Source organism: Tympanuchus pallidicinctus, unplaced genomic scaffold, assembly GCF_026119805.1.
Source record: "Tympanuchus pallidicinctus isolate F22 unplaced genomic scaffold, pur_lepc_1.0 scaffold3, whole genome shotgun sequence".
In the NCBI taxonomy this organism is placed as follows: Eukaryota; Metazoa; Chordata; class Aves; order Galliformes; family Phasianidae; genus Tympanuchus; species Tympanuchus pallidicinctus.
Genome location: NW_026294747.1, coordinates 71,593,771 through 71,806,780, shown reverse-complemented (window position 1 = coordinate 71,806,780; position 213,010 = coordinate 71,593,771). Strand labels below are relative to the sequence as shown.

Below are 213,010 nucleotides of genomic sequence, written 5' to 3'. Positions count from 1 at the left end.
ATTATCCTTTAAATCTTAAAATGTTTGTGTTCTATTTTTCCAGTAATGCTCAAAAAATTCTTTGCTAACTGTTAAGTTATGGATGCTGCTTCTGCAGTTTTCTATGACCTGTCCTGTCCTGCAGTCCAGGCTGGAGTCCAGAGATTGCCTTGTTCTCTTGCAGTTTCTGTGTGTTTTCCTTTGCACCTTCCCATGCTGCTCACGTATGTGATCTAGCAGATTGGAATTGAATTGATTTGCAGTATTAGGAATGATAGCAAAGTCTTTTAATTGGTGATGGCCAGGATATATGGATGCAGAAATACAAATCAGTTTGTTCAAATAGACCGGTATGAAATTCTCCATGAAAATAAGTTAGATGTTGGTAAAATAAATTAAATGAAATACATAATAGGATTCCAAAATATTTGCATTAAATATAGGACTCCAAGCTACTTAGTGAGATTGCAGTGGAAATGGTGATGATGATAGTTTAAGAAAGTGAGCTCCTTCATTGCCCAAGAGAGAGAGGTACGTACAGTCCTCTCTGAAAACCCCACCGACAAAATCTGTCTGTACATGCAAACCATCTGCAACTCTAAACTTTCTTTGGCAATGATTATATCTGTTTTATAGAAGAAATTTGTTAGTGACAAAGACAGCTGCCTCCTGCTGTGTCTGGCTTAAAATCACATTTGGTTTGTAATGGACTAGTGCTTTATCTCTCCTATAAAGAAAAAAAAAATGCTCCAAAGCAAGCATACAGTGCCATGAAAGCTTTTCACTTACAGTCTGAGAGGATGCAACCCCAGAATGGATGTAACATTAGACTTCCCTGTGGTACCTTCTGTTGGCTTCTTCTGACCTGAAGACACCAGTGGGTCTGGTTTACGGCTTTTCCTATCTCTTAAAATGTGCTGAATAAGATGAACGCAATGTCCTTTTCTTGGAGACTGACTTCATAAACAACAATTAACTTGCAGGAAGTGCGTTATGGCATCATATGTTAATGATGTTATCTGTAAATGGACAATACACGGATAAGACAGTCTAAATAGGGCAAGGCAGAATCTTAAATCTATGAGCCTTCAAACTAGTTCCTCTAGTATCCAACCAATTTCATCAAGTTATTGGATGACTCACCTCTAAATCGTACATCAGAGCTGAATTCCTGATGCCTTTTTTCGCCTTAATTTCCTGTGCTACTTTTGGGGATGATTACCTTTCAAAGCAAATTGTGTAAATCACGCTGGAGTTCTGCTGAGCTCGATGCTGTGTGAACAACGCACATCTTTACATGCAGGAGCTTCAGCTGAGAGCAGTGTTCTACTGTTGGTTGGTCTTACATCTTTTATAGGGCTATTGTGAAAAACAGGAATCCAAGTTGTGCAGTACTTTTCTGTTTCAGGCCTCTCCAAGGTTGAGAGAGAGACGGGGTCTGTGTTTGTTCAGACCAAGTGTTTGAGTGTGTTTGTTCCACAGTCAGGTTAGGTTTTGTGCCATCAGAATCTGGTCACGTCATTCTTAGGCTGTCCTTGAAAAATAAAAAATAGGAAAAAAAAAGCAAAAAAGGAGAAATATTCTTAAGAAATAGAGACATGTTAAGACTGAGCAGTAATTGATAAAGATCAGGGGGTGGATAGCCCTGCTTAATTCTGCTCAGGTTAGGTCTGGCCAAAGCTGTAGAGTTGTTGGGGTTCTCCATAGTGACTGACTTAGTGATTCAGTTTTTAGTGATGTGGTATTCTATAGGGCCCCTAGTTCATTTACTGCTTAAGCCTGTATGAAAGTAGGAGGCTTGCAGTGTGACACTTGGTGCTTATGGATGCTGGTTCTGCAGTTCTTTTATTTTTATGTCCTTTTTTTTTTTTTTTTTTTACATCCTCCTGTCAATAGGCGTGCAGGTGATTAGCAGTATGGGTCAAACTCAAAGAGTCTGTGAGCTGTGACACTCCAGATAAATAATAGAAAATGTTAGCATTTTCCATCAAAGTAATGTATAAAAGTTCCAACCATAAACCAAACCACTAGGCCAACATGTATCTCATGAGAAATAGTAGCCACCACAATTACACATGCCTTGTCTATGAGTCCCATACAAGTTACAAATTCTTAACATGTCTCAGTGTGAATAATAGGGAAAATTATGAAACAGAGAAAATACTGTGTTATTGTTACAGATATGCCAATATATTTAAACAGAGAGATGAATCTTAGTGACATTACTATGGACAAAGATAACGAACGTTGAGGTTATGGACTCGAGTTGAATAATTGTATAAGCAAACGTGTATCATTCAAACACACACAGTTCCAACACTGCATTTAAACAGCTTTCAAGTTATAAGGGGCATCCATGAACATATGAACTGCCAAATCGTTCCAAAGAGTTTTGCTTTGTAATTTTGTACTAAATTCTGCAATTCATGTAACTCACCCATTGCAGAAACAAAAGAAGCCTTTTAAATTGCGCTTTTTTAATTTAATGAATAGATCTTGCTATCTTAGAAGTTCTGTAATGAAATGTGCATGTGCTTGTATACGGATATTCTGTCCTGTGTTATACAGATTGCTTGTCTGTTTTTAAGAACAGTTTTGAGGTCTGTCTTCTACATTTTGAGACAAGCATACTATAAAAAGTATAATTTTTAGTCATATTTTATAATATGCTTTCACGTGCCTCATTAGTACTTAAAAAGTTGTCCAAATATGTGTCAGTTCAAAGTTCATGGAATGTAAAATTCTAATATTTCTAAATCCCTTTCAGTTTAGTGGCTTTACAGTAGAGGAACGAACTCATCACCAAATCAGTTGTTTTTTTTAGAACAGTGACACATCCTAAACTATACTGCAGTGATCTTGGCCAGAGAAAATACCTGTTCTAATGTATGCATTTAGTGTCCTGTGGCACAGCTTCAGTGATATTTGATAAAGAATAGAGCTCTTCTAGGAGAAGGCATTTGGAAAAATATTAGCTGAGCGGCTCCAGAAAAGGGTAGCATTAACTTGCAAGGAAAGGCAAACAGATAGAACTTTATTCGAGATAAAGCTGTCTTCATTAATTACATTCTCATAAATGGGAAGTATAATTCAAGCTGACCAGATTGTTGCCAATATTAGTCAGCAATTTCCTGTAGATATCGCTGCGCTGAGCTTCCTGTTTAACTGTAGATTTCTAGATGCTATGGAAGATGATAAACTCTTCTCGACTGCAGGGTGGTGAAAATACATATTCACTTCTAAAGAGTTTGAAAAGTGTTACTGCACTTGTATTAAAAATTAACTGTGAAGGAGTCATTTCGACATTTCACTATTTAGGACAATTGAACAATAGTATTACTGTGTTTTTGTAGCTTCTTGGTTTTATTTCACTTTTTTAGGATAGTCTATTCTTCATTTTACCATATGGTCCTGTTCTTTATCAGCTTTACTTTTTGTCACTTTTCACTCTGTGAAACGGATTCACAGACATCCAGTGGGAAGTGTTTGTAGGTCAGTGATTAATTTTCCCAAGCCCGTATTGCAGGCTCTGGTGATTTATACTGACTATTTATAGAGAAAATACGACTTTTTTTTAACCTATGAACTTACATTCTCACATTGGCATTTCTGCAATCAATTGATGCATCTTCTCGTTGAGTAATGATGACAGCAGAGTTAATAGGCAGAATGTGCTACAACATACAGGAGTCTGTTTCATGATTAATGTTGGGTACAGGCACTGTCTGCATCAAGCAATATCAGTGTGCACATCAGGAATAACACAGTAGGGTATAGTATCTATGAGGACAGTAATCTAATCGTTTTATTTGTTTTCCTTTTCTGTAATGTATGAACATCTTGCTATTTCCAAGTTTTAGACTTACAAATACCCTTTGAAACAGATGTTACTGCTGTTTTACTGAAAGAGATCTAAGAAATGATGAAGGTTTTTTTGAAAGTCCTGCACACAGTCTACAGTGGAGCAGAAAAGTGAATTCGGATTCCCTGAATGTGTGCAAATCAGTGGGTTGTTACTCTCAAAAATAAAGCAAAGAGTGCTGCTATCTCCGTGATTACGTAAAGTTTAGTATATGAAAAAGCAGAAGGATTTATGGCAGAATACATTTTAAGCTTTCCCTTCAGATCACTTACGATGTATCTCACCAATACCTTGCTAATAGCAGCAGAAACAAAACCAAAGCAAGCTTTGCCTGGCTCAAGGAGGCAGCCGTCTCTTCCTTTTTCATCTGTGGAAACGGAAACTGATTCTAAAAGACATGCTGTCTTTTCCTGTGTTTGAGGAAAATTCTTGAATTTCCATGCAGGAGCCTCACTTTTAATTCCACTGGTATTTGGTACCTTTTCAGTGAGGAGGAAAGCACTTTGAAAATCATAATAGAAGTCATTTTCTTAGTAGTTCTGTAGACCAGCCTTTCTACTCAAAAGGACACTGATATCAATGTTCATTGAGAGTGCACAGAATTCATCGTTCAAATAGAAAATAAAATAAAAATCTTGCTCCATTTAGTTGAGCAGTTTTTAATTTTACGTTATTTTTCAAAGGAAAGGGTACTGTCTAATCCATACAGGGTTTGAGAAAGTTGAACAAAATATTGATGAAGTACACAATCTAAGTGATGCATCTGTTGTTCTTTTGTTAAATGCATTAATTTATGGTTCTCTTCTCCATGCTTCTATTTTCTGTATTTTCCAGGCATATGCATAGAGGATTTTTCTTGAGGAGGATGATCTTAAGCACCCATATAATTCTTAGTGTATTCCTACAGCTATCCACAATTGTAGTAACCTGCTAAAAATCAACAAAGGCTTATGCCCGGACAATTCGTTGAAAACCTGGACATTTCAGGAGCTTTAATTTTCATACAGAGAATTTTTTACCTTTTTTGTTTCACCTCTTGATTTTAAAATTAAATGGGGAAGGCCTATTTTCAACTGAAGATAGATATATAGGTAATACTTTTGAGAATGTTTCACATGGGCAATTCTCGAGATGAGTCTCTGTAGTTCACAATATTCAGCTTGGCTCACTGTCTCTGAAATCTTTAACTTATGTTTATATAATTTCTTCAAACACAGCTCTCTGTCCCTTGTGTTAAAAAGGTTGATCTTCTAGAGAGCTGTAGGCTAAAGCTTCCCTGATGTTTTCCTTCATAGAAAGTGCTCAGCCCAAGCATATGTATGTGCTGACACATGCTTTTCCAGTGAGCTGTACTTCTGAACACTTAAATCCCTTGTATATTAACATGTAATAGCTCATTACTGCACAGATATTTTGAAGTGCAAACTGCCAAGACTGAAATGCAAAACTGCTTGCAGTGAGAAGCAGATGAAAGTTTGTGGTTTTTTCTTCTTCTTCTTCTTCTTTTTTTTTTTTTAAAATATATATTTAATATCAACTTGAGAGAAAACAGTTCTGTCTGAATATACTCACCCAAATTTCTGGTCCAGGTTCAGATTTTTCTCTTTGCATAAACGAGGACCAACTTCACTGAAATGAAAGGAGTTACACTTGCCTAGACCTGTATGAAATCAGAAAACATTAACAGATACCTCTTTATAGAATAGAATTGGATCTTTCACAAGCAGAGTGAAACACAGTAGCCTCTTATTCATACTTGGAATAGACTCTCCAGCTGGCAAAGTGCTTTGTGGCAACACTACCCATTTTTACACATTATTTTGTTTTGTTTTGTTAGGCTTTTCTATACAAGAGGTTTTATTGTTCAGGAGGGAGCATTCCCACCCTTTCTAGTAGTCATCAAGCCATACTATTGGGTAATTATTGCTCTGCACATGCCAGGATCTCAGACCAAGGGATGGCAGCCAATCCTGATATGGGAAGACACACACTGGCACAAAAAAAACTAGCCTCGGAGACAATGAAGAGAGAAAAACAGAGAGAGACTGTATGGGATTGTGCTCTGTCTGCTGTGACAGTGGTATCAGAGGCAATGTTGTTTTTCCCCAGTAGTTTTCCAATATAGTTACTCCATTCACTAATGAATTAAGAGTATGTGAAATTGTGCCAAAGCTAATCCAGTCAAATTCCACCCAGATGGTTAAATCCAATTGCCTGTGCCTTCCCCCACAGTGCAAAAGCTTCCCTGGTACAGTTTGCTTGCTTACTGCTTCTTCATCTGCTAAACAGCAGCTCTGTGCTGTATCGTAGATGTTCCCTCATGCATAATTTGTGGGTTTCTGGCTGCTTCCATGTTCAGATCTTGTTCTATCCCTGAAGAAATAACAAAAATTACAAATGGTTAGGTACGTATAAAAATTTCAGTATGTCTTTGAAATGCTTCAACCAAAACAATGATCAGCCTTTCCCTAACTGGGGGAAACTGCTCATTTCTGTGGTAATTCCAAGCCAGTGAGAGAATTGGCAACAACATACACTTATCTGGGCTATGTATGTTTAGGGAAGTTTTCTGACACCTGCTCTTGGGTGTATCACCTTCATCCCTGAATCACCTACTTCGTTTTGTGAAGTAAATGAAAACAGATGGGATCCTCTATTGTTCATGTACTTCAGGGCAGGACACTGACTTTGTACTCTGAATTCCTGCTTAGAATAGTAGCTTCTCAGTGGCTGGCAGGAGATTAGCATTCTAATTTATGCACAGGAGTTAAAAGCACGAGGCAGGTAGCCTGAATTCTTTCCCTTGTATTCAAAAGAAATAATGATTTACTCATTACATGTTTCCCTGTGATTCAAAAACACTGCTTACTTTCTAAGAAACAGAAGTGCTATTCACCAAAGAGCTCGCTTCAGTTGATATGCAATCTGAATATTTTAAGTTGGGTCACACTAAGCAGTAGCTCCATATATTACATTAATCTTGCTAAGTCTTGGTGTCTTTGCTGTGAGCAGTCACTGCAGGATCATTTTGCCAAGTACCACTGAAATGTCCAGCTGCCTCTGTTGACAGCATAATGGTTGGAGTAGGCACTGGAAGGACTTCAGTTAGCTTGTGAGATGGCTGAAAGGATGTTTTTTGGCAAGCACTGGATTACTCCAAGAAAGAGAAGACTGCCTTAATCCTCGAAGAATCAACAGCTAAGCAAAGGGGAAACGTACCACGGGATCAGTCCTTGCACTCCATAAGGGTGAACATCTGAGTGAAGACTGAGACATGATACGGCAATGTATTTTCCTGAGGAACACAGTAAAAGATTCTGCCATCTTGGTTGGGTCGGAATCAAAATAGTTTTGCTGCCACTGGATTTGGAATTACAATAATGAACATAAGTAATAATAAATAATATTATCAGAGTTGATAACTAATATCCCTCGGCTGTTCATCACTGCCATTCTAGTTGATTTGGATGTTAGTATCACAGGCAAAATAAATGTAGGTATTACAATTAACAGAGTATAGGTCATGATTCAGTTGACCAGCCAGATCACTGTTCATGTTGTACACAGACATGTTTATTTAAAGTTTTTGCTTAAAATCCCATACAATGATTAACTCTGTGGTAAATTCGGCAAAACAGCATTTTAGACTTAGTCTAAAGTATTAGTAGGGCTCCTACTAAACATTAGGTGGCAGTGTGGGGAAGGTATTGCATGACAAATTTCTGTGTGCGTATGAAAGATAACCAGAGTCAAAGCTCCAGTTATCACCAATTGTTTATTTTAATGGATTTTTTTAAACCTGTGCTTCCAGTATCATTAGGTTTGCAAGCAGAAAGTAGTTTGGTGATAAATAACATTTATCATTTCTTTGTATCCCAAATAGATAGAAACTGCATCTAAGCAAAACAGTAATCTGTATCTGCTGGTTTGAATCATGTACAGCTTTTGATGATGTACCAAGAAGATTTCAAGAACAACGTTTAATGAGTCACATAATTAACATTTAATTTATAAAAGTACATTGTCTTCTGCATAGTGAAGATGCTACAGATTTAAAAATGTCTTTATGCAGGAGCTAACCCGTTGTAAACACAGGTACCTCAGTGATGAGGTAGCTCAGTCTTGGCCTGAGTTTTACATGCTTTATAGTATTCCTCAGATGCTGCATAAAGCTCCTCAGGAGGAAAAATTCAGACAAATGCATAATCTTAAACTTCAGAATGGTCTCTAGGCAAATAAAAACAAACAGTGTTTAGAGGCACATTACATCTAAGCAAGTCAGTAATGTACAGCGAACAGTTCTTGCTTTACTGTACCAACATTTATCAACTAATAATTCACATTATATACTGGATATAGCTCTAATAAAGAAATCAAAAACCAAACATGCTTTCCTGATGTACTTCATCTATCTACTTATCTCAGCTCTTAGAAAACTATACAAGACCATTACTCCAGAAAAGCCTTTCTTTGTTTGTCCTTATCCGTAAATATGTACTGTAGCACCTTTGTAATTAGAATGTTCTTCAGCAAGGTCTTGGGATGAAAGGAGGAGTAAAGGTAGATGAGAAATTCAGAAAAAATGAGGGCAAGAAAGAAAATAGGTTGCTACATAGTGACTACATGGCCACAACTGATGACCACAGGTTTTAAATATTTCGTATTTAGAAGCATTTTTAACATCTATCTTTAGAATACTTGGTTTAAAACAGTTCTTTGCAATGAAGGAAATATCTTGTCTAGCTTATCGTGTTTGATAAGGGGCAGGAAAGTGAGGAATTCTTCCACAGAAGTTTCTCCAGCCCTAGTGAGATGCGGCAAACTGGATGTCTCAGTAACATTATTCCATTTTATATTCTAAGATTTCATTCTGACAAAATTGTGTTTGAAATTTCCTGGTTGCTGCTGATGCCCACCAGAGATTTATTTAAGCATCTCTGTGAGGTGAGCAGAGCTTATGGCAAGGCCTGGTCTGAGAGCAGGGCATGCCCAGCAGCAGTGAATTACTTGGTAGTGGGATGCTACATCCTGTACATGATGGTTCTTCTGAAGCAGAGCACCAGCAAATCCTGAATGTGCTTTTGTTGGGAGGCAAACTGCAGCAGGCACTGACGTAGAAGATGCTGCACATGCTTGTATTACTCAGATGCAGAGGGCCTCTCCACATCCCTGTTTAAGGTACTGCAAAATTAGTGACAGGAGCCCATGCTCAACAGTTCTAAGAAGAAATATTTCTTTACTACTTTGGTTTGCACCCACTAGAGTACATTCACATCAAGAACATATTGAAGCTAGCTGAAAGCTAACATTTTTTTTTCTTTGCAATGTGTGACTGAAAGGAAAGGATAACCCTAGAGCCTTGTGTGTAGTTATCTGCCTTGAGCAGATCTTACAAGAACATCAGATATCACGAGAAAAGCTGAAGCATTTTTTATAAATACACAAACGCTTTTCTGTTCAGAAGTTATCGGTGTAATCATTAGACTGCCATGACTCAGACCTCCAGCAGTCATGAGATTTGCTTAGATTGCGGAGATAAAAGGAAAAAGAAAAGAAAATATCAAAAAAGCTAAGGAGCTATTATCCACGGTCTCCATCTTCAGTCTTACACTGACACCCAACATGGGTTTGGCTGGGAAAGCCCCGAACACAGCTATTCGTAGGGGTGTCCTCAGAGGATTCCTGAGGACCCGGGGACCGGCAGCGAGAGCCGCCCCGGCACTGCACACAGACGCCGCTGGGCTGACAGCGCTGCAGCCGCGTTTGGGCCCAGCCCCGAGGTGACACGGAGCGCGGGAGGCGGCCGGCGGAAAGAGGAACGCCGCCGCCAGGGTCGCCCACTGGGCAGCGGCAGCGGAGGGGCGGCCCTCAGGCTCCCGCCAGCTGAGCGCCTCAGAGCGAGCAGCAGCCGGCGCCCCGCCGGGCGGGGGCTGCGCTCCACGACACGCCGCGGTACACAGCCACGCTCCCACGTTACGTACAGCCGCGCACAGCCGCGCTGCGATACGGGGACACCTGAGAGCTGCGGACCCGGGCTCTCCGCGCCCCACTCAGTACCGCGAGCGGTCGAGGCGAGGGCAGACCCGCACACACGCGGAGCGGGCACGACTCCGCTACCGCCGCCTGCCCGGCGCAGAGGCGTCACCGCCCGCCTGAACCGGAACCGCTTAGCGGAGGCCGCCCGGGGCTGCTGCTGTTGCTGCTGCTGCAGCGGCGGCCGCGGGGGCTGCGGGGCGGCCGCGTGGGTGCGCGCGCGCGCGCGCGTGGAGCGGGGCCCGCGGCTGCGCGGGGGCGGAGGAGGAGCGCGGCGGCCCCGCCGCCGGCGATGGGGCTGAGCCTCGGCCGGCCCTGCGCCGCCCGCCCGCGCCGCGCTCCGTAGCTGCCGCAACCCTCGCCGGCGTACGACCGCGCCGCGGGGCCGCCGCCGCGGATGAGCCAACGCCGGGATCCTCCGGGGAGCGCAGCCGCAGGGCGCCGCAGCCGCCGCCTCTCCCCCTCGTCCGCTCCGCTGCCCATGGCCGCCCGCCGGCCCCGCTGAGCGGCCGCCCCTCGCTTCCTCCCCGCCGGGCCGGGCCGAGAAGATGGGGAACACCACCTCCTGCTGCGTCTCGTCCAGCCCCAAGCTGCGCCGGAATGCCCACTCCCGGCTGGAGTCCTACCGCCCCGAGGCCGACCTGAGCCGGGAGGACACCGGCTGCAACCTGCAGCACATCAGCGACCGGGAGAACATCGACGGTGAGGGCAGGCGGCAGCTCCCACCCTCTCCCCCTCTCTGCCTCTCCCTCCCTGCGGTGGGCGCCCCTTCCTTCCCCGGGGCGCTACGGGCGGCAGCGCGGCTCCTCCGCATCACCGCGGGGCGCAGCTCTACCTGCCTGCCCCGGTGCCGTGAGACGGCAGTATTTGTGCTCGTTATTCATGCTCCTTATTCCTTATGCTCGTTATCTTTACACGCCGTAGAGGCCCGGCTGACTCCAACGTCTCGCAGCCGGCTCGGGGCCCAGAGCAGCGCTCCTGGCAGGCAGCTCACGTCACCTGCCGGGCGGTCACCTGCCTGAGCGCCGCAGGGTAGGGGCTGGAGGGACGATCCTGCTCGGAGCGCTGCTCCCGCGGCCTCCTGCCCGCTGCCCGTGCTGCCGCCGTGGGGCACCGCTGCGAGGAGCCGCGGGACTTTCTTTCTCCCCCTTTTCCTCTGCGGTGATGCTCAGAAGCACCGCGTTCCCATTGGTTCAAGGATGACGGAACGTGCTGTTCTTTTGGCTTATCGGAACTCAGCTTGATATTAAAGATGCAGCTTAATGTATACTTCGATTTAGTTTTTGATTAGCTGAAGTATGTAGCCCTTAAACTTTGCTTCGTGAGAGGTCATTGATGTCAGGGGTTCGTTTCCATGGACTGCCTTGGTCTTCAGCCAGAAGGAGCTCCTGCTGTGCCTCACTTTGCCTTCACATTTTTCTCATAGCTTATGTGGCTGTGATTTTATCACAGTTTTGTGTTAAGTCAGTTCTTGGCACCGGCCAAGTGATGATGGATTCCCTTTCTGGTTGAGATTATTTCTTTTAATTTCTGTGCATTTTTCAGATGTATTTGCTACATGCAGCTGAAAACTGGGAGTGTAATGGAGATCGGAGATGGAAAGAGTACATAATAGTCTGAGGAAGCCAGAGAGATGAAAGAACCAATTGTTGATCCATGAATGATGAATTCTTCCAGCATGGGGCTGTCCAGCACAGCAGTGTGTGTCTCTGCCTGGTGGCGTGGGGTTCTGCTTTGGTACCACTGGCTCCTGTAGTCAGATCAGTGTGGGTTTGTGCTGTGTTCTTCATGTGGTTTTGTCTTGGTGGGAAAAAGGGCAGAGGGGAAAATAGTAAGTGCGTGTGTGCCTGCTGCAGTGTGCTTTCAAGATGGTAACTTTTTGTATCTTAGTAATTATGGCAAAATAACAATCTTTATGGGTTGTTTCACTTGTTGGATCAGGGACCATGTCTGCCATCTCTCCTCTTTAAACTGTGGTATGAAATTTTTTACTGACGGAGTGGTGAGGCCCTGGCACTGCTGCCCACGGGGGCTGTGGGTGCCCCATCACAAGGCCAGGTTGGATGGGGCTCTGGGCAGCCTGAGATGCTGAGTGGAAACCCTGCCCATGACAGTGGGTTGGAATGGGGTGAGCTTTAAGGTCCCTTAAAGCTATCTATCCCAAACCATTGTGTGATTCTGCATTTCAATCCTTGAGTTGTATCCTGGTCTAACAAGCTGCCTCTTGTAGTATTTATGTGTTTTGTTTCATTGTTGTGTCTAGGACTGTTGCTTGTGAAATGCCATGTTTTTAGTGGACAAGCCATCCTTAACTATTGACAGGAGTACACAATTTTGGATTCATTTTTGTACTTTGCTCTTATCTTAGTATGGATAGAGGCACAACATGAACAGTCGCTGAGGAGCCTGCTGGCCGCCAGCTGTCAGTACACACAGGCCACGTAGAGATGCTGTGCTTAGAATGGTTCTTTTGTTGTGGATCTGCTGCCCTTCCTCTGGAAGCGTGGAGATTTTCTCCAGCAAGCCATGGCTTTGGGAGGGGGCTTTTGGGAGCCAAGGGGTGATGCGTGCAATGTCTGAGGTAACGTGGCTCATGTTGAGGAAAATTAGTTAGAAACTTTTGTTTTGTTTTGGGTGGGTGCAAGCTGCTAGAGTAGGACAGCAACTTGTAAATCCTTTAAGTCACCTGTGAGCTGTTTCCAAGTTGTTAAGAGATGGGTGTTTTTCATTGTTGAAAGTCTTGCTTCACGCATTGTGAGAGAGAGAGAGAGTGAGAGAGAGAGAGAGAGGAAAAGAGGGAGGGTGACAGCTCAGAGTGAACACTGGAAATGTTGGTACTGGTGGAAGTGGGACTGTTTGGGGTTTGCCAATGTTACTCTATAAAGAAATATTTGTCAAATTTGCTTTGAAGATCGTGCCTTTAGATTGCTCCTCATATGGTTCAACTACATTCCCAATTCAGTAGCAGTTTTTTGAAGAATGCTGGGAGAAATGCCACGTCCTTAGCAGTGGGTTTTAGCAAGGTCTGATCTCTGTGCCAGTAGTGCCTCGTCAGATGTTCTCCATCCTATAATACTTCACAACTGTTGGTGAGGTGATATCTGAAGGAGAAGGGAATGCTGAAAGAGTTTGAATTTAACAAGTGACTTATTCCAGAGAATGATAATGGTGGATTTCTCTCTACTGGAGCTTGAGTAGTTTGATTTTTTTTTGGTCCTATAAATGTATAAAAAGTTAATTAACTGACTTAAGACTCCACATATGCATAGCTGGCTCTCTCAATATTGTGTACTCACTGGGATGGTTTTTTGTACAGAATACCCGACTTTGATCTTTCTTTTAGTAGACAGTGCAGGTGGAAAATTGTAACACAGTTCAGAGGTTACCCTCTCTTGATTACTGTCTCTTTTTGATGATTTATTGCTAAGGGGGGGCTGTGTTATTCTTCAGTGCTTCACATTTAAAAAGTTGCTTCGAGAAGATTCTGGCAGTAAACTCAACATTCCTAGCTCTGCTCTTTAGCCAACAAGGCATAAGGAGCTGTGGGGAAAGGACAAAGGGGATGTTTTATCACAAGTAGGATGACGTGAAGCGAAGCTGCTGCCTCACAATTCAAGTGTCCAAAAGGCTGCTCTTGACATACAGACTGGATAGAGAGCTCCTAGGCCTCTTGAAGAGAAGTTTGTTAATGGTTAATCCCTTCCACTGTTTCTTTGTTACCTCTCCCCCCTAAAAAATACATGATTTTTTTCCTCTTCGTAAACTGCTCATGTTGCTAGGTCATTTGTCATCCTAGCTCAGATAGTGTCATCCTGTGTGACTGTGCACTGCTGATAGCCCTGCTCAGCCCGTCTCATCATGTGCCAGTCATGGTAATTTTTCCTGCATACTGCAGACTCCAAGGACTGGCCTGCTTTTTAAAAGCTCTTTATTTGTTCATATGCGTATTTTTCTTTTTTGAAAGTGGTTTATGGGAATCCCTGGAATTAGATTAGTTAGTATTTGCATATCTCTGTTTGCTGAGTTTTAAAAGTAATGAGATTTTAGCAAAATACAGGCGAGTTTTAATGTCCCTCAAGTTTGCTGGAAGGGAATTCCTTCACAGAAGTGACAGTGTGCTTTTCAGCAGGGTGGCTTGCACTCTCCAGAGGTCATATATTCTTATATATGCATGTATGCAAATATAATACTGTGCATTAAAAATCTAATGCATTAAAAGGTTAGAAGTAGAGCCTGCTGTGGCCTACATCATCAAATGTAGTCCTGTACCACATGCTGGTGGTGATGCATATCTCATAGCTTGCTTTTTTACTTCCACTTTCATCTTCATTTGTTTATCGTGGTGTTCCCAGCTCCTCAAGAAAGGGAACCCATCATGTACAAAGCCTTCATAAAACCTCACATCCACATTTTGAATCAGTTAACTTACACCCTTTATGAAGTGAGTATTTTACTATTAGCTGTAGAAAGTTTCGGATGCACATGTGCTAAGGCTCATAATATCTGAACTTACTCCAAATCAATGTTATCAGTGCACTGTCATCTGATGAAAGCTTACTTTGAAAGTGAGTTAAAAAAGTCTATCAGTGTTGGTTGAGCAAACTGATACCTGAAGTAGAATGGCGTGGCTTAAACTTATATGTCTCTGAAAATGTAAGGACTGCTGTATTTTGAGGTATTTTTTTTCTCCTTAGATTTTGCATGCATTAAGAATAAATCTTCTAAAAAGAAATGGAAAAGAACCTCTCCACTCTACAGTTATAACTGTTTTACCTAGTTTTATGTTCTTAGTGAAGGTTTTTTTGCATTGAAGGGTATATTTACTGCAACTTCAGGCCTTGCTCAAGAGCCAGCCTGACACCCATGTATGGTGGGTCACTGCTTTCTGAAACTTATAAGATGCTGTTTGCTGAACTCATTAAACAACATAGTGTGAATGTTACTTGCTGTCTGTTCCCTGCAGCATAGAGGGAGGTTGGAAGGTGAAGGGGTACCTGGCACTGTAGTAGCTGTTCATGTCTTGTTGGTCAGCTACAGATCAGTCATAGTCTAAATATCTTCCTTGTGTAATGGCTTTGCAAGAACAAAGTGCATTTTACAGACTGGAAGTATAAGCAATAAATAGCCTTTCTCTGAACTTGCTACATAGAACCGAATTGAATTACTTCAGCTTCTTTAATTTTGCTTTGGACTTGGATAACTGGAGTTTTTTAAATACTTGTCCATGTGCATTCTGAATATGGGGTGCTCTTTTTGCTTCATTACGCAGAGTATCTAATGAACGTGCCATAAATCTTTGAAATGTATGTGAAGAGATTGTAGATGTTAGTTAGCTTAAAATTTAGCCATTTATTATTTAGGTAGAATATGTCTACCAATATCCTTAGATATTGCATTCACTGCAGTAGTTATCATATCCTGTGTATTTTCTGTAGCAGTTTTGCCTCATTACAATCCAAATTTAAAAGCAAATGGTCCAGAATAGTTGAAAGGAATGGTTGGGGTATTTTCATATTTTCCCAAGCTAAAAACCTTTTGCAGAAGTTGACCAAAATCCAGAAATGGTTTTATTTAGCTCAGGTTTTTGTTGCCAAGTTTGAAGACTTTGTAGGTCATTTGAACTCCCCCAGCCAGTTGAATCTGAGCATCAGCAGCCCTTGGGCTTTATCTGGAAGAAACAGCTGAAACTCAGAGTGCTTCTTAGTTTGAGCTGGGGAAAGTCTCCTCAGCTGTGCATCTTGGAGGGGAAGAACGTCTGCCCTGGCTCTCTGTAGTGTCATTCTTAATGCAAGAGTCAGCCTTCAACAGCACCTTCACATTTTTCTTCGAAAACGCACACACACAGCTTTAGGTAAGAAAAGTTGCATTCCAGGCTGTTTGCTTGTTTGTTTCTTAGTCTGCAAAAATGATTCTTGCTTACCTGTGACTGAGATCCCAGAGATGTCGGATTGGAAGTGAAAGCATTTACTTTCAACGGTACAGAAATTAATGTTTATATTCTAATAGCTGCTTTTCTTTATTGCACTGATATTTCATCAGATGTGGGAGCAATAAGTTGTTCCTGAGTATAAGCCTGAATGGCTAGAAACTTCTGATAAAGCCATGGTACACCAAATGGCATGAATAGGGTGATACAGGCATCCTATGCTAATTTGGAGTTTTGGACCAAAATTAGCAAATGATTGGCATGCTTAAGACTGCTTCTGAGATTTATTTTATTCCTGCAGATTAGTATTCAGAGAAGGGATACCTGTTTGTTGCTATGTTGTTATTTGTGTTATGGCATCTTATCAAATTCTTCTTCATTACGGCTTTTGTTCCTGGAAAGAATGCGTTATAAGATATTGAAAGAAATAACTGCATGATAAAGGAATTATACTGGATCAGCAAACGTGTTGAAATACAGGCAAGAAAGTGCAGTATGACTACTTCTTAGGGAAAGGATAATTTGGAAGTTACAAGTCTGAGGCTGTGCATGTGATGTGACTGGTGGTTGTTATGCATCTGTGCTTATAATTTTATGAATAGTTCAACTTTAAACTTAATTATACTGTAGTTTCTCTGTCTTCTTTTCTGCTCTTCTCAATAAAGGAGGTTGCGTTACTTGAAGATCCAACGTCGGGGGGTTGTAACTGGTACTAAACATAATGAATGGGACATGCTTCCCTGCTTTGGACGTGGTCAGGAAGCTCTACAAGCACTTAAGACATATCTGAACTGGTTTTTTTTTGAGCTGTGATACTATATAAAATGGTGCAAGTTATTGCAAAGACCTTGAAGTAGGTCTTCCAGCATCTGAAATTAATTACAGTCGTTGCCTATTGGGCTGATGTTCAGAGTTTTAGATCTCATCTGTTTTTCTAGTTTGAGCAAAGCTGCCTGTATGTTACACCATCATCTTCCGTTTATGTTCAGTGAGCTGTGGTCTCTGCCAGTTGGACAGCCGCACTCCCTCCTCCTCAAAGAATCCTGTCAAAGTAGCACATGTGACATATAGATCTGAAAAAAAGAGGTGTTATGATCAAGAACATACAGATAATTCTAATGGAAGTTTTTAATTTCTGATTAGCTGGTCGTTTTACTTGCTGCAGAAGCACAGCCTCCTGCGTGTCCTACACCTGTTAAGAATCAGGATGTTTGTAGTCTATCTCAATAGCTGTTCTGTTTTCTTTTTATTTTTGAGGACTTAGGAGCAGACTGATTTTCATTTTATTGATTAAATGTATGAACCTATGTAACTGAAACCAAAAGCAGTAAAATTCAGAAGGGTAAATCAGCTATTGCAGAACATTTTATCTGACCATTCAATACAATATTTGCTGTGTACTCAGGAAGGAAAAAAAAAAGCACAAAACAGTTTCAGATCCTATCAGGAAGGAATTTATTTCTAGATTCTATCAGTTTCAACTACAGCTATAGACAGAACCTTAAACTTCCCAGACCCCTGAGCTCATAAATTTTCTTGAGGCTTATCTTCATTTAATTTGAAATCCTTTGCTGTTAATGCCATTCAAATAGGTAATGCAGTTAACCTTTTGACATAATTGTCCAGATACGTGGTTAGAAATTCTAATGTTACTGATTATTAAGTAATAATCAATCATAGATTTATTTGCATTTGAAATGGATATTTCCTGAGGGATTCTGGAACGAAGGTAACAGAGCTTTCCTCTGATTAGTGTTTTGATATTTCTTCCTATGTCATTCTATGTAGTAGGTGTTAGAGGTAAGTAGTAGTCAGTCAGATATTAAAATAACCATCGAGATAAATATCCAGCTTAAGGATTGAGATGTTTTGCACGTCTCTGCCGTCAGCTCGGTGCCCACCCTACCTGACTTCTCCCTGTCCCTGTGGCTCTCAGCAGCACTTCATTCTCCACAGTTTTCTTTGTGACTGTTGATACCTGACAGAAATCCACTTGCGTTTTATTCGATCAGTGAATGTGGAAAGAGGATGAATGGTTTGGATATGCAATTGTATTTTAAGCTTTCAAATCACACTGCCTGTGGCTAAATGACTTCTTTCCTTTTAGAATAATTCCTTTGTGTTGGTGTCTGGTGTTCTGCACTGACAATATTCAGTTATCCTCTCTGTGTCAGACATAGAAGGAAACTAATTTTACTGGGCTGTGTGCTTTTTTTTTCCAGCGTTTAAGTAAGAGCAGGATTCCTGTAACTGCAGAGGTTCTGCAGATCCAACCTGTGATAAAAGCAGTGCGCAGTGAGATCTGACTGGTTGTGTTGTGGAGGAAAACAGACCTTGAAAGACAAAACAAACAAAAAGTCATATAAAATTCCATATATTAGCAGTGATGTAAATTCTACGTCTAGGAACTTGTTTCCCCTTGGCAAAATGTATATTTAAGTGAAAGGGACGTTGCCAAGTTACATTTAACTGGAAATGAATGCTTTGTGAAAAGTAAGCTCACTACCTCAAGTCACATTTCTTAAATAAAAAAAAGTTATAGTAAACAGTTATTTTTATAACAAGTAGTTGAATCACAGTTTATGTAATCCAAACAGTGGAGCATTATCTTACAACATGAGAACCTGAGCTTAAATTGAACAACTGTTCTACATTTTTGCATATCTGACTGTGTGGGCTGTTTCTTTATCTTTTTTTCCCCCTTTACTGTGTGCTTTGAGTTTTGAATGCAAATCTGCAGTTCTATAGCAGTGATGTGGGCAGTAAAGGGAGGAGAGTAGGTGCAAATACTTGGATTCAATCACTACTCTTCTCCATCCCTGTAGCTTCAGTGGGGTTGTCTGATTTTTTCTGTCCTCTTCCCGTCCCATCTTTGTACATCTCCGACAGTCTGCACTGCTTGCCTCCTGCCAGTGCTTTGTGGCCTTTTTTAGCCAAAACACACACAAGTTCCTGCCTCTACTCTCATTACCTTTTATTTGATTCCTGTTTTGCTGTGCTTTTCAAGCTGTGAGAAGTGAGCACAGTGTGTTCTAGAGTTGGGCTTGTGTGATGATTCTATGACGGCAATATGACTTTCAGTGTTGATTTCAGACCCCAGTTTTTAAATTGCCTTTTTAACATTTGCTGAGCATTCCTAATTCCTGCATGTTTTATAGCCAGGCAGATAAGATAATCATTTTTTCAGCTCAACACAAGTTATCCACATGTAAGTAAGGTGCCTGCATTTCTTCCCTGTGTCTTTGTCTTTAAAGCAGCATTGAGCGTGATCTCATCATAATATATACGTTGTATATAAAATGTTTTCATCATTACTTTTGGAAATGTGCCCATTGTGATTAATCGTGTTCTGGTTCTGCAATTTGGGATTACAAATACACTGCAGTGCATGAGTTGTAATTCTTAAAATACGCTATGAAGCTGTGTATGTGTTGTTTTTTTTTTTTCCCAAATAGTAGTGGAATCCATATATACTGCTTTTTTCTTTTCTCTTTTTTTTCTAAATAAGAAGCTGAAAACCGACTTAGTAGTATTAAGATTTGCAATTCACGGAAGAAAAAACTTGATAATTACTATGTCTGTGATTGATACTCTGCCCATGCTTCGTTCTGTCCAGCTGTATGTAAATCTTCTCTAACTACATATTTTTGCATTTCTTTCCTCATGTAAATGAGAAATCTCCTTGGTTTCTATTTGGGGACTCAGATTTGATTGATTTGGTATTGCCTAATTGAAAAGCAGGATGTGTTGCTGCAAAAGGCTTTTCCTTCTATTCAGGGAGTGGGAATATGTGAATTCTGAGCTTGAAGTCGATTTGGTGTGCTTCCCATGCGTGGAGATGGCGAGTGGCTACTTCTGACTGGATCGCATGGCAAGCAGGGTAGTGAGACAGGAAGAGCTGCAGTGCTGAGTGGCTGTGTGCCCAGCTCTGGGCTCAGCCCAGCACTGTCCTGCAAAGGAACGATTAGCAAAGTTTTCTCCTGCTTGTGGCCCTTGTCTGGTACTCTTCTTCCCTGTGAGCTTCCTTGGCCCATGGCTCTACACGTGAAAGAAAGGGAAGGAACTGTGGAGATCATCTAGTCCAGCCCCCCGCTAAAACAGTTTCCCTGGGTCAGAAAGGCTTTCCAGCTGTGTTACCTACATTCTCTCTGGTTTTTTTAATACTTTGCTATTTATAGAAATTTTCTGAAACGATCACGAATGTTTCTTGTGTTCTACTTGTAAGCCATGCCATCATCTCCAACAAGCGGCTCCTGCAGCCTAACCATGCTGTGCTACTCAAACCTGTAGAGGTACAGGAGATGTGATGTGTGAAGTCAGCACATTGCTGAATGCTGCTGTAGCTGTATAAACTGACATGTCTTATTCATGCAACAAAAATGAATGGAAGCACATAGATCGTGAGAGACGCTGCTGACCTCCTTGATTACCTCCACTGCCAGTTATTACATGGGGACTTAAATTCTGGGGCTTTTTTAGGCAAAACAGTTTTGATGCATGTAAATCAGACATAAGTTGCTAGAGATAACTTATCAAATAAGAACATGTATATGTGTGTGTGTGTGTTTTCCTATATAAACTCCTTGGCAGGGGTGAAGCTATGTGTCACCAATACTGTGAAGCTTCAGCAGGGCATGTAAACTGTTTACTGGAAGAGTATTCCTTATGTCCTTAGATCCTTAATGATATTAGAACACCTGAGCTTGTTCTTATCATTCAGTTAAGCTCTTTGATAAGTTCTTTGCTAACCAGGGAATTGTGAGAACAATGCTTGTTACAATAATTGAGAACATAGAGCTTGTTCCTGCAAGATGCTTAGCATTTCAGTTGTCTGTTCACAAAGCACTTGCTGAGAGAGAGAGGATATTGCATCTGATTTATAAATAGCCTTATTAACTTCCTCCCGCTTGCTGCAGTTTTCTTGCCTCAAGTAACTCAGGTACTTTTTTATGATATCTGGTGGAAAATGATAGGAGATGTGTACGTATGCTGACGTCTTCTAGAGAGCTGGTAACATCTAGCTGTCATCTGACGAATTCTTTGACCCAGGAGCCTGTTTGGTCTCTGGAGAGATCTCTACAGCATTCTTCAAGTAAGAGTCTGACAGTATTTGCTTACAGCTTGAGAGGAACGTCAGACTTGGTTCAGGAAAGCAGTTTTGTGTCATGGCTAAATAGCGTAACCTCTGCTTATCTTACTGTCTGGATCTGCCTTCTTTGTTCACCTACTATATTTTCATTGGCTCCTTTTCTTTTGTCTTTGTTTACCCTTCCCGGCAGGGATTATTGTTTTGCAAGAAGTAAGCTTTCTTATCCCAGCAGGTGAAGTTGTTATTCAAGTCTGGGTCACGATAACTCTTTTTTCTCACAACATTAAAAAAACCTTGTGTTTAAGTGTATTTTATTAATAGATCTGAAAACAGATGGGAGGGATAAGTCACCTTTTCTTTATGGTAATACGCAGACCTTAGCATCAGACACATACCTATGTATCTTACGTATCTAACACATTGTAGTTGCTTAATTATTTAAATCAGCTTCATTCCTTGGATTAAAAGAAATCATTATCATCTCTGCTGTGGTATATGTGGTGTATTGACCTAGTGAGCAATGGAGAATCAGGAATGAAGATTGTTGTGATGAACAGCATTCTCTATGTATTCATGCTTTTGATTATTAATATGTTAATAGTGGGTAACTTCTTCTGTTTTCAAGCTCAGGCATCAGTAAAGAGATGTCTTCAGCTCTCTGTTTACAGAAAGATGGAATTAAACAAAAAGGATTGATGAGATTTAGAAAGAAAGCTGAAGGAGATTTGGATGTTAAATAAACTGGCAAATACTGTATCTGAATCTAGGGAGCAGGATTTATTTTTAAGCTAATATATGTCCTTTTTCCCTTAATGGAAATTCTTTTCTTTCCCAGTGATAAAAGACTTTTTTTTTTTAGAGGCAGTTTCTTGATGCTGCAAGCTAGCATTACAAGTAAATCTGTGAAGCAAAGCAATCTCCATGTCAACAAGTAATATTTGTAAGAGGATTAAAAGCCCTTGAAACACATTTGAAGATGTATGGTGAGTGGGTAGGGAAATACTGCTTTATTTGTTGGTCCTACAGACTGTAGGAGAAATTTCAGCGTCCCTTAAGTTGTTTTTTTTTGCTCAAATACCTTTCTTTCAGCTCTAAAACTCAGAGTCCAACGCTCACCTGTTGCAAGTGAGTGTAAATGAACTCAGTGGAACTACATTTAAGAAAATCTGTCTGTTTTCCAAAGTGATGGATGGAAGAATCTCTTGATGTCAAATCTGTGCTGCCTCAGTCTTCAGAACTGTAAGAAGAGATATGGAGATTTTTGGCCAATTTACACCTGGTAAGGAGATAATTTAGTTCTTGTAGTAAAATAACTGCTGTAAGATTTATGGAATAGATTTTTGTGTAAAATTTGTGTTGTATATAAAAATCCCACAACAAAATCCTCTCTGTAAAGGAAATCAGAGATTCTATATGAATGTAAGAACCATTAGGGCATAGAGGCTCCTGCCTGGAATGTGTAACAAACACAGCTGTTATCTACATAAGTCTTATTTTGCTAATTTCTTCGTACCTCTGTGTGGATGTGTGTATATAATGGTAGCAGTCAGTAACTAGGCATCTTTCTGGTTTCTGATCCTTACTCCATTTTTTCACTTTCACCACTCCTGGCGTTTTCAGCTGTTTTCAGCTGTTCTTTTCTTCTGTTCTTGTATGTAAGGTGTGAAGGACACATGCTGAGGGATGCCTGATAAGCCTTGCAAGGTGTGTCCTTGTTTGAGTGGCTGGTGGGGATGAAAGTAAGACAAGATGAGCAACTTTACTGTTCTGCTGAACACAAATTTAGCATTAAACCATCTGTTTGACTTTCTTCTATTTTTGGGGGGGGATGTTCAGCCATCTTCTTTTATAGTTGCTTTGAAAGTAGTTACGACCTTGAGCTATGGAAATCCTTTCTCATCTTTTCAATCCTCTGTGTGTTTTATCAAAGGGTGGAGTTTTTCATTCTCAAATATTTTCTCTGTAAACGTATATTTAGAAGGTAGCTTATCAGCTGCTCTTCTCTCTCCCTTTCTGCTTGCAGACTAGGGGGCTGCCTACATTCTTTTCTGTGGAGCATTGGCTGCACTTGCTTGCATTGTAGTACGCAAAAATATTCCCTATGTAAGAATGGCTTGCAGAAAGGCAAACCATTTGATTATTCTTGTAAGATTAAAAAAATGTGCAAAATTAGCCTTTACTGAATTGTACCTTCTTCCTGAAAGGGCATTACATACTTGTTTGAAAGTGCTGTATCAGACTGTGGCAGAGAATTCCTACAGTCTGAATCCTATATTTGGTCAAGCCAGATGGCTGATGGCAGTGGATGCTCCAGGAATGTGCAGAGGAACATCTCGTCTGTGCTGTATTGGATGAATAGTCTTATACAACTGAAAGCTACCTGAAAACATGTAAAAGACATGGAGACATAATACAGTTATGTTTGGATGTGAAATCGTTTATAAGGAGAGATAGCATTAACCTAAAAAAAAAAAAAAAAAAAAAAAAAAAAGCTTGTTTATAAACCTCTATGTTAAACTTGTCTTCTTGTCTTGCTTCTGATACTAGGAAGTAAGTTCGTCAATAGAACTGTTTTTGAGTGTGCTCCTATGTTCCTATATTTCCCAGGCAGAAGGGCAGAAGTCCTACAGAAATATACAGCTTTGGAAGCAGCAGGCATACTTAGATATTTGATACCTTAATGTTGTAGGGCACAGGCTATGCTTAAGACTTAAAAGGATACCATGAGAAGTTTTTGTCAAGTAGAATGTTATTTATTGTTTGCTCAATGTTTTCTTTAAATAAAAAAAAATCCTAGTTCTGAAAGACAGTCCTCATGCACCAAGAAGTTTCAGGGGGACACACAAATCAAGTTACAGTTTCTGTGTGAAATGTGATTTTAATGCTTATACAGTCAAATTGCATGCCTTTACAGACAGGGATTTGCTTTTGGCCTTAAAGAAAAGAGCATGGGGTCTACTTTTCCAGAGCCAGCTATGGAAATGGCATAGGCTTTCTGAAAAATGTCATTAGTTAACTTCAGTCCTTCAAACCTTGCCTCATAATTGGGAGGGAGATACAGGTTCAAGCTTACGGTCTCTGTAGATTGGTGTTTTTGTGTGTGTTTTTTTGTGTTTTTTTTTTTGCATAGAGTGCTGGAGGATGAATTAAGTTTTACATGGCACATAAATGCTGTTTGATGGGAGTGCAGGAATGCAGTAAGTGCTTTAAGTCCTACCTTAGTGAAGTGGGATTCCTCAGCTACAGGAGTGTGCAAAACAGAAAAGAAAATGGAAATGTGAATTTCTGTTAACAGATACAGTTCAGTTGCTGCATGTATTGGAGAGCATTGCTTGCACACTGAAAAGAACAGTGGTTTTCTATGGGGGAATGCCTGCTGCATGACAAAAAGAAGTATTTTCTTCTAGAAAACGTATTTTGCATTTAATTATTTGGACAGCTTTAGTAATTACCAAAATTATGTGCTCAGAAGTAATGGAAATTTAGAGTAGAAATTGAAGTTGAGGTGAGGATTAGGCATGAGATTAAAGTAGATGTGCATATCAAATGTGATGGTGCCTTAAAGTAGTATGTTGGGGGAAGGTGGAACTCTCCCCTTCACATCTCCCCACCGTGATTACTTACATGGTGGATATTCAGTGAGTAAAAAGTATGGCAGTCTGAGACCACAGCCAAGTGTTTGTACATGGGTGGCATTAATGTTTCAGTTCCATTTCATTTCAAATGAACAGAAGAAGCTTTTTCAAAGAGAGTGTTTCAAGGAAGATTAGCATTTAAAATATTTGGTCCAGCATAGTCAACAGGTGACATTCTTAAAGCATAGTTTTTGCATATTTTAGCTAAAGACTGTAGTGCTGGTCAAGGAAATGCTTTTACTCTCTCCTCTTATGCCAATAATATTGAGTTAGTTTAAGAAAAGATGTAATTTCTGTTAATGTCTGTTTGCATACCTTGATTAGAAGTCTAATGAGGAGTGTGTGTAGGAGCATAACACTTACAAAATGTTGCCTTAGCATTATTTTTGAAGCTACCTCTTATCCAGATTAAATTCTGAGATTTGTAATATTCTCTATTTTTAGTAAAACTTATAACATAGTTTTAAAGACTTCCCTTGTCATTCCTGAAACTGCAGCAAGAGCTCTGTGTTGCTTAATGCTTCTTGACAAAGTCTGGATATGAAATTCAATAGATACTAAGTGTTATAATTGTTATTCTCTCATCTCTCCCATACAATGGCCACTGCTTACTTCTGGCCGCTTCCTGTGACCTCTGTGAGATCTTGAATGTTCCTTTCTCCTCATTTCCTGGTAGTAAAAGTTTTATACGCACATGATAAACAATTCTATGCAGATTCTTACGTCTGCAGTTGGTGGAAAACAGCCAATAAGTAACAGTACCTCCAGTGTGAGTGTATGGTGCGGCACATGGAATGCCTGCTGTTCTCTCTGGTGTGCTCAACAGCAGCGGCTCTGTTGGGCAGCGTATAACACATGGTGTGTATCTGCTCAGAGGTGACTGTACTTAATTACTGGTGAACAGTCAGAGTCCACTAACAGCTTTAATCTTGCTGTTTTTTTAACTGGCATTGCTCAGTGACCGGCACTGAGACTTTATCCAGGCAGATGGAGCGAGTCCTTCTTTTGGTGTTTACCATCTCTGTTCTTTCTTCTGTTTGAACTTTGTTATTAAGGAATGGAAGAATGTTGCTCTAATGAAAGAAAAAGAACTGCAAACAAATGTTAATTTTGTTAATTCTAATTTGTGTTTATTCTTTTAAAACTATCTGCTAACCAAGATATGTAGCCGTTTTCTCTATGAAGCTGCTCTTCTGTCATTTAGTAGAATTAAATTAGACTTCAGCCTATTTCAGTTGCAACTCCAGTTGTATTTGTGTTGCCACTAGGATACTCTTCATACATTCATTACTAGTTTTTATGCTTAGAAGGAGATTTTCTATTTTTCATAAGCTCTGCTTATTTTCTGTTTTGGTTGAGCTTCCTTACCTCTTACTGATTGCTGCACAGAAATCCCTGTAGGCTGTTGAAAAATTGTCTGCTTTCTGTATGATTGTCTGTGTTTTCTCCTTCCTCTGAGTAGTTAAATATTCTCATTTTGAAATGAATAAATTTTCAGAAGCTTCTTATTAAAATGGATACCCTGCTAATATACTTCCAACATTTTCCATTTCAAGTGTTTCTTTAGAGCCCTCTTGGCTATTTTCTGCTCTTCTTTCCTCTGTTGCTATGTGAAAAATTTCTTTCTGTCCAGAGTAAATTCACTGTTTGCTGATAACATCAAGATGCTCTATAACATGCTCTTTCTTATATTTTGTTAATCTGAGTAATCCCAGTAACATTGCCAGTCCTTTCCTATGCCTATTTGCGTATATGTGTTGCTAATTTAGGGTTTTATGCTAATGTTACAATCGTATTATCTGATTAAGATCTTTCTCTGCATGGCTTTAATAAACATGGCTTGAGGCTTCTGGTTGTTTATACACAGCAGAATGTTATATTGAGAGCTGTAGGTTCCAAGAAAAGCAGAGCAAAGTGGTACAAAGGCCAAAAAAAACCCAAAACTCATGGAGATTATGAACAAATTGAGTGTAGCTTCTTTTCTCTTTCTTTCTCTCCCTTGCAGTGTTTCAGGTAGCTTGTTAGATGTTTTAGTTAAGGTAGGTTAATGTTTACAAAGCGAACCCATTACCTTGAAGTGCAAGTGTGCTAGAAAATGAGATGAACAGTGTTTGTGTTATATTGAGAAACTGATCCGAGCTAACAAATACGTATGTTTTTAAAATTATAATTGTTTATTAAAGTTTGTCACTACGTTTGACTAATGATGTAAATTAACTGTTTTACAATAGGGAATCTCAGTTTTTATAAGATGAGTAATCAGAGATAAAAATTATTTGCAGCAGTTCCATTATATCACCAATTTTGAATGGGGAATTGTCCCTGCGCAGTTAGGAGAGGCCGGGTGCTTTTGCCATTTATAGCTGGTCTTAAATCAGAATAAAGGGAGCCACCTTTTTTCAAACGGTGTTTTAATATTTTTTTTTTTCTGTTGTGCTTTGCGCTTGACAAAGTAGGCATCCACAAAGAGAGGAGTCAAAATTTCCCTTTAAGGAATACAGTGCAATATATTGGTGAGAGCAACACAAGCCTGCATTATTTCTTTAAGCTGGCCTCAGCCCTTTGCTTGTTGCTGTAATGCAGAGATTGTCCTTTCCTAGCAGAACTGCAGTCAGAACGAAGGTGCCAGAGTGCTGAGAACAGAGAAGTTTCAGGGTTAACCCTGGTCACTGTTGTACATCAATCCCTTTGGAGAAGCGTTGGGTGTTTTAGCTAGCTCTGATCTTTGCTACTGTTCTGGAGGAACTTAACCTTTGAGTAATGAAATTATTTAACACATTATTTTTTTTAGAAAGGTAATTTATTTACAGAATTTTGAAGATTTTCTGATTACCAAAAGTCCCGAATTCTCATGCTATTTCCAGATAAACTGGTGACACCTTGTCCTCACTTTTATCTCAACAATGCAATCCCTTTTAAGGGCTTGGGTTTTCCTGTTTAATCTGCATGCTCACATCACATTGTCTCCTTTCAAAGCTACTTATGTGTGTACTAAAGTTAGTCGCTGATATCATTTGAGGCTGTAGCAGTCTGGAGGCTGATTGAGTTTTATCTCTGTCTGCTGTTAATGGGCTGATGGTAGGCAAAATTTTGGGTATAATCCTTTTATTTTTGTATTCTAAAAGTATTGTGCCAGCCAGTGGTTTTCTATGGAACCAACACAAAAAACCTGTAACCAATACAAAACTCTAATGTTTCTTGTGCAGTTGATATGAGGCTAGACTTTAGAAATATGTGAAATTTCTATGCTGTATAATAAGAGGCCAGTGACACTGTGGACACAGAATCTGCCACTCCATGGAGAGTTCCCAGCACTGAAGTTTGTAGAAGTAAGGCAATTTTCCAGCCTCCATGTGTATGTTGGTCTTGTTTCTTGGAGTTATAAAAGTTTTTCAGCCCCTAGAAATATCAGTGATCAAAGTGGGCCTTTAGATCTTGGCACTGTAGAAATGGAACTTTGGCATGGACTCAGAGGAATTGGGTAAGCTTTTGTTACTTGGCAGCAGGACTCCCTTATGTATATCTGTGAAGTCACAGTGTTGCGACAGGTTAAAAAACAGATTATTTGACTCCCTCTTTACCACTATGAATATTGAGCTATTGCTTCTTCACTTTTGGAAATCAGTTGGGAGTAGACTTGAAATGGGTTTGCCTTTAGAGTTCACTGTATCTGACTGAGTCTTTATCAGAAGGAATCTATATGGGTTCTAAAGTTCACATAAAACAGAAATAAACCATATACCTGTTGTTATCTTTTTGGGGAGGTGACTGGATAATTAGTAAAGGGTGAGCTCTGTGTTGTAAAGCAAGACTCTTGCCTAACAGTGTGAATAAACAATTTCTGGCATGCATTTAGCTCTCAGATAAAGAGGAATTGAATGTCTTGCACAAGACAAGTGTAGCGTTTTGTCTTCCCTGACAGTAATGAATTTAATAGTGCTTTTTAAAATCTTCCTAAAACTTTTGTTCTTCAGGTTAGAGGACTTTATTTTGTTGTTGTGGGCTGTTTTGATTTGTTTTTTTTTTCTTTTTATTTATTTGGTCATTGGTTTCTATAGATCAGGACTGCATAACTCACCTCTGCCAGGTTCTGTCAGGCCTGATGGGACACTGCATGTCTGCCTGTGGTTTACCTCTGGCTCCCCTTATCTAAGTACCTGGCAAAGTCCCTGCAGGTTTTCAGCCTGTTTGAATATGTAGCAGTAAAGGCCACATGATATGCAGGAATTGTGTGCCCCGAGTTCCTCAGATGTGGTGTTTCTGCACACAGGAATGTTGTGCTGCACCTGTGTGGAGAAATACTGGTTGTAGTTTGTGTACACAGCGATTTGGAATTGAGATGTGGTTCCATGCCTGATGCCTGTAGTCAAATTACATTGCTCTGATATACATATTTACTCATTTAGTTGTGCTCAGAATAAAACACACTTAATATTCTCTGAACTGATTGGGTTCATGGGAATGTTCTCTTTTTTCCTGTTCGAAAAGTAAAGTTGAAGTAAAAAAAAAAAAAAAAAAATCAGTAAAAAGCCTGCCCCTATTCTGTTGCCATTGCACTGAAATGTAACTGATGCCCTAGGAGTACCTTTGAATTGTGATTTTGAATCACATTTACATTGCCATCTTTCAGCTGAAGTTTCTGTTACCAAGTCACTCTGTGTTCTGAAGACAGGAGTGCTGCATAATTGGAGGGCAGGAGTTACCACTGGAGATCTCTGCAGAAGTTTATTGTCTAATGTTACCATGAATATTTTGATTTATAAGAATGAGCAATTTGAAGCTAGGATCCATTTCCCATGTCTAGTAAAGTTGGGAGGAAAGTGACCCAATTCAAGCCTCTTTATAGGTGTTGAATTTCTACCAGTTTATACAAGTGGGGAAGATCTAGATAAAAAATATTTTCTGGTTGTGTAAATGCTTCTTTCTGTAAGAAGTTTAATACAAAAAGGCTTTTGATAAGTATCTCTCTTCTGTCTGCTGATCCCCAGAAAGCCCCTCTCCCAAATTTTGTGCATTTTAGCTTTATTTTCAATATCATATTTTGTAAAAAAAAGTGTTCATTACAATGCTGCAGGGACAGTGCCATTAAATTTTAACTTCCTGGTCATGCTTCCCTTGGCTGAATCGTTGTGACAAGAGAGAAGAACTTCATGTTTGTACCTGGCTGATCAAGCATGCCTAACCAAAGCGGGCTTATAGCTTGAGCAAGCCCTCTTCTAATCTTCTTATTTAGGTATGTACTGAATACTAATGCAAACCTTGGAGACTTGTTAGAGGCGAACTTTTGGTAACAGGTGCCCAGGGCCATACACTTGGGATATATTGCCTCGTTATAGTGGAAAGTAGGTGGGAAGGCATTTGCCAAAAGGAGGTGTTTGCAGTTTTCCTGCTGTAGTGTGTTCAAGCGTGCAACCATTTTGCATGCACCCGTCCGTGTGTTTGCTCTTCCCTGTGCTGAAGTTTGTCTTTTCAAGTGAAATGAAGCCAAGTATTGATCAGACTCTGGCTATCTTACATTTACAAGTTTCAGTTTGTCATATATTTACAGTATTTCAGTTTGTCCTTCCTCTGTTTTTTGTATACCATTTCAGCACTAGATCATGTTGAAGGAAATAAAAATAAAACTTTTTGTGTGTGTTTATTTGTAAGACTGCAGCTTGGATTTCTGTGTCTGAAGTGCCCATCCCTCCTTGCCTTTCTCTTCTGTCCTTTGGGTCTGTGGTTACACTCATTGCTAGCAATGAATTAACAGCTTTTTCCTCTTATCAGGATAAGGCAGCAAACAGCTGATGACCTGACAAGGCATACAGGTGGAAGCCAAAACTTTCCATGCACTGATTTTATTTTGTTCTTTAATGACTATTGCTCTTTCAGCTTGAGTTGACAGAAATTAGTAGATCAGATTACAATCCTACAGCCAGAGCCATGTGCTAATGGGGTAATTCTTGTGGTGAAAGCAGCACTGTAGCAGTAGAGATGCAGGACGTGAGTGGAGGACTGTGGATGGGGAGAGATGAGGAGGACTGGTCCTGCGGGAAGAAAATAAATGTAGGGAGGATGCTGCTATGCAGCTGTTACGTCCATGCCAGAGGTTACTGGAGGAGGGCCAGAATTCCCAGCACGTGGCTTTTGGTGAAATGAATGATCACTAATCAGGGGCTGTGCTGGGAAAGAGACCTGGGTTGAAAAGAGGAGGAAAGCACGGTGGTCATTAACACTTCATTATCTGGTTGGCTTCTTTTGTCTGTATCCTTGCAGTACACACAGTAGGAAGCAGTGCCTGTTATGTGATTTTTTTTGATTTTTTTTTTTTCCATCTTGTCCTCTAAATGTGTAGCAGGGGTTTTTCGAGACGCTGAGCAGAAGTAAAATAGCCAGCTATAGCTGTGAGTAGCAGGAGGACCTTAATGGGCGACTGGCTTTCCTGATCTCAAGTTTTTGTTGTGTCCATGGAGACTCCTGAACCTGGAATTTTTATGGTGATAGATTTTAGTATGAAATAAAGGAGATAGGAGGGAGGATAAGGACCTCTGGATCTCCTAGCTGATCTTATCACCAGGCTGCCACAGACTTTTAATAGTCAGGAGAGCTTTTGCTTTAAATTTGCATCTCCCAGAGGGTTGGCTGTCCCAGCGAGGACCATCCTGGCCCAACCTACCACAGCACCAGTGGATGTGTTTGGGCACGTTCTTCTGTGCAAAAATAGGAAGGCAGAAAAGTAAACCAAGGTAGCTTGTCACCCTTTGGATTACAGTTTTTGCTGCTGTTGTTATTCTGTAGCGAAAGTAGAGGAGAAAATCTCATAGTATTTTACACCACAGTGCGTATTTGAGTGTGGCTGTGATGAAGGAAAAGATCAGTCAGGCACTCACACTGCACTGGTGCGCCTGCAGAACAATTTCAGGGTGAGTCTGTAAGCAGCACATGTATCAGAGTTTCTGTTACAGTTCCTTGATGATTTTCAGATTACTGTTATGGTGTACCTCGCTTTCAGTCTGCTTCATTTCCTGTGTAAAACTGAAGTTTCTGAAAGAGCCCTGTACTTGGAGCACCTGTTGGTTCCCAGTGAGTAGTTAGGGCTTCTCAAACCTGTTTGCACTTTTTATGCTGTGATTTTGACAGTTCTGAACAAGAGATATAAAGAAAGGTTTAGTGGGCTGGAGTTTGACAGTTTACTAATGCCTATTGCAGGATTAACAGCTTAGTTCTGAACTGACTTTCTACAAACACTTAAACACAACCAGATTTTGGGCCACTTCTTTGCCTTTGTATAACTTGATTATATTTACAGGCATTTCTCAAGCAGGCCTACAATTCGATTTAGACTCCTACAGTGTTTTTACTAAACTTTGCTGGAAAGTATGAAGTCAGTTTCTTCAGAAAATGCATTTCTCCTGTTTCCAGCTTACATTTACAAGATGATGTGGAAAGAGTGCTGCTCAATAATGTTGTGGCCTTTCAGTAGCAATTAGAATCATAACTTCTTACAGGTAGAGCCTTTTGTAGTGTTGGCTCTGTTCATTCTTTTTTTAATCAGTCTTCATCAAAACCGATTAAACTCAAATTGTAAATGGATAATTAAAAAGCAGGAAAACTTGCTTTCCTATGATGGATATTTTTCAAAAACAAAGCATGAGAATAATGAGTTCAGGTCTCTGTAACATCTTTTTCTTTTCACACAGCAATTATCTCCTTGGCTTATGTCTAATTCTTGTGTGGAAAAAGATGTTTCCTGTAAATCCCTATACGTGAGAGCATCCCTGCCCCATCTTGAGTGGGAAATCTGAACAAACTTGGCTGCAACCAGGCAAAAGTCTGGCTTTTGTTGTGTTATCTGAGTTTGAATGAGAACAGTTGAGAAAAAAATTCTATTAAGTACAGTCACAGAGATAATTGCAAGTAGTCATAGTCATTACAATCGTTTTCCTTTTAACAGAGGCTTTGGTGTTTACTTTTAATGCCTACTGCTTTATCATATGCAGTTTCTGAAACAGCATTCGTTATGAAACTAGATAATAAATATTATCAAGTCAATGAAATTATTTTTCTGTAGTCCCTAAGGCGATGTACATTCTCTACAAGTCTCAGTTGTGCTGTAACATTGTCAGAGCTTTGTTGCTGTTGTTTTTCTCACATCTTGTTCAGAGAGATGCAGTGTTCTTCTCCTGTGGCCCACCAGGAGGTCGGCTGCCTCACGTAAAATTAAACGGCTTTTAGTGGTGTGCTGAAAAAAAAACACTGTGCTTACTCTCATTCAGGCTTCACAGCTGAATCTCAGAAGTGAAATAGCGTTCAACCCACACAGCTCATACCATATGAATCAATGATATTTAGTGATATTGGGCTTTTTGATTACTGACTTAATCCAGAGCAGGTAGGTCCAATGTTCCTTACATTCCAGTGGCTGACCGCTGTGTTCCTGTGCTCATTGTTGCAAAGTAAGCATCAGCATCCTTACTGATCACAGATAGTTCTTCTCTCTACAAGTTGTGTTCCTAACATCTACTTTTGTATCCATAAAATTTGAGGCTAGTAGCTCATAAGGTGGGTTGCAAAGCTGCAGTTTGGTGAGGTCTTTCTTTTTACTCCTCAAAGTAGCAAATACAACCTGTATGCAATGTTAATATCCTACCACAAAAAAAAAAAACAAACAAACACACACACACAGAAAAAAAACAGAAAACCCACTTAGGTTTTAAAATCTCCCATAAATTACCATGGATTAATTCAAGTTTTTGGGTTGGTTTGTGGTTTTTTTCCTTTGTTGTTGTTTTTTTGTTTGTTTTTAAGTTTTCATTCTCTTCCTGTTTTCATTCCTTCTTTTTCCACAAATTTCTGTTGTCAGATGCTGTATCTGTTTGCAGTGTCACTTTTGCTTGTGTGTGAGAGGAGATTCTTTGGAAACTTGACATATAAATTGAGATCCATGCTTTTAAGAGTGAGTGCTTGAAGCTAATCTTTTAAGTAAAAGGCCAGTTATTAAAGGTTTAACTATATTAAATATATTATTATACTGTTGTGTATGAGCAGCATGCTTTGATGTAGGATGCCAGTCATAGGAAAGTATTTGGCTTTGAAACAGCTCTTCATGCTTTAATGATAATGAAAGGCAAATATTTTTTGTTCTCATTTTTTTAAATGTACGAATACTATGAAGGCTGTGCTTTTACATCATCGAAAGCTCTATCTCATATGAGGTTTTGATTTGCCTTACTTGTAGCTAGATTTGATAATGAACTTTTTGGTTGGTTGGTAGGATCTATTTAAATACGAATGTGCAGCTGGAGCCAGGAGTGCAAACTTCCTTTGTATAGAGATTGGAAGGTGAAGTCAGGGAAGCACAGAGCTGCTTCTGCTGAGCAGGACCAGGACGTCACCTTCTCTTCTCAGTGTGCTGTTTCTTTATGCCAGGTGGCTGCTAAAGGATTCGGTAAGTGGTCTGCCTCTAGAATTGCAACATAAATAACTCCATTAAGACAAAAGGAAGAATAGAATTACAGCATCTTCCGTCCATTCATGGTGACATAATTTGGCTGTTACAGTTCACTCTCAATGAACAGTCAGCCAGAAAATTTCCGTGATGCCCTCTGCAGCCTGGGAATTTTTCCTCCTGTCCTTTCTCATGACAGATTAATGGCAGTGGGCTTTCCAAGAGCTGTGAAACAGATGTCAAGACGCAGCTAAGAGCAGTGACAAACGCTGCTTTCTGTGTTCTTGTTATCGTTGGATCTCACATGGTTTCAAACCAGGATGAAAGAAACTATGTCAATACAGCAATTCTTCCTGCTTGTGGTGGGTACTTAGCATGAATGTTGGCTTCGTAATGTTTTTGGTATTTTCAGAGAAGTCTGCAAGAGCAACAGCATGAAGCTGTTACGGATGTGTGGCTGCAGAGCACTGGGAGTCTTGTGCCTCACAGTCATTAAAGTCCATGATAGTGTATTAGAGATCAAATGTCACCCGTGCTTCCCCAGCTTCCCTTCTCCTTCTCTGCTGAAGTGAAAAAACAAATGACAAACTTTACTGAAGAAATGAGTTCTAAATGGACTTGTATGTTCAGTGTTTATGAAAAACTGTCATGTATGGAAAACTGAAGAGAGAGCTCACATCTGAAGGTGTTTGGTAGTTTGAGAGGTTGCAATCTTGGAAAACATTTGGAAAGAAAACGTATTTTTTTCTTTAACTACAGCACCTTTTTGTTACTGTTGGTTATTTTTCTTCATTTCTTCTCCAATGTTGTCTGTTCTTTACGTGCTGTCCTTAGGCAAATATTGTCAGGGCTCAGGAAAATAAATATCGCCTTAAAAAATCATAAAGAAAAACATCCTTTAAAAGAATTCAGAACGTGTTCTGTTGTGAATAACACGGAATTTGTGTAGTTTCTTGATTTGTGAAACATCTGCATGTAAGTTACACTTATGAGCTAGGCAATCTAAAGACACTTTTATTCTTAGAGCCCCTATTTAGTGTCTTATTTCTCTTAATGTGCATTAGAATGGGTGAGTTGTTATGTTGGAATACATCTAAAACAGGATGCTTCCAGTTGCTCACTTGCTTTGTAACTATTAAGTTCCAGATAATAACAGATGTGCTGTAACTTCATTTTTCACCGTGACTCCATACCCACTTCCAGTTTTTTTCTCACTTTAATTAAGATGTAGGATTTCATGAACCATACAGTTGCTGAGCAGAGCTTTTGCCATTTCCATAGGTCTGAGCAGGCACTGGCTTTGAAGTAGCGTTAGGTTTGGAGATGAGTATGATGTTAAGTTACCACTGGGGAAAAAAAAAAAGCTACAGGGTTTACAAGCCATGCTAACTCCGTTCCTGAAACAGAACTGTGCCACTAATTGGTTTGCAACGATTTTGAGCGAGCCTGCAGACAGACGGTGCATTATTAAACACGTTGTTACATGTCACAGGAGTCAGAGGCTCTTGTCTTGTACTGACGTTATGGGATGTGCTGTTTCTCCAAATAAACCAAATCATTAGTTTGTTGTTTCCATCAATTACTTGAAATTTTGATTTATGTTTTAAAAATTACTACATTTCTGCCTTAAGAATAGGTTTGTGAACCTGTGTGGCAGAGTAAAATAGATCAGTAGCAAAAGCAGGGGAATGAACTGACTGGAAGCATCTACTGTCTGTCTTGCTGTTTTATTTTTAACATCTTGAAGCCTGGCTGAAGTACTCACCCCAGCCTAGTTCTTCCCGTCCAGGATTTAGCATAGAGATGACTTGCTGCAAACCGTTTCACAGTTCACCACAGCTATGTATGTGGCTCAGACATTTGGATGCGTTCTTTCTTAAGCCCTCCCATGTGACATAGCAAGTTCTGATGTTTTCAGTGAAGGAAGTCCCTCTATCATCTGAGACTGAAAATACCTCTGCTTTTCCCCTGTGTACTTTTCCAGCATACAGTTACATTTATAATATAGAAGATTACATGTAAGTTCAATTTATTTGATAGAGAATGATTTTGGGCAAACACCATCTTCAAATGAGTACAGGCAAGCATCTTGCCCATATAAAATATTTTAATTTGGTACTAGCCACATCCCAGCATGTATGCTTGTGTGTTCCCTTTTGTTCTCTGTTGTAGCAAAATAAAACTGAATTGAGGAGTTTACCCTTAGAACTCACTGAGACGTTCAACCTCAATGTGCATCAGTAGATATATTGCCTTTAAAGTTTGATTATTCTCAGAGCTGAATGTAAGTTTTATCTAAATGTACTTATCACCACTTTCAGCTACTATGTAGATTTTATTGTGGCTTTAAAATGCATTATATTACATGCTGTGTATACAGATGCCCTGGCAATTTCCACATCATTTTCTTTTTCTTAAGAACTCAGTGCTCATCAAAATAATACCGTCAGTGGTTCTTGGGCACTGTGCTTTCTTGCTTTCCTGCTCTGACAATATAACCATTGCCAGAGTGGTGAATTATATTTTTATTTCCTAACCTTTTATTCTTTAAGTAATTTATCAGTTTCAAATGCAATCATTAATCTTCCCTATCCAGCCCATGCACTGAAGTGCTGCTTTCTCCATTTGTGCAGAAGGAGCTGCCTGCATTGCATTTTTTCTCCTCTGACCATGTGCTGCTCTGAAGGTAATAGCAGGGAGGTTGTCACATAGCACTGATGGCTAATTTAGTCATAATGAGGCTTGTCTGTGCTATGGCTTGTGACAGCCTGCACTTCATATTGATGGATTATGTCTAGCAGGTATGTCATAAAGCATTGAGAGCCTTGGAAGTAAGAAACCGGTCACATTTATTACTGTCTCTGAAAGCAAAGGGACCGAAGATTGTTTTCTAGAGTGCTTCTAAATGGTTGTGAGGATGATGAAGGCACTGCTGACTGTGGGCTGGCAGGGCTGGCTAGGCGACAGCTTGGCCCTTTGGCCCTGCATTGTTTGTAGGGTGAGGAACGCTCTCTTGCCAGGAATCCCTCGTCTCATGCCCTGTCTTAGCCCTCACAGCGCAGTGCTGGGAAGCAGATCCTGCCAGTGGTGTCTGGGGGTGCAGCTGTGAACAGAGAGCCGTGCCTCTGTGCCAGTGGAAATTGTTGGCTCCGTTTGGGCAGTAAACAGCAGCATTTCTAATGGCCTGGTAAGGCACGCTGCCAGAGATAAAACAGGGTCAGCTGTACCTCTCAAGAGTGCAAAACACCATCCGTAGTGCTTCCTGCCACTCCATTCTTAGCAGCAGTTGGGTGTTCAGACATGGGAGGATGCTGCTGGTATGTGTATACCAGAGCTCTACAGTGCTGGGGATCTTCCTCTTCTGTCGTGCGCTCACAAGGATGGAAAGAAAGCCAGGCCCTGGGGACTGCTTTCTGGCAAACTGCTCCACAGGGAAGTTTGGAGTTTTAGTGTTATTTCTGCCCAGTTCTGGAGGGAGGTTTTATTTTTAGCTGCCCTTCTGATTAGGTAGAATTTATTGTACAGTTAAGTGCTGCTACATGGAGATTACACAGCTGAAAAAAGGATAAAAAATGGGAGGCTCATACGCAGTGCTAAGTTGGTTGTTTTTTTGCTGTGTTGTTTTTTATTTTTCTTGCTACTTGAGATACTTTTTTGTTTTTCCTTACCAAAATTTGGTATAGTAGCATACAGTGCTGCTATTGTGAGCAGAATAGACAAGCTCAAAGATTCTTGCTTTTAATAACCTCCTGCAGCCTTATATTAGACTCTGCAGGAGCTCTGGGATGGATTAGTTTTCTTCAAGAAAAAAATAAGCAATGCTTAGTACACTAGGTTTGGATAATGCACTCAGGTTTCATTTTGACAAGATGACTGGGGTATGGGAAGGAAGCATCTCTGACATCTGGCCTGGCTATGCTTTCTGTAAATACAGTTTTACAGGGCCGTGCTATAGATCAAGGCAGTATGCAAGTCAGATTGGCTGTGCCAGCTGCACCTTTTTTCTTTAAGAAAAAGAAGTTTAAACTATGTTCTTTTTTTCTTTAAAATAGATCATTATACATAACTAAATGCCCTGTTCTGTGATTTTGTGCTATCTGTAATATGGCATTAATTATTGTCCGTTGATACTGTTTTTTAACATTAATTGCAAGTGATGGTTGATTGTAGGTGGTTTCTGTGGCTTTCCTTGCCAGCTTCACCTGAACTTGGGGTGCTTTCTTGTGATTTCTCAGTGTCACTGCGTGTTGCACTGCAGATGAGAAGGATAAGGAATGCACACAATCATGCTGTGCTGTGATTTTTTTTTTCCCCTCGATTTGCCTGAGGCCAAGGAAGGACCTGAGAAATCCTTGTTTCTTTTGTGAAAATACTTATCCCTAATACATAGTGTTGTAGTACAGTTGCCTTTCTGGTAGATAGGTCAGATAGGCAGTGATCCCTGGGAAAGGCACAAGCTATGATAAATTCCATTAAGATCTGAACAAATGCCTCCATGTCTTCTGAGAAATAAAATATATATACACTCCATTACTTACTGTGTGGTATTGCTTTAGATCTTGCTGGGAGGTATAGGCTGGTTTATTTCTTTGATTGCATTAGCCCTTATTCCAGAAGGTCATTATGTCCGTCCTTCCCTTGGCTAGCTATGAATTTTTGGCTGCATATAACTTTTATCTTCTTTAGAATATACAGGTTTAGTTTAATGAGATTCACAGCAAGAATTTAAAGAAGCTTTTCTTGTTGCTGGTAATACTCAAAGGGAGTATATAGACAGGAGGGAGAACGACTGTTTACATGGATAGATAGTGATAGGACAAGGGGAAATGGTGTTAAACTGTGACAAGTGAGGTTTAGATTAAATATTAGGAGGAATTTTTTCAAACGGAGGGTGGTGATGCACTGGAACAAGTTGCCCAAGGAGGTTGTGGATGCCCCATTCCTGGAGGCATTCAAGGCCAGGCTGGATGTGGCTCTGGGCAGCCTGGTCTGGTGGTTGGCAACCCTGCACACAGCAGTGGGTTGAAACTAGATGAGCACTGTGGTCCTTTACAACCCAGTCCATTCCATGAAGTAGGGGGACTCTTCATCTGAGTGAGCCATAGTTATCTCCTTTCTTATTTAGGTAGATGAGCATAAGAGTATTTTAAGAAAGGTTCAGGATCTGAGATTTCAGAATTTCTCCTGTTTTTTAAGTAAGATAACTTAAACTGTATGTAGAGAATACTTGGCATAAAGAAGGGCTGACAGAGCCTCTAGTTGAAGTTATTTGAAAGGATGAGGGATAAAATGGCTTTTGTAGGAATACTGCCTACTAATTGTGCACTTAGCGTGGTTTTGATTGTGTATGGTCCACAGCCCAATATTTGCTTTTTCACAAGAACTGCCAATAAAGAGCATTTTACTCCCAAACTTGTCTTTCCTGTCAGGAGGAAGTTCTGGTGCTGTATGCTCATCTTCCTTGGGAGATGCTTGTCGTAATTTTAAGTCTTAATTATTCAAATGTTTTGTTAAAGGATACTCTTTATATTCTCTAGCACTTTCCCACACATCTTCTACAATTTACATAGATAGGAATTACCCTCAAGATATTTTGGGGGTTACAGTGTAGGAGGAAATTAACTCCTGCAAATTACTACATAATTAGATGCTGTTAAGGCAGTGCAGTTTCTGTGGAACGTGGAAGACAATATTTCGGTTGTTGCATTTTTTGCTCTTTGATTGGTCCTATGAAATGCAAAAAAGGTGTTCTTTTGGGCTTATTTGTTTTGTGTTTCCCACCCTTTGCTTCATCTCCCCCATTTGTTCTTAGCTAACATGTAATATTCATTTTCTGTTCGGAGAAGAAGTCTTTGCTTCCACAATACAGATGCATATGAAAGCAAAATTCTTATTGGAAATGTGTTTACGGAGCTGTTGATTCATTAATGATTTCTTTTTATTGCTTGATTTTTTAAAAAATAAAGTATTTAACAGTGTAGATATATCATGTGTTTTTACTTTGCGAGGTTAATAAATCTGCCACTCAGGTTCCTGTTGAATAATTCACCTTCTCAATAACTGTATCTTTTGTATTTAGTTTATATAGTATATTTGATAGAAATACTTGCACAGTAAGATTCTTTTTAACATGTTTAAACTTGCAAACATAAATCCAATGACATATTATATGCATTCCCGGTAGTATGGGTAAAATGTTTCTTACAGTTCCTCCCCTACTTTGGCAGTGTGCTCCTATTTATCAATTTCTGTAATGCAGTTCCATAGCTCAGATTGTTACAGAATTACACTGTGTCAGTAGGGATCTCTTCATCTCAATCGCTGCCAACTACCGCAGGCCCTATGGATTTGGTTGAATGTCCCATGGATTTCTAAGATTGGTTGACTGGATTCAGCCAGTGCTAAACTTAGTTCCGCCTTTGTCTAGTAACATTTTAAATCAGATTATTATTATCTTCATTGGTCATCTTAGGTATGGATTTAATGCAGGTAGTTGTGTCGATGGAAGCTTGATTTTGATAATGAATTAAGTGAGCTTGTCCACTACAAAATGTGACCAGGTAAACAGTGTGTTACTTGCTTACGTCTCAGCACTGAAAGCAGTATTTACTTCTGTAGCAAATGACATGCTTCCTCCTTATTCAAACCCGGATTATTTGAGCTCTAATGTGTAGCAAGAACATGTGTCTGCTTTTGTGTCTTATATATTGAGATACTGTTTTCCAGCACTGAATTACGGACCTGAAGTTGAATTGGTTACTTTTAGTGGAGGATACTCTTAGCGCTTTGTGTTCCCTAATGCTTCAGAGTTGATACTATAGTTAGTGGCTGCGTAGAGACACAGAGATTACAGTTAGTGAAAGTCTTTGTGATGCAATAATACACAACAGTGTTGATATATGTAGATCCTGTCATAGTGTCCTTTCAGCTCTGTGGAAAACCAGAGCTGCTTTGTGTTGGACCTTGACACTTGCAAATTGGAATACTAAGTCACATACATATGCCTGATGCTGAGGTCTTACCTATTTTAGCTAGATTGTCTTTTGAACTCTCGTTAAAACTGAGGGGGTTTGGTGGCTTCCCATGTTTCAGAATAAAATACAGGTTAGTACAGAAATTGATATTTAGAAATAATTTACAGCAGGGGGAAAAAAAGGCAATAGCCCCCTTTTTTTGTTGTTGTTGTTTGTTTCACCTTTTTGGGGGAATTTAATTCAGAGTTGCTCATGTGTTTGTATTTATGTTCAATTTCTAACAATTTTCATCATCAGTTTCTCCCTGACTAAATCACTGTGAACTGCTGTTCTCTGCAGAGTACATGGGACCTGTAACTGACATCCCTAAATAAGTTCTTTGTATATTAATTAAAGGCCTGAGTAGACACTCGGTTCTGCCAGCTGCAGTACACTGGTGGTAGCAGGGCAGCAATGCTTACAGTGAGATTCTGAATGCTTTAAAGGGGTGAAATGGCCCTGGAGTGTCCCATGATTAAGACGCTGGTGAACCTGCATCATATTTTGTGTAAAGTGTTCTTCTCTAGGTTTTAATTAAAGTATAAGTGAAACCTTGCTGACTGAAGTACATGGAAACGAGAAACTATGGGGCCTCGTTTACTTCTGTCCTTTGTTTGCCAAGGAAATGGTGTTAACGAACAAAGAAGTGAGCTGAGCAGTCGTGTGTCATGCATCTCTTGGAATCAGTGTGTATGTACTGCACTGAGTTGGTGTGAGCTGCTGGTGAGAGCTGCTTTATTCCATCAGCTGCACTGGGGAAGGGGTGGCATGCATTCTCCAGTAATGGTATGTGTTGTGGGTTCTTTTTTTGTCTCCAACTTGTCTCCAGAGAGAGGTGTGCCTGTTGTGGGCTTCCCAGAACTACATCCTATATACACTTGAAAAACGTTGAGTGCAATCAGTGCCCTTTTTATAGGTTCTCTTTGTAATTGGCAGAAAGAAATACCTGCTCATCTGTTTTGGGTGTGTTTTGTTATTTGTGCCAATATCTTCTGAGGTTTTTGAAAAATGAAGTGGTGGTGATATACTTGAGAAGCCTCTGCTTTGAGGCTGTAAGCACTATAGGTGATAGATAGGTGTCTCTTTCCATGTGGGTTCCTTATAGGAGCAGCATGCATTTATCTGGGGAGATGCAGTCTCGAGAGGCTGTGCTTGGGCTCTGCTGCAGGAGGTCACCTGCTTCAGGAAGGAGCTGCACGATCTGACAGCTGATTCTGCTGACAGAATGAGACAAAACATCTAGGTTCCCTTTTGGTGCCAGTTCCCATCTGAAAGTCCCTGCCCTGTAGAGTGGGGCTCAGCAAAGCCATCTGGAGAGAGCCGTGTGGGTGCTGCTGCTCGGCATCATGTTGCCACAAATACCTTTTGAAATCTTTGCTTTCTGCTCCACTATGAGTTTTCTTCCCTTGAGCGTTTTTCCATTATTAGAATGTTAATAGAAAACAGTTCCTGTGCTCCCCTGCTGAAATGGCCTATCTGGAAATTAAACATGTTGTTCCTTCTTCAGGTTTTGGTAAAGAAGGCCTTCAAGTGAACTGTATTGTGCAGGTCAACAACATTGTCTGTGCTGCCTTGCCCTGTTTTTCTTCAGAAATTTCACTGCTACCATTTGCTCCCTGGTTTTTGTAATGCTGCTTTATCTTTGTCAGGCTGTGATCTCTCCTGCCAGTTCCCCTGATATTTTCATCTACATATTTTTCCTTGAGAGGAGAATCGTTAATTCTTTATGAAGATTAAAATAGGCACCATGTATCCATGGATAAATTTGTTAGATTTCTTGCTATTGGTAGCTCTTCTACTTGCAAAAGATCTGAAATTGCAGGTTATGGTGTTGAGCTTGTTTTGTTCCTTTTTATAATCTCAGTGGCACAAGGCTCAGTATTTTGCTTTAAAAACCTATCAAGAGAATTGTATGTATTTCATCTGTCTTATTTATTCACAGATGCTTTTCTTCTTATTCTGGGTCATTTAAGTAAAGGAAAACTACTTTAAATGTGTGTCTGTGGCGAAGATCTTGTTTGCTGTAGCATCTTATAGAATGAGCCATGTTGCCTGCAGGTAGCAGAGAGCTGCACAACTTCAAAGGTACTTATGGTTAAATATAAAACAGCAACAACAACAACAAAACATGGCAAATTGCTAATCTGGAAGGTAAAAGGTATTTGGTGCTGCAGAGTAGCATTTGGAGCCAGGCAAAAATCATTTCAGAACCAGGTAACCTTTTGGATCAATTTATTAATGTCATAGGGCAGCGTTGAAGGCAAACTACAGCAGTAGCACAGCTTATTGCAGCAGTAGATCCTAGCTTACAGCATTGTATTTTCATTTTTTTAGACTACTGACATTTTTACTCTTCTTTAAGTGTACTTAATAACTTTTGCATGTTTTTTAATTCGCTCCAGAAACAGAATAAGAGTGGCTTGTTGAAGGGTCTGCTGCAACAAGTGCTCTTAAAGGGAACAAGTGAAAGAACATTCGTTGGGACAGGGAGAAGCAGGGGGACATTACCTTTCCCTCCTTTGGCAGTGATAACCTGTTTATTTATCTGCCAATAAGATGTTAAACACTTGAGGTTTCCTTCATTTCATGGCCAGCGTGTGTTGTGGATACACGTGGGTGTGGATCCAGGTTGACAGAGCCTTGAGCTTCTGTGCTATCCTTGGTTCATACAATGATAGGATCATGTGAGTTGGAAGACACTCTTAAAGGTCAACTAGTCCCACTCCCCTGCAGTGACCAGGGATATCCACACCTCCATCAGGTGCTCAGAGCCTGGTCCAGCATGACCTTGAATATCTGCAAGGATGGGGCATCTACTGCACCTCTGGGCAAACCTGTTCCAGTGTCTCACTGCCCTAAGGGCCTCAGCCGGTGTTTCCTTGTGTTACGGTTTTCCACCAATACAACCACTCAGGTAAGGCCTAGCAGAGAAGACCTGTTTGGGGAGGCACCATCTGACCCCCACTGTGCAGTGTACTGACACGCTGCAGTGTTGTTTGTATGCCTTTCAAAGGAAGTTATCTGAAATCCCCAAATAAGCAGGAATAACTCTTTATGTAGCCTTTTGTAGATAGGAGGAAGAATGTAAAAGAAAAGCTGATATTGAGCTTCTGCAAGTCCCTTAAAAAGGAATTAAATGCATCTTCAGCAGAAAATAGCAGCAGGATCTGGAACTGTCAGCTGTTTGTCACGATTCTGGGGTCGCTTCAGTCTTGCTGCCAGTTTTTCCCACTGGCCCAGAGATGGCTTTCGTATTTGTGCAGAGGGATGTACCAGTGGGACAGCTGTCACTCACTCTCTGCTGCTGCTGGTGACCCGAAAACAGGGATGACAGTTAAGCCTTCTGAGATATGAACATTCCGTCAAAGAATTGTAGAATGTCTTGAGTTGGAAGAGACTCAAAGATCATCGAGTCCAACTCCCATGAAGAACTGGCTTGAGATGGTGGGCAGAGGTCATGGCTACTTTGTGATCCTTGCAGCTTCTCAGTAAGAGAAGTCAGAATTAAACTTTTTTTGATGTTGTTTTACTCTGTTTAGTGCAAAAAATGCAGTGGACATTAATGTGCTCGTACATATCTTCTAGTCTTAATAGTTTGAAGCCAGTTAGGCTTTATATGCTTGTATTACACAGGGTAGTGCAAAATTCCCCATCCCTTGCCCTGCTGCATGAGAGATTCACAGTGCAAAAATGTTTTAGAACAGAAATTCTTTCTGATCTAAAGCTTACCTCTTTTAATAGCATTTAAGGTGTTTTTTTTTCCCAGCTCTTATAGACATCACTATATTGGCATAGGGTCAAGATTTATAAGCAAACATTTCAGGCTATAAAACCTTTTTTTTTTTTTTTTTTTTTTTAAATCAGTAACAGAATTATGTAGCATCAACATAGATCTAATAAAAGCTTAACTACAAGTTTAATAACAAGTATTAGAAAGGTATGTTCCTGTTTGTAATGAAGGTATTGTGACTTTCTTTAGTCACTTATAGGAGTCAGTGCAGTATAAGCAAACACTAAAATTGGAACAATGTATTCAATTACGGCAGTGGTGATTTCACAAGGGAAACTAAGGTCTGTTCCCAGCAGAGCTTTAAACCTCATTGAAGTCTTTGTTCTTCTGTCTTTATAGAGATGTTTTACAAGCTTCTGCAAGTATATTTTTTTCCTTAGCACACATAACAACTTGTGAGCTCATGGGCAGCACGTGTGATGCTCACTTCCCTCTTGTGCTGAGTGTGGATGTGTTGGCATGCAGAAGTGATGACAAAATACCTATCCCCATGACTTGCGTTTCCTAATGTTTTCTTTACTGAAGATTTTGGTATTACAATATACCCCACAAATATTCTGCCCAAGCATAAATTTTAATTTTGCCTATGCTTTGCAGTACAGAATGAGACAGAGTTTGTAGAGCATTATTATGAACTTAGGCCTGCTGTAATTCCAGCCTGAGTTCTACCTGCCCTGCAGTTACAACAGAATCCTTGTAGATGTAGCTCTGCACTGTTTTCTTTCCCAGAGCAATTAGTTGTTGAGTGCATGCCTTTTAAATGTGCCCCTGATGGGTTCACAGGCTGTTTGCTGCCTGCCTGTGATTCCGCCTTGTTTGTACCACTAATTTGTGCACAAAGCAGAGAAGAAATCAGCAGCATAATGCGGGACCTGCAGGATTTTCCTATGCCTGTATTTCTGTGGCAATTTAATTTCTTTTTTGCCTTCTGTTCAGTGTGTACCTAGGGCTAGAGAAAAAGTCTTTGGAGACTGAAATAGAACAAAACTTATTCATCAAAAGCAAATCCTGCAGTGGTAGGTGCCTCAGAAGAGTGGATAGGTATTCTGCAGAAATAGCTATCACTCAGAGAACCATTTAGTTCTGCTCATTTGGGGGAGCATAAACACCGTTAATTTAGCCTGGTGTTTTATCCTTGTATCTGGAATATAGAATACTGAGAAATACTTTACTTCATTTTAGATCTAAGAAAATTGAGAGAGCTCTAAGAGAACAAATGGCAGTGAGTAGAGAAACTGACAAAGGCTTTGGACAGGAAAATTAAGATCTAGTGCTTTGCTGTTTACATCACTTGTAACTTGAATGATGCCAAGGGAGGCAAAAACCTGCATCTGCCTGCTCTCTTATGTACTTTCTTCTCCCTCCCTTACTACCTCTCTTGATCTGCCTCTTTTGTCACTTTCCCCTGAGATTTTTAGTGCTGGTTTCTAGTACATTTAGGTCTTGGTGTGAGTGGGCAGTGTATGGATGGTGTATAGTGGCTCACATCTCTAGGCTCAGACGCATAGGAGGAGGGGAAAAACTAACAGAAGTGTTCTGGGACGGTTTGTGTGAAGGTCTCACCAAGAGAAGAAACCACTAATAAAATCTTTCTTTTGTAGTATTTTTGAGGCTTGTCTGCATTTCTTGCAAAATGTGAATTACTACAGCTGCTCTGAAAGAAATGCCTCTTATTTTATTATGTTGAACCACAACATCAGAGGTGCATGTTGATGGTATGGCAGTAGAGATTGAACCTTTCCACCAACATGCCATTAAATTTTGTTGCTATGTGACAGATGGCAGCTGAGGGGCAGTCTGATGCAATGGCATCTGACATGGAAATGCATATGAGGCGAAGGTGTGGAACTGAAAACTATGCAGAAAAAAATGGCCCCTGTTGATGTTAATCGATGCTTGCTGAATGTTTGTGGAGACCAAACAGTGGATGTCAGCAAAGTGAGGTGGTAGGTGGTGCATTTCGGTAGTGGTGTGAAATACAAGCAACATTTTGGACAGCTGTGCACAGCCGTCACACCATGAAATTCTTGGACTCAGTGATCCTTATTATCCTTCCAACTCAGGATACTCTATCATTGTTTTACATATATAGTGTTATATAAAATCCTACTAAATAAATAAATACTGTTGTGTTCTTTGTATCTGTTGTAGTTTCCACTGAAATAAATAGGAGGCATTCCTTTCAGAGCAGCCAACATAAATGAAGCATATATACATTTTATTGCATCAAATGTTATACAAAATACAGTCAGATTTGGTACATGAAACGTCACTGTGTCACTGTCTTTGAGATGTTTGTAGTTTGAATACACTCATTCACTTTTATTTGAGTTGCAGCTCAAAGCATCTGATGCACACTTGGATTTGGTGCATGCATTCTCCTGTCTTGCAAAGGACATATAGTAGGTGTGGGAAGGCAGCGGAGTTTGCTAGGGAAATCAGAGTCTGGGAGGAGGCAACGACTGCTGGGAGGAAACTTGGAGATGCTGCCAGCTGTCTGGGATGAATCTGAAAGGCAGTGAGGGGAGGGATTGGAGAAGCTGCAGACAATGGCTGTAAGACAGCAATATGCTAAAGAAGGTTGGTGAGCAAATCCTCTTCTCAGCCCCACACCATTTAACTTATGAACATGGTTTTTAAGATGTATTCACAATATTTTTGCCATTCTATGAATACACCAATAGAATGTAGTGGTTTATATGGTAAGGTTTGTTTTGTGGTTTTTGTTGGATTTTTTTTTTTTTTTGGTTGTTGTTATTTTTGTTATTTTGAGGTTTTGTTTGTGTACATTGTTTGCATGTGGTTTAATAATCCTTCAAATGGAGCCATTTGGCTTTGTCTCACTGTTACATTTGGGATAGCAGTAGGGGCTGGGTTCTTCTTTGTTCTATCAACTTTGCAGGGAGGCTGTGGTGATTCGACCGTAATTTAGGCATAATTTAGCAAGATATGTGATATATAAGATATATCTTCATATATAAGATATATGAATGTGAGCCTAGCAAGGTGAGGGGTTGGTGGTTTTTTTGTTTTTTTTTTTGGGGGGGGGAGGGGAGAAGAGGGGAGAAATTAATGATATATAAGTGCAGTTTAGTATTATAGTGTGTTTTCACTGTTCTCATGGAAGCCCCTTTGACGTTCTGTTTTTCTAGGCCGCTGGTTCTTCTTTAAGGTCCTTTATGCTTTAACATACTTTCCCTACATAGCAATCCTCTATTTTTGCAACTTCATTTCTTACACTGAAAACATGAAAATAATGTGGCCTTTCCTTATGAAAGCAGCCACGAGTTCTTGGGATGGTTGGAGCTTGCAACCGCTCAGCAGTTTGTACCATTCCAGGCATCTGTGTGTCTCTCCAAAGCTACAAAGCCTCCCATCTCTTTCAGAGTCAATCACTGTGATTCACAGCTCCTGTAACACAATGCCTTTTCTGAAGCTGCCTGGCCCCTTCAGGTATTGCCACTTCACCTCTTGTGCGCAGTGGCCATTGCCGCTGTTCTTCTCAGCGCTGAAGCCTCTCCGAGAGCTCTAGCAGTTTATTTCAGACTTGGATTTTGGTGCTGGAATAATGAAGATATATAGAGGTAACTCAGCTGCTGCTGAGTGGGCAGCCACTGATGAAGCTGCCTTCGGTTTGCTCAGCACTTACAGCTGTTTCTGAATGAAGAGGGTAAAGAAGGCATAGGAATGACGGGAATCTGGTGAAGAAATAACTAATGAGTGCTGAATGTTGAAGTTTGAGGTGAGGATAGAAGTAGTCTTTTCTGCTGAAGAGAAGAGAGAAAACAGTAAACGTAAAATCAAAACCCTTGGACAAGACAACTGAATGCAAAAAAAGAAGGAGAAACAACATAAACTTGAAAAAACATGTCTGGTAGAGAAAAAATTGAGCTCCTTGACTACAGGGAAGGAAGCTGCTATTGAACAAAAAAAGAATGAATGTTAATGTTACTCGTTACCGTAATGTTAGAGTTTGTTGTAGAAGAAAAGAGCATCTGATAAGTGAAAGAAAACTAGCACCAAGTGGAACAGGTTCATAGGAGTAGGTGTGCACATTCTGTCCCCAAATCTTTATCTTTTACCTGAATTTGTGGAATTCTGAATGCCCTCCATTTTGAGACTGACTACAATTGAGAATAGGAGGGAGAACGTTTTTGTGGCCTCACTGTGGTTGAGGTTTGTCCCACACTATTTTTTTTGTCAGAAAATATATCCTGTACTTTTTTTGAGCTGTACCTAATGCTGCCTACCCAGCTGCTGAAGAAACAAATAGGACTGAGTCTATCTTTGGAACTAATGAAATGTGGGGGAACTGGTGTGAGTGTTACTGAATGGAAGTCTCACCTGTGAGGTGTCTTCTCCACATTGTAGTTGTGTGAAAGTATGGTAGTCATTTGCAATGATGAAATCTCATTCCTTTTCCATGTTTATTACAAGCTAGTGCACTTCTTAAACACAGCAGTAATCAGCACTTTATTTTGATGGCCTGTTAGCTGTTAACTAAATGCAAATAACAAAAATTCAAGCAAAAGGAAAGTCCATCCAAATTCTGAGGAAGCAGTGTGCTTTTCCAGAGTTTCTCTCTTTGTTGCCTTTGACTTTTTTTTTTTTAATTATTTTTTTTTAAATAATCATCCAGTAAATTTGTATTTTATATTGATACACTATTAAAAAGCAAATATGTGGAGTTTATGTGCAAGCTGCTAGGAACTATATAAGCAAGTTTGAAATTAGTTGCATTCTAAAAAGGATCCCCACTGCCTCTTCTCAACTATAAAAGACTATATTTGGCTGTACATGTGGCTGAGTTTTCCTGCCAGGGATCTTTAAGTAATTTAGTGATATGAATTCACATTTGAGGATAACAAATGTAATTTATGGTGGTTACCAGCAATGAGGAATGTCACTGACAAACAGGAAAGCCAGATGCTATTAGTTAAGTTCTCCTCTGTCTTTGTTTCTCATTGCGTCTGGAGATTTTCTGAAGATAGATCACCTTCATGTCCTACAGGATCTGAGAACAAACATGTAATTGCTGTTCAGAATGAACAGTTGTACTAAACGGCCTAATGCAGTTTCCCTCATTTTTTTTTTTAATTCAATCTGAATATAATTTAGCCCTCATCATAAAGATATTAGTGCCAAGGGGCATATGTTAAAGGTTGTGAAGAGCACTTAGGATCATTTTAATCAGAGATGGGTTAGTTCCATTAAACAACTGAATTAATCTTCCTGCCAAGACACAACGTAGTGCGCTACATGCAGATCCATGTATGATGTTCCAAGACCAGCAAGTCTAATGAGTTCTCTCTTTTTCTTTTTAACTTAATAGATGCTTGTTCCTTGTTCCTTGCCCTGCTGTGCCCTGTCTGTCTCCCAGTCTCTTGGATTGGACAAAAAGCCACAAGTGCTGCCCCTGGACTGGAAATGACAGTGTGCTGGGCACTACCTCCGCTCGGAGCAGGCGGTTCTTTCTTTTGACGAGGTCCTTGATGTGTTGCCTATCCTACATCTGCCTACCAGCTTTCACAGAGAGTGCAGATGGATAGCACAGCTTTTTATTAAAATTGGTTGAAGTTGGCTGTGGGCCGTAAAGGTGTCAGGATAGAGAACTGAGTAATAACACAGTTACATATGTCTGATTTCCTTAGGAAGTTAACCAAAAATAGTATTACACATTCATATTTATGTACAAGCCCAGAAGATAATGTCCTAAATTGTCTAGTAAGCCCTGTTTGCAGACAACAAAAATGAGCAAGTTGTTACTTCTGTATTTGTCAATTTATAAAAGATTATATGTGATATTTCCAAACTAGCTAGTAAAAGTCTGTGTAGTCTCACACTTTTTTTTTTTTTTTTTTTACCAAAATATATCCTATTGTTTCTCTGGCCCTTTTTTTGTCCTTCTTTCCATCTCTTTTCCAACTTTTTGTCTGTCTTTCCTGGAACCTGGTTTGTATAGTAAAAACGTTAATGAATGATCTGCATATGCAGAAATTATATAAAAATTAAAATATGTGAAGAACATGTATGAAATAGTAAAACATCCCATAGGGAATGTATTGCCTATATAAAATACCATGTTATTATTATTTTTTATAAGTACTACTTAGGTATTTAGGGTAGGTAGCATACTCTCTGTGTCAAGTAGTGGTTTGCCAAGAGGACAGAGCTTCACTGAATTTTGATCAAAAGACAGGCTGAGCAGCACAGAGAGAAAGAAAATGCTGCAGGTAGTTTGTACCACTGCCTGTTTGTGTTGCCTAAATCCAGGGACTCTGTGTGTGCCTGTGCCTGCTTTGTTGCCAGCATGGATCAGAATCTGTATGAGCAATGGCCTTCATGCAAATGGTTACATTTCCACTGAATTAGATTTTTTTTTGTCTAATTTCTTCTATTAAATACCTGCTAGTTAACAACTAATTGAAGATTGGTGTCTTCAAGAGCAGCTCTACATGTATGATGTAGCACTTATTAGAACTAAAAAATAACTAAATACTGTGTCAGAGACAAATGCCTAATTCTGGCACTTATTTCTAAGCACTGAATATTACCTGCATTTTGCTTTTATAATTTTCCTGTGTTGTCAGTGTCTGTGGTATAATACTAACAGCATTGCTGGCTCTGCTGTGCTCCGAGTGGATAGGTCCTCAGCATAGTCAAAAGGCTCCTGTAGATGAAGTAAAGCAATCTTGCAGCTGCCTACAATGTTCTGCATAAGCAAGCGTGGTTTTTACTGGAACAAAACGCACAGTGCTGCTCCTTATATAAGGAAGAAGTGGAGATGGGACCAACAGCTTAGCTACTTGATTTATCTGGTAAACACACAGTTGTAGAAAGAGAGCACATGTTAATGGGTTTGCATATACAGCGCTGAACTGTTCTGACAACTTCATGGGTTCTGTTCGTTGTAGGCAGGATGACACTAGGGAAACATTTGGGTATCTCAGTTGGAGTTGACACTTGATTTACTTGGTGTTTATTCAGAATAAGGATCTGTGTAGTTACTTAATGGCATAGGATGTTTTATCAGTTAGAGACGAGTAGTTCAAGTATTTTGGAGAATTGTGTCATTTACTGCGTGCCTGGGAAGCTGACAGCCACATAGCTTCTGTTGCTTAAAACCCAGAGTTGATATCCTGTCTCAGAAATACAAAGCACAAAATATTTTTTCTTAAATATCTTATTGCACCCAATAGGAAGAAAATGCATATATTTCTAGTTCTTTCATTTTGAATACAATAAATAGATAATCCAGCATGAAATCAACTATACAGACTTTTTTTCAGGGCTGTGTGTGCAATGGAAATATGAAAATTTGCTTAGCAGGAAATCCAAAAAAAGGACCACGTTTAGAAAGTAAGTAGTGGTCAACTGTGATGTATAGTTTCTGTTGTTCAGTTTTTTTTTCTATGAGCCAAACAGAACATCACATTTCTTGAATGTGTTATGAAACAGATGGGCATTGAGCATTCTCTGTATGAATTGTTATAAGTGGTGCATTCAAACAATATAAACATTTAGAAATTGAAAACTTGAAATATAGGAAACGTCAGGAGTTAAAGCTGCCTTTCAGACTTGATTTATCTTGTTCTTGCTCTTTGCCTCCTGTTATATGAATTCCATAACCAGGCTTTTTCCTGCCTTAGTCAGTGCTGGTTTTCACATAATGGATAGCTTCTCAGCATTTTTTTCTCAGTTGTTGTTTGCTATATAGGCTCAGGCCTTGCTCTTGCTATCCAAATCTTACTCCAACATAAGTTATGCAGAGTGCTCCTGGATTCAGATGTTTCTCATAGATTTTCAGAAACTTAATGAGAACTCATTTTTCTGGGTATTTAGCACTGTCTAGCAATTCATGTTCTTAGCAGTGCTGCTGCTGATAGTTGAGGGTTGCAGCTCTTGATTACTCTGCCACTCTTCTTGTCAGACCTTGAGACGTGTTGGACATGTGGAATGCACCTAAGATTGCTTCTTTAAAGTTTATGCCTAACAGCAAAGAAGCTCTCTTTGGAGGTGGAGGAAGTACTTTCAGCCATCATGTAAAACTTTTCTCTTCTTACAGTCTACACCTTGTTTTGGTCCCATCAGAGGGGAGCCTTTATGTGTGTCTTGCTCTGCAGACAGGCAGGGAGACGGGAGCTTCCACAAAAGGTGGAGCAAGAGGGATTGAGGGAAGAAACAGGAGGCAGAGATGGGAATATATGTGACTCACTCCACTGGGAATATACAGAAGTCGATCCCTAAGTCCGATTCTGTTCAGCTATAACAATTCTGGAGCAATAGTGAAATGAGTAATTGCAGTCCTCTACTCAGCTACTACCTTGCAGGATCCTCAAATGAAAAATGAACGTATGTGCTGCTGGGGAGGAAATAATCAATAGGGAGCGGCTGATGAACAAGGTTAACTTTGCTTTTCTCTTCAGTTCTGGTGTGTCAATAGATAGGAGCCAAACCAAAAGCTCAAATACGTTTGTGAAGATTTATGAGTGCCTGGGCACATACGAAAATAATTATGAGGAAGGGCTGACCTGGGACTGCTCGGGCTGGAGAGCACTGACAGGGGATCTTATGAACAATTTTTACTTGAATTGAGTTGTGCTTGTTAGTTTGAGTCAGAACCTTTTATGAAAGATTTTACTTCCCATTGTTTGAGTAATATTTTTTAGTAAAAACCTCTAAGATCTTAAGAGGAATGTATGTGTGCATGTGTTTATTTGACAATTTAAACAAGTTAGCTTCAACATTTTGCTTATTTGTGACACTAGCTTCAGTGACTAGCACATTTGTCTGAAAATAAGGTATGCATCTTGAATGTTGTGTCCACCTCATGTGATTTACAGGGCAGTGCTGACAAGCTGCTTTCAGAAATTTATCTTCAAAGGGTTCATGAATTCAGAAAGCTAACAAAGACCAGATAAATGAAAATGACCAGATTTATATCCCTTACAGGTTGTGTACCAATACCCCCATGTGGCTGATACCATTAAGGCAGAGTACGCATAGAAAGACTGCTTGAAGAGACTGTCACAGAAGTAGTTTATGAGGATTTATGAAGGTAGTTTATCTCTGGCATGCAAGTAACACTTGAATTCTTGAAAACTGCTTGTTAACTGTGAACTGTGTATTAATAGTTTCTTATTTCAGAATCCCTTTCCTGATTTGTGCCATAACTGACAACAAGAAGAGCTTCCATTCTGTAGTTGTAGAATGACAGGGTTTGGTTCAGTTGGACTTCTCTGTTCTGGTGAGGATGTTTCTTGGTTTCTTCTCTTATTATTTCCTATAGAGAAAACAATAATTTCCATAGTGGGTGGGATGCCCAGAAAGGTGGTGTAGTCACTCAATCTGGAGGTTCAAGAAATGTTTAGATGTTGTACTGAGGGAGATGTTTTAGTGGGAAATACTGGTCATTTGTGGACAGTTGGACTGGATCATCTTGGAGGTCTTTTCCAACCTTGATGATTCTATGATTCTATGGTAGGATGTAGGTAGAGATAGGAAGGAAAGAAAGGCAGAATGCAGAGGAGTGTCCAGAAATCTTGGTTATCCCCCTAGTGCTGACCCTGTTCTTAGTAACAAAACCAGTAGAATGGAAGTTATACGTTGCAATGTATTCTTCCTTCTTGAAAGCATTCATATTGTGAAACAGATGTCTCGACTGCAGTAATGCAGGCCTCTAAGTGAAGACCTTTCCAGCTTTTATTAGCCTATTGTTGGAGCATTTAAGAAAAGAATGCACTGTGATATGTCAGTTAGCTGTCAGCTCAGGAACCCTTCTGCAGCATCCTCTTGTGTACTTCAGGGTTCAGAGCAAAGTGGATGAATGTTCTTCTCTCTAGAGTGTCTGATAAGTCAAGGGGAACACTCTTGAATTTATGTCCTGAAGCGTGACGCTTACATTTCTAGCATAGTATTCGTATCTGTAAATGTTATTAGCTTCAGAGTATTCCATCTGCCTGAACTGTGCTGTATTTATTTAGTTCAAATAGAAAATATGTCAATGTAATTATGATGATGTGCATTAGGAAATAAAATTGATTTTGAAGCTATGTGAAAATAGGAGATATTAAATGGAATTGTGAAATGACCCCATAGGCTCTGTAAAATGACAAAAACTTTCTGGCCAGTCCTATTGGTATTGGTGCAGCATACTGGTACATGTTTACTCTGTGTATGAACCAAGAATACAGTGGAATAAATCTTAGATGTTACTTAGGTGTTTCTGCTTCTGAATGAAAACAAATCCAGGTTGTCTCCATTTAATTTACTTTTAGACTTTGACGCATTATTAATTTTCCTTAAAACAACAGTCTTTCAACAGTATGCTTTACTTTAGAACAGAACTTCATATTCTGTTGCCCTTTTTTGACAAATGTGTATGGTTTGGCAGGGTCTGATTAATCACATTTATTTATGGTATTACAGAGTACCAAAAAAAATCAGTTTTTTCTATGGAAAATAACTTCAGGTATTAAACTTTTTCATAAAAGTTATTACTGGTATATATAGCCTTAAAATATTTTAGTAATAACAAAAGGAAATAATGAGCTGTAATTTGAAGTATTTTTGTCAGATTGCTAAAGTTTAGCTCCTTCTGGAGAGAAGAATTGCAGGGAGAATAATGAGGTAATGTTTATCTGTATGATCTTTAACGTTTCAGCCTGTGTGTTGAAGGAATTTATTTCTTCGTACTTGCATTCTAGATTTCAGTGCAGCATTTTCTTAGAAGCAGAAATAGGTGCTGAAAGATTTTCCTGGCACTAAGAAGAGCCATGACAGGCTTTAAATATAGTGAGCCATGTAATGGGGTTACTTGGCAGCGCCAGGAGGATGAGTCAGTCAGTTGGTAGTCCAGTGCCCTGTCCTGAGCAGTCATTTCAGCTTTGCACTGCTGTTCTACCCAGTGGAGAGTGGCCAGGAGCAAAGCTTTTAATTGCAGCAAGGGAAAGGGCAGTGTTTTGTCGTTTGACTTTTAAGTCATTGCAGCTTGTCCTTACTAGAATGATGTTAAAAATGAGTTAATAGTGAAATGCTTGATGAGAGGTACAAGACTTTATTCTTTCCCCTTCATTTGCTGCAGTTTGCTCCCAACTGGCTGTGTTCCCTCTGCTGTTTCTATACGTTGCAGACATTTGTATTAATTTTCCTCTTGAGTTGTCTTTGCATGATTCATGTGAAAATCAAAACAGAATGCCCTCCCCCTGCTGTTTGTTTGTTTTAACTTCATGTACTGTTGTTCCTCGGAGCTAATAGACCTGTGGGAATTCAAGCAAGATGAAAAAGAGTTTGCCTAACAAGAGGATTTGGCCATTTAAATTGAAAAATCTTCTTGAACTGACTCCAAGATCTAATGCTAGTCCCATAAAAAACCCTCAAGGAGTAGAGACCATCTTTCTCCAACACCTAAATGTTTTAAGATGTTTTGGTCTTGGAAAAAGATGAAAATTGGTCAAAGTGCTAAAGATAGGAAGACAGCAATCCAGATATTCTTAACTGATTTTACTGACATCTCCCTGTGTAGCAATACTGCCACAACATATGTTTTTTATGGTTTAAAAATAGAACTATTTGCCACTCTCCTGGCAGAGTCACTCATGCTGCTGATTACTGTAGATTAAAAACAACAGCCTATTCTCTAGCCACTGCTGCAGTATCTCAGAATTGTGGAAGAATATCAGTTCATTTGGTGCAAATTAAAATTAGCAGGGGATTACTGTTTAATTGTACAGTACTGATTGTCGTAGAGGAAGAATTTGAAAAGTGCAGTAGAAGAAATGAGGTTCTAAACAGCAGGGTTTGTACTTTGAAAACAGGCATAGTTAGAGGTCTTGTGCGATGCTATTTAAGCATTGCACTTCCAAAGCAGTGGCTTCTCTATACTAATGATGAAAGTTTAACCTTTCTTACTGTTATCCCACAGCATTTTTCATGGCTGTATTTTACAGGAAGCGATTTCCTTATGGGAAACCAGGGAAAAGCATTTGGAAGATTTACACTCTCTGCCGTACCTATTCTGAATAGCTGTCTGCTTCACTAAAAGGCTAAAAATGAAGTGTCAAACTGTTAACAAAAATTTTGATTTTGCAAAATGTATTTTCTAGTTGATAGTGGCATAAACGTTTAAATACACATCTATTTGCTTGTTCTGAAAAGGGTGTTATGATCTTGAAGCTACATTCCAAAAAATATCTCTCAAGTTTAAACAAAACCTAGAAGGAGCTAATAAAAAATGAGAAGCAATTTAGTAGAATCATAGAGTGGCCTGGGTTGAAAAGGACAATGATCGTGTAGTTTCAACCTCGCTGTTGTGTGCAGGGTTGCCAACCACTAGACAAGGCTGCCTGGAGCCACATCCCATATAAGGATGTATCTTAATCCTTACTGAAGAAAGGATATAGGAGACTTACCTCTAAAGGTGTCAGCAGAAACAATTATGCTTGATTAAAAAATATATATATATATTTGAAACACTGTGCAAGCACAATTAAAATTTAAAACAGTATACGTCATGCTCTATTTGCAAGGAATTGGGAATTTCAAAGAAATGCACAAAAAGTGTTAGAAATGTATGTCTGGATAAAGGAAGCCATTTACTAAGAATGGCAAGAAAGGAAGAGTATAAATGTATTCCTTGAATTCCTTAAGGAAGAAGGTGCAATAACTACTGCTGAACTGCTTCCTATCACATTTTCCTTTACAATTGTAGAACTAAAGATTTAATTTTCTTGGCTTTGTTCATAGAGTAAACTTTTCTGTTCTTTTGAATTGCATTTGCTTTCTTAGCTCTGTTCTATCAATGAAAATGCCTTCTGCACTTTGTAGAAGCAGCTAGTGTTGACTCAAACTGGTTGGATGTTTGGCCAGCAACTTGCCTTACTTGATCTGCTTTCAACTTTTTTTAAAGCATTGGTTCAAAATGTAAGGGAGAACTTAAACACCCTGGGGCCTAAGCCTCTGACAAGCAAAACTCCCAGGCTACTCTATCTTTTAAAAACAATCAAACAAAAAAGGTTATTGGGTTATCTTCTTTTGTTCCCTTACTTTTCTTCCCATTCATCTTCCCTTTCATTTTGCGTAGAGATCTGCTGCATCTGTGACCGGGATAGAGCAAAGTGTAAGTTTATTGCAGAGCAGACCTTCGGCAATGCAGAGGAACTGGTGGGATTATTTTATTCACAGACTATTGGAAGTAAAAAAAAAAATTGTTACCAAGCAGCAGTCCCTCACGTTAGAGCTGTGTTAGCACCTGTATTTCTAGACTTCCTTCATCTAGCATAGAACAAGAGCAGCTTAGAATCTTGCTTTGACTTTTCTCTGTTCTGTTATTCTGCATTCTGTTCTCATTTGCACCTTACCTTGAATTTTTTTGCAAGATCATGGACTTTTCTTCTTGCATCTCTTTTTTTGCAGCGGACCTTTATGAGGTTATGCTGTAGAGCCCTTTTGCAGAGCCGCAAGTAATTGCCTGCAGCAGCAGGATGGAATTTCCTGGAGAAATATCTATCCAGGATACAGCTGCTAGTGTAGCATCTACTCTGAGTTTGTTCCAAATACAGTTACCTGCTGTTGTTTGGCACCTTTCAGTCTCAGAAATTTATTTTCTACTGACCTGTACCTGTTTACTAGATAATTTTTTCTGTTCCTCCCCCCTCCCACCTCTTTTCATTTGAGGCTTGAGGACTTGTGAAATGGTGTGTTTGAGTTTCACTATGCAGAACGGAATCTTCTGGCTGATCTTCTAGCCCATAAGGACTAGGCAGTGTTTAGAGATTCTCCAAATGTTTTATTAGGCTAGGAAGATGTGATCAGAAACAACATTCAGAGGCTGTTGGTGTTGGAAAGCATTGTAGAAGGAGGTACCAGGGTGCATGCTTGTGTGGAATGGGACGTGGAGAAGGAGGAAGAATGATGAAATACATACTTGGTTGAAAGAGCAGGGTAACGATGGGTGATCACTGGCGATGCTCCTTAGACAGACTTATTTGTACTTGGAGTAGGGGAAATAATCATATCCGTTGTAGAAGGGGTGACTTTTGAAGAGTTTCCTCACATAATCCTTTTCAGTTTTAGTTTTGTTTACTGAGGCTCAAGTAACAGCAGAATCCTGATGGAAGGGCAACATGCCACAGCATGAGAGAAATTAATTTTTCCAATACTGTGATAATTTGTCCACTTTCCAAAATAACGTGTATATATGAATATCTTTTAGAATATCTATGTCTTATATAGAATATCTTTTAGTCTTTTAGATTAATCATCTCCTTGAAAACAGAACAGTCCCTTAGATGGAGGATAGCAGCTGTGTGGACGTCGGAATTCACCAGTAAAGTTGAGAATGCAAATGCTTGCAGGAGTCGCAGAGGCAACTACAGAACAGATATTCCATGACAAGATCATGCTTAAAGGTCCTCCTTTGGCCTAAGTAGAAATCAAATAGTAATGGTAATATAGGTTTATCTTTTAATTTAAATTCGATCAGTTTTTACCAATAAATGATGTGAAGTTTTTGACTCCTTAGAATCAATAAAAGCTTGAGATAAGTTAGCTTTAAAAAGGCTGTTGGTGGTGTTATTTTTTTTTTTTTTCCTTGCAGTAATCCAGTAAGGTAAATTATCTTCATGAAATAAAAGGAGGGGGGGACTTAAAAATATTTTGCAAGCTCCTGTTTTTTTGGGTTTTTTTTTTTCATCCTGTTGCATATTAAATGTACTCTCTTTCTGTGATGGCTTGAAGGGAACAATTGTCCACCTGATTGTATGTGTTTTACTGTGTGACAGTTGAATACATACTAATTTATTATAGGATGGATATGAAATTCTTGTTGTGAATTGGGAGGGAAAGCATGGAGGAAGATTTTTCATACATTTTAAAATCAGGAAAAAAAATTGCTCAGAAAAAAAAACAACCAACAAACCCACTCTTCAACTGAACTTTCTTACAGTGATTTTGAGAACAACTTTTCTTCTTTTTTTGCCAGATCATTAAGGCCACCTTGGAATCAGAAGTGAAGAAAGTGGTGGTTTGGAAGGGATGCCCTCTGTCAGTAAAGTCATGATTCTTCTAACGCTAGTGTCCCAGACTTGGAACAAAAATGTAAACATGAACTATCAGAACAAAAAAAGTCATCCTGTTAGATTTTCAGGGAATTACAGAACAGATTTCTGTTGTGTTCTTATTTTGCATTTCAAAAATAGGAGGAGGTCAGCATGGGCTGCATATACAGTTATTTTATGTAGCAGTTTGCATAGTGTCAGCAAAACAGCAAGTGGAAACTCACCCAGTGGTGGATTCACACAGAAAAGCAATTTTTATCTGTACTTTGATCCCTTGCAGAGCTCATCTTTTTTCTTCTGTGAAGTTGATGATGACACTTGTGAGCAAGAGACTTCTCTTGGTCTCAGCAGTCCAGGGACATCTGCTGTGTTTTCTGTTGTCTGAGGGTGCTGTGGTATTGTTTCTTACTTGGCATGTCTGAAAGATTTCCTGGTTTTAGACTTGTTGTTATCCTGTCACAAAATGGAGCTTTATATTCTGGCTGCCCTAGCCTCTCAGATCTGTGCTGACTTGAAGGATATTTTGAGACTTAACCACTGTCCTGGATTTTTCAACTACTCAGTCTTTCTGGAGCATCTACTGTATGTATATATGGGTTTGTGATATTATAGAATGTCTCAGGTTGGAAGGGACCATCCAATTCCAAGGCAGGGCTGCCACCCAGCAACTCGTGTCAGTTTATATTTTTCAAGTATTTTAGAATATCATTGCTACTTAGATAATAGTTTTAAATGCACGCAGATTAGGCGTGCCCTCATTTGTTTTCCCTTCTAGATTATGGCTTTGAATTATAAGGAGTATCCATTATTATTTTTTTTTCTGTGGCAGCATTCGTAGTCATTCCTTCTCCATCTTAGATGCTCCCAAAGCTTTCCTCTTGCCTTACACGCTTTCAGTCCCTAGACTCACTTTCTTTACACAGATAGGAAGAGCCGTTCTTGTTAGTACTTCAAAGATTTTGTCAAAGTACAGATATTTTCGTTTTACTTCGCATCGCTTTAGTGTGGACAGGATCTCTTACAGACTGCTGTATGAACCTTGAGGTGCTGTATGGCCCTCTCACAGCAAGAAACAATAATTCTTTTAAATTTTTTTATTTTTAAAAAAGTTTAAATTTTTAAATAAGTCAATACAGCAAAGTTAGGAAGCCAGGAAATTGTTTATGCAGATTCACATAATAAAAAGCTTGTGGCTAAGTTGGATGTGTAACATAAATTCCAGGAGCCTCAGCCTTTTCCCTCAACCGTAATGCCAGTCTTCTCTATCATGCTGAAGAAAAGCCAACACCTGAAATGCCACTTTCTCTTGACACACGGGTGCCATTGAATATGGTGTAATGTACCCAAAGCCAAAGCACCACAGCGCATAGCAAATCTTTGAGAGACGAGACTCTCAAAAATTGTTTATCTTTCTTCAATATTCCTGGTGTTTTGAATCAAATACAGAGCTGTGAACTTGCAGAATTTCTATCTGTATTCTGTAGGGCAAAATCTTTTGGAGCATCTCTTATCAGTGTTGGTGAAAAGCGATTAGATCTTAAAAGGACTTCAAAAACAGGTTGTTTTCTCCATATTTATATGTTCGGTGTCCAGTTGTGGAGGGTTTCATCTACATATCTCAAAGAAATATAAGATAGAGGAGGAAGAAAAAAGGCCATCAAAATTTTAAAAAAAACAACACAACAAAAACAAAACTTGGAAAGCTGTTTTCAGTATGTATGTGCTTGTACTGAGGACAAACGATTTTCTGCTTTGAAGTCAGACAGGTTGGAGACGGCGTCAAGTTTGAAATGTTGAAAAACAAAAAACAAAGATGATTTTTCAAAGTCCTAAACCTTTGAGCTAGATTCATCTTGCTAGTATTTGTGTTGCTGAAATATGTCAAGAATGGAACCACCTCTATTTTCTCTATTTTCTTCAATTTTGTGCATCTTCAAATAGAATGATTGGAACCGTCCTTTTTTTAGATGAGTTCATATTGCAGAAAAATTAATTTAAAAAGTTTTTTTGTTTGGTACCTTTGCAAATCTTAGCTAGTAGCTGGTAAATGAAGCCAGACTGACTTCACTGATACCTGGAAGACTTCCAGTTGTCTTCAGGCCATAAGACATGTTGAATACTGATGGACAGAGGGAATACGAAGACCTGTCTAGCACTGCTATCGCTGGAACTACTGATGTGTTAGATGCTTGAGCGTTTGTTGAGAAAAGGCTAAGGTTCAGCCAGCCCACAGATCCTCACACACGTCTGCCAGCAGCAGTGACGTCAATGCCAGTTCTGGTGGCTGTGTTTTACTGTGACTGATCTGCTGGTATTTGGACTGAAACTGCTGAAGTTACAGATAGTGTGAAGCTGTGCAAGTCCATACATTTCTTTGGAGCAGTTCCCATTTATATCATTTACATCAAACTTGAGTTCCGTTCATTGTTAAATAGATGTTTTGTGTACTTTTAGAAATTATTATTTTTAACATGAATATCTGATTGTTATTTTTTTTTGTTTGTAATGGTTTCAGTGTTACAGAATGAAAGAACTCAGTTGTGATTTCACCTACATACATGTATGCTTAGGGAAAATATTCTGCTGAGCTCTTGAACATACAAGAAGTGGCAGGTTTTTAGGCTGAACTCCAGAACCATCCCACTTATCTGCAGATTATATAATCAAATCCTGTGCATGTTTCATGTCGCTAGGACAAAATACAAACAGCAAAGTGAAATTAATTCTTATATAAAAGGAGGCCAGGAACTGCCAGATTTTGCAGCATTATTGCACCAAAGGGAATTTTATTTTATTTTTTTTTTTTTTTTGGAGGGGTGATGAGGATGAAATATGGATTGGATCCATGCTGGACCCAGGCAGCAGGTGAAGCTCTGCTTACTCAAGTCATTCTTGTGCACAAGGATGCAGGAGAAGGGGAGACAGAGAAAGGCATCTCTTGGCTTTTTGTGGGTGGTCAAAGGCCAGCTGCAAGATACAAGACAATATTTTATCCTCCCACATTTTTGAAGAAATGTGAGGCAGTAAGGGAACATTTGGTCACCATATTTTGAAATTTTTTGCACTTTGCCATTAGTGATTTGCCCTAGCTGGCAATGGCCACAACTTAAAAAATTACAATACATCTTGAATATTTCTGTGCATCTGAAAGCTCTTTTCTCTCTTGTTGTGGTATTTTGAAAAATGTTCGCAGAAAATTTCCACCAAGTTCTTGGGGTGCCTAAAAATCAGTGGCAGTTTTGACCTGCATTTACTGAAGAGTTAGAAGTTTCTCAGACTCTCACTGAGCAGTGATGTCCTTTTGGTGCGGCACATAGCCTGGTGGAGGCACTTTGGTGGATGCAGGATCCAGGCCCTTCTTACTGCCAAGCTTTTTTCAAAACCTTACTTTCTTTTTAAATGTGCTACAAATTATGTGTTGAATAACATGTTTAAAAAATATCAGTCAGAAGTGTTAACAAAAGCTCTTAGATGACAGGCCATTAGCTGTTGCTATGCCATCCCTTGTTTTGGTTGTCTCCCCTGCCTGTTTCTGAGTAGACTTTTGCATTTTAAATGCTCTTTTGTTATCTGTTGCAGATAACAAATGTTGTCTTTTTTTTTTTTTCTCTCTTTTTTTTTCCCCCCTGTCCTTTCACTTCCTTGCCTGTCTCTTTCTTCTCCCATTTCTGACTTTTGTGTTGATCTTTAGCTTATGTTGCCCTCTGTTTGTCTGTGGTTCCACATATCTGAAGCAGCTAGCCATTGCAAAGTGTAGTGACTGTGGTAAGCAAGGTAGTCCAGTTGAAAAATGAAATCCATCTTGGTTGTTTCTCATAGTTAGCAAGGGCCTACAAAATCCTTTATGTTTAATTTTGAAAGAGGCATGGAAAGGAAAACAACCCAAACTATAAGCCTCAAAACCTGAAGTCCCCATTCCTCTCTACTCAAAAGACAACTTGAGTTATATAAATTCAGAAATCTGTGTTTTCCTTCTTTGCTTTTTTTTTTTTTTTTGTTTGTTTGTTTTATTTTGTTTAAGATACGTGTTTGCTCTAGATATACACTAGTAGGAGAAAGAAGGTTAAAGATCAGTTCCTCCTGCATTAGTTCAAATCCTTAGCCAATGTGCAGTGTATGTGTACATAGTGCTAGAAGGGAAATGAGCATTTTTCTGTCCGGAGAAACTACAAGATTGCAATCCAGTGACCTGAAAGTTAATAGGAGTTGTTAGCACAGTCAAAGCAAATGAATAATTACCCCTTTCCTGAAAATTTGTTTCACTTGTGATCCATCTGTATTTTAGTTCCAGTGGTGCATGCACAAGGCATGCAGTACCTCCCTTTCCTTTCCAGAATATCAGCTACCAAAAAGTCAAATGCATGTCTGGTTGGTGCTCTCTGAGGATGAAAGTCCATGTGCTGCAATAAATCTGATACTGGAAAGATGACACTGTAGCAGTGGAGAAAAATTGGTTAATGGTAAACTACTCAGCTGTTACAGCTTTCCTCCTTGCTTAAGAAGCACACGCTGGTCTAGTTAATTCCCTGCTTTAGGTTTAGGTAATCCAAATGTTTTAATAGCTCTCAAAGGCAAAGGACCTATTTGGTTCAATTTAAGCTGTTTATTTTTCTGATATCAGATCACAGTGTAACAGGACTTTGATGTACAGAGGAGCAATGTAGGCTAGACCTAAGTTCTGGCTGGCCTGTTTCTCACAGGAGCCTGTGGGAGAATATAAGGACAGAGAGAGCCTATAGCGTTTCTTCAGAACACCTCGGTTGTCAAAAACTGCACCTTGGGAACTTCCTCAGCTATTATTGCATGGTTTGCAGTTCTCGGGGAATTTGTCGTGCAAGAACCACTTTTTGGTTTTTGGACCATTTGAAATTGTAGCAACTTCAGTGACTTCAGCATGCCATGGAAGGTATCTCACAGCAGCAATGCTGCTGAAGAGCCTCCACCTTTGGATTGGTTTGAATATGTCTGTACAAGTTGCATTGTTCCTGCAATGTGTTGCTGAAATGGCAGTACTCAGGGGTCATTGTTCTGAAGATGAAGTTACAATTATGCTTCTGTGTGCATCAGTTTTTTGCATTTATCTTCTAATTTATTGACTGGTAATTGTGATATTCTTCATAGCTGGTACTTGTCCACCGTGCTGTGCTCTATCATTTGCAGACTGACATCTTTCCATGGTCGTTTAATGTTTTTAAATGCAAGAAACTCAGCTGTTGACTATTTCATCTCATCCTCCCTTTCAAGCCAGAGCATTATGGGGTAGCTGCTTTCTCTATGCACCACACTTGCCAGTTAAACCTCTCCATGATGTCAATTTGCCTGCTTCAATGGAAAAACTTCTGACAAAATTTGAAATGATGAACTACTGTCCTGAGTAGAAAATACTTGCTGTATTTATTTTTTATTGGCAAATCAGACCATTGGAAGAGAAAATTTTACATCTTCTTAGTAATTGCTTAAACATTTAATTTATGGCATGACTAAGTGCATTCCTGATAGGAGTACACATGAATGATGTTTGTATTCTTCCCTCTCAGTAGATTGCCGCAGTAGTTTGTGTTGGAGAAGACTTGATGAAATCATTCTGATTAGCATGCTGCGTTAGGAATTATCTGTCCTGCTTTAACATACTGTGTTATTGTTTTTTTATTGTTTTCTTTTGTTGTAGCAACTCTGAAGACTATCTTGTAGACTGACATAAGACAATGTAGCAATTGACGGTTGTTATTTCTAAGTATCTACCAGAGGGGATGAACACAACCTAAGTTGTGCTTATGTGGATGTATATAATGAACATATGAAATTCTTGAGCTACGTGAGGCAAAAAATGACTCAAAAGAATTAAACTCAGTGAGTTAAATTGATTTTTTTTTTTTTTGCCCTACAATAACGTGTAACATTAGTCCGAAGCTGTTACATTACACGGATCCGACATTTGCATGCATTGTTCTGGTAGCCTTGGTACGTGGAACATTCCCATAATTTGGAATAAGCTACTGCTAATAAATAAGTGCAGATGTGAATTATTAGAAGCAGACTATAACAATCTGTGGCCACATTTGTGGAGCACTTAATTTTATGTATATTTTGAATTAGTTCCCATATCTTTTGTTCAGAAATGTGTCAGGAAGTATATAGGGTGTCTTAAATATTCCATCTCTGACATGCCTGAGAAAAAGCAGAGACGAAATTGTTTGATGATGAGACTTCAAATAGAATAATTCAGTTGAAAGGGACCTACGAAGATCAAGTCAAAATGTCACTTAGCACTCTATACCTGGATTTGGTCTAAGAATAAGTTTCACAGGTCAGTGGGTTTTCTGAAGAAAGAGTTCAGATATTGAGCCAAGCTTAATGTGTACTTACAGTTTTGAGAAAAGGCTTGAAAGATCAAGAAAGAAAAACTGATTCTGGAGTTTTCAAGATCAAATGGACTTGAGAAAACCTATTTTGCCTTTCCCAGTGTTATCAAGTTATCTGATTATGCACTGTTTTTCAGCAGCAGTCCTGCCTTGTGCTGTACCAGGAGTGAAATGGCCTGAAGAATGAATTGGACTGTGCAGTGAAGGAGAGATTGTTTGTGTTCAGAGGATGTAATAAAGGGAGATTGGGATGTGAGGACATGAATCCAGCTTTTGGACCAGTGTAGAATGTCCACAGCTGCAGCCTATCCTGTGTGACACTGTCGAGGCAGGAATTTTGTAACTGAGAGGAGATCTGTTTGGTTTAACTTCAGGTGACTGAATTTTAGTTTTAGTCTGAGTTTGTCACCAGCTGTTCCATTACACAGTCAATGGGAAAGAGTCACCATGCCTGGAGTTCAACCCATCCACTTCATTGCAGACTTTTATTTTTAGATTTGACAAATAGCCACTGGAAAGATGCAGTTCCAAAAATACATGCCTTACTGACTGTAAGGTGACTAGATGAATAGCTCTGACTTAAGTATCTAATTAAGAAATCTAATAAGGTGTTAAGATTGGATAAGGTGGTGTTCCCGTGGTCACTATATGTTCCTCTGTCTTTCTGGCTATCTAGTTTGAAGCTTGGAATCTAACTGCAGAGGTGTGAAAGAAGCAGAAAGTGGCACCAGGGTTTTATTGTATTTACTTTATTACTCAGAATCCTTCATGTGTAAAGAGAATACCAGTATCCACCTGAACCATTTTTTAGTACTGTACACAATTCAGTTCTGCTTGTGTTCTCTGCATCATGTCTTTGGATTGTGATTTCACATTACCTATCGTCCTTCTAACCAATAGCACAGATATCCCTGTTCTGATCTTGATCTGGCAGAATTTTATCTGCCTGAATGGCTGCATTACTTGTGGGTGATCAGGTCAGCCTCAAGACTTGAATATTATGTGCAGTTCCTGGAAGAAAAACAGAGAGAAAGATGCCTTTATCCTTTCTTTCACTTGCCCAGAGCTCCTGTTAAGAGCTGCAGAGTTGCAAGATATCAGACCTGAGACTAATTACTGCTCAAGATCCAGTGTCCTAGACATTAAGCTAATGTAATTTGGGGAATAAGTAGATGTTTGGCATAAATACAAAACATTTCTGTATTATTTGTTTGAAAGTAAATACATGAAAGTTTTAGAGCTGTTTGTATAGTCAGTCAGAGTAATAAGGTAAATCATAGTGAAGATGAATGGCTTAATGTTTTAAGTCATTATAAATTCACAGCAAATAATAAAGTATTAGAATACTGTATATTTAATCACCCAGAACTGACAACTGTACAACATCAAAGTTGCTTATCCAAGATCAACACTTAATGACCCTGCGCTGACACCTCTGAAAACAAATATCAGTAAAAATTATTTTAATTAAAGATCTGCAGTTAGTTTCTTCAAAGTTTAACATATCATTCTCCATCTTCTTGCTCGTTTTTCTTTGTCAGGTGTTACTGGAGAGGTGGATGTGAGTCAGATTAACTTTTTTTTTGTGGACAGGTGAAATATCTGGAGGCTGGAGATCTTTAGTTTTGACAAGCTGTAGTGGCTAGAGTCCAAGCAACAATTACTTGCCTGCTTCTCAAGTTGGATGTATTTTGAATGAGCTGTATTATATGCGCTTTGCTGTAAGACTGTATGGAGGCTGAGCTTCTTGGGCTGAGGGACTGCATGAAAGCTTAGTGTTGTAGATGTTTGTGTTCATAGGCATTTCTATACATGCACAAACAGAGTTTCAGTGATGAGAGATTTGTAAGTTAAGGTTGCTTTTCAGGTCTAAGTGGTAAACTACACGTAGTACGAATGATAATGCTGTGTCTTGGTAGCAGGGTAATTTGGTTTCCATAGGAATATAAATTTGCAGGGGAAAAATTGAAAGCCTGCTACTGTAGTTTATCAAGCATTTCAGAAAAGATTGCAAATTACATTTTTTTGCATATTAAAAAAGCAGCTGCTGCCCTTGAAATCACAGACATAGCCTTACAAGTGCTTTATAATACACTTGCACTAAATTTTTTGAGAAACCAGAGATTATTTCTGTTCATATTTCACTTATTGCCTGTCTGCTGTTTGATAAAGTTTTTAACTTGAGATCACAGCTCAATAGTAAACCAAGAGGAAAAAAAGAAGATATCCTGAAGAGATGACATTCTCTCTGGTAATTTATTAAAATTGTTTCTGTCAGGGAGTGAGAAAAGTGAGCTCTACCAGTTCTGATCTACTGTAAGGGCTCTGCAGAAATTGCATCACTATTATGAAGTTATTTTTTTTCCATATGAAGAGCTGAGATACAGCCCAAAATCTTAGGGCCTGATGTGTAGTATATTACCCTCAAGACCTCTCTGTTTCTTAACGCTGTTACGGCAGTAGGAATGCTTTTGGAAATGGTGAAACAAAAACACCTTGATGCAAAGCTGCAGATGATGCTTTAGTCTAAGGTGAAAGCTTACAATGTCAGCTCAACTGTAGGATGATGATGATGACAGTTATGCTCCTTTCTGTTGATCTATGTCCTTAAGTAAGATGGATTCACTTTACTGTATGTTAACCCAGCACTTCTGCTGACTGTTACTGTGTGTTTGACTCTGTGGCAAATAATTCCCTTTTAAAATCTGTGTTAAATTTATGGAGAGGTTGACTGGAGTGACAAGCAGCCTTACCTGTGGCTTTCATGGGTTGATGCCTTTTTTTGGTGGCAATACTGATTGAATATTTTGAAACTACAAGTAAGATAATTTGATGAGGGCAACAGCTGGTGTCATTTGTTCACATCTGTAATGACACTGTGCTTACATCTGTAAAAGGTTTCCATGCGTAATTTAAAATGATTACCTTATGTTAAATGGGAGTGTACCATATTGTAATTTTTCTGAAATACTCGTGAGAGGAGAACAAATATTTTTTATTATTATTATAAGTAAGAAAATATTTTTTAAAAGGAGTCTTTCTCAACTGTGTGCATTCTGTCCTGTCTGCCTCTGAATCTAATAAATTGGACAAATAAAATTCTTTTTAGTGTGGTGTGTATATGATGTAAAAAATACATCAGGGAAAAATCATTTGTAGTGCTTAGTGTCACTGGGGCATTAGATAAATGCATTGATTTCAGTTTAAGGTTAATAGGACAGCACTTTACTATGCTGCTGTGCATTCCTCAGGCTTCAGGTGGTGCATGAGTGACATTCACAAAAGCGGGCAGTAGTTAGGATGTGAATAAAATCCACCTGAGACGCATAGCAAAGCAGCAGAGCTTGTGATATTTTGTAATGTTATGTAATAATGTACATGGTGTGGAGAGACACCAGCCTGTGCTGTTAATGAGAAATCTCCTGATATGACCACGTTGTGTGTTCTGTAGAATTTAATACTGGAAGGTTTTTAAAAGGGAATGTAGAATTGATGAACTTAAATACTGTCTTCTCAGGTGGTGTTTAGTAACATAATGGGATATTGAAAGTGAGAGTACAAGCAGCCTGCATCAATAAAAGTGGACATCATTTCTGTTCTAAATTGAAGGAGACACTAACAAAGAAATGTTCCACCTTGTGTCTGATGATGCAACTTGAGAATTGTGTTGTTGGGAGAGACTGCAGTGAAGGAAAATGCAAATGTTGAAAAATACAACACCAAAACTGTTTGATAAAAATCGTGCTCTGCCTTTTTGTATGGAAAGTTACATATGTGATTTTCCTTCTAGAACAGAAAATAAATACAGCTGTGTCTGTGAGAACTGTTGTGTGCTATAACTTGACTGACTGGTCTGGAGAAACTATACAGAAACGAGCATTATTTGCTGCAGAGAACTCCTTTTGTTTAAGAACTAACTGCATTTCCCGCCAAGTTTGAGATCACAGCAGAACCTGAGACAGAGTAACCATGTCATTGGAACTTGCTGAGAAATGTGCCTGTTGTTTTCTTGGAGAGATAGGCAGAGAATACATTGGATCCAGGGTAGCAAAGATTGTAGCCAGGTTTTTCCAGCAATCTAGCCAAATCTGAAGGAGTTTACTCTTCCAGCCAATTGCCTCCTGGAAATTTTCAACTCTTTTCTTCTCATAATCATTGTGACAGAGCACTGGGATGTCATCATTAAAATTCTTTCTTGCAAGAATTCTACAGTGAAAAGGCATTTTCTTTAGAGGTGACTTAGCTGTTTACACTAGATGTAAAGTAGTCTAAAATTGTACTGATAAGTCTTGTTGGTCTGTTTTTGCTGCAGTCATGTTATGTTTGAATGACGAAAGCTGAAACTTCTGTGTAGTGGAACTCATATCTTTGAAGCTTTAGTGCAACAGCACATGCAACTGTTGTTATTGCCCAGTGAAATCAGGGAGTGCAGTATAGTCCTGTTTTGGCTTGAAAACTTACAAGCAGAAAGCATCCCATGTTATTTTATTCACAGTACTTGGTGCATTCAGTGTTTGAGAGATGTACCCCAAATTAACGCGCAGTCTCAAATGGAAGGAAGCTTTAGTACTAGCTTAGTCATATGGTTTTCCAAGTGTGTTCTGGCTCCTTAACATAAATCATGATGTTGTAAAATGAAAATAGTGTGCATGAAAATGCCTGATAATGGTGAGAAGTTGCATTCTAGAGTCATTTTCCTTCTTTCTCATGTTCTTTAAAGTAATCTCTAGTGTTACTTTGCTTCATTTGACAGGAGACAGATGAGGGAAATGCTCTTAGCTGAGGTACCAATTTAGCTCTTCCCAGCATCTAAAGGAATTAATTTTTATTCACAGTAGTTGTTTAAGGGAGTATTTGCATTACTGTACATCTAAATGGCTGTTACAGAAGGGAACAGACCACCAGAGCCTCTTTGCTGTGCTGTCTTCAAACTTATGGGGCTTATTCGAACACATCTCTCACTGTTGTCTTTTAATTTCTCGATAAACACTCTGCAGTGGTTTTATTGCTTTCCAGCCGTGAGGTTGGACTAGGAAATTGCTCTGTAATGTCAGGTTGTGGGTGTAGCAAAGCTGGCAAGGAGGTTGACTAATTTGTGTAGGGCCAGCTCAGCTGCAGGTTCCTCTCTGGCCCCTGGCAAGTCTGCTCTTTTCTTTACCTGAAGTCTCTTTAAATAATGAACAAACAAATGTTCTTGGGAGAGGAAATGTGGGTTGAAATTAATATGTGGCACTGTCTTCCCTTTAACTGCAGTAATGTTTGTGTGGTGGCATTGATAGCTTTCCCATCTTAAAGGGAAGAAGTAATTTCTGCAGATTATTCCAAAACTACTGACGTATTAAACAAATGTTCTGCTCGGTTTAGATACTAGATGATCATTGAATCAGCATCAGAATGTTGGCTGTATAAACTTACCTGACTTTCATCGTTTAAAAGAAAGGAAATAACCTTTTTCTGTTAGAATAAACACATTTTCAGGCCTGCTCTCTATTCTGCAGCCCACAGGCATTATTACAAAGTAGCAACAGTGTTGGTTTTTCCTGTCAGTGTAACAGCAGGAGCTTTGGTGCGTGTTACTCTGAGGTGAGTTCCTGCAGTACCTATCCCTCAGCGTCTTTTGGTGTGTGTTTCTATCTCAATGCTCTCCTGAATTGGGGGAAAAAAAAAAAAAAAAAAAAAAAAAAAGTTATTTTTCTGTCAAAATTTTTACCATAAACAACGTCATCCCCTTCTTTTCTGTTTTTAACTTGCACAATGTATTCTAACAACAAATCTTAAAATGCAAATCTTCGTGAAGCAGGAGTTGAAGTTTTAGAAAGCTCACTGGGGTTTGCTGAGATCTTGTGTTTGATCTTGCTAAACACTTGTTTGTTTTAAGATTAACTTAATCTAGAGGCCCCTGGGATCTTCTGGTCTGACCTGCATATGCATAAATCATAATAGAGGAACTTGCATCTAGCTATTTTAAATAAGCCTAAGTACATGTGCAAGACTAGAGCCTAAAGATGTCTGTTGGAAGTAATGTTCTTGAAAGGGAAAGCATCAGAATATGTTGAGTTCTTCATGGGTGGAGCTTTGGTGCTAAACGAACCTTCTTTTTTCTTCCAAATTCATAATTACGATCTTTCTGCTTCTCTTTTCACTGCTTTTCTTCTGTTGTGTGCTAGATTGAAGAGAATTTTCAGTACTTAATCCCTCCCCCCACGTGGGGAGCTGCAGAAAATTCCAGGATTTCCTCTTTGATTAGCTAAACAGCTTGAACTCTGTAAGGCTCTTGTTTAATGGCGTTTTCTACCAGTCATTCTTGGAGGTCTCTTCTGCACTCATCTGAAATTTTTCCTTATCCTTTTGAAATGTACAAACTGAAGCTGTATCCAGTATTTGTCATTTCAGTAATGCTTTTTAAGATGTGTATAGATAAAAAAAAAAAATCTTTCCTGGGCTTTAGTCCAATTCTGAAACTGAACTGTTTTACAGTTCACTTCTTTTTATGGCCATATTTGAATGCAGCTACTGTGGCTTCAGGGATGAAGTTTCTCACAATGCCCAGTGAAATCTCATTGTGGTCTTCTCATTATTGTCTTAAGCTTCAGATTGAGTTATAGTCAAAATCTGCCTTTTATTCTTGGGGAGACAGAGAACTTATTTGATGTAATAAGTCAGGAAGCAAGAGCTCTTATTTTGTCATGATACTAAATGAGAAAGAGACTGCAATCTTAAATTTATTTGTATGCATTTGTAACTTTCATCTTGCCCAAATACTCAAAAATTGTGCAAATTGCTTTTAGTTATGTGACCACTTCGCTGAAGTGATCCTGAGTCTGACTTTTATTTGGTTAATCAAAATTATTATGATTTAAAAATATATCTTAAAGCATTTTGTATTCATTTTCATGTAAATGAAAAAATATATGTAATAAGCATGTATCTTTATAGATCACAGAATCACAGAATTGTAGGGGTTGGAAGGGACCTCCAGAGATCATTGAGTCCAACCCCCCTGCCAAAGCAGGTTCCCTACATATATGTATCTATGCAGACATCTTTATTTCTATTATAAAGAAGGGTACATGCGTGTGTATGCATACATGTATATATTGACATTCATTTTCAGTTTATAATCCTGAGAATACAAAAAACCTCAAAATTTCATTTGCTCTATGGGAACTGTATTTTGCATAACCTAATAGTTCTTTAGAGCTGAAAGAATAAATTAAAAAAATCCAGATTAATCTTTGAACTTGGAAGAATCTAGGAAAATATTTCCCATCTATTTAACATTTAATTGCATAGCATGCTTTAGAATTCTCAGTTGTTGTTAAGTGGTGTAATGCTTCAGGCTTGACTAATCATGAAGTTTAGGAATCTTAGATGAGAGATCTGAGCTGTAATTTATGCTGTAAAAGGGGCTTACGTTTTGCAAGAGTAGAGCCTATCTGATTTTGCTTCAGTGGCAGTAAGGAGTAGTTGTTTTATTTGTGGATTTCCTGTATTTTGCATTTAGTGTAACTGGAGCAAAATATTCCAAAATGATGAGGTGTCCTCTGCAGCTAAAATCATGCTATTTGGTTGAGTAGGTTTCAGGAATGTTCTGACATGCAGTTAACTTCTTATTCTGATCTTCAGTGACTTCAGTATTCAGAACAGGTGTTTAAAAGGAAAAGAATGTTTTTATTCCTAACTTTTTTCCAGATTTAATTAGCTTTACTTAAGCAACTTATGGAAATATACGTTATCATTGGTAAAGCCTTTGCCAATGTTTCACCACTTTCATATCATATATGTACACTTAGATATCACTTGAACAGAATAAACATTAATAATTTATTATATTTGTATTATTTATTAATGTTAACTATTATAACAGTAAATTATTTTAAGACACTGCATTGCTCTATAAATTGTTGTGTCAACTGTTACTTGTCCTGTCATTTTTTAATTTACTGAAACCCCACAGAAACTCTGAACCCAAAGGATCTGTAATTAAGCAATATGTCTCTTAATCACAAACCAGTATTCTCTTGAAAAAAAAATCCATAGTTTGGACCATCTTTGAGACTTTTTTTTTTCTTAACACATTTTGGAGTGCAGGGTAACTGCTTGAAAAATATCCACTTGAAATCCTTCGTTTGCAAGGCTACGATGAGTCATAGAGCAGACTGCTGGTAATGGATAAAATTTTTGTACACATTTCAATAATTGAAATTCTGGCTCTCACTTCCCTCTCTAACAGTTGAATACTGTCTGCATGAGTTTATATCTCTTTTTAACATCAGTTATTCCATTACAAAGTGGGTAAAGCATTCATATTGTGGCTGTTTTAATTTTCAGATGCTAGAAAGTACAACTGGTATCACTAAAGCAATATGACTGTGGGATGGAGGTAGCTTCTTGATGGTCAGTGCTCTTAGGCAATGAGTTAGTAACTTCAGATTTGTGTCTAATATTTGATCTCTTTCCTCTTAAAGCACTGTTTCTAATTGCAGACATGTAAGAATTCGTTCCCAGATTGAAAAGGGCATTTATTTCCAAACTGCACAGTAAATTTCAGTCTCTAGAAACTGATATCTTCCTTCTGTCTTGTGAAACCGTATCTCTTTTAATCTCCCCATACGGAAGCAGCAGTGGCTTGGAGTGATGTGGTCCCACCAGTGCCTAAAGAGTGCTTGGATTTACCTCGTGCTTTTCTGGGAGGAATGAGGAGTGATGAGGTTGCAGGCATACACCTCACAGCCTGCTTTCTTCTGCCTGCAGAAACCTAGCAGTAAGTGCTGTGCTGTTCCTCACAGGGATAGGGGACTCTTAGCAGTGCTTGTCTTCTTAGGGTCACCTTGTGCTGGCAAAAGTCCTGGCAGGCTTCGCTGCTCACCTACCCATGTCATTCACTTTTAATTTTGGAGATGGCAGTCTGAAAAAAAGAGACAAACAGGACGTGTTTGGCTGCTGATTGGAGGGAGAGGACGGCAGAAGGGGCACTGACAGAAGAGGACGTGTACTTTGAGGAGCATGTAGGCTAGGGCAGGTGGGGTGGAAAGGAGCCCAGGCAGCTGCCTCACCCAGGCCACTTCCAAATCCATGCTCTGGCCTCTGCAGCTGCTGAGTTTGGATCTTGCTAGCCTTCTTTCAACTTCTGCCAGAAAACAGCTTGTGCTTTTTTGAAAGGACTTCAAGCCCTCCATTGTTCCACTTCTTCCGCATAATGGTCTTTTACAACAGAGGAATCTGAAATAGTTGCGATTTGACTGCAAGATGTGGCAATTGGTTTCCTTTCTTTTCAGCCCCACAAGCAGACTGTAAGCCTGTACCAGGCTGTTATTATTCCCCAAGCAGACAATTTTCTAGGCATGAAGGAAAGGAATGCTCTTCGCTTTGGGGACAGTGTTTTGACAGTTGAGTTCACTTGCATTTTATCAGTCTTGTTTTGTTAGCTGAAATGGCTTTGCTGTACTTTAAAAGATTTTACAGAAAAACTGTCTGCAGAAAAAAGATCTACAGAAAAACTGTTGTTTTTAAATGCACTTTATGATGATGTATTGTGCTGTTTGTTAAATGAAGAGGATGATAAAAGGCAGTGTATTTTGCTGTTTTAAAACACTGATTATGATTATTCTTTATTTAATGATTTACGTCTTGAATTCAGTTTAATGGAAAAAAAAGTCCTGAAATGAAAATCAGTGTTCAGTAGCACTGTCTATCACAATGGGTAATTTTTATTCTTCCCCACATCTAAGTAAGATGCAGAAAGTAATAAGAAAATGTTCTTTCTATTTGACAGTTCTTCCTAACTTCCAGTGGTAAGGTCACATACCTAAGATCTCCTCTAGGCTTGGCTAGCAATTGTGCTTTCTCAGAGAATCAAAATGACTTTTTCTGGAAATGTTACTGCATTTTTCCTTGGTGGTTTGGATAACAGTAATAAGACTCCTTTCGAGCTGAAATTTAGAAACTGTTCATTTATATTCCTGATTTCTTCCTAGTAAGTAGGAAGTCTGTTACTTGACCCAGAAGTGTTCTCCAAGTACCAGCAGCATGTCAGGCAGCAACAGGGCAGTGGTGAAAGATGAAGGGTCTAGAGCACACGACATGAGGAACAGTTGAGGTTTCTGAGTGTCAGGGTTCAGAAAACTTTTGAACATCTTTATCAGACATGGGGTGTTCGATTTTGGGTGATTCCATTTGGACCTGATGATCCTTATGGGACCTTCCTGACTCAGGCTATTTTATGATTCTGTGATCTCATGGGTGTCAGATGCAGGAGGGGCAGAGAGGAAACCGAGAGATGCTAGAAAGGACAGGTAGAAAATAAATTTGTAGAGAAGAATGTGATCAGGAGAAAAATGTGGGAAGACCTAGTAAAATTATAAATGGAAGGGGAATGAAAAATGGAGCATGGTGATGGATAGTGAAAGAAGAGAGAAAGTTGCAGATGGGTGAACTTGGCCCTTGGGCAGAAATATTTCTTTTGTTGTTATTTTTATAAGACCTGAAGCTTAATTCTCCGTTCTGAGTTTTCAGAGAAAGAGAGGGGAGCGAGAAGTTTAGAAAGCCTGAGTTAGTTACCAAAGACAAACATCAGTGCTCATATGTAGTGTTGCATAAAAGCCTCTGTCAAGTAGAAATTAATGTATATGTAGAGATCAGGAGAATAGAGGGGAATTTGCATTCTTGTAGTCACGTGGGGAGTGCAAGAAAAATGATTTAAAAAAAAATCGTGCTGTTTTTAGCAGCGTGCTTTCAAGTGAATGCAGGCATAAGGAGCTTCAAAGAATTAGAAGTAGCATGGAGTTTGGGAACAAGAAAACTGAAGGCATTTTAATATTGCTGGGGAAAGTAATTTTTCTGTAAGTTCAGATATGCTGTGACAGATTCAAATCCTAAGTAAACGTTTCTGATAACTTTTTTTTTTTCTCTTTTACATCACAGAAAGAAATATGTTCATGTGAAGTATCAGAAAACGCTAAACTTTTGTCATTTTGATCGTTTAAAATAGCCTGGCCTAGATGTAACTTGTTTACCTTCAGCTTCAGCAACTGCTTATTTAATCACATCTAATTATGGAAACCTAACTATCTGCAGAGAGACGAATATTTACTTTAGAATACTTCTTTCTTCTGCAGTTACATGTAACAAGCACTGTTCCTCTGCTTAGCAGTGCCTTCAGGATATGGAGGAAGAAACTAATGGAAAATGGATAATTCCTGACTTATTATGTACAGGCTTCTCAAGCTGCTTTATCTGTTTTTATCCAAAAACAAATTAGCCCTTAGAAGCAAAGACTAATCCCAAGGCTGTGTTGATGCAAACAATTTGCATGCCAAAACAACTACTGGTGTGAAAAAGGGTTAAAAAAAAAAAGAAAAAAAAAAAAAGTGATTTTTCAAGATTGATTTTGTTTTATAGTGGCTGTAAACTTGATCTTATTAAGAAAAAATAAGAAAATCTGTGTATGCTGCTGGATAATCTTAAATGTTTAACATGCTATTTTTCGTTTGTTTCTTTCCAGATTTGAACATGGAATTCAACCCATCAGACCATCCACGGGCCAGTACGATATTTCTCAGTAAATCTCACACAGATGGTAGGTTACTGAACTTATTGCTGTATTTACTATTGCAGTTATGTCTTTGTCAGAATGCATGTGATAGCTACTGAATAAATAATTCCCCTCCCTCCAAAAAAGAGGCTTTGATAGGTACTGTATTAGAGTTGAAGGAAACCAAATTAATGAGTATTTTGTCAGAGTTAGTACTTGAACGTCACACTGAAGTTTTAAGTTCCAGTTTGTTGTGGATAAAGTTGAATATAATTATAATCAAAAATATTTTCCCTAAGTGCAAAATTTTCTGTGCAACCATGTTTTTTTGTTTGTTTGTCTTCTAACATTCTGAACAGAAGGCCAAAGTTCTGAGAAAAATGACTGCATAATATTTTACTGAAAAAAAAGCTTGTGTATCTTAGCTAAGAAGATGGTCCAGAGTTTCCTCTGATACAGCTGATCTGTAGATGAGTTCAGTACTAGATTTGAATAACAAAACAACCCATCTCCCACTCAAATCTTCTATTTTTTTCTCTCATGGATTTGAAATAATCATATATTTGTCTGGAGTTTTTTGGGTTTTTTTATTTGTAGACAAGATGATCACTCTGGAATTACATCTATTACGCAGGCTTCTTGATAGACCTAGAAGAATAGAAGCCATTTACTCTGGCACTTACATTCCTTGCTGGACATTTATGACATGTTGTTTTAGAAGTAGATGAAAATAATTGATGCAAAAGGCATTATTTTCTACCAAGACTTTCAAAGCATTTTCGACATTGTAATTCTGACGGTATGAATTCTTTGTCCTTCTTGCTGTTGCCTATAAATGCCATTTTTCATTTACATAGTAAATTACAGTGTCAAGCACATCACTTAGGAAAAAAAAAATAGTTTTCACTTGCCATATATTTTGTGCTAATTTTTGAGCTTGACTAGTACAAAGAGAATGCATTTAGGTTCTGATTGAAGAGTTGATTACTTGAGTACTTCTTTTGCCCTTCAGATTGTCCGGAATTCAGCTCTGATTCTGTCAGTGGCTTACTGTGTGTTTTTTGATGTGATTGTGCCATCCCGGTCTAGTTTGGTAATCTATGAAGTGAATATGATAACATTTCCATAGTTCAGTGTGTTGTCAAGACTGATGTTTATTTTTACAGTGCTTTGAGACTGTGTAGTCCCATGTGGTTGCTACATGTTTCTCACTACATTTTGTTGGGAAAAAAAAGACAAAACTTTAGTTCCAAAAAACGAAATTTTTGTCACTTGATGATGACTCTTCATGCGATAACAGTGATTAATTTATTGCAGTATAGAGTTAACTGTACAAATATTTAAATGACGATTTACACCAGAAGTGTCCAACCTTTTGGCTTCCCTGCGCCATACTGATTGAAGAGGAGTTGTCTTGGGCCACATATAACATATAGAATATGGTTAATGTGTATAAGTAACAAAACATCTTGTTTTTATATTTATTTTTCATTTAAACGTTAAAAAATGAGGGCAGCAAAACCATAAAACCAGTGGATTGAACAAGTGTGGTTTATACCATGCTAGAGTTGGTGTGTGAAACCTTATTCTAGTATATATAACACAAAGAACTCTACATAATTTTTTGAATGAGAACAGTGAATTTATATAAACTTTTAAAACAAAGTTTTAAGATCTGTTCAGCTGTTCTTGATCCTAGTGGTAAAAATCCAAGGGCTTGTACAAAAGAAATAAGATTTTGTGAACATTTATCTACTGATGTATTGCCAAGAACCATCCCATTCTGGTGGGACAACACACCATCATAGGCATTTTGCTGTACACTGGGCCTGTTGCAGCAATAAGAGAGCTGTTAAGAGTTATGCTGTTCAGGAATATTGCCCAATGCCAAATGCATTAGAATGCTTGTTAAGGGGAAGATATAAGGTTTTTCTTCTTTCTTTTTTTGAGTTATGTAGCACTGTATTCTGGCAGCCTGCTGTGCAGCCTAAGAGTTCTCCTAGGTCTAAAGTCAGTGTAGAAGGGGAGAGCTGCACCAGCAATGCTGAAAACACCCAGCTGGGGCATGTAGCTAGCACTTTCTGTTATTACATAGCGTGGGGTTGATAAACCTTCATGTAGTTAACTGTAAATGAAAATATTTCCATCATCAAGAACTAAAGGCATTTAAAATTTATATTTTAGAGAGCTGAGAGATATTTGGACTTGAGGTTTTGTCCGGAATCTGGTTGTGGCTCTGGAGTGTTGATTATGTGTTTGTATAGTGAGAAAGGGCCAAGTCCATAACTACATGCAAAAGTGACTTGGCAGCGTTATCTTCAGGCAGCTGCGCATCTCACTTTCCAGTAACCAGTAATTGTCTGGCTTTCTAGTAATGCTGTGCTCTTACAGCCTCAGTCGTGTAGTCTTAGCACAGGAGCTGCTCTTTGAGCTGTTGGTGAGCAACACGTAAGTGAAGAGCAACAATAAATATAATGAAACAGGGCGTAGCGTCTTTGCATGTTACATGTTCTGAATTGCCCATTGTTCTGTGTGACTTAAATACCACACTAAGCATCAAGGTCTGTACTGTCTCTCATTGTCTCATAGTTTACCCGTAATTACCTGAGAGTTCAATAACTCCAAAGAAAAAATTGAAGACACAATGGATATTTATTTGATATGTAACTAAAATAGCATTTCTAAATCTTTCCAAGGCTTTATGGGAGTACTCTAGGTGCTGAGTCTTACGTGAGAGGTTCTCCCTGTATGGGGAGACAGTAGAGGATGTCACCTTTCATATCTTTGTCTTCTTTGAGTGCCTTATGCCAATTCTTGCTTAGTGAATTTGGCCTGTAAAAAAGAGTAGCTAGATGACTAAAAAGCCCTGCACTATTCAGCACCTGCTGGTGGTTAAGCTAGGGTTTCCAAGCCCTAGTACTACAATAGCATAACTTCCTTTCCTTGGAATAGCAAGAGCACAAGTGTTGCTCTTTCAAGGTGCTCGTAATGATCTTAACTGCAAGTGGGTTACAGCTCTCCTCTTTTCCTAACTTATATTAAGCTTTACATGTGGAATTCATTGGCTAAATTTTTTCCAATGTAACAGTTGGCTTTAGACAAAGAATGTTTTGAAACCATATTTGTTTAATTTTGGATGGATGTAAACTAGGGTGTGTTTTATTTTTATGGTTAACTAGGGATGAGTTTGCTGATTCTCAGATGAGACGAAATGAAATGATCTGCAAACAAAATATGAGATCTTATTGATGTAATCCTCAATGGTTTTGACCTTGATAATATGGGTAACATTAAGGTTTCCTATAGAAAATACACAAATGAGATTTATGTTACAGCTTAATGAAAAATGCGTACTTGCTTATTCACATGCATGCATATATTGCATATGTGTGTATCTCCTCACTCCTTTTTATTCCCAGATAATGTTTTCCTACTCTAGCAAAAGTTCAAGAGTAACAATAGGAAGTGCTTGAAGAAATGGGAAATGAGGAAAATAAAGAACATTTGGCAGCATCTCAGATACCAGTCTTGACTTGAAGAATTCAAATCCAATTTTCATGTGTTGAAAATGTTGGAAAATACAACTTCTTCATTCAGTTGTTTAAACTGTGACTATAGATCTGTTCATACTGTGCCATGCGAGCACTGCAAAACATCTCTAAGCTCATTGGAGCCTAAGAGCAGAGACTCTTTACAACAGTTCTAGAATAAGACTGGCAGAAACAGCTTTTGGCTTCTTGCAGTTATTGTCAATTCTGTCTAAAGGGAGGGTTGTGAGCACAAAAGAGAGCATCTACCATGCTGCAGTTCTCATTGACGTACATTCTTGTGAGACTTGAGCCTCAGGCTGTAGTAGAATGATCCAGAAGCATGAAGGTACAACTGCTTTCTTGTAGTCCCTCACTGGACAATGAAAGCTAATGAAATTTCTATTATGTGCAAAAAAGAAGGGGAAGAGAGTCAAGGTGGTACTTGGAAAACTGTGTGGCACAAATTGATGTTTGAATAGGCCAAAGTGAAAGGTGTATAAATACACTAGTATATTTTTCTGGAGGTTGGAAGTAGCAATAAGAGCTGTAAGTGATACTCTTGCTTTGGTAAATAATAGTACTTCTGTAGGGAATGGAGTGGTGTAATATGTACAAGGGAAAATACAGAAGATAAAGTCTGAGACAGAGAAAAAAGGTGTTCAAAAATGAGATTTGGAGTTTATGTGCAGACTGTGTTTGTTGGATTTTGTCCATAACAATTCTGTTTGAGGAGTAATTGTGACTGTTGTCGGTTAAATATTTAACTGTGTTTGAAATGTCACAGTTAAAGCTGTTAATTTTATGTATTCTATTAGGTTTACATGCAACTTATCAGAATTGCTTACTGCCTGTATATTGCAATATGCAATGCCTGACAAATTCTTTATTCTTAGAAGTACCTACTATCAGTTTGTGTTTCCCTTTAGATTGCTTATGTCTTTTGCTGGTTGTAAATGCAGTGTATGGAACTTAAGTGCAGTGCAGTGTTTTAGCAGGATTTCAAGCAGTTTAACTATTTGCTCGACAACCTGAACTCTCCTGCTGTTCCTGTTTTATTCTGTCTTCTATACAATGTCCATAACTGTGGATCTGAGCATGTACTAAGTGACATGGCTAACATCTGTCATGTGTGATTCTCCTTTCTGCTCCCTGGGAGGAAAATTATGTAAGGATTTTTTAAAGTATTTTCTTACTTTATTTTTGTTTTATGTCTGCATTAAGCAATATTTCACAGTATCCACACGTACAGCCTTGTTTATGTTAGATTGCTTGCTTTTGAAAAATAAATGAATCACAAGTAATGGCTTCTCATCCAACAGGGAATGGACAGGCTATCTATCCCACCATTGCAAACACTCTTATTTTGCTAAGTGCATTGGGTCGCATAGCTTTCAAATCATAGTGCACTGAAGTGCATTTAATCATCTACAGCATGAAACCATTATTACTTTAATCCTGCGGTTTGATTTATGTATTAGTTGCCTCCAGACTTGTATCCTAAATGCTTTGGTATTTTCATGGGAAGGGAACTCCACAGGCTCTATGGGGTGAGTTAATTGGGGAAGTGCTGAAAAATTTAAATATACTGTATTTCATCAACTGTAATAAAAATTTGCCTGACATTGAGGACTATACATGTCTCCCTCGTTGCTGCTGTTTACTGAGTATTTGGGCTGCTCACTCTGGTCTTGCAACCCCCCAACTTGCAACCCCTGCTTGTGATGACTAGTTCTACTCACCAACTTTCATTGTTATATCTGACCTGAGTAATGGCTTCAGACTTGCAGCTTACCACTAGATAAGGCAGTGGGATGATGCATATACGTTTTCAAAGCACTTTGATGGGAGTTAGTGCACAGTAAGCTTCAGTGAGAATTTGCTAACTCCATGGGGTAGCTGTTTAGGTGCTTTCATGACTGCGAGATAGCGTAGGTCACTATGCACCAGGGTACCTTGCACAAAGCTATTGGTGACGCAGAGTACCTGCAGAGATCTCTGGTGAAGGATGGCTGACTTGGACCATAGCTTTCTGCTGTTAACCTTCCCATGTGTACCAATGCCTAGTGAATACCCAAATGGATGAGAATTTCAATCCATCACCACACTAGTGAGCGTAAATGCCTTTAAGCATACAAATACATGTTTATTCTGTATTTGATATGTAAGTATACATGGTTAGTGTAAGAGCAATGACAATGTCATACGTAGATAGCCTCCTGTTCTTTTTATTATAAATGGTATGTAAGAAGCTTAATCAGGAAAAATAGTCATGTAATATTTCTATCATATTTTGTGTTTTTGCAGTGAGAGAAAAACGCAAGAGTCTCTATATAAACCACGTAAGTGAAAATGCCTCGCTATGCAGCTTTCTCCTTGTTGTCTATATTATACAGTGAATAAGAGTTTTCACATATGATTTCCATATTGGTGAGAAGATGCTGATGCTTCAAAGTCTGCAGTGCATCAGGATCCAGAAGCGCAGGTCATAGTTACTGAGCTAGTGGAATGGATCTGTTGTTTTGAGGATAGTGCCATGCTTGCAACAAGCGTATGCAGGCAGTTGCTAGCTGGGATGAAGAGCTGCAGACACGGGTACCATTTTCAAAATTAAGCCAAAACAAAAGTCACAAAACTTTAAACTGCGTTTATATGTAAGCTCGCTGTTGTCAGAGAGTCTGTGGCATTCCATTTTTTACACAGAAGTCTTGAAGTGCCCAACCATTGCTGATGCAATGTAAATGTGTATTTGTTATGTGGTATGTGCTCAGTGTGAACATGGGGTTTTGGCACGCTTATGTACCCTGGGCATTTTTCAGTTCAGTTCTCCTCTGTTTGAACTGAATTCCCGGTGGAGCTGAGAGCAAATCTCCCACAGCCAGCTTCGGGTACAGGATTGGTGTCTTTCCCCTCTTAGCACCGTTTGCACTACCAAAGCACCTGGAACCAGTGGTCCAAATGTTAAGCCTTGTGCTGAAGTATCTGGAGTCATGCCTCAGTGAAACGGAAGAGGGATTGTTTCTCAAATGATTTTTGTTTTTAGGGTGAAATGGGGAGAAGTTCACTAATTTTTTTTTCTATCTGGAATTATAATCCTTAATTTCACAAGCCATTTTTAAAATGGTACAGCTGCTGAAAGAGTGGGATTTGATTTATGGCTCTCCTTCTCTCCTCTTTGGTGCTGATGCTTGTGCAGCTGTGGCTAACCTGGTTTATGGTATGAGTACAAGTAGATTAAGCATAGCTACAAGCAAAAATGTATTTGTTCTTCAGTGTGATTTACATCAGTCCTTACACCCACACAAAGGGAGGATGGCAAAGAGGCTGAAATGAGCAGCTGAATGGGGTGACCAAGCGGGATAGCTTCATGTCTGTCCAGAACAGGTTTGTCTGATTTAGTGTTTCTGAAACTATGGCCTTGCTTTAAAAGCAAGCTGAGGTTTTCACAGTTTGCCAAGATTTCAAGAAAGTAATGAATTACTGTGAAGTTTATACAGTCTGCAGAGTTGGCTGCACCGGATCAGCAGATACTGTCTGTGCTTCCTAATCCTATTCCTCTCTAAAACATTTCTACTGTTTACAGTGCATGTGAGAGTAGTTCATATTATAATTGCATTGTTATGAAATAGTAGAGTTAATGTGCTATAGACATAATAACGTATGTTCAGTCATTTCCAGCAGGCTTTTTAGCCTCCAATTTGAATGTTTGAGTCTTCAATGCAAAAAAAAGCAGCCACTGCAAGTCAAGGTATTGGCAGAGTGTCTGTGACAAGCCACCTCACCATGTGGCTGAGATTCTGATGTGTCCCACAAATTTTCCATGCCATACAGAAGGTGTGTTCTGCAGTAGTTAGACTGAGGATGGATTTCTGTGGCAAATTGAGCAGACATAACTCTAGAATTCCGCTATGAGCAGGCTGTTGGGAATTGATACAAAGTGTTTTTAAACAGTGCTGGGTTTGTTGCAGGAAGGGAAAGGGATGATCATGTCACTAAGGAATTGCCTAGTGGGGGACTGTACGTAGCTGTACCTCATGCACTTGATGCCCTAGGAAATATACCTTTTCCTATTTTCCTTTTAAAAGTATTATTTAAAGCATTAGCTAAGCTTGCAGCGATATAAACTTTTCTCAATCTGTTTTACTACTAAAATCTGATTTCTCTGTGCTTACAAAGTACCTCTTCTGAATTATAAAGCTGATAAAAAACATCAGCCTTACGAAGCTGAAGTCCTTCCTATAGTTTGGTATATGTGTCCTTACAAGTTAGTGACGTTGCTAGGCAATATCCAAAGATAAGCCATTATTTTCAAGTGTGACCTGTGATATTTAAGGTGATAACAATTTAAGTGAAATATGGTTGACTACAGCATACCTGTAAGTATTCATTCAGCACCTCTGAAGTATTTAATCTGCTAAAGCTGATGTGCAAACTGGTGATTATTTTCTAAGTGGTTGCTGTGGTTTTCTGTAGGCAGCCAGGAGCCCTGCTGTGTTTGTAGGATGCCGGGAGCCACTCTAGTTTCCCTAGACTACCTTGGTTGAAGAAATCTGAGGAAACAGATTTAGCAAATGTATATGAAAAATCATGGGGGGTGCTTACATTTCAAGTGAATTTACAGTATGCTTTATTGGTTGACTGTTTCTTTTTCATCCTTTTTCTATGTGTGTTAAGGGCGTTTCTAACAGGAGCTGTTGCTGCTCATCTGTTTCCTTTGATGAAGTGTCCCCACTTCTGCTCTTAAGGAAGCAAGCTGAAGGAGAAACGTTTTGGAGTGTTGTTTTCTTTCTATAAGAGCTCCTCATTGTAAATTAACACTCTTCTCTTTTGTGTTGTTTTTCTTTCCATAGTATCATCTTTTCTTTTCCTTTTCTAAGTCTGCATATATTTATTTTCTTTTTGTGTCAAATAACCAGGAATATTTTAAAAACATTTTAATTTTTTTATCCTGTTGTGCAGTATCTTGTTTTGCAGGGAAAGTTGAATATCTCTCAAACAATATGGGCAACAAGAGAAGTATCAATAAATATTGTGCTTTTTCTTTTTTAACTGCCTGCCTCAGTCTGTGTAGTAGCAGGTGAGAATGGTAGCTTACACACATACAGTTTCAAAATGTTAACTGGGAGAAATAGAAAATAAGTTAAAATTGACTCTGTGGTTGTATGCAACAGTGACATTTTTCTGGAATAATCCTCTGGAAGCTTCAAGAAATCTTCAGTGTCAACTTTGCTCTTGTTTTCCCTTTTTTTTTTTTTTTGTTTTGTTTTGTTTTGTTTTGTTTAAAAAATGCACTTTTTCACTGTGATCAAGCCATTTTCCTTTCTTGCCTGCTCTTGTTTGTAGCATATTTTCATTGGCTGGATAGTTCCCTTTTATCCCCAAATGAACAGTGGGCTCCTGCTTAGATTTACTGTGCTTTGCCACAGGCTGGTGGTTTCCAAGCCTCAGCTTCACCTTGTCAGTAGGTGTGATGGAAGAAGCTAGCAGCTGCTCTTTTTGGGTGGGGAAGGAGTGAACGCAGGGCTGACAGGTGCCATGGGGAAGCTGTCATTTCTCTGTTTTCCCCAGAGCCTGGGGAGATGACAGCTTTAGGATGGTGTTGAAGCATTTGCACAACTGCAGAACATGTCTTCTTAGGGGGTGAAAGTGCGGGAGTTACCCACCGACAGCCTATCTGACGTGCTTGCTTTCTTCTAGCCTATTTTAATTTCTGAGCAGTTGCAGCATATTCCTTTCCCATTGAACTGGCAGCTGTTGTACTTTGTTATACCTTTAATATAATGCTTCTTCAGTGAGTCTTCACTTTTTTTTTTTTTTTTTTTTTTCTCTCCAATCTGCTTAGTCAGGCTGCTGAGAGGGATGGAGATGCAGACTGAGGCGTTTCCTTTCTTAGTAAGAAGAGATTGCATCGGTATCCATGCCTGGACAAGGAAAGCAAACAGGAAGATATGCATTGTGCTTTCAGAGGGGGAGTGGAGAAAGATGGATGTTTTATTGTTACTTCCAGAAGCTAGGTTTTTTTGTACTGCATGGTTTTATTTTGCAGGGGAAAGGAGCATGGCAGGAAAAGGTAAAGATTTGGTAGAAATCTTCCCATTCAGACAAAATGAAAGTGATTATTTTTTTTTTCCCAAAGAACTTTCTTCTCCTTGACAGTGTATGCTTTTATAATCTAAATGGTATTTATGAACAGTAATACACAGTGAAAATACAGGGACAGCTGTGTATAGACCAGAGTTTTTTGGCAGCTTGAGCAGAAGTTCCTGGGTATCAGTCATGGCAGAAACCCATCCCTGTGAGCAATCCTCTGTGATTCCCAGCCAGGGAAGCATCTTCCCACAGGCAGACCTGCTGGTGGGGCTTGCGGAGAACAGAGGGGCCCTGTGGTGTAAGTTCCATGGCATGAGCACTTTCTGTGAACCTCTCTGCATGCTTGAAATGATGTCTGTTTATTTGCTCCTGTGTAGCCCCCACATTTACCTGTCAGAGTGGATCAAAAGGCTGTTCTGCTTCCCTACTGTGAGACTACCATGCATACGACTGGTAATCAAATACTTTCAGCTAGTGATTAGGAAAGTAAATATGATACATACTGAAATGGGAATGCAGTCTCGAAAGGTACTTTAATCCATGCAAAGCACAACATAAAATAAGAGATGAAGTTTCATTATGTGGACTGCCTGAGGCTGACTATTGAAAAAGTTTATTATTGCTGGCCAAATTTTTGAAGATATTTTAATTAACATTCCTTACTCAAAGAGAACAAGATAAACTGGAAGGTAGATTAGAGGCTTCTCAGGTACTCTTGCAGCTTTTCTACCGATTGCTTAATCTAGTCTTTGCTCGTCTCCATTGCAAGATCACAGATCAACAGGGCTAGAGGCACTCTTACAGGCTGTCTGGTCCATCTAGCAGGTTCACTGTACCAATGCCCTTCCTGACAAACGCTGCTCAGGATGCTTTCTCAGGCTTCCAATAAGTTAGAATCCTCAGGTTCTGTCTGTCTTAGCTGAATTGAAATGTTTCTTGCTTCCCCCCCCCCCCTAATATCTTTCAGCTGTTTTCTTATCTGTCCACTAAGGTGAAGGCTTTTTAACTTCTCCTGTCAGCCTCAAGGCAGCAAGTTCTATTAAGTGACATATCTGTAGGGGGAGGTGGAGCGAGAGCACAGGGGAAAATTCTTTTGCAAGATGACTATGTAATAGTTGCTTCACTGGGAGCCTGGTGAAGTCCCTCTGGTCAAATTGCACAACACCAGCAGTATGTAAATATAAGCCTTTGAGCTACTTTTAGTGTTCAGAGAAATATTTAATCTCTTCAGGTGTTTTACCTGTGTTTTAGTGAGATCTGCGTGCACTAACAGAAGAATTTAATAGCGATTGGTGAGCCCTCCTCGAGCTCAGTGGAACCTAATGCAGCTTTCTGTGTTTGACGTGAATAAGGACAAGCTTTGACAGTTTGAAAAAGCTACAAATAGAGATGTAGCCAAAGGCATGAGTTTTGAACATTATCAAAACGTCACTGAGACTAATCAGCTGAGAACAAGGCTGAATCCTGCCATAGACTGGTTAGATACAATAGATATTATGTAAGAGTGGTTGGCCTGGATTTTATTTTATTTTTTATAGTAGATTTTGGCAGAGAAGTGTAAGCATACATTGGTGTGCTTGACTTTTGTTCAGGTAAATATACTCTGCTCTAGCCACTAAATGTAGATAGTTGTGTTGTAGCGAAAAGATATGCAAGATAAAAGTAAATGTAGAGTTTTGCAGAGCAGTGCATGGCTAGATTGGTTTTGGACACTCTTTGTTGACTTGTAAAATTGTGTTGCTTCTATGAAAGATTTTGTCATTACTAAATCATGTCCTGAGGCAATAGAAGATCCCTGTGTTCAGAACCTCCCTTTTCCAAGTCAGAAGCAGACTTGCTTGCTGGTGTAATCTGTCTTGTGTATACCTTTATATGCCACTTCTGCTGAGTTACGTTTTGGCCAATCTTTGCTGCCTTGGAGCTGCTGGTTATGTCTCTGCACATGGGTGCATGATGGCCTCAAATTTTCCATGGGAGTGATATGTTTCCACAGCACCTTCTAATACATCTAAACAAAGGCACCTGGTTTGATAGACCAAGAGACAATACCAATATCAATTAAGGCACAAGCTGTAAGTTATCTTTTGATGGAGAAGTGGAAAAGTGTACTGAAAAAGAGTGAAGTTGCTCTGCTGAACTGGAAGCTGACTGGCTCAAGGCAGCTCTGGAATAAGAGCTGAAAAGCTTCATTAGAGGAGTGTTGTGCCCTAGTGACAAATGCTGCTGAGCGTCAGGGCAGAGTGCCACACTACTGTTGCTAGAGAGCATCCAGGACAGAATTTGCTTATACCATTTCTGGGCAATTCTGTGTAAGGGTTTTGGTTGACATGCACCTTTCTGTTAGATATTTCTACCTGAGAATACCCTGAAATGACCATATTAAATATATATATATATATATTAATGCTTTCCCTTTCCTCTGCAAATTTAGATTTAATTTTGGAATGATCTTAAAATGAATCCTGAGAGGCAGTCATCCTTTCATTTATATTCAGCGTGAATTAGTTTGGAATTCCTTGTGATTTCTGTCATGGCAAGTATGTAGGAACATTCTGGCACAGCTTGTATGGTTGTGACTTCTTCTCCCTGCCCTTTTGTGAAGAAAAGTCAAACATCAGGCAAACGAAGCCACTCTATTACTGATAATATGCATTTTATGTAAGATTTAAGTAAATCATGCTGTTCAAACATCTTAAATACAAAACAAAACCATGATTTGGAAAGTTGGAAGGTTTCAGAATGAGTCTGAGAAAAACATTTAGAAGTGATGTTTCCTTAGTACTAGCTGTGCATGAAGCTGCTGTTTTTAAGAGCTGGATACCTGTTAGTAGTGGAAGTGCTGGATCTTGATTTCTCAGAGTTTATTCTGTTGCACATTCAAAAGCTTAGCAAGTTAGAAAGCAGTTTTTCCCTTATGCATTTTTTCCTGTAAGAAAGGGATTCCATAACATAATAAGTATTATGTTGTTGCTGTGATCTTTATGTTGTTTTTTTTTAATGAACTTCTTTGATAGAAAGGAGAAAACAACAACTGCTTCTGGAGTAAAGACCTATGAATCCTTTCCCTCAAAAAAGATAAAAAGTGATAGAAGATCTGTCCAGAATTTGTCTCAAGAGGCTGTTCAGGCTCAATTCATGTCTTAGGGCAGGGTTCTGCATCTAAGCTGTTCCGACCAAATTTTGTTTTACCTCTTCTCCATTGCTGACAGTTGTAAAGATTCTGTTGTTGCTCAGGTCACTCAAACTAGAACTCTGCTATTGCTGCCATTAGAAAAGATTATTCTTTTTAGGCATTACCTCCTCTCAACACTGCAGGTCCATTCTTATTTTTTCCTACTTCAATATAAGGCTGCTCTTTCTCATGCTTTTATCAGTGGTCTTGGAGAAAAATGTTCTTTCTAACTCCCTCTAAGATGGCGTAGAGAAAGTATCATTGCTTTGTTCTTTAAGAAAATTTGTACAGTTATTCCTTCTAAATCTAATGGTTCAAACTTCTGTTTGGTATTGCTGTTCTTTCATGAATTCATCCTTCATGATCAAGTCAATTCATCTTTCTTGAAATACAGTAGTCAAAACTGGACATAATATTCCATCTGAGTAGAGTGGAGGGGTGCTCCATCCTCTTGTACATATGGTAGCTTTATTTATAAGTCCCGCATGATACTTTCCTTTTTCTTTGTGAGAGTATGTTTGTTGTCATGTGGTCTGCACATCCTTTCTGATGAAAGCCTCAACAGTTGTTTGCAATGTTATTTTAAACAGATGGTTCTTCTCTAAAGTGTATAGCCTTGCATCTGTTCTTAATAGATCTCAGGACTGTGTTTTTGTGCAGACCACTTCCCAGCTTTGACAGGATTGTTCTGGATTATAACATAGCTTTTTAATACGTATTTTGTTCTTCAAGTTATCATCTGTAAATTCAATAAAGAATGCTTTTATTCACTATTTAATACTGAGTAGGCAAGACTTCTGTGGATTCACCCTTACTTCAGCCTTCCAATTGGAAGTGATCTTTGGGTAATCAAAGTTCAGCTTTCCAAGCAGTTTTTACCTACCGTGCTGTCCTTGTCAGAAGTCCTGCTGAAGTTAAAAAGCATTGTATCTTCTGAATCACAGCTTGAGGGCAAAATATCACTAGTGCAAGTTATAGCAGCACTCCCTATCAGTGAGATGCTTTTGTAATTATTTGTATTAGCAGACATTGTCAAAGCTCCACGTATTTCCTGTCATGGTTCCATATGAAGGTTTATCACAGCAACTGTATCAACCCTTTCTTTCTCACTTGTCAGCCTTAATGATGGGACAGAAGCTGAGGAGGAACACAGAATTTTGGTTATTTTTTGAAAGGCTTTATACTCTGTCTCAGTTCTTCAGGTTTTTATCTGTTACAGCCTCTATGACTTGTATAAATGGAATACACATTCCATTAATTTGGAAAAGACATGACATCTGTTATCTGGATTACCATATGGTTGCATCTGGTCATCAGAGTAGAAGTTGGGAACGTTGCTTTATCGATGAGGTAGTTATTTACATGGCAAAAATGTCTATGTGTGCCCATGATAGCAGGGTTACACTTGGAATCATTTTTCAGACTGGGAGAAGCGCCCCTTACTGCCAAGTGGTTACGACTGGGAAGTGAGGCATGAGGCAACGCAGACTTTTCTGACATGTGAGAAGTTCTAAGCCTAACAAAGCGTGTTGTGGGCTGAGAACTGAGGGGAGGTATGTGATGTGGTAGCTTCAGAAATCAGGTATATACTTCTAATCACTGGCATGCCTCAAATGTTGAAGTTCTGTTTGTGTAAGAAAATTTAAATCTGATAATGATGCTGCTATGGAGCTCTTTTCTGATTTTTCTCATGCTCGTTTTGGATGAACTAAGGCTACTTATCATAAATTGTAGCTACTTCTGTAAAAAGCATTTACACTTAAAACGTAGAAGCTATTTTTTTTTTTTTTAATGATGCTATGTCCATAACTCTTTTTCTTTTCTTTCTTTTTTTTTTTTTTTTTTTCTCCAACCAATGTAACAGTCACGTTTTCAGTGGTTTTTTAAGTTTTTATCATCTCTTTGGAAGGTGCCGAACATTCTAATCCAGAAGTGTGAACAAAACTGGTTAAGAATAAAAGTTATAAATCATATAAATCACCAGAACTCCAATAATTTTCCCCTTATGTATGAATGCCAGATAATACATTTGTTGGCATTAACACTTCCAGTGCTTCTAAATTTTCTATTTCTGTTGGCCTTGCTGAGCACACAAACCTTGGAAGGCTGATGGATTGTGAGCTTCCAAAGTATTACAGAGTACCTTTCCAAACTCACAGAGAATTTTTAAGGGGGTAAAATCTCTTCCATTTTTTTCATTAAACTTTTATTTGCAAGAAAGGTGGTTCAACCTATAGAGGTACTGGTCAGATTGGGCACCTTTGCAGTGAGATTCACCTTGATGGTGAGCTTTGAAATCATTTCAACATAACATTGCCACAATTGTAAGGGCTTCAGAAAATGATTTTTTTCAACTGCCAGAATACTTTGAATGTTCTTTTTCTCATAGTTGGGAAAAATGGAAAAAAGATGACTCAGATGCATATGGGCTTATGGAGAGTCTGTTCTGTCTGTTCTGAATCTAATGAATGCACAAAATGTTAGTGAGTGCTGGCGTTTTTAATAATACCTGCTTTGGAATTAGGCAAGGCAAGATGCACTGAAATGGCACCGTAGCTTTGGTACTGAGTTACTCTGAGCTGGTAAATATCTGCATTCCACTGGAGATATTGACATTGGGATCTCAAACTGTGGAAACATTAATTGTAAGGCAAATTAAAATTTTTGTGTGGGTGTGCCAGCTGAATTTTAAATCTACCGTGCTCTGAGATGAGTGCTTAATTTCTCTTGCCCTCACTACTATGACAGGCTCCTCTTGATCAAGTTAGTTACTAGTTTAAGTAGAATAAGTAAGGATAAAACCAAATGGCATTAATGACTCTGAGAGCTATTATATGATATGATGAAGTGATTCTCTTTAGACTGCTGGAGTGCTGTGTGCTCTAAACAGCTCAAGGAGATCTGTCCGTAAGAAGTCTTCTGAAATAATCAGTGTTGTCAAATGCCCTTTGTGGCTGTTTTTTCCAATGTACTTTTACAGCAGTGCAAAAGTATAATTGAAATCTCTTGAACTTCTTCGATTAGGAGGTGTTATCTTTTTTTTTTTTTCTTTTGCATGTGGTTTTCTCATACGTGTTTCTATGGTTTTTCATCCTATCTATAACAATCTGTGAGTTTTATCTGTTACTTTTTTAGTTTTTAATACTTCCACTGCAAAGACTTCTTTATCCTCTTTCATTCTGTTTGCTGTTGTTGTTTTAAATTCTCTTTTTTTTTTTTTTCTCTAAGCATTGTTTTGCATCTGTTTCTAAGCCAGTCTTCATCTCTTATGTGATATCTTCACTCTTCTACTTGTTCTTTTGTAATAAAAAGAGGAACATAGGACTTGTTTGTATTTTCTTTATAAAACTCTGTATTTGATTTGAGTAATTCTGCACGAAGATTTTTGTGGTGTTTTGGGGAGGAGGGAAGAAGGGAAGGAGGAGAGATCGAGGTTTGGAGAAAGCATTAGGCAAAACTCAGGCAGGAATTGTTGTGATTTTGGCAGTGGTAATTATTTTTGAACTTTCTGAACTGCCTCAGAACATTATCACATTACTGTGTGTGTCATTGTGAGAGACAGAAGGAGTTTATTTGCTCAAAATTCTTACATCTCCTCAGAGAAATGCTTTGGTATTACGTAATTGCTATTGTTCTTTTGTGTGTTTTTCATAGCATCCTCCTGGACAGCTGAGAAGAAAGTACAGTTCCTGCTCCACTATTTTCCTGGATGACAGCACAGTCAGTCAACCAAACCTCAAGTATACCATCAAATGGTGGGTTTGAGATATACGTGTGTGTATATTTACCTGAACCTTCGTTGTATACTGGATATGTATACGCATTTCTTAACCATTACTAGGCAAGTTTTGTAGAGTTGAGTTTTTGAAGCAGTAAGTTTGTTTAGTCATATCTTGCTTTAGAGTCAGCGAATAGAGTGAGTGAAGGATACTACTCTGATGTTAGTTACGTGCAAAATCAAATTCTTAGTACTGTGTAACTCACAAGGAAGCAACAATTAAAGGTTCTTGAATTCTAGCAGCTGAAATCCTTCTGCTCAGCATTCAATCGAGTACTTGCTTTGGATAAGTTCTCATAAGAAAACTTGTTCCTGATTTCATGTCATTCTGAAAACCTGAATAAACTTCTGAAACTGAAGGACTTTATTCTGTTCCTGAGAAAAATGCTAATTTTCTAAGTTTTCCTTCCAGTTTTCTGTTTGAAATGAAAATTAATTGACTCCTGATTCATTTCCTTATTCAGTACTGAGACACTGGCACTTGAGTGTACAGCAGTGAGGAGCTTTGTATGTGGTGTCCACGTGGACTTATCCTTGGGGTCACTGCAGATGTTCATTTCAGGTTTTGATAATGCACTTGTCTATTTAGAGAAAAAATTGTATTAATAGTGTTTTAATTTTTACATATTGTACAGTAAGGGTAAAAATCTGAGAATGGATATTCAGGCATTTTCTGCTGTTTAGGAGTATATTTGCTTGCAGATATATTCTAGACGTACTTGAGAACTAATGTACTCAAATGCTAAAGTTAATGAAGTCAAAATCTGTGCTATAAAGTTATTCACATGGGAGAGATATATTTAGCCTATCACATCCAAAGGAGCTCGTGCTGCTGGGGATCACTTTATTCAGATATTTGTCTAAAGTAGTCTTGCATTTCCTCATGTTTTTTCTGTAGATAGTAACATAAAAATAATTGTGAAAAATCTTCTGGGGGGCTTTGGTATTCCCTTTCTTGCTTCTTGAGTTTCACAATTCTTTGCTGTAAATCCCTTTGAACAGGGATTGCTGTAAGTGCAGCCTTTCAGGGGAGTGAAGGGAAATGTAGCTTCAGGCCTCTTTCAGCAGAGGAACTCAGGCTATTAGTAGAAAGAAGAGGGTGCAGAGGGTTGCAGCAGCCAAGATGCAGTGCCAACAGCAGGGCTGTGAAAAGGCAGGCAGAAAACCAGGTTGTGTGTGCTGAGCTGGGGGCAAAGTGGTGGCATTTCAGGGCAGAGCTGTGCGGGACAGGGCAGGGAGGGAGGAAGCTGCCTCTGGGAGGTGGGGGGCCTGGCTGCTGGCATGGGGAGGGCTGGGACGTGAACGGGGTCAGAAGGTTTGAAGAAGAGGTCGTGTGGGGTGAGGAACTGGACTCTGGCATATGAGCCCTTTGGAGGAGGAGTTTCTTTCTTCCTCATCTCCCCACGTGAGTGGCAGAGTTAAAGGCGGGGAGGCTGCAGAATTACGGCTTTTGTAGTACAGCATGATTTTCTGCGCCCCTCCTGGACATCACTGCCAATGAGTGACTATGCACATGAGTACATATGTAGGGATACGTTTTGGCTGGCTTTGTTTGGGGTCATGCTATGCATTGGTGGGTTTAAAATGTTATTGTGTTACCTGGAGGTCTTCAGAATGAGTGGACTGGCAGAATATGGTGATGGAAAGCTATATCAGCTGCTAGGTAAGGCACCCTGAATGCTAGCTGAACCAGTGCATGAAAAGCAAAATAAAACCTGGGTTTGAGTTAATCTATTACAGCTCTGAGAGACCTTCAGATTCTGGTATAGATTTCTGAAGAGTAAATATTTTCCTAAACTAAATTTGACGTTTTGTTACAAAAGCAACAAAATGAGCAGCAAGCAGAGCTCGGCATGTATTTTATTGTGTCCACTTTCATAAAATCAACTGGAGCTGCAAGTTTGTCCCTGGGAGCATCATGTAAAATTAGATTTTAGGACTAAATAGTTTTCAGTCAAATTAAATTCATTCATAAATCTGATTTCTGTGTTCAGTGAGGATTGTGTCTTTCTTGAGTACATGGTAATTTTTAATTTCTCAAATATATGTATGTAAAAAAAATCAGTTGTTTTTTTAAGAGGCTTTCAATAGGAAAGAGGGCAATTTTGCATCAGTGTAAGACAAGCAATTCACAATGAATTTGACAAAACAAATTATCCACATATAGAATCAGTGAATTCTCTCCCCATTCCTCATTAGTTTTTGCTGGATTTTGCTTTGTTAGAGTAATTAGGGAGGCTGCTTTTTGTGCTAACTTTCTTTGAAACTATATCCTTAGTGAAGCAGATACCCTACAATAAAGCTCAAGATACAAGTTGGAAATGGAAGAATAACTATGAGAGGCCAAGTCTTAGTTTTCTTCAGTCTCAAATGTGAATGCAATTAGTTGTATATATAAATAAAAACTTAACTTTCTGTCAGTATAAGGATACTTTCTGTTTTTGTGCAGAATACATGCAGAGGTATTTAGGTATATGATTGAGAGTATGGGAAATGCATAATGCAAGAAATTATTCAGAGAGTCGTCATTCACAAGCTGAAATGAGTAACTTGATGCCATTAAAAGTGTAGGAGCTCAGTATTTCAGTTTCCCATGTGAGTAACTACATAGAAGGAGCCAGAACTTAGTGCATCTAAACATAAAGTGAATATAACAAAGCCAAACATAAGCCAGTGGTAATGAACATGTTTCAAGGTAGACTTACCACATTATCATAGACTCATCAAGTGGTTTGGTTTGGAAGGAACCTTTAAGATCATCCAGTTCCATCCTCCCTTCTATTGGCAAGGACACCTCTTGCTGGACCAGGTTGCTCAAAGCCCCATCCTTATCAAACAATAAAAGTGAGTGCCCAGTGCTGGGTTGCTCTTCCTTCAACCCTGGAAATAATAATCTTTTGCTTCATAGTGGAGGTGTGCTTTAAATAGAGGTTGCGCATGACTTGGTATATGGAGTCTGAGTATTTTGTAAGGTACTGAAAATAGTGTAAATAGTGAAAAGGAAGCACTTTGAGTGTGCTGGACAAATATTCTAAATCTATTTACTACTTTTTTTTCTGGCATCTAATAACAGACAAGAAATAAAGCATTTCATTTTTTTGTCATACATTCTGCTAGGTTTTTATTTTGCGTGTAAACATCACAAATAATATATGAAATATTAACTCTATATTTTTCTTTACAGTGTAGCTCTTGCAATTTATTACCACATCAAAAACAGGTATGTGTACTTGTACTGAAGATTTCTAATGAAAAGAAATGAACTTCTGAAACCTGAAAAATCTGTGCTTTGTTTTTTCCTGGAAATGTTTTAGTGTAGTTTTTCTATTATCTCCCATGTTAGAGAAGAGAAACATATTCTCCAATTTTGCTTAAAGGAATAAAAGTTAGAGGACTAGGCATCATTAAAATCTGCAAGTCCAGTTTGCATTCAAAACCTCTGATGATTCAGTATTTGATATTATATGTCCTGACCATTTCTTTGTTCATACATGTTGCAATTATGTTTAGAAGAAATCTTCATAATGTCTTTCAGTTTTATTTTTTTGGGCTGTGCCTTTGTAAAATTAACTGTGTAAGTCTTCAATCAGTTTAATATATTTTAAAATACAAGCCATTCATTATCCAGTAAGTGTGACAATGTCAATAAATATAACTCAGGATGCTGCAGAAGTAGAGCAGGTCCTGACTTATCTCTTCCGGTGCAGCATGTTTCAGATCTCTCCTCAAGTTGACTATTAAAACCGCATAGAAAACAGGTTCTCCAAAAAGGTAACTTGGTACATGAATTAACACTGTGCTTATTGAATTGCAGTTCTGTCTCCTAAATTCCATGTTGTCTTGATGTAATGAGTCACCATATCATAATATCCTCTGATTTTTTTAAGAGATTTGTATGAATACTTCCAGTGACTTTTGTGTATGTGGCTTTGCAGCGTGTCTTCTCAGTGATCTTGGCTTAGATCTCAACAAACCGACTTACAAGTTTTTCTTCAGGGCTGTGAGAAGTTCAACTAGAGCAAAGGGAATTACTCCTAATTTTAAAATTAAGCTGGTGCGCCATTTGGGACTGTGTTTCAGGTCCCTGGCCACACTGCGTTTCTTGAAACAAAGCCGGTGTCTCAGAAGAAACCTTTAGAATTGCACAAAGTAAGAAAGTTTTAGGGTCCTGCTGAAAGCTCTTAGAAGACTTTCCAAGATCTCGGTGAGCCTTGGACTGAAATATGGCAATCTGTAAAGCAGAAGTTGAAATGAAATATTTTTTCCTTTTAATCTAATTTCCTAGGAAATTAAGCATTAATGATCATGCTTGGTTTACTTGTTCATCCATCTGTGCTTCCCTCTTTCCCTTTCCTTCAAATATTTCTGGGTTAGTAAAGCTGGCTCATCAGTTTTGTCTATGCTTGACTGACTAACAGAGATCCCAGAGTTAATCAGGTTCTAAAGTTTTGGGGAACAGTATTGTAAGTGCTCTGTTAAGTGCTGTGCCAACTCAGTAAAAAGCTCAGCAGAAAGGGGCACGTTAGAGGCTGCATGTGGGTGAGAAACTTCAGCAAGAGCTCACTGTCAGTCAGGAGGAAATCCAGAGCCCAAGGAAGCCAGTCCCGCTTCCTTCTGATTTCTGACTCTAGTAAAATATGCACATTCGTAGTCTTATCACAGAACCTGATGCAACTTTGACCTGCAGCAGTTAGGCAGAGAGGGCAGACGTGAATAACAGAAAGGATCGTATGTTCGTGACATGAAAACAGATGCGTTCTGATTATTATTTTCTTTGAAAACTTGCTGTCTGTCTTTTCACTTTTGGGAAGGGGAATTTGTTCAGCAGGAACCGGAGGCTGCTTCTCACCTGAAGGTCCTAGGTGCAGTGATGGGATATTTTGTAAGCAGTGACACAGTGGCCCTGCAGCAGGTGCTTGTACGTCAATTAATGACTGAAATGAAGATTGTAAAACAACTGTTCTGTCATCTCTCATTTAGGAATGGAGCGAACAAGGTGATAACAGGATGATAACAGCACTCGTTTGTGTATGCTGCTGAAACAGCAAAACATATGTTCTGTTTCCTGCCATTATAGGCCAAAGGAAGTTGTTGACGTATGTGGTAGATTTGAGTTCGTTATGTCTGGGGAGCATGAAACCACTGCAGCCCTAGAGTAGGCTTAAAGTTCATTGTGACAGAAAACAAACTGAGCACCTGCTTTGCCAGAGACAAATTGTTTTCAGATAACAATTATCTGTTTCTCCTGTATGCTAAGCAGAAAACAATTTTTTTTAGTATTGTAAACTGTCACCAAGCCCAGATGCAAATTTTCAGAGAAACTATACGTGTGTGTCATATCTTCCCCACATTTTGATTGTGACATTCTAGTTAGCATTCCTGCTTTTCCCATTGTCTCCTATCACTGTTACACTGATTGACTTTTTCCAGCTTTTTTCACACTACCCTCCAGCTGGTGGGGGCTATACATAGCTTGCTTTTGGAAGAATTTGCTAAATAAATAAGTAAATAAGCAAAATAGGATCCAGCAAACTAGCAGTAAAAAAAAGTTTAGATCAGTTAGTTAGTTAGTAGATAATTCCTTTTTGAAAGGTAAAATGAATTTGTTCAGGTGAATAAGGTGCAAAACCACTTTTTGGTGTGATAGGTTTTTGTTATGACAATCCAAGGTACCTTCTCAGCATGCAGCACCTGCACGTGAAAAAACGAAATATGTTTTTTTCTTTCTGTCTTCTCACAGTGAAGAGCCATAGCATGCTATAGCACAGCATTGATTCCAGAGGGACTGCTGCTGCATTAGGGGACTTGCACTTTCACATAGGGGTAAAAGGGTCTGCCCTAACATCCTTGCTGATTAGGAATTTTGAACTAGTTATCTCAGTCTGCTTGCTGGTTTAAAGTTAACTACTCCTTTTTAAAAGAACAGTGCTGATTTTCAGCGTGAGCAGGCTTCAGAGTAGAAATGATAATGGTGTTCAGATGCTGAACTTCAAGTCTGTTATCCACCAATGAGTACATTTTGTAGACATGAATGTGTTTGTAATACTCATGTTTGTGTGCTCTGTGATTTATGTGCTGGTGATAAAGACAAAAAACATATTCAGGGATTTCTCTCTGAAGACTTCTGTGACCAGAGGATGCAATAAAAAAAGATGGTATTGTGTTAAGAAAGTCACATGCATCTGTCCGGAAAGTGTCCAGTTTCTAACTGGCACTGTCACACCACTCGCTTTTGAGATTGTTAGCATTCCTGCTGAGGTTACACACAGCAGAAATTTTAAATTGCTTTCTGGATGCTAGATGGGAAGTTACATCCACTTTCATGTTGACCTTGAACAACACAGATCTGAGAGAAATTGTGAATTAAGTCAATGAACACAAGTGTTATTTTGATTTTATTTTTTTTTTTAAGTATTTTTTGTATGCTTTCTGCTTTCAAAAATCATTAATAGCATAAGGTCTTCTAAAGAAAGGAAATTGAAGTACATTTATTAAAGAAGGTCTGAGTGTAAAAATAGTGTCGCATATTTGCTAATGTTTGTGGGCTTGGCAATAAAGGAGGAGGAGAAATTAATTAAAAGAAGAGATCTGGTGAGGATCAACAGGATGAAGTCAAGAAAGGAAGAGGAAGCTGAGTTAATTTCATTATGTTAGAAGTTTATCGTAGCACATCCTTGTGCTGTGAAAAAAGCCTACAATAGAGAGTGCAAAGGCTTTTTATATTTTGGGTGTTGAAAATTCTTAGTTACTTTATAATGTGGATTTCATATTACATGTGAGCTTTATGATGGAGTGTGTCCAAAGTCACATTTCTGCAGCATTTCTAAGTACCTCACAGCATAGGTAGCATTGGAGCTTTAATGATACACTTGCATCTGTGAGAGCTGCGTGTTTTTGTGTTCTGATAATAACACTACTTTGGTTTTAATACTTTTTAGGGATACAGATGGAAGAATGCTCTTAGATATTTTTGACGAAAACCTTCATCCCCTTTCGGTGAGTTCATTGCTCTCTTTTCCCTTTTCGTGTGAACTGCCTCTCTCTCTGCTTCGTTTTGTTTCCATCACTTACTTGGAAGTATTTCTTCCTTAGAAATCCGAAGTGCCACCAGATTATGACAAACATGATCCAGAGCAGAAACAGATTTACCGCTTCGTTCGGACGTTGTTCAGTGCTGCTCAACTGACTGCTGAATGTGCCATTGTCACCCTGGTGAGTGTCTCTGAGGTGACATCAGCTATCTAACAGACTCAGTTTTGTTCCCAAAGCTTCCTTTGCATGATTTAATAGATGTAGGTGTTGCCAGGGGGATTTTTCTCACCATGGAGACCAAAGGAATTTCTTGATGGGAAGAGATACTGCAGTTTATTTTCTTGGGGAGGGTAACTGATCAAAGAAAAGGTTGGATAACATGACACAAAAGCTGGGACTTCATCTTGCCTTCACAGAGCTATAGCATTACGGGCCACCAGAGTGACTAATGGAAAGCACAGGTGGCAAAAGCAGTCCGGACAGAAGGGAATGTTAAAAGCAGAAATCCTTCCACTTTGGGGGGTTTGTTGTGTATTGCTGTAATTCCCAACAGAGAGTCAGGGAACAGCTGTAGGTAATCTAATAGCACTAGTAAGAATTGGTGAACAGACGAAGGATTTGGTCAGTGACTGAAACATTAGTGATGGCTCCTTTTTTGCTTTCACTGTACTTGTCTTTCAGGACTGCATCATAGAATGGAACAATTGTGCTCAGGGCTAAAGTGTAGCTACTTAAAAATAGCGCAATACAAAAAAGGCTCAGATTTTCAGCTGGTGTGGATCAGCATAGCTATGTGGATTAAAGGAGCTGAAGTGATTTCCACCAGCTGAGAATTTCTTCATTTTCCTGAAATTTATATCCTGTCAAATCTCTTCAGCTTTCAGGCACAATTTTGGCCACGTCCTTGAGTCAGAAATACTGCAGTGTGTAGTCTTCTAACAGCTTTTTGTGCACTTTGGATAGTATAATGGGAAATTGGAGAATGTGGATTTTGAAAGCAAGACCTACTCCTTTTCTCTGTTAATCTTGGAAGCCAGGAGCATGAAATTTAGTTGTCAGGATTTTCTCCTTTAGACAGTCAAAAAGAGGAGAAACAGGAATCTGAGGGAAACAGGGCAAGAAACACCCCACAGTGCTCCACCCTTACATTTTGAAGTATTACTCTACCTCGTTAGTTGACCTAGCCATTATTTGTTTTCTGAAATGACAGTTTGTCTGTCTCTTTTACATAATTGCACAAAGTACTTGTCCTTCTTTTTCCCCCTGAGCATTTTCTGCTGGAGGCAAGATGTGTTCTGTGAATCACTATGTTCTTGTATAATTTAATTATTCTACTGTCAAATACAGTGAAACCTTGCTGTAGTTATCTGTTATTTGATCTTAGGTTACTTGATCAATGAGGGCACTCTTTAGTAGAAAGGAAGAAGGCTTTTTTTAAAAAATAACAGCATCTTCCTGTCTTTGCAATACATGGAAAATTCTCAGCCACAAATCTTTACCCATGCGCGTGTTTGAATACCTTTCATTTGCAAGTAGTTCCTTGCCTCTTCTGTTTCTCATGTGGCTTCCTTGTGAGTTACAGCTTTTGCTGTGATCTACAATTCAATACAAATGTTTTTAACTTTTGTCATACTGCAATTCCTGTAGTTGTTAGCAATTCAAACTTCAGCTGGCTTGTGTTTTTTACCCAACACTGATACCAGGTATGTTGTTTTATAATCTGATTCTCAAAGTGGCCATGCAAGATGTTGGCAGGTAATTTGGTGTAGGTGATCAACATTACTGTTCTGCTATTATTACCCATGTTTTCAAGATAGTAGTACCTGCCTGACCCCTCTTTCCAGAAAGTTAGAGAATTTTGCAAGTATGAAATTTTGTTCTTGTTCTGTTTCCTCTGTTCTTTTAGATCCCATTCCTTTATTTATTATTGTCATTAGAAAGGGCCCTAGGGACAGATCATACTGTTTCTGAAATGTTCAAATATATAAATTAGTTGTCCAGAAAACAATCAACCCCTTCTTCCCCGTAGCATTTCTGATATCTGAATAGTGTTGATAGCTCTATTTAGGAATCCTCCAAATGTTATCAATTTTGATGTCCTGACTGGAGAAGGAAGGAGCAGCACTCACTTCTGAAGCCTGTGTTTTGCCATAGTCTGGTCATGCGTTAGAGGGCAATATGATACCCCCGTCTGCCACTTGTTCCTTGGGGGAGAGCTGCCAGAAGGTAGGAAGTATATCTGTGGAGATCACAATACATTCTGAAGTAGATGCTACAGCTATTCTGTTTCATTCTAATTATTTTTAAGCCGTCCTAACCTCCATTTTTTTTTACTACCTAGACTACTCAAATTATTAGCGTAGACTAAGAAGTTTAGTTGGATGCACTTGTTGTCATCTTGTATGCCATGAGCCAGGTAGAAGGAGCAGTTAGAGCTGTTGTGTAGCAGTCTGTATGCAGCACAGGAGCAGGGTAAATGTGGTACTCTATTGATAAGCTACTCTCCAGCAAAAAAAAGTCAGCATCATATTGCTTTAAGCACTTAATTAAAATATTTCAATTAAAGTCTTGCTGTTACAGCAAAGCCAATTTATAATTAAACAAAAGATTTAATTTTCACACAGCCTCCAGGGCTGCCAAGAGGTTTCCCATATTGGTAGGTGAAAAATTAAAATCTCAGGTTGAAACAATTAAATATGCACATAATTTATTTATAAAATAATAACTTAAGAATAATATTAGTTTAATAATTACTTCTGTTGCTGATTTTTGTCTTGTAAGAAAAGGATTTATCGCAGTGAACAGCTGAACTGAACTCTGTGACCTGACTTAGGGAGAAAACCAGTGCTTCTGCCCTGATGCAGAGTATTCCCCTCCTTGCTAAAACTGAGAAATGCCTCATCTGCAGTATCTCCTTGCACTTACACTAGTGGATTAATTGGATAACAAATAAAAATGTGAATAGTAATGTTATCCGTAACAACATGAAAACAATACAGTGTTATGTGACAAGAGAATTGAATATTTGCTCTCTGCTGTTCTGTTCTGTGAAAACAATACAATTTAATTAGCTAGACCTGAAGAGAATGGTCCGAGTTTTCTGCTTTGTCTTTATGTGACTGTGAGTTTTGTGCAAGTAGGCCAAGTCTAAGTCACCAGAGAACTTCAGTATGCTTAGCAGTTTCAGAGAAGTTACGTTTTGCATCGGCAAATACTCTATAGACTCAGCTTATATATGATGATATCTAAATTCATATAGTACGTGATCTGAATTACTTTTGCCAAGTTCAGAGAAGAGTGTTTTGAAATATATTGCAGAGTTCAAACTGTGACTGAAGGGATTTGATATTGGGAAATTTGAAAATTGAAGTACGTAACATTATATTCTCCTTATGAAAAACCGGGATTTAATTAATCCAGCCAGATGTTCCTGGCTCTTATTGTACTCTCCAGTCATGTTTTTAGCAAGTACATAGAGAATATTTTTGAACTAATATTGTTAAACTATGTGATGAAAATTGTAGTATTTGAGGATAATTTTCTTTTCTGTTTATTTGGAAGGAAGGAGGAAGGCCTTGTTTCCTCTCTCTGGATTGTTTTTGTCTTTAAGTGCTGATAAAGTATCATTTTTGCATGTTTTATTTAATGAAGCAAGAATGAGTTTCTGGTTTAAAGAAAACAAAAGAGTAAAAGAATGTTATTAGAGGCTTTAGAGATACTTAATTTGTAGCAGAGGTCCTTTTCAACTGGCCCAGCTTAGCTGCACTCTATATGCAGCTCATGGGAGATGCACATTCCTCTGCAGACCTCAGAGTACTACAGGCAGTACTGTTTACTGCTGGGTTTGAAGGCTTTTTCTCTCCTTCAGTAACAGTGACCAGGCTGGGCTCCACCTCGTTCAAGAAACGTGAGGACAGTTGTGTGCATCTGTTATTTCTGTTTACCACCTTTTTAATTCTCCAATAGAAAACGACATTAATGTCAAAGAATGAATACTGATCCCAGTTTTAGGCTGGCCAGTTAATCTTGCCTAATAGTATGAGTGTATGTTACATGCATTACAGATGTTTGTTTTAAAATGAGTAAAATAGGAGGCGAACCTGGAGATGTGTGATTTTGCTCTCAGTTCCATTAGTGCTTCCTATAAATATCTTCAATGCTACTTTTCAATTACTTGCATTTTCAGAGTTTTATGACTGCGTACATCATTGTGTTTCAATATTTGGTCTCAAAAATGAATTGGATGAAATTGCAAGGATGATGATGATGTGATGTCTTTTTCCACCAAATAGAGGGAATCAGATCTTTATAGAACATTTTAAATGCCCAGCTGGGCAATTGAAAGCACAGTTATTTCTGGAGAGTCATGTTAGGGAACTGTAGAACATATGGCAATTTAGTGATTGGATTTAGAACCGTAATTTGACTGTATGGGATCCATCACCAATTACGATTTTTTTCATATACGTTTATTTTTAGTTTCAAGGCATTGTGACATTCTGAAGTTTTCTCATTAAAAAGACATGGCTGTGTATTTACTTTTACTTTTTAATGATGTTTTGGTATGGAAAATGTCTTAATTTAGTTATTCTTTGCTTCTGCAACTAATAATGTGAGTTACCTAGTGAGGTCATTATCAAGTTTAAATGAGAAAGTGAGGAAACTGGGTTGTTGCAAATAAACTTTAATTTTTAGGTTCTCAATTATGGAAGTTAAAATACCAGAAACATCATTTTCTGTCTGTCAGTGTGAATCTGCTGAGTTTTGATTAAAGCTGCTAGAGTTTTATTGGTAAAATAGAGTTTGACATAAAGTGATACCAAAAAAAAGTGTGAGAAAAGGTCATAGTGTACTCTTGCTGCTGTCTCAAAATTCTGAATTCTTCCACAAACACGAATGACATTCTTTGATGATTGCCAAGACTCATACTTGAAAAGAACATGCATCTTGGACCTCTGTGTTACACCATAGGAAACTCCAGTATTTCAGACAGACAATCACAGAACAATTTAGGTTGGAAGGAGCTCTTGAGGTCGCATCCAGCATCTGCTCTGAGCTTGGCCAGTTGAATGAGGTTACTTAAGGACTGCCCAGCTGAGTGCTGAATTTCTCTGAAGATAGAAATCACACAACCTCCACAAAAAACCTATTCCATTGTTTTATGAAGTGTTTAAAAAAAAAAAAAAAGAATTAAGAGAATTACAGGATTTGGGGTCCTTAAACTGCAACTCCAGTGTGGGAATTTCAGTGGGATATTGGAGGTTGATGTTAAGCAGTTCCAAAATTAAGTAACAAAGAAAAACAAAACTTTGGAAAGTATCCCATACTAAGATTTTATTAAAACTTAATGTTCCTCTGGATTATGAAATATTGAAAGGAAATGATTTGACACTTTCATTTTTTGGTATATATCCTCCTGAATGGGAAAGAAAAAGATGTACACCTCCTCAAGTATTTTAACTTCCTAATTGAGAGTTTGGTGTAATGCACAAAATATGATGTAATGTCCTCTGAGATGGAAAAAATGAAATGCTGCTTCACCCTAAAACTGAACTCCTCAGTGCAGTCTTTACTTTTTAGTTTCTTCAAATGAGTTTACATGCTGTTAGTTGGCATGCCGTGTAACCAGTTGTCTGGTATCCAGAATCACAGGAAGGGGGAACATCCTACATACCTGGAACAGGTTGCATTCTGAGATTCTGTTACTATGGAGAAGACCAGATTGGATTCACCCAACTGCATATAATTGCCCCAGGGATTAGGTGTGGCTCAGCAGTGGTCCTGCTGGAGCCGTATCAGTGCTGCAGTGTGGATGCCCTTGCTAGTCTGGTTAGCCTTGTGCTATTCTGCAGTTGTTTCTAGAAAAAAAAAGCCTCCAGGCCTACTGTTGATAATGTATGGCTAAATGGTTGTCTACCATGCTATTCTGTGTCCAGATCTTGGGAATTAAGATCAAAGGCATCCAGACTAGCTTAGCATGGAGTAATTTCAGGTCCAGAAGATTAATTAGCTCAACATATTTGCAGAAACACATCAAATCTGTACCTCTTCTGAACCTGAAATGGTTTTGGAAGCCATTTAATTGCATGCCTGTGGTGCTGCATCTAAGCTAATGAACCTCTCCAGACTCTGAGCCAATTTGGGTATATCTATACCTGCAGAGTGGTAATTATATTTAATTAGGAGAAATAAATTCTGATTAATTCAGATAAATGAATTCGTAACAAAGGCAAATTGTCTAATTGATTTCACTCATGATTAAATGATCATTTGCTGACATTACAAGTTTAAAGGTCGATCATTGTAAAAATTAATTATTAAAAAATAAGAATTAAAGAGTGCTCTTCTGAAGTCTTAACTCTATACAGCTTATCTTCTGAAATGTGCATGAGTTATTATGATGTCTCTAGTGAGGTGCAAGTGCTGTCCATGGAAAGCTGTTGAGGGCTCACAATTGCATGTAATGTATGGTTTATTCCAAATACAGTAAACTTATAATGGAGGCATCATACTGTTGGGTACTGAGTTTTTAATGGTAATGTATCGGTGGGCCAATGCCCATTGGTATTTTCCAGCTCAGAACTGCACTTTCATTTCAACTAGGAAATTAAATATGTGACAATTGAGTATTGAAGTTTTTAGTGTTGTTGGTGTTCTTTGCGAGCTGAGAAAATTCAGAACAATATGTTAGTTCTGGAACCAGTGAGAGTTTCTCTTTGTGTCACATCAGTAAACTTAATCATTTAAATAGTGCTGTTATCGCTCTGTAAAAATCTGAGAACATGCAGTCACAGAAGTTAGTGAATGATGACACGTGCTGTGAAAATTGGTCTTGGAAGCTATTAAACTGTTTGAGGAGAACTAGAGGTTGGATTAAGGCAGAATTAATCTGTCATATTTTTTTAATTCAGTTTTCAGATATTTAGAAGTACTCACCAAAGCTCACTTTGAGAAGAAGCACTGCAAAGGATGAATTATACAGAAAAGTGACAGCTTTAAGGTTTAAAAACAGTTTTAAGGTTTAGATGCATTCCTAAGCATGAATCCAACTGTTAAAAGTGTGAAGGCAAATCATGGATTTTTTAAAAATATATTTATTCTTGATTCTCAAATCTCTATTTATTATTAGTTCTGTTCAGATGTACTTGCTGAAATAATCTAGAGATGAAATGAGGCTTTTGAACTCTTAAGTAGAAGTTTCCTTCATTGCCTTCTGAGCCTTTTGATATTTCAGCATATATGTAAATTTCTACCACCATCCTGAGACAGGAGTTACAATGTTCTTTTCCACAATGGGCTTTTAAAATTCAACTTTGTTGTGTGACCTGATAGCAGCAGGTCCTAAAGAAAATCTAGAAAGTCTTTTGCTTTTGAAAATTGAGTGAAATTCATCACAACAAACAAATACATATTAAAGCATGAAGTAAACACAGAATCCCGAGTCTGTGGTCACACCTCATGTTTAAGAAAATGAGCCCCTGTGTTTAAGATGTTAATGCGTGGACTTAATTGCATAACTAAGGTGAATGCAAGCGGCGTTTCCATATATCACACTTAGCATTACAGGACCAACGTTTCCAGAGATTTATTTTTTTTTTTTTATACTTGACATGGAGTGTGCCTGCCTGCACACAGGAAGACTCACTTGCTTCTGTCAGCAAAGCAGGTGGTCTCTCCCACCAGCCGCACATTTGTTTGGGATGAGCAGCAGAGTGACGGATCGCCCACCAGCATTCTTCAAATGGGCTGAGAGTCACCTGGCCATTCTCCAAAAGTCTGTATTGATTCAGCACATCTTTGCAGCAGCCAGAAGCAGCAGTTCTGAATTAATGCAGGATACTGAGCACACAGCAGGCCCTTCTTTCTCCGTTTTACCTATCAAGGTCAAAATCATGGTGTTCACGCTGTTCCTGTGGCCTGGACCAGGTATACTGAAATGCTCTGAGATAAAAACAAGGGTTGGCTGTTCCCTTTGTCACGGTGAGCTGGTGTGTGTAGGAAAGAGAGCTTGCCTGTGCCTTTACTGCTTTCACAAAGGTACCCTACCTGAGTAGGGCAAAAGCCCAGGTATGTTCCATCCTTTCCTTTGCCTTGGTTCACTGTCTGCAGAGCCATCTGCTTCCCTCTGACCTGCAACTAGAGTAGTGGGCTCTAAGGAGGACAGTGGCTGAGGGATTTGAGTGAAAGCTGGAGAACTAAACTATTAGGGTAGCATAGGCATCTTTGGAGACTAGTCCTACCTTGTGCTGAATTCTCACACTATCTGAGAACTTCAGTAAACTTCTGCAAGCATTTGCTGCAAGATAAGCTTGAAAGGTGAAATTTAAGCAGCTTGCATTTACAGTAAGGGGTCAATTTCAACATTGCTGTAAAGCAAATGAAGTTAATCTTCATTGCCCTACTTTGAGCGGCAAGATACCGCAACACTTCCTACTTATGAAGCTCCTTGTGTTGGTAGTGTGTATTGCTTTATACAAGCATTCCACTTAACTGGGACAATTCCAGGAATTGTTAGCTCATAATTCAAGGTGCAGTTTTGCTTGCTAAGTTGAACAAGTATGTTTGTATTAATAGTAGGAGGTTTACACAGGCTGCCTAAGAAGCAAAAGGCAGCCTTTGGAACAGGCCCATGAAGTTGCTGAACTCTGCTGAGAAGCATTTGCTGCCTTTTTACTGAGCTTTGAATTTCTGTGGTTTTTATACACATTTTTGGAGCGCTCCTTGGAGAAGTGGGTCTTCTGAGTCTCCAGTGCTGTTCTCACCTCACCCACTCACGTACATTTCTCTGAGTTTCTGTCTTGAATTCTTGTGTTGGAGTGACCAATTGTTTATTTCTTGGGACTTGGATGATCTTGCTGGTCTGCTTAGTGATATTTTGCACAGGATCGCTAGAGGGACCTGCGTGACATGATACCATATCTGATAACTGTTTGGGAATTAGGGCCATGGTTGTTTATATGATAGCTAATAACTACAACTGGTAGCATACATGTGCCTTCCACATTAGGTGTTAACATTTTATTTGTTTATGTTATTATTTTAATAATTTATTTAAACTATAATTTGAATTTATTCAGACATCCAAATATGTTAGCAAGAGTTACAGACAGAAAAATAACAGATCTGTTTCTGTTTTATGGTCAGAAAGCAGAGGTCAACTAAAAAATGTATTTATCATATTCAAGTCTTGAACTTGGCATAAATGTATCTGTTAAACCTACAGCTTTTATAAAAGAACCTTCTTGAGACCAGATACTGTTTTGAAATTGCTGTAGTGGGTTTATTAGAATAGTTTTCTTAATCTTTTTTGGTTTTAAGTAGAAATGGAAACATCTTGATTTTAATGTGTTTCCACAGGTATATCTTGAAAGACTTCTAACTTACGCAGAAATAGATATTTGTCCAGCAAACTGGAAGCGAATTGTGCTGGGTGCTATTCTGCTGGCATCCAAGGTTTGGGACGACCAAGCGGTGTGGAATGTGGATTACTGCCAGATCCTGAAAGATATCACAGTTGAAGACATGTGAGTCCAATGTGTTTATCATGTCCATAGTCTGTGTGTATAAGGGGGGAAGGGAAGTTATCTCATAAATTATATAAAGGTTGTGTGTCTGCATTGTGTCTAAACGAGGTAGATGCTGATATATGTGGCACAAGATGTGCTGGAGAGTTGCTTGCATAGAAAACATAAATTGTTTTGTTGTTGTTTGTGTTAAACTGTATTTTACTGCTGGATGTTTGCTCACAGTGAACTTGCAGAATATTGAAATCTATGACTTGAACAAAAAAAAAAAAAAGGCAGATGAACCTGCTTGTCTTCAGTTTAGCAGCTTTTACAGTAATGTTAGTCCTCTGCACAGACAGCAGAACAATGTGTAAGACAAGAAAAAGATTTGTTCCGATCCTAAAATCCTGTAGATGGCCACCCACTTACAGCTGCTGTTACTCAGCCTTGAAATGATCACTCACATATATCTGCCATTATTCAAATACTCTTTTTTCCATATCCTGCTCAATTTGTTTGCAAGATTAATATATGTGTATATATATATATATATTTTAAATTGCAAAGAGAAAATTCATTGTGGTAACTTTTCCGTTTTTTTTACACAATGACATTCTTAAGAAATGTATTGTAATGGCACAAACAGAGTTACAGTATTGCCTAGATACTTTCATTACTTGTTATTTTAAGAGTATACTGCAACAGTAATAAAAGGAACTGTGATAAGAATAAATACAATTAAAATTGTAATGTTTACAAATACTAAAATGAATGTTTATTCCATTCAATTATCGAGTACTTGTCGGTTGGTTAGTAGGCATTACATACATTTGCTGAAGTGCCTGAATTTCAGGGCTGAGTCACATACCATGCACCAGCTCACAAGTGCCCTTATCTGAGTTAATGAGAGTGCTGCTAGAATGGCAGAAGCTGGAATCATGGTGCTGGAATCATAATGGTGTGGCCAGATTCCTAAACAGGCCACAGAGTAGTGCCTTCAGAGAGTGATGGTTTGAAGCTACACCTGCACTCCATTTTCATAAGGACTAGTGACAGTAGAATGATGGAAGAGATGGTTTTAGTACAGTACCTCTGTGTTCCTAAGCTCTTTTAAACAGGGAGAGGTATTTCTAATATGTAGACCTGTTTCTACTTTAACTCAGTTATGTCATAATTCTAGTCACTGAAAAGCATTTACTGTGGCTAAATACTGTCATAATTCTAGTCACTGAAAAGCATTTACTGTGGCTAAATACTATTTACGTTTATTTATATTTCTGTTTGTTTTGTATTTATGTTTCGGCACACACGATTAAGTGAAGAGAAAAGGGGGAAGTAAACAGGAAAAAATGTTTATGTAGACACTGTGGTTTTTGAATCTCAGTTTACAATCTCAATGCAGTGAAGACGAACCGTTTCTGCTACAGCTGCTCTAAATCAAAGCTACTAAGAAACTACTTTATGGCTAGTCTGAAAATGATCTGTAAAGAATAGGTTGAAAGTTGGAAGACAGCTGACTGCTTAAAATGCAGCATGCTGATGCACTTCTAGATAAGGCTCTTAGAAACTGTAAGTAGCTCTCATTTCTTGAATATTGGAAAAGTTATTTCTAGGTTTGTACTAGCAAGTAGTTTATAACAAGATCTTTACTTCCTGCACAGGAGTAAAAAACATAAGCCCTTCATTGCTATGGTGTGCTGTAAATAACCCTCTTTATTTTTGGGAAAACCCTAATTTTAAACAGAAATCAGAAATGTACATAATACCATTTCAATTTCTATTGCATACAGAACAATTTGGTAATGCTTTCTTATCTATTTTGCATGCTCTCCGAATAAGGTTCTTTCTCCATTAACTTCTCCTTCAGTGCAAATCTGAGCACTTTTACAGTGTGTTTGAAGCTGAAATATTGGGTAAGGTAGAGCTCTGAATAGCTTTAAGCAAAAGGTTGAAGCAAACGCTGGCAGGTTTGAGTATGCCATGTGACAGTATTAATCAAGTATGGTTATAAATACAAGCTTTGAAATTGCTCATTCTCAGGGCTTTTTTTGAAGGCAGGTTAAGGGGCATACTGAGATGATATGAGAGGAAGTGGACAAAAAGGAGGAGATTCTTGCTTTTGACAAACACATGTGGTGGTGCTGCTGTTAGAAGTTGCACATCAGCAATATAAAAGCATGACTCCAGAGGCAAACCTGTGCTCATGTGCTGTCACCAGTCTTCTTTCTGTGCTTCATGCTTGCTAAACAGGCCAGTGATGAGTCCTTGTCGTCAAAGTGAGAAATATACAATCTTTAAAACAAAGTATAGAGCCAGCAGCCTTCAGGGAGCCTATGCTCTCTTTCTGCATGGTACTTGATGGTCTGTTTTGTGAGCTTTGTGTTTGGAGCTCCTCGTGAATGCTTCAGTGAAGAGTTGGGTGCTTGTTGATGTGCTGATGTTTCTCTTCCTACTGCCAGTTCTTCCAAACATTTTCTTCCTCCTCTATTTAATGTGATGATGATCACTTTTTTTTTTTTTTTCCTTTCTTTGGGCAACTGGGACAATCCAGTGTTAAAAATTTTCATGCGACTTGGTCTATACCAAATGAGAGCTTTCATTATTTATATTCATAAGGCAAGGAAAACTCTACACCTTAATCTTCAACTACTGTGAATCATTAAGCATGAACGTATCTTATAAAACATCATACATAATTTTCAGAATTTTAAGAATCATCAACAGTACGTTAAGCTGTAACTAAAGGCTAACTTGAGAGACAGTATTTGTCCATAGTTGTGTGTATAGCATTGCCTTGAAAGTGAAGATGACGAAAGAAAATTATTGCAATGTGTAATGGCCTTCAGTAGCAAGTAAGAAAAAAAATGATTCAGTGTTGAAAACTACTGTATCACTGTTCTTTCTTCTTGACTTTCCTTATGCACATACAGTGCAGTCAACCTGTAACTTGAATGCAGTACCACAGTCAGTCAGTACCTGCTGGTAACAAACCTATAAAGTCCAAACTCTTCTGTAAAATTTACTGTTTGTTATTTGTTTCTTGCATCTTGAAATCACTATTTTAAGTATATCAAATGTCCCAATGTATGTATTGTGAAGGATATTAAGTTACCATACATTTCACAAAAGCTACAGAATTGACCTGTTTTGTTTGTTTGTTTGTTTTTTAATTTATTTACTTGCTTATTAACACACTTTTTATTATACTGCAATGAATAATAATGTATTGATGCAACAGAGTTTTCATGGAGCTCAGAGAGGCCTGTTCCTATCCATTCTTTTGAAAAGCACTTTTTTTTTTTGAGGTACCAAAGGTGAATTTTTCTTGCAAGTCTTAGGGAAAACTTGCTGTATGCTGCTCATAAGCCCAGACAAATGGTATGCTGAAGAAATCACATTTCCCGTGTCTTGTTTTAAGTGATTTATTATGAAAGCCGAGAGAGAATAAACAAGTTGTTCAGTCATTTGTACATTAGGATAATTTGCAACATCTCTGAGAGCTGTCTGACAAATTTAGGACATGTCTGTATTTTGTGTTGGCATTGCTGTGTGAACAGATCCACCTAGTGGAGGTACTGCAGAATCTACAAGAACTTTATTTTCCTGGCTTTACCCTTTTCCCTTTTGTGCTAGCTTAACTAAAGGATCTCTTCTGCTGGCATCAATTTGGGTTTGGGTTTGACTGGCACAGCAGTAATAGCTGCAGGTGCAGCAACTTTAATATTCCTCACTGAAGCATGTATGCTTATAGAACTTGGTAGACTAGTTCAAAATTTAAGCTAGGATAATTGCATCTGTCAAGAATATGAAATGAACTTGGTTACTGTCATTTGCAATTTAAAGCAAATTACATTCAGGATGCACAGTCTGAAAAATGTTTTCACATTTATCTTCTCTCTACAGGAATGAGCTGGAACGCCAGTTTCTGGAGCTTTTGCAGTTCAATATTAATGTTCCCTCCAGTGTTTATGCCAAGTATTATTTTGATTTGCGCTCCTTGGCAGAAGCAAATAACCTGAGTTTTCCTTTGGAGCCCCTCAGCAGGGATAGGGCATATAAACTTGAGGTAAGGCAATTTGTTTTTGTATTGCCCAGAACTGAATATATACAGTCATTTGGAATTTTTGGAGTGTTTCTCCCTTCCCAACCCATCTCTTACCAAATATTCCCATATCGTGTTAGAATGTGCCCAATATCCATAATTTTTTTTTTTTTTTTTCTTTCCATTTCTTTCCATTCTAATTGTCTACATTGACCCTGTGAAAAAAACTACAGTTTTTACAGTAACTCTACTCACAGTTTGGTTCTGTTTATTCTTAAGATTGACTGTGCAGGACACAGTATTAAAAAGTTTTGCTAAAAATCAGTGTTCTTTGTGCTTGTTACCTGCTACTGCTGCATTTTACGTGAATCCAAGTCTGTTGTCTCAGCAGTGTTACTCTCAGAAATGAGACAGAAATAAGCACACATCGTTAGGAGACCTGAATACACTATGTGCATAAACCACTATGTCAAATGTACCTGTGAAATTCAGAGCATTCTGAATTCCTGCATACATTGGAGGAATTTTAAATCATCAGGCAATTGTGGATACTTCGAAGGCTGGAATCTTTTTTCTTGAGCATTCTAAATCAAATTTTTCAAAAATGTGTGCTATTGCATGAATATGTACACATTTTTTCAAAGTTTGAAATCTGCCATTAGCTACTAACTGCCTTTAGCACTGGATGTCTTTAATTAGATAATAGTTTTGCACTATAGGTTGCATGGCTATGAGTTAATGTCAGCATTGCATGTTTTGAAGCTCTTAGTGCTCCTGTAAAACAGTTTTTGTTGGAGGGAAATGATACATGGGATTAACTTGTTTGCAGCTTGTAATGAGAACAGAGGTGGAAGAAAGAAAGCAGATTTCACTAAATTGGAATATCTTACTCTATTTCTAAATATTCCCTTCAAATTTCTCAATGGCTCCAATAAGAATGTAAGTTAATTCTGTATATGAAGTGAGATGTAAATTTGCATCAGATTTTGTTAAAGAATCATAATAATAAAATATGAAAAATCATTGGAAAAATCAAGGAAATGGTGTGCTAAGTTATTAGATGTTAGGTCTTGATAATTATCACCCTCTCATGCCTTTATAATTAAGTATATTTCTTTTTGAAGAGAATTTAGTACACATCATTTCTGAAACCTGTCAGTGAGTTACAAGTGCAGGTAATGAAGATAACTCCTAAAATCTTAGAAGAAAATAAAATAGCAGTAAACACGAAGATAATTCTGGTGGTTTTTCTGGACTAATTAAAGAGAATGCATATTTAAAAAGAACTAATGGAACATATTTGAATTAAGTCCACACTATTAAAAATTATGCCAAGGTGAATGTGGTTTGTGCTGCTAGCACAAGGCAAGTCTGAAATAAGCTTGCTAGCCAAAGGGGATGGCTTCAGGTAAGAGGAAGAGCCTCTGCTGAGAGTCTTCACCTGGTCTGCCATCTCCTTACCTCTCTTCTGTGTTCAGAAGGAAGGGACAGTGATGGGAACTGCCTTGTTCCCTGCTGATGTTGGATGTCTTTTGTGTACCCTTGAAAGAGCTGACAGCATAATGTATAGCCTAATTCCTTGAGCACAGCTCTGTATAGGTTGCCAGGAGTTATCAGAATGGGTCTGCAACAATTTTCAAGGTCTATCATACACTTTTCGGCCCAGAGTTGTCTACTTCTGAAACTGAGAGAAAAGCTGCAGTCTATGATTAAAGACAACAGACAGATAGCAAACGTACACATACAGTGAAATGATTTGCCATGTCTGGTAAATTGAAAGGACTTGGCTTAGTTCCGAGATTTCAAGCAACTTATTTACTGGCACTGATATGATTGCATTTTACAATCATGTTCAGTATCTGAAGCAGAACCATTAGGTCTCTCATGGCACAATCTGTTGCTATTTTTGCAAATACCAAGAAGTTGACCTAGCAGTGACAAAAAAAAAAATTCCAAAGGAATCCAGAGGACAAGGCTAGTGATAACTGTTCCTTGTCAAATGGAAATGCTGGACAAGATCCATCAGATTGGAAATGCTAAGAGAGGTTATAACACTAATATAAAACGGATGCTTCTTTCTGGAGCTTTTGCCTTGTTTAATGTTCCCACAACTGATACAAAGAAGCAGCTTTGTCTTTTCAATGATGAAGTGAAAGTAATGTGGCCTGAAAGCGTCCTGAATTTGTTGTACCAGTCCACTTAGTAATCAGGAAACATTTTAATGATATTTTAAAAACTTCCCCTTCTTCCCTTTCACGTTGTATGAAGTCCTTCAAATTAAAAACAGCAAATAACCTTTCCTTAAATCATCCAGCCTACCTGTCAGTGCTCCTTGTTCAAAACAGCTTATTTTGTAATGTGTTTTCTCCTTCCTTCTAATTGTGTCAAATGTCAAGAATTCCTTTTCTTCTCCTGAGAAATTAGTTTCTAACAAGAAGTTTCTGCCCAGAAGATTGTCAGATATCTAACCTTAATCCACTATTTTGTAATTTCCTACCCTTGCACCTGGTTTTTCTCCCAAGTACTGAGATAGATATGAGTCAGATTCTGCTTTTCTGTTAAGTCCACAAAACATACCTACCCTATTTCTGCTTGTGATCTTGGCACTTTGCTCATTTCCAGGCTAGATTTTGTAAGAGCATTTTTTAGTTCACTCTCAATTGAATGGACTGTGTGTTGTCTCAGCTTTTTATTATTGGGATAGTGTTTGAGGAAGAACTCTTTCAACTACTGTGTGCTGTATTATCTTGACCCTAAAGAGGTAGTATTCCCTAGATGGAACAGACTAAAAAGAGGAGAGGAAGTTGTAAGGTATGAGCTGAGAAGTGTCATTCTCCCTGACTTCCCATTCTTGCAGTGATTGATGGCAGACTTGTGTGTCCTGTGTGCTAAGAACCTTGCAGCTGAAAGCGAAACTTCTGTGACTCCTTTTGTCAGTGACCTGATGATGATTCTTTTCATTTCAATGCATTCAGGCATACCCCCATCGTCACAGCTTTCAGTCGTGCTTTTTTACATATTCCAACCAGACTTATTTCTGACTCTCCCTACATTCTCTCTGGTTTGCACATTTTGGAGTGTGTTGCAGCACTGAAGGCTGAGTGCATTTGTGCATTTCCAGTGGTCAATCTATAGCCAGCACTACTGCTTTCCTGCTCTGCACAGCACAGTGGTGTGCATGCAGCCAAAATTTATCCTCTGCTGCCATTCTCCCCTGTCTTCTCACCCCCCCCCTCCCATTACCAGTGATAAAAATCTTCTCCAGAGCCATGTAAAGTATCTCAATAAAGGAACAAAATTCCACTGAATTGACTGCTGTTGCTGCTTTTTAATAGTACTTTGTTTTAATTTAATGGGAGAAAAGATACCTTGCAACAGGCAGAAATTAGTTTTCTCTAGTGTTAGAAGTAATAGATGCATCAGATGACAGAAAGGTGTTGTAACCTATATGGATATATCTTAACTGACAGACAAAGTAAGTAATTACAATTTTCCACTTTTGTCTTGTTTTCCCCTATGTTACAAGACACTTCAGTGAATTTTCAAATAGGCTTCAAATGTCTGTTTTGTAAATTATTTGCAAATGAATTGGCACCATTAGATAAAGGATTACTTTAAACTACAATCAGTGTTTTACATCTATATGAATAATCAACAGGGACTGGAGCTGCCAAACATTGAGTACCACCTCCAAGCAAAATTTTGTTTTGTCTGTCGAAGTGCCAGAACAGGAATATTTTCCTATTGTACTTGCGATTTTGTAGTGATTTTTATAGTGATTGCCATCTCTATTTAATGCCTAAAAGAAGAGGCTGGTTTGGCAACCAAGGGAAGCTGACCTCCACCTCAGTACATGCAACGTCCTGGCATATTATTCCATGATTCAGTTGTTTTCATCCACTGGATTTTAAATCTGACTGAATTGCATAAACATTCCTAGTTCACTGAGTTCCTGATTAAATTACATAAATTATTATTGAGCAATTTTAAGTGAATTAAGTTATGGTCTACAAAGCAACAAGAATAGTTGTGTTGTTTTACTGTTCTCTTCATGTGAAGTAAGAAAGAAAACTATTCAAGAATGGCTATAGCAAAAGGAAATTTGGTTTCCAACTATAAAGTAGCAGCTGGTTTCTTGGTGGTTTTTGTTTGTTTGTTCTTTATTTTTCTTTTTTAAAAATGTTATTTAGTCATGTTTTGTGGCTGACTTATCCTAGAATTATGTGAGCTAGCTCTCAGTGGCAGGAGCTGTGTGCTTCTGCCATATCTGCTGCTGATCTTTGCAGGGCAGTTGAGATTTTAGGACTCCTATGACTTGCTGTGCTGTTGAAGTAAAGGCTAAGAAAGAGAATGATGCACGGTGCAGTCAGAGTGTTTATTTATATTGCCTTCTTTTATAATCAAACACTTGTACTGTTTTTATTTGTACAGTACTTTTTGTTAAACATCCCATCTTAAGACACCACTTAAAAGCATTCCTGAGTAAACAGAAGTATGTTTTAGTCCATCTCATTTTCTGAGTTGACCTTGAGCACTCCTTGGAATGACTTTCCTCTGCAGCTCTGCGTGTTTAAATGCCAGAGTGAACATCCTCACTCATGCAACTCTAGCCTGTCCCAACCATACGAATGCTTACAGGGTTGAGATATAAAAGGTACATAATAAAGATTTGCTTTAAACTTGGCTAAAAGCAATAGGGACATAAAACCATTAGCCTCAGTGTCATTTAGTAAGTCTCAACTTTTGAATAATCTTTGTCTCTTTCTTTAAATGATATTCTTATAACATTTCTGTGTATTTTTAATGCAAATAAAATTATTCTGAATCTGAGTGACACTTCACTTCAGCAGCCTGTAAGACAGCAGCTTGCGTAGGAGTCACCATCTCCTGCAGGTTCTTCAGAAATGGAGGCAAACATCAGCCCTATTAGCAAAGCAGGGCAAGTCATCTGACAGGCTGCTCATCTCTAGAGGAAATATAAGCCATCCTCTTCCTGAACTGTCCAAATGTAATTTCTATAAACATTTCTACAGTTTGTTGCCAGTGAAGTGCTCTGTGTTACTTGTCAGCTGTCTTGACTGGGTTTGCCACAGTTAGGCAGTAAAGAAAAGGCTTGGAATATGTTTGCTGAGTCCTTCAAAAGTGAGTGTGGTGGGCAGTGCAGTGGCAGTGTGTTGATTACCGTAAGGTTAACGAAGCAAGTAAGAATTGGGAACAGTTCTTCACATGTTTGATTTCACTAAGTGCCATTTTGTAATTTTGTCTGTATGTAGAAATCTACATTGTACAGTTGTGGCCAGTGCAATTGAGTTTTCTTCCTTCTTTCGTGTTACAGGCCATCTCCCGCTTGTGTGAAGATAAATACAAGGACTTCAGGAAATCTGCAAAGAAACGGTCAGTCAGTGCTGACAATCTGACTGTGGTTAGATGGTCTCCTGCTATTATCTCCTAACAGAGGAGACTGGAATATTCCTATGGACGTACTGTTTCATCCATCCAGTTTTTTTGGGGTGGGTTGGGGGGGAGGGAGAGAAAAAGACTTCTGATTTTGTTGTTTTTTTTAATCTGTCAAGCTGCCTTTACAGTGCCTCCCCATTGTGTAGCACACGAGTAAAGTACCTAGTGGGAGCTGAAGTGGAGAAGCCAGTGTTTGGAGAGAAGATGGGTGACAATTTCTTTCTCACTTTCACTAACAGCTTTACTCTTTCTATGAGGAAACAGCAAATCGGGTGCTTGGAAGTAGAAACAAAAAATGAAGTAGAGGCAGAAAAACTGTTTCAGAACTGTGCCATTTTTCAATGTGCTGTGCTTTTGAAGAGAAACGACAGCATGAAAATGAACCATGTAGTCAGATGACTGTGCACTAGAGGAGTGATGTTCGGAGAGTTCCATCTTAAAGGTTTCTCTTAATATCTTTCCTAATTTTTGTTTTTCCATTCCTCATTGCTGCTTCCCAGGAAAAATTCTTCCCCTTGCACAGCAGCAAATACCAAGTCTGTATTTACAGTAGCACAAGCCCCTGAATAAATAGTGTTGGTTTTCTTTCACTGCACTTTTCTCTGTAAGCTGTTATTAGCATTATTCTTCATAATTATTATGCATATGTTATATTTCTCTTATGCCTTCTATTGTATTTCAAAAGAGAGAACTTGACCATAGTGCTGAACCAAAAGTGTGTACAGGGATCAGAAGATCATTCATAATTTCATGATGTGTTTTATTTATAGTATACTTGGGTGTGTGTGCCTTCCTAAGTTCTTGGAATCAATTATTTTTCCTTAATACAAAGATACAGTTGTTAAAGTATTCAGATGATGACAGTTATAAGACTTGGGCCAAATATCTGAAATTTGCAACAGTTCTTGTGATCCTTTTTGCAGATTTTCATAGCATTAGAAGTTTAGCAGAATTCATGTAGAGACAGATTTGTTTTGTATGGCCTAGACTAGTTCATTCATTCACCTCCAGGTCCATTGTTGCAAGCAATATTCTCAATTTTTATGTGTTTACTTTAAAACAGACTGTTTGTATAAAATAAAAAATAATTTTATAAGCTTCACTGAGAAGGCCTATAGAAGAACAGGATACACATTTTAACAAGGTACTTCTCACAAGTAGATTTGGTTTTGAAGCTAAAATGCAAACCTTCATATTTTTTTCAGTGTAGGCACTTATAGAATTTAAAAACAACCAAACCGTGAACATAATTTTCAACTCTAATTATTAAGCTGTTCTGTTGTGGTTACTAGTTCCTTCCTACCATGGCTGTTGCCCCCTTGGGCAATAAGAACTTCATTTTTATTTTTATTTTTATTTTTATTTTTATTTTTATCTTTGTTTGCGTAGTTTAGAAAGATACGGTTGAAAATGCTCAGTTCCCTGAAGTTCTTTCTTTGTGACTGTCACTGAAGTGAGTGGCAGCAGACTTCCCTGATGTATGCACTACTGTGGTAAACCGAAAAGATTCCATATTTATTTTCATTAAGCCCTATGGGCTTGTAGCAAACCTAGAGGCCCTGAGAAGCACCCTTTGCTTCACTGCAGTGCGGATTGGATGCCTCCAGGTGAAGAGGCACTAGCAGGATTGAAGTAGTGATACCAAACAGTTTCTGTTAACCTTCTAATGTGATTTGCGTGGTTTGTGACATGAAGGTTTTGTCTGTAAATTCTCCTGATGTCCTTTGGGCCTTGAAAATACCTAATTCTCATCATTGTTGTGCCAATGCGTTGGAACTGTGAGTCTCCAAGTCCATTTTTTTCTTGAACATGGAATGTAAGGAAAGTATAACAATACAAATGCCAATCAAAGCATTTGAAACCTCTTTACAGGTGATATCAAAAGGAACATTTTCAAAGCATTTGAAATTCATCCTTTTAAGCATAAATTTAGGCTTTAAAATATGTAAAATATTTTGATTTATCAACACTTTGCTAAACTATTTTCCATTTAACTTGATATCAGGAATATTGATTTTATCCATTTCTGGGCGATAGATATATGAACTTTGGATTATGTAAAGATCTCAATGCATCTTCTATAATTTTTGTGAAGTTTATTAAACTACTTTAAAGATTGTATAGTCTATTTATTGTATGTATGTACATACAGTCTGATACTTTAAAAAGTGGATTCCGTAAAACCTGGCTCAGTCTTGTTTAGACTATTGAATATCATTTTAGCCTTGTGCACTGGACTCTACCTCTGTATAGGAGAATTTTCCATATTCTTAATTAGTCCTGATTCTGTGATTAACTTGGTTATGTTTCTTGCACTAAGAATTAAAAAAAAAATATGCTGTAAGTGTGGATTTTTTCTTTAAGTTTTGCCATATGAATCCTCTACATGTAAATGGACGTTTCTTTCCCTCATGATTATAAAATAATTCTTTGCTTTTCCTCCTGGTTTGTTCCAAGTTTGCCAAAAAAACCAACAACCAGTACCTGTCAGGAAATCTGAATAAGTGTCTTTTGTTTGCAAGGTATTCTATGCCATGTAATTAAAAATGAATTATTATTTAGGATTATGTTGTGTTTAGTGGAGTTTTTTAAGCGTTGCTATATGGAAAATGCCATTGCAAGATTAGAGTCACCCAGGGCTTGAGAAATGAGGTTGAACCAGACAGCGTTTTCATTGATAGCAGAAGTAAATTGTGGTTTTCATTTCAGAACCCAAAACAAAATTTGCTGTAAGTGTTTTCTGGATGAAGGTTTTCACTATTGCTTTGGTCACCAGCTCGGAAACAAAAAGGTGTGGGTGACATACTAAACCTGTCCCTTCAAGTGCCATTGTCCTAATGAGTCATTTTCCTCTGTTGAGCCAATGGGGCACTGGGTTTGTTGCTTATGCATTGATAACTGGATAAATATTTGGAAAAGGTTTCTTCTAAGAGTTGGGTTTTTTTCATGCATCCCTCTGCAGGCTGGAGATGTTTCTCTAATTCCTCTCTCCATCTGAAGACTTATTTATATTTCATTTTATGTTTCTTTTATGTTTTCTTGTCAGCTGTACACTTCATTCTGATGGATGCTTTTGAGACTGAGAATCTTGGAGTCGTGATGAAGTGCAGATAAAAGAAAAACTACAAGAAACATTTTCCCCTTTCATAAGCCCTATCAGTCTTTTGAACGATGCACATTTATTAACAAAATGCAAAATCCGATAGCAGGGTAATGGGATCCTTTTCAATAACTGTGTTTTTTTAATTTGCTTTTCAGTCTTTATGTGAGAGAGGAAAAGATCAGCATGTGTAGCTTCATTTACCTTGTAGTAGTTAGCTGAGTTTATCACATAAAGTAAATGCGTGATGGGAGACCTGCTCAAGTGTTTTTGAAATCTTAGTTCAAGCTTTGTTTTTTATTGAACACCTCTTTCTCTGTTTCCCAGCTTTGTTAATGCTGCAAACTTTAGGCACAAACTAAAGGTTAGAAGGAGCAAAAGTCTCGTCAGAAAAGAGTGACAGTGTATTGGTGGCAGATGACAAAATGACATCTGGGAGTGTTGGCTACATGTAAAAATAGCAGTCTGTGGGAGGGGACAGAGGAATTGAAATGACAGAACAGACGAAAAACAAAGCTTTAGCAGCTGAAGCAACAAATTATTTACAGCAATCCTTTGCTGATAATGAGCACTGCATTTTCCTTTGACATGTTTAAATTACTAATTAGGGTGCTGCCCATCCGCTGCTAACTCATGTAGCGCTCTACTTCTCTGAGGCACATTTAAAGAATTTACTCAACCTGGCTTTTAGCACTTTCTCACTACTGTTTCAGACATGCTTCTGCAATCTGATTTTTGTTTTTATTTTTAACTTGAATCCACAGTTCTTGAAAACACCTACCTACCTCTGCAGTGGAGTGCCCATTTAGTATCTCTAATATGTTCTGAGAAGACAATGCAAGTTTGAACACTTCTCTGTGATTCTCTGTGATCTATTAAGAAATGTTAGTAGCTACATCTGAAGCATGCAGCAAGTATCTTTCTGCTGTTTGCTTTTTCTCTTTGCCAACTGAACTGCATCTTGAGGAAACCACAGAAGTGGTGAGAGTTGGAGTTGGCTCAGCTTACAGGTACTGATGGAAGATACGTAACAGCTGCTGATAGGAGCTTTAAAAAAGGAAACAAAAAAAATAAGAAGAGCAGCTGATTATAATGATAGTTTTGTTGTATATGAACCTGCTTTTCTTAGTCCTCTTTTAAGAATCTCCAAGAAGCGACTGGTAAATCCCAGAAACACTGTTTGAAAAGTAAAGCCAAGAAAGCAATGCTTGGCTTAACTTCTCTTGTCTGGGCTTAGGTCGTCAGGCACAATAGGCAGGAAGGCACTTTTAAGAAAGGCAAGTGGCAAAGTGGTATTAATAGGCTGTTCCTCTTGCATTTCTTTTTGAGTGATTGGTCTGATGCAATTTGATGTAAAGGAGGATGGCTTTTTCTGTGTGTGCCTGTTACACCATACGTAATATGCTTCAGCATTTTTGGGGCAGCTTTAAACTGTGTTTTAGTTGGGGATACTCTGGTGATGACATGCTGAGCATGCTGCTTGCTCTGGTGATAGGTGATCACGCACTTACATTTCCCATATGAGCTGTTCAAAACCTCTGTGAAGACTTTGTAAAGCTCACTCAAGACACTGGGCAGAGTCAACTGTGAAGATGTTTATGGTTTCCACAGACTGACAGCAACAATTAACCATTAGCAACAAAATGTCAAGTTGTACTTATTGAACTTTCTGGCTTGAACAGTGAAAGACACAGTTACAGAACGTCTTTTTTTGGAGTGCTATGGTAACTAAAACAATAAAATTTTATTGGTAGACCTTGCACTTTTTCCCCTTTGGAACTGGCAGGGAAGCACCTGCTTCAAAAGTATATGAAGATGTAGGTGGCTTGCTCTCCTCAACGAGACATTAGAATACAAGATTTCCTTTGTGTAAGAGATCCTGTGACGCACTTTGAGTCTAAAGCTAATTCTTCTCGTTCTTCTCTTTGTGCCCTTTTATTTTAAATACTAGTTCAAGTTATTCTGTATGTAAACAGCATGTTGGCAACTGGCAGCTGTGATATACTTGCTGCCTTCTATTTAAATGATACTGATGATCCTGTGATCATACTCCTGTGTTTCATGTCTTTCAGGCATTCTAAGCATTCTTCTATAGAAACCAGAGGGGTCAAAAAGATGGAAATTGGAGTGCTACAAAGGTTAGAAAGAAAAATTAGGTGTGTGGGTAGTTCAACATAAGGAAATAAGAGGATAAATGTATTTGCATCTCCTGCAGTGCTAATAAATAAGAATGTTAATGATGCTTTGAGTAGCTTGACAATGATAGATTTCTTGGAGAAGCAGATTGAGGGGTACAGCTGTTTCCTTTAAAACACACAGGATGTGCAGATTGTATTGCCATAAATCCTAGAAGGAGGAAGACCATGTTGTACTGAGCAACATCTGAGTCTTGAATATCCTGCATTAGAATTGCAGTATTTACCTCAGTGTTGAGTTGCAATCTGCAGTTTTTCTATTTCAGACTTGTTTAATTTCAGACATAAAATGAATTCTCCTTGACAATTTCATTGTGTGTGGGCAGCTATTTTCAGAATTAACTTCATTAGATAAGGAGTTTTTATAGTATCTGGTAATAGAAAAAGCATTATTTAAAGTGTCATTTGAACCTGTTTGCTCCCCTGGAGAGAGCATTTGTCTGGGCTCTGCAGCTTGCTAAGAGTAGGTAAACACAGTGGTGCAAGAGCTTGTTTTTTGGAACCATCCCCTCTGTGTTGTATCGTGAATCTGGGTCCATGTGCTCCAGCCTCCACTCACACAGGGTTCCCCAGAGCACATTATCCAGGCCCACTTCCTGGCAGCCTTAGAAGAGCTCTGGGGAAGGAGAGCACAACCTCGGGGCCAGTACTCCATCACACATGCAGCACAGAAGAAGAGGAAAGTGCATTTTTAGAAATTACTGTTTTTACAGGAGAAGATGGCTGGAGCTTTAATTTCTTCAGCAAACTGTTACTGGCTTGTTTTCAGTGTTTTCATAAAATGTGCCTAAAAACAAGCGTGGTGTAGTGCGTTTTCTTGAGTGCTGTCCCTCAGGATTTCCACAGGATCCCCCACATCTCTTTTTAAGGTGCCCTCATGACATCGGGCTGCAGCAGAGCTGTGCCAAGTGATGGCTGCAAGGCGTGGGGCTGAGGCCAGCCTGCATCGTTGGGCACACCACAGGGCAGGCCTGGAGTCATAGCTGTTTGTCCGTCATGTTGCAGAGACCCCACTGTTCCCCACAGTGTATGGCAGCTCTTGATGTGCCCACAGACCTGTGGATGGGGTTGTGATGTTTTCACACAGGCCAGGTCTGCCCTCCAGCTACAGCAGTTGTGTCTGCACTAGCAGCACTGCCAGCCTTACTGCCAGATTGCTGCTAACTGAATGTGGATATTACAGCAGGAATTGTGAAACCTTTTTTGCAGAATGTACACTGGTTTTGGCCTTGAACTGAAGCAGCACAAGGCCAGCAGCACTAGTGGAGCTGGAAACTCTAACTGGTGAATTGGACTGCCTCAAGGCAAGAAGAGCAAGAAGAGCACGTTAGTTGAAGTGCAGGTTGCTGTTCCCTGCTCTGAGCTTCTGGCAGTTTGGGGTAGGAGTTAATGCAGATTGCTCTTCCCAGACTCCACAGAAAGGGGTCTTGGGGGTCTGCCATAAGGTACTAAATGGGGCAAAGTTTGCTAAACAGCAAGTGAAAAAACCTCTAAGTCCCTGAGACTAAAGCTGTCAGGAACATGGTTATTTGCAGCAATTTTGAAGATCCAGCATTAGGCTGGATGTCAGTGCATGTCAGTGCAGAGCAGGTGGAAGGATGCACTTAGCAGTTCTGTTTTGACAGTGCTACCAGCGTGAAGGCACCAGGCATGCGTGCCCCATAGAGTGGTCAGAGCACTGCAGCAGAAGGATGGGCTGCATTTCATCCCCCGTGCCTAAATGGTCCTGAATAGGACCCCACGTCAACCTTCGTTCCCACTAATGGCATGGCTTCCCTTACTGCCAAATCTCCTTATTGCTTTGATCTGCCTCAGGTGTTGGCAAGGCATTCTCACCAGTTGTATTTTGCTCTCTAAAACAGCAGAATAAATCACTTTGGATCCATGTTGCTCCTTTTGGATTATGGTAAGATTTTAAATGAGAGTCAGTACTGCACTCCTATTAATTTTACCAACACTGAGGAATGTGATCTTTCTCTTTGAAATGAAAATCCTGCTTGATATAATACATTAAACATGAATTCTATCACAGTTTAACAGGAGAGTTCCTCCTGTCCTGCCCAGAGTGTTCAGAGTTCATTAGCAGTGATTATCAACAAGGCTCTCTGGGAGAAAACAAAGCAGGAATGATGGGAACGGCAGAAAGGTGTGTATTGTGAGGCAGAGCTTTGAGGAGAACAACTTCACCTCCCAAACTGATCATTTGTTTTTTTCCCAATATTAAGGCGGTTGGCCTACACACAATTTGTTTAAACCATTTTCTACACTTTAAACAAAAGGCTAATAGCAGGTCACTGATTAAGGTCAAATGAAAACAGAGTGAAATCAAGACCAGGTTCAAAAACTCCTTTTTGCACTGTCCTGTTAGTGCTGTGTGTGCAGAAGTAATACGTCCATCCTGACAGTGATGCAAGAAATCTACTACTATTTTCTAACTAAGAGAAAGGCTAGATTATTTATTCATTATTTTTCAAAATGTAGCTGGAGATCAAAGGCTCATGTTGTGAAACAAAGTGATGAATGTACAGTCTTTTTAGGGGAAAAAAATAAATAAATAAAAAAAGTAAAGGTCTTGTTACATACAAGATAGAGCTTTCAGGTTATTTAAAATCATATTTTTAAGATGTAGTTGAGATTTAAAAGAATGTTCCTTTGGACTTTTGCAGAGAAATGCATTAAATTTGGAGAAGACATTTCTTCATGTGCAGACACCCCCGCTCAGTGCTGACTGCAGTGATTCCTGAGCTTTGAGTCATGTGTGAAATGGAGGGGAAAACATCACGTTTCTCTTTTCAGCTCCCCTCTTTCACTTTTGTGCTCATGTAGCCTTTTTCCCATGGTGCCAGTGCTGGGATTCTGTGCCTGCTATCAGTGACCATGTACTTAGATTCATCTGTCCATAGTAAGAGAAAGAGCAGTATCAGTGTTCAGTAACACAGACAACAATATGAGTTTTGTTTCCTAAAATGATCAGCCATGAAATACAAGAAAGTGTGAAGATCTCTTATTTTAATTCCGCTGTGGCTGCCTGTATGTTATATCTGATATGACAGATTTATTTACTGATATCCAGAACCAACACAATAGCCCCTTCTGCTCAGCCTGCTGAAAGCTATGATCTGTTTGCTCCCTGCACTGTTTGTGCTGAGAACGGAAACTATGTAAGTACTAAATTAAAAATGTAGCCAGACAAAGAGATGCTTGATAATCTTATTAAGAAATCTCTTCCCCAGCTATTTGAACAATTTCCATAATATCAGCACACGATGCTTTGAAGTTATATGAAAAACCCCATTTGCAAACAATGTCCAAGCTATAGGAATAGGTGGCAGTCTGGCACCTCCAGCCGTGCTGCCACAGTTCCCATCCTCACAGCCTTGTGTGCTGCTGGGAGAGGTCCCCTGTGGATGTGTGCCAGGCAGGGCAGCCCACTCACTTGCAGTCACCTTAATGCCTCTTCCACACCTTGTCACCTAGATGTGACAAGAGGTTGTGGATGCTCTGATCCTGGAGATGTTGAAGGGCAGGTTGGATGGTGTCCTGGGCAACCTAGTTGAGTACCAAATGTGGAGATGTGTGGCCCTGCCTGTGGCAGGGGGGTTGGAGCTTGAGTTGGAACTCCTTGGGGTCCCATCCAACCTAAGCTATTCTATGAGTGTTTTATGGTTACCACTCCTCTTTTGTTATGTTCTGGAAGATGCTGTGCTGTGTATGAAGGGTTTCTGCTCGGCGACCTCCACTGGTACAGGGGAGGAGTAGGTAGTAAGAAAAAAAGAATAAAATGTTCATCGTGCTATTATCAAGGTGTGGCAAAGCAATCCCTGAAGGCCCATCTGATTGGAAATGTCCTTTCTCTTCCTTTTTCACAAACAAACAGGAAAACAATTGGAGCTGCCTGAGCTGGGCACCAATGAGGCCTGTCATCACTAGCCTGTGTAAAAAATTGGAGATCACAGGACTTTACAAACTTTCAAATTTATATTTGCTGTATACAGAAATATAAATGTAAAATTTGATGTCAAGTAGATGTTGGGGAAAAAAAAGCTGGAATTTTGTGTATACTAGATTTTTGTGTGTTGCAGCAGAGCAAATTAGTAATAATATCATTTACTAATGTAACTACCTTTTTTAGCAGGAGTTAAACAGATGTTAATAATGTGGTTTTGAAAATCCCATGGACTGACTTTGTGCTTTCATTGCTTAGTAAAATTAACTACTTCTGAAGAAATTGGCCCTGAGATTCTGAGTAGGAATATACTTCCCATTACTAAATTTCCCTTCATATTAGTCTTGAAATGTTTACAGTTAAGTTCTTGGTTGAATAATGTTGACTTTTCTGAATGAAAACATGAAGGAGAAAGAATTTTTCAGTTTGTTGACATCATAGAAGAAGACTTCTTTGAGGAAGATGACCTTTCTGAACCTTCAGATATTTATAAGGGGATCTGCCTGAGGCAAAGTAAAAGAGAAATCTGAATACTTGACAGTACACAGTCTAACATTCACTGACCGAGCTGAAGAAGAGGCATACAAGATGCTGCAGGCAGCAGGTGTGAGTATCCAAACTGACCAACATGTGGAAATTACATTTAAGTCCAATCCATATGAGCAGCTAAAAAAGAGCTGAATTCCTCTGTTCTGGATGTGCTGGACTGTTTCAGCCACATGTGCTCTGTATTTATATATGTCCAAGTATGTGTGCACAGATCTCCTTCCCGGGAGTGGAAAGAGAACAGCAGAGGAAGATGGACAAGTTCTTTGAAAAGCGCCTGAACAACGCCCAGTGGGATCGCTGGGTTTGAGGCCAGCAGTGGGAATAGGAGCACCTCGTTTAAGCTCCCGTTGAATTGTTCATGATGGAAAGCATTCTCCTCTCTATTGCCTCAGTGCATGTAGGCTCCATGGTGCTAATTCCTGAGTTGCAGTGTTCTTGTTTGCTCAGTGTTTGCACAGCTTTGGCACCTGTTTTATTGAGGACTGCTGATAGGGGATCTCCAGGAGGCACACAGAGGTGCAGAGGAAACATTTATTCCTGCTGCTTTGCTGCTCTTGTCCTTCATGACTAATTTGTTCTCTTTCTCTCACCTTTCTGCTGTATTTCTGTAACTTAAAAAATAAGGTCACCTAGGCTTTTATTTTAATATCACTTAGTGCCCTTTCTGAATGTTTTTTTTTTTCCCTTCAATTTATAGCTCACTCTCTGAAGAGATTTACTGCGAGATTGGCCACTAGTAGATCATATTTGCTAATTAAAAAAAAATTGACAGATCTTATAATTAGACTTTAAAATGTTAGGTATGCATCCAATGTTTTTCTTTCTTAAATAAAAATCTACCAAAACGCTACACAAAAATGACAGCTCCTTTTCCATATTAGGGAAGTGGTAACATTGACCCATTTTTACCTTAATGTTAATTAAACTGTCATAAGGAGTCTGTGATGCTGTTGGCAGGTGCTCTGCAGGATGCGGTCTCCTGTAGTAACTCTCAGTACAGTACCCCTGCATGTCATTAGTGTAGATGTTGACTGGGTGAAACAATAGCAGCTGGGACTTAGGAATACTGGAGTTGCTGCTGGTTTTGTCGGGTTGGGTGTGTGGTGGAGATGGGCGGCCTTCAGGTGACTGATTTGCTCCTGGGATGGGAAGTCTTGAAGTGGTTCAAGGCTAACTTTGCATTACCTCTTAATATGTGAGCCAATGACAGAGCAAAGTGGCTTTGCTGGGCTTTTGTGTCAAATAACCCAGGGGACTATACAGGAATGTAGCTTCAGTAGCTCAGAACGTTCCAGTAAGTCACTCACAGTGATGGAGTCACATCTGCAAATGTTTGCAGAATCAAGCCCCCCCTTCGTCTGTGATAAGGGTTTAGAAATGTAGACACCAGTTGTGGATTTTTAAATAGATTTAATTGCATCTTCTTAGGTTTCATTGTTGGCCTGTGAAAGCTTTCCTGTGGCTTTTAAAGACCCCTTCTAAAATCAGCCATGATAAGATAGCTCTGGATTTTGAAGCTTAGCTTTACCCGAAGCCACGTCTGACTTTTCTGTGTGTCTTTCCTATTTAACTACAATTAACTCGAGCTGAACTTTATCTCAGCCTAGGAATAGCCGTCTGTGGGATGGTAGCACGTGAGCTGGATGGAGGGGAGGATGTGCCTGTTCACAGGTGGCACCAGCCCATCTGTGGTGCTGCAGAGCCAACATCCCTCTGCTGGCAGAAGGACTGGCACAGGTATGTAGAAAACGTGATTACTTTTGAGGTGTCAGGCTGTGTTGGAGCAGTCCTGGAGCAGCCGTGGTTAGGCTGTGGTTATGTTCCCTGCCTTCCTTTGACCAACCTGCCCCAGGCCTCCTCCTTCTGCTCCCCACCCCTGCCTAGAAACTTCCTCTAACCCCCCAAGCAAAAGCACAGTCTGCAGCTGACACAAAAACCACTTAAAAACCCTAAACCTTAACTTGTGGTCACCTGGAGACTACCACAAAAATCATGTTCCCTTTTGTGAAACCACATGCATGGTTATCAACTACAAAAGATACTGTGGAAAAGGATGGGAAAAAAGACATGCCACAAAAAGGAGAATTGTTGGACTGAAGTCAGATATGAGTCTGGAAAAACTAAAATAGAAAAGCTAAAGTTGTCTGGAAAAGCTAAAATAGAATTTAGGCTTTCTGACGTAAATCCAGCCCTAAGTTAGGCTGCGTGGTGAGTGTGGAAGGTGATGTTGGTTTCTTTTCTTCTTTTTTTTTAATATTCCAGAAAATGGGCCACCCTGCCTCAGCACATCCTGCCGTTGCACCAGATATGCTGCCTGGTACAGGACTGGTACAGTCCTGAAGGCAGCAGTAAATCCCCAGCAGTTATCCTCTTACACAAATGGCAGAGGTCTCTCACAGCAGTGACAACCAAGGGTATTTTAACCAGCAGTGTCGACAGGGACAATTTATGGCCTATTGTGTGAATGCAGCTGCTGAGCATTCGCACCCTGCCGCCATCTTGACATTCCTGACTATTTTTGATTACTGATTTTGACAAAGGATGTTTAACAAGAAGACCTTCATATCACAACACATTTTTCCTCTCGGCCATTTGTACTTTTTCCCTTCTCTGTTCTCTTCCACCAGTTTTCCTTTCCATACCTCTCACACTTACACACATCTCGGAAAAAAAAAAAAAAAAAGGTGTTGGAGGGAAAAATGAAGCTAAAACTAGCATCACATGGCATAAATAAAATTCAGTAACAGGAGTGTTTTTTCAGCAAATATTTTACATAGAACAGTTTCGAAAGTAATGTATTTCCTGTGTTTACTGCTATAGTTGAAAGTCTCTTTACTCAGTCAATGAATAAAGAGTTATACCATGTTTTTAAATGCTATCCTTTCAAACTCCACTTTTAGGGTCTGCGAAGAATGAGGCTCACAGAAAGGATGCTCAGTGTGCTCTGCTGCGAGATTACACTTATTGGGACTGTAGAGCTGGGGACATACTGTCTTTGCACAGTTACATTCTGCTTTATTAAGTGATAATTTACCTTTTAAGGCTGGCCATAAGCACCTCAAGAAGGAGGATCAGCCACCCTTCATGGGCTGAAGGATACATGCAGGGCTGAGAAGGAGACTGCCCTGAGTTCTCTGGTTGTCGTGATATTACTTTTCTCCCTTGTTGTATCCCACAAAGTCTTTTTTTTCCTGCTGTTTTACTACTTACTGATGAGATTTCCTGGTAACAAGAGTCCATATTATGGACTCTGTTTATCTCTATTACAACACAGATTAGAAAGGACAGAATGACAGAAAACACCCCATAGGGTTCTGAGCACTAGGTGGAAAGCAGTAGTAGGTTATGTTCTCAGGACGGTGGGGTGTGGTAGTGAGGAAAAAGGGGCTTGTGTGTTCTTCCACCTGCAGTTTTCTGGAAGCATCCATGGGGCATCCTGCGTGACTTCAGCCATTGCCAGGCATTCATTTTGGAGCCACCAGCCCTGCTATTGCTGAGTGATGCCCCAGTAACCAAGTGTCTGTGGGAGAAAGAACTGATACAAAGCAGCTCCTACCCTGTGTTTAGTAAAGGCTTCCTCCATTTCTTGTCACTCCTGCTGGGAGTCTCAGCCTGCAGGAGAATTTTTGGCATGGCAGTGATTGACAAGGCCATGATGTACTGTCAGGGAGGGTGTGTTTTAGAAATAAAGTTGCTTTGAGGAATTGCAATGGAACAACTTCCATTGAGCAGCTGCTAAACAGAAAGTTGCTTTCAAATACAGCAGTGCTCGTTCTTTCACCACCCTTTTCTGTCCCTTCCTCCATCTGTATTTCTCTGGGGAAAGAGGCCTCATTTAATTCCTGGTCCATGTTTTTCTTCCCTTTCCCCAGTCCCTGCCTTTCACCACTGAAACATCTCAGCAATGCCAGGAGGCTGGTATGCCCCAGGAGGTTAAGAATAGTCTACAATGGGAAAGATCCCTCCTGTTGTTGTTCATCTGCTTGCAGTTGTCTGGACAGAGGATCCACGAAAGAGGTAAGTGCAGTGGGATCTGAACAGCCAAAGCTTTTCCAAGGCAGATTTAAACCCCTGGGAAGATCTGTTCTCATAATCAGAACTATCAGTCTTGTTCAAATCATCAAAGCAATCCAGCACCAGTAACACTGTTTGGGCTTCATTTCTTGCTTTTATCTTTGATGCTTATCAAATTTATTTCTTCTTTCTTTATTCCCTGTCTAAGTTTGACCTATTTGGGAAATGCCAAACCAGCTGAGCCATTAGGAGCTGTGAATCTGATCCAACATGGAGCACTGGGACTCTCTGGGATTTTTGGTTGTCACTCTCAATTATAATGTGACAATTATAGGTGAGTACTTTAAAACCACTCTGCTCTTTCTTTTGCTGCTCCTAGCCTGAAGCTAAGTAAATGTCCTCTAGATTGGACAACTGAGCATTGACTTTGGTCTTCCACTTTGATTTCTAGTTATGCTTTTGTGACCTTTGAAGAAGAAATTATTATTTGTATATATGATGTAAAAGTGGTCAATGTGTTTCTTTTTTTAAAAATTGACTCCTACTTCCTCTCTGATGGACATTTTCTGAGCTTTAGGAAAGAATTTTGGCATACTTTTCAAATTTGGCTTTTGATGCCCAAGCTTCACATCAGCTGTAGGGAATGTTATATGGATTGTTGTGAAAACACTCAAAAATAATTCTTCATTAAGAAGGGAAAAAGCTTCTCTTTTACAGGAAGACATTTGCCTGTGGTTAATTACCATATTATGCTTATTCTTCTTCATTTTTATAAATGAGTAAAGTTCACATGCATTAAAAATAAACAGAAAACAAACAAGCACAGTCTGTTTTTTGGCAGCAAAAAGGGGGCTGAGTGATTCTTTTCTTCTTGTTTAAATAAGACATCCTCCCTCTTCCACAGGCTGCTTGGAGTGAAGTGTGAGTCAGATAAAACCTCTTCAGTCCCACCTTCACTCCCACCACAGGCAGGGGCTGCAGCTTGTGCTGCATGCTGCAGGGGCAGTGAGGACTGAGCCATTAGGGAAGGTGATAGCTGGAGGGTTCTCTCTAAAATGAATGTCATACTGATCTGCTTCCTAAGGAGCCATTGATTTATTTTTTTTAAACAGCACTCCCTATTGTACATGTTCTAATTAAAAATGGATAGGGAAATGGCATGTAGTATCTTGATCTTAATTAACAAATGTGCTTCAAACACTCTGAGGTCCTCACAGGGAAAAAATGCAACCTCAGTATGAGGCATCGCTTTCTGAAGGTGATGCTTCTTTACAGCTGCTGGTTTTTATTGGCCAACAGTGCCAAAAACAGGGCAACAGCACAGCCTGCACAACAAAATACAAGGAGCTGAAAATACAGCAAAACCACTGCTAAGGTTCAAGTTATTAAAGATGAAATGGAAAGGCCTCCATTTATTTAGATAGTACATTATTTTGCCTGGAGCAGCAGGCTTCTGTGAGTGCAGTTTTACTGACCCAATCCCGTAATCTGTCCATTAGCCACTGAGGGTTTAAATGGGGCATTCAAGTTGTATGTTCCATGTGATAATAGATATTAAATAATACTACAAAAAAATGTGGACAATTAAGATTTTTACCAACTACAGAGAAATTGTTCCATGGGAAATGGCAAAAAATGTTGTTCAAGACAATACTTGTAAAAAACTGTGTATTTCATAGAAAAAAAAGAGTTTGGGGATCTGATCTTCTAAAATACTTTCAGGATATGTACTGGTGCTGTTTCACAACTTTTGTGCATGTGAGATGTACAATCACTATTTGTGACTTAAGGTATCCAGTGCATCTCTCAGCTGTTAACCGCACACGGCACGGCTTCCACGTAGTTGCCGAGTTGCCATTTGTGCATCTACTTCTTAGCTTTTTCTTTTGATTTGAACAATCAATTCCTTCAAGTACATAATTAAACTCTTTGCTCTTTTCTGTTTGTTTTGTGTGTTTGTGTGGTTTTTGTTGTTCCTAATTTTTTTTTTTTCTTTCTTTTTTACTTTTTGACGTGTTTTAAAAATACATGAAACTAAAGCAGAGGATTGTTAAATTAAAAGAATTTTTCAAAACCGCATACAGAAGCAGTGACAGTACTCAAAAGGAAACCTGAGAAATTCAAGTGCTAAACTTTACTTCAAATGTTGAATTTTTCTGTGTATTTTTGTGTTTTGACCGTATAACAGATTGTTTGCAGACTTCCCAACCCAGCTCAGGAAAAGGACTTCTGTGTTAAAAATAGCTTTGCTATCCATACAGCGATTTCTGTAACTTTACCAAAAAACCTTTATGAAAAACCTACCCCATCCAAAACTCCTTCAAGAAACTCTCATGAACAACAAAGTCTCATTCTCGATATGTGACATGCAGGGTTACAGTTCCTGATTTTTCAGTATTGCTGGCGTGATGGAATAAGGTTAAGTTTTGATCTCTCCCTGATTAAAACAACTGTTTGAAACAATTCAGTAAAAGACAAATAAAAGTGTATGGAAATGCCAGACCTGTAAGGCTTTACTTGGTGTTAATACCGGAGGGAGCTTTTGGTCTGAATGGAGAGAGACAGCATGCCAAGGTGCAGGATGATGGGGAGGTATGCTCAAGACAAGGCAACCAGAGAAGTAATACAGAGAAATGACAGGGTTCTTGTGTGAACGCACAAATGCACACTTGTAGTACATTTTGAATAAACTTCCTGGTAGCACCTGTTAGCTAGCTCATGAGTAAATACCAGTCTAGACACTGCAGTAAGCTTTACATATGATTTCATGGCCAAGATAAAGAACAAATGCTACATCACTCAACAATTTTTGGGATCTACAGCAGTTTCATGCCATATTAGTTGATCAACATCAATACAGTACAAAAATCCAGGTGCAGAAGTATGAAACCAAGCAAAATGGGAATTCTCACACAATTCATTTTTTTTTACCAGATTTAGGCATGTTCAGAGTGTTATTGTTAGGCAGCATTTTCAGTTTGCGTGGCTTACTATATGTCAGACTCCTACACTGTCAAGTCTAGACGAAAGTTATGGAATATGCTGGCTAACACATTCACACAAGTTTCAATCCCAGCCAAAACAGCCAAGGAGGTGCTTTTCAAAGAGGAAACCAACTTCAGAAGTATCCTTTCAAATGCACTGTATACAGAGAGCCTTCATCTACCTTCTCTCCTTCTAGTGCTCTACTCTTTTTCTTTTGTTCTCTTCTAGGAAAGATCTGGCTAATGCTGGTAGTTCTGCTGCGAATGGCAGTGGTGGTGTTAGCAGGCTATCCACTCTATCAGGATGAACAGGAGCGCTTCGTCTGCAACACCCTGCAGCCTGGATGCTCCAATGTTTGCTATGACTTGTTCTCTCCCATATCTCACTTCAGGTTCTGGTTCATACAGACTGTGTCTATCTTGCTACCTTACACTGCATTCAGCGTTTATGTTCTGCACAAGGTAGCAACGTACATTGTCAGAAAGCACTGTTTGGTGCACGGGTGCAGAGAGAATAAGGGTTTATCAAACCCCAAAGACCTGAAGGAACGCTGTAGGAGTGATCTTGTCAATAGATTGGATTGTGATGTGGACAACCTAGGTGTCCTCAATTTTTCTGGGGCATACGCTGTTCATCTTTTTTTTAGGACATTGATTGAGGCTGCTTTTGCAGCTGCACAGTATTTCCTCTTTGGATTTTTTGTTCCCGAGCGCTTTTCCTGCTACCATTCACCTTGTACAAGCACAGTTGATTGCTACATCTCCCGGCCCACCGAGAAATCCATCATGATGGTTTTCATTTGGAGTGTCACCAGTCTGTCCTTTCTGCTCAGCCTTGCTGACCTTGTCTATGCTCTTCGACAAATGACAGCAAGAAGCCAGAGGAACAAGCAGCTGGCCAACTCCCACAGAGAGAATGAGGGCCTTTTAAATATTCCCCCAGCACAGTCTGGTAGTTTTTCCTCTCCCCAAAATCGAGACTGCCAAGCACTGAATGGCAGCCAGACCAGCGACGGCTCCTGCTCACTTCTCTCTGAAGAGGAAGAGGAGGCTGCTCTTCATCCTGAAGAGGTCTCTCAGCAAGCTGCCAGCACTAACCTTAACAGCAACAGCCATAAGCCCTGTGTGTCAGGAGATCTTGCTGTTAAGCAGGATAGCATTGAAGAACACCTGTGTGCTGCTGGTGACCAGCAAGGAACTGCATGCCAGCAAGTGAGACCTGGGCTCCAGCAAAGCTTCGTTAAAGATACTGCCATGACTTTGAGGCCTCAGATCAAGTCTCATCTTGGAGGTTCTTCCTCTGTAGTTCAGAGCAAGCTTTTAGGATACTGCCCTTCAGCTGAGCTAAAAAATCCTGATGCGCAATCAAATTATAGCAGTACTAGTTGCTTGAGATTGAAAAAGTCCGAATGGGTATAGAGCCCTGAGAGCTCCCTGTGCTTTGGCCAGCAGGACAGATTACTGTGCTCCTGAGGGGTGTCAGAAAATCACAAGGGCAGAGACTTGCTGCTTTGCTGTACGTGGCTAACCAAAGAAGGAGAAACAAACCTCCACTGAGCAGGAAGAAAAAGCTCAAATGAGAATTTAAAGGATACTGCATTAACTGAACTGTTTTTATGAAAATGTAACACATTTACACTTTTCCAGCTATGACTCTAAAAAGCTGTGGACCGTGACTGACCAGTTGTTCTAAGAGTTCATTTGTACAGTTGTTTGCTCTCACCTACTGCAACAGATTGAACTTAGGAAAGGTGTGACTTCCAAGCACACTTGTATGTTGTCCACTTTCAGAGGGTTAACTGATCTCTTCACAATCATAGAATCATAGAATCACAAGGTTGGAAATGACCTACAAGATCATCCAGTCCAACCGTCCTCTCATTACCATTGCCAGCACAAGCACTAAACCACATCTCACAGCACGTCATCCAGGCACCTCTTGAACACTGCCAGGGATGGCAACTCCACCACCTCCCTGGGCAGCCATTCCAGTGCCTGACCACTCTGAGAGAAAAAGTTTTTTCTCATGTCCAACCTAAACCTCTTCTGATACAACTTGCAGCCATTTCCCCGGGTCCTGTTTGTTGCCTGGGAGAAGAGGCCAAACTCCTCTTCACCCCAACCTCCCTTCAGGAAGTTGTAGAGTGCAATGAAGTCTCCTCTGAGCCTCCTCTTCTCCAGACTGAACAATCCCAGCTCCCTCAGCTGCTCCTCATAAGACTTGTGCTCCAGACCCCTCACCAGTTTCATTGCCCTTCTGTGGACATGCTCCAGGGCCTCAATGTCTTTCCTGTAATGAGGAGCCCAAAACTGAACACAATACTTGAGGTGCAGAGATATAGTAATAAGCTCCCTAAGCCCACTCTAAGAAAGGACAAAGCAAGAGTAGGTAACTAATAAAAATGATTGTGTTGTAGCAAAGAGTTAATATGCAAAGAAAGCCTGGATCTTAGATTTTTCTGTATTGAAGACCGCACCTGCACTCATTAGCAGCACCACAGCAGTACCTTCTCTGTTCCTGAGATCAGCTGGCACAGCCTGTCCATGTCTCTGTTACTCAGCTTCATGAACTCCAAAATGAGATGGCTACATGGTTGATTGCTGAGCTGCAGAGCTGCCCAGGAAGCAAGCAGCAGCAGCTTGACAGTGCGGGGCTGAGCTCCAGTGCCTTTGCCCTGGTATTACTTACTATATGTGATTGTAGATCTACTAACAACATGTCTACAAAGTGTTACACCCTAATCTGAAATAGTCACACTGGGCTCCCTATTTCAGCAGGGATAATGATTCATCTGATCTGTCCCAGGCATCCCTTAGGTTAACGTGAGTCACCTTCTAGATGTACCTATTTCTACCATTATATGATTATCCCAGACCTGAGCTTAAGGAAAATGATTTCTAATCCCAGAGAAGGATATAGCAGCAAGATCTGTGCAAGTACTCACCCTCTCTAACTGACAGACACTAATCATTGGAAAACATGTCTAAATGGGGTGAATCACAGAATAACTTATTGCTGTCACGCTTTGTGCTTTCCTTCGATATGAATCCTCTTGCATTTACATAAGCGTGGTCCAGCAGTGAAGCACTGCAGTGTGTGAGCTGAATTTCCTCAAACCTGGTAAGTGAGTGTGGGCTGTAAGCTGCGTACACCTGCAGTGGGGGTGGGTGCAGAGCAGCACGTGCTTGGGGAATGCACAGAAGAGCCTTTACACAGACTGCTCTGCAGGGTGACACAGGCTGGTGTCAGCAGCCTGGAACTGGAGCAGTTCCCCTCTTAGACTTACGCAAAGAGAAAAGAAGCTGAGAACCAATTTGGCCCTCACTTTGCCATATAACATTTATCTAATGACTTAAAGGCTGGCTCCTCACCAGTAACAAGGGAAAACAGCTTTCACTTTTGTCCTGTTCTCTGCTGTGGATGCACATGCCTTTGGGACAGTCTGGTTCACAACTCTGTGTATCATTCCTCACACATACAAGGTAAAGATCAGCACTTAATGATCCCTCGCCTTCTCCATCCCTTCAGGAACTGGGAAGCTTACTGGATGGCAGAATTTACTTTTGTAAAGTACCTTGCCAACCCTGAAGTGTGCTAAAGAAAGCCTTAATTGCTACTTTCTAAGCAATGTTTTCCCCTTCGTTAGTTGTGTTTGTTTCTTTTATCATGTGTGCTTGCTGTATGTTTTGTCATTTCCAGGGCAGAAGTGGCATTAATTATTAAATTTATCATAGGCAGAAAAACATTAAATATTTAAATTCCTCATCCTCCAAAGCCTCTGTAATGGGGTGCGTGCTGATTACCCACACCAGAACTAAAGACAGCAACAATGAGACCTTTTGTGATTCACTGCCTCTCCTCAGCTGTGAGGAGCAATGGAAGGAACAAATGTGGATTCAGGCTGTCGCGTACATCCCTCGGTGAGAGATATAAATAGGATGGGATAAATAATAAATGTACTGTGGCTGGACACAGTTTGCTTATTTGTGTCCTTAGCTAGACATCTTTTAGAGCCTCATTTCCAATTGAGAAAATGTTCTTTGTGTCTGGAATAGAAAGTGAAATGAGTGAAAATCTCCCTTGTTCTGTTTGTGGTTTCTGGTCTTGAAACTGCAGCCTGAGTTTGTGCCATTCAGCTGCAGGGCCTGGTGCAGCCATCAACTGCTAACATAAACACCTGTGCACTGACACTGCAGGATTCGTATGGTACATGAGGGAATAGGTACTTCTGGCATCAACCACTCACTCCTTAGGGAATGTCTCTGAGTCTTCTAATAATTCTTTGCAAGTTTTGTTTATTAAATTATGAAGGCGTGGTTTTACAAAGCTGGATGGATTTACCAGCAAGGGAAGACCAAGGGAAGATGTGCAGAGACGTTTGTACTGTTCTGAGCTTTCTCAGCTCAAGCAAATTAGAAGACATTGCATCTGCAACTGGAAGGAGGAAATACTACAGAGCTCTTTGAAAGAAGGAAGACAGGATCACTCCTCTCCTTCTACTCTCCTTATTTTCAGTATCACTGGTTGTTAAAGTACTATGATGATACGCTGATGTCATTGAAAGAGAATAAAGGAGTAATAAGTGTAGAGCAAGGAAGTAACAAGATTTTATTCTACATAAGCAAAGCTTTAGTGTTCAGACATTACTTTGTACTCAGAAGAATATTGCAAAACCTGCTTGTTAAAGTTTGCTGTGCATCTTTATATCTCTTCTTAACCCAGCTACTCCAGAAGAGGCATTTCTGCCTGATCATACCACTCTCCTACCTTTGCCCTCAGGAGGCTCTGTTGCTCTGGTACTCTAGCAGGATGTTGCAGACCTGCGCCTTCTGCGTTCTGTATGCACTAAACCAAGTATCTCTGGGAGTTTGGACAGTGTCAGCATGATTAAGAAACAACAGCAATGCATCAGTTCTATTTCTCAATATTAAATAAGATAGGTTTTAAAAAGCTGTTTCTGAACAATTTTTTTCTTTTGCTTTGTTTTACTTTGAAATATGTTTCTTAATACCAAAATAAAAGCCAAATCCCAAGAGTCAAGCAGCTATAATCACTTTCTTTCTTCACTCTCTATGTTGGGTCACTTTGGTTTACTCTCAGCAGCACAGTGGAAAGCTATGACACTATTCTCTTGTGAAGTACACTGCAGGCAGGTGTCTGGGGAATGCATAATTTCCCTTCATCAGCGGTTGCTCTCCATGAGTCTCTCAGTTCAGACTATGATAAGTGTTAAATCTGAAGTTCACACTGCAGAGAGATCCTTAGTGTATTCTTTCAAGTTATTAAAATTATCTGCCCTTTTGTGATACATCGTTATTGCAGTGATTATCTTTCTAGTAGGGATCATTAAAGAGGATATTAATTGCACATAATTTTATTTTAATGTCATTATTACAATGAAGAACAGATAAATTATTACTGCTTGTAGTATTTTAAGATGATAAAAAAATACATTTCCAAAATTAGGAAAGTTGAGTAGTTGAAAGACTGTTCTTCAACTTCTGTCTTTTGTACTGCTCTTAATAGCCTGTGTTCAGCTGATAGGGAAGTCATTTTGCAGTGCTCCTACACTGTAATTGAGTTGCTAAAATATTCTGCAAATTTGATGGTTTCTGTTCCAAGTCATAGCATGAACTCTTGGTTTGTGGTAATTCTGGAAAATGAGTTTGGCAAGGCAGAAATCTGATCAAAAAGAATGAATGGTATCTTTACGATTCGTGTTACCTACCATGCAAGTAGCCAGATCGCAATCACATAGCCTTGTCTGCTAGCTTTGGCCTTTCCTTCTCCCACTTCTGTTTTCTTTTAATAGGACAAGAGGTGATGGCCTTACATTGCTACAGGGGAGATTCAGGATGGATATTAGGAAAGATTGCTTCTCAGAAATGGTGAAGCATTCGCACAGACTGCCCAGGGAGCTGGTGGGGTCACCATCCATGGAGGTGTTCAAGAAATGTGGAGATGTGGCACTGAGGGACACAGTTCTGTGGGCAGCGTGGATCAACAGCTGGACTAGGTGATCTTAGTGGTCCTTTCCAACCTTCATCATTCTATGATTCTTCCATTTGGGTTGGACAAGCAGCATATTCCAGAACTCCAGATCTCCACATTATTAGCAGTGATTTAATTACAAGATTTCTCATACAGTGCTAACCCATAGAATCATAGAATCCAATGGCTGCTTTCTAAACCTGAGCCATTCACAACATAGAAATGTCTCCGATTCAGGATCTGCAGCTAGAATTTGGAGTACTGGGTTAGCTTTGATAGACAATTTCCTGAGTGAAGATGATGGCAGACTCTGAGCTTTTCTTTAGTTCATATAAGGTGTCCTCAAAGAAGAGGGTGGAGGCCCAGACTCAGAAATCCTCCACTTCTAGCTTTCCTATATGCATAACTTTTATCTTGCCTATGAGACTTTAAGCATCACTCACCAGGGTATATTTTGGGGATTTTCTCTCTCTGAAATTGCTGCTTTTGGCAAAGAAATAATCATAATGATAGAAACAGAAAACTACATGCTGGTAGAATGACTTTCTGCATTCTCCTCTGGTTTCCCTCCTTTTCTTAGCCATAGTGTGCAATATGGAAATAAAACAACAACAGGATATAACGTTTCTGGAGCCCACTCTAGAAACAAGGCTTGCTAAGCAATGCCTTCCTTGTCCTCACAGACGAGATGCCCAACCTTCCTGCATTGGAAGATCATAGACACCGTGATCACTCCTTGTTTCTGGCATCTGCTTTTTCCTGAATCTCTGTGCTGTCCTTGAAAGGCTAGAAAAAATATTCAGAGGCAGGCAGACGGGCAGCACATTGGCTACAAAAATCCACACTTTTCTCCTGCTTCAGCAAGCCTCTTCCTAAAGAAATGTGAACATAAACTTGGAATATATCTAACACAATTTATGGAATGTGGTGCACCAATAGATAGCTGTTCACACAGCTTCACCAGAGACTTTTACATATTCCTCCATGCACAGTCTAGGAAAGATCCCAATCTTTCTTCCGACTGGAGAAAACAACAGAATTTGAACTGCAGCAAATTTTATGCTCCTGTGGAGAGTAACACTATTTGATATTCAAAAGACTAAATTAAGAAATGATCTAAACAAAGCATTTTAGTGTGTGGCTTGTTTGGTTTTTTTTTGCATTGAAAATAGAGGTTGCAACAACTGTCAGCTTCCTAGCCTGGAACTGATACACACAGCTCTTTCAGCTCAGAAAAAGTCTGTCTCAATTTTCATGGTCTATTGCAATAGAAACCATGCAAGCGTGTGGATAAAGAAGAAATAATTTATCAAAAAATCTAGACAAATTACCTGTGTCTCTATGTCTGAGAGATATATTTTATCAGCTTTAGTCACAAGAACAACCAGGAGACAACCTTTAAAACAACAGTGTCATGGTTCGTATTTATTTGGCTTTTGTACTTCACCAGAAATTCTTAAAATGTTACCAACTTGATTTTAACTTGGTGGTTGGGATTTCATTCCTCCTCAGGACAATATTTCTCCCTCCACCTCCCCCCCAAAAAAAAGATCTGTTGCTACAGTAGATTTATTCCTAGATGAGATTCCTAAAATATTTCTAAAAAGATCTGTCCCAGAAACAATTTGGCTTAATATATTTTACCTCTTGAAAATCTTTTGTCTGGCATGACCCAAAGTGCCTATGAACTGAAGACAGAGGTCTGGTTTCAGCGAAGCTCTTAGGCTGCTTACTTCTGTTCTAACACCTGTGGACAGCACTGGGCAATACTTTTTGCTTCTCCCTCGGTACCAGGTGGGTTCCACGAAGCAGAAGGCTGTGTTTTCTGAGTACTTTCAGCTGCATCCCACACGGGGCTGCCAGATCACAACTCAAAAAGCTACAGCCTTCACTGCCTAGCAGCACTACAGCTCCCACCATTTCCAGGTTCTTTTGCAATCTGTGCTTCCAGAAATGAGGCAGAACTTGTTTACCAGCCTGCCTGTGTTGCTGCACTGATTGTATCTGACTCTGTGGGCATACAACCCACCAGCAGAAGCCAGCCAGTGCTATGCAGTTACCAAAGAAACTTCCTGGTATTTAAGAGGTTAGTTACCCAAGAAGCAGGGAAAAAAATGACAATAAACATGGTTTTACCTACCATAGAGAGCATTCCCTCTGTTGCTTTTCCCCTTGTGGCCTGAATTGATTCCTTCCCTCCTTTCCCTGTATTATGTGAATATTTTGGGGTGAGGTGAGTGTTCTTAAGAGTGTTCAAGCAAGATAAGATACATATATACCCTATCCTGCTCTTCCAGCCCCTCCAACTTTGTCCAGTCATGCCTCAGTCCATGCTAAGTCTATTTCCCAGAAGGGATTTCAGCACCTTCCTTTGCTGTGGCCTTGGCATTAGCTTACACTGACTGCTTTCTGTCCATCCAGTGCTGCCTCTTAGTATTTTGCATTTAACTGCTAATCTGGGGAAAGAGGCTCTGATTTTATACCTCAGTACCCAGTAACTGGAAACAAATGCCATCAGGAAGGGTGGGTGTGTTGACAAAACTTACTTAAGTCCACAGAGAACAGGAAGGGGGAATTCCTCTGCTGTGGTTACAGACCTCGTGGAGATCTGGGATGACTTAAGTTGGCTCAATTGGCCAGGCTTATATCTGTGAGAAAAACCTTTGCAAAAGCTGCTTTAGACATCTGTACAAACTCCAGCACAGGCCAAGAAGCATTACTATCACAAAATCCGCCCAAAAACAGCCCTGCAAGCATGAGAGGATTTTGAAAACACTCTTTCATGGATTTTCCCATTAGACTGAATTCACTTTGCTGTTACATCTGTGTCAGCTGTCCAAGTGCTTAGGCAGGCAGCTGTCAATCTTCCTTTGGAGACTGATCTTAAAGAACAAAGGGGGCTTTGTCCTTCTTTTAAAGATTTATGTATTATTTAGGGCCAAACACATGGTGGTATTAGTCTGAAGAGGTCTACAGCTGGGAAGACTTTTCATTACTTTGACTATTTTTCATAAAAAACAAGTATCTGTGCCTCGCTGTGTGGTGCCAAGTTCCCTTAAACCCTGTGCACACAGGAGACAGAGTCCCATCTGTCAGACACCTACTGACCATGAGGAACAGACAGCCTGTGGGTGTTTTTGGAAATGGAGTGCTTCCTCTTGGCTCGCAGTCCTGTGTGAGTAAGGACAGGAGAGTTTATAGCCCACAGATCTGGTGCCCAGCCCAGGCTGCACCCCCATTGCTTTCCTCCTATGTTGCAAAGTAGGGGTTAGGGTCAAGCAGCACATTAGGGGACTGCATCCACAGTGAGTGCTAAGGCAGTTCTCAGGTAGTGCTTAAAAAGGCCAAACTTGTGTGCAGGACCTCCATTCCTCACTGCTCTTTGCTCTTTATCAGTGCTTAGCTATTTCAATTAATAGTGTTTCACCAAACATTATGTTGAATCGTGTTAATATTTTATTTGAACATATTTGCTGCTCTCTAGAGGAACTGTTGGAATTTACATGGTTTAAAGATATGCTTAAGCACTTTAAGCCAGCCTACAGTTTGGATAAGTGAAGAAAATTGAAGAAGCAAACAGAAATAAAACCAATAGCCTCCCTAAATGGTTGTCAGGAAATGAAGCTGCCTCAAAATAAATTTTGAAGTGTAAAATAAAGAATAGAGAACTAATTTACTGCAAAGAATAATAAAACAAGCAAACAAACAAGAACAACAGAGCACGGATATCATTACAGATATGGAAACAGCCAAAAAAAGATGACACTAAAATAACACATTTTAAGTAATCAATCAAAGATCCAATTAAGAATAACCACTCCCAAATCCCCAGAATCAATGTACTGAGTGCTCCTGAGTGGGTCAGAGGCCGCTGGCTGAGAAGCTTCCTCTCCATTGAGCAGTCAAAACTGGAAGTTGTACTAGCTCATGCAAAGGCATGATACAGCCCAAAAAATGGAGGAAACAGCAATTAGAGAATGTATCAGTGAAAAATTCAGATGTTACAACAGAGCTGTAACAGATAAAAAGAATTGCCAGACTCTCAGGGCAGGAGAGTAGCCTACCTATATTTCAGTGCCTATCTGTGAGGGAGGTGCCCACACTCCCACCGCTGCTACATTAGTCCTGAGCTCAACTGTGTCCTTCACTAAGCGTGGCACTGGCAGGGGGAGAGATAAGGAGTAAAAACTGAGAGTATGAAAATATCAAGAAATGTGTAAGCAATGATTAGAGCCAAAGGACTCTGGGACTGCTGCCTTTTACCAAATGGGATACTGCTTTTGCTCAACCAAAGACAGAGAAAGCAGTCAGGAGAACAGCATTGCTATTGAGCTGAAATACCTTTTGTTGAACATTTTCTTGGTAGACTTAGGAGAAGAGCAGAAAAACAAAAGCACAGCAATCATAGATTTCAGAGATTTCCAAAAGGCATATTGCAGATCTCCGCTGCAGCATTCTGAAAACTTACACAATGCCACAGGAAGAACTGACACAAAGTCTAACATTCACAAGCACAGCCAATATTGGCACACACTGGCAGAGTTCTTGCAAGTTTCATGTGTATTGCTGCTAATAACTCACTTGAGAGGGACCACAGTTACACAAAAAGAAGCACTGTGGTGTTACAGGAATATGCTAAGAGATGCAATTACATAGATCAATTAATGCTTAAATAAAAACTAAAAGATTGTCCAGAATTGACAGAAATACACAATCAGCTATTATCAGGAAATACAGCATATCAGAGTCTGCCACTGCACTCACTGCTTTGAAAAATACTCAGACACATTGCACTATAGGAGATGCTAATTTAAAGTTTGTTGCCCATTGTTTGTGGCCACTGACTGGAAATGATAACCAGCGGGAGTTTCTTCAAGACAGTTTTTATTTTCTTAAGGACAGAATATCATATCGCTTAATGCAGAGTAGCATAGCCCTTTTCCAAGAGACTGCCACTATCTACATCTAACCTTATCTTAAAAATCTGCGATTATTCAGCTGGGATTAAATCAGTATGGAATCTATGCAAGTTGCCCTGTGAATGTTCACAGATTTTTTTCTCTGTCGGCTTTTGAACCTTACAGAAAATTCTGTCCTGAGTAATTCTTCATTAAGTTCTTTTATGACAAGCAGAAATACATATTTATATAGAATTCTATGCACATTTATTATATTTGTGTTCATATTTTAATACCTAATTCTAATCTCTCCTATTTTCCCAGAAGGAATTGCATGTGAAAGCACTGTGTAAATTTATGACTTAAACCCTAATTCAGAAAAGCACTCTTGTTCAGACCAACATTTAAGCACATTCTTATTTTAAGCATCTTTTAAAATCTCACTCAAATCAATAGGAGTTTGGCATGCACTTAAATAGTCCCTGCCACCCTACATCTTATGATCCACTTCTATTCAAGAAAGCAATCAAGCACAAGTTTCTGAATCAGGATCTAAAGGTATTCTGTGAAAACCGTTTCTATTCCAAACTCTACTAATAAATTAGGGGTTTTGTGATTTTGTGCTTTTTTTGTTTTTGTTTTTCATTAGGAATGTATAACGTGAATGTGCTTTACTTCATGTTAAGCTGCAAAGGCCCATTTTATACACTGCTTGTTAAATCAGATTCTAATGATTCTTTCCTTCATGCAAATCTTTCCTCTCATTCATGGATTGTATTTAAATTCTGCTCAGCTTGCATTCATGATGCCTTGTCAGTGATTTGCATTGCTCTGATGCGTTTGCCCCGGCTGCACCCCTCACTCACTTTGGCTTGAGAACATAGAAGCCATAAATAACTCTTCAGCCGCTAAAAACAACACACAATTCTGGTACACTAATGAGCTGGAGGATGGCAGCAGCAAAACTCCTCGTGGGCCTCTGGTTTCCTGGGCTGACTATTCCTACGTCCTGCTCTATATCCTGGAAAACTGTGGTTTTCCTAATTACTACAGGCAAAATATTGCTTCCCTAGAGTTTTAGGGGGGAAAAAAAAAGTAATTTCAGCTTAAAGATCACAGTGGTGAAAGTGTTGTGCACAGGAGCACATTGCTGCTGCCCAGCTCTGCGCTGTGGCTCCAGATGGCAGCAGCGTACAGGAGCACGGCACAGAGCTGCAAGCCTGGAGCTGGATGGCAAACCGTCCCTCGCCTTCCAAAAAGCCAGGTTTCATTTTATTCCCACCCACTTTTGGTCAGGCGGCCAAGGAAAGCATTTTGCTTCATAAGGCAAATTGCTGCATTCTTTGATTTGCATCGAATGAGGCCATTCCCATTTCAGCCCCGGAGCAGCAGTGAGCGTGCCGTGCCAGACATGCCTCCTGGGTCACCCTGGCTCATGGCACCAAAACGGCCATGTCTAATTCCAGAAGATATAAAAATGGGACACTGTGGCTGATCTACAGACCTCTCTCGTGGACTGCTTCAAGCAGAAATAATAACAAAGACTATCAAGCTTTCTATTAAAAAAAAAAAAATCGGAGGTGTATTTTAGCAATTTGGAGGAAAGAACACACTGCTAACACGTAAAGCATGTATGAAGCATCCCATAAATCATATGAAGTACAACAATGCTTGAAAAAGACCCATCTTCCTGTAACGCATATTAAAAAACATAGGCTGCGTGGGCTGGGGCAGAGGGCCCGGGGCTGTTGGAGCTATGAAAGAGGCGGGCAGCAACATGAGAACAGCCGCAGGCTCCTGCTGGAGCAGCGGAAGGGACGGTACTGCAGTGTAGGGATGCGGTGACGGGAATGCGAAGAGCAGAGGCGCGGGAAACGCGGCCCGGGATGCAGGCCGGCAGCAGAGCCGCGCAGCTCCGCCTCTGGCTGCAGTTCCGCCCGCCGCCCAGCGGAGGGCGCTGCCGCACGGCCGTGACGCGGACGACGTGTCAGAGTGCGCTCGTAAAGTGCGCTGATCAGGGCCGGCAAGTCCAGGTTCTTCTTCTAGACTTGGCACGTACACTTAATTAGCCCGAGTATTGCTGCAATTTTTGTCTCGCAAGAAGAAATTTGACTGTTAATTCACTGATGAATGTAAAGTGTTTTGAGATCCCAGATAAAGGGCTTGTGGGAGTGAGAAGGTGTTACATCAGCCTTCAAAAATCTCGGGTTGGCTCCTGACCTCAGGTACCAGTTTCTGGAGTGATTTGACTGTCCTTAATCACCTGCGATGACGGCTCCGCATTTTAATACCAGACACTGAGTATTTCCATTCCACCAAGCATTTAAGATGGGTGAACCCCTCTGCTGAACCAGTGAAATTCATATACCTGATTACAGTAATGACGGCCATTTGTAAGCGGCTAAATAAATAGAGCATTGCTAATCCGGTTTTCTTAAAGACTGCCTGCACAACCACGTTCAGGGATTCTGCCCTGTCTGATATTTCTCCCACAGACCATCATCCGTACAGCACTTTCCATACTCTCCTAAGGATCACCCTGTTTTTTCCATGGTGACATTTGCTGCCCAGCCTCTTGAAGTGTGGGAAGAGGCGTGCAGTCTTTTCAGTACCGTTCAGTTTTGGTATAAAGGGGGAAAAAGAGGGAACATGGCCAGGATGGGAAACAGAGGGAGGCTGTTCCTCATCTGCAGCCTGCTAGGCCAGGGATGGGTAATTCCACAATGCAAGAAGTGCGTACCTGGAGAAACAGAGTGTGCCTTCAGCATGGCTCTGGGCACAAGGGCAGGAGCAAGACATGCTACTTTCGTGTTGTAACCAGTACTTTGGAAACTGGTTGCAATTCTATAAGCTGCTTTGCCTGTGCCACACTGAGCTTCCCTACAGCATGGTCTCAGCTGTAGGTGAGCTTTCACTCCAAGAGTATGTTACTTTTGTGGTTTTTTTCTTGTTTTCTGACTGTTCATTGTCACTGTTTTTCCCAGTGTTATGTAGCCAGTGTACCTCACGTCAAATTTTATGCCCACATTTCTTATCCACACCTGTGAGACCTATTAAGACTGATTCATCACCTTGGAGAAACTCACTAATGGGTGAGCACCACAATATTTTGATTTTTAGATACTGCATTGGAGAAAAAGGAAAAAAAAAAAAAGACCCTTTGCGTACCAGTCTCAGCCTTCATAGGCATTTCATTGCAGGAACTATAAAATATACTCCAGAATACTTGGCCACAATCACATTATTTCAATTTATAAGAATTTCCCTGTCCAAAGTCTTTTCCCTTTTGTGACAATTGCTTATCAAAGCTTCATAAAAGTTCTCCCAGAACCACTGAAGTTTTGGAGCAGGTTGCAGACCATTTCCATTAGCTCCAGGGAAGGTGTCCCTCCCGAGTGCTCTGCAGCACACCTGGGCAGCTCTGCCTCTTTAAAAAGCCAGCAGGCAGCTGGGTTAGCTCCTTTGGAGGCCACGGGATTATTCAGTCATTACAGCAGGAGGAGGCTAATCCATAGGATTTCCTTTTGGAGCAGGAACATGTAAAGGAGGGAAGGGTCCTGGAAAGAAAAGGAACGTTCAAAAGGTATGCTGCTTAATAAGGAAGAAAAAAAATCCCAACCCATGCTTCTCTGCTAGCTTAGTCACTCTCCTGAATGAAGCAGTTAAACCTTTCTGTGAGCTGTGGGAGGTTCTCGGTTGCCCCCTACCCAGCCCTCCAGTCGCTGCTGTTCAGGTTGTGCTACGGAGCCACACCACTGATGATCGGGAGGCTCTCGTGGGCTGCTGTGGATGTTGCTTCTGCCCACAGGTGAGCCAGTACCACGGGTGCCTGGAACCCTTCTGCTCTGTGAGAAGTGTTTGGCTCACTGTCTGCTGGGACTATTGTTAGCAGTTCTGTGGCAGTTCAAGGGAGAAGGCAGGTTTACCATCAGACCTCATAAATTAGTGTGCAACTCAATGCATGCATTGGTGTAGCTGTGGATTTATGTATCTTGTATACCAGGATGCCTTCTCCCCCTCCCCCCTCCCTCCTTTCTTATACATGAGATCTATGCTGATTCACAAAAATTTCTTCTCCAGCACTGTTTCCCTGTGTCTGGGCTTCCAGCAAGTTAAATTCTATCTCATCTTTGTTTAACCTTTGTGTTATTGCTCAGTCAGTGCTTTTGCACTCATTAGTGCCCCGGTAGGCATCTTGGTAACCTAACTAGTTCTGAGACTGCTTCCCTGGCTGTGTTCACCTGCAGCACCTCTTTGCTGATTCCAGAGTAGCTACACAACTGAGCTACACAACTACTTCCTATCAGTTTCTGAGAAATGTTTTAATCTCAGCACCAGCAGCACATCCCAGCAGTCTGCAAGAGACTTATCTAACAAACTCCCACCAAATAGTTTCAGCTTCCCTTCCTTGCTACATGCATGGGATTCCCCAGCAGAAAGAAAACCTATACTGTAACCCCACTGATAATGGTAGGACTGCCTTGCTTTAAATGCTGTAACAACTGTTAAAAGAAGGTTCCAGCAGCACAATATAGCTCACCTAAAGGAAAATACTAAGGTAAAACTGGCCTGTTTAAGCAACACAGGTCAGTATTCTGATTGACTAGTATATACACAGGCAGCAAGCACAAATCTCAGTGGAACATACTTTACAATCAAGAATTGAAAATTTTTCTCTCCCAAGAGTCAAAGATGGACATTTTCACTTCTTTTCATGATTTGGGTAACTCTGTAGAAGTGGAAGTCTCTATTGAGCCATGGGAACTTTGAAAGGGACACCAAATAATCAAGTCAGTGCTCAATGGAACAAGGTTTTTCCCACAAATAATGATTGATATCTGTGTCATTAGCAGGGTAGCTGCCCATCTCTTACCATGATTGACAGGTTAATAAGGGACCTGGGGCTATCTTTTCATTGCTAACGCACAACCTAACCAATTGCTTTTAAATTATTGCTAATTCGACAGAATATAAGCAGAAGGCATAAAAATACCTGGAACAGAAAAACGTTTAATGTGGTTTTTTACTCTTTGCATTCTCAGTGATCCTATTTTAGAAACGAAATTAGGATTTAGATTCTTTTTTTTTTTTCTTTTTTTTTCTTTTTAAAGACACTCTGTTTTTTTAAAGAAAATCTTGCAGTTGTTCTTTGGTTCAATTAGGAGCAAAAGAGAAGGGAGTTTTGTAATGCAATTGTCCTGTAAAGGAAAATGTTTTAAATTGGGGAGATTATGTGAGCAGACCACCTGTAGGGCATTCATAGCTCTTTTCTATAATGCTCCAAGCCATGCCTTGCTGCCTGCAGTCTGGCTAACAATGCAGGGAAAAGCTGTTTAAAAGGCTGTTCTCCCTTTTCCCTCTGGTGTTCACTAACTGTTACAAGTCTTCCTCTTAAAATAAAGTAAAAAAAAAAAAAAAAAAAAAAAAAAAAGTCCCATGTCCCTTTAATTGAAGAACTTTAAGGCTCCATGGTGGCCAATTGGTCTGCAACAAGAGGAACCAGGCAGCAGGGAAAGAAACTTCAGACTATACATCACGTTTGGTGAAGAGAAAAGATCAAAGTTTTCCCAAACTCAAAAGAAACCAAGTTCCCTACAGATTAACCCTATTCATTTAGCTCCTCTTAAAGGAATGATGTTCTGAGCCACTGGGCAGACAGGTAAAAAGTTCAACAATTGCCAAAGCATTCTTCTGTTAATTCAACAGCCTTCTGCTCAAATAAATTAGCTTAGTCCTGACAGAAGAACAATGCCTTTTCTCTTGAAAAAGGACCATATTTGATATACAAAAGTTAAGTATGAAAGGTTAAGATGTTAGTTTAATCTGTTAAGGACGGAGATCTAAGAAATTTCAAGTCACTGTTCTCGCGTAGTATGCGATGGATGAATTTAAAACATGAACCTTGTACACATGAGCGTGCATCCCTGCAAAGGCAGGTGCTTACAAAAGCACAGATATGAGGTGCGTGTCCACATTCTTGAAATAACACCCATTCTGTAAGGCTACTTAAGCCACGTAAGGACTTCAAAACAGATTTGGTTTGAAGACACTCATTGAAAACCAGGGAGCTGTGGTGAGGTACTCCTGGTTCTGGCAAACACTTTTTAGAATCACTTGTTTTTTCTTATGCTGGGATATTCCACTCCCTTAACGTAGCTGGCCATCTATAACTCAGAAGGACTAGAGGAGCTCCCTCCTTCAGCCCTCTTGACCCAGCCAGTGAGAACCACCCACAGACACAGCTGCTGCAATAACCAGAGCAGGAGTAGAGGAAAAGCTTGAAGAAATCATTTATCAAAAGTCATTTTATTGACAAAATAGAATACTCATATTTGCTCTTACAGGGGTAGCCTCTAAACTTTTTTACAAAAAATTTACAGACTGTATAGCTTTGGATATATACATATTTTACACATCTGTACAAGGTAACAAATAATTATATAAATACATCCTTTAGTGTAGGAAACCCGTATTTAGCTGGGGTGTATAATTAAGACATGTTTTGATTCAGTCTGTGTTATAAGGCATTTGCCTGGTCATCGATATCCCAAAAACCTGTAGTTCCAGCAAACTCCCTCTTTGGGATGGGGGAGGAATTCTCTCCCTCCCACGAGCTGCTGATAGTCCAGAGTAAATCAGGAGCTGCTCTGCCTTGCCCTCTGCAAGACACGGGTGAGCCCCTGCCCTCCTCTGCCAGCAAAATAATATGCTGGCTCCTTGAAGTACATGCTCCCTGCATATGAATGGAAGGGAAGGAGGAGGGGGCTGGAGCCTGGGGCCTCTGCCAGCTGCATTGTTCTATACAAGCTGTGGCTAATAAGGACCATTAGTGGTTCATTAATGGCACCAAACAGTGAGGGGGCATTTCAGGCAGGCCAGTGTCCCTCACTCCCTAACCTATGGCCTCTTTTCCCGCTCCTCACACTTGAGACAGAGGCATCTGCTTGGGGTAGGAGACGGAGCTGGCAGTGCCAGACCTCCACGTCAGGCCGGTGCTGACATCGCTGTACAGGGAGCCGCCTCCACCGGCCCCAAGTCCTCCAGCAGCAGCGATGGCAGCCTGCCCGCCTGCTCCAGCTCCAGCAACCCCAGCCACAGCAGCACCTTTGCTGGCCCAGCAGCAGCGGGTGCACAGGGCTCTCCAGGACTCGAGGGTCTTGCCGGACCAGACCCAGACGCCGGAGGTGATGCCAACCACCAGGCACATGAAGTACTTGAGCATGAAGACGGCGTAGTCGGGTCGGCGGGCCTGGTCGGGCTGCTGGTCGCGCAGGCAAGGGCAGTTGTGCGTGGCCTCCCAGCGGGGTCGGTTGTGCTGCTCGTAAAAGAGGCAGGCGACCACGCTGGCGGCCGGCACAGTGTAAAGCACGGTGAAGAGGCCCAGGCGTATCATCAGCTTCTCCAGCTTGTGAGTCTTGGTGGGGCCGCCCTGCTGCTTGATGACACTGCGGATGCGAAAGAGCGAGACGAAGCCGGCGAGCAGAAACATGGAGCCGATGGCCAGGTAGATGAGCAGCGGCGCCAGCACGAAGCCCCGCAGGTTCTCCAGGCTCTGGTTGCCCACGTAGCAGATGCCGGCCACCGGGTCGCCGTCCACGGAGCTGAGCGCCAGTACGGCGATGGACTTGACACTGGGGAGCAGCCAGGCGGCCAGGTGGAAGTACTGCGCGTAGCCGGCGATGGCCTCGTTACCCCACTTCATGCCGGCGGCCAGGAACCAGGTGAGGGAGAGGATGACCCACCAGATGGAGCTGGCCATGCCGAAGAAGTAGACGAGTAGGAAGACCACGGTGCACAGCGCCGGCCCCGTGCTTTCGTAGCGCACGTGCTCGGCCACCGCCAGCTCGGGCTGCAGCTCGGCCGCGCCGCCCGCCGCCCCGCGCCCCCCCGCCGCCGCCGCCCCCGCCGCAGCGCCGCCGCCCGCCCCCGCCGCGCCGGGCCCCGCGCCGCCCGCCCCCGCGCCGCCGCTGCACGCCACCTTCTCGTGGCCGGCCACCAGGCGCACCAGGTAGCCCAGCGAGACGAAGAGGTAGCAGGCGGCCAGGAAGATGATGGGCCGCTCGGGGTACTTGAAGCGCTCCATATCGATGAGGAAGGTGGAGACGGTGGCGAAGGTGGAGAGAAAGCAGAGCACGGACCACAGGCCGATCCAGAAGGCGGTGAAGGCGCGCTCGTCGGGGCTGAAGTAGGGGTTGTGGCACGGCAGCGCGCAGTTGGCGATCTGCCCCGTCTTCACGCGGTTGTACAGCGGGTGCCGCTCGCTGGACACCGACACCATGGGCGCGCGGCACTGGCAGCCCGGCTCGCAGGGCGGCGGCGGGCGCGGGGCCTCGGCGGGGGGCGCGGCGGCGGCGGGGGGGGGCGCCCTGGCGGGGCCGCCGGGCCGGGCGCCGCGGAGGGGAGGCTTGGCGGGCGGCGGCGCGGCCGTGGTGAGGTCGGTGCGGTTGTAGTCCATGCAGAGTGTGTCAGGGCTGCCCTGCTCCGGCAGCCGGTCGCAGCGCATTCTGTCCGGCCAGGCGAAGCCGTACTGGCGCATGAGCGGCGCGCAGCCCGCCTTGGCCCGCTCGCAGACGCTGCGGCAGGGCGGCAGCGGCTTCTTGTAGTCCTCCAGGCAGATGGGGGTGTACATGCTGCAGAGGAAGAAGCGCAGGTCGCTGGAGCACTGGATCTCCACCAGCGGCCAGAACTGGTGCACCTCCAGCCCGGCCTCGTCCTGCGTGTCGTGGTTGAACTGGTTGGGCATGTAGGTGTAGTTATAGCCGATGCCCTTGCAGAGCGGCACGGTGATCTCCTGGCACGACAGCTCCTTAGCCGACGACGACGACGAAGAGGACGACGACGAGGCGGCAGCGGCTGAGGCGGCGGCACAGCCGGCGCGCTGCAGCAGGGCCAGGGCGGCGAGCAGCGGGGTGACGGCCAACAGGTAGCTCCACTCCATGCTGGGCGCCGGCGGCGGCGGGCCCGGCCGCCTCCCCTCCTCCCGTCCCGCTCCGCGGCCCCGGCAGGTGAGGGGGCGGCCCCGCGGGCGCTGTGCCCGGCGGAGGAGGGGGGGGGAGAGGGTTTGCTCCGCTCAGGAGAGGCCGCTCAGCCGGCCTCGCATGTCTCCGGGCTGCGGGAGAGCTGTTGCGGCCGCGAAGAGAAGTTTCGCTCCCAGCCCCCGAGCGGCGCGCTCAATATGGCCGAGGCGGCCCCGGGACGAGGCGCTGCGCCCCGCGGCGCCGCGCTCCCGCCGCCCCGAGCAGCGGCGGAGCCGGTGCAGCGGCCGCCGGAGCGGACCGTCCCGCCGCCCGCACGAATGCTGCGCTTCGCAGACGGCCGCCAGCCGGGCCGGGCCGCCGCTCACTCCGCTCTGGTTCCAGCCGCGGGCGCACCAGTCGCGATCACGCCACCTGAGCCGCGGGGTTGAGCGCGGCAGCGCCTCCGCGCAACTTCTCGCTCCTCAGCCCCGGCAGCGCCAGTCCGGCCGCCGCGCTCTCATGAATATTTATAGCAAACGCCGCCGGGCCCCGCCCCCGCCGCCCTGGCCGCCAATCGCTCCAGTCTGGGCGGTGAGAGCGGAATCGACCCCCGGCCCGCCTTAAGGTGGAGCGGCCGGTGGGTCCCGGTGCGTTGTGCCCTGTACGGCCTTTCCGCTGCGGGAGCGTTGTGCTTTTTGCGGGCCGTCTCCCTGAGTGGCAAAGCGTGGTTCTGCTCCATGAGCTGCTTCTGCGCGCCGCGCGCTTTGCTCCGCGGGAGATCTCGGTGGAGCCGGGGTTCGGCAGCGCGGGGCTCTGAGGGGATGGCCGTAGTCTGACCTCCGCGCTCCGCACGTGCCCCCGGCCGGGCTCAGCGCGCACGAGTTCTCTGCGCGCGGCTCTGCTGAAGGGCAGCGTTGCCACTGTGGGGGTAAGAGGGAGAAGTACGCGGCGGTAACACGGGGGTGTCTGAAATGCGGAGTTTCAAACATAAGTGCACTGCCGCGCCTTCGCTGACATGCCACCGAGCCGTTGTGCTGTGGACTCGCTCCCGCAGCAGCGCCACACGCGCACACCGTCGCGTCCCGGCAGGTGAACGGCCGCCGGCTGCCCGCCCTGCGGCTGCCGCAGCGCTCCCGCACGGCTCGTGCGGCACCGGGGGCAGCAGCTCCCGGCCGCTGGGGCTCAGGCGGGTGAGCGCCGTGCGGGGCCGATAGCGGCCCCCCTCCTGCTGCGCCCGGGCTGAGGGGCCGGCCCCGAGGGAGATAGCCGTCTCGTCTACTTCCCTCCCCGCCCCCCCCCCATCCTTTTCCGCGCCGTGGCATTGCTGCCCTCCGGACCACCTTAAGGGCCGGTGCGCGGCGGGGCCGTCCCGGGGGGTTGCCGTCCGCCCAGGCCGGGGCGTTTGTTTGTTAATTGCGGCGCTGTTGCGCTTCGCGCTCGCGTGGAGCTCCCGCTGCGGCCGTAATGACTGTGAGCGCGGGAACGCGCCGCGTTGGGGCCGGAGGTGCGGGGCGGGAGGGATAGCGGTGCCCGAAGTTTGCTGCCTCTGCCGGCGGGATCCTCCGCCGCCCCTTTCACCTCCCTATGTAAATGGACGCGCAGATCTCCCGGCGAGGAGGAAATGGGCAATAACGAAGCGATAAACGCGTTCACTGTGTAATCATTGCGGCAATTTGCAGAACTGTTCTCTTCGCCCCCAGCCCACCTGAGGGGAGCGACGGCGCTCGGACGTGACACGGAACTGCTGAGGACGTGGCAGCGCGCTCCTGTGTTTGGCAGTTCCAGGCTGTGAAATCAATCGTATACATTTATTTCTCCCAGAGCAGCGCGCGGTTCCCTGAGCGCTCAGTTAAAACGGCCGGTTCCCTGCTGTAAGGTGTTGGGAGACCGAACAGCGTCCAGCGAGTGGAAAACCTGTCCTGTGCTGTGCTTGGGACACGGAGAGCGGCGGGCAGGACGGCGCTGTGAGCCGTGCTTCAATTCAAGAGCTCTGCAGAACGGAACCAGCCTGGTCAGCAGAGCCGGGCGAGCCCGTAAATTACCTCTGTCAGGCTCCTATTGCCTCTTACAAAGTACCTTTTTATGCTGAACTTAAGCTCTGCACTAGAGACAGCAGATGTGAGGTGATGCTTTCCAAAAGCAACACAGATGCTGTGCAGTTTCCATCGTAATATTTCAGCAAGGAAGCTCAGGAGACACGCCGAATGCTGCAGTTTAGAATTACACTGTAACTCTCCCAGAAATAAGAGAATACCAAGTTTCTCAATCACTCACTTGGCTTCAGTTTTGCTGTCGTTCATATATGCTCTTGTTTTCTTGCAGTGGGAGAAGAGATGTGGCACGAAGATGCTGAGTCTTGAAGCTGTTCAGTAACAAAGCTGGAACTATGAAACTTCGTAGCAGTTTAGTAATGATGACATACCCAAATTTCCTTGCAAAACCGTAATAATTTCTCAAAATTGTCTTTCAGATATATAAAACAACGCAGCCGGGGGGAAGGCGCTCTGCTTTATGTGACTGAAAAGCAGCCTGGATAGCTTACAGCTGTGGAATCACAGCCGTTGTGTGCTCCTCCAGTACTGAGGCTTCACTGAAGTCACTGGAAGCACTGAGATGAAGGAACCAGGGGTCAAGTCTTAAAAATGGGTTGTGTGTTTTTCCAGAAAATACAGCAGCTGCTTTTTCTGAAAAACTGTGCTTTGCCATAGCCATACAGATTGCTTTAGAATACTTTATAGTGGTTTCCAAACAAATGTCCAGTCATCAGACCATGCTGAAATAGAAAACAGGCAGATGAAGGCAAAAACGTTACGGATGCTGCAACTCTTTGGAAACCTGTAGATTTGGCAACAAGTAGTTAATGTTTGGGCAAGTCTTTGTTGCCACAAATGTTCGTGCTGCTTTAGTTCAAACATTTCAGTTATTGTTTGTCATTGGCTTCTCTAAGCCTAATTTTTGTCTACTTCTAAGGCTTTGCTCATTTGATTGTATGGATCAGATCGATCCAGGGAATGGCAACTTCAGAGCTTTTGGTTTGAAAGGTTGTTAAATTGGCTCTTCATTTTTATTTATTTATTTATTTTTCTTGAAGGTAAAATACCATATAAAATGTTTATATGGCACTTTGCTTGTTAAAAAATACAGATCATTAGTTCATGATGAAAAAATTGCTTTTTAATTTCTACCTGATGTTCCCCAGTAAGTTGTGGTGAGTCACTTGTCTGTGTAGGATAGGTCAGTGAATGGTGCTTTTATAAAAAAAAAAAATGTTTGAAAGGGACATTTTACTCAATGGAAATTGTACAAATAAATAATCTTGTTAGAATGAAGCCTTGACTGAAGGTAGACCTGCTCATGCAGGGAATTGGTACTGGGTGATCTCTAAGGTCCCTCCCAACCCCAGCTATTATGTGATTCTAGGATTCTGAGGCAAATTTCATGGGTTAAATCAAGAAAGGACTGTCTAAGCTGATCTCCTTCCTGTCACAGGCCACAAAGCTTCATCCAGAGATTATTTCTGCAAACAGTGATTACCTACAGGACATGGTATTTTGTATGGGCTGCATGTTGAACAACACCATGAAATGAGAAAGTGGAACTTTGTGAGGGCAGAGTAAAGAGCAAGTAGAGGAAAGAATATCTTTGCAGATAGGTGCAGTACTGTAAGATGGAGTTGTGGCATCATGCTATGTTCAGTTTTTCCCTAAGAAGTACCACCTCTTTTTCCAGTTCAGACTTATTTCCCACGTGCTATGTGTGGTTCCAAACTGAGCAGTGTGATGAGCAGTCCGAGTATGGAAAGGAATGCACTGATATGTACTTCTGAAAGCCAGCAAAGCAGAAATTATGAGTAAATACCCAGCTCTGTAAACTTGCAAAACAAACAAACAAACAAAAAAACAGGGACTGAAGAGTACAAGTATGCACATATATCCTATGTTTTTATAGGTATTTTTCTTTTCACATAGGAATTAAATAGCATTGACACACCTTCTGAGACACCCTATTTTTTATTGTGATTCTCGAGAACTCTTTGTAGACAAGAAGAAGAATGTTTTGTTTATAACTTTTCAGGGTTGTCAAATCTGATTGCAAATGGGCCCACTACATGATGGTCATACAGGAGAGAGACTTCAGGGTAAAAGAAAATACACTGTGCACGATCTGCTGTGTTTGCTACTTCTAAGGTGCAGTGAGGAGGCGAAAGGGAAGGAAGAGAAACTGCTGGAAGATTGCTTTGCTGTCCCTTTACCACAAAGGAGGATGACAAAGTGATTGATCAGTGCTGTGTTCTGAGGATTGCTCCAGCAGTGCAGCAGTGAAGCTGCAGGTTGTGGCTGGAGGATTTTCTGCAGAACAGAAGTGTAGACCTTGATTAGACTCCTTTCTGAGGCTGCTTTGGATGTGTTGGCTTAGCAAGAAACAGCATGAACAGCAGAATCAGCATAGGAAGTTAGTGGCAGCAGTGATTTAGCATGAGGACAACATATCGTCAAGGTGTATCAAAAGGTTTTCCTTCGTTCCCTCACACCGTGCAGTCAGGGATTGGGCTGCAATGTCCACGCAATCGTATTATGCCTCATTTCCCTTTGGTGAACCAACGGAGGAGGGAGGAATGCAAGAAAGATGGTTTGTGAGGATTATGAATGAAAATAAATGCTCTCAGGGCAATTCTTTTTTGTTTATTTTGTTTTCATAGTATTAGTTTTCAGTTTTGCCTGTTATTTACCAAGCTTTACTTACTTTCCACCTGTGCTACAGGTTGTTATACCTTGTGGTGTGATGTGACTTTTAAAGATACTCTTTTAGTTTTCCTGCATTAAAGTCGTTGGTTTTTTTTTTATTTTATTTTATTTTTACCTTATATGGAGAATAATAAAAATATCGTGCAGTTCAGTGTCTACACTTGAGGAATGTATGGATGTAATGAGTAGTGGTGTCTTTCTCTGACTGCCCAGATAACCAACCACTTACTTTCAAGCAACTGCTAGATCGTTGGTGTGCAAGTGTACTCCTGAATTGATGTAAGGTTTTATGGATCCAGGCTGGCAAGAATGTTGGTCTCTGGTGCTAATATGAGAATATACACATGCAGCGTTCACTCTTAAAAGTCAAAGCTTGTCCCAGTGTAGGTACTGAAGACCTCCAGCATGCCAGTGACATTTGCGGTTATATGATTCTCTCCTTATGCTTCGTCAAAATGTTGTTAATGCTTACATATGCTCAAATGACACGTGCAACATCATTACTCCCAGCATGGGCTGTGAAGCCCTTTTGATGAATCTTCATTTTTGGGAACGTCAGTTTTACCACTTTGGGCATAAACCCCTGCAAATTTTCTCATAAATGTTCACTACCATCTGGCTTACCTGACTGAGCTGTACCCATCTGAGGTGAATGGCTTTCAAATAAGACTTACCATCTTATGATGGTGTGGCATGCGTGTATCTGGTTTTCAATGTCAGAATGTTCTGGAGGAATGAAGGGGACCCCTAATTTTTTAACTTGACTTCTGTTAACTTTAAGGTATCTGTGTTTGGGCTACATGGTAACAGATGGTGATAGGATAGTTACTCTTATTTCCCAGTATTGAATTTATAGGTTATATGGAAGAATCAGAATGGAGAAGCTGGGGAGCTCTTTCTCATATGCTATGAATCAATTTTGGAATGTCTCAGTTGCTACATTGTGAGGAAGTGTGTGACTCCTGCCAAGAAATTAGCCCAGCCTGTTTACTATTCTGTACTAGCTGATCCAGCCTGGTAGAAGTAGACTTGAAAATCAAGCTTTGAGCTAAGGATGCCCCATCTGCCAGCAGGTTAGTCTGGGCGATTTGAGTTGCTGCAGAGACAAGGTTAGGCAGTGCAGTCCAGTTTGACTCACCCGTTTTTGCACTGTATAATTATATGGGGACATTAGCTTAGGTGTCTGCCCTCCCTCATTCTGTAAATTAAATGAAAAATTAACAGGGAGATGCGCTTACGAGGAAGAAGTGGACTGAACAAAAGACTCTTGGTATTGAAATGCATGGATACAAAATCCAGATGTAATGAAAAGCAAAACTTTATTTAACTGATTTGAAGAGGAACTTGTTTTGTGAAATCCTAGAACAATATAAAGCTGTTCAGAAATTCTGACGCTACCTTTTGCACCTTGTAAGTGTATAATAGCAGAACTTCAAGGAATAACGTTGCTCATACATATTTGAAATGGAGCTTTTTAAATTTCAGTATTTCCAATCCAGCCTCTGTTGGAGGATGCACAGCAGTCAATTTTAAAATGCTGAGTGATAAAAATCACACGTAGAAATTCTTATAGAAATTACTCATTGCCCTCGAGTTAAAATGGAAATAACAAACATATCTTTCATCACTCATTTTGAATATTTATTCTTTGTGTTTCACTGATTCTAAACAAAAATTTTTATCTCTTGGGTTAGATCGTGAATAATCCTTCACTGTACTAATTTTGCTGGGACAGTACATATGTGGCTGGTGATTCCAAATATGAATAAAGACAGCAGGCTTGGGCTTGTGTTAATTTTGATGAATAAATTGGCCTCAAGAATGACAAGTTGTGTTAGCACTTTTCACTTTATAACATTACACAGCCAAAGATGTTAACTCTGCAGCGAATTAGCAATAAGCAGTGCTTGGAACTTCTTGTGTGGAACACTCAGGTGCTGTCTCATTAGAAATTCACTCTTAAAAACCTTTCTCTGTTTTTATTTTAGTGAAAGAACAGTGTGATTGAAAAACCAAGTGCTGAGAGGAATTTCACTGTAATGGCAAAATGTCCTTCCTTTCATTTTACCCGTTGAGTTTTTAATATGGATATTTCTTTGCCATTTCCTTTGAGTTGTCCTGGTTCTTAGTTGGTGCAAATGATGGCAATAATAGCCCTGTGTGTGTGTGTGGTGTGGGAAAGGAAAATAGTACTGTATCGGTAGGAGGTTTTTTTTGCAGTTGTCTTTTGTGGGCTCACAACTGTGTTACAAAAGACGCAGTCTTGATTGATTTCTTTTATTTCTTTCACATGTTCATTTGTTGTGCATTTGTAGCAGGGTCAAACAGTGGGAGAGTTGTGTCACTGGAAACAACCACAACATAGGAGATGGATAACAGATATTTAAGCCTAACATTCAAGTATAAACTTTGTCCCTCGTGGTGTTAGTTGGGTGCTTCTCTGTCTGGTTGGGATGCTTTCTGGATGAGATGTCAGTTGTTCCAGCGGATGTTGGGATCCCAGGAAAAGGTGTGATTACATCCAGAATGCAATAATTCACTCTTAATTGAACTCAAGGCCTTTTCAAATTAATTACTTCTGGAAAGCACTGAACTGGGGACCTTTGAAAGGGACTAGTTAGTGGAATGCCTTATTTTCTTGCTACTTTGCCAATTCTGGTATATTTTTTGTATCACAAATTTCTTATCTAGTAAGCACGTTTTTGGAAGCTTTCTTTATTCTTTGCTGACCTGATCTGTTGGGCTGGTTAGTATTTCATGACTTTGGACTCATACACTAAGTTATCTCAGCAAAGAGGGTGCCCAGAGAAGCTGTGGATGCCCCATCCCTGAAGGCATTCAAGCTCAGGTTGGGTGGGGACCTGGGCAGTCTGATCTGGCTGACTTAGTGAGGGACAACCCTGTCCACAGCTGGGGAGTTGAAATTAGATGATCTTTAAGGTCCTTTCCAGGGTAAATCACTGTATGAGCCTATGAATCTATGATTCTATGACTCGCACCCTAAGTTATCTCATCTGTATCTCATCTCATCTCATCTGGGAGCCTTACTGTTTTTATTTGGTTTTAGCTACTTGGCATTTGAACAGTCCCACTAACCTGTTATGGAATAGTTGAAAAATTTACTTCTGCTTAAAATGTTTCTGATTCTTGTATTGACAAATCCAAATGTCAGGCTGGAATCTGCAGGTTATTGAATAAGACCTTCTTTGACTTATAAAACTGCTGCATGAACTTCTGATAAAAAATAAAAAGCTTTTTAAATGTTTGTCTTTATTTTCCATGAAAAATATGACATGCTGCTACAAAATTCAGAGGACTGGAAGACTTTGTCTGAGAACCAAAACTTCTCAATTTGAGAAACATTACTGTAGTTCTCCTTTAACATTATAATCTGGTAGCCTGCTGGTCTTTTTCTGTAAGGTTGAGGGTGCCTACCATCTCTAACACTGCACCATGATCTTTTTCTTTGAAGGGAGTGTAGGAAGTGGGGAAACCCTTGAAATGACCTGTTATTAGAGCTGACCTTTAAATGGTGAGTCCAGTTGATAGAGAAGATTTGTTACACAGAGCATGTAGGCCACAGATTAATACGGTTTTCAATCCAAATAATTTGGTTTGTAAGTAAGTATGGCTTTTTGGAAAAATATATTTGCAGAAGCACATACTTCAGGAATGCAAAAAAAAAAAAAAAAAAAAAAAAAAAAAAATCCAACTGAAAAGTGTTTAACTGAAAGCCCCATTTCCCATCAGAAATAGACAGTGGAAACATTTCTAACAGCTCTATATTTAACTTCCTTGGATCAAAATTCACTTGTTGGACTGAGGGAAGCAGATGGATGCTTTTTGCTGCTTTTGTTAAGGTGTCTGTTTTTTCACTCATGTCATCTGCCTGATTTTCCAGCTATATTCAACCTTGCTATAACTCTTCCTCTTGCGGCATTTTTCAGTGTTTGGGATGCTAGTTCCAACTGGAGTCAGCTGGCTGGTGATATGTGCAAACTCCAACTTCCTTTCAAGGGGTGTGTTAATCATGCTAGTTTTGTTTTGGCGGGCTTTTAATAAGCAAATATGAATAGCTGTGTCCACTGAATAGTGAATAGCCAGAAAAGTCAGCATCACTGCAGTACAGTTCTCAGTTTTGTGCCCAAGGTGGATTTACTTTGGGATGTTATGGATGCAAACAGAATATGTGGATTTGAGGGAAAATGGGCTAAAGTTCTTGATGGATAAGACCCACTAGGAAAAGCTGAATGGATAAATCCTATCAGCCTGAGGAATTCCCCTGAGTGAAAGGTAGTTGAAGGCTGGGGGTTATTTGGGGAAAATATTGTATTTTATTTCTGTGATTATACTCCTGGCTCTGACTTGTGGCCACTTTAGGAGGCAGCGTATTGAGCTAAACAGAGCTTTGATCTGAACTGGGTTAGTCATCCTTGTGTAAGGAGAAGTAAGGTTATGAATCACCAAATCTGGTCTTTGGTAACCTGGAATTTAGAAGAATTTATCAGAAATGAAACTTAATCATCCAGGAAAGTTGTAAGCCAATCAGAGATAACGCAAACATCAGGTTGTCATTTTCATATGAATAGGTTGTGATTTTGGATGTCTTAAGCTTTGTGCTGCATTTTTTGCTTTTGTAGCTTCCATTTCTTTCATTTCCTCTTGTAGCAGTAAGAATTTGCTACAACTGTGCCCTAAATACAACCGTGAACCTTTTTGGATGTTCTTCCAAAGCCAGTGGTTAGAATGTTGGTGTTGTAAGACTTCTGCAGTACCTGTAATAGCTATATCTAGTGTTGCTGCTTTGTACTTCAGTACGAAGTTTACTTGCACTGTACTTTATTGTACTTCAGTTTACTTGACAGTTAGATTGACCAAAATAGATTTTATATCTTTTCCTTGTAAGGTATACAAATTTTCCTTCAAATTTCTGTCAGCAGAATGTGATTATAGTACATTTTCAGTAGATGACTAGCAATTTCTCCCTAGAAGTGTTATAAGTAATCTTAAGAAGAGATAATAGCCAGACAAAGTTTGAAAGGAACAAGTGGTTTGCGTAATGTTTAGAAAAAAGTTTGTCATTCTGCTACCAAAACTGTGGTGAGAAAGAGGATGGAGAAAAGATAAGACATTAGTGAAGGAGTAAGTTACCACTTTCCATTTGTTTGTGTGTGGAGTCCAAATACTTTCTGAATCGCAGTGCTATGTGGTTGATTATCTTGACCTGAAATAACCATTTTTAAGGAAGAAGTGTGAGTATATTAGAATTAATGCATCACAAAAATAACAAAAACAAAGATATTTCACATTTTCCTAAAAATGCAACAAATATACATACGTTTATTTAAAAGTGACTTAGAAATCTGTGAAAAGAAAGAAGAGATTGTAGTCCAGTCTCTAAATGTATGTCAAGAATAGTGGGAATAGTGCAAATTCTCTTACATCAGTACTATGTCTTAATGTGAACCTTCATGGTGGTGTCAAGAAGTGAGACACATGTAGAGCTGCCAAATTTGCCCAGTCTTTTGAAACTGGAATTATTGCAAGAAGTGATTGGGTGTGAAACATATGTGTTAACAAGTAGTTGGATTGACACTATTAAATTTCTTTTACTTAAGTACCAGATAGTAACTGCTGAAACTTCAAGGAAGAGATTACATCCTGCAAAAAATTTCTCACGCGAAATAGTCTATGCTAATGTCAGTAATCATGGCTGGTTTAATGTGTCTGCTTGCTTGAGAAAAGGTTTGTAAAACTGGGTCTTTAAATGGGAGAGTGGATTAAGAAACATTTTACAGTGCGAGTTAACTTTTAGGGACATGGGGCAAAAAATAGATGTTAAACATTAGTATTTTTTCAATGTTAAGTACTTTCAGAGCTGTCTTACAGGCAACTCACAGAAAAAGTGTGAAAAGACAATGAAGAAAAATGGGATGATAAAATAGGTGTGGAATCTCATGCCAATACGAAGCGAGTTAAGTAATGCATCTTCTACAAACTTAGGAAATGATGAAGATAAATTGAAAAGGTCTGTCTGTGCTTAAAAAGATACGGCCAATATATGTGTCAGTCTCTTGTCTGCTAAATACAGCTATTTGTGCTGTCTCACTAGTGGTTTTGAAACTCTCAGTATTTTTCCAAGGGTCACTGGTTGGACTGGGATGTAAGAAATATATTGTGCTTTTAGGGGTAATAAAGTTGAAAATAATAATTTTCACTTTTAAATAAGCAGTTTCATTCTCTGTGTAAAACAAAGCAAATTCAACATGCTTAAATTTCTATTTAACTGATGTAGAGTTCATCAAAAACTATCTTCCCTATTATGAAGCATGGAGATTAGCTTAGACTGTGTTACAGAGTAATGTGATTATAATTATTTCCTTAAGAGAGTACAAAAGCAGCATCTATGTTTTAACTGACATTTATTGACAGCAGCATCAGTTGGAAGCCCCATCAAGCTTCCCATTCTTTTCTGTTTATCACCTCCTGCTTTTATTTGCAGTCAGCATATCTTTAATTAGCTTCAGGTAGAGCCAGTTCTTTTAAGAAGATCTCATGTCTTCCTGGTGATGGCCCCGTGAGGTGACCATGTACACACAGTCTGAGTAAATTAATCTTTAATTTATTAATTTTGGTGCCTGAGTCTGAAATGTTTAACTGCTGGCTTGTTTTCCTACCCAGCAGTTTGCATTTGGACTATTGTAGGTTTTGATTCCTGTTGCCTTCAGAGTCATAAACACGTCTCAGTGAGCTCAGCATCTTGTGGTTACAGCACCAGAAGTCATATTTTCTTGTGATTTTCTGGGTTGGATCAGAATGCATATGGTATATGGGTGGCTTCTAGGTATATACTCTGTGTAACTGAAATTGTTTTCTTAGTTTTCTTTGCACTTTGCAGCATAAAAATATCTGAATGTTTGCAAACAGGGTCTTATGAAGCAATGCACAGCCTGACATAATTGTATACCAACTTCTAATTTTTGTGAAAGGGTTGGTCTGGATAAAGTAACCTAGTTTTAAAGGAACTAGAAAGACTAATTCCTTTGAATTAAATTCTTAAGACTTCCAGGCATCCTGATTGCTGTCAAAAGAGACAAAAATCAAAAAGGGATGAGCACTTGTTACTGCTGGCTAATAGGTTAGTGATGATGATGCTTGGTGACAGAGAATCAATGAAAAAGTATCAGTGAAAGTTTTTTGCCATCTTTGATTGTAAGAAATGCATGCTGACTGGTCTGCTAAAATTTCATGGGGATATTCAATACTATGGGGAAAAGGTGAGTGGTGTCTTCAAACCACATTAACTGTTTCTGTGTGTTTTGTGGTTGAGCAAGGAGATAGAAGTTGCTGGCAATGTTTTCTATAATTCAGTGGCACTTCATCAGTACAATAAAGTACCATTTAGGCCATCTTTGTTAAGGAGAAGATCCTTCACTTCTGGTATGCTCTCATCTTTTAAATCTCATTAAGGCAGCACTGTGAGTTTTTGCACAGATTTCCTTTCACATACAGCATCTGTAAGTATGGAAGTAACAAATTTAATATCATTTCTCTCTGTTTTTTTTCCTTTTTTTTTTTTTCATTGTTCATTGATTTGCAACTTTTATTTTTTTTTTTAATGTTGAAAGGCAGATATGCAAATTTCATAAACAGTATGCATGGTTAAATTTAGCTGTAAATTCCAGTCAGGGATTTCTGCTTTGTTTATTGTCCAAGTCAATACATCTGTGGAGAAAACCTCCCACTGTGCAAGAGAACACAGTCAGCTACTTGGAGAAGTAGAAAGTTTAATTATAAGAGTGTATTCAGGGAGAAAAAAAGTAAAACAAGCTCTGATTTTTTTTGTTATTATCATTTCAATTGACAGAAATGCAATATAGATAACTTATCTTGATGTTAACTTCTATAAGACAAACCATATAATTTTTCTTTAATTCATTTGTCTACGTAACTGAAGAAGTCAGAGAGACAGTAGAGTTCATGAATAAATAGTGCATTTATTAAACTTGCAAGGTAGGTTGTGAGGTAAATGAAATAAAATTCAAGACTGCAGGAAAAAAAGGTGTAAATACATATATTGCTGAGACTATCTTCCTTAAAATTTAACAAACATTATATACATACCAGTGTCAGGTTGCATGGAAGACACAAATTTGCACTGTTGCTTCCTCATAGAAATTTTTGTCTATGCAATGGAATTAAACTATTTTTAAGTTTCTGAATAAATTACTGGTAGGAAATCATATATGGATATATTCTCATGCTTAGGACAGAAAGTTCTTCAAGAATATAATTGCTAATACAGTTCTAATTCCCTTGCTTTTCATGTACTGTTTATGTAGAATATATTTTATTTAGTTATGTATATTAAAAAAATAAAACAACAAAGCCTATGCAAAGAAGGTATGTCCTTTGCCTATCTGGAGTATCTGTGATGCTGTAACAATCTCACTGGGCTTCATTGCATATTTCTCCTTTGTAAATTTATTTGACTCATATAAATATTATTTTTATGATACTTCTAAAACAAGCAATAATTATGAGATTTATTCTAAGGCAATAAAATTTTAAAAATTTCTTATGACTAGTATTTGCTCGAGATGACTTTCATCTGTGTGTAGGCATACCTTTTTTCCTTACATCTGCGTAGGACTGATCCATGACCTGAGCTTGTGGCTTCTACAGTAGTACAAATAAAACATGATAATTGTGTGTGAAGAAAGGCTGGCAGCTTTACAAAGGAACTAAGAAAGGATTCTTATTTCTGAATATGTAGGTAGTCTCAGGGAAAACTATTACCTGTAGCTTCCCTTCCCCCATACTCTGGTTTCTTCAGTGCAACCTTTTCTAATGCTAATATTTATTCTCATCAAATGGTTGTATGAGTAGAACATTAAACGTGTGTATGGCAGAGTGACAATTTTTATTAGAAGTCACTGATGCATCAGAAGTATTTTCATCATATTCTTCTAGTTATGGAACAGAATGAGATGGGCACCACGGAGGCACTTTCACTGATGTTTTATCACAGTGGTCCTCGAGCCTGGATCCTACGAGTTGTTGAGGTGACTAATTTTCCCTCAGATCTGAATAGGAGTTTAAATTCCTTCTCCATGAATGAGGCTTCCTTCTCCAATACTGACCCTTAATTCTCCATACATCCCTGCCTTCTTCCATGCATGTTCTTCATTGACTATTTACTGTTAATGATTTGAGTGGGAAAAAACAAATAATTTACTTATGCTGACTTCTGCTGCTGCCCAAGTGATGAGGTACACCAGTGTCAGTAGGTGCTGTAGTGGGAATGGTAAGGAAACAAAGAAGCTTCCAGGCCTCAGAGGAGTAAGGAAAGGGTGAATGAGTGAGGTGGGAGGGTTCTGATTCTGTCAATGGAAATGTTGTTTTTTAAATCTCTCTTTTTTTAAAAAATGAGTAAAGTTGTACCCAGGAAGAGAGAATGCAGGGAGTGCCTTCTAGCCTCAGAGTGGGATGACAGGCTTGTCTTGTTTGTGTAGCCTATGAACTTTGACACTGAAAGCCTGAGTATATAGTGCTGAGTGTACACAGGCAATGATCCTCACAGAAAAGACGAAATTGTCCTGGCAAGAACTGGTGTCCAACATTATAGGATTTTTGGATGGTGCACCTGAACGAATGGAAGAATGAGTGCCAGCAGGGCAAAGAATATGGATGGAGTAGAAGGAGTCATGCGCTTTTTGCTGTGGTTACCTCTCAGCAATAATATTTCCCTCTGCAGTTGTTTTCAAGAATAAAGCTGATTTGTGAAGGTAGATTGGTTTCTGGAGTAAAAGCAGGGCAACAAAATGGGAGATAATAAGAAAAGCAATATGAAAAATTAGATTAGGAACAGGTACAATCCTGGTGAGCCTTGAGGGGCGCTCTGCAATTCTGCCTACATTGTTATGGTTTCTTCTGTTTAGCTGTGGGGTTGTTGCTGGGTGCCATATGCTTATTCCAGGAATGTCATTATGAACCTTATATTTAAAAGCTCTCTAGATTCTCTTAAACCACTATTGCTAACTCTAGCTAATGGTATTGACAAAAATGAAAGATGTTTGTACTTAGTGATCTTGCTTCATGATCAGATACATCTGTGAACTCAGTCTGTAGAATCTCTTATTGGAATTATCTGAATCTTTCTGATTGCCAAGTGCAACGAACTGAAATGTCTAAAGATGAATAGTTCTAAAATTATTTTTGGCCTAATCTTAGCATCAAAGCACCTTTTTACATAGAAGTGTTAGTACTTTCCATTGTCTGCTTTTTGTGGCTTCAGCCACACAGCAGTAGCTGATGTAAATAAACAGTTTTTTAGATGGAAATGCTGAATGAAACTGGCTTGTCAACTGATCTGATATTTTCACCTACTCTATATGCGTTTGTACGTTTCCATATTAGTATCACAATAATCAGTGCTGGTGGAAAATATCATCATGAGATTTGACCTCCTTAGAAAAAAGGACTTTTCCAGGTCGTGAAATGTACATATTCAGCTCATGACTAGTGTAGAATCCTTTTTTTTTTCTGTCATAACTGAAGTACTAACACCTGGTTTGCACTTAAAAGTATTATCAAGAAGGTCTGTCAGGGATGGATATGAATTTTTTGCTGACATTGCTCTGCCAGCAAAACTCCCAGCACAGAAGCTGTGTAAGAAGTTATTTTACCTGTACACTTTACTTCTCTTGAGGGATAAGTATAAGTTGCTTGGAAAGAGTGCTCTTCTTAGTATAATTTCAATATTAACCTTTCTAGTGTAAATCAGTATAGGCCTCAACCAGCAGGGACTCATATGCAAGTTTATCACTACACACACAGATTATATGTCATAGTCTGTGCCTGCGTCACTCTGAAGAACGACCTTTAGAGTAATTGCAGGAATAATATGTGATCTCTATCTTCTGCTCATTTTCTGTCTGTAGGGCTTACAGCTACAAGTTGCATGAGTAATGTGTAGTAATGCATGAACGTTCATGTTTAGCTCCTGTACTGTTGGTGATTTGTTTTGAATATAGTTTTGCAACAACACTTACAAGACAGTATGGGCATGGCCATTGGTTTAATTGAACTACTTGCAGGAGGAAAGTAGACTTGATTCAGGAAGGTAGAGCAGTAAGGAAATTCTACAGTAGTGAAGCTTGTGATGTGCGTTACTCAAACTGAAGAATGAGAAGTGCAAAAGTGAGAAGCTTCCTTGGGTGAATACATTCCAGAAAAAAAATAAGCCCCCTTAACTGGGGGAGAAAAAAACTGATAGGTGAGGATTGTCATTTGCTGATCCTACATGCAGCACCATAAATCACAGGAAGTTCTAAGGAAGTTGGTAATGGAATAGGACAGTAGAAATTGTGTAAGTGAACTTGGTTTATGTCTTGAAACCTTTCCAGTATCTGCATGCCTCTTTATTTTTCATCAACAAGTTCTACCTTAGTTGGAAGCGATGATCAAGAATGGGCTTTTAGTGCCAGTCTGACTCCCTTTTCTGCTTTGCAGAGAGACCCTAACTGGAGCCTGCACCTAGCATCAAGTGTATGCATATTTGCTATTTCTTCAAGTTATTTCATAACATCAGAAATGAAAGCTGAACTAGATACCAGAAGACATTATTTGCACTATCAAAAATAATTTTGTATCATACTCTATGGGAATATGGACTTGTTCTGTTTTTGAGTCTGGGATAGGAATGGCTTGAATGAGCTTGGTAATGTTTTGTTTGAGACAAAGCTTTCCTTTTTCCTCAAAGGGTTTTTTAGGAGATGTTACAAGCCCATTTCAAATGACACTGCCAGAACCAAAGCTGCATATATAAGCTCTGCAGTTCTGCAATGAAGTTGAATCAGCTGAGGTTAATAGAAATAGGTATTTTCACTTAGCTAGACACTTACCTTGGAAATGCATAAACTTGAGGGCTTGCAGTCTCTGTCTTAGGTGTAGTACCAGTGGAGATATAACCATGGTATTGGATGCATTCATAATCATAAAAGAGAGATATTTTGAGATACAGCAATTGCAAAATAATCCCTGCTGTTACCAGTCCAGCCACAGGGGCCATTTAACAAAAGGTCCCCCAGTTAATGATTGCTGTTCTATGGCAGGGATATTGGACATATTATACAATGAACACAAAGGTCTCTGATCCATATTCGTGCCTTGTTTCCTACTTGGGATTTAGCACCATGTGGTGGGAACAGTCTGCTTCATACAGGAAAGCGTTCTGCTGTGATATCAGTGAGCGATAGCATCAGAAGAACATCCATTTTCCATGAATTTAAACTATTACTGCAGTTAGGTGCAATTATTGAGAATCCCTGTAGAGTCATACAAAAAAATGTTGTCACTGTCCAAAGATGTTGATTCTGGAATGTAGCAGTGCCTGTCTATGACATTCTTAGTCTGGGGTCTCAGTGACTGCTATAAATTGTACCCTGGAAAATGGTTGCTGGGATTATAAGGTATAGTGCTGCAATTCAGGCTCTATTTTAAGTACCAGTGGATTTGTAAAACTATACATATAAATGAAGTTAGATTTATATGGTGAGAATATATGAACCAGTGGAAGAAGACAACTTCACGACAAACAATATTGACTTTGTATATTAACTTCATTAACTTAATGCTGTCTCTTGTGTATTGGAAAATTGTTCAAGTGAGAATAATAGCTTTTGAACTACTTACAGGCTAATAGGTAGTGATTGCAGTCGCTAAGACTTTGAATAGCTGTGGCTGTTGATTACACAGATTAAATGTGAGTGCAGTTTTCAATATAGCTGATTTTCCAAAACCTCAGTGTTGTCTGTCTTTCCTTTTGACTTTCATGGCTAATGACACTGACTTCTAATACACATTAAATTCCAGCAATGGGAAATTAAATCCGTCTTTCTTCATCTCATAACAGAGATATGAGTATAGAAGCATGCAACATGCTTATTTTAAACTGTTCAAAATTGAAGCTATATTAGTCATACATAAGATTGAAGTAATGGTAATTCCCATACAGTGGGGCTTGCACTCTTTAAACAGCTGATTGGGTGGAGATGTTTGTATTATTCATACAGTAATTTTTCATGCACTTCATTCCTTACGGTTTTTCTCTTCACATCTGAACTGTGTATCTCTTAGCATCCACCAATGTGATTTCTCAGTGAATACTGGTTCCCAAATTCTTTCTCTATTCTCTCCATTTTTTCTTTTTTTCTTTTTTCTTTTTTTTTTTCTCCAGGGCCTAATTATGAAACAGCTTCAAATAAATACAATTTTTTAACAAAAAACATTCTGCTTCCTGTGAACAATGGGCTGAATTTTTCTCTTTATTCTTGGGGAGTTCTTATTCAGTTGGAGTGCTTTGCAGTTGGCTAGTCTTGAGATTTCTGGGAGCTGTAATTGTGTCTCATTAATTCTTACAGTAATGTAGGGTAACTATAAGGAGCGTGCAATTAGTGGTCTGGTCAATGAATAGAGCAGTTAATCAGCAGACAAAGGCTGGGGCTCAGGACCTATTAGGCTGAAAGGAAGTGTTACTATTGTCACAGGCAGTAGGAATGCATGCAGACATGCCGTAAAGTTGAACAGTTTGAGGGAACCGAGTATGTCTTTTTGCTAAACCAGTTTTCCTACCTATTCCACTGCTTGAGAGAGATTCATTTAAGGTTGCTTTTTGCAAGTCGGAGACCATATCTGATGTTTGAATAGGCTGAACAGATTGCTTAATATAGCCTCTCACCTTAGCAGAGGCAGCCCTAGGATTTAATAAAAATAAAAGTGGCCAAAACCTCTGAGACATCCTTAGCGCTCTTCTGCAGTCAGAAAAATGGCCAGTGGATGGAAGAAACCTATAAAGTTTAGGTCAGCCATTGTGTTCATTGTCACTCAGTCATACTCTGCATATTTGTTTTCATAATGAACCTTATTTGTTCTGAATGGCTGTGCTTTCAGTGCATGTAAATGTATGCAAATAGTCATAATAGTTTTAAAATGGTAGTTCTTACGGTAACAAATGACCTTTCCTGTTTTTAAGAAGCCCCACACCTACAGTTTAAAATGCAAAAATTACTTCAACTCTGGACAGTTTTTTTTTCTTTTCTTTCAGAAATTCCAACTGTTTCTTGCATTGAAAAAGTATGAACTTAGTGAATCCTGTGAAATGTTATGACATAATTATGAAGATAAAAGCTTTAGACATAAAAAAACTGCCCTTGAGTAACTCCTACTTCTAGTAGGCATTGCTTCAAATAGCAAGTCATTTCTTCTCTTAGTAAAACAGATACTTGGCATAGAAAAACCCATTAATTAAAATAAGGGGTTTTTTTTGGGGGGGGGGGGAGAGAAAAAGATAATTGAACTTTAATTATTGACTGTATCCACAGCTTAGTGTTTTTCTCAAAACTAAAAGTGCTTTTACTTTCTTTGTATTAGCAGGTCTGATGGTATTCACATCAGCAATAAGTAACGATGGAAGAATAAAGACCTCATGCTTTATATTAAGGATTCAGTTATTTTATATAATTAGCCCCAATTTATTAAAAATTTGAAACATTTTCTACACTTAGGTATGGAATAGCATAGCAGAGTGATCAGAACCACAAATGACACGTACCTTTACTCAGAAAATGCTTCTTATCAAATAATAAGGAAGATTAAGCCTAAGTCTCTCTTTCTTCTGTTTGGATTTTATTCCCACAAGAAATATCAGTTTTGTCCACAGTATCTTGTGTATTTCTATTCCCTTGAAATACAAAGAAGCAATGGAGTCTGGTATAAATTAAGCAGATTTAATGAAATATCTGAATGGTAACTTGTGCCTTGAATATAAAATAACTGACTGAAGCATAACACATTTTGCTGATGCTATCATTGTCCCCCTTTCTGGTTTCTCATTCATCTGTGTCTTTTTTTTATTTCCTATTGAAACAGTTAGGGGCTGTGGAGTCTTGAGAGTAAGAGTTTTTGTATGCTATGTACGCCCAGTCTTTCTGGGGTTGCATTCTCCAGTAGTGTATCTTCTTTTAAGAAAGCAGGACAGACTTACTCTTCAAAATGAGAAAATGGTACTTCTACACTCAGCAACTGGCTCGTCCCTCACATACAATACACGTTTCCATACAGAGTGATTTCTCATCTGGTGTCTGATGGCATCAGAAAAAATGCCTCTCAGTATCTAAGAGCACTGTAGGCTGTCGATATGGAAGGTGTCCTGAATAATTCTAAAGTTACTGAATTATTGTTTGGGGAGGTAATGCATTAACTGTGGTCTTCCATAGAAGCATGACGTTACAGCTGGAAAGCATGTTATGATAGAGATGGTATACACTCCTTAGTATAGAAAGACAGATTGAAGATGTTTAACATTCTTTCAAATTAGCAGAATATCCATTTCTGCATCTCTGCATCTCTGTTGTCAGACAGCAGATTACACTAATCTAACAACTCACTGCTTTAAGGACTTCTCTTTATCATGGTGTAGATGCACAAGTCTCATTTCTGCAAGAATCATAGAGCAGGAAAAGTTTGTAGATGCCAACTAAAGTTGTAATAATACTGCATTTTGAAGTGAATTAGTTTTAAGGAAATCTAATCAAGAAAATATCCAATTTTAAAAGATGGCTGAAATACCATTTTGAGGAGTTCTTGAGTGTACTGTACTGCTGAGAGAAATGAATCACTGAAGTTGCACATTGTTGCCTCCTCCTGCCCTCCCCCTCCTTTTTTTTTTTCTTTCTGAATATAAATCTAAAATGAGATTTTAGGCTATGTAAGTAGAAAACAATGACTATAAGAGTCTCTCTTCTGTGATTCGGCCCTGGAGGAACCTAAGCTCCACAAGCAACTTTACTGTTCCGTGGTGCCTAGTGTGCTGTGCAGTGCAGGCTCCAAACAGCCCTGTTTTGGCAGATCTCAATGCCCTGCTCCTTAGGCTTGGCTGGGACTCAGAAATCAGATTACTGGGATCAGTTACCTGAGAGGGCTGGTCTGGGAAATGTTCTCAGGCATACAATAACCATGGACAGCTTTATCTCCTCATAAAATGCAGTGACAGCTGCTACTGCTGGGAGGAGGATGGTGCACATCCTTTTTATGTAACATTTAGTGGCTAGATAGCTATCCAAGAAACACCTCAGTGGGTTTGTATCCATGTTGCCTGGTAGACTACTTAGCTCCTAGAGTAGAAGCTAGCCTAAATTAGCAAAAGAAAATAGTGCTAAAATCTTTACTGGTTTTGCGTATGAAATGTGTTTGTCAGGAATTTGAACCAGAATCAATTCAGTGACCCAGAAGAGAACATAAAGTATTGTGTGCAGCATGCTATGTGCAATTTGTCATAGCAAACAAGCTGCTGTACAGAAACTTGGTGGAAGTGCTGTATAACAGGCTGAGTATACAGTTTCTTTAGCAAGCCTGCCTGACTGTAACAAAAGAATGAATTAAAATGGCTAGGAGACATTTTAAGAAAAGTCTTTCTGATGGCAGTGCTGAAATGACATTTCTTGTGACTACTGCTCCTCAGTTCACTGTAGTCTACACAGGAAACAGGAAATAAAACCCTTCCTAACCCATTATTCCAGCTGTGTTTGGTCTGTGATGATTTGGTGCATCTCTGTACAACCTAGAAATTGTGGTTGAATTCATGACATTCTTATCATATTGCAAAATGTTTCTGCATATCTGCTTTTGCAATCCAAACCCCTGCTGGAGGGATAATGGATGCTGTACATGGTGAATATGTTTTGACTTGCGTATAAAAAGGAGTAGTGGCAGTGGGAAGATTTGTTTTCTTCCAAAGACCTGGAAAATGTAGAGCAGAAAATATCCACATTGGCAATAGCATGATGACAGTCTCAGAAAAAGAGGAAGGAAAGTGTTTTGTTTTTTTTTTTTTAAATAATGAAATATTTAGCTGAGGGACCAGAGGAGGTTAGAAAAGGTGCCTTATATCCTAAAGCCAAGTCCTGAAATGTATGAGAAGAATTTTGGACAGCATGAACTTCTCTCCAGAGTAAAGTCCATAGTGACAGGAATTTGCCCAGAGCTGACACACCTCCTTTTGAATCCCCTCACTGTCTGCTGTGCCTGCATCCCCTTCAAGTTTCACATGATCCCCCTGAGTTGCACATAACTTTCTTTCTATCCACATTTATGTCTTACTATCACAAAGTAAGAAGAGTCATACAGGATCAGACTAAACATCTGTCTAGCCGGGTATCCTGTTTCTGACAGCAGCCTGGGGGAGAGTATCAGAAAATGTCAAGCATGTACTGATCCTTTCTTGGTGTACTCTCCTACCTTCTACTGAATCATGGCTTTGGGACTTCCTGAGCCACAGATAATACTAACATTTTTCATCCTTCCTCTCAATTCCATTAGTAGTGCAAGCCTCAGAAAGTTACTTTCTATTTTATTCAAAACCATTTTCTTGTTTTCCTACATACAGCGTCTTATGCAAGCACTTTTTCTTGAGTTGAACCATAAAGCTCCTACATTCTTTTCTCCATTTAAATTCCTCTTTGGAACTCGCTTCTTCCTTGACATCCACCTGGATAAACTAGTAGCTAATTTATTTCATTTATGTACCCTGTTAGTTCGCCACTCATTTATATGAGGGGAAGGGTGTGGGGATCTCTAGGGAACCTGTGGGCGTACAGGCTCCAGGAGGATGGTTCCATTTGAGCTCTGTACTAAAGAACAGGGAGGAGTTAAGGTACTCAGTCCAAGACAAAATACTTGAAAGCTAGCAGCTCCGGGAGCCTTTCAGCTCCAGAAAACCAGTGTTTCTGTGCAAGACAAACATGCAGTCCAGATCCCAATATGACAAGAAACAATGCAATGCCACTGACACTGTTTTTGAATGATGTGGATAATCAAATAGTAAAATCAAATAGTAAAATCATTTATTTGGCTTCTGGTGTCCTACAAGTTGTGGCTGGTTCTCTTCTAAATCAAACCTTGTCTGAAAAAGATAAATGGCGTTAAACTACACACTGCCTCTCTCCCCCTTCTTTGCAGCAGGAAGTAAATGCCTCTGTGAAAGTACTGTGTTGTGAGCAAACACAATATTGAGCCAGGAAATGTGTATTCAGAAGCATGTGAAAACCTGAAGGGAAATGTAGGCCTAAAAAAAACCCCATATCCAATAACCATTTCCACTTTCCTGCCAAGTATAAAGGAAATTAAAATTACTTGCTACTTGAGTGCACACTAATTTTCTGAATATACATTCTGGTAGCACTGTGATTGTGAAAATTAGGCCAATTATTTCCAACTTCAGTATTGGCATGTTTGCTTGGAGAACCTGATAAGCTGATGCCAGTATGATAGGAAGAGTGGATCCACAATCTTTGTAGTTGTAACGTGTGAGTTTCTAGGCTCCTAAGTTTAAACTATTGCCCTTATCACTGAACTGTTCTAATTCTGACTACTCAAATTCTTATCTTAATAGACAGGAAGAAATCAGGAAGGAGGAGGTGATCTCTAAAAAATTTATACATAGGAAGGAAGCAAGAGACATTACTGAGTCATTCTTTGTCACATGGTGGCCATCTCCAGCTGTGACAGAGTTTATCTTTTTTTCTCTTGCTATTTTTATGTGCTGATAGTTTCAACCTAACTGTCTAAGTCACTGGAACACAAGATTATCTTAAACCTATCCATATTTTGTGATATAAGGTCAAAAATATGTCCTCATTATTTACTCCAGGCAAATCAGAAGACGTTGAAATGGTTTGCCTTCTAGGCAAATTCATAATTGTATTACTCAGATGTTTCACTGTGAAAGCAGTGACTTATTTCTCATTTCATTGTCATAGGAAAAACAGTCTGAAATCACCTGCATTTCCATTTTCCTCTTCACTTCCAGCTCTCAACAGTTTTGATGGCATGCAGCTGTCTTTATGCATCTCAGTTTTACAGACTGGTCCTCCTCCTACATCAGTTTCAAATATAGACTCCTGTTCTTGTTGGCACGTTTGCTCTGTTACTAGCTGTCTCTCAAGTCAGTCAAATATTTCAGTGCTTGCTAGTGAGAAATAGACACAAGAATCAGGTGAAAAACTTGGCTGTAGTAAATGGGAGGAAAAAAGTCTCTCTGTAATAAGCAAGTTATGTCCCACTTTTGCATTCTGTGAGTAAACTCATATTTGTTGAGATCAATTTTCAGAAGATTGACGATAGGTTCGTTTTACATTTTCTGGACCCAAACTACTTTTTTATAAATAGGTTGGAGGCACTTGTTAGAGACATAACAGCAGTGCTTATTACTCTGCTCTGTTTTCAAATTTTCAGTTGTACAGGATTATATATTTGCCAAAAGAAGAGTGTTACCCCAAATTTCAGGGTTGGGATTTTTTGCTAATGCAAAGAAAATATTTCCATGCTTTGGAACAGTAAAACTGGTAGTAGACTAGAAAGTATTTGGAGGTGAGAATTTTTCAGAAGTAAAACTTTTTTTTTTTTTTTATTTTTAATTTTCCTCCTGAATTGGACTAATGTCACACCAACAAAATAAAGTAGCTGCTGTGCTTGTATAAAGCCATTCACCTTCTAACTTCTGTATGCATATCTCTGATTTAAAAATAAACAAAAAGCCACTGCACTCAAGTACAGTGCAGTACAATTCCTTGTCATCCATTTGTTTCCTTCTTTTTTTTTATTAATTGGAATGATGGTGGATGTTAATCTAGAGGAGACAAACAGACAATTCCTGTGCCAAAACCTCAGTTAGGACTAGAGACTGAAAATAAAAATAAATAACTGCATGCAGCTGTGGCTGTTGCCAGCTGGCTAGTTTTCTTTGCTGGTCTGCCATGCACATCTGCAAATATTTTATTTTATTAATGATAAAAGTAGCATTGGCCTTCTAGTATTGAATCTTTCCCTGCATTTCTGGTTTGGAAAACTTGCACTATGATTCTTCTTCCTCTTATTACAACTACTATTGTTATTAATTATAGCATAGTCATGTTTAAGACAAGAACTATGACCTCCAATGCTAACTGCTACAGAAATGCACCAAAGAGATCGTTCTTGCTTCTGGCAAACTTACCCTCTGACACAAGAGATAAGACAAGTTGCATGGATACAAAATATAGTGCAATTGTAATCAGCACAGTGTATGGAAGCTGAGCATGTCATTACCTTTACTATTGCTGAGGTTTTTGAAGGACTAAAGTGAAAGGAGAGGATGAAGGTAGGCTTGTATGAGGATAATGAAGTTGCTTTGCTGTTATTATTGAGAATTTCCTGCCTCTTTTGGAGACCACTGCAGAGAGCATCAGCAGTTACTCAAAAAGAGAAACAAGTATGCATGGGAGGTATCATGGGTTAATTAGGGACTTGAATTAGTCTCTAAATATATAAAGTAGATACGAGTCTCTGAGGCATGGACTATACATGCAAGTAAAGATGAAAAGAAGTGTCTTACATTTGAATGTGTGACAAATGTTACCCTGATAATAGAGAAGGAATATCCAATGAGATGGACTAGCGTCCAAAATGCTAATGGCCTGGGGCTGTGCCTTGTGGACATACAGATTCTGAAACCACTATTTCATTTGTGCTTTATCAGATGGAGTGGCTGTTGGAATTGACTCTGTGGGGATACTGATCATCACCCGATTCACTATGAAACTATTTCTGGCCTATCTGAGCTAATCTGGCCTTGCCCAGCACTGTTATCAAGACTGTATAATTTATACACATCCATGGATTTATCTGTAGCTTTGTACAATGTAGTGTACAAAAATTTAAAACTGCTGGAGCTGCAGTTTTAAGTTCATATTCTGGAGTTGTACTATGATGTTCATGAGTCCATTAATGAATGCTGCTGATACTCTGGATTATCAACCTAAAGGTGTTCTGCTATGCCAGACAGAAATTGAGTAGGCTGGAGTGCCAACAGGCAGGATGGTCAGTGAATACAGAGGCAAGCTGTTGGCAAAGCCTTGTTCAGGAATGACTGAAACTTACCTAACTTATCTAAGCAAGACTTAAGAGAGCTAGAAACATTTTTAATAATTGATTTGTCTGTCGGTGTGCTGAGAGTTCCTCGTTTCCTCTACCAGCTTCAGTGTGCTCTAACTCCTTTGCTCACCACATTCCCTACTTTCCAAACCACAGCTTTGATCCTGTGCGCCTCCTCTTCCTCACTCTTCTGTAAAGAACTTCACTGCCCATAACATGCACTGCAAGGGTTTGGAGACAGCTGTCATATGATGGGAATGGTGGTAATGAAGGACTGGTGATACAACCACTTCTTTTTAAAAAGAAATTAAATTCAATAATTGTGAATTTTAATATGAATTTTAGTTTATATTTATTCACTGAAATTATGTCTCTGTTGTACTGTGTAGTTTATCATAGGCTTTATTTGCTGTATTTTAAACTTCACTGCCTGCTATCTTATCAGTTGTTCTATAAATGTGTAAAGATCTCTGAAAGCAGTTATATAGGGTGAATTACCAGTGCATGGTATATTTTCTTAGGTTTAAGAGCTTGTAAATTAATAGAGTAGTTCTGAGAGCTTCAGGATATACCTGCCTGAAAAAACAGCAATGGTGACTTGATGTGTGATTTGTCTTTGCTTTTAGTTTGCAGAATGCATCTGAGAGACAAGATTCCTGCTAGCCAATTTATTTTTTAGATAACAAGGACTGTCTAGAAGTACATTCAGAAGGAAAACACAGTAATTAATTTGTCACTGAAACCTGAGGGGTCCTCTTCCTCATATAGGTGATAATGAAGGTTTTGCATGTAATTAGCAGAAATAATTAGCACGTTTCTGGTAACAAATAGACGAAGTGGTTCTCTGCAAATAAATTAATTGTTGTGCTAACACAGGCAATTGTCTCTTTATTGTCTGACAATGGCCCTTGTTTGCACTAAAGCTTATTTCAGTCCTTAGCAGCTTTACACAAATAGGAAGGAGAATCTATAAAATTGTGCCTCATCCATCTGCTTCTGAGAAACTTCAAGACCACCAGGGGACTTGTTTGTCAAGGCTTGTTAAACAATTTGTAATCTTGAACATGTGTTTCAGTGTATTAACAAATGAATTGTTCAAATTAACTTAGTGGGCAAGCCAGAAAAACCACAGCAATCAATCAGATCCCGAATCTGGGCATCTAGGAACAGAAATCTCTGAAAAATGATGCACCAGTAAAATCATAGCAGAGCTATATGGGAGTCGAATGAATCCCGGAACGCTACATATAGTCATGCAGCAAAGCGGGACTGTTGTTACATAGTTGTGCTCTTCATAGTGCAAAATCACATTGTGGTGTATGTGCCCTGAGCGTCACAGTGATCAAGAACCTCGGTCAGACAGCCTACTGCCTCGCGTGTTCCTTTCTGAAGAGCTGAAAGGCTACTGTTCAGCTAAGCCTTTCCTCTCTTTCTTTTTCTTGGGTTCCCTCTTCTCAGACCTAATTGTTATCTCGGCAATCTTATATTGACTTCTGGGTCTTTATCAATTTGGAAGCTGTTTGTTGTGTTGAAGTCTGTGGCTAAGCTTAATGCCATCTAATGGATGTGGAAATGTGGAAATGTGGAAAAAAAGTGGGAGAGGAAAGGGGAGAAATGTAGTTTGAAGTTGGGATACTACATGTACCCTATTGGTTTGGGTAAAATCGTGCATTTGTTTTGTGGGGAACACTGGCTCTTGTGTTTTTTTCCTCTTCCAGTGATAATTCTCCAGCATTTCTTTGGAATCGAAACGAGGATATAATTGTTGGACATGTACATATATATATGTATATATATATATATATTTGAGGGTACGGTTACCGTATTTTTCCAAAATAACAATTTGTAATTTTATTTTGAAATGAGTATTCATGTGTGCTTTTTTTTTTTTTCATTGTTTCCTAACGTGTCTCCTGTCACTGTGGCACTATGCCATGCTTTGATTAATCAGTGTTAGAATAATAACAGTACAAAAACTAAAATAAATCCTCAAATATAAGTGCTGGCAGTTTTTGGAATGCATTTCTAAGCTAAGCCTGCATTTTTTAAGACAAATCTTGTTTAATAAATATAATTTATTAAAAAACAAAATAAAATTAGTTTCCTAAGCAAATATTTTCTGTATTAAGTGAAAATGTAACCATTGGGCATACACATCTCCTTTTCTTGCCTTATTGAAGAGATGTTACTTGTACTACATCAGCGTTTTTGTTGTACTAGACTAATATCATGTATGGGAATATTAAAGAAAACATATGACCAAACAGTGTTTTTGCAAGCGTCTATGAATTGTGAAATCTGAGGCTCATCTATACTTGTAGCTGGTTGACTTCAGTGCATTCACACTAGTGTAGTGCATGTCAGCGAGGTAACTTTAGAGTAGGGAAGAGACCTACGAATGGCCTACCTGAATGCTCAGGCGACCTTCAGGACCTCTGAATTGCTTGAAAGATGTGTGGCTTCTGGGAGATGTGAAGGCTTCTGTCATTCAGCTTTGCCTGCTATTTCTGCCACCCAGGTTTTTAGGCTGGCTGCCACTGTTTTTCTTGTGTAGTCTGATGCAAATTTTCTATTTCATTTTGCTTTCTTCTAAAAAAGCTAGTGCATGACCAGCACTTACACTCACTGTTTGGGGTGTCTCTCTACCTGTATACTCTGTCTCTCTTTGCACTCTCTCGGAACGTTGAGCTGACCAAGGAGTTAATAATAGTGACCTGAAGGAAAACCAGAAAACCAGTCTTATGGTAGCTGCAGAGGCAGAAGAGCAATTAGAATTATTTGTCTGGCTCACAGGTTCATTACTGCCATCAGCTTTCAGCCTACGTGAGGTATGGTGAGGTAATTTAGCTAAGTTATACTCCACAAGACATCTCAAAGTAGAAACATATTTTATGGGGATTTAAACATTGTTCTTTTTGATCCCTGCAAAATTCTGTTTATGTTGTGCTGTGCTGATTGTTGATAGCTAGGGTTACTGCTATCATGCAGAGGTGGCAGTGGTGGTCCTGATAAAGGCTGACTGACTGTTCAACACAGTCTGTGATCCACACGTTACTCCATTTACAGGGTATCACCTGTGCTGATGTATCACCTGTTGTGAGTGCCCAAACCCCTTCTTTGCTGCACTACTTAGTGCTGCTCTGTGCAGGGCACGTGCATTAAATCCCAAGATAGCTTTGGTATGCACAGCTGTGTAAGAGGAATGTATTCAGTCATGTGATGAGATTTACATTTCTACCTAGTTTGTCACTTGTAGGCAGTGTTCGTGGTTCTAAAGAGGGGTAAAGGTTGTGATGGGTGCCTCAGAATGTCGTGCAGCTGAGACGCTATTCATGTTTGAGTTGCTGACTACTGTATTTCATACACAGAATTTGGTGGGATGAACTAAGTGTAATTCCTCAGCTTTTAGATGAAGCATTCGATATTTTTTACTTTTATTGCTTTGGAGACTCGTGTATATGATGACAGCATAGTGGTGGTGTCCTCTCTTTACCTGCATTCTTTTTGTAACAAGCTGAATTAATGTTGTTTCTGAAATCATTCACAAATCTGTTATTCCAATACAAATTAAAGTAACAGTTTCTGTTCCTGCATAATCTCAGTGCTTTACCTTTGTTGATATAAAGTAGATAATCCAAAAAATTTAACACATCAGAATGTGACAGATGTATGTTAGCAGCTTTCTGTAGTGACTCTACAAAAAGTTATTAACACCAGAACCTCTTGGAATCACACACTACTGCCGTATATAATAATGAGTAATGAAGACACAAGAATTTGTAGTGTGTGACTCAATCATGTTCTGCAAATTTCTCTAATATGGTCCGGAATCCACTATAGAGGAGGACAATCTTAGCAAAGTAGATTTTGTGCTAATTATCTCTGACTGTTCAGCAGTACTGATAACCTTCAAAAACCTTATGGAATTTGCTTAAGCCATTGCTGATAGCCAAACTTTAGGTAGCAGAATTAACAGAAGGCACTTAGAAAAGCTAGAAAACGTTTTCGTTGGCTGTTTGGATTTTTTCCTCTTGATTTAGTTTTAATCTAATTTCTTCTGGGCACCAAGCAGAGCTGAAAAGTGAGTGATTTTTAATCTAAATTGAAGTGATAGCAGATGATCAGGTTTTCATCATCTGTCTTTGCTGTCTTTGGAGCTTCTTCTGTGATCTGAAGTTGACTGAGGGAAATGAATTCTTTAAATAGGTGTCTGTTTACAGGTTGGTATGTTGAAGCACAGTGGTATAGGGCACAGTTCTGTTTCTTGCCATGAACAGAACACCTTTATAGATTTAACTGAGAGCAATAGCAAATTTGATGTATATGAAAATGCAGGGTGAAACTTAGCTTTGCGCCATAATTTGAGAACTAGCCATTAGACTTTGGAACTAGTCAGTAATTATACAAGAGTGTAACAGAGATTTGAGTCATCCTAGTAAGGTTACAGGTAATGCTTATCTCCAGCCTCTTCCTTTTGTTACTAATAAGAAGACTGAGAAGGCCTTCAAAATATATTTTGCAAAAATATATTGATAAATATCTTGTAGGCTTTTAGGCTCTGTACATTCTACTAACACATAGGGAATTCTTCCAGCTCAAGTTACATATTAATGTAACTTTCTGCTTGTGAACTCTGCTGCTTTTTAGCTTAGGCAGCAAGACCCTTGATCAAGGATTGAATCGTATGAGGACAACTTCCCCTGTCCTCTCCAGTCAATGAAACAATGCTTTGAGCTTTGATTCTCTTTAGAATGAAGTAGGGCATAATTTCAACTTTTTTTTTCATTGAATAATTATATTAACAAACACCCTGGCATTGAAATACATTCAGGATTTAAGGATATGTATGATATTTATTGTGATATGTGCCTTTAAATACTTGTTCCTAATTTACCACGTATTCCTGACTTGATCTAGCATTAAACACTGACAGCTCAGATTATTCTGAAACACAGGAGAAAGACCAGAGAATCAGCAAAGGCTCTCGTTTACCATGCATGTAAAAGCTTTTCTGTTTTTGTTTGTTTATTTTTCCTCCCATATTGTGTAGGTGGCTTTTCCCCTGTATTTGAGGGCAGGAAACTGTTGGCACAGAGCAAGTCTTTTTTCTGTTTGGATCTCTACCTATTGCTCGTTCTTACTAATGCTGACTGAAGCATCAACAAAACACTCTGAAACATTTATTCGCTGTCATTGTCTATAAATTACAAATAGCAACTGAGACTTCACTGGGCTTTTTTAATATTCCAGAGGGATAAAAAAATTTAGTGAGCACTGGAATTTAACATTCCTATTACTAATCAACAGCTTCCTGCAGTCATGTAAAAAGACTCTTACTGAACCTTTGGGTAAAACTTGCAATGTGTTTCGTAGTGGCGAGATAGGTTTTAGGGGGCAGTAGCTTCTTCAGACCCTGAGAGTGTTACTAATTCTAACCACTCATTGCTGTCATTTAATCTGAATGAGTGTGTGTAGTGTGAACGTTGCTGTTGATAGCACTGTCCTTTTCTAATCTGAGGAGTGCTTATTGCTGTGATAGTAGAAAATGAAATCATATGCTCCAGGCTAATGAAATGCTATAGATGCTGTCACTGTGTTCTGAAATCTAAAGATATGTAATGAAATAGATCTGATTATGTCTGTGAGCATTCAAAGGATATCTGTGGATTACTGTCATTAATTACTTCAACTGCTTCATAAGAAAACAACAAAAATGAATAGCCATAAACTTCAGCAGGAAGAAGACCTTTTCAACCTTTTCAAGTCTGGTGAGTTTCAATTTTAAGAAGGGTAGATTCCAAATTCAGATTAATCTTCACTTTATAAGAAAGAGGTTGAGATATTTGGCAAGTTTCAAACTCTGCAGAGTCAACTCAGGTCCCTTTTTAGGAGCAATTATGCAATAACAAAGTCTGCCAAGGGCTGTTTTGTAACCAGTATCACTGGAATATGCAAGACTCAACAAGATACTTATCTGTCAGGGGTGATGTAGGATTAGTGAAATTATGCTGCAGGAAGCTTGGACACCGATAGCCTTTGAAATCCTTCAGACTGAAATTTTTCCTAACCTATATAATTCTAGGAATGCATTCTAAGAGCTGTTACATAATGGAATCAGCATTAAAAGGAAATTGTATGTAGACTGCTCCAAAAGTAATGCCTGTTTATTTCCATGGAAACTACAGCAGGTACAAGGAACACAACTTGACGGAGTGAATTCTCAGCTACAAAATACTATTTTTCAGCATAGTCACCATCATTAGCAAAGTCGTCATTAATCTGGACCTTTGGAGGTCACGTAATCCAAACACCTGTTCAAGCATTGTGAACATCACAGTTAGACTGTAGTTTATAGAGTTGGAAAGGAACCATTTGACTAATCTGAAGTTTCCAGTGATTCCCAGAAAGCTTAACAGAGCATCAAGGGTGCAAAATTGATGGACACTCTTCAAATTTACTGAACACCACTTGTCTACCTTTGTGTTTATATACAATAGCGATAATTTTACCACTTCCTAGAAACTTCTTGTTCTTCTGTCCACAATACTGTTTTATTCTTTCAGTTTATTTTAAGCCATTTTAATATGATCTTCTTCATTCATAATTTGTGACAGTAATTCCATTTCTGTCCTCTTTTTCAGAGGTTGCTGTTGGTTTTTGAAGGGTCAAGGAATCTCTTCCCAAGTTCTTTCTTTGTGGGTGAGCCAGCTGAGTGGCTTGCCAATGCTAGTTTTGAGGTGGGCTATCAAGCACAGTTTGAATTACATGTGGATCATCAGCTTTTTCTACTGAAATGAGAAAATGCTGTGAAATATAAATTAACTTGTCTCAAATAATTAAAATACTAAGTCATTATTTGTTCTTTTCCCAAGTGCACCAGAATCCACAATTTATTTCATATATATTTTGCTGAAGCATAAAAGATCAGAATTAAGTAACTCCTAATGATAGATGAACACCTCCAGTGGGAAAATCAGCTGTCTAAGGTTGATAGTCTGCACTACAGGATTTTTCTGAGAACCATGTCCTTCTTCCTTTATGGCTCCCTGACCTAGCAAACTATTATAACTGAAGGCTTGACTACATATTCAGCTAGTCAAGAGTAGGCACTCCAGAACTATTGTAATTATGTGTGCCAATATATTATTCCAACTAGATCTCCCCACACCTTCAATAATTCCTAGTTTTTCATCATAGCCTCTTAAAATTTACTTGCTCTTTTAATCCTAGCTGAAGCATAAACAGACTCTAAAAGAGTCAGTAATGCTAACAGTCTTTTCCTGGAGTTACAGTGCTTGCTAATAGGTGTTTTTGGCAAAATGCTATAGCCTGGATTTATCATGCCTTACTTTAACTGACTGAGTTTAACTAACTAACTGACTTTAATTAACTTGACTGAGATATCTCTGCTAAGAATATTGTATTTTATCCATTCTCTGCAGTTAGACACATATGGAGCACACTTCTTTAGAAAGCCTACCAGCACATCTAATGTGGTAATTGTTTCTGGAGGTGTTTTTGTTTTCTTTGTTATAGCAGAAGGATCCTGAGAAAAGAGGGTACTTACTTAAGCACCTCAGTTAACTGTTAGTATTCTGCGCTATGAATCTGGACTGCATCTGCACAGGAGAAGGTGTTCAGGCTTTTGTTCAGATGGATATATTCTGATATGCTTTCTGTCTATAAACTAATTGTTTAATCTACTAATTTTTTCTTATCTAGTCTCAGAATTTTTCTTAGGACAGTTTAAATTTGATATTGTATGTATAAATCTATCAAACAAAAAATTGTCAGAGGCTTTCAAGGCATCTAGATATATATTGCTGCTATAGCTCATGTAAATGGCTATTTCCCCTACAACCTTGAAGTTAATAGAACTAGTTAGATATAATTTGATTTGTAAAACCAATGAGATCTAGTTTTGTACATCTTTATGCAATTAATACATCTTTTATATAGTTAAATGCTTTATTAGTGATTTTTTTTGGTCATTTCAAATGATGCTGAGACTAAAGTAAAGCCACTGAAACTGAAAAATTCACCTATTTGAATTTCACTGACTTCTGGAGAACATTGTTTTTTCCCAAAATTTAAATTTACATCACAGTTATGTAGTATGCTTGCTAACATGTTAGCTTGGACCATAATTCCTTCCCTTTTCCCTTCCCTTACCCTTCCCTTTTTCTTCTTTTTCCTTCTTTTTCCTTCCTTGTTAGCTCTACATGTTTTTTGTTTTTTTTTTATCCTTAACCTGATAGATTCTTGTAGAGTGTATTGATAGATATTTTAATGTATATATAAAATATATACATTAAGATATTTTAATGTATATATAAAAGATATTTTGATATATATATAAGAGCATGAGCTACGCAAAGACAAATGGGGAAAAATGTCATTGAATGTAGTGATTGCTTAAAGCTGTAGAGCGATTGGAATGTGAACCAAGAGAACACACCAAGACAGTTTTGTAAGATCCTTAGGAGAAGAGAAAAAGAGTGCTATGTCTAGAGATACAGATGCCGAATTAGAAGTGAAGCTAAAAGTGAGGATAACTATGTTGTTGCTGTGTTTATATAAATCCTTTTTGTTTCCTAAGAATATTAGGTGTGTAAGTTGAGTGCTTTTTAAAAAAAAATAATTGGGGGGGAGTAAGTTTTCTATAATCCAGCCATTCAGCAGTCCTGAGAGTCAAGACATCTGCTTTGGAGATGTACTCATGCCTTGACAAGCCTTAAAGCATCGTGATTTTTTGACATAATGCTGAAATGACATCTTTGACGCCTGTCAGCTGCTGGCTTGGAATGCTTTTGTTATTTTCTTTTTTATTGCATTTTCAGTGTGATGTTTACTACACATAATATAAATCTGCATCATTTTAAAGAGCAGCTTTAATTCTTTTTATCCATCGATCTTGACCGAGTGATAAATTCCTAGAAATTAATATTCTTTTGGTCGAGAATGCTGGCACAGCTCCGTGTATGTGTGCAAGAGTGCAGACTGGGAGTAAAAGGCTGTGTGAAGTTCTGCATGTGGTAGAAGAAAGATGCCATCGGATGTAGAGCTGCAACTCACGTGATCATTTTGGCACCACTGACCAGTGCTTACTGCACCTGACAGGGGAGCTGCAGCAGGGCAGATGTCAGACTGCGTAAAATGAAAGCAGAGTCTCCTGGGTGCATTGTTACAGTGCTACCTATGGAAGCTGTAAAACCAGGTGGTGTACTCCTGACTCATACAGGTGAGTGATGCAGGAGCAGGCCCATTGTCACGGAACAACGGCAGCCATGAGGACTTGAAAGAGGTGTGATCATACAGTATAGGAGCGGACAACTCCTGTTGGCAGTAGTGGCTGCCATCTCTTACCTGTGAAGTGATCACAGACCCAGTTAGGATGGATGGTTTACAGTGGTGCTATGACAGCCCTTAGGGCAGTTTCTCTGCAGCGTTTTATTTTCTGTTTATTAAAGGTGGCATCTGCCCAGCTGTTCTTCACCAGCAATAATCGCTTTTTGCTTAGGTTAAAGGGAGAGAACAGTGGCCTCTCGTTATGCAGTAATGGCAGAAATAACACGAGGCCAGTGTCCAAGGCTGTGGAAAAGCCAAACAGGAACTTGGACCTCTGGGATAAGAAGTTTCAGGGGGAATGCCTGCCGGCTCAGCTGACGTGCAGCTGTCTGTGCATGAGGGACAGCAGAGAAGAGAAGGAAAGAGAGGAACAGAGATGGCAAAGATGTTTGCAGAGCTTAAATGTAATTACTGGAAGGGAAGACTTAGAATTCAAAATAATTATATTTATCATTGGTATTGCTTTTTCCCTTTTCTGTTCAGTAAAGCTGGACCTGATGTACATTCTTTCTTTCTCAAACAAGCACAAACAAGTGAGGTCTCAACTACTGAAAGACTCTCAGTCAAGCCGGAAACAAACTTTCCTTAATTTCCTCAAGCCTCAGTACCTATGGCGGATTTGTGACATGTGCCCAGGCCTTTCCACTACTTTTGGGGTCTCTCCTGTGAGGTGTTACAATTCTGGCCCTGAGCCTGCAGCATGAGAAGTGACGTGAGGGATTTTGAGTGCGCACTTGGCTCCATTACTTCAGTGGGACTACTTACGTGCTTAAAGTAAACATGTGCTTAAGAGCTGCACTGCTACAGAGCCAGAATGCCCCATGGCTTGCAGGATTCTGGCCTTGGAAATCAAACAAATGCATTTCTGCCCTCTGTAAATCTATCCACTAGTTAGGTGTCTTCATATTGAATGCTGAGTTTTCCTAAAAATCAAACCTTTAAATATCAACCCCAATAATTTAAACTGATCATTTTAGCAGAAATGTGCACTAGGTATTTTTATTCAAATCCTACTTCTTGCCCTCCACACATCTCAAGGTGGCTTTTTATTTTATTTTATTTTATTTTATTTTATTTTATTTTATTTTATTTTATTTTATTTTTAATATAAACTAAATAACATGTGGGCTATTATAGTTTTGGTATATTTTTGAGGTTTTAGACTCAAGCAGGTCTGTTCCAAGCACTGTAAGATCGAATATTTATGAGAACAAAATTCCACACATACTAAAAACGAGGTTACAACTGATTTTTAAAATTATTTTTTTCCAGAATGTCCAGCCATTGTTTTGGAAGCTGAGTATGAAGCTGCATTTAACTTGATCTTCCTTACAAATGAATGCAAAATATAAGCACAATAAGTAATCATTATGACTATTTTATATTTTAAAAAATGAAGAAATCCTAGTATTATGCAGCAAAATCACAGTTAAAAGCAATCCGTTCAATTTACAGAAAGAACAATATTGCCCATTATATGAAAGACAGTTACGAACTTTGTTCATCAGGAATCTTTAATTCATGGTTTGTGATATATTATACTTGTGGCTTAGGACTGTCACTAATGTATCAGAAGAAGATCAAGCTTGCAATTTTTCCACTAAGAAATACCATATTTAGTAATTTCTAGAAAGTTTTCCTGTTAGTGATGAGTCAAAGATCCAGGAAAGGGGAAGTGATGTTTGAATAAATCCTTAACGTGACACCAAGTGTATTTCAAGATGTTACTACTTGGCAGGCTGGAGGAATCACAACAAATCCAGAGTTTGCATCCTCTGGAAGGCAAAAAATAGACGACTGTGGTATTATTTAAGTTCGAAAAGGAAAAACACATTAACTATCGGACAGAATAGGATATTTGAGCTTGGTGAAGAAGTACTGTGGATGTCTGCAAGATAACTACTGATATGAAAATGGTGTATAAACACTGAAGTCGTGGATAAAACATAAAAACATTCATTGCTTCTTCCAGCGTAGGAATAATGACCATAAAGTGAGTCTGGTGGCATCCTGGTTCAGAACAGTCAAAACAAAAAGTGAAACTGAAACAACTGGGTGTTTTCTTCATGCATCTTGTATTTCCAAGAGCAGATTCTGAGTTCTTCCTCTGTGTGAGGAACAAATGTTGTTGGTTTTTGTTTGTTTGTTTGTTTGTTTTTAATTTTTAAATGATTCCTATCATTTAAAATCATTCCTAAACAAATAATGATAAAAATGACAATTAGAAGCTTGCTTAATTACTCAGTTCAGCAATTGTATGTATCTCAGATGCTACAGACACATGCAGTATTGATTCTCCTTTTAAAAACTACCCATGTAAATGAAGTTTAAAGGCCCTGCAGTGTTGCTGAATAAACATCTAACAGTAACTGTGTTCAATACATGAGTGCCACTGCTAACTAATTCCACTTCAGGATAGTAAGAATCACAGACACCTTCTTCCCAGTTAATTGCTGTGTTTAATTTGTTTGCTCAAGTAACACAATAGTTTGGATTATAATGGAGACTGAAAGGTCTCAGACCTTTCATTCCCAGAACAAGCCAAGAAATGCAGAAGAGGCCCAAACATATTGAATATCCATCATAAAGGGCAGCTATTTTTTTTTGCCATTTTTGATAACAATTTGCTGACATTAAAACTGACTATTATGTAGTGCTTTTGAAAGCCTCGTGTAATGTGAATTCTTTTGTTTGCATGAGGGAAATATCTAATGTTAGCAGACTGCTTATTTTGGACAACTTAAAATGACCTGCTGTGAGCATCTTAAATGAAATGCTGGCTGAATAATCACAAGCTCAATTATCATTCTGAATTATTTTCTACTGTACTTGCCACTTCGTTGTTAGCAGCCAGAGCAGATGATGCCTCATTGATGATTGGTCTTATGGCACAAGCAGGTACATCCTCTGAATATATTAGCAAAGTAAGCATTCAGTGTGGGAACTCATCAGTAATTTTACGAGGCAAATTCTGATAAGTGCGTTTTCTCTGAATAGTAGTGCAAAATGTCAGAGTACTGGAACTATTGGAATTGGACATCTACGTAGTTCAAAGTCAGCCAGTGCTGGTGTTTTTCCTTTCTGCTTCCATCTGTCCAGGCCAAAACTGATCATATACATTAACTATCTTGTGTTTTTGCTTCCTAAATGGAAAAATGCGTAACTTCATAAGAAAAATATGGCTTAAAATTTCATCGTCACTGAGGTATCTTTTAATATCAGTTACTAATCCTTTAAGGAGATTCTCCTTAAAAAAAGCAAAACATAGTTGCCCCAGATGACCAGAGTCTTGGAAAGAGGTATCATGAAACTACGAGCTCTGCAACATGTTTTTTCTTTGCTGACTGTATTTCTTTGCAATATCTACTTTCAAGAATTCTGTTATATCTGGAATAAACAGTGGATATGATACATAAGGTAACCCTCCATTGGCTCCAGAGAGTAGCCATAATGGCACAGATAATCCTCTTGGTAAGGATTGTGTGTGGTGTGTATGTAACCAACAGGACCGCACACAGTTTATAGAAATTACATGGCTTTTGCTTACAAAATGTTGAGTATTTCTACCTTCTGTTCTTTTGGAACAATACGCTAAAATCTCCCTTTTCCCTGGGTTTGATATATGGAAAAGATTCATACCTAATTTCCGTCAGCATGAAAACCTAAAGAATTCTTTGAAAATGTTTCATTCCCTTTGGTCCTGAAGGTCCCTCTGGAATTCATCATGTTGACTGACAGCTTGCATTGCCCAGTCACTTGTAAAAATTTAGCTCACTGTCATCTCTTCATTTCAGCAATAGGGAATGATACAGCACAACTTTGGGAAATGGCAGCATTAAATTAGAGATGCAAGCTGCAGACTGCAATATTAAAAATATGTTCTCCTACTGTGGCCTAATTTGCCTTTTTCTTTTTATGCTGATAATGTATCTGAACCCACACTGTGAGCAGTGTGTAATAAGTTTCTAGGCTTTTGGCATCTGTTATGGACAAACTGTGGATTCTTTGCAACTTCAAACAGCAAACGAAATGAGAAGATCGATGGTATTCGTGTCTAGATGTGTGACATGGAAATCTGCCTAAACAAATGTAAGTTTGCAGCAGGAGCACTTAAATTATGTTGAGGCTAAAAAAGCATATCTTGCTTATCACATGAATTAATTAAGTGCGAAACATTTCTTTCTCCTGTTTTTGCACAAAGTAAAGGGCTGGGAATTTGAATCCAGCATTACAAAACTGTGAGCCTCTGGCTCAGAGGAAGCCCTGAAACCACAGAATGTTGGAAGCATAACTGAGGGAAGGAGAGCTGCCTGCTTGCCTTGCTGATACTTTTCCTCAGGCATTTGCTACTGGCCACTATCAGAGATAGGATATCCAGCTAGATGGACCTTTGGTCTGACCTGGTATGACCACTCTTATGTAAGAATACATGTGAGCCTGCATGATTTTGATCTCCAACCCCTTCCAGGGCTGGGTCATGACTGAGGATGAATGAAGCTGTGACTGGAGTTAATTTTAAAACTGTTACTCAGGTTTGGAATAATTTCAAGGAATGTTGTGCTGTCCAAAAATATGAAAATCCATGTATATACAGTGCTTCTCAGAAGAAGTAAATGATGTATGTTCAAACATTCAAAAAGTATTTGGAGTAACAAAGAGAAATTGTGATTGTGATTTAGCAGTGGAAGATACATCGATGGGTGTCACAGAAATTCTAAGCCATTGCTCGTACCAGTGATTGAGCACCTGGTGGAAAGGCAGGGCCAACCCAGAGGAGCTCAGCTGCATGCAATGCACCTGAATGAGGGGAAGGGTTGCAGCCAGGATCCTCCCCTTCCCAGACCTCATTTAAGGCTTGACAGTGGGAATGGGGTTCTTGTTGGAGATCACTGTGTGTCTGTGTGAGGTCTTCTATGGGTAAGTAGATTTTTTTTTTTTTTTTTTTTTTCTCCCCTTGCTTTTATATTCATAGCTGCTGTATTTGGGCTTATCTTTACTTGCTGCATTCTAGGATTTTGCTACCCTCCAATTATTGCTGTGCTATCCATCATGTTATAGCATTACAATGGATGTTTTGTGTGTACTCTTCTAGTGTAGCCAGGTATCAGTTTTGCATTAGTAGTCTGAAAACTAATTCTTGTTCTCTTTCTTCTTTTGTTTGAGTATTCTTTGTAGCAATATTCTGTAACATACATCACTAAAATACTAAATACAAGAAGCCTTCTGTTTATTTGGAGCCTTCAGATATTGCAATGTCATGATATTTTAAGTTGGTATGTTAGTAAACTTTTTTTTAATGAGAGATTCTGTAATCTTCCTGTGATATACTTTTCCTTTCCAGATCACAGACATACACTGAAAGCTGCATTTAAATGTTTGGTGATGTTACTTTTATACGTGTAAGTTAGATTCAGAGTTCTGCCAGTAATGGAATAAATAATTAATTCCTTTGTTTTTAAGTAATACGCCCTCTTTTCTGAATCTCTGCCGTTCAGAAAGTAGATGTGGCCCTGAATTATTGCCCCTTTGTGGCTATAGAAGATGAGAGGTCTGAGTGTGACACTGTCAAGTTGCCTTCCTGAAGCCCACAGCCAGGGGAAGCCACAATAGGAGTGGCCAAGTGGATTCAGGTTTGACTGTAAGGGAGCACGGTCAAGTGCTACTTTAATTGTAGCTGTTTACATTGTGATGAGTAAAAAGAGGGTTAATACCACTGTACTCAAATCAGTAGCTGAACTGTTTTCCTTGTCTGGTTTTATACTGGTTAGTGTTTGGGCAGAAGCAAGATGTGTTCAGCAGCTGATGTCAAACGAGGGAGCTTTTCACTGTCAGTGTTTATTGATGTTTATTTTTCAGGTGTCTGAAACAATGTTAAAACAGAGTAGCTTCCCATGCAGATGACCAAACAACTGCTATTTGATTATTACATGGGAAGTAACTACTAAAATTCAAAAGGTAAAGAGTGGGCCAGCCCAGTATATTTGCTGTGGCCAGAGATTCTCACTTCATACAGTTTGATGCTACTAGCTCAAATTGATGTGGTGCAGTTCTCCTTCAAATGCCCTTTGGATAGCATGATCTAAAGGTGGAAAATGAATATGGAGCTAAATCTATTCTACAGTACTCAGACCAGAAGAGCAAGAATGTTGCAAAGGAAGCAGGAAGTCTGAGAATGTCTTGATATGATTTCCATAAATGTTTGTTCAAAACATACAGTGAATACCAGTATGAGAAAAATATTTAAATAATCCAAGTTACTCCTCTTTTTCTGCAATTCTCCTGATTACAACTCCTTCTACAACAGTTTTTTTCCTTTGACTGTTATTGTTCTGTAATGATGTTTGTTCTGTTGTATGAGTCTTATTTAAAAGTAATGCAAAGGGGAAAAGAAAATCCTGCAGTCTCAGCAGCACATATCTGGAGGGGCCACAGTTTCTGTTGAAAAGAAGTTGTTAATGGAATTAGATTCACAGTGACATACTGTGAAAGATTTCTCTTTATTGCACCCCTAAGATTTATGAAGGAAGTGGTCCAGACTCTAGCAAATTCTTGTGAACGGTGAGGAATATATGTTTTAGTGTGCCAGGTTAGAGCAAGTGAATTTGTAGTGTATGTTTTAGCTGGGATGGCCTTCTGGAAAAGTTCACTGTCGTCACAGAATCGTAGAGGTTGGAAGGGATCTCTGGAGATCATGGAGTCCAACCCTCTGCTAAAGCAGTTGGTTATACAAGAAAGCATCCAGGAGGGTTTTGAATACTTCCAGAGAAGGAGACTCCATGATCTCTCTGGGCAGCCTGTTCCAGTGCTCTGTCACCGCTGAAGTAAAGAGAATTTTCTTTATGATCTTATGTAAATTCCCGTGTTCTGGTTTGTGCCCACTGCTCCTTGCCCTGTTGCTGGGCACTGCTGAAAAGAATGTCAGCCCATCCTTCCGGCTTTGTATCACCGTCAAACTTGCTGAGAGTGGACTGTATCCTTTTGTCCAGGTCACTGATGAAGGTGTTGAACAGGACCAGACCCAGCACTGACTGCACTGCTAACTACAGGCCTCCAACCAGACTCTGCCACTGATCACTCGGCTTTGAGCTCTGCCAGTCAGCCAGTTCTCAGTCCACCTCACAGGACAGCTGTCTGCTCATCTATCCCACGCTTTCTAAGCTTCACTACAAGGATGTTGCAGGAGGCAGTGTCAAAAGCCTCACTCAAAGAACCCATACTTCTCTTTTCCTGAGATTTGGTATTTGAAACAGCTACCAGACTAATGTCTGTGGTAAGAAGGTGGAAAAAAATCTCTGCAGTGGAATTTACTATTATATTTTAAAAGCAGCTAAAAGGGCTCTTAGGAGTAGTAGTAAATTGGGATGAGGCTGTGAAGGGAAAAGAAAGGAAGCTTCAGAGATTAGATAAGCAGCCATAATTTTCAGTACATACTTGTGCCAAACCTCAGAAAACATTATGGTTCATATATCACTGGATTTTTGACCTGTGTTGCAAAGTCTTTTTAGCAGAACTACTGTAATAAATTGGCAAAAAGCATATATGTTTTCTTTGAAACCTTCTGTATTTTTGCCAGTGTAAGCAGGAGAAATGCTTTTACCGTTAGACTTGAGTTTTTCCTATAACCCATGATCTTAATTTCACTCTTAACATGTTTTAGCAGAGGCTTATGTTTTTGTTTCTTTTTTGCATTGATTTATTTTTTGATATTTTTTGCAATTTTAGAAGGGAGCTTGTTGGAATGTGCTGTGGAATACTCCACTGGCCATGTATTTTTCTGCTCATCTTTGTCTCTCATAGTCGATCATCATTAGCATATCAATGGACAACATTGAATATTAAAACGTATGAAGTTAAACTAGACTCTTCTGTCTCACAAGTAGTTCCGTGGGCAGAACCCTCCCTGCCATTTAGAAAGCAACTAGCTAAAAAATGTATGTTTTAAGTTGGAAATATAGAGAGAGGCTTTAAAAGTTTGAATTGTAATCATAGATGAGTGAGTATCAAAAACAGTGATGGAATGAAGCCAAGAATTTATCAGTTTTTCAAAACACCATTTGCAAGAAACAACTTTGATTTTTTTTTTTCTTTAATTACACATCAGTAGATATTATGCAGGCTGTGTATTGAATCATGACAAAGATCTTTGGTGCATGAGGTGGTGGTGGGTTTTGCTTCTTGAAATTTTTCCTTTGCTGCTGTTTAATCCGGAATTGGTCTCTATTCCCATTCGTTTTAATTGTCTGCTATGAGTTTAGAGGTTTTATGTTGGTGTATTTGGCATACTTCCATGTTATCCTTCCTTGCCATGCTGGAAATGGGCTCCAGATCAGACACTGCAAAGGATATGCATTTAGAATCATTCTTTTGAAAACAGGCCTATCCCCAGAAACACACATCTGTTCCTTGATGCTGCTTTGTGACTACAACTGCTTGTCATAGGTGCAATCTTTCAGTGTCTAATAATAGTAGGTGAATCAATACAGTGAGAATCTCTCTTGCTTCTCTTTCAGTGATGTTTTCAGGCTGTTTACAATGGCCAGGATGTTGAAAACTAATCTGGAGCAAGCAGATTGTTTCACAGAATCACAAGGTTGGAAACGACCTGCAAGATCATCTAGTCCAACCACTCTCCCATTCCTATCAGTACCACAAGCTACTAAACCATATCTCGTTGCTCCTCATGCAGGCGTCTCTTGAATACCACCAAGGACGGCGACTCCACCACCTCCCTGGGCAGCCATTCCAGTGCCTGACCACCCTTTGAGAGAATAAGTTTCTCCTAATATCTGACCTAAACTTCCTCTGGTATAACTTCTGGCCGTTTCCTCGGGTCCTATTTGCCTGGGAGAAGAGGCCAGATCCTTTTGCACCACAACCTCCCTTCAGGAAGTTGTAGAGTGCAATGAGGTCTCCCCTGAGCCTCCTCTTCTCCAGACTGAACAATCCCAGCTCCCTCAGCCGCTCCTCATAAGACTTGGGCTCCAGACCCCTCACCAGTTTCGTTGCCCTTCTCTGGACACGTTCCAGGGCCTCAATGTCTTTCTTGTAGTGAGGGGCCCAAAACTGAACACAGTACTCGAGGTGCGGCCTCACCAGTGCTGAGTTGAGGGGGACGATCACCTCTCAGCTCTTGCTGGCCACACTATTTCTAATGCAGGCACTCTAACTACCTCTAAGCATCAGCAGGAGCATTTGGATATTGCTATCGCAGAAGAGCATTTTCACCTGAAGTTCTTATTTGTGACCTTTGTGGTCAGTTGACGTGTCAGTATCTGCTTTCTTTGCTTGTTGGCTAGCATCGTTTTTCTTCACAAATCCCATATAACATATCCGAAGACACCTAGTGCTAGGGGTGTTGTTGTGAGCTGCTGTTGTACTGGATTAATGAGGAGGGTACTTCAGTCAAATTTTCTTGAGTTCGGTTGATCCCACTGGCACAGAGAAATGCCATCTTCTGTGACACAGGGCTGAGATCTTCTGTGATGATTCTGAAGGTGCGTGAATGTTTTAGTATGAAGTATCACAACTGATGCATTTTTCTACTCCAAGAGTGTAGCTACATAACATGCCCTTTTCCATTTTGAGATTTTTAGTATCCTGACATCAATGTTATTTTCTCAAGTATGGTTTAATGTTTAGAATAGATTGCCACGCACGATCTCTTGCTTCTATGTAGGCATTCTTTCTTAGATGGAACAAGTCTTATAATCTTGCTGTCCTTTATTTTATCTTAAGTTAATGGAGTAAAGTATATTAGTTGTTCAGAGAGGTGCTGTGTGGTGAGGCTGAATAAATTGCTTGCAAACGTTTTGTGTTTAAGATTTTGTTTAATGCTAAGGCTCTTAACAAATTTTTGTGGACAAGACTGATCCTCAGGCTCTGTTTTGTCAGCTTGGAAAAGAAACTAATCAAAGGGAAGAGGATTCAGGAGTGAAAATGCATGTACTCTGTCTTCTATTATGTGCTGGCCTCTTCCACTTGTTTTTGAATCTGGTGATTGTGTTTAAGTTAGTCAATAAACTCTTCTTCTTCCACTTTGATATGATTCTTAGGCACAATCTGATTCTTTTAATGCATGTCATCTTAAATCCCGTTGCATTTGCCTGCCCAAAAAGTGGGCCTCAAAGAGACAGGAAATAGGTCTGTAAAATATTCTTTTCCTCCTGTGTGAGCACATAAATGAAAGAGAATTTGGCCTGTTGAGAGTTTACCTTGTAATGGTACAGAATTTATTTTGTTTCAAGTAAACTGAAATGTTCTGTTCGAGTACATTTCATTTTGGTGATGAAGTCTGTGGTGCTTAAAGTGAAACCCTTTTGGTAACCGAACAAAGCCACCAGATATGTTATCTGACTTGACAGTCTGGTGTTTGATTAATCAAACTGTTAATTTGTTTTTAAATGACTGACGCTCTTTTAGTATGTCTGACTTAAGTGATGTTTATAATTATGGTACTGAATCAAAGGCTTTTCTCAACCATTGTACAGATTAATTTGGGAAGATGTGTTTGGATTTTAGTAGTCATAAAAAATAGCATTGGGGTTTACTTTAAAGCACAAATATGTTCAAAGAAACACATAGTTAAAGTGATAAAGCAATGCCCTCACACTTTTTATGTGAAAAAGGAATGCAAGGATGCAATCTTTAAGTTACATAAATAGCACACTTCATCTTCTAAAGAGATAACCAGTTTGGAAGCATTTGTAGCAGTTGGATTGGTGGGCACTTAGCTTTGTGTAGTGAACATATATCACGCAGAACTTTAGTGAAACTCCTGGAGGTAGAGGATTTCATCTTGTGTGCAGCTGCTTGTGTCTTGCAATTTGCTGGCAACTTGTAAGTTCCCAGTGAACTTGGAAGCTAAGTAATGGTATCCTGTAGCAGTTTATAACCTTGTGTGTTGAGGTTATATTTTCACATAGGTTGTAGTACATGTTCAGGTGTTAGGATAACTGAATGTTTGACTGCAAGTGAAGATCACAGGTTGTGAGTAAGGTTACAAAGTACATTACAAAGGCAGTTAAGCACCTATTTCATTGAAGTCACCTGTCTAGTCTCACTTGCTCGATAAGTATGAGAACTCTTAAAACAAATGCAGATGAGATCTATTAATTTCCATGGACTTCATTTATATGATTTCAGTAACTGCAGGAGAGTGACTGCATCTGAAGGAGACCCTATTAATTGCTGTAAGAACACTCTTGATAGTGATTTTCAATGACCAAAAATTAAATATATGGTTAATTTTTTTTTTTTTTAGTAAATGTAAAAAATAGTTTAGAAGTATCAGTCTTGACATAGCAAAGAAAAAATGTCTGGAGGCATTATTTTTGCCTATTTTTCAACTCTACATGTGTTGGATGATGTTTTCTTTTTCCCTAGTTTTCTTCTCAGGCTGCTTGAGGGAATATTACAATACTGTAACCATGTAGCAGATAACAATCCCTTAACAATTTCATTGTTATTTCCAAGTGTTTTTTTTATGCATTGTAGTTAAGTAGGTGTTTGAAAAGGTAATCTAAATTTAGAGAAAGTTTTCCATGCCTCCATTTTTATTGGTTTCCCACCTATATATGGTTATAAGAAGCCTAATTTTCAGAGGAAGGCTACTCAGCACTTCCTGGAAATGAATTCCCTAAAAGGTGACTTATGTATCCTAACAGCAAGCTCATTAGTTACTCTTGAAAATATTGATTGAAGGACACTGGACAAAACAATTTCTATTTCTGTAGGCTTTTCAGTTCTCTGTTCTTTTGTTTTCACATCATAATTTCATAAATTTTTCAGTCATTGAAGCTTTGCAGACTACATAGATCTGAATTTTGACTGTAAAACAAAGCTAAATCATCTTCTTGAGGTTTACTTTGTTTTTCATATACTGTAGAAAGCAGTATGAAAGGATGAAAAATTTTATTTTGTAAATGTCAGCTTTATAGGGGAAAAAAAAGGTCAGTGAAAGAATTGTGGGGAAATCATTTCTTTTCTTTCTCCCCACCCCTATCCAAACCCTGGGAAGCTTGGAATTCTTGATTAGCATCCTGAAATGACCCTTATGTAGTTGGGATATCATTGCTAACACAGATGCTGTTTTACTTAGACAAGTCCAGTGTTTTTCAGTTTACTGAAGGTTCTGCAAGGCTGTACCCTTAGCTTGTGGTTAAGTACATCCTGAGAAGAAGGTACATTGGTATGTGCAGCTGATAATTATTTCTGTTTTTTTTGGCTTTGTTTTCTTGTTGAATTCACTAGTGGTTTTCTGGAGTAGAATACCTTTGTGAGAGTTATGCAACCTGAGTGTCCTCAGGGCCCCAGAGTAGACTGATTCTGGGTTGTGGATATATAGAAACATTCTGGACTCTGATGTACTTTATCCCTCAAAGGGTTGGAGGTTTGGGGTGCAGAGCCATGTAATTGTGAACAGTTCATTTTTTTTCCACTTCATGTTATTGAGACTCCTTCTGGAGGGTTGCAGTGACTTGGAAAAGGAGTGAATTTGAAGTTGAAGCTAGAAAAGTCTACCAGGAATATTGAATACTGTGTAAGGTGGCAGCAATGGTTATGGCTGTAAAGCCAGTAAGAATGGTATTTTTCATAGGTTGCCAGAAGCCTGCAAGGCCAAGTGGAAGGTAGGAGCTGCCATCCTATGTGTGTCTTGGATTTGTGAGTAGAAATGGCTTTTTGAGAAGGAAGAAAGAAAAGGAAAATTCTTTTACTGAAAGAACCCTAGGGAGCTGGGCCAGAATGAAATTCAGCTAATTGTAATACCCAGCTGAGATTAAAAACCCTGTTCTATAGCCCACAAGAAGAGGCAATTTTAGACAGCAGCAATACTGAATTATCCTTTCAAGTTGTCTGTCTCTCAGCATTGACTTATATAGGGACCCTTTGTTGATGGAACTCTTAATTAGGCACCCCAGAGAAATTCCTGAAGTTGTTGAGGTGAATTTGGGTCTCAGTGAGATTTAACTTTTTCAATTTGCCCTCCTGTACATAGTAAAAGAAATATACAGAAGAATATTGTAACATTTAATTTCATCAGAAAGTTGTATTTCTAGTCTTGAGAACAGATCACTAAAACTAACTCTGCTAAGCGTCTTATGTTGCGAGGTTAAGTGGTTGAGTCAAAGCATGGAACTGGAGTTTTTTCGGGTTGATTTTCATTTGTGCTACTTTCATTACTTTTGAACATAATTTTACAGTCAGAAGTTGAAGTTTTCCTTTTTTATCTGGTAGTTAATGAGTGTATCATATTTGATTTGGATGACTGTCTTAAAGAGAAACAGAAGTGATAATGCTGCTAACCTGTACTAGCAGCTGTAGAGACTTGAATAAAGAAGGAATATTAATTAAATAATAATACATGTGAATAAACATCCTTTTACAAGAAGAAGAGTGGATGTTTTCTTTTTCAGCAGCCCAAGGTTTTGCAAACTTTTGATTTAAGTTTGGGATGTACTTCACTCATTCTCAGTCTTGTTCTGTCTAATCTCTAAGTCTGGATTGCTGACTTGTTAATTACAATTTTTCTTTTAGGTGTTAGGATCCCCTGGTAAGTCTGTAGAATGGCAAGAGTTGGATTATTTTCAGAACAGGTAACGTTTCTGCCACACTGTAACATTCTATGTGTAAAAGATCTAATATTAAAAAACAAAAAAACAAACAAAAAACCACCACAAACCTCTATCAACCGTTCATTTAAAAACATCTTTGCAAGCTTTCCAGATTAGTTATTGGAGCCTGGAATATGCATCTCCTTGCAGACAATAGTTTTTTCTCTTCAGCATTGACCTCCCAAAGAAATTCCATCACAGAGAAGACATTTGTGGGGAGAAGGAGGAATGTGAACTGGTGTATCCTGATAGGTTGCTGCTACAGAATTATTATTAGCAGGACGTCTAAGCTTGCTGGCAGTTCATGGTCTTGTTCTCTGTCAGAACATCTTTGGCTTGAAGAATAATTTTTGACTATGGCAGGAAGGCTAAAAGTGAAGGAAACTGGTGTTTATAATTAAAAAAAAAAATCTTGCTGAAAAACTCTCTTGAGTGTTTTGACTTCATTATAGATAAATTACTGTGTGGTGTTTGTGTTACTATAGCTGTCTTGAGCTACATTTTTTTTCTTTTGCAAAGTGGAAGCTGAGTTTTATAGATGTAACTAAAAAATTGATCCTGTACTGTCTATAGATTGAAATTAAGGCTATTAACCTCAAGAATTTAGTGCTTTAAATACACTGAGTATTTAAAGTGAAAAAGAAAAGCTATGTGGGTTTATTGGTGTGTCTTGCACGGTTATTGGAGCTATCTGAATTTCTTCGGATATCTCTACCCAGCACTTAATTGTGTGGTTAAGTGAGTGTCAGCTGCTGGGTGGGTTCCTAAGGATAGTTTCACCCACTCACCGGTTTTGGCTGGGAGCTTGTACTCATTTTAGTACTATGCATTACTGGCCTGGATTTGTCATATTCTGAGCACGAAGTGCTGATATTCAGCTCTGGGTTGTTGGAGCAATGGCCGAAGGAATTATTTACAGTGGTATGGAAGGGCAGGCAATAACTTCAGAACCTGTGCCAAATAGATTATGGGAGATCTGGGAATGGAATGCACGGTATGGGTGGGGAGCCTAGGTAACTAATTCAACAAGGGACTTTGGAGAGATTAGTCTTAATGGTTTGTGCCATTGGTCATCCTGTTGAAGATCTTCAATGGAGGAAACTGATGGAGGGGCGTGACTGGCTGAAATGCTTTTTTTCCTAATCATGCCTAGCTATGTGCCCAGCACTGTATGGCTCCTTCATGCCAAAGCTGTCTTGCGAACGTACTTGTCCTATATGCTTGTTCTTCATGTTTTTGCTTTCTCTGCACATAGGTGGTTTCTGCTAATTCTCCTTTGATGTTAATATACTAATTCAGCTTGAAAAATCTGTTAATTATTCAGGAAAGAGTTCTTGTTGCCACTAGTGTACTGGGTAATGTTTTCAGGATTTTTCTCCATGGTTGGGGACTACGGAGGAGTGAGTGTTGAGGTATCTAAGGTAATTGTAACTAAGTTAATTTCAGTATAAGAGTTAATGCTGTTTGGGGCTCTATGTAGGTTATTGTTGACATTACTTAGATTAGCTTGGAAAGAGTTATGTGCTCTGGAATAAGACTGTCTTGGTACTCACACTGGCTTTTAATGCTGCTTTGTATCTCAGAGTGCATGTAGGTTGGACATATATTTGTCATTCTTCCCCTACAATCTCTTCTATGTTTAAATCTTGATTGAGGAGTGTAAAGATGTTCTCCTACTACTTGCCCAACTTCTAACAATCAGAAGGCTTCTTACTTTTCCCCATACAAAGCTTATCCTTGAGGATATCAATCTGTGGATTCCTCCTTTGTGCTTGGCTAATTGTTCCTCACCTCAGTGCTATGGTTTAGGGTGCAAGTCCTTTTCTATCCTGCACTAATGAAGACTTTGAAAGGTGTACTGTTGTACTGGTGATTCCTGGAGTATGTGGGGAGGAGAGGCAAGAAAAAAAATGTGTGTATTCCACACAGACACATATATATTCTCCTTATAGATAATTCCTATTCTTTTTGCAGGATTCTGTGTTTCCCATGCAAAAAATTAGCAAAAATAAAATTATCAGTTATCCACCCCCCTAGCCTGAATGTGATCAGTGTAAAAATGTAGATCTATTATGTTCAGTTTAACAGCACTTTGTAATGTTAACCTACTGCCTTCCAGTATGTCTTGATTATGTAATTTTCGCAATTATACCATGTTTTCTTTTTTAAAAGCAAGCATTTGAACATGTTTTAACTTAAGGCTTGTTTACGAGTTATTTTAGTTTGTTGCTTGCTCTTAATTACTTGGGAATACTATTAGCCCATCTTGTCAAAATATTTTAGTCCTCCATTGATTAGAGGAATTAATTGAAGACCACTTAAAATGACTGTGCAGGAATATTCAGCTTCTACGGAAACTGTTTTTGGTAAGTATTCATAAGAGTCAGGCATGTTAACTTGTTTGGAACTGAAAGCATGTGAATGATGATAAAAGAGCTGCAGTCCCGTTAGAATGGATGCTTTTTGTTGGTGAACAGCTGCAGGACTGCTGTGGCATTGTCACATATCATGCCAAAGGATGAGGTGCTGAATGTATCGGTATCCTGCAGAGCCAACTTAATCGTTCTGTGATTTAATCGTGCTGAGATTGCCTCGTATCTCTGAGGTACATTTGGCTTGCTGTAGTATTAAGAGAATCTTTCATTTGGGATGTACACACCATTAAGCATACCGTGTTGCTAATTGTAGTTAAAAGACAATAGGTATTTAAGTGGTGAGCTCACTGTACACTGAGTGCAAGGTTTCTTTGGGTTAACAGGAATCTTTTCATTGTCTGCTACATAAGATGGGATTGGATTCTCAAGGTTTATGAATGCCATCTACAACCTAATGTTTTCAAGCTTTTTTTTTTTTAAACTACCTGCTAGATGTTTTTAAACTGGCAAAGTGGGAGTGAGAATATTCTATTGAATACAGTTAGCTGGATATATTTTATTGACAGATTTGTAGATTAATGTGGAGGACTATTATAACTTTCTTGTCTGGCCTTATTGAGATGACACAATTTCACTCGTTACTCTTTGTATGAAGCCTATTACTTTTCATTCTGCAGTAGTTTATGGTTTAAGATATATTTTAAAGATACATCCATATACACAAATGTGTATATGTGTATGTATATATATATATATACACAAATGTGTATATGTGTATGTATATATATATATATATAAGCAGCTTAAACTTAATTTATGATAAGAATTGAGTTGCAGTCAAATAGAAGATGGAAATTTTGAGATGGATAACAATCTCAAAAGGGTAACTCTACCTAGAAAAATTAATGTAATTACAATCAAATTATTGCTGATTGATATTTCCATTACAAAGTTCTGAAACAGAATTGGCATGTTGTCCTCCTTATTGCTTGTTTAAAAACTCCTCCTTTTTGCTTCCATTTGCTTTCATTCTGTTGTGCTTACAGCTCCTATTTCATGAGGAATTAATCATGTTTGTCTTCCTGAGTCTTTTCTTAAGCTTGTAGTGGACAAAATGAAAGGAAAACAAGGGCTGCCTGGAAGGTCTAGGTGATTTCATTTTATAAATCCTTTCAGGAGAACCTGTATTTACTAAGTGAACTACATGGGGTTAATTTACTGAAGTGTTCAGAAAGAATTAGCCAGATGAGGAAAAAAAAGCCTTACCTAGAGCTGCTGCTCTTTGCCAGGAACAAAAGTAAAGCAAATCAGTGGCAGGATGAGTGGATCCGGTTAAATAATAATGTCTCTGCAGCAGGAAGTCTGTCTGTCAACTGAAAGGTGAGACAGTGACATAATGACAATGCCCTGTGGATCAACTCTGAGAGTAAAAAACAACCACCAACAACACAGCCCAGGCCCTTAGCTGTAAGAAAATATATGATGACAGTATTCACACAAGCAGATTTCAGTTTCTAAGCTCAGGTATCTAAAAACAAATTTCTTCTGGAGGTGATTCTGATTCCCATGCAGATTCCTTGTTGCTGGTGGAATGCCCCAGGGTGACAGAGAGCAGAGTTTGGCCCTATCTGTGCAGAAAAACTGAGTGCTGCTTTCTCAGTGAAGTACCTGTGTAAAGCTGAACAGCTGTGATATTGAAGTATTTTTTTTTGAGTAGCTTTGGCATTTCCTTTTTTTTTTTTTTTTTTTTTTTTTTTGCCTGAAATAAGAGGTGGGTCCTGTGAAAGTCTTCAGCTTTTGCATGGAAATGAACTGTGCGAGGGTACAAGTCGTGCACAGGTTGTGGCCTGGGGATGGGGGGGTATGTAGTTGGCTTTGTGTCAGCAATGGCAGAAAAAAGCCTTGACAGAGTACGTATAAAATTATGAAAACACTTGCAAAAGCTTTTGTGTCTCTGATGCTCTGTTATTTCTATTTCTATTCCAGAGGAGTGGAATGCTCCTAGGGCTTGTGCCAATTCCATCAAATTTGGGAATGTTAGTAAATGATCATTGTCACTGAGAGAGGCTCTGGTTATCTAATGCCTTTAAGTATGGATTTTACAGCTGGCAGGAATTTGAAAACTTCAGTCTCCATTTCTAAGACTGTCAGCATGTTATTTATCAAAATCGCCATTTTAAAATATATATGAAATCTTCTTATGCTGCTATCGAGAGATCGCAAATTGACACTTTTTCGTGCTTGAAATCTACAGGAAGCAAATGTGTCCAACTGTTTTGGAATGATCAATTCTGTTCTCACTTTTGTTTGGTAATTGCAGTGAAAGATTTACCTGCTGTACAGGGGAAACGCCTTTGTTTCTGGACATGGCTGCTTAGCAACGGGCCAGATATTTACTGTCAAACAAATAAAACAAAGCCTCATCTGCTGCTTGGAGGCCCAACTTCATTGTTACTGAGCTGCTCAACTGGGTCATCTGTCTTAGCTGAACTCAGCTCTCCACTATGTCATAATATAACTGTAGGAATCCATTCACTCCTCACGTTATTTAGCAAGATTATAATGGGGGGGTATTCCAATGCCACCTATATTGTTCATTTTCATTTATTTTTTTTCTCATCAGAGAGGGAAAGGAAAACCTGTTGTATAAAATAGTCAAATTTTCAAAAGTAGCCTTCTTGGTTATCCTGGGACAATGAAGGACTTTTTTTTAACTTAGCTCCTGCTTACACCTACAGTTTAGACTTTCTCTTCTGTTACCTTGGTTTTTTCAGAACAAGAATCAGAATGGATTTCTTGGAACCAATCTGAAAACAAACAAAACAGAAAGCCTAAGTCCCAGAAGGAGCAGTCAGGAAGAAATGCTCCTGTCAAAGGGAGATTACCATAGAGGCAAGTAGATAATCAATAGTAATCAAGCTGGTGACTAAAATACAGCAGTTTCCCTCAAGACTTGTGTTGTATTCATCTGCACTGGGTCAGAGGCCAAGGCAGACAGATTGTACGGAGGTAAGCTTTTCAGAAAGGCCCAGGAATGTGACAAATTTGTAGCTTATTAATTGCTGGAACTTGTCTTTAAGGCTGTGGTTGCTTACTGCAGTCTGCAGTCAAAACAAATGCAAGCAGGTGGGTTACTCCTTCCTATGTCATTGTATCTGCATTCCTGTTCTCGTCAGTTCACAGATGACACCTGTCAGTTGTATACCCACATAAAAGTTGTATGGAGGCTAAATATGGGGAGGCTGTGAAAAGGATTCTGAAAAGAAATGAGGTGTAGGGAATAATTTCAAAAATGTTTCTGAAACCCATTGCCAAGGATAGGCATCTTATATCCTCAGCTTCCATGCACTGTGCATATCATTGTGCATCTGTTGTACAAATATTTATATGTAAACCAGAAATGAATTTTGGCTTTCCCAGGTGGGCACTAGAAGCAATTGCTCCTGGCATTGTGAAATAAATAGTCGAGTAAACTGTGGCGTCAAAATACAGAAATATTCTAGAACTGCTTCTTATAGTTGCAAGCTTCAGCACTGGAGTGGGAAATAAGAAGCAAGGCCTGAAGAATAAAATGCTTTAACTGACTTATAGATTTTGAAGTAGTCAGTACCCATACAAAGTCCATAGTGTATGGTCTGGAATATTAATTTTACAGGCTAATCCATCTGGCCATCTGCTCATCTGAAATTCAAACAGAGCTGTGTATTACACGTTAATGCCCTATAGCAACCGATAGCTGTAAATGATCAGCAGAATGTCATTGTGTCTTGCTCTTCCATCAGTGAATGAGTGTGACATGTCACTTAATACATCAGCTACTGATTATTCCTGATGGGAGGATGATAAAGCAAATGACTAAAGCCAGTAGTGATGTTTGGCATGCATTTTTTTTTTTTTTTTTTTTTTGCTCTCTCCTATGGTCCAATTATTATGGGTTATGCCAAAGGCTAGAGGAAAGATTGTGTTCAGATCTTCAGATTGGAAGTAAAGTGACAAATAATTTCCTCTGAGAATTACTTTCCTCTGGAAACAATTGGTCTTGACTACTTAGTCAAGACCAATATTTCAAGCACATGACTAGCCTCTGGAAACCATGAATATATGCAGGTTCTTTCAGACCTAGTAAAAATTTGATTTGACATGGTTCCTACAGCCAAATTGATGTTTTCTGCACAGAATTAAGGAATTGAGTATTTTTATTTGCACCTTACTTTATTAAACATTCATGAAATAGCCAATACTCTGATTTAATACATTTAAATCACTATTTGCCTATTTAAAAAAAAAAAAAACAAACCAAAACAAAAAACAACAAACACCATTTTGTCTAATCTAGTAGTTGCCCTTGTCTGTCCTTCTAACACTGAGCCATAAATTCTAATCACTGTCATTAACAAACGATGCCTTTAAGAAGTGTGTGGTTTGAGTACTTGCTGATGTCTTTGTCATTGCAATGGCAAACTTGGGATGTTTGAAGTTTGGGAGGTATTATAATTACATTGATTTTTCAACCTTCTTATGGTATTTGATATGTAATAAGCATGAAATATTCCACTCTAAGGAATAGTTAATTCTTTTGTTGTTGGCTATGTAGCTCAGCAAGAGCAGGATTTACAGAAATGAAATGTGAGGTGGAATTTTGCTCCTATTCTTTCCATAACAATTGTGACTTTTTCTTTTTTTTTTTTTTTTTTTTTTTTTTTTGTAACTGTCTGACTCTGAGTTACTCAAAGATTTTTTTTTTCAAAGGTAAACTGACTTTCTGCTCTTTTGTTGAGTGAATTTGCTCAAACTCTGTTTTGTTATTTGCTATTCTGCAAAATGCATACAATGAAAAAGTTTCACTGAATTGTAGAAAAGTCATTGAATCAGGACCTGTTTTTAAGGAGAGAAGATTTAGGTTGGATATTGGGAAAGTTCTCTATCAAGAGAGTCTGCAGTGCTGGAACAGGCTGCTGTTAGGGCTGTGGATGCCACATCCCTGTTGGTGTCAAAGGCCAGCTTGGCTGGGGCTG

The 213,010-nt window shown here is 39.5% G+C and overlaps 3 protein-coding genes across 3 annotated transcripts; 2 read left to right on the top strand and 1 right to left on the bottom strand.

Moving 5' to 3' along the window:
* Positions 1-10,249: 10,249 nt before the first annotated feature.
* CCNY (cyclin Y) lies at positions 10,250-122,656 on the top strand. The gene is made up of 10 exons (XM_052692920.1): positions 10,250-10,576; positions 77,679-77,753; positions 83,543-83,577; positions 94,152-94,252; positions 97,460-97,495; positions 101,214-101,271; positions 101,368-101,487; positions 110,665-110,831; positions 114,717-114,879; positions 120,191-122,656. Exons 1-10 carry the CDS (start codon positions 10,423-10,425, stop codon positions 120,305-120,307), a joined length of 1,026 nt encoding a protein of 341 aa, XP_052548880.1. The 5' UTR covers positions 10,250-10,422; the 3' UTR covers positions 120,308-122,656.
* A 115-nt stretch (positions 122,657-122,771) lies between these two features.
* On the top strand, positions 122,772-142,244 carry GJD4 (gap junction protein delta 4). Its single transcript, XM_052692917.1, has 4 exons — positions 122,772-131,839; positions 133,975-134,119; positions 134,325-134,450; positions 137,330-142,244. The coding sequence occupies exons 3-4, from the start codon at positions 134,387-134,389 to the stop codon at positions 138,517-138,519; spliced, it is 1,254 nt and encodes a 417-aa protein (XP_052548877.1). The 5' UTR covers positions 122,772-131,839; positions 133,975-134,119; positions 134,325-134,386; the 3' UTR covers positions 138,520-142,244.
* Positions 142,245-154,277: 12,033 nt separating this feature from the next.
* On the bottom strand, positions 154,278-157,167 carry FZD8 (frizzled class receptor 8). The gene has a single exon (XM_052692916.1). The coding sequence runs from the start codon at positions 156,926-156,928 to the stop codon at positions 154,910-154,912; it is 2,019 nt and encodes a 672-aa protein (XP_052548876.1). The 5' UTR covers positions 156,929-157,167; the 3' UTR covers positions 154,278-154,909.
* Between the last annotated feature and the right edge of the window lie 55,843 nt (positions 157,168-213,010).

Bases quoted from the DNA above. Each gene is read 5' to 3' on its own strand.
- CCNY (XM_052692920.1), top strand. From the start codon at position 10,423: ATGGGGAACACCACCTCCTGCTGCGTCTCGTCCAGCCCCAAGCTGCGC. The intron at 77,754-83,542 runs GTAGGTTACTGA...GTGTTTTTGCAG, and splicing joins CAGTAAATCTCACACAGATG to TGAGAGAAAAACGCAAGAGT. The intron at 94,253-97,459 runs GTGGGTTTGAGA...TTTTCTTTACAG, and splicing joins CTCAAGTATACCATCAAATG to TGTAGCTCTTGCAATTTATT.
- GJD4 (XM_052692917.1), top strand. From the start codon at position 134,387: ATGGAGCACTGGGACTCTCTGGGATTTTTGGTTGTCACTCTCAATTAT. The intron at 134,451-137,329 runs GTGAGTACTTTA...GTTCTCTTCTAG, and splicing joins TTATAATGTGACAATTATAG to GAAAGATCTGGCTAATGCTG.
- FZD8 (XM_052692916.1), bottom strand. From the start codon at position 156,928: ATGGAGTGGAGCTACCTGTTGGCCGTCACCCCGCTGCTCGCCGCCCTG.